Genomic DNA, 288358 nt, shown 5'->3' with positions numbered 1-288358 from the left:
GAGTACCAACCCTAGGAGCTCTCTTCTGACACCAAACCGTAAGCGAGGAAAATCCGGAAGGTAAAACAGAACTAACAGGCTCAGGTGTTACCCAGATCAATAGTTTATTACGAGTGTACACAGGAGAACAGTCTCAGCCACCCCAGCTGGAGACCTCGTTCTCGAGGGAAAAGTGACAATACAACTTAGTTTATACAGTTTATTAGACAACACCCACTAATTACTAATGGGGGTGTATACATGGTAATATTAACACATCATTGGTTTATAGGGTTAATCAATCAATCAACTACTAGGCCTGCCCTTTGAACTCGAATACCTCCCTGTGAGAAGCTGATGGGCTGCAGAAGCTTCACTCTAACTTCGCATTTTTGAGCTATCTCTTCCCCTTGTTATCACTATCGGGAGGGATCTTCAGTGGGAACATGGTCTGCTGGAATACAAAGTTTTATTGAGTTATGCAGCCAAACTGACTTCTTTCCCATGCCATCAGCAGATGTTTCATCAATCCGCCTTTGTACTCTTATCTCTTCTCAGGAACAGACTCCTTCTAAACATTTCTCAAGTAAGCTGGGAATGTCCTTGGTCAGCTAAACCTATCCATGTTAGTTTGAAAAGGGCTAACATAGTCAAGTATCCCATGGTGCTTTGTGTTTTGTTTCCAGCCTAACTAGACTGAATGGTACCTTTCAGACCGTTTTATACCAGTGAATTGGGGCCCACCCCTTTACAGCCCTTAATCCAAATTTTATCCCTACAATATCCCCCCTTGGGCTCTTGGCTAAGCCCAAGATATCCAACCTTTATCCGTCACCCATGGTTGCCCATAGGTATGCCCCGCTCAGTGTTGCCCTCTTGCAAGCACCTAGGCATCCCCTGGATATTTACATATGCAAGATGCTGGACCTCATCTTAACCAGGTTCCCTTCGTGTTGGCCACCAGTCCGGGTGGAAGAGAGGCAGAGCATCTGATAATCCTATCAAACTATGATTGTCTCCCCTTTTACATGCACCTTACCCCAGCGGGTGCTAGTCCCGGTACCATTAAGATGTTTTCTTAGTTGAAATCACAGAGACAATGGGGACATTCTCACCCAGGCTCTGTTTTACTACCTTTGCCAAACCCTTCATCCTCTGCTTACATTTATTACATGCCATGAAAATCAAGAAGCACATTACAACAAACTGCACTACGACTAATACATGTGAAATTCATCTAATCCAAGGATGGATCTGTATATTCAGTCCCCAATGTTCATACCGTTCAATTATCCGGTCAATATACGCACTGGGGTCTTCCCCAGGGTTTTGTCGTGGGTCCGTGAGTTCTGTCCAGGTGGCAGTGCCGTTACCCAATCCATCTTGAACCCAGGTCTTTAGAGCTTCAAATTGGGTGTCATACTCGACCATAGTAGCTGGGACCTGCAAATCCCAAGGGGGCAATGCCCCATGGACAGCGGAGGGGCACTTAACCTCAATGATATATTTTATGTCCTACATGGACAGATTAAAATGTCGGGCGGCGCTTTGTATCTTTGCCCATACATCGACATTGGGATTATATCGCTTCAGGTCAGTAATGAGAAGGATCAGGCTGGATCTCTCCTGTGGTGTAAAAGGCTGAGATTCCCCCATTATGCCCATGCCTCCCATTTCCCCATTTGCTGCCCCTCCGGCTGGGTTTACTCGGACAGGGGCCATGGACTTCGGCTCCCCATTTCCAGGTTGTACCGGTGCCGAAGGGCAGATACGGTTGTATTCGGGCAGGCCCTCGGTCTGCGGCGTTTTGTGCTGCTGAGCCTCCATTGCCTTAACAATTCCCCCCCCCAAACCTTTAAATCGTCTAACTCCTCCGTTGCTGGCGCTTCCAGATCCAACAGACTGAAAACTCGAACTTTAACCTCTTGTACAGATCTCAAAAAGTCCTGTGGAGGAGACGGTCTCCCCCATTAGTCTACAATTCATCTAATCCAAGGATGGATCTGTATATTCAGTCCCCAATGTTCATACCGTTCAATTATCCGGTCAATATACGCACTGGACCTGATGGCTTCCATCCTAGGGTCTTGAGGGAAGTGGCAGTAGGGATTGTGGATGCTTTGGTGATAGTTTTCCAAAATTCCCTGGACTCAGGAGAGGTCCCGGCAGATTGGAAAACTGCTAATGTAACACCGTTATTTAAAAAGGGTAGTAGGCAGAAGGCTGGAAATTATAGGCCAGTTAGCTTAACATCTGTGGTGGGTAAAATTTTGGAGTCTATTATTAAGGAGACAGTAACGGAACATTTAGATAAGCATAATTTAATAGGACAAAGTCAGCATGGCTTCATGAAGGGGAAGTCATGTCTGACAAATTTGCTTGAGTTCTTCGAGGATATAACGTATAGGGTGGATAAAGGGGAACCAGTGGACGTAGTGTATTTAGACTTCCAGAAGGCATTCGACAAGGTGCCACATGAAAGATTATTACTTAAGATAAAAAATCACGGGATTGGGGGTAATATTCTGGCATGGGTGGAGGATTGGTTATCAAACAGGAAGCAGAGAGTTGGGATAAATGGTTCATTTTCGGACTGGCAACCAGTAACCAGTGGTGTTCCACAGGGGTCGGTGCTGGGTCCCCAACTCTTTACAATCTATATTAACGATTTGGAGGAGGGGACCGAGTGCAACATATCAAAATTTGCAGATGATACAAAGATGGGAGGGAAAGTAGAGAGTGAGGAGGACATAAAAAACCTGCAAGGGGATATAGACAGGCTGGGTGAGTGGGCGGAGATTTGGCAGATGCAATATAATATTGGAAAATGTGAGGTTATGCACTTTGGCAGGAAAAATCAGAGAGCAAGTTATTTTCTTAATGGCGAGAGACTGGAAAGTACTGCAGTACAAAGGGATCTGGGGGTCCTATTGCAAGAAAATCAAAAAGTTGGTATGCAGGTGCAGCAGGTGATCAGGAAAGCCAACGGAATGTTGGCTTTTATTGCTAGGGGGATAGAATATAAAAACAGGGAGGTATTGCTGCAGTTATATAAGGTATTGGTGAGACCGCACCTGGAATACTGCATACAGTTTTGGTCTCCATACTTAAGAAAAGACATACTTGCTCTCGAGGCAGTACAAAGAAGGTTCACTCGGTTAATCCCGGGGATGAGGGGGCGGACATATGAGGAGAGGTTGAGTAGATTGGGACTCTACTCATTGGAGTTCAGAAGAATGAGAGGCGATCTTATTGAAACATATAAGATTGTGAGGGGTCTTGATCGGGTGGATGCAGTAAGGATGTTCCCAAAGATGGGTGAAACTAGAACTAGGGGGCATAATCTTAGAATAAGGGGCTGCTCTTTCAAAACTGAGATGAGGAGAAACTTCTTCACTCAGAGGGTGGTAGGTCTGTGGAATATGCTGCCCCAGGAAGCTGTGGAAGCTACATCATTAGATAAATTTAAAACAGAAATAGACAGTTTCCTCGAAGTAAAGGGAATTAGGGGTTATGGGGAGCGGGCAGGAAATTGGACATGAAGCTGAGTTCGGATCGGTCAATGCCCTGTGGGTGGCGGAGAGGGCCCAGGGGCTATGTGGCCGGGTCCTGCTCCGACTTCTTGTGTTCTTTAGATTTGTGGTTGGGATCAGATCAGCCATGATCTTATTAAATGGCGGAGCAGGCTCGAGGGGCCGATTGGCCTACTCCTGCTCCAATTTCTTATGTTCTTATGTTCTTAATTAAAGATCCTGTCTGATCTGCCCAACTAGCGAGCAGAACGGTGCCATAATTAATTTGTTTAGCAGCCTTGTGTCCCGCCCACCACTCTATTTGATCGACGACTGGACTCGTTTCCTTCCATCCGTTCCTGATCATTTCACTGATATTTTAAATTAGCCTCTTGGACTCGTTTTACAACAGAGACACTGGTGGGCAGAGCCGGGACGTCCGGAGGAAGGGGTTTCCCCTCGTTACTCATGTCAATCATTACGTATATCCTTATGCTCTATCTTATACTTTAATTTATTTTACTCTAATCTTATACTTTAATCGGCACAAACGTATCACCTTATACTCTAATTTATACACACTCACTGGTCCCCGGATCACAATCCTGTGGTGGTTGTCGTTCCCTTCGCCTACTTGATCCTGGCCGTCACGTGGGACTTGGTCCTCTTAATTCAGGCTCAGGCTCGGTGTTTGAGATAAACCACCACCCTTGTCCGTGTCGATCACCACGTGACTCTCAAAATCCAACCTCATACTGTATCGGAATAACGGCATAAACTTATACTCTAAGCAAACAAACACTTACACTATATCTTATATACCTACAGGTCTAGTCAATTCCGTCAATCCGTGGTCTCCGTGAGGAATTTTACTACGTGGATAATTTTAATACTGCGGCAAGTGCCACTGCCAATCCTGTCTCCAATGATGAGCCGAGCCCCTACCATAGGCTACCGGCCTCACCCTCGAGGGCTTTATGCAGGGGCACCCCCCATCTGGAGTACAGGGCTATCCTGTTTCACTATACCACGTACCCTCCAATACAGGATCCGTTAGCCGACCTGCAGCGCAGTATCCCACTTCTGACACCAACTGTTAGACTCGAATTTTTGGAGCAAAACCAGACGGAGACTGAACTGCTGACAAAGTTAAAGTTTATTAGAAAACTTTGTGCACAAAGGGAGAGTGGTCAGCTTCCTCAAGCTCGTGACTAACTCTCAAAGGAACATCAGCACTACAAGCATGTTTATACCTTTCAATAAGCAACAGCCACCTGCTGTGAAAGGTGAGGGTACATGTTTACATAACTACAGTGGGTTTCATTGGGTGGTATAGTCTGCCACTCACTTGTCAGGGGCTACCTTGGATCGTCCCATGACTTTAAACATCTCACATTCCTGAGGAGGGCCCTTATCAGTGAACACATAAGTCCCAAACATTGAGACTGGGCGGGGGTCTTCACAAGTCCTGAGCAGCTCATCCCTCACTCCCTTTTGTGCTGGGGTGACCTTGGAGATATCCACCGCTTCTCCCTTAATCATCCCAAGTGAGTTAGTTAGGATAAACAATGTCCTTGAGTAAACATTCCTTAGTGTGCTCTGGAGATAATCGAGGGGGTGGCCATAAATCCAACAAACCTGCCTTTGTCAGCTCTTACAGTGTGGGTTACGAACTGCTCCCATAATGGTCAAGTATCCCATCATGCTTTGCTGCTACCTAAATGCGACATGTGCGATTTAACGATCGAATTTTTGTGAGGATAGGAGTGGCTAATCATTCTTTATTATATATATATCAGGTTAGGTGAGGGGAGGCTGGAGGGTTTGGATCTGGGTTCACAAGCGTATTTTTCCAGTCCAACAACAGTGAGGAGGAGAGTGACAGGACAAAGACAGGTTGGTGGAATGGGCAGAAACATGGCAGATGAAATTTAACGCAAAGAAGTGCGAAGCGATACATTTTGGTGGAAGAACGAGGAGAGGAGAAATAAACTGAAGGGCACAATTCGAAAGGAGCTGCAGGAACCGAGAAATCTGGGGGTTCATGTGAACAAATCTTTAAAGATGGCCGGGCAGATTGAGAAAGCGGTTAAAGAAGCATACAGGATCGCGGGCTTTACAAATAGAGGCATAGAGTACATAAGGAAGGAAGTTATGATGAACCTTTATAAAACACTGGTTCGGCCACAACTGCAGTATTGTGTCCAGTTCTTGGCACCGCACTTTAGGAAGGATGTGAAGGCCTTTGAGAAGGTGCAGAACAGATTTATTAGAAAGGTTCCAGGAATGAAGGACTTCAGTAACGTGGATAGACTGGAGAAGCTGGGGTTGTTCTCCTTAGAGCAGAGAATGTTGAGAGGATATTTCATCGATGTTTTTAAAAACATGAAGATTCTAGACAGAGTGGATCGAGAGAAACTGCTCCCATGGACGGAAGGGTCAAGAACCAGAGGACAAAGATTTATGGTGATTGCAAAAGAATCAAAGTCAACATGAGGAAAAACGCTTTTGCACAGCGAGTGGTTAAGATCTGGAATTCACTGCCTAAGTGAGTGCTGTAGGCAGATTCAATCGTGGCTTTCAAAAGAGAATTGGATAAGTACTTGAAGGGAAAAAAATGCAGGGCTACGGGTAAACTGGGGGAGTGGGGGGAGGGGGTGTGACAAGCTGGATTGCTCTTGCAGAGGGCCGGCACGGACTCGACGTGCCGAATGGCCTCCTTCCGTGCTGAAACCATTCAATGATTCTGGGATTCAAGGAGGCAGAAACTAAATAACTCAAACTTGTGAAACCCGAGATCTTTAGATCTTTATTCTAACGCCCTCCCAACTGAGCGATTTCCGTCCCACTGCAAATTGAACTTTGTGTCATTATGTTGGAAGAAAATATAACCCCAGGAGGAATTGCCCCTCCCGGTCAATCCGCACTTCATGAATAAACATCGCACTCATATATACACACCCACAGTTCATATATTTCATATATAAACATCGCACTCATATATACACACCCACAGTTCATATATAAACATCACACTCATATATACACACCCACAGTTCATATATAAACATCACACTCATATATACACACCCACAGTTCATATATAAACATCACACTGATATATACACACCCACAGTTCATATATAAACATCACACTCATATATACACACCCACAGTTCATATATAAACATCACACTCATATATACACACCCACAGTTCATATATAAACATCACACTCATATATACACACCCACAGTTCATATATAAACATCACACTGATATATACACACCCACAGTTCATATATAAACACCACACTCATATATACACCCCACAGTTCATATATAAACATCACACTCATATATACACACCCACAGTTCATATATAAACATCGCACACATACATACACACCCACAGTTCATATATAAACATCACACTCATATATACACACCCACATTTCATATATAAACATCACACTGATATATACACACCCACAGTTCATATATAAACATCACACTGATATATACACCCCACAGTTCATATATAAACATCACACTCATATATACACACCCACAGTTCATATATAAACATCGCACACATACATACACACCCACAGTTCATATATAAACATCACACTCATATATACACACCAACATTTCATATATAAACATCACACTGATATATACACACCCACAGTTCATATATAAACATCACACTGATATATACACCCCACAGTTCATATATAAACATCACACTCATATATACACACCCACAGTTCATATATAAACATCGCACTCATATATACACACCCACAGTTCATATATAAACATCACACTCATATATACACACCCACAGTTCATATATAAACATCACACTGATATATACACACCCACAGTTCATATATAAACATCACACTCATATATACACACCCACAGTTCATATATAAACATCACACTCATATATGCACACCCACAGTTCATATATAAACATCGCACTCATATATACACACCCGCAGTTCATATATAAACATCACACTCATATATACACCCCACAGTTCATATATAAACATCACACTCATATATACACACCCACAGTTCATATATAAACATCACACTGATATATACACACCCGCAGTTCATATATAAACATCACACTCATATATACACACCCACAGTTCATATATAAACATCACACTCATATATACACACCCACAGTTCATATATAAACATCGCACTCATATTCACACACCCACAGTTCATATATAAACATCACACTGATATATACACACCCACAGTTCATATATAAACATCGCACTCATATATACACCCCACAGTTCATATATAAACATCACACTCATATATACACACCCACAGTTCATATATAAACATCACACTCATATATACACACACACAGTTTATAACAGAACAGCGCACTCCTAATCCACACCCAATTTATATTTACCCAAAGTCCTGTTCTCAGCTCTCACCAAAGTCTGAACACTGAAAGTTGAACTGTTTTCCAGATACTGTCCGTCCTACTTTGTAATTTTAGCATCGGATTTTATGCAGACCGGCAAAGGGAGCGGAATAGCGGTCCTGGCGGTGAATGCTGCTTCGAACGGAAGTCTCGGTGTCCAGGAGCTGGCGGGGATTGGAAAGCTCTTGTGTCACACGAAGTGTCTGAAAGGCCCGGATACACATGAAGGTTATCAGTGCGGTGCCCACACCTCGTGCTGTAATGTTAGCGAGCCGGACATCAACTTAAAAGGCGGCTTGTTGCAAACACGTTGTGGTCACAGTTTCATTCTATACATAACTGATTGAAAATTATTCTGTGCTGATTCACCATAAACAATATTTTATTATGAAATTTGATTCTCAGTTCCCCAGTGTCAGAGGGAAAATTGCATAAATCCGAGCCAGGTAGGAGTCGAACCTACAATCTTCTGATCCGTAGTCAGACGCGTTATCCATTGCGCCACTGGCCCAGCCGATGACTGATCTGTTTTATTTCATTTTTCATTCAGAATCAACCCACAGATTGACACAGAGAGATGAACACAGCGAGAGATGCAGACAGTGTCGGTAAACACAGCGAAATAGACAAGAGATATAGAAATGTACCAAACGGCCTCAAACTCCACCAGACAGTGGCGGGTATCTGACAGGTATCAGTGAGAGGAGGTGGTGAAGTTGCAGTTTGATTTGGCTCCGTGGCTGAGCTGCTCAAAGAGCCCGTTTGGTCGGGGCCTTTTGTGATATTCATCCAATTTGTGAATTAAGCAACAAAATAACACAGAGCGGTATTTGTATTAGTTCCGGAGCCAACAAGGAAAGGATTCCAGATCTGCAGTATGTAAGTGTTCCTGCATTGTACAGGCGGACCTCTCATACAATGTGTCCGAAACACCTTTTGAGGATATTGCTCCAGAGGGCTGATTGTACAAACTTCTTCACTTCCAACCAGCAACCGAATCTCCATGAAGAGTTGCTGAGCGAAGCTGGTTTCGGAGCAGTTTTCGCTGTTCAGCTTTTGTAAAATTGGTTGAAACTCATTTTGAACACATCTGAGTATCAATGAGAAGGTCAGGCACAGGATTGTTGGGATGGAACCGTCTCTAACAATAAGCACAAAGTATAATTGATTATAAACTGAAAAAGCCAATCCAATCTCACAGTCTCTCTGTCACTTTCTCGGTGAGTGAACGTAAACCAACAGAAGAAGCTAAAACAAAGAACTGAGTAGTTTTGTTTGTTTCCTTTTCCTTCGGGCGAGTACAGTTGAAGAGAATGATTTCTGTTTCCTGCCGAACAAATAACTGGAATGAGCAGTGTATCTGGTTCCCATGGTACCCAGTGAAACATCCACGTTTATATCTCCCATTTACACTGATACCTTCCTTCCTCACTAATTATAGGAAACTTTTGGTCAGGTTCAATCACACTTCAGAAGTCCAGAAGCGCAAAGAAAGGTCGACACCTCATGGTGACGTAACCTACAGGCGAGGGAGGTTTGCAGGTTTACCTGGAGCTGTAAATATATAAACTCCTTCCAATGTACAAACTCCCCTCACCAACAGCAATTCAATTCTAACTGATCTGAGACTTTGGTCATTTATGGTGATTAGACTTTGTGGAGTTAAAGCAGCATTAAAATCCGTTGTGTGTTGTATACATAGCCGTTCAGTCAATATAAAACATTGTCATCCGACCCACCATGAGCAATGACACACGGGGTATGTTGGGTCACGGACAGTTCCGCCTCCAGCAGTTGTTCTCTCGGTCACACATCCGGCATCACCTCTCGGTCTCACACTTCAGAGTCACGCCTGAATATAAACACATTTCTGTTTCACACTTTAACCTGGAGGTCAACAAATCACAAGTCAAGAGGAAAGGAACAAACAAATCAAATATTTAAGAACGTTAACGGATAGAAAATTCACCATCAATGACTGAGGAAAAAATGAAGCAAACGGATCAAGATGAACAATTAACAAAAGGTAACAATTAAAGAAAGGAGAAGGGGAACTGATCATATCGCCCCAAATAGTTTTTGAAAAATCCTTTTGGTTTACATCTTAGTTTCTCCGTTAAGTTGGGGATGTACAACTAGAAATATTTTTCTTAACATCATAAAGACAATTAGAATACAACTTTCACAAAGTAGGGATTAATCTTACTTCTACGATAGCGTGTTATGTGTTTGTAAAATCTGCAATTGTTTTACCATTCTTTAAGTTTCGAGGGATGCTCTGAATATATGTTCTACATTGAAACGTAAGTGGATTAATACAATAAAATGCGGAAATTTTTTTATGAACATGAAGAGCTGCTTTTCCATCTTACAGATCGCGATATATTTATTTATGCAACTGTCATTTGTGAAATGATGGAATGTATTTATTTCTATATCTGTACCGGTAAGGAAATCTCCACTGGATCATTTCCAGGAACCAGTCAAGTACTTAAATTAGTTTGTCAAACCCAAAACTCCCGTTGGGATTTGCTGATTGAAAATTTAAATGGAAATCGAGACCATCACAAGGTATTGGAACAAATATACCCGCTGAGGTTTCGGGGTTGTTACTGATTTATTTCTATCACTGAGTAACCTATTTTAAACAGGGTGAAACTACAAATCTAATGATAAGAGTCTGGGTTGGAGAAGGAACAGATGAAAGTATCAAATTTAATTACACTGATTCCACAAACACTGCACACCACATCCCTTAAACATTGTTAACTGTTTCTACATAAAACTGGAGAGGGTGTAAATAGAAAGTAACAGAACAAAAAGCTCATTAATGCATCAAATTTAATTTTGATATTGTTGCACAAACACTGAACATCCCATCGCTAAAACACTGTCCCGATCTAAAATCAGTCGGCAGGACCCTGAGACACAGTGAAAATGCTGTGATTTCAACCTGGTTCAAAACACGCAGCCTTCTGATGTGGATTGTAAACAATTTTACAACACCAAGTTATAGTCCAGCAATTTTATTTTAAATTCACAAGCTTTCGGAGATTTTCTCCTTCCTCAGGCAAATGTTTCAAGATCTCCTTCAAGCCTACGCATTTATACATATTGAACAATAATACATGGTGTTTACAGACTGATGTGGAGTCAGACGCGACTGTTCTTGCACCAGGCCCACAACAAGCGGCTGGAGCCGGATCCATTGGAGGGCGATCGGTGCAGACTGCCGCCGCGGCTCTCGGAATGTGAAAGGCGGAAAGAGGAGCAGCCTGACCGCCTCAAACACAGCACAGGATCCCGCTCTCCTTCACGTTGCATAACTGACTCTGTGGCGCAATGGATAGCGTGTTGGACTTCTACTTAATAATCGGAGGGGACATTCAAAGGTTGTGGGGTCGAGTCCCACCAGAGTTGGATTTTAGTTCACGGATCAGGAGCTGGGAAGTGAACTTTTGCAGCAAAACCGCGCAAACTCTCTCAAGGAGGAGACTCAACATCTGCTCAGACCGAAAGTCAATCTGCTGGACTTCCGGCTCTGTCAGACTGAATGTTCCTTCAGACAGGTTTCTAACTGGACACATGCATCCTGCTGCCGTGCGAGCATTGGTGCTGGAGGGGTAGATTTCTTGCTTGCAGTAATTCTATTCCTGTAAAACTAGCTCCTGAAGTGCAGGTTGGAAAGTATCCTGGCTGAGCGGTCTAAGGCGCTGGTTTAAAGTTCCAGTTAAATCCCACGATTTTTGGATGGTTCAAAATCATAGTTTGTGTCTCCAAAACCACAGCCTCCCTCCTGTAAACAAGTAATACTGAACATCTCATCTGCTATTGCAACAGCGCAGTCCGGAGGAACCACATGGCAATACAAATAAGTAGATGCGTTTTGGAACAAACTAATTGTACCTTCAACTCCGGTCGAAATGTTCACAAGCAAAAGGATTGTTTGATCTCGGTGAGACTCGAATTAACAACCTCGGTATTTCCCGACCCTGTCCTGTCAGATAAGGACCGCGCACTGACCGATTGCGCCGCTGGAGTCCGGTCACTCTGATCACCTGTCCCGCTCTGCTGGAAAGAATCTTAAGGTGAGAGGCCCGAACCTGTGGAAACGTGTCCAGTCACTGTGATGAAAATAATATCTGCACTTCCACTTTCAGCTTCTTTCACATCCTCTGCTCCATCGCACGACAATCGGGTTTTCTGCGAACAGGTCAAAATGAACATTGTCAGAAATTCTCTCAATAGTGAGATTTGAACCGAGCGCCCACGCAGTGATTGGATTTATTGTCTTAAAGCAGTGAGCTCCGTTCACACAACGCCTCGCCAGTCTTTCACATTTTGTTTAATGCCCAAATAAATAAATTGGAGCTAATTGACCGCATTTACGCCGTGCTGGGGTTGTTCTCCTTCGAGCAGAGAAGGTTCAGAGGAGATTTGATAGAAGTGTTCAAAGTCATGGAGGGTTCAGATAAAGTTAATAAAGAGAAGCTGTTCCCATTGGCGGAAGTGTCGAGAACCAGAGGACACAGATTTGAGGTGATTGGCAAAAGAACCAAAGGCGACATGAGGAAAATCTTTTTTACGCAGCGAATGGTTATGATCTGGAATGCGCTGCCTGAAAGGGCGGTGGAAGCAGATTCAATCGTGGCTTTCAAAAAGGAATTTGATAAATACTTGAAGGGGAAAATGCAGGGCCACGGGGAAAGGGACGGGGAATGGGACCAATGGGATTGGTCTTACAAAAGGCAGGTAAGGGATTGATGGGTTGAATGGCCTCCTTCTGTGGTGTGTTCATTCTGTGATAAATATTATTTTACACACAGTGAACAGACCATCCCTGAAAGACTGCCCCGCGATAAAACAGTGACACTGAAACATTGCGAAAATGCAATGACCCCGACGTGATTCGAACACGCATCCTTCTGATCTGGAGTCAGACGCGCAACCGTTGCGCCACGAGGTCCACAGCGCCCACCTGGAGCCGGATCCATAGGAGGGAGATCGGTTCCGACCGCCACAGGGACTCGAAGAGGCGGAAGCAGCAGCAGCAACAGCGCAGGAGCCCCGCTCTCCAATCCAGCCGTTCCCAGCGGAGAGCTGCCAGTCCCGGCCTGAGCCCTGTCTGGGAGCCGCCTGCCATTCAGTCTTTACAGAACGGGACCGATCCAGTTTCAGCTCACACACAAGCTCAGGAATCCCACTCCTGACAGATTCATTGATTTAAACCTTGTTTAGATTCAGTGAATTGGGATTCAATTCAATCCTCATCTGTCCGCTGCTCTGTCAGTTCAGGACTTTATTTAAACCGACACTTGGAGCTCTGTTTCACAGGGTGCCGGCTGTTTCAGCATTTCTCAGTCCCATCACGAACACTTTTTGCTGCTAACTTCTGCTTAATACAAAGTTCCCAGGAACGAGGGAATTTCTCCTGGGTACTGAGTTCAAGTTGAGGAACAATAAACGTGCGATTACACTACTTGGTGTATTCTCTCGGCCACCAGCCAGTGGGACGGATATGGAGGAGCAAATTTGCAGGGAAATTACAGAGAGGTGCATAAGCCATAGAGTAGTGATAACAGGGGATTTCAACTATCCTCATATAGACTGGGATAACAATAATATAAGGCGCAAAGAAGGGGAAGAATTTTTGAAATGTGTTCAGGATAACTTTCTCGACCAGTACGTTTCTGGCCCACTGAGGAAGGAGGCATTGCTGGACTTGGTGCAAGGGAATGAGGCGGGCCAAGTGGAGCAAGTGTCAGTGGGGGAGCATTTAGGGAGCAGCGATCAGTATCAGAAGGATTAGAATAGCTATGGAAATGGACTCTGTCCACTCTAAAGTAAAAGTACTCAATTGGAGGAGGGTCAATTTCAGTGGGATGAGAACAGATCTGACCCCGGTAAATTGGAATTAAAGATTGTCAGGCAAAACTATAATTGGACAGTGGGCGGCGTTTAAAAAGATGATTCGGGTACAGACAAGGTACATTCCAACGAGGTAGAAAGGTGGGGCAACTAAAGCCAGAGCTCCCTGGATAGTAAGAGAGATAGAGAGTAAGATGAAGCGGGAAAAAGTGGCGTATGACAGGTGTCAGGTTGATAACACGAGTGCCAACCAGAGAGAATATAGAAAGTTCAGAGGGGAAGTGAAAAAGGAAATCAGAGGGGCAAAGAGAGAGCATAAGAATAGCGGAAAACATAAAAGGGAATCAAAAAGTCTTCTACAGACATGTTTACAGTAAACGTGTAGTAAGAGGAGGGGTGGGGCCGATTAGGGACCATAAAGGAGATCTACTCATGGAGGCAGTGGGCATGGCCTGAGGTACTAAATGAGTACTTCGCATTGTTCTTTACCAAGGAAGAAGATGCTGCCAGATTCTCGATATAGGAAGATATAGTTAAGATACTGGATGGGCTAAAAAATGAGAAAGAAGAGGTACTAGAAAGGCTTGCTGTACTTAATATAGATAAGTCAACTAGTCTGGATGGGATGCACCCGAGGATGCTGAGGGAAGAAAAGGGGGAAATTGGAGAGGTACTGGCAATAATCTTCCAGACATCCTAAGATATGGGGATGGTGCCAGAGGACTGGAGAATTGCAAAGGTTACAACCTTGTTCAAAAAAAGGGTGTAAAGATAAACCCAGCAACTATAGGCCAGTCAGTTTAACCTCGGTGATGGGGAAAGTTTTGGAAATGATAATCCGGGACAGAATTAACAGTCACTTGGACGAGTGTGGATTGATTAGGGAAAGCCAGCACGGATTTGTTAAAGGCAAATCGTGTTTAACCAACTTGATAGAGTTGGTTAATGAGGTAACAGAGAGGGTAGATGAGGTCAATGCAGTTGACGTGGTGTATATGGATTTTCAAAAAGCGTTTGATAATGTGCCACGTGGTAGGCTTGCTGTCAAGATTGCAGCCCATGGAATAATGGGGGCAATAGCAATATGGATGCAACACTAGCTAAATGACAGGAAACAGAGAGTTGTGGTGAATGGTTGTTTTTCGAACAGGAGGGAGGTGGGCAATGGTGTTCCATAGGGGTCGGTGCTGGGACCACTACTTTTCTTGATATATATTAATGACTTGGACTTGGGAGTAAAGGGTACAATATCAAAATTTGCAGATGACACAAAACTTGGAAGGGTAGAGAACAGTGAGGTGGATAGACTTGAAGAGGATATGGACACGCTGGTGGCATGGACGGACACTTGGCAGATGAAGTTCAACACGGAAAAATGCGAGGTGATGCATTTCGGTGGGAAAAACGAGGAGAGGCAATATAAACTAGAGGGCAGAATTCTAAAAGGGTTAGAGGAACAGAGGGATCTTGGGGTATATGTGCACAAATCGTTGAAAGTGGCAGGGCAGGTTGAGAAAGCGGTTTATAAAGCAGACGGGGTCCTGGCTTTATAAAGAGGGGCATAGAGTAGAAAAGCATGGAAGTCATGATGAACCTTCATAAAACACTATTTCGGCCACAAATGAAGTATTGTGTCCAGTTCTGGGCAGTGCACTTTTGGAAGGATGTGAAGGCCTTGAGAGGGTGCAGAGGAGATTTACTGGAATGATTCCAGGGGTGAGGGACTTAAATTACATGGATAGACTGAAGACGCTGGGATTGTTCACCTTGGAACTGAGAAGGCTGAGAGGAGATTTGATGGAGATATTCAAAATCATGAAGGGCCCAGACAGAGTCGATAGAGTGAAACTGTTCCCATTGGCGGAAGGGACATGAACCAAAGGGCATAGATTTAAGGTGATTGGTAAAAGAACCAAAGGTGACATGAGTAAAAACTTCTTTACACAGCGAGTGGTTGGAATCTTTGATTTTTGTGCTTTGCATGTGATGAAATTTCATTATTTTACAGACTGTATCTTAAGAGTGGGGTTAAAAGTTCAGTGTTTTTGACGCCAGGAATCTGGTGCAGCCGTTGTTAAATTTATCAAAGCAGGCAATTGTCGCCATTTATCACAAGAACGCCCTAACTGGTTATGCGATCAAGATGAAAGTAACGCAACGAGGGACAATTGATACAACACGAAAGGCATCGGGCTATGACAAAAATCCCCACCGTTTTGCTTTTCCAACATAAAGCGTGCGCCATTTATTCTCTGAACATAGAAACAGTCTGGTCTCGCTCACTACAGAAATCTCCATGTCACAGCGAATTCGCCTTTCAGGATCTTGTCTGTCAAGATGAATTGTGATTTCCGTGAAGCCAATGTTCCATTCCTTTATAAGTTTCATGTGCCTGCTCTCCGATCACAAGGTTTTTTTTAGTCCACAGGGTAAATGGTGGAATATCAGCCCTGCTCAGCCGGCAATGATCACGGTACATTTTCTTGCAGACAAAACACACATTGAAACCCTGGAACATTGAGGCAATGAATCCTGAGGAAAAATAAAATAAGGGCTCGAATCAATCTAACCAATAGCACCACCGAGACAAGTGAAGAGGTCACCTGCGAAACCAGTAATTCACTGAGCTAAACCTTGAGGCTGCAGCGACCAATAAACAGCTGTCTACTGTCAGTTTACTTTTCCAAAATGAATGGTTGAAACTTGCAGGAGTGAAAATCCAACGAGCCGGTCTTCACTCTTAAACCAGCAACTGTGAAGTTAAGAGAAACGTGCCAGAGAAATACTCGATTTCAGCGCGGTGTCACTGGGCCAGAGTAAAGCTCAGTTAATATGATCGCCGAGTGGTGAGAGGGTGGATTTGGAATTCCTGAGCGACCGCACTGCACATTTTCCAGATCTGCTTGGAGCACCAATCCCTTCAATTCATCACTTACAGGGACAATTCGATTCTCGGTTTCTTTTCCCTGAACTTGACGAGATCTTAAAAATTGAAAGCGACCAATATCAGAGCGAACTTCGTCACCGACATGCTCACAGATACAGAGCGGCCACACTCTGCTTCAGTGAGATGAAAACCCAGAGCGGTTTCAAGGTCGAATGTAATTGTAAGCAAAGCTCGTTCAATGAAAGTGCAGGTCATTGAGGTGCCTTTGAAGTCCTGATTGTTTGAACTGAAATTCTTCCGAAAGCGCTTGAGATTCAGGTGGAGTGAATTGGGGATTTATTTTTCCTCTTTGCAAAGTTTGAACCGCACGTCAAGATCAAAAGACTAGGGTGAAATTAGGGCGTCTCCAGGGTATGACCCTCGAATCGAGAATTATCCCCCGACCTCAATGAGCCCAGAAACAAGAACGTGTCATGGACACATTCTATGAGAGGGCTGACTGTTTCATGAAAAGGCATTTTTGAAGAGACTTCCTGATCAGTTCTGTGTTGGCTCCTGAACAAAACACAAACACCGCACTGTGCGTTTTTCCGTCTAAAATTCACGAAACACCACGAATTAAACAAAGATACCGCTGGGAGTTGGACCCAAGATCTCTTGTTTACTGAACAAGCGCTTAACCAACTAAGCCACGGAGCCAAGTCATGGTCCGGTTTCCCACCTCCTCTCATTAATATCTATCAGCTACACATCACATTCTGTTGTGGGTTCAGACTGTTTGATCTTTGTCTATTTCACTTGCCAGTTTCCCTGTGAATCCCGATACTGACTGCGTTTCAGGCTGTGTTTATCTTTCTGTGTCCATCAGTGCTTTGATGGACGAATGAATATTTGTGCTTGTGTTTGTTACTTTAAATAAATTCGGGATGGACAATTCTCGCTCTGACACTGAAGAACTAATTGAGCAAATTTCACAGTGAAGAGTTGTTTATTGTGGTGCTGAAACGAAAAAAAAATCGTAAAAGGTGCAAAGAGGGAAAACGAGAAAAACTAGTGAGTGAAATTAAGGACAACTTTCAAGGTTTTTACACGTACATTAAGAGAAAGAAGGGTGACTAAGAGTAATGTGGGCCCCTTAAAGACAAATGGAGGTGATATTGTAATTGAAAAATCAGGAAATAGCAGCCTTTTTTGACACTCACAGAAAAGCATGAGGATAATGTACCAGAGACACGAGGAAAACTGAAAATAAATCAAGGGGATTCAGTGTAAGTAAAATAATGGTATTGGAGAAAACAATTAGACTAAAGACAAACAAATCTCCAGGACCTGATGTTTACCATCCCAGGGGACGAAGGGGAACAGGTGAGGAAATTGTACATGCTTTTGTCATGATCGTTCAAAACTCTCTTGATTCAGGAATAATTCCATGGATTGAAAAATTTCAAATGTCATTCCATTAATTAGGAAGGGTAGGAGAGATAAAACAGGAAATTATAGACCTATTAGTCTGACGTCTGTTGTGGGGAAGTTGCCAGAATCTGTTATTAGGGAAAGAATGACTGAGCACTTGGATAAACATGAATTGATCAGAGAGAGTCAGCATGGATTTGTAAAGTGTAAGTCAAGTCCAACGAAACTTTTTGAAGATGTAACTAACGTGGTAAATAATGGAGTGTCTATGGGGGTTATGTGTATATTGACTTCCAGAGGCATTCGTTAAGGTTTAGCATCAGAGACTGTTAACAGAAATGAGAACATGTGGAATTCAAAGCAACCCATTGACATGGGGAGGGAGTTGGTTTGGAGGTAGGAGACAGAGAGTAGGGTTAATGGGTATGTACTCAAATTGACAGGATTTGATTAGTGGTGTCCCCCAGGGATCTGTATAAATGAGGCAGATAAAGGAATAGAGAGCGGTATATCCAGGTTTGTCGACGACACCAAGTTTGGGTGCACAGTGAGTAGTGTAGATGGGAGCGTAAAGTTACAAAGGGAAATTGATAGATTCAGTGAGTTGGTAAAACTGTGTCAGATGGAGCTTACATAGAATTACATCGAATGTACATCACAGAAACAGGCAATTCGGCCCAACTAGACCATACCGGTGTTTATGCTGCAGACGAGCCTCCTCCAACCCCTCTTCATCTAACCCTATGAGCAAACCCGAATATTCCATTCTCCTCCATGTGTTTATCTCGCTTCCCTGTAAATGCATCCATGCGATTCGCCTTAACTACTCCGTGTGGGAGAGAGCTGCACATTCTAACGACTCTCTGGATAAATATGTTTCTCTTGAATGCCAGATTGGATTTATTGATGACTATTATATTCATGGCCCTAAGTTCTGACGTCCCCACTCCCAACAGTACAAACACCTTATCTACATCTGACCTATCAAACCCTTGCATAATCTTAAAGTCCTGTATCAGGTCAGCCTCAGCTTTCTCTTTTCGATACAAAAGAGCCCCAGACTGTTCAAAGTTTCAATCTGGGGAAATGTGAGGCCATCCACTTTGGCCCGAAGCAAGATAAATCAGAGTATTTTCAAAATGGTGAGAAGCCAGGAACTGTGGGTGAGCAGAGATACTTCGGGAAATCACGAAGAGTTGGCAGAGAGGTGCAAAAAATAATTAAAATGGCTAATGGAATATCGGCCTTTATCTCAAGGGAACTGGAATTCAAAAGGGTGGAAGTTATGTTAGAATTCTATAAACTCTGCTAAGGCCACATTCAGAGTACGGCATTCAGTCCTGGGCACCAGACCTCAGGAAGGATATATTGGCCTTGCAGGAGGTGCAGCGCAGAAAGACCAGAATGATACCGGGGCTAAAATGGTTACATTATGAGGGCACGTTGCGTGGACAAGGTTTGTATTTCCTCGTGTATAGAGGATTAAGTGGTGATGTAATTCAGGTGTTGAAGGTGATTCAATGATCCAATGGTGGGTGTGTGAGTTGGTGCTGAATCGGTCCCCTTCAGTGAAGAGAGGGTCAGCGGGCGCCTGACAGACACGGCTCGGAACGGGACTCGCTTCTCTCCGGCGGCAGCGGCTGGTTTAGAGAGATCTCTCTGTCTGCTGCTGTTACTCCGCCTCCCGCACTCTGGGAGAACCGCGGAGGTCGGTCCTCATTTTTCTCTTATGGATCCGGCTCCATCCGTTTACTGTTGACGGGAGTGCGTCTGATAACAAGTCAGTCAGAAGCGGGTGCAAATCACAACATAGGCACAGGCCCAAGGACTGGGGACTGGTTTGATATTGGGTCCTTTTTAAGGGACCGGCTGTAGAATGTTTGTATAATAATAATGATCAGAATTAACTTTGATACAATGAAGGTTTCTTCAGTTATTTCCCATTTCCACCCTCACCAGTTTTATACAGTAACAGGTAACAATGTTTGAGGGATGTGATGTCCAGTGTTGGTGGAATCAGTGTAATTTAACTTGATACATTGAAGAATCTCTTGTCTATCCCAGGCTCTTACCTTAGGTTTAGACCCTCACCTTGTTTAAAATTGGTCACTCACTGATATAAATAAACCAGTAACAATCCCGAAACCTCAGCGGGGATATTTGTTCCGATACTTCGTGACGGTCCCAATTTCCACTGAAATTCTCAATCAGCAAATCCCAGAGGCTGTTTCGGGTTTGACAAACTGTGAAACAGATTATTTTAAAAGCCGGAAAGAGGGAAAAACTGGTGGTTGATATGAAGTGTGATACATTATCTCTTTCTGTTTCAGATTTACAATTTCTCTTTGTGTGTTACTGACAGGAGAGGCTATAACGGAGCCCAGTGACTGGGTCACGAGCTGCACTGAGTCATTGGCCTGTGTTACAGACCAGCTCGTTGGACCTGCTCATTTCGTGAACGCGCTGGTGTCTCAGCACGTGTGATGACTGAGTGAATCCCTTCCCACACACTGAGCAGGTGAACGGCCTCTCCGCAGTGTGAGTGCGTTGGTGTGACAGCAGATTACTTTTGCTTTTAAACCTCTTCTCAGTCAGAACATTTAAAAGGTCTCTCATTGGAGTGAACTCGTTGGTGTCTCAGCACGTGTGATGACCGAGTGAATCTCTTCCCACACACGGAGCAGGTGAACGGCCTCTCCCCAGTGTGAACTCGCTGGTGTCTCAGCAGGATGGATGACTGAGTGAATCTCTTCCCACACACGGTGCAGATGAACGGCCTCTCCCCAGTGTGGGTGCGTTGGTGTCTCAGCAGTTCAATTTTGCTGTTAAACCTCTTCTCACAGTCAGAACATTTAAAAGGTCTCTCATTAGTGTGAACTCGCTGGTGTGTCAGGAGGTGAGATGACCGAGTGAATCCCTTCCCACACACAGAGCAGATGAACGGTCTCTCCCCAGTGTGAGTGCGTTGGTGTGTCAGCAGTTCAATTTTGCTTTTAAACCTCTTCTCACAGTCAGAACATTTAAAAGGCCTCTCCCCAGTGTGAACTCGCTGGTGTGTCAACAGGGTGGATGATTGAGTGAATCCCTTTCCACACTCGGAGCAGGTGAACGGTCTCTCCCCAGTGTGGGTACATTGGTGTGTCTGCAGATTCCTTTTGCATTTAAAACTTTTCTCACAGTCAGAACATTTAAAAGGTCTCTCCCCAGTGTGAACTCGCTGGTGTGTCAACAGGATGGATGATTGAGTGAATCCCTTCCCACACACGGAGCAGGTGAACGACCTCTCCGCAGTGTGAGTGCGTTGGTGTGACATCAGATTACTTTTGCTTTTAAACCTCTTCTCACAGTCAGAACATTTAAAAGGTCTCTCATCAGAGTGAGCTCGCTGGTGTGTCAGGAGGTTGGATGACCGAGTGAATCCCTTCCCACACACGGAGCAGGAGAACGGCCTCTCCCCCGTGTGACGGCGTCGATGAGTTTCCAGCTCTGAAGGGGAAATGAATCCCTTCCCACAATCCCCACTTTTCCACGGTTTCTCCATGGTCCGGGTGACCTTGTGTCTCTCCAGGTTGGACGATCAGTTGAAGCCTCGTCCACACACAGAACACGTGTACGGTTTCTCCCCGCTGTGAATGGTGCGATGTTTTTTCTGGCTGTGTTATTGGGGAAAGCTCTTTCCACAGTCAGTGCACTGGAACACTCTCACTCGGGTGTGTGTGTCTCGGTGCTTTTCCACTCACACTGATGTTTGAAATCTTCTCCCACAGACAGAACAGACAAACATTTCTCCTTCCACATTCAAAGGCCGATGATATTCAGGTCCTGATGAATCCAGTGACTCTGTCAGATCTTGACGTGATCTTTGGTTTGAGTTTCCCTCTGTAAATCCTCCCCTGTAAAAGGAGTTTATAAAAGTTATCACTGTAATTACAGGATAGAAATTCAGATCAGATAACTCTACTTTCTATGGAACACTATTTCCTCTCTCATTACTCAAAGCTGTAAATCCCCGTCCCACACACTCTCCCACCTCACTGTGCTGAAATCCAAATCCATCGCATCATCTTTCAGTGGCCCTAAACCATAAGTGAAAGGGTGTGAGAGAGTGTGAGTGAGTGTGAGAGTGTGAGTACAGCAGTGGGCTCGGTGTGGAGAATGAAGTGGGGCAGGTGGAGCATCTTTCAGTGGGGCAGCAGTGATCATAATCTCATTAGGTTTAGAACAGTTATGGAAAAGGACAGGGGACAGTCAAATGTGAAAATTCTTAACTGGAGGAGGGCTAATTCCAGTGAGTTAAAAAGGGATCTTGTCCAGGTGGATTGGTATCAAAAATTGTCAGGCAGAACAGTAATTGAACAGTGGGAGGCCTTCAAGGAGGAGTTGGTTTGGGTGCAGAGTGGACAGATTCCCACGAGGAGGAAAGGAACAGCATCCAAAGCTAGAGCTCCCTGGATGACTGAAGATATAGAGATCACCATTGCTCCTTCATTTACAGACGCTCCCTGACCGATCACCATATCTCCTTCATTTACAGACGCTCCCTGACCCATCACCATTTCTCCATCATTTACAGACACTCCCTGACCGATCACCATTTCTCCATCATTTACCGACGCCCCCCGACCGATCACCATTTCTGCTTCATTGACAGACGCCCCCCGACTGATCACCATTTCCCCTTCATTTACAGACGCTCCCTGACTGATCACCATTTCTCTTTCATTTACAGATGCTCCCTGACCGATCACCATTTCTCCTTCATTTGCAGACGCCCCCCGAACGATCACCATTTCTCCTTCATTTACAGACGCCCCCCGACCGATCACCATTTCTCCTTCATTTACAGACGCCCCCCGACCGATCACCATTTCACCTTCATTTACTGACGCTCCCTGACTGATCACCATTTCTCCTTCATTGACAGATGCTCCCTGACCGATCACCATTTCTCCTTCATTGACAGACGCTCCCTGACCGATCACCATTTCTCCTTCATTTACAGACGATCCCTGACCGATCACCATTTCTCCTTCATTTGCAGACGCTCCCTGACCGATCACCATTTCTCCTTCAATTACAGACGCTCCCTGACCGATCATCATTTCTCCTTCATTTGCAGACGCTCCCTGACCGATCACCATTTCTCCTTCATTTACAGACGCTCCCTGACCGATCACCATTTCTCCTTCATTTACAGACGCTCCCTGACCGATCACCATTTCTCCTTCATTTACAGACGCTCCCTGACCGATCCCCATTTCCCCTCCATTTCCCGGCGGGTCGTGAGGGGGGGATAATGTTCACTGTTTTATATTCGGGTCTGGGGCCGCACTCGGGGTTTGTAAAGCCTGAGCCTGGGCCTGAGCCCGGACCCGGGCCCCGGGGTTTATTGAGCCTCTTGCTCCGATCCTCTGACCTGCACCGAACGCGCTCCTCCCGCAGCCTCGACTGGCCGCGCATGCTCAGGACACACTGCCCGATCATGAGTCACTACTGCGCCTGCGCACTGGGCTCCACTGATTCAGATAGGGCACAATCTGTACCGCGCTGCATGCTGGGTGATGCAGCCGCCATTGATAATCTTAATATCAGGCCGAAAAACAAAGACATTGGAAGCAGGAAGAGCGCGTTTGGAACAAAGATAATAAAATAAACTGAAACACCAGCTCTTCGTGTCATTTAAATCGGCACAAACACACAGCGCAGGCACTCCCCCACTTTGGTGACCTCCAGAAAATATTTTTACGGTAACTTTTATTAATTTCGTTTTATTAAATGTTGCAACGGACGGGTTCAATTAATGTTTATTTTCGAACTGCACCTCAGGATGTCAGTCTCAACACTAATCCCGTCCTGGTGATTAAGGAGAGTTCCGGAACAAGAGGAGGAGCGGAAATTGACTTGAGGGGTGGGCGGCTGATGGGTGAGTTGGTCCTCCAACCAATCGGAGTGTGTCAGGGGTGGGAGTTGTGGCACCGAATGGGCGGGTCTAAGCCCAGATGTCCCTCATTGTATGAAACATAATTTTTAAACCCTAATTTATCTTAAACTCCAGGAGACAACTCGACCTTTCTGTTGCGTCTTGAAACAGATCACACCAGATGAGGTGGAGCAAACATTTCAACATTTGTAAGAAAAACACATTAACTAAGAACAGCCAACATGGATCATTTGAGATAACTCAAGTCTACTGATAAAGGGAATGTAGTGGTTGTTGTTTGCATTGATTGTGAAAGGGTGTTTGGTAAGATGCCGGACAGGAGGCTTGTTGATAAACGTTAATACTTACCGTATTAAAAGGAATGAGGCAGTGTGTACAGGTAGTTGTGCAAGGGGCAGAAAACAGAAAGTAGTGGTTAATGGATGTTCTCCAGACTGGAGGGATGTAAACAGTGGTGTCCTCCAGGGTCAGTGTTGGGACCATTGCTAACCTCAATATAGAGAATGATCTGAGCTTGGTTATGTGGGACACAAGGTGAAAATTTCTAGATGACGCCAAAATTGGCACCGGGGCAACTGTGAAGAGGAGTGTCAGAGACTTCACTGTGACGTCCACGGGTTAGTAAATGGGCCAGGTGAAATTTAATGCAGAGAAATGTGACGTGATGCATTTTGAGAGGAAGAAAAATGAGATGAAATGTAAACTAAATGGTGAAAGTTTAAAAGTAGAGCAGCAGAGAGACTTAGGGATGGAAGGTTCTAAATAATGCATTGTCTTATTAATTAACAAGTCTGAGAGTCAGCAACTTTAATACCTCATGAAGAAATATATGAGCAAATTCTCTTTCCTCTCCCATACCAGACTAAACATGCAAATCCCCCGTGCAGACGAGATCAGCCCTCTGGATGGAACCACGGACTCCCTGAGCTTGATCTCCGGTGTCTCCAGTCCCAACTGCCCCTTCCTTCAGTATCCCCACACTTTTATACCCTGTTGTGATCCATCTCTGTCACTGGAGCTGGAACTTCCCTCATCTGTGGTTTACAAGGACACATTGCTTGGTTCCCAGCAGTTACTTTTCTTCAGTAATGTTCTCATGATCCCTGAACTACCCTGCTTGCTGTTAATTGGAATCATAGAATCATAGAAAATTTACAGCACAGAAGGAGGCCATTCATCCCATCGTGTCCGCGCCAGCCGAAAATGAGCCACCCAGCCTAATCCCACTTTCCAGCACTTGGTCCATAGCCTTGTAGGTCACGGCACTTCAGGTGCATATCCGGGTGCCTTTTAAATGAGTTGAGGGTTTCTGCCTCTCCCACCCTTTCAGGCAGTGAGTTCCAGACACCTACCACCCTCTGGATGAAAAATGTTTTCCTCAGCTCCTCAATAATCCTTCTACCAATCACTTTAAATCTATGCCCTGCCCCTTGTGTATTGACCTCTCTGCTCAGGGAAATCGGTCCTTCCTTTCCAGCCTATCTCGGCCACACATAATTTTGTACACCTCAATTAAATCAATCCTCAGCCTTATTAGACTCGAATTTTTGGAGCAAAACCAGACGGAGACGGAACTGCTGACCAAGTTAAAGTTTATTAGAAAACCTTGTGCACAAAGGGAGAGTGGCAGCTTCCTCAAGCTCGTGACTAACTCTCAAAGGAACGTCAGCACTACAAGCATGTTTATACCTTTCAATAAGCAACACCCACCTGCCGTAGAATGTGGTACAGGTCTCCGTAACTACAGAGGGTTTCATTGGGTGGTACAGCCTGCCACTCCCTTGTCAGGGGCTACCTTGGGTCGTCCCATGACATTAAACATCTCACATTTCTGAGGAGGACCCTTATCAATAAACACAAGTCCCAGACATTGAAACTACACAAAGGGTCTTCACAAAGTCCTGAGCAGCTGCTTCCTATCTGACTCCCTCTTGAGCTGGGGTAACCTCGGAGATATCCACCGCTCCTCCCTTAATCATCCGAAGTGAGCTCGTTAGGATAAACAATGTCGGCTTCGGCCTTGAATAAACATTCCCTGGTGTGTTCTGGAGATAAGCGAGGTGGTGGACACAAATCCAACAAACCTGCCTTTGTCAGCTTTTACAGTGTGGGTTACAAGCTGCTCCCATAATGGTCAAGTATCCCATCATGCTTTGCTGCTACCTAAATGCTACATGTGCGATTTAACTACTTGTGTGTGTGAGGATAGGAGTGGCTAATCATTCTTTAATATATATATATATATATATATCAGGTTAGGTGAGGAGGGGCTGGAGGTTTTGGATTTCTGTTCACAAGCCTATTTTCCAGTCCAACAGTCCCCCCTCCAACCCCCGAAAAACACCTTTACAGTGGGGTTGGACATTGGATTATTGGATTATTCAGGGAAAAGCTAGAGCGCAAGTGACTGAGGTTTTGTCTAATAATCAACCGAATTTACTCCCCCTCTCCCCTCCCCAGCCCACTGGCTATTCCAGGGGGATCCTTTATTGGTCCCATGTGATCCGACATGAGTCCTGTCGAGGCGGCCGACTGTCGAGGCACCGGGTCTGCATCAAAAGAGGGTAATTAGTCATTGACATTAAAACCATTCCCGATTCAATCTCCTGCTGCTCTCCTCACCCACACACTTGATTTTTCCCACAAGCGGCTGAAATCTTCTGAATCACGGGTGGGGGAGGGGCGCATACACCAGCTGTTTTAACCACCTGTCCAGCCAGATGTTTTGCCGCAGCCCGTTTACATTTCTTACATGCAACACATAGCAGAATAAAGACCAGTATAAACTGCACCATGACCAAAACATGGGAAATTAGTCGGATCCATTTAGTTCCCAGTCCCATAAGTGATCCCACCACATGGTCACCTTGATCGCGTCTATGTCTTTCCTCAACTCCTTGCTCCCCTGTTCCATGGTATAATACACCTGCTGGGAATGTTCAACCTTCTCTCGTAACTGTCTCAGGTGTTCGGGCAATGGAGGTATTGGATATCCAATCGTGTTGATGTAGTTCCATACGTCGTTCCTAATGTCTTCGGACACTTGAAGAAAGGTCGTGTTGTCCTGGTGTATGTCCACCAGCTCCTCGTGTCCAATTCGTACGGGAATTTCCGGGGTGAAGCTAAACTCCGGACTGGGGCTGGCACACATTAAGTAGGCCGACTCGAACGAGCTTAAATGAGTCATCACACAATATTTGCCTTTTCCGGTGTAAGCCACTTGAGTGGGTTTTGTGTCGGCGTCCAGTGCCTCCATGGTGCAGTTAATTTCCAGGTCAGTGTTGTTAAATCCGCATTGGGCTTGTGGGCTTCGGCTGATCGTCTGTGGACAGACTATGATGGCATGTCGAGTGACACATCCTTCCAATTTGGTTCCGACCAAATTTTCGTTTATTATCACTGCAAAAGGTAACACATTGTGATGAGATCCATGCATGCCGTCTTTTATTACACCAATATTCTGCACCCGATACACCTCTCGCCCCCGAGTCTCCGGGGTCAGGACTGGGATGACCAGAACCAGACCCAGAAGCCCTCCCCCATCCGGTTTGCACTCCACTTGGGTGGGGTAGGACCGTTAAGCTCCTCTATTTTTCCGTATTCTTAACACTCAACCCTGGTGGGGGTACAGGAGGGATGCCAAAACCCTTGATTGTTTTGGCAGCACATGGCCCTCCGCTCCCCGGTATCACAACTAACGCATACCCACCCCGCCTCGGTTATCATCCATATAGCCTGTGTGTGTACCAAACCCATCCCTACACCATCCCAACTCCGAGTCAGCAGCTTTAAGAACATAAGAAATAGGAGCAGGAGTAGGCCAATCGGCCCCTCGAGCCTGCTCCGCCATTCAATAAGATCATGGCTGATCTGATCCTAACCTCAAATTTAAATTCATGTCCAATTTCCTGTCCGCTCCCCGTAACCCCTAATTCCCTTTACTTCGAGGAAACTGTCTATTTCTGTTTTAAATGTATTTAATGATGTAGCTTCCACAGCTTCCTGGGGCAGCAAATTCCACAGACCTACCACCCTCTGAGTGAAGAAGTTTCTCCTCATCTCAGTTTTGAAAGAGCAGCCCCTTATTCTAAGATTATGCCCCCTAGTTCTAGTTTCACCCATCCTTGGGAACATCCTTACCGCATCCACCCGATCAAGCCCCTTCACAATCTTATATGTTTCAATAAGATCGCCTCTCATTCTTCTGAACTCCAATGAGTAGAGTCCCAATCTACTCAACCTCTCCTCATATGTCCACCCCCTCATCCCCGGGATTAACCGAGTGAACCTTCTTTGTACTGTCTCGAGAGCAAGTATGTCTTTCAACCAGCAGTCCCAACAATCCTATCGTCCCTGATACAGACCATTTCATAGTGTTCAAGTCGTTACTGTCTCAGGTTCAGGGACCAATGCTGGGCCGGGGTAGGGGGAGAGGGGTCCGATAGACCTGGGAAAAAGGGGAAAGAAATAGAGAGGAGGAGAAGGAGGAAGAGAAAAATAAAAGACGTGAGCTCAAAATTTAAGAGGCGTGTCCCGGGATGAGGTTAGTTATATTCCAGTCTGGGTGACCAATAGCACGGAGCGTTGGAGAGTCGATATGTCCGGTAGTGGTGACAGTACCGGGGCCGGCCCGTGTACCTGTAAGGAAGAGAGAGAGATACGTAACACCCGAAACAATTGACTCGATCTTCTGACCTTGGTCCTGGTAAAACAAGAGAGCTGAAAGGTTTTCTTTTAGGGATTAGGGGAACTCCCTTCCCCGGGTGCCATCACCGGGTATTATTAGTACCAACCCTAGGAGCCCTCTTCTGACACCAAACCGTAAGCGAGGAAAATCCGGAAGGTAAAACAGAACTAACAGACTCAGGTGTTACCCAGATCAATAGTTTATTACGAGTGTACACAGGAGAACAGTCTCAGCCACCCCAGCTGGAGACCTCGTTCTCGAAGGAAAAGTGACAATACAACTTAGTTTATACAGTTTATTAGACAACACCCACTAATTACTAATGGGGGTGTATACATGGTAATATTGACACATCATTGGTTTATAGGGTTAATCAATCAACTACTAGGCCTGCCCTTTGAACTCGAATACCTCCCTGTGAGAAGCTTATGGGCTGCAGAGGCTTCACCCTAACTTCGCATTCTTGAGCTATCTCTTACCCTTGTTATCACCATAGGGAGGGATCTTCAGTGGGAACATGGTCTGCTGGAATACAAAGTTTTATTGAGTTATGCAGCCAAACTGACTTCTTTCCCATGCCATCAGCAGATGTTTCATCAATCCGCCTTTGTACTCTTATCTCTTCTCAGGAACAGACTCCTTCTAAACATTTCTCAAGTAAGCTGGGAATGTCCTTGGTCAGCTAAACCTATCCATGTTAGTTTGAAAAGGGCTAACATAGTCAAGTATCCCATGGTGCTTTGTGTTTTGTTTCCAGCCTAACTAGACTGAATGGTACCTTTCAGACTGTTTTATACCAGTCAATTGGGGCCCACCCCTTTATAGCCCTTAATCCATGGAAGAGAGGCAGAGCATCTGATAATCCTATCAAACTATGATTGTCTTCCCTTTTTCATGCACCTTACCCCAGCGGGTGCTAGTCCCGGTACCATTCAGATGTGTGCTTAGTTGAAATCACAGAGACACTGGGGACATTCTCACCCAGGCTCTGTTTTACTACCTTTGCCAAACCCTTCATCCTCTGCTTACATTTATTACATGCAATGAAAATCAAGAAGCACATTACAACAAACTGCACTACGACTAATACATGTGAAATTAATCTAATCCAAGGATGGATCTGTATATTCTGTCCCCAATGTTCATACCGTTCAATTACCCGGTCAATATACGCACTGGGGTCTTCCCCCGGGTTTTGTCGTGGGGCCGTGAGTTCTGTCCAGGTGGCAGTGCCGTTACCCAATCCATCTTGAACCCAGGTCTTTAGAGCTTCAAATTGGGTGTCATGCTCGACCATAGTGGCTGGGACCTGCAAATCCCAAGGGGGCAATGCCCCATAGACAGCGGAGGGGCACTTAACCTCAATGATATATTTTATGTCCTGTATAGACAGATTAAAATGTCGGGCGGCGCTTTGTATCTTTGCCCATACATCGACATTGGGATTATATCACTTCAGGTCGGGAATGAGAAGGATCAGGCTGGATCTCTCCTGTGGTGTTAAAGGTTGAGATTCCCCCAGTGTGCCCCATGCCTCCCATTTCCCCATTTGCTGCCCCTCCGGCTGGGTTTACTCGGACAGGGGCCATGGACTTCGGCTCCCCATTTCCAGGTTGTACCGGTGCCGAAGGGCAGATACGGTTGTATTCGGGCAGGCCCTCGGTCTGCGGCGTTTTGTGCTGCAGAGCCTCCATTGTCTTAACAATTCCCCCCCAAACCTTTAAATCGTCCAACTCCTCCGTTGCTGGCGCTTCCAGATCCAACAGACTGAAAACTCGAACTTTAACCTCTTGTACAGATCTCAAAAAGTCCTGCAGAGGAGACGGTCTCCCCCATTTGTCCACGATTAAATATCCTGTCTGATCTGCCCAACTAGCGAGCAGAACGGTACCATAATTAGTTTGTTTAGCAGCCTTGTGTCCCGCCCACCACTCTATTTGATCGACTACTGGACTCGTTTCCTTCCATCCGTTCCTGATCATTTCACTTTGATATTTTAAATTAGCCTCTTGGACTCGTTTTACAACAGAGACGCTGGTGGGCAGAGCCGGGACGTCCGGAGGAAGGGGTTTCCCCTCGTTACTCATGTCAATCATTACGTATATCCTTATGCTCTATTTTATACTTTAATTTATTTTACTCTAATCTTATACTTTAATCGGCACAAACGTATCACCTTATACTCTAATTTATACACACTCACTGGTCCCCGGATCACGATCCTGTGGTGGTTGTCGTTCCCTTCGCCTACTTAATCCTGGCCGTCACGTGGGACTTGGTCCTCTTAATTCAGGCTCAGGCTCGGTGTTTGAGATAAACCACCACCCTTGTCCGTGTCGATCACCACGTGACTCTCAAAATCCAACCTCATACTGTATCGGAATAGCGGCATAAACTTATACTCTTAGCAAACAAACACTGACACTATATCTTATATACCTACAGGTCTAGTCAATTCCGTCAATCCGTGGTCTCCGTGAGGAATTTTACTACGTGGATAATTTTAATACTGCGGCAAGTGCCACTGCCAATCCTGTCTCCAATAATGAACCGAGCCCCTACCATAGGCTGCTGGCCTCACCCTCGAGGGCTTTATGCAGGGGCACCCCCCATCTGGAGTACAGGGCTATCCTGTTTCACTATACCACGTACCCTCCAATACAGGATCCGTTAGCCGACCTGCAGCGCAGTATCCCACTTCTGACACCAACTGTTAGACTCGAATTTTTGGAGCAAAACCAGACGGAGACAGAACTGCTGACAAAGTTAAAGTTTATTAGAAAACTTTGTGCACAAAGGGAGAGTGGTCAGCTTCCTCAAGCTCGTGACTAACTCTCAAAGGAACATCAGCACTACAAGCATGTTTATACCTTTCAATAAGCAACACCCACCTGCTGTGAAAGGTGAGGGTACATGTTTACGTAACTACAGTGGGTTTCATTGGGTGGTATAGTCTGCCACTCACTTGTCAGGGGCTACCTTGGATCGTCCCATGACATTAAACATCTCACATTCCTGAGGAGGACCCTTATCAGTAAACACTTAAGTCCCAAACATTGAGACTGGGCGGGGGTCTTCACAAGTCCTGAGCAGCTCATCCCTCACTCCCTTTTGTGCTGGGGTGACCTTGGAGATATCCACCGCTTCTCCCTTAATCATCCCAAGTGAGTTAGTTCGGATAAACAATGTCCTTGAGTAAACATTCCTTAGTGTGCTCTGGAGATAATCGAGGGGGTGGCCATAAATCCAACAAACCTGCCTTTGTCAGCTCTTACAGTGTGGGTTACGAACTGCTCCCATAATGGTCAAGTATCCCATCATGCTTTGCTGCTACCTAAATGCGACATGTGCGATTTAACTATCGAATTTTTGTGAGGATAGGAGTGGCTAATCATTCTTTATTATATATATATATCAGGTTAGGTGAGGGGAGGCTGGAGGTTTTGGATCTGTGTTCACAAGCGTATTTTTCCAGTCCAACAACAGTGAGGAGGAGAGTGACAGGACAAAGACAGGTTGGTGGAATGGGCAGAAACATGGCAGATGAAATTTAACGCAAAGAAGTGCGAAGCGATACATTTTGGTGGAAGAACGAGGAGAGGCGAAATAAACTGAAGGGCACAATTCGAAAGGAGCTGCAGGAACCGAGAAATCTGGGGGTTCATGTGAACAAATCTTTAAAGATGGCCGGGCAGATTGAGAAAGCGGTTAAAGAAGCATACAGTATCGCGGGCTTTACAAATAGAGGCATAGAGTACATAAGGAAGGAAGTTATGATGAACCTTTATAAAACATTGGTTCGGCCACAACTGCAGTATTGTGTCCAGTTCTTGGCACCGCACTTTAGGAAGGATGTGAAGGCCTTTGAGAAGGTGCAGAACAGATTTATTGGAAAGGTTCCAGGAATGAGGGACTTCAGTTACGTGGATAGACTGGAGAAGCTGGGGTTGTTCTCCTCAGAGCAGAGAATGTTGAGAGGATATTTCATCGATGTTTTTAAAAACATGAAGATTCTAGACAGAGTGGATCGAGAGAAACTGTTCCCATGGACGGAAGGGTCAAGAACCAGAGGACAAAGATTTATGGAGATTGCAAAAGAATGAAAGTCAACATGAGGAAAAACGCTTTTACACAGCGAGTGGTTAAGATCTGGAATTCACTGCCTAAGTGAGTGCTGTAGGCAGATTCAATCGTGGCTTTCAAAAGAGAATTGGATAAGTACTTGAAGGGAAAAAATGCAGGGCTACGGGTAAACTGGGGGAGTGCGGCGGGGGGTTGTGACAAGCTGGATTGCTCTTGCAGAGTGCCAGCACGGACTCGACGTGCCGAACGGTCTCCCTCCGTGCTTTCACCATTCAATGATTCTGGGATTCAAAGAGGCAGAAACAAAATAACTCAAACTTGTGAAACCCGAGATCTTTAGATCTTTATTCTAACGCCCTCCCAACTGAGCGATTTCCGTCCCACTGCAAATTGAACTTTGTGTCATTATGTTGGAAGAAAATAAAACCCCAGGAGGAATTGCCCCTCCCGGTCAATCCGCACTTCATGAATAAACATCGTACTCATATATACACCCCACAGTTCATATATAAACATCGCACTCATGTCGCACTTGATACAGCAAAGGCTATGGGCCCTGACAACATCCCAGCTGTAGTGCTGAAGACTTGTGCTCCAGAACTAGCTGCGCCTCTAGCCAAGCTGTTCCAGTACAGCTACAACACTGGCATCCACCCGACAATGTGGAAAATTGCCCAGGTATGTCCTGTCCACAAAAAGCAGGACAAATCCAATCCGGCCAATTACCGCCCATCAGTCTACTCTCAATCATCAGCAAAGTGATGGAAGGTGTCGTCGACAGTGCTATCAAGCGGCACTTACTCACCAATAACCTGCTCACCGATGCTCAGTTTGGGTTCCGCCAGGACCACTCGGCTCCAGACCTCATTACAGCCTTGGTCCAAACATGGACAAAAGAGCTGAATTCCAGAGGTGAGGTGAGAGTGACTGCCCTTGACATCAAGGCAGCATTTGACCGAGTGTGGCACCAAGGAGCCCTAGTAAAATTGAAGTCAATGGGAAGCAGGGGGAAAACTCTCCAGTGGCTGGAGTCATACCTAGCACAAAGGAAGATGGTAGTGGTTGTTGGAGGCCAATCATCTCAGCCCCAGGATGAGACCGGGAAATTAATGGTGGGAAACATGGAGATGGCAAAAATGCTGAACAAATATTTTGTCTCAGTCTTTACAGTAGAGGACACTAAGAATATCCCAACACTGGACAAACAGGGGGCTCTAGGGGGGGAGGAGCTAAATACGATTAAAATCACTCAGGAGATGGTACTCAGTAAAATAATGGGACTCAAGGCGGATAAATCCCCTGGACCTGATGGCTTCCATCCTAGGGTCTTGAGGGAAGTGGCAGTAGGGATTGTGGATGCTTTGGTGATAGTTTTCCAAAATTCCCTGGACTCAGGAGAGGTCCCGGCAGATTGGAAAACTGCTAATGTAACACCGTTATTTAAAAAGGGTAGTAGGCAGAAGGCTGGAAATTATAGGCCAGTTAGCTTAACATCTGTGGTGGGTAAAATTTTGGAGTCTATTATTAAGGAGACAGTAACGGAACATTTAGATAAGCATAATTTAATAGGACAAAGTCAGCATGGCTTTATGAAGGGGAAGTCATGTCTGACAAATTTGCTTGAGTTCTTCGAGGATATAACGTATAGGGTGGATAAAGGGGAACCAGTGGACATAGTGTATTTAGACTTCCAGAAGGCATTCGACAAGGTGCCACATAAAAGATTATTACTTAAGATAAAAAATCACGGGATTGGGGGTAATATTCTGGCATGGGTGGAGGATTGGTTATCGAACAGGAAGCAGAGAGTTGGGATAAATGGTTCATTTTCGGACTGGCAACCAGTAACCAGTGGTGTTCCACAGGGGTCGGTGCTGGGTCCCCAACTCTTTACAATCTATATTAACGATTTGGAGGAGGGGACCGAGTGCAACATATCAAAATTTGCAGATGATACAAAGATGGGAGGGAAAGTAGAGAGTGAGGAGGACATAAAAAACCTGCAAGGGGATATAGACAGGCTGGGTGAGTGGGCGGAGATTTGGCAGATGCAATATAATATTGGAAAATGTGAGGTTATGCACTTTGGCAGGAAAAATCAGAGAGCAAGTTATTTTCTTAATGGCGAGAGACTGGAAAGTACTGCAGTACAAAGGGATCTGGGGGTCCTAGTGCAAGAAAATCAAAAAGTTGGTATGCAGGTGCAGCAGGTGATCAAGAAAGCCAACGGAATGTTGGCTTTTATTGCTAGGGGGATATAATATAAAAACAAGGAGGTATTGCTGCAGTTATATAAGGTATTGGTGAGACCGCACCTGGAATACTGCATACAGTTTTGGTCTCCATACTTAAGAAAAGACATACTGGCTCTCGAGGCAGTACAAAGAAGGTTCACTCGGTTAATCCCGGGGATGAGGGGGCGGACATATGAGGAGAGGTTGAGTAGATTGGGACTCTACTCATTGGAGTTCAGAAGAATGAGAGGCGATCTTATTGAAACATACAAGATTGTGAAGGGTCTTGATCGGGTGGATGCAGTAAGGATGTTCCCAAAGATGGGTGAAACTAGAACTAGGGGGCATAATCTTAGAATAAGGGGCTGCTCTTTCAAAACTGAGATGAGGAGAAACTTCTTCACTCAGAGGGTGGTAGGTCTGTGGAATTTGCTGCCCCAGGAAGCTGTGGAAGCTACATCATTAGATAAATTTAAAACAGAAATAGACAGTTTCCTAGAAGTAAAGGGAATTAGGGGTTACGGGGAGCGGGCAGGAAATTGGACATGAAGCTGAGTTCGGATCGGTCAATGCCCTGTGGGTGGCGGAGAGGGCCCAGGGGCTATGTGGCCGGGTCCTGCTCCGACTTCTTCTGTTCTTTAGATTTGTGGTTGGGATCAGATCAGCCATGATCTTGTTGAATGGCGGAGCAGGCTCGGGGGGCCGATTGGCCTACTCCTGCTCCAATTTCTTATGTTCTTATGTTCTTATTGCTGCAGGAGTTCCTCAGGGCAGTGTCCTAGGCCCAACCATCTTCAGCTGCTTCATCAATGACCTTCCCTCCATCATAAGGTCAGAAATGGGGATGTTCGCTGATGACTGCACAGTGTTCAGTTCCATTCGCAACCCCTCAGATAATGAAGCAGTCCGAGCCTGCATGCAGCAAGACCTGGACAACATCCAGGCTTGGGCTGATAAGTGGCAAGTAACATTCGCGCCAGATAAGTGCCAGGCAATGACCATCTCCAACAAGAGAGAGTCTAACCACCTCCCCTTGACATTCAACGGCATTACCATCGCCAAATCCCCCACCATCAACATCCTGGGGGTCACCATTGACCAGAAACTGAACTGGACCAGCCATATAAATACTGTGGCTACGAGAGCAGGTCAGAGGCTGGGTATCCTGCGGCGAGTGACTCACCTCCTGACTCCCCAAAGCCTTTTCACCATCTACAAGGCACAAGTCAGGAGTGTGATGGAATACTCTCCACTTGCCTGGATGAGTGCAGCTCCAACAACACTCAAGAAGCTCGACACCATTCAAGATAAAGCAACCCGCTTGATTGGCACCCCATCCACCACCCTAAACATTCACTCCCTTCACCACCGGCGCACTGTGGCTGCAGTGTGCACCATCCACAGGATGCACTGCAGCAACTCGCCAAGGCTTCTTCGACAGCACCTCCCAAACCCGCGACCTCTACCACCTAGAAGGACAAGGGCAGCAGGCGCATGGGAACAACACCACCTGCACGTTCCCCTCCAAGTCACACACCATCCCGACTTGGAAATATATCGCCGTTCCTTCATTGTCGCTGGGTCAAAATCCTGGAACTCCCTTCCGAACAGCACTGTGGGAGAACCGTCACCACACGGACTGCAGCGGTTCAAGAAGGCGGCTCACCACCACCTTCTCAAGGGCAATTAGGGATGGGCAATAAATGCCAGCCTTGCCAGCGACGCCCACATACCGTGAACGAATAAAAAAAAAACTCATATATACAGACCCACAGTTCATATATAAACATCACACTCATATACACACACCCACAGTTCATATATAAACATCGCACTCAAATATACACACCCACAGTTCATATATAAACATTACACTCATATATACACACCCACAGTTCATATATAAACATCGCACTCATATATACACACCCACAGTTCATATATAAACATCGCACTCAAATATACACACCCACAGTTCATGTATAAACATCACACTCATATATACACACCCACAGTTCATAAAAAACATCGCACTCATATATACACACCCACAGTTCATATATAAACATCGCACTCAAATATACACACCCACAGTTCATGTATAAACATCACACTCATATATACACCCCACAGTTCATATATAAACATCACACTCATATGTACACACCCACAGTTCATATATAAACATTACACTCATATATACACACCCACAGTTCATATATAAACATCGCACTCATATATACGCTCCCACAGTTCATATAGAAACATCACACTCATATATACACACCCGCAGTTTATAACAGAACAGCGCACTCCGAATCCACACCCAATTTATATTTACCCAAAGTCCTGTTCACAGCTCTCACCAAAGTCTGAACACTGAAAGTTGAACTGTTTTCCAGATACTGTCCGTCCTACTTTGTAATTTTAGCATCGGATTTTATGCAGACCGGCAAAGGGAGCGGAATAGCGGTCCTGGCGGTGAATGCTGCTTCGAACGGAAGTCTCGGTGTCCAGGAGCTGGCGGGGATTGGAAAGCTCTTGTGTCACACGAAGTGTCTGAAAGGCCCGGATAAACCTGAAGGTTATCAGTGCGGTGCCCACACCTCGTGCTGCAATGTTAGCGAGCCGGACATCAACTTAAAAGTCGGCGTGTTCGAAACACGTTGTGGTCACAGTTTCATTCTATACATAACTGAACGGAAATCATTGAAAATGGAATGTTTTCTTCGCTGATTCACCATAAACAATATTTTATTATGAAATTTGATTCTTCGTTCCCCAGTGTCAGAGGGAAAATTGCATAAATCCGAGCCAGGCAGGAGTCGAACCTACAATCTTCTGATTCGTAGTCAGACGCGTTATCCATTGCGCCACTGGCCCAACTGATCTGTTTGATTTCATTTTTCATTCAGAATCAACCCAAAGATTGACACAGAGAGATGAACACAGCGAGAGATGCAGACAGTGTCGGTAAACACAGCGAAATAGACAAGAGATATAGAAATGTACCAAACGGCCTCAAACTCCACCAGACAGTGGCGGGTATCTGACAGGTATCAGTGAGAGGAGGTGGTGAATTTGCAGTTTGATTTGGCTCCGTGGCTGAGCTGCTCAAAGTGCCCGTTTGGTCGGGGCCTTTTTTGTCTTCAGCCTCCTCTGTGATATTTACCCAATTTGTGAATTAAGCAACAAAATAACACAGAGCGGTATTTGTATTAGTTCCGGAGCCAACAAGGAAAGGATTCCAGATCTGCAGTATGTCAATGTTCCTGCACTGTACAGGCGGACCTCTCATACAATGTGTCCGAAACACCTTTTGAGGATATTGCTCGAGAGGGCTGATTGTACAAACTTCTTTACTTACAACCAGCAACCGAATCTCTATTAAAAGTTGCGAAGCGAAGCTCGTTTCAGAGCAGTTTTCGCTGTTCAGCTTTTGTAAAATTGGTTGAAACTCATTTTGAACACATCTGAGTATCAATGAGAAGGTCAGGCACAGGATTGTTGGGATGGAACCGTCTCTAACAATAAGTACAAAGTATAATAGATTATAAAGTGAAAAAAGCCAATCCAATCTCTCAGTCTCTCTGTCACTTTCTCGGTGAGTGAACGTAAACCAACAGAAGAAGCTAAAACAAAGAACTGAGCAGTTTTGTTTGTTTCCTTTTCCTTCGGGCGAGTACAGTTGAAGAGAATGATTTCTGTTTGCTGCTGGACAATTAACTGGAATGAGCAGTGTATCTGGTTCCCATGGTACCCAGCGAAATATCCACGTTTATATCTCCCATTTACACTGATACCTTCCTTCCTCACTAATTATAGGAAACTTTTGGTCAGGTTCAATCACACTTCAGAAGACCAGAAGCGCAAAGGAAGGTCGAAACATCATGGTGACGTAACCTACAGGCGAGGGAGGTTTGCAGGTTTACCTGGAGCTGTAAATATATAAACTCCTTCCAATGTACAAACTCCCCTCACCAACAGTAATTCAATTCTAACTGATCTGAGACTTTGGTCATTTATGGTGATTATACTTTGTGGAGTTAAAGCAGCAGTAAAATCCGTTGTGTGTTATATACATAGCCGTTCAGTCAATATAAAACATTGTCATCCGACCCACCATGAGCAATGCCACAGGGGGTATGTTAGGTTACGGACAGTTCCGCCTCCAGCAGTTGTTCTCTCGGTCACACATCCGGCATCACCTCTCGGTCTCACACTTCAGAGTCACGCCTGAATATAAACACATTTCTGTTTCACACTTTAACCTGGAGGTCAACAAATCACAAGTCAAGAGGAAAGGAACAAACAAATCAAATATTTAAGAATGTTAACAGATAGAAAATTCACCATAAATGACTGAGAAAAAAATGAAGCAAACGGATCAAGATGAACAATTAGCAAAAGGTAACAATTAAAGAAAGGAGAAGGGGAACTGAGAATATCGCCCCAAATAGTTTTTGAAAAATCCTTTTGGTTTACATCTTAGTTTCTCCGTTAAGTTGGGGATGTACATCTAGAAATATTTTTCTTAACATCATAAAGACAATTAGAATACAAGTTTCACAAAGTAGGGATTAATCTTACTTATACGATAGCGTGTTATGTGTTTGTAAAATCTGCAATTGTTTTACCATTCTTTAAGTTTAGAGGGATGCTCTGAATATATGATCTACATTGAAACGTAAGTGGATTAATAAAATAAAATGTGGAAATTTTTTTATGAACATGAAGAGCTGCTTTTCCATCTTACAGATCGCGATATATTTATTTACACAACTGTCATTTGTGAAATGATGGAATGTATTTATTTCTATATCTGTACCGGTGAGGAAATCCCCACTGGATCATTTCCAGGAACCAGTCAAGTACTTAAATTAGTTTGTCAAACCCAAAACACCCGTTGGGAATTGCTGATTGAAATTTTAAATGGAAATCGAGACCATCACAAGGTATTGGAACAAATATACCCGCTGAGGTTTCGGGGTTGTTACTGATTTATTTCTATCACTGAGTAACCTATTTTAAACAGGGTGAAACTACAAATCTAATGATAAGAGTCTGGGTTGGAGAAGGAACAGATGAAAGTATCAAATTTAATTACACTGATTCCACAAACACTGCACACCACATCCCTTAAACATTGTTAACTGTTTCTACATAAAACTGGAGAGGGTGTAAATACAAAGTAACAGAACAAAAAGCTCATTAATGTATCATTGCACAAACACTGAACATCCCATCGCTAAAACACTGTCCCGATCTAAAATCAGTCGGCAGGACCCTGAGACACAGTGAAAATGCTGTGATTTCAACCTGGTTCAAAACACGCAGCCTTCTGATGTGGAGTCAGACGCGACTGTTCTTGCACCAGGCCCACAACAAGCGGCTGGAGCCGGATCCATTGGCGGGCGATCGGTGCAGACTGCCGCCGCGGCTCTCGGAATGTGAAAGGCGGAAAGAGGAGCAGCCTGACCGCCTCAACCACAGCACAGGATCCCCGCTCTCCCTCACGTTGCATAACTGACTCTGTGGCGCAATGGATAGCGTGTTGGACTTCTACTTAATAATCGGAGGGGACATTCAAAGGTTGTGGGTTCGAGTCCCACCAGAGTTGGATTTTCGTTCACGGATCAGGAGCTGGGAAGTGAAATTTTGCAGCAAAACCGCGCAAAATCTCTCAAGGAGGAGACTCAACATCTGCTCAGACCGAAAGTCAATCTGCTGGACTTCCGGCTCTGTCAGACTGAATGTTCCTTCAGACAGGTTTCTAACTGGACACATGCATCCTGCTGCCGTGTGAGCATTGGTGCTGGAGGGGTAGAATTCTTGCTTGTAGTAATTCTATTCCTGTAAAACTAGCTCCTGAAGTGCAGGTTGGAAAGTATCCTGGCTGAGCGGTCTCAGGCGCTGGTTTAAAGCTCCAGTTAAATCCCACGATTTGTGGATGGTTCAAAATCATAGTTTGTGTCTCCAAAACAACAGCCTCCCTCCTGTAAACAAGGAATACTGAACATCTCATCTGCTATTACAACAGCGCAGACCGGAGGAACCACATGGCAATACAAATAAGTAGATGCATTTTGGAACAAACTAATTGTACCTTCAACTCCGGTCGAAATGTTCACAAGCAAAAGGATTGTTTGATCTCGGTGAGACTCGAATTAACAACCTCGGTATTTCCCGACCCTGTCCTGTCATATAAGAACCGCGCACTGACCGATTGCGCCGCTGGAGCCCGGTCACTCTGATCACCTGTCCCACTCTGCTGGAAAGAATATTAAGGTGAGAGGCCCGAACCTGTGGAAACGTGTCCAGTCACTGTGATGAAACTAATATCTGCACTTCCACTTTCAGCTTCTTTCACATCCTCTGCTCCATCGCACGACAATCGGGTTTTCTGCGAACAGGTCAAAATGCACATTGCCAGAAATTCTATCAGTAGTGAGATTTGAACCCAGCGCCCACGCAGTGATTGGATTTATTGTCTTAAAGCAGTGAGCTCCGTTCGCACAACGCCTCGCCAGTCTTTCACATTTTGTTTAATGCCCAAATAAATAAATTGGAGCTAATTGACCGCATTTACGCCGTGCTGGGGTTGTTCTCCTCAGAGCAGAGAAGGTTCAGAGGAGATTTGATAGAAGTGTTCAAAGTCATGAAGGGTTCAGATAAAGTTAATAAAGAGAAGCTGTTCTCATTGGCGGACGTGTCGAGAACCAGAGGGCACAGATTTGAGGTGATTGGCAAAAGAACCAAAGGCGACATGAGGAAAATCTTTTTACGCAGCGAATGGTTATGATCTGTAATGCGCTGCCTGAAAGGGTGGTGGAAGCAGATTCAATCGTGGCTTTTAAAAAGGAATTTGATAAATACTTGAAGGGGAAAATGCAGGGCCACGGGGAAAGGGACGGGGAATGGGACCAATGGGATTGGTCTTACAAAAGGCAGGTAAGGGATTGATGGGTCGAATGGCCTCCTTCTGTGGTGTGTTCATTCTGTGATCAATATTATTTTACACACAGTGAACAGACCATCCCTGAAAGACTCCCCCGCGATAAAACAGAGTGACACTGAAACGTTGCGAAAATGCAATGACCCCGACGTGATTCGAACACGCATCCTTCTGATCTGGAGTCAGACGCGCTACCGTTGCGCCACGAGGTCCATAGTGAGCAGCTGGAGCCGGATCCATAGGAGGGAGATCGGTACCGACCGCCACAGGGACTCGAAGAGGCGGAAGCAGCAGCAGCAACACCGCAGGAGCCCCGCTCTCCAATCCAGCCGTTCCCAGCGGAGAGCTGCCAGTCCCGGCCTGAGCCCTGTCTGGGAGCCGCCTGCCATTCAGTCTTTACAGAACGGGACCGATCCAGTTTCAGCTCACACACAAGCTCAGGAATCCCACTCCTGACAGGTTCACTTATTTAAACCTTGTTTAGATTCAGTGAATTGGGATTTAATTCAATCCTCATCTGCCCGCCGCTCTGTCAGTTCAGGACTTTATTTAAACCGATACTTGGAGCTCTGTTTCACAGGGTGCCGGCTGTTAAAGCATTTCTCAGTCCCACCACGAACACTTTTTGCTGCTAACTTCTGCTTGATACAAAGTTCCCAGGAACTAGGCAATTTCTCCTGGGTACTGAGTTCGAGTTAAGGAACAATAGAGATGCGATTACACTACTTGGTGTATTCTATGGGCCAACAGCCAGTGGGACGGATATAGAGGAGCAAATTTGCAGGGAAATTACAGAGAGGTGCAAAAGCCATAAAATAGTAATAACCGGGAATTTCAACTATCCTAATATAGACTGGGATAACAATAATATAAGGCACAAAGAAGGTGAGGAATTTTTGAAATGTGTTCAGGATAACTTTCTCGACCAGTACGTTTCTGGCCCACTGAGGAAGGAGGCATTGCTGGACTTTGTGCAAGGGAATGAGGCGGGCCAAGTGGAGCAAGTGTCAGTGGGGGAGCATTTAGGGAGCAGCGATCAGTATCATAAGGAATGGAATAGCTATGGAAATGGACACTGTCCACTCTAAAGTAAAAGTACTCAATTGGAGGAGGGTCAATTTCAGTGGGATGAGAACAGATCTGGCCCCGGTAAATTGGAATTAAAGATTGTCAGGCAAAATTATAATTGAGCAGTGGGCGGCTTTTAAAAAGATGATTTGGGTACAGAGAAGGTACATTCCAACGAGGTAGAAAGGTAGGGCAACTAAAGCCAGAGCTCCCTGGATAATAAGAGAGATAGAGAGTAAGATGAAGCGGGGAAAAGTGGCCTATGACAGGTGTCAGGTTGATAACACAAGTACCAACCAGAGAGACTATAGAAAGTTCAGAGGGGAAGTGAAAAAGGAAATAAGAGGGGCAAAGAGAGAGTATAAGAATCGCGGAAAACATAAAAGGGAATCAAAAAGTCTTCTACAGACATGTTAACAGTAAACGGGTAGTAAGAGGAGGGGCGGGGACGATTCGGGACCATAAAGGAGATCTACTCATGGAGGCAGTGGGCATGGCCTGAGGTACTAAATGAGTACTTCGCATTGTTCTTTACCAAGGAAGAAGATGCTGCCAGATTCTTGATAAAGGAAGATATAGTTAAGATACTGGATGGGCTAAAAAATGAGAAAGAAGAGGTACTAGAAAGGCTTGCTGTACTTAAAATAGATAAGTCACCTGATCCAGATGGGATGCACCCGAGGATGCTGAGGGAAGTAAAGGGGGAAATTGGAGAGGTACTGGCCATAATCTTCCAGACATCCTTCGATATGGGGATGGTGCCGGAAGACTGGAGAATCGCAAATGTTACAACCTTGTTCAAAAAAAGGGTGTAAAGATAAACCCAGCAACTATAGGCCAGTCAGTTTAACCTCGGTGATGGGGAAAGTTTTGGAAATGATAATCCGGGACAGAATTAACAGTCACTTGGACGAGTGTGGATTGCTCAGGGAATTCCAGCACGGATTTGTTAAAGGCAAATCGTGTTTAACCAACTTGATAGAGTAGTTTGATGAGGTAACAGAGAGGGTAGATGAGGTCAATGCAGTTGACGTGGTGTACATGGACTTTCAAAAAGCGTTTGATAAAGTGCCACGTGGTAGGCTTGCTATCAAGATTGCAGCCCATGGAATAAAGGGTGCAATAGCAATATGGATGCAGCACTGGCTAAATGACAGGAGACAGAGAGTTGTGGTGAATGGTTGTTTTTCGGACTGGAGGGAGGTGGGCAATGGTGTTCCATAGGGGTCGGTGCTGGGACCACTACTTTTCTTGATATATATTAATGACTTGGACTTGGGAGTAAAGGGTACAATATCAAAATTTGCAGATGACACAAAACTTGGAAGGGTAGAGAACAGTGAGGTGGGGCAGGACTGGCAGCTCAATGTTCCAGGGTACAGATGCTATAGGAAAGATAGAGCAGGAGGTAAGAGAGGAGGGGGAGTTGCGTTCTTGATTAGGGAGAACATCACGGCAGTCGTGAGAGGGGATATATCCGAGGGTTCGCCCACTGAGTCTATATGGGTAGAACTGAAAAATAAGAAGGGAGAGATCGCTTTGATAGGATTGTACTACAGACCCCCAAATAGTCAACGGGAAATTGAGGAGCAAATATGTAAGGAGATTACAGACAGCTGCAAGAAAAATAGGGTGGTAATAGTAGGGGACTTTAACTTTCCCAACATTGACTGGGACAGCCATAGCATTAGGGGCTTGGATGGAGAGAAATTTGTTGAGTGTATTCAGGAGGAATTTCTCATTCAGTATGTGGATGGCCCGACTAGAGAGGGGGCAAAACTTGACCTCCTCTTGGGAAATAAGGAAGGGCAGGTGACAGAAGTGTTAGTGAGGGATCACTTTGGGACCAGTGATCATAATTCCATTAGTTTTAAGATAGCTATGGAGAAGGATAGGTCTGGCCCAAAAGTTAAAATTCTAAATTGGGGAAAGGCCAATTTTGATGGTATTAGACTGGAACCTTCAGAAGTTGATTGGGAGAGTCTGTTGGCAGGCAAAGGGACGTCTGGTAAGTGGGAGGCTTTCAAAAGTGTGTTAACCAGGGTTCAGGGTAAGCACATTCCTTATAAAGTGAAGGGCAAGGCTGGTAGAAGTAGGGAACCTTGGATGACTCGGGAGATTGAGGCCCTTGTCAAAAAGAAGAAGGAGGCATATTGCATGCATAGGCAGCTGGGATCAAGTGGATCCCTTGAAGAGTATAGAGATTGCCGGAGCAGAGTTAAGAGAGAAATCAGGAGGGCAAAAAGGGGACATGAGATTGCTTTGGCAGATAAGGCAAAGGAGAATCCAAAGAGCTTCTACAAATACATAAAGGGCAAAAGAGTAACTAGGGAGAGAGTAGGGCCTCTTAAGGATCAACAAGGTCATCTATGTGCGGAACCACAAGAGATGGGTGAGATCCTGAATGAATATTTCACATCGGTATTTACGGTTGAGAAAGGCATGGATGTTAGGGAACTTGTTGAAATAAATAGTGATGTCTTGAGGAGTGTACATATTACAGAGAGGGAGGTGCTGGAAGTCTTAACGCGCATCAAGGTAGATAAATCTCCGGGACCTGATGAAATGTATCCCAGGACGTTATGGGAGGTTAGGGAGGAAATTGCGGGTCCCCTAGCAGAGATATTTGAATCATCCACCACTACAGGTGAGGTGCCTGAAGATTGGAGGGTAGCAAATGTTGTGCCTTTGTTTAAGAAGGGCGGCAGGGAAAAGCCTGGGAACGACAGACCGGTGAGCCTGACATCTGTAGTGGGTAAGTTGTTAGAGGGTATTCTGAGGGACAGGATCTACAGGCATTTGGAGAGGCAGGGACTAATCAGGAACAGTCAGCATGGTTTTGTGAGAGGAAAATCATGTCTCACGAATTTGATTGAGTTTTTTGAAGGGGTAACCAAGAAGATAGATAAGGGCTGTGCAGTGGACGTGGTCTACATAGACTTCAGCAAAGCCTTTGACAAGGTACCGCATGGTAGGTTGTGACATAAGGTTAAATCTCATGGCATCCAAGGTGAGGTAGCGAATTGGATACAAAATTGGCTTGACGACAGAAGACAGAGGGTGGTTGTAGAGGGTTGTTTTTCAAACTGGATGCCTGTGTCCAGCGGTGTGCCTCAGGGATCGGTGCTGGGTCCGCTGTTATTTGTTATTTATATTAATGATTTGGATGAGAATTTAGGAGGCATGGTTAGTAAGTTTGCAGATGACACCAAGATTGGTGGCATTGTGGACAGTGAAGAAGGTTATCTAGGATTGCAACAGGATCTTGATAAATTGGGTCAGTGGGCCGATGAATGGCAGATGGAGTTTAATTTAGATAAATGTGAGGTGATGCATTTTGGTAGATTGAATCGGGCCAGGACCTACTCCGTTAATGGTAGGGCGTTGGGGAAAGTTATAGAACAAAGAGATCTAGGAGTACAGGTTCATAGCTCCTTGAAAGTGGAGTCACAGGTGGATAGGGTGGTGAAGAAGGCATTCGGCATGCTTGGTTTCATTGGTCAGAACATTGAATGCAGGAGTTGGGATGTCTTGTTGAAGTTGTACAGGGCATTGGTGAGGCCACACTTGGAGTACTGTGTACAGTTCTGGTCACCCTATTATAGAAAGGATATTATTAAACTAGAAAGAGTGCAGGAAATATTTACTCGGATACTACCGGGACTTGATGGTTTGACTTACAGGGAGAGGTTAGACAGACTGGGACTTTTTTCCCTGGAGAGTAGGAGGTTAAGGGGTGATCTTATAGAAGTCTATAAAATAATGAGGGGCATAGATAAGGTAGATAGTCAAAATCTTTTCCCAAAGGTAGGGGAGTCTATAACGAGGGGGCATAGATTTAAGGTGAGAGGGGAGAGATACAAAAGGGTCCAGAGGGGCAATTTTTTCACTCAAAGGGTGGTGAGTGTCTGGAACGAGCTGCCAGAGGCAGTAGTCGAGGCGGGTACAATTTTGTCTTTTAAAAAGCATTTGGACAGTTACATGGGTAAGATGGGTATAGAGGGATATGGGCCAAGTGCAGGAAATTGGGACTAGCTTGGTGGTATAAACTGGGCGACATGGACATGTTGGGCCAAAGGGCCTGTTTCCATGTTGTAACTTCTATGATTCTATGGTTCTATATGATAGACTTGAAGAGGATATGGACACGCCGGTGGCATGGACAGACACGTGGCAGATGAAGTTTAACACGGAAAAATGCGAGGTGATGCATTTCGGGAGGAAAAACGAGGAGAGGCAATATAAACTAGAGGGCACAATTCTGAAAGGGTCAGAGGAACAGAGGGATCTTGGGGTATATGTGCAGAAATCCTTGAAAGTAGCAGGGCAGGTTGAGAAAGCGGTTTAAAAAGCAGACGGGGTCCTGGGCTTTATGAAGAGGGCATACATTAGAAAACAAGGAAGTCATGATGAACCTTCATAAAACACTATTTCGGCCACAAATGAAGTATTGTGTCCCGTTCTGGGCAGTGCACTTTTGGAAGGATGTGAAGGCCTTGAGAGGGTGCAGAGGAGATTTACTGGAATGATTCCAGGGATGAGGGACTTAAATTACGTGGATAGACTGAAGAAGCTGGGATTGTTCTCCTTGGAACTGAGAAGGCTGAGAGGAGATTTGACAGACATATTCAAAATCATGAAGGGCCTTGACAGAGTAGATAGAGTGAAACTGTTCCCATTGGCGGAACGGACATGAACCAAAGGGCATAGATTTAAGGTGATTGGCAAAAGAAGCAAAGGTGACATGAGTAAGAACTTCTTTACACAGCGAGTGGTTGGAATCTTTGATTTTTGTGCATTTCATGTGATGAAATTTCATTATTTTACAGACTGTATCTGAAGAGTGGGATTAAAAGTTCAGTGTTTTTGACGCCAGGAATCTGGTGCAGCCGTTGTTAAATTTATCAAAGCAGGCAATTGTCGCCATTTATCACAAGAACGCCCTAACTGGTTATGCGATCAAGATGAAAGTAACGCAACGAGGGACAATTGATACAACACGAAAGGTATCGGGCTATGACAAAAATCCCCACCGTTTTGCTTTTCCAACATAAAGCGTGCGCCATTTATTCTCTGAACATAGAAACAGTCTGGTCTCGCTCACTACAGAAATCTCCATGTCACAGCGAATTCGCCTTTCAGGATCTTGTCTGTCAAGATGAATTGTGATTTCCGTGAAGCCAATGTTCCATTCCTTTATAAGTTTCATGTGCCTGCTCTCCGATCACAAGGTTTTTTTTAGTCCACAGGGTAAATGGTGGAATATCAGCCCTGCTCAGCCGGCAATGATCACGGTACATTTTCTTGCAGACAAAACACACATTGAAACCCTGGAACTTTGAGGCGATGAATCCTGAGGAAAAATAAAATAAGGGCTCGAATCAATCTAACCAATAGCACCATCGAGACAAGTGAAGAGGTCACCTGCGAAACCAGTAATTCACTGAGCTAAACCTTGAGGCTGCAGTGACCAATAGAACAGCTGTCCACTGTCAGTTTACTTTTACAAAATGAATGGTTGAAACTTGCAGGAGTGAAAATCCTACGAGCCGGTCTTCACTCTTAAACCAGCAACTGTGAAGTTAAGAGAAACGTGCCGGAGAAATACTCGATTTCAGCGCGGTGACACTGGGCCAGAGTAAAGCTCAGTTAATATGATCGCCGAGTGGCGAGAGGGTGGATTTGGAATTCCTGAGCGACCGCACTGCGCATTTTCCAGATCTGCTTGGAGCACCAATCCCTTCAATTCATCACTTACAGGGACAATTCGATTCTTGGTTTCTTTTCCCTGAACTTGACGAGATCTTAAAAATTGAAAGCGACCAATATCAGAGCTAACCTCGTCACCGACATGCTCACAGACACAGAGCGGCCAAACTCTGCTACAGTGAGATGAAAGCCCAGAGCGGTTTCAAGGTCGAATGCGATTGCAAGCAAAGCTCGTTCAATGAAAGTGCAGGTCATTGAGGTGCCTTTAAAGTCCTGATTGTTTGAACTGAACTTCTTCCGAAAGCGCTTGAGATTCAGGTGGAGTGATTTGGGGATTTATTTTTCCTCTTTGCAAAAGTTTGAACCGCACATCGAGATCAAAAGTCTAGGGTTAAATTAGGGCTTCTCCAGGGTATGACCCTCGAATCGAGAATTATCCCCCAACCTCAACGAGCCCAGAAACAAGAACGTGTCACGGACACATTCTATGAGAGGGCTGTCTGTATAATGAAAAGGCATTTTTGAAGAGACTTCCTGATCAGTTCTGTGTTGGCTCCTGAACAAAACACAAACACCGCACTGTGCGTTTTTCCGTCTAAAATTCACGAAACACCACGAATTAAACAAAGGGAGTTGAACCCAGGATCTCTTGTTTACTGAACAAGCGCTTTAACCAACCAAGCCACGGAGCCAAGTCATGGCACTGTTTCCCACCTCCTCTCATTAATATCTATCAGCTACACGTCACATTCTGTTGTGGGTTCAGACTGTTTGATCTTTGTCTATTTCGCTTGCCCGTTTCCCTGTGAATCCCGATAGTGACTGCGTTTCAAGCTGTGTTTATCTTTCTGTGTCCATCAGTGCTTTGATACACGAATGAATATTTGTGCTTGTGTTTGTTACTTGAAATAAATTTGGGATGGACAATTCTCGCTCTGACACTGAAGAACTAATTGAGCAAATTTCACAGTGAAGAGTTGTTTATTGTGGTGCTGAAACTAAAAAAAAAATCGTAAAAGGTGCAAAGAGGGAAACGAGAAAAACTAGTGAGTGAAATTAAGGACAACTTTCAAGGTTTTTACATGTACATTAAGAGAAAGAAGGGTGACTAAGAGTAATGTGGGCCCCTTAAAGACAAATGGAGGTGATATTGTAATTGAAAAATCAGGAAATAGCAGCCTTTTTTGACACTCACAGAAAAGCATGAGGATAATGTACCAGAGACACGAGGAAAACTGAAAATAAATCAAGGGGATTCAGTGTAAGTAAAATAATGGTATTGGAGAAAACAATTAGACTAAAGATAAACAAATCTCCAGGACCTGATGGTGACCATCCCAGGGGACTAAGGGGAACAGGTGAGGAAATTGTACATGCTTCAGTCATGATCGTTCAAAACTCTCTTGATTCAGGAATTGTTCCATGGATTGAAAAATTTCAAATGTCATTCCATTATATAGGAAGGGTAGGAGAGATAAAGCAGGAAATTATAGACCTATTAGTCTGACGTCTGTTGTGGGGAAGTTACCAGTATCCGTTATTAGGGAAAGAATGACTGAGCACTTGGATAATCCTGAATTGATCAGAGAGAGCCAGCATGGATTTGTAAAGTGTTAGTCAAGTCTAACGAAACTAGTTGACCTTTTTGAAGATGTAACTAATGTGGTAAATAATGGAGTGTCTATGGGGGTTATGTGTATATTGACTTCCAGAGGCATTCGATAAGGTTTAACATCAGAGACTGTTAACAGAAATGAGAACATGTGGAATTCAAAGCAACCCATTGACATGGGGAGGGAGTTGATTTGGAGTTGGGGACAGAGAGTAGGGTTAATAGGTATGTACTCAAATTGACAGGATTTGATTAGTGGTGTCCCCCAGGGATCTGCATAAATGAGGCAGATAAAGGAATAGAGAGCGGTATATCCAGGTTTGTCGACGACACCAAGGTTGGCGCAGTGAGTAGTGTAGATGGGAGCATAAAGTTATAAAAGGAAATTGATAGATTCAGTGAGTTGGTAAAACTGTGTCAGATGGAGCTTACAGAGAATTACATCGAATGTACATCACAGAAACAGGCAATTCGGCCCAACGAGACTATACCGGTGTTTATGCTGCAGACGAGCCTCCTCCAACCCCTCTTCATCTAACCCGATGAGCAAACCCGAATATTCCTTTCTCCTCCATGTGTTTATCTCGCTTCACCGTAAATGCATCCATGCGATTCGCCTTAACGACTCCGTGTGGGAGCGAGCTGCACATTCTAACGCCTCTCTGGATAAATATGTTTCTCTTGAATGCCAGATTGGATTTATTGATGACTATTATATTCATGACCCCAAGTTTTGATGTCCCCACTCCCAAAAGTACAAACACCTTATCTACATCTGACCTATCAAACCCTTGCATAATCTTAAAGTCCTGTATCAGGTCACCCTCAGCCTTCTCTTTTCGAAACAAAAGAGCCCCAGAGTGTTCAAAGTTTCAATCTGGGGAAGTGTGAGGCCATCCACTTTGGCCCGAAGCAAGATAAATCAGAGTATTTTCAAAATGGTGAGAAGCCAGGAACTGTGGGTGAGCAGAGATACTTCGGGAAATCAGGAAGAGTTGGCAGACAGGTGCAAAAAATAATTAAAATGGCTAATGGAATGTCGGCCTTTATCTCAAGGGAACTGGAATTCAAAAGGGTGGAATTTATGTTAGAATTCTATAAACTCTGCTAAGGCCACATTCAGAGTACGGCATTCAGTCCTGGGCACCAGACCTCAGGAAGGATATATTGGCCTTGCAGGAGGTGCAGCGCAGAAAGACCAGAATGATACCGGGGCTAAAATGGTTACATTATGAGGACAGGTTGCATGGACAAGGTTTGTATTTCCTCGTGTATAGAGGATTAAGTGGTGATGTAATTCAGGTGTTGAAGGTGATTCAATGATCCAATGGTGGGTGTGTGAGTTGGTGCTGAATCGGTCCCCTTCAGTGAAGAGAGGGTCAGCGGGCGCCTGACAGACACGGCTCGGAACGGGACTCGCTTCTCTCCGGCGGCAGCGGCTGGTTCAGAGAGATCTCTCTGTCTGCTGCTGTTACTCCGCCTCCCGCACTCTGGGAGAACCGCGGAGGTCGGTCCTCATTTTTCTCTTATGGATCCGGCTCCATCCGTTTACTGTTGACGGGAGTGCGTCTGATACCAAGTCAGTCAGAAGCGGGTGCAAATCACAACATCGGCACAGGCCCAAGGACTGGGGACTGGTTTGATATTGGGTCCTTTTTAAGGGACCGGCTGTAGAATGTTTGTATAATAATAATGATCAGAAGTAACTTTGAAACAATGAAGTTTTTTTCAGTTATTTCCCATTTCCACCCTCACCAGTTTTATACAGTAACAGGTAACAATGTTTGAGGGATGTGATGTCCAGTGTTGGTGGAATCAGTGTAATTTAACTTGATACATTGAAGAATCTCTTGTCTATCCCAGGCTCTGACCTGAGGTTTAGACCCTCAACTAGTTTAAAATCGGTCACTCACTGATATAAATAAACCAGTAACAATCCTGAAACCTCAGCGGGGATATTTGTTCCGATAATGAATAACGGTCCCAATTTCCACTGAAATTCTCAATCAGCAAATCCCAGAGGCTGTTTCGGGTTTGACAAACTGTGAAACAGATTGTTTTAAAAGCCGGAAAGAGGGAAAAACTGGTGGTTGACATGAAGTGTTATACATTATCTCTTTCTGTTTCAGATTTACAATTTCTCTTTGTGTGTTACTGACAGGAGAGGCTATAACGGAGCCCAGTGACTGGGTAACGAGCTGCACTGAGTCATTGGCCTGTGTTACAGACCGGCTCGTTGGACCTGCTCATTTCATGAACTCGCTGGTGTCTCAGCACGTGTGATGACTGAGTGAATCCCTTCCCACACACGGAGCAGGTGAACAGTCTCTCAACCAATGGGCATGCGTTGATGTGTCAGCAGTTCATTTCTACTTTTAAAGCTCTTCTCACAGTCACTGCATTAAAAGGTCACTCAATAGTGTCAACAAGTTAATGTTTCAGAAGGTGGGATGATCGAGTGAATCTCTTCCCACACACGGAGCAGGTGAACAGTCTCTCCCCAGTGTGAGTGCGTCGATGTCTCAGCAGTTCGTTTCTGATTTTAAATCTCTTCCCACAGTCGGAACATTTAATGGTCACTCAGTGTGAACTCGCTGGTGTTTCAGAAGCTGTGATGACCGAATGAATCTCTTCTTACACACGGAGCAGGAGAACGGCCTCTCCTCTGTGTGAACTCGCTGGTGTGTCAGCAGGGTCGATAACTGAGTGAATCCCTTCCCACACACTGAGCAGGTGAACGGCCTCTCCCCAGTGTGAACTCGGTGGTGTGTCAGCAGGGTCGATGACTGAGTGAATCCCTTCCCACACACTGAGCAGGTGAACGGCCTCTCCCCAGTGTGAACACGGTGGTGTGTCAGCAGGGTCGATGACTGAGTGAATCCCTTCCCACACACTGAGCAGGTGAACAGCCTCTCCCCAGTGTGAACTCGCTGGTGTGACAGAAAGTGTGATGACCGAGTGAATCCCTTCCCACACACGGAGCAGGTGAACGGCCTCTCCGCACTGTGAGTACGATGGTGTCTCAACAGTTCAATATTGCTTTTAAACCTCTTCGCACAGTCAGAACATTTAAAAGGTCTCTCATCAGAGTGAACTCGCTGGTGTGTCAGCAGGGTGGATGACTGAGTGAATCTATTCCCACACACGGAGCAGGTGAACGGCCTCTCCCCAGTGTGGGTACGTTGGTGTGTCAGCAGATTCCTTTTGCATTTAAACCTCTTCTCACAGTCAGAACATTTAATAGGTCTCTCCCCAGAGTGAACTCGCTGGTGTGTCAGGAGGCCGGATGACTGAGCGAATCCCTTCCCACACACGGAGCAGGTGAATGGCCTCTCCCCAGTGTGACGGCGTCGATGAGTTTCCAGCTCTGAAGGGTAACTGAATCCCTTCCCACAGTCCCCACATTTCCACGGTTTCTCCGTGGTCCGGGTGTCCTTGTGTCTCTCCAGGTTGGACGATCAGTTGAAACCTCGTCCACACACAGAACACGTGTACGGTTTCTCCCCGCTGTGAATGGTGCGGTGTTTTTTCTGGCTGTGTAACTGGTTAAAGCTCTTTCCACAGTCAGTGCACTGGAACACTCTCACTCGGGTGTGTGTGTCTCGGTGCTTTCCCACTCACACTGATGTTTGAAATCTTCTCCCACAGATAGAACAGACAAACATTTCTCCTTCCACATTCAAAGGCCGATGATATTCAGGTCCTGATGAATCGAGTGACTCTGTCAGATCTTGACGTGATCTTTGGTTTGAGTCTCCCTCTGCAAATCCTCCCCTGTAAAAGGAGTTTATAAAAGTTATCACTGTAAGTACAGGATAGAAATTCAGATCAGATAACTCGACTTTCTGTGGAACATTATTTCCTCTCTCATTACTCAAAGCTGAAAATCCCCGTCCCACACACTCTCCCTCCACCCTGTGCTGGAATCCAAACCCATCGCATCATCTTTCAGTGGCCCTAAACCATGAGTGAAAGGGTGAGAGAGAGTGTGAGAGCGTGAGTGTGAGTACAGCAGTGGGCTCGGTGTGGAGAATGAAGTGGGGCAGGTGGAGCATGTTTCAGTGGGGCAGCAATGATCATAATCTCATTTGGTTTATAACAGTTATGGAAAAGGACAGGGGACAGTCAAATGTGAAAATTCTTAACTGGAGGAGGGCTAATTCCAGTGAGTTAAAAAGGGATCTTGTCCAGGTGGATTGGAATCAAAAATTGGCAGGCAGAACAGTAATTGAACAGTGGGAGGCCTTCAAGGAGGAGTGGGTTTGGGTACAGAGTGGACAGATTCCCACGATGAGGAAAGGAACGGCATCCAAAGCTAGAGCTCCCTGGATGACTGAAGATATAGAGATCACCATGTCTCCATCATTTACAGACGCTCCCTGACCGTTCACCATTTCTCCTTCATTTACAGACTCTCCCCGACCGATCACCATTTCTCCTTCATTTACAGACGCTCCCTGACCGTTCACCATTTCTCCTTAATTTACAGACGCTCCCCGACCGATCACCATTTCTCCATCATTTACAGATGCTCCCTGACCGATCACCATTTCTCCTTCATTTACAGACGCTCCCTGACCGTTCACCATTTCTCCTTCATTTACAGACGCTCCCTGACCGATCACCATTTCTCCTTCATTTGCAGACTCTCCCCAACCGATCACCATTTCTCCTTCATTTACAGACTCTCCCCGACCGATCACCATTTCTCCATCATTTACAGATGCTCCCTGACCGTTCAACATTTCTCCTTCATTTACAGACGCTCCCTGACCGATCACCATTTCTCCTTCATTTACAGACTCTCCCCGACCGATCACCATTTCTCCTTCATTTACAGACTCTCCCCGACCGATCACCATTTCTCCTTCATTTGCAGACGCTCCCCAACCGATCACCATTTCTCCTTCATTTACAGACGTGCCCTGACCGTTCACCATTTCTCCTTCATTTACAGAAGCTCCCCGACCGATCACCATTTCTCCATCATTTACAGATGCTCCCTGACCGTTCACCAGTTCTCCTTCATTTACAGACGCTCCCTGACCGATCACCAGTTCTCCTTGATTTACAGACGCTCCCTGACCGATCCCCATTTCTCCTTCATTTACAGACTCTCCCCGACCGATCACCATTTCTCCATCATTTACAGATGCTCCCTGACCGTTCACCATTTCTCCTTCATTTACAGACGCTCCCTGACCGATCACCAGTTCTCCTTGATTTACAGACGCTCCCTGACCGATCACCATTTCTCCTTCATTTACAGACGCTCCCTGACCGATCACCATTTCTCCTTCATTTACAGACGCTCCCTGACCGATCCCCATTTCCCCTTCATTTCCCGGCGGGTAGTGAGGGGGGGATAATGTTCACTGTTTTATATTCGGGTCTGGGGCCGCACTCGGGGTTTGTAAAGCCTGAGCCTGGGCCTGAGCCCGGACCCGGGCCCCGGGGTTTATTGAGCCTCTTGCTCCGATCCTCTGACCTGCACCGAACGCGCTCCTCCCGCAGCCTCGACTGGCCGCGCATGCTCAGGACACACTGACCGATTATGAGTCACTACTGCGCCTGCGCACTGGGCTCCACTGATTCAGATAGGGCACAATCCGCACCGCGCTGCATGCTGGGTGCTGCAGCCGCCATTGATGATCTTAATATCTGGACGAGAAGCAAAGACATTAGAAGCAGGGAGAGTGAGTTTGGACCAAGGATAATAAAATAAACTGAAACCCCAGCTCTTTGTGCCATTTGAACCGGCACAAACACACTGCGTAGATGCTCCAGAAAATATTTTTTACGGTAACCTTTATTAATTTCGTTTTCTTAAATGTTGCAAGTGACGGGTTCAATTAATGTAAGGAATCTTACAACACCAGGTTATCGTCCAACAATTTTATTTTAAAATCACAAGCTTTCGGAGATTATCTCCTTCGCCAGGTGAGCAGTGAATGAGGTTCTCAAATCGCATATCTTGTATTAGGCTGGGACACCATCACACCAATCAAAGGTGTCGTTGGTGTTCAGACAGATTAGCCACGGAAAACAGTCGGTCCCAGTACACTGAATACACATTGTGTCAAATTACACAGACAGAGAGAAAGAGACCCGAAAGGCAGAGAGAGAGAGAATATTAAAAACAGATAAGTTTTTTTCCCCCCTTGCTGGTGGGGTAACGTGTAGCGTGACATGAACCCAAGATCCCGGTTGAGGCCGTCCTCATGGGTGCGGAACTTGGCTATCAATTTCTGCTCGACGATTTTGCGTCGTCGTGTGTCTCGAAGGCCGCCTTGGAGAACGCTTACCCGAAGATCGGTGGCTGAATGTCCATGACTGCTAAAGTGTTCCCCGACTGGGAGGGAACCCTCCTGTCTGGCGATTGTTGTGCGGTGTCCGTTCTTCCGTTGTCGCAGTGTCTGCATGGTCTCGCCAATGTACCATGCTCCGGGGCATCCTTTCCTGCAACGTATGAGGTAGACAACGTTGGCCGAGTCACAGGAGTATGAACCATGTACCTGGTGGGTGGTGTCCTCTCGTGTGATGGTGGTATCCGTGTCGATGATCTGGCATGTCTTGCAGAGGTTGCCGTGGCAGGGTTGTGTGGTGTCGTGGACGCTGTTCTCCAGTGTACTGGGACGTGCTGTTCACCGTGACTGGCCTGTTTGAACAACAACGACATCTTTTGATTGGTGTGATGCTGTCCCAGCCTAATAGAAGATATGCGATTTGAGAACCTTCCACTCATTCACCTGACGAAGGGGATAATCTCCGAAAGCTTGTGATTTTAAAATAAAATTGTTGGACTATAACCTGGTGTTGTACGATTCCTTACATTGGACTCTGCACGTCGGGAGGGAGAGGGAGAGAGAGAGAGGGGCTCATCAAACAGGTTGGAGGAGTGGATTCAATCTGCACTAAGGTCACTTCAATGAAGGCAGCCCTCCCTCTTCCTTTCACCTTGCTGCCCCGAGCACCGTTTCCCTGCTCCTGGGTCACTGCTGCTCCGAGTCTGGCCTTTGGTTGATGCCTGGGGTCAATCCCTCCCCCGAATCCCCATCCTGGATCCTCTCTCGCTAAACAGCTCAGGTGAGAGCAGGGACATGGCAGGCCTTTCATGGGAGCGTCACTCTGTCCACAACTGACACCCTGTCCCTTCCTAACAGGTCAATCCCATCACCTAGAATCTTACAGCACAGGAGGCCTCTCGGCCCATCGTGCCTGTGCTGGCTCTTTGAAAGAGCTGTCCCATTAGTCCCACTCCCCTGCCCTTTCCCCATGGCCCTGCAAATGTTTCCTTTCAGTGATTATCCAATTCCCTTTTGAAAGTTATTATTAAATCTGCTTCCACTGCCCTTTCAGGCAGCTCATTCCAGATCATAACTCGCTGCGTAAAATAAAACCCTCATCGCCATCTGGTTCTTTTGCCAATTACCTTAAATCTGTGTCCTCTGGTTACCAACCCTTCTGCCAATGGAAATAGTTTCTCCTTATTTAATCTATTAAAACCCTTCATAATTTTGAACACCTCTATTAAATCTCCCCGTAACCTTCTCTGCTCTAAAGAGAACAATCCCAGTTTCTCGACATAACTGAAATCCCTCATCCCTGGTACCATTCTAGTAAATCTCCTCTGCACCCTCTCCAAGGCCTTGACATCCTTCCTAAAGTGTGGTGCCCAGAATTGGACACAATACTCCAGCTGAGGCCTAACCAGTGTTTTATAAAGGTTTAGTATAACTTCCTTGCTTTCGTACTCGATGCCTCTATTAATAAAGCCCAGGATCCTGGATGCTTTTTTTCTTAAAACAGCCTTCTCAATTTGTCACCTTCAAGGATTTGTGTCTGTGCACTCCCCAGGTCTCTCTGTTCCTGCATTCCCTTTAAAATTGTACCATTTAGTTTTGTTGCCTCTCCTCATTCTTCCTACCAAAATGTATCACTTCCCACTTCTCTGCGTTAAATTTCATCAGCCATGTGTCTGCCCATTCCACCAGTCTATGTCCTCCTGAAGTCTGTTACTATCCTCCACATTGTTTACTACATTTCCAAGTTTCGTATCATCTGCAAAGTTTGAAATACCCTGAATACCCAAGTGCAAGTCATTAATATATATCAAAAAGAGCAGTGGTCCTAATACTGACCCCTGGGGAACACCACTGTATATTTCCCTCCAGTCTGAAAAACAACCATTCACCACTACTCTCTGTCCCTTAGCCAATTTTGTAACCATGCAGCCACTGTCCCTTTAATCCCAGGGGCTTCAAATGATCCCTTCTGTCTCTGGACCCCGTTTATACCGTCCTTCCCCAAAAACTTATTCCACAACTCTGCCCTCTGGTGTAGAAAGGTCCCAGCCCTCTGACTCCAACTCCCTGGTTTAGATGAGTGGAGGCCTCCAGCCCATGGAGCACCCCATCTAACGGCCCATGAAAGGACTCTGTGTTTTCCCTCCGCTCCCCAACTGAGAGCCTCCCCTCCGGGTGTTCCATCCTGCCCACACTCGCCCCAGTTTGTACACACGTTCCCTTATCCTGCAGTCAAACTTGGAATGAAAATATGCAGAATCTTATCTGCCTCTACAAGGCCCCCTTGTCAGAAGATGGTGAGTTCGAGCCCCACTCCAGAGACTCGAGCACCTAATCCAGGCCGACACTCCCAGTGCAGTACTGAGGGAGTGCCACACTGTCTGAGGTGCCGTCTTTCCGATGAGACGTTAAACTGAGTCCCTGCCTGCCCCTCTCAGGTGGATGTAAAAGATCCCACGGCCACGAATGGGAGAAGAGCAGAATTCTCCCCTGGGTGTTCTGGCCAATATTTATCCCTCAACCAACGCCACTAAAACACAGATTATCTGGTCATTATCACAACGCTGTTTGTGGGATCTTGCTGTGCACAAGTTGGCTGCCCGTTTCCAAAATTGCAACAGTGACTACACTTCAAAATAGTACATTACTGGCTATAAAGTGCTCAGGGACGTCCCGAGGTCGTGGAAGGGGCGAAATAAATGTACGTTTTTTAAAAAAAACTAAGTCCCTTTGACACTGGGGATCAGTCCTGCAGTCCTTTTAACCCCTGGTCCCCTGGTACCCAAGCCCTAGACCACCCCTCTTTACTCCGAGGGCTAGTGGAGGGCAGTTGGGGCAAGGGATGCTTTGCCACAAAGTGCCTGAAGCAGAGCCCACTGCATCTTTCACAGGACGACTGGATCACCGTATGAAGCTGAGGGTCGTGCTATGGGGGAGAGAAGGGGAGAGGGGCTTATGTCCTGGGAGGTGGAGGGAGCTAAAACCCACAAACTTCTGACTCGGAGGGGTGAGTGACGCTGACCGAGGAACGAGACAGGGTCCCCGAGACCGGGAGCAGTAAGTGGAGAAGGGGTGGGTGTTGCAGACTGAAGCCTGTGCTGGGTGCTCCTACCATTGGTGTCCCTCATCTCTTCCTCTCGCTGCTTCATGTAGGCAAAGTCATTGACGATCGACTCTGACAGATCCTCCGATCGTCGCAGCTCCACCTCAAGTGGCTTCAGCTTCTCCGCCTTGGCGATCTGGGCAGGGAGAGAGAGAGAGAGAGACGGTCTGTAAGATCGGACAAAGATGTAGTAAATCCATTGTTGACTTGAGAGACCCACACTACAGAAAGGATATTGAAGCACTGGAGGCAGTGTGGGAAGGATTTACAAGGACGTTACCGGAATTGAGTGGATGCGGACGTGCCCGTCACGATAGATTGAGCAGGCTGGGGCTCTTTTCTCTGTAAAAGACTAAGAGGAGACCCGATAGAGATATTCAAAATTAGGATTGGTGAATGTGGAGAAACTGCTTCCACTAGTGGGGGAGACCAGAACAAGGGGGCCGAAATATAAGAGAGGCACGAAAAGATCAAGTAAAGAATTCAGGAGGAATTTCTTTACAGAGAGCGGTGAGAATGTGGAACTCGCTGCGACACAGAGTGATTGAGGCGAATAGTATTTAAGGGGAGGCTTGATGCGTATATGAGGGAGAAAGGAATCGAGGGATATGGGGGCAGAGTGGGAGGAGGCTCGTGTGGAGGATAAACACCAGCATGAAGCCACTGGGCCGAATGGCCTGTTCCTCTGCTGTAGATTCTACATTACCGCAGGGAAGGGGATATAAAGCACGGACACTCACATCTTCATAGTTCTTGGCTTCAACTCCATGTTTGGTGTTGAGAATAATCAGCTGGTCAGGAACTCGAAAATGGCCTGAGAACAAGAAAACACCAAGCTTAGGACCGGCCCCCACCGACACCCCGTGTGGGATCGGCCCCCCGCCGACATTACTGGTCCATGGTCATGGAACTGCGCACTCCCACAGGGGCCCCTGAACCCCCAAACCCATGGGGACTCCGCACTCCCACACGGGTCCCTGAACCCCCAAACCCACAGGGACTCCGCACTCCCACACGGGACCCTGAACCCCCAAACCCACGGGGACTCCGCACTCCGACACGGGACCCTGAACCCCCAAACCCACGGGGACTCCGCACTCCCACAGGGGCCCCTGAACCCCCAAACCCACGGGGACTCCGCACTCCCACAGGGGCCCCTGAACCCCCAAACCCACGGGGACTCCGCACTCCCACACGGGACCCTGAACCCCCTGGCTTCTGTGATGGTGGGGATACCGGGAGGAGGCCGAGATGGATCATCCACTCGGCACTTCTGGCTGAAGATGGTTGCAAACGCTTCAGCCTTGTCTTTTGCACTCACGTGCTGGACTCTGCCATCACTGAGGATGGGGATGTTTACAGAGCCTCCTCCTCCCGTTAGTTGTTTAATTGTCCACCACCATTCACGACTGGATGTGGCAGGACTGCAGAGCTTTGATCTGATCCGTTGGTTGTGGAATCGCTTAGCTCTGTCTATAGCATGTTGCTTCTGCTGTTTACCATGCATGTAGTCCTGTGTTGTAGCTACACCAGATTGGCACCTCATTTTTAGATACGTCTGGTGGTGCTCCTGGCATGCTCTTCTACACTCCTCATTGAACCAGGGTTGATCCCCTGGCTTGTTGATAATGGTGGAGTGAGGAATATGCCGGGCCATGAGGTTACAGATTGTGCTGGAATACAATTCTGCTGCTGCTGATGGCCCACAGCGCCTCATGGATGCCCAGTTTTGAGCTGCTAGATCTGTTCTGAATCTATCCCATTTAGCACGGTGGTAGTGCCACACAACACGTTGGATGGTGTCCTCAGTGCGAAGACGGGACTTCGTCTCCACGAGGACTGTGCGGTGGTCACTCCTACCAATACTGTCATGGACAGATGCATCTGCGACAGGTGGATTGGTGAGGGCAAAGTCAAGTAGGTTTTTCCCTCGTGTTGGTTTGCTCATCACCTGCCGCAGGCCCAGTCTGGCAGCTATGTTGCTAACAGTCCTTTTATACTTGTTTTAACTGTATGATTCACTTGTTTTATTCCTTCTGCTAGCTGCACTTGTGTATTTGGGCAACAGACCTACCAGACCACATCTAGAATACTGTGTGCAGTTTTGGTCTCCTTATTTAAGGACATAATTGCTTTGGAGGCGGTTCAGAGAAGGTTCACTCGACTGATTCCTGGGATGAGGGGGTTATCTTATGAGGAAAGGTTGGACAAGGTGGGCCTGTACACACTGGAGTTTAGAAGAATGAGAGGTGATCTTATTGAAACATATAAGATCGTGAGGAGACTCGAAGGGGCAGATGCTGAGAGGATGTTTCCCCTTGTGGGAGAGATTAGAACTCGGGGACCACAGTTTAAAAATAAATGGTCTCCCATTTAAGACGGAGATGAGGAGAAACTTTTTCTCTCAGAGGGTCGTGAGTCTATGGAACTCCCTTCCCCAGAGAGCGGTGGAGGCAGGGTCAGTGAATATTTTTAAGGCTGAGTTAGATAGATTCCTGATTAACAGGGGAGTCAAAGGTTATAGTTGGTGGATGGGAAAGTAGGGTTGAGGTCACAATCAGATCAGCCTTGATCTTATCAAATGGCAGAGGGGCCGAATGGCCTACTCCTGCTCTTAATTCGTAAGTTCTGATGCTGTTTTTCTCACTTCTTAAAAATATCACACTTGTTTTTCATCACTGCTGTATTATTTTTTAATCAGTTATTTTATTATTTCCTGTATTTTTTTTATGAACCTGAAGTATTTATATTACCTGTGACACTATTTGTGACCTGGACTTTGTTCTCATCCCTTTTTCTTATCAGTGAGCTATTTTCACTTTTATTATTATTTCTGCCCGAGCCCTCCCCGTACCCCAGGACCCCCCCCTCGGACTCACTCACCCGGGGGCAGGCGGCTCTCGAAGCAGATCTCAAACATGTCGTAGTCGTCAGTGGTGAAGGCGAATTTGCCCTTAGTCGCCTCCTCCTTAGAGTACAGGATGTGGCCGGAGGAGTCCGTCACCTGGGGGAGGGGAAACAGAGAGGTTACACCCTGGCTCCAGCCCGGAACTGTCCCCCACAGCTCCCTCCCCACACCACCCTCCCAATGGTGGAAAGGTACAAAAAGATCATTAAAAAGGATAATGGAACGTTGGCCTTTATCTCGAGGGCTGGAATACAAAGAGGTGGAAGTTATATTACAGCTGGACAGAGCTCTGGTCAGACCCCATCTGGAGACACTGCGTCCAGTTCTGGGCACCGTCCCCTCAGGAAGGATATATCGGCCTTGGAGGGGGTGCAGTGCAGATTCACCAGAATAATACCGGGGCTAAAAGGGTTAAATTACGAGGACAGGTTGCAGAGACGAGTCTTGTATTCCCTCGAGTGTCGAAGATTAAGGGGTGATCGAATCGAGGGGTTTAAGATGATTAAAGGATTTGATGGGGTCGATAGAGAGAAACTATTTCCTCTGGTGGGGGGAGTCCAGAACAAGGGGGAATAATCTTAAAATTAGAGCCCGGCCGTTCAGGGGTGATGTCAGGAAGCATTTCTTCACACAAAGGGGAGTGGGAATCTGGAACTCTCTCCCCCGGAAAAGGGGGAGGCCGGGGGTCAATTGAAAATTTCAAAACTGAGATTGATGGATTTTTGTTGGGTGAGGGGATTAAAGGGAATGGAACCAAGGGGGGAAATGGAGTGAAATACAAATCAGACATGGTCGGACTGAATGGGGGGACATGGTCGGACTGAATGGGGGGACATGGTCGGACTGAATGGGGGACATGGTCGGACTGAATGGGGGGACTCCCCTCCCCTCCCACCTCCCCTCCCCCCCCCTCTCTCTCCCTCCCTCCCCCCTCCCCCCTCCTCCCCCTCTCCCCCCCGCTCTCTCCCCCCTCTCTCTCCCCCTTGAGGTGGGGGCGGGCGGCCGGCTGTTCGCTCAGCTCGGACTCTCCGCTCACCAGCCTGTCCTTGTGGATCTCCTCCCGCAGACACTTCCTGGCGTTGGACGGCAGCTGGAAGGAGATGGCGCCGGCGGCCAGCAGCTGGTTCAGGGCGGCGAGGGGCAGGAGCAGGGCGGGGGGAGGAGGTGAGGGCCTGAGGCCGGGGACTGGGAGTCGGGGAGGGCCTGAGGCCGGGGAGGGGCCTGAGGCCGGGGACTGGGAGTCGGGGAGGGGCCTGAGGCCGGGGACTGGGAGTCGGGGAGGGGCCTGAGGCCGGGGACTGGGAGTCGGGGAGGGGCCTGAGGCCGGGGACTGGGAGTCGGGGAGGGGCCTGAGGCCGGGGACTGGGAGTCGGGGAGGGGCCTGAGGCCGGGGACTGGGAGTCGGGGAGGGGCCTGAGGCCGGGGACTGGGAGTCGGGGAGGGGCCTGAGGCCGGGGACTGGGAGTCGGGGAGGGGCCTGAGGCCGGGGACTGGGAGTCGGGGAGGGGCCTGAGGCCGGGGACTGGGAGTCGGGGAGGGGCCTGAGGCCGGGGACTGGGAGTCGGGGAGGGGCCTGAGGCCGGGGACTGGGAGTCGGGGAGGGGCCTGAGGCCGGGGACTGGGAGTCGGGGAGGGGCCTGAGGCCGGGGACTGGGAGTCGGGGAGGGGCCTGAGGCCGGGGACTGGGAGTCGGGGAGGGGCCTGAGGCCGGGGACTGGGAGTCGGGGAGGGGCCTGAGGCCGGGGACTGGGAGTCGGGGAGGGGCCTGAGGCCGGGGACTGGGAGTCGGGGAGGGGCCTGAGGCCGGGGACTGGGAGTCGGGGAGGGGCCTGAGGCCGGGGACTGGGAGTCGGGGAGGGGCCTGAGGCCGGGGACTGGGAGTCGGGGAGGGGCCTGAGGCCGGGGACTGGGAGTCGGGGAGGGCCTGAGGCCGGGGACTGGGAGTCGGGGAGGGGCCTGAGGCCGGGGACTGGGAGTCGGGCCTGAGGCCGCTCGGTTCCTGCGCGGTTTCCAGGGGCAACGGATTCCGGGTCAAGGCCCAGCGACCGTTACTATGGGCGGCCTGGTATTATGGGATGGAGGGAGAGGCCTGTCCCCAACTTTAGTTCTTTCAATGTGGACGCCGGGCAGGGTGGGATGTGTCGGAGGTCCCCGGGGTGTTTGGGTCACGAGGGGAGGGGGGAGACAGGCTGAGGGTGGGGGGGACTCGGTTTGGGGTGAGGGAAGAGGGGGAGACAGGCTGAGGGTGGGGGGGGACTCGGTTTGGGGTGAGGGAAGAGGGGGAGACAGGCTGAGGGTGGGGGGGACTCGGTTTGAGGTGAGGGAAGAGGGGGAGACAGGCTGAGGGTGGGGGGGACTCGGTTTGGGGTGAGGGAAGAGGGGGAGACAGGCTGAGGGTGGGGGGGGACTCGGTTTGGGGTGAGGGAAGAGGGGGGGACAGGCTGAGGGTGGGGGGACTCGGTTTGGGGTGAGGGAAGAGGGGGAGACAGGCTGAGGGTGGGGGGACTCGGTTTGGGGTGAGGGGGAGACAGGCTGAGGGTGGGGGGACTCGGTTTGGGGTGAGGGAAGAGGGGGAGACAGGCTGAGGGTGGGGGGGACTCGGTTTGGGGTGAGGGAAGAGGGGGAGACAGGCTGAGGGTGGGGGGACTCGGTTTGGGGTGAGGGAAGAGGGGGAGACAGGCTGTGAGGGTTTCAAATCAGTAAAATAGGTCCTTGAAATGTGGCTCATTCCAGCAGACAGGTCTCCTGGTCAAACCAGTCCTGCCCTGGGCTGTCCCTGGATTAACATGAGAATGGACAGGTCCCTGAGGGAGACACATTGAGATTCAGTCTAATATCTCAAATGATGTGGAGATGCCGGTGATGGACTGGGGTGGACAAATGTCAGGAATCTTACAACACCAGGTTATAGTCCAACAGTTTTATTTGAAAATCACAAGCTCTCGGAGGCTTTCTCCTTTGTCAGGTGAGTGTGGGATTCCATGAAAGGCACCGCTTTATAGTCAGAGCACAATGCCTGGTGATTACAGATAATCTTTCCAACTGCCCGTTGTCAAGGCAATCAAAGGAGTCGAATAGTGTTCAGACAGAGAGACACGACATACGGGACAATCAGTATATTAAGTAGTCCCGTATGTAACGTCTCTCTGTCTGAACACTATTCGAATCCTTTGATTACCTTGACAACGGGCAGTTGGAAAGATTATCTGTAATCACCAGGCATTGTGCTCTGACTATGGAATCCCACACTCACCTGACAAAGGAGAAAGCCTCCGAGAGCTTGTGATTTTCAAATAAAACTGTTGGACTATAACCTGGCGAGGGGCAGGAGCAGGGCGGGGGGAGGAGGTGAGGGCCTGAGGCCGGGGACTGGGAGTCGGGGAGGGGCCTGAGGCCGGGGACTGGGAGTCGGGGAGGGGCCTGAGGCCGGGGACTGGGAGTCGGGGAGGGGCCTGAGGCCGGGGACTGGGAGTCGGGGAGGGCCTGAGGCCGGGGACTGGGAGTCGGGGAGGGGCCTGAGGCCGGGGACTGGGAGTCGGGGAGGGCCTGAGGCCGGGGACTGGGAGTCGGGGAGGGGCCTGAGGCCGGGGACTGGGAGTCGGGGAGGGGCCTGAGGCCGGGGACTGGGAGTCGGGGAGGGCCTGAGGCCGGGGACTGGGAGTCGGGGAGGGGCCTGAGGCTGGGGACTGGGAGTCGGGGAGGGGCCTGAGGCCGGGGACTGGGAGTCGGGCCTGAGGCCGGGGACTGGGAGTCGGGGAGGGCCTGAGGCCGGGGACTGGGAGTCGGGCCTGAGGCCGGGGACTGGGAGTCGGGCCTGAGGCCGGGGACTGGGAGTCGGGCCTGAGGCCGCTCTCGGGTCGCTCGGTTCCTGCGCGGTTTCCAGGGGCAACGGATTCCTGGCCCAGGCCCAGCGACCGTTACTATGGGCGGCCTGGTATTATGGGATGGAGGGAGAGGCCTGTCCCCAACTTTAGTTCTTTCAATGTGGACGCCGGGCAGGGTGGGATGTGTCGGAGGTCCCCGGGGTGTTTGGGTCACGGGGGGAGGGGGGAGACAGGCTGAGGGTGGGGGGGGACTCGGTTTGGGGTGAGGGAAGAGGGGGAGACAGGCTGAGGGTGGGGGGGGAGACAGGCTGAGGGTGGGGGGGGACTCGGTTTGGGGTGAGGGAAGAGGGGGGAGACAGGCTGAGGGTGGGGGGGACTCGGTTTGGGGTGAGGGTAGAGGGGGAGACAGGCTGAGGGTGGGGGGGACTCGGTTTGGGGTGAGGGAAGAGGGGGAGACAGGCTGAGGGTGGGGGAGACTCAGTTTGGGGTGAGGGAAGAGGGGGAGACAGGCTGAGGGTGGGGGGGACTCGGTTTGGGGTGAGGGAAGAGGGAGAGACAGGCTGAGGGTGGGGGGGACTCGGTTTGGGGTGAGGGAAGAGGGGGAGACAGGCTGAGGGTGGGGGGGACTCGGTTTGGGGTGAGGGAAGAGGGGGAGACAGGCTGAGAGTGGGGGGGACTCGGTTTGGGGTGAGGGAAGAGGGGGAGACAGGCTGAGGGTGGGGGGGACTCGGTTTGGGGTGAGGGAAGAGGGGGAGACAGGCTGTGAGGGTTTCAAATCAGTAAAATAGGTCCTTGAAATGTGGCTCATTCCAGCAGACAGGTCTCCTGGTCAAACCAGTCCTGCCCTGGGCTGTCCCTGGATTAACATGAGAACGGACAGGTCCCTGAGGGAGACACATTGAGATTCAGTCTAATATCTCAAATGATGTGGAGATGCCGGTGATGGACTGGGGTGGACAAATGTCAGGAATCTTGCAACACCAGGTTATAGTCCAACAGTTTTATTTGAAAATCACAAGCTTTCGGAGGCTTTCTCCTTTGTCAGGTGAGTGTGGGATTCCATGAAAGGCACCGCTTTTTTGTCAGAGCACAATGCCTGGTGATTACAGATAATCTTTCCAACTGCCCGTTGTCAAGGCAATCAAAGGAGTCGAATAGTGTTCAGACAGAGAGACACTACATACGGGACAATCAGTATATTCAGTAGTCCCGTATGTAACGTCTCTCTGTCTGAACACTATTCGAATCCTTTGATTGCCTTGACAACGGGCAGTTGGAAAGATTATCTGTAATCACCAGGCATTGTGCTCTGACTATGGAATCCCACACTCACCTGACAAAGGAGAAAGCCTCCGAGAGCTTGTGATTTTCAAATAAAACTGTTGGACTATAACCTGGTGTTGTAAGATTCCTTACATAATATCTCAAAGGCTGAAGTGGAGAGCTCCCCGGGGGTAGGGGATGGCCGTGTGTCTCGTCCCAAACCCTCCCCAGGGGCGGGGACAATCTCTCAGTCTGCCGGGGTCCTCCAGCCTGTCCTGAGTGTATTTCTCTCTCTGTCTCTCTCCCAACTTTTCTCTCTCTTTAGCTTCTCTGGTTTGTAACCGGGATTTGTGTTTCAGTGTTGGGGCTGAGGGATTGTTGGTGTAACTGGGAGAGGGAGTGGGAGGCGGGGGGCGTGGAGAGAGGGGGAGTGGGAGGGAGGGAGCTCTGGGCTCTTGCTGTGCCTTTTTAATCCCTTGCTTTTGTATTTTACTCAATTCCCTCTCTCTCTCTCCCTCTCTCCCCTCAGGAATCTTTTCGATGAAATGCTGCAAGGAGATGATCCAGAAAGAGACATTTTGTGAGAAGGAGGAGGATGAGGGGGAATCCTGGGCCAAGAATCGTTCTCTCCGCTGGGGACTGACTGACTGAGACCTTCACCGCAGCCTGGACCCGATGGGGGTCATGTGAGTAATGTCTGGGTTACTCTGGGGGATCACTGGGACATTCTGGGGACACTGGGGGATCACTGGGACATTCTGGGGACACTGGAGGATCACTGGGACATTCTGGGGACACTGGAGGATCACTGGGACATTGTACAGGAGCTGACACTGAGACACACACTGACCGTCTGACAGTGCAGCGCTCCCTCAGTACCGACCGTCCGACAGAATATTACCATCTGTTCGAGCCCAAATTCCTCCCTTCATTCATTGCAAGTGCAACTTTTCAGAAATAACACAAAGTGGATCAAACTATTATTCAGAGGCTGACAATGTGACATATCTCGGGTCTTAATTGAAATTAAAAGCTCTTTCAGGGAGCGTCCTGCAGCACGCAGAGGGCCCAAATGTGAAAACAGCCTCCAAATGTTTTCTTAGTTTGAAGTTTAATTTTTGAAAAGGTCACTGACAACTCAGAAAGAAATCGTGTTAATTCCGAAGCCATTTTGGGCCCCCATGTGAAATTGTATTGTAATGGAACCACACAGACACATGGGGAAGCTCGGGAGCAAACTGATTGGAATTTGAGATTTTAATCCCATATTCATTTGTGGCACAGCTCAGCTCAATTCAAACCCAATGTCTGTGCAAGGATCACGTGTCTCCTGACTGTACAGTCTGTGTGTGTGTGTGTGTGTGTCTCAGTCTCACTGGTCCCATAACATAACTTTAAAGCAGTAAAATTAACCAGAACCTGCTCCAAAGACAAAACCGATCCAGATCTTGAAGGTGTGATGATTTCCTCCTTCTCTCTGCTCTGTTGGTGGGAGGCTCATTTCCAGTCCCAGGTATTTGTCTATTCCCCATGTCTGATGGGTTGGTTCCTGTGAACAGTTTGTCAGAGAGTGTTTCACTGCCTAAGGGTGTTTACAGAGAGATGTGAGGAATCTTACAACACCAGGTTTTAGTCCAACAGTTTTATTTGAAAATCACAAGCTTTCGGAGGCTTTCTCCTTCGTCAGGTGAGTGTGGGATTCCATGAAAGGCACCGCTTTATAGTCAGAGAACAATGCCTGGTGATTACAGATAATCTTTCCAACTGCAGGTTGTCAAGGCAATCAAAGGATTCGAATAACAGGATTGGTTTGACCAGGAGACCTGTCTGTTGGAATGAGCCACATTTCAAGGACCTATTTTACTGATTTGAAACCCTCACAGCCTGTCTCCCCCTCTTCCCTCACCCCAAACCGAGTCCCCCCTCCACACTCACCTGACAAAGGAGAAAGCCTCCGAAAGCTTGTGATTTTCAAATAAAACTGTTGGACTATAACCTGGTGTTGTAAGATTCCTTACATTTGTCCACCCCAGTCCATCACCGGCATCTCCACATCATCTTTACAGAGAGAGAGAGAGAAGCAGCTCCCATCCTGGTCTGAAAGACCCAGTCAATGAGAGATTTATAAAAACAATCCAGCCCAGTGCAGTTAAACCTTGTCCCCTATTAATCCAAACACACCATATTGTGAGCAAAATTCAATATTTCACAGGGCCAGTGAGTCCCAGACACGGATTGTACCCACCTCCCTAAACTAAACTCAACTCCTTACTGGAAAAAGTGTCTGTCAAAACACAGCCCGTTTCGGGACTGAACCCCTCAAATAACCGTTACACTCAACATTGCAATCTCTCAGTGAATCGTTCCCTTTTACCCACTGTGTACTGTACATGTGCAGGAGCTGACACTGAGACACGGGCCGTACCGTACCTGAGTACTTTCCAAACAAGAGAAATTGAGAGAGACAACAGAGAGAGAGGGGCAGAGAGAGAGAAAAGCACAGAGAGAGAGGGGGCGAGTGGCAAAGAGAGGGAAGGGGAGAGAGAGAGAGAGAGAGAAAGTAAGAGCGGGGAGAGAGTCAGAGAGAGAGAGAGAGAGAGGTCGGGAGAGAGAGAGAGAGAGGAGGTGAGAGGCAGAGGGAGAGAGGGGGACAAAGAGAGTGAAAGACAGAGAGAGTGAGGTGGAGAGGCAGAGAGTGGCTTGGTCCTGCCTGGTGATTTACCCGATTCCTGCGAGCAGCCAGGCTTCTCTGGGCTGTTTAATGGCTTCTCACCAGCAAGGGGGGCCCCCATCTCCCACCTCGCAATAAACTCTTTCAATCAGATGCTTCCCCTCACCCTCACACATTACCACTGTTGCAAGCCGCACACGCACAACCCACAGGTCACACACACTGGCAGCTATTCAACCATGACAGGCACATCACCCAAACACTCTGCAGGACCCTCACTGACTCACGTCCCGCTTTCTGGCAGGAGACCCCCTCACACTCTCTCCCCCTCTCTCCGTCTTTTTCTCTCTCTCCGTTGCTCTCGCTCTATCCCTCTCTCCCCCTCTCTCTCTGTCACTCCCTCGCTTTCGCTGCCTCTCTACCCCTCTCCCGTTCTCGCCCTCTCCCGTTCTCGCCCGCTCCCTGACGGGGGAGAGATTGAACAGGGAGAGGGGGGGGAGAGATTGAACAGGGAGAGGGGGGGGGAGAGATTGAACAGGGAGAGGGGGGGGAGAGATTGAACAGGGAGAGGGGGGGGAGATTGAACAGGGAGAGGGGGGGGAGAGATTGAACAGGGAGAGGGGGGGGGAGAGATTGAACAGGGAGAGGGGGGGGAGAGATTGAACAGGGAGAGGGGGGGAGAGATTGAACAGGGAGAGGGGGGGAGAGATTGAACAGGGAGAGGGGGGGGAGAGATTGAACAGGGAGAGGGGGGGGAGAGATTGAACAGGGAGAGGGGGGGGAGAGATTGAACAGGGAGAGGGGGGGGAGAGATTGAACAGGGAGAGGGGGGGGAGAGATTGAACCGGGAGAGGGGGGGGGAGAGATTGAACCGGGAGAGGTGGGGGGGAGAGATTGAACAGGGAGAGGGGGGGGGGAGAGATTGAACAGGGAGAGGGGGGGAGAGATTGAACAGGGAGAGGGGGGGGAGAGATTGAACAGGGAGAGGGGGGGGGAGAGATTGAACAGGGAGAGGGGGGAGAGATTGAACAGGGAGAGGGGGGAGAGATTGAACAGGGAGAGGGGGGAGAGATTGAACAGGGAGGGGGGAGAGATTGAACAGGAAGAGGGGGAGAGATTGAACAGGGAGAGGGGGGAGAGATTGAACAGGGAGAGGGGGGGAGAGATTGAACAGGGAGAGGGGTGGGGGAGAGATTGAACAGGGAGAGGGGGGGGAGAGGGGGGGGGGGAGAGATTGAACAGGGAGAGGGGGGAGAGATTGAACAGGGAGAGGGGGGGGGGAGATTGAACAGGGAGAGGGGGAGAGATTGAACAGGGAGAGGGGGAGAGATTGAACAGGGAGAGGGGGGGAGAGATTGAACAGGGATGGGGGAGCTGCTAATTCAAACAAGAGAAAACAGTAAAGCCCACATGGCAAGAAACAGAACAGAAGTTGCAACAAAGTCCAGAAATTGTGTCTCCGGGACCCAGGGACAGAAGAGAAAACAAACCCAGGGGAGGTTTGAACTCTGCAGCAAACACTGAGCAGCACAAACAGACAGACAGACACCTGTCAGGGGAATCAGAGGCAAAGCACCAGAGAAAAATCCTGCAAACTTGGATTCGGGAGAGAAGCGAGAGAGAGAGTTAGTGGGAGGGAGGGAGGGAGCTCTGGGCTCTTGCTGTGCCTTTTTAATCCCTTGCTTTTGTATTTTAATCAATTCCCTCTCTCTCTCTCCTCAGAAATCTCTTCGAGAAATGCTGCAAGGAGATGATCCAGAAAGAGATATTTTGTGAGGAGGAGGAGGAGGAATCCTGGGCCAAGCATCGTTCTCTCCGCTGGGGACTGACTGACTGAGACCTTCACCGCAGCCTGGACCCGATGGGGGCCAGGTGAGTAATGTCTGGGTTACTCTGGGATCACTGGGATATTCTGGGGACACTGGGGGGGGAGGTCACTGGGACATTGTTGTCGTTGGACCTGTTGTGCTGGTGGTCGAAACATACTTTTTCCAAGATGGTGGCCCATGCTGTCCCCGTGCCATAACACATAGAAATATATAAATACATTATCAATATATCGATAATATATATTATAAATACAAGTTGTTGTTGTGGTTGTGGCCCAAACACAAAGGCCGCCGCTCTGGCTGCACTCTGGGCTGACCGGCTGCACTCTGGGCTGACCGGCTGCACTCTGGGCTGACCGGCTGCACTCTGGGCTGACGGGCTGCACTCTGCCATCACTCTGGGGTCACTGCGGGATCACCGGGGGCACTCTGCCGGCCACTTGCCGCCATCTGATGATGCGGCGGTGGCCATTTTTTCCAAAATGGTGGCCGCGCTGGCTGCCATTTTGTCCAAGATGGTGTCTCGCCGGCCGCCATTTTGTTTAATTTATTATTTAAATAATTCAATTGTTTAAAATGTAATCTAAATAATTCAATAGTTTAATTCAATATAAAAATAATCAATTGCTTAATTTATGATATAAAGAAGCCAATTGTTTAATTTATTATATCAATAATTATTTAATTTAATGTATAATTAGTTCACTAATTGTATAAATAATTCAATAGTTTATATTATATAAATAATTCAATACATTAATTCATCATATAAATAATTCAATACATTAATTCATTATATAAATAATTCAACAGCTTAATTTATTACATAATAATTCATGTGTCTAATTTATGATAAATAATCCAATAGTTTAATTTATAATGAATTGTTTAATTTATTGTGTGAATAATTCAAGTGTTTAATTTATTGTAAAAATAATTCAATAGCTTAATTCATTCCATGAATAATACAAGTGTTAAATTTAGTATATAAAGAAACATTTGTTTAATTTATTGTATAAATAATTGAATTGATCATTTGATTATCTAAATAATTCAATTGTTTAATTTATGATAGAAATAATTCAAGTGTTTAATTTATTATACAAATAATTCAATAGCTCAAATCATTATATAAATAATACAAGTGTGAAATTTATTACATAAAGAAACAATTGTTTAATTTATCATGTAAATAATTCAAGTGTTTCATTCATCATATAAATAATTCAACTAAATATACAATTATTTATACAATAAATTAAACAAAGGAATATTTATTTCATGAATTAAACTATTGAATTATTTTTATGATTATTTATACAATAAATAAATACTAATTGTTCATGTAATAAATTAAACAATTGATTATTTAATGAAATTATCCGTTCAATTATTTATGAAATGAATTGAACGATTGAATTATTTATATTATAATTAAACACTTGAATTATCTGCTTCCAATGTCTTTGTTTTTCGGCCTGATATTAAGATCATCAATGGCGGCTGCATCACCCAGCATGCAGCGCGGTTCAGATTGTGCCCTATCTGAATCAGTGGAGCCCAGCACGCAGGCGCAGTCGTGACTCATTACCGGTCAGTGTGTCCTGAGCATGCGCGGCCAGTCGAGGCTGCGGGAGGAGCGCGTTCGGTGCAGGTCAGAGGATCGGAGCAAGAGGCTCAATAAACCCCGGGGCCCGGGTCCGGGCTCAGGCCCAGGCTCAGGCTTTACAAACCCCGAGTGCGGCCCCAGACCCGAATATAAAACAGTGAACATTATCCCCCCCTCACTACCCGCCGGGAAATGAAGGGGAAATGGGGATCGGTCAGGGAGCGTCTGTAAATGAAGGAGAAATGGTGATCGGTCAGGGAGCGTCTGTAAATGAAGGAGAAATGGTGATCGGTCAGGGAGCGTCTGTAAATGAAGGTGAAATTATGATCGGTCAGGGAGTGTCTGCAAATAAAGGAGAAATGGTGTTCGGTCGAGGAGCGTCTGTAAATGAAGGAGAAATGGTGATCGGTCAGGGAGCGTCCGTAAATGAAGGAGAAATGGTGATCTCTATATCTTCAGTCATCCAGGGAGCTCGAGCTTTGGATGCTGTTCCTTTCCTCCTCGTGGGAATCTGTCCACTCTGGACCCAAACCCACTCCTCCTTGAAGGCCTCCCACTGTTCAATTACTGTTCTGCCTGCCAATTTTTGATTCCAATCCACACTCACTCTCTTACTCACTCTCACATTCCTCTCTCACCCTTTCACTTATGGTTTAGGGCCAATGAAAGATGATGCGATGGGTTTGGATTTCAGCACAGGGAGGAGGGAGAGTGTGTGGGACGGGGATTTACAGCTTTGAGGAATGAGAGAGGAAATAATGTTCCAGAGAAAGGAGAGTTATCTGATCTGAATTTCTATCCTGTAATTACAGTGATAACTTTTATAAACTCCTTTTACAGGGGAGGATTTGCAGAGGGAAACTCAAATCAAAGATCACGTCAAGATCTGACAGAGTCACTCGATTCATCAGGACCTGAATATCATCGGCCTTTAAATGTGGAAGGAGAAACATTTGTCTGTTCTATCTGTGGGAGAAGATTTCAAACATCAGTGTGAGTTGAAAAGCACCGAGACACACACACCCGAGTGAGAGTGTTCCAGTGCACTGACTGTGGAAAGAGCTTTAACCAGTTTCACAGCCTGAAAAAACATCGCACCGTTCACAGCGGGGAGAAACCATCCACGTGTTCTCTGTGTGGACGAGGCTTCAACTGATCGTCCAACCTGGAGACACACAAGGACACCCGGACCACGGAGAAACCGTGGAAATGTGGGGACTGTGGGAAGGGATTCAATTACCCTTCAGAGCTGGAAACTCATCGACGCAGTCACACTGGGGAGAGGCCGTTCACCTGCTCCGTGTGTGGGAAGGGATTCATTCGGTCATCCCACCTCCTGACACACCAGCGAGTTCACTCTGATGAGAGACCTTTTAAATGTTCTGACTGTGAGATGAGGTTTAAAAGCAAAATTAATCTGCTGATACACCAACGCACTCACACCGGGGAGAGGCCGTTCACCTGCTCCGTGTGTGGGAAGGGATTCACTTTATCATCCAGCCTCCAGACACACCAGCGAGTTCACTCTGATGAGAGACCTTTTAAATGTTCTGACTGTGAGATGAGGTTTAAAAGCAAAATTAATCTGCTGATACACCAACGCACTCACACTGGGGAGAGGCCGTTCACCTGCTCCGTGTGTGGGAAGGGATTCACTCAGTCATCCAGCCTCCAGACACACCAGCGAGTTCACACTGGGGAGAGACCTTTTAAATGTTCTGACTGTGAGAAAAGGTTTAAATGCAAAAGGAATCTGCTGACACACCAATGTACCCACACTGGGGAGAGGCCGTTCACCTGCTCTGTGTGTGGGAAGGGATTCACTCAGTCATCCACCCTGCTGACACACCAGCGAGTTCACACTGCGGAGAGCCCGTTCACCTGCTCCGTGTGTGGGAAGGGATTCACTCAGTCATCCCACCTCCTGACACACCAGCGAGTTCACACTGGGGAGAGCCCGTTCAGCTGCTCCGTGTGTGGGAAGGGATTCACTCGGTCATCCAACCTGCTGACACACCAGCGAGTTCACTCTGATGAGAGACCTTTTAAATGTTCTGACTGTGAGAAGAGGTTTAAAAGCAAATGTAATCTTCTGACACACCAATGCACCCACACTGGGGAGAGACCGTTCTCCTGCTCCGTGTGTAAGAAGAGATTCCCTCGGTCATCCACCCTGCTGAGACACCAGCAAGTTCACTCCGATGAGAGACCTTTTAAATGTTCTGACTGTGAGAAGAGGTTTAAAAGCAAATTTAATCTGCTGACACACCAACGCACTCACACTGGGGAGAGGCCGTTCTCCTGCTCTGTGTTTGGGAAGGGATTCACTGGGTCATCCACCCTGCTGAAACACCAGCGAGTTCACACTGGGGAGAGACCGTTCTCCTGCTCCGTGTGTGGGAAGAGATTCACTCGGTCATCCCACCTGCTGAGACACCAGCGAGTTCACTCCGATGAGAGACCTTTTAAATGTTCTGACTGTGAGAAGAGGTACAAAAGCAAATTTAATCTGCTGACACACCAACGCACTCACACTGGGGAGAGGCCGTTCACCTGCTCAGTGTGTGGGAAGGGATTCGCTTGGTCATCCTCCCTGCTGAAACACCAGCGAGTTCACACTGAGAGACCTTTAAATGTTCTGACTGTGGGAAGAGATTTAAAATCAGAAACGAACTGCTGAGACATCGACGCACTCACACTGGGGAGAGACTTTTCACCTGCTCCGTGTGTGGGAAGAGATTCACTCGATCATCCCACCTTCTGAAACATTAACTTGTTCGCACTGTTGAGTCACCTTTTAATGCAGTGACTGTGAGACGAGCTTTGAAAGCAGAAATGAACTGCTGACACATCAACGCATGCCCATTGGTTAAGAGACTGTTCACCTGCTCCGTGTGTGGGAAGGGATTCACTCAGTCATCACACGTGCTGAGACACCAGCGAGTTCACGAAATGAGCAGGTCCAACGAGCCGGTCTGTAACACAGGCCAATGACTCAGTGCAGCTCGTTACCCAGTCACTGGGCTCCGTTATAGCCTCTCCTGTCAGTAACACACAAAGAGAAATTGTAAATCTGAAACAGAAAGAGATAATGTATAACACTTCATATCAACCACCAGTTTTTCCCTCTTTCCGGCTTTTAAAACAATCTGTTTCACAGTTTGTCAAACCCGAAACAGCCTCTGGGATTTGCTGATCGAGAATTTCAGTGGAAATTGGGACCGTCATTAAGTATCGGAACAAATATCCCCGCTGAGGTTTCGGGATTGTTACTGGTTTATTTATATCAGTGAGTGACCAATTTTAAACTCGGTGAGGGTCTAAACCTAAGGTAAGAGCCTGGGATAGACAAGAGATTCTTCAATGTATCAAGTTAAATTACACTGATTCCACCAACACTGGACATCACATCCCTCAAACATTGTTACCTGTTACTGTATAAAAGTGGTGAGGGTGGAAATGGGAAATAACTGAAAAAAACTTCATTGTTTCAAAGTTAATTCTGATCACTATTATTGTACATTCTCCAACCTATCCCTTAAAAAGGACCCAATATCAAACCAGTCCCCAGTCCTTGGGCCTGTGCCTATGTTGTGATTTGCACCCGCTTCTGACTGACTTGGTATCAGACGCACTCCCGTCAACAGTAAACGGATGGAGCCGGATCCATAAGAGAAAAATGAGGACCGACCTCCACGGTTCTCCCAGAGTGCGGGAGGCGGAGTAACAGCAGCAGACAGAGAGATCTCTCTAAACCAGCCGCTGCCGCCGGAGAGAAGCGAGTCCCGTTCCGAGCCGTGTCTGTCAGGCGCCCGCTGACCCTCTCTTCACTGAAGGGGACCGATTCAGCACCAATTCACACACCCACCATTGGATCATTGAATCACCTTCAACACCTGAATTACATCACCACTTAATCCTCTATACACGAGGAAATACAAACCTTGTCCACGCAACTTGTCCTCATAATGTAACCATTTTAGCCCCGGTATCATTCTGGTGAAACTGCGCTGCATCCCCTCCACGGCCAATATGTCTTTCCTGAGGGGTGTGCCCAGAACTGAATGCAATACTTTAAATGGGGTCTCACCAGAGCTTTCTATCTGGAACATATTTTCACGTCTTTGAATTCCAGCTCCCTTGAGATAAAGGCCAACATCACATTAGACTTTCAAATTATTTTTTCAGCAGTCCACTGGCTTTTCGTGATTTCTGTACTTCGATCCCTAAATCTCTCTGCTCCTCCATAGTTCTGAGCTTCTCACCATTTAGAAAATACTCTGATCTATATTGCTTCCGTCCAAAGTAGATGACCTTATACTTCCCCATATTGAAAGTTTGAACAGGCTGGGGCTCTTCTGTATAGAAAAGAGGAGGCTGAGGGTGACCTGATATCGGGCTTTAAGATTATGTGAGGGCTTTATAGGTTAGGCATCGACAAGGTGTTCGTACTTGTGGGAGTGGGGACTCCAAAACATTGGGGCCATGAATATAATCCAGTCACTAATGTATCCAATCTGGCATTCAAGAGAAACAGACTTCCCCAGAGAGGCGTTAGAATGTGCAACTCGCCACCACAAGGAGTAGTTAAGGCGAATAGAATGGATGCATTTACGGGGAAGCTGGATAAGCACATAGAGGAGAAGGGAATATTAGAGTTTGCTCATCGGGTTAGATGAAGAGGGGTTGGAGGAGGCTCGTCTGCAGCATAAACACCGGTATAGTCTAGTTGGGCCGAATTGCCTGTTTCTGTGATGTACATTCGATGTAATTCTATGTAAGCTCCATCTGACACAGTTTTACCAACTCACTGAATCTCTCAATTTCCCTTTGTAACTTTATGCTCCCATCTACACTACTCACTGCGCCTCCTAACTCGATGTCAGCGACAAACGTGAGTGTTCGGCTCTCTATTCCTTCATCTCCGTCATTTATACATATCGGAAAAAGCTGATGCCCCAGAACTGATCACATCCGGCCAATTTGAGTACATCCCTTATTATCCCGGGCCTCTGCCTCCCACCTTCGAACCAACTCCCGACCCATTTCAATAGGTTGCCTTAAATTCCACGCACTCTAATTTTTGTTGACAGTCTCTTATGTGGTCCCTTATTGGATGCCTTTGGAAGTCAATGTCCATCTCACACCCAGAGACACTCCATTATCGAGCACGTTAGTTACATCTTCAAAAAGTTCAACGAGCTTTGTTAGACTTGACTTCCCCTTTACAAATCCATGCTGGCTCTCTCTGGTTACTCCATATTTATCCAAGTGCTCAGTCATTCTTTCCCCAATAACGGATACTGGTAACTTCCCCACAACAGGCGTCAGACTGATAGGCCTAGAATTTCCAACTTTATCTCTCCGACCCATCCGAAATAATGGAGTGACATTGACAATGTTTCAATTAAAGCAACAATTCCTGAATCAAGAGAGTTTTGATCGATCATGAGTAAGCATGTACAAGTTCCTTACCTATTCCTCTTATTCCCCTGGGATGGTAAACATCAGGTCCTGGAGATTTGACAATCTTCAATCTCATTATTTTCTCCATCGCCATTATCTTATTTACACTGAATCCCCTTGATTTATTTACAGTTTTCCTCGTCTCTCTGCTATGTTCGCCTCATCCTTTTCTATGAAGACCGATGCAAAGTAAATATTTAGCAACTCTGCCATTTCCTGATTTTCAATTACAATATCCCCTCCATCTGTCTTTAAGGGGCCCACATTACTCTTAGTCACCCTTCTTTCTCTTAATATACCTGTAAATACCTTGATTGTTGTCGTTATTTTCCCTCACAAGTTTTTTCTCCTTTTCCCTTTTTGGACCTCTTCGGGTTTTTCGTTTCAGCACCACAATAAACAAGACTTCGCTGTAAAGTTCGGCTCAATAGTTCTCCAATGTCAGAGCGAGAATTGTCTGAACCCCGAATTTATTTAATGTAAGAAACACAAGCACACTTAATCATCCGTGTATCAACACACTGATGGATACACAAAGATAAACACAGCGAGAAATGCAGGCAGTATCAGGATGCACAGGTAAACGGACAAGGGAAATGGACAAAGATAAAACGGTCTGTGCCTCGAACAGACAGTAACGTGTCGCTGATCGATATTAGTGAGACGAGGTGGGGAACAGGTGCTGTGAATTGGTGCTGTGGTTTAGTTGGTTAAAGCATCTGTCTTGTAAACAGGCGATCCTGGGTTCAACTCCCAGCAATGTCTTGTGTAACTTATTATTTTTACCGAATTTGTGGAATTCAGCGACAAAGTCACACTTTGGAATTGGTATTTGTTGAGGTTTGAGGAGGAAACCGATATCAGAATGACTGTTCAAAAACACCATTTCATCGCACAGACAGACCTCTCATAGAATGTGTCTGTAACACTTTAATTTAAGGACACATTCTTGTTTCTGGGCTCGTCGGGGTCAGGGTATAATTCACGATTTATGTCATAGAGGAGCGAATGGTTGTCTCCTCGACCTCCGGATAGCAGTGATAAAGTTCGAGGATACACAGAAGCGGACAGGGTGGTCGGGGTCTGGAACTCACTGTCTGAAAGGGTGGTCGAGGCAGAAAACCTCAACTCATTTCAAAAGTGCATGGATGTGCATTTGAAGTGCCGTAACCTACAGGGCAACGGACCAAGCCCTGGAAAGTGGGATTAAGCTGGATAGCTCTTTTTCGGCCCTCACAGACACGATGGGCCGAATGGCTTCCTCTTGTGCTGTAGCTTTCTCTGATTCTATGATTCCGTGTGTGGGAAGGGATTCACTCAGTCATCACACGTACTGAGACACCAGGGAGTTCAAAAGTGACAACAGGGGTTGGATTCTGCTGTTAATCCCATCCAGGACTGAACCATGTTCATTCTGACAGTTGGGGTTTGTTTCTCCTGATGTTAATAAGCCCTATAACTGGGTTGGAGTTTAATATTCTGGATATCTGTTAAATAAATCAGCTTTGTTTTAATCACCTTGTTGTAGATTTTGGTCTTTCCCACCTGAGTGTTTAGCATCACCTGACTGGAGCTCAGAAAGGACAATCTGGGGGGAGGATCGTCCGGTGGGAACAGAACTTCAGCCTGGACACAGTCCTTCAGGGCCACACTGAGAGGGGAAAACGGCACTTTGGTCTTTCTCGTCTCTCTTCACTGACAGCAAAGTCACCGTGCGGCGTCCAGTCTAAAAATGACCGTGGTAATTATTCTATGAAGATTTAACCTGTTTGTGTGACTGTCCTGAGTCTACCATTTAAGGCAGGCGTTGACTCATTTAAAATAAACCCGCTTAAAATAAATGGGTTATGAATTGTGATTTCCGTGAAGCCAATGTTCCATTCCTTTATATGATTCATGTGCCTGCTCTCCGACAACAGGGTAAATGGTGGAATATCAGCCCTGCTCAGCCGGCAATGATCATGGTACATTTTCTTGCAGACAAAACACACATTGAAACCCTGGAACTTTGAGGTGATGAATCCTGAGGGAAAATAAAATTAGGGCTCGAAACATCAAACTTTTGCGCCAACCGATAGCACCACCGAGACAGGTGAAGAAGTCACCCACTGAACCAGTAACTCACTGAGCTGAGCTTTTTGATTGCAGTGACCAATAGAACAGCTGTCTACTGTCAGTTTACTTTTCCAAAATGAATGGTTGAAACTTGCAGGAGTGAAAATCCAACGAGCCGGTCTTCACTCTTAAACCAGCAACTGTGAAGTTAAGAGAAACGTGCCGGAGAAATACTCGATTTCAGCGCGGTGTCACTGGGCCAGAGTAAAGCTCAGTTAATATGATCGCCGAGTGGCGAGAGGGTGGATTTGGAATTCCTGAGCGACCGCACTGTGAATTTTCCAGATCTGCTTGGAGCACCAATCCCTTCAATTCATCACTTACAGGGACAATTTGATTCTCGGTTTCTTTTCCCTGAGCTTGGTGAACTTTTCAAAATTGAAAGCGACCAATATCAGAGCGAAACTCGTCACCAACATGCTCACAGATACAGAGCGGCCACACTCTGCTTCAGTGAGATGAAAACCCAGAGCGGTTTCAAGGTCGAATGCAATTGCAAAGAAAGCTCGATCAATGAAAGTGCAGGTCATTGAGGTGCCTTTAAAGTCCTGATTGTTTGAACTGAATTTCTTCCGAAAGCGCTTCAGATTCAGGTGGAGTGATTTGGGGACTTCCTTTCCCTCTTCGCAAAAGTTTGAACCGCAGCTCAAGATCAAAAGTCCCGGGCTAAATGAGGGATTCGCCGGGATATGAACCTCGCATCGAGAATTATACCCCGACCTCAATGAGCCCAGAAACAAGAACGTGTCGTCACATTTACGTGTCACGGTCACATTCTAAACTGGTTTGTCCTGTGCTGTACATTACTGTCTAAATATTACAGATAAGCAGAGCACTTGAGCTGTCACAGCTGTGACTTTGACTTTTCTCCCTCTCCTCTCGATCTCCCCGGCAACTGCCACTAACCACAATCTTCTCTCACACTTCATCATCAGGAAGTTCCGAGCCTCGGTTTTCAAATGAAATAACGCCCATCTCTCCAATCACCGACAGCCTGGAGAGAGTTTCATAATTTCAGCTCCCACTTTACCCAAATCCTCCTTAAAGTACCGTGAAAAAATTGGCTTTTAGTCAATAATAATATTATTAAATGTTATTGTCTTCAGGGGCATTGTTTAAGATTTCACGGCTTTTAAAGATCACTGCTGATGTTTAACGAATCGCCTCTTGTTTGGCGGTTTCTGTGTGGGAAAGATCAGGAAGCGATAATTGAGAGACCGAGGATGAAGCTGTTTGATGGGAGCACTGGGGACACAGACCGTGCGCGGCTCCAGTGCAGCAATCGGTCAGCGCGCGTTATTTCTACAATAATTATACACTCGAGAAATGCTGGGGTTGTGAGTTTCAGCGCCATCTAAAGTAGTTGAACCTTCGAAACATTTTGACTGGAGTTCAAGGTACAACCGGTTCCATAACACATCGACTTCTTCGTGTCCCCACGTGGGCACTGAGGCTCCTCTGGCCTCCCGTCTTGCAATAGCAGGTGAGAGTTTATTTGTTTATAGGAGGGAGAGGGGGCGATTGGCGAGAGCTGAAATGGTAAAGCGGCCGGCACGACATCTTTAAATCTGAAGAACCAAACACACAATTCTTCTTTCTGTGAAGCAGGGATTCATCGGTTTGAAGTGTCGTGTAGGGAAAATTCGGGAGGCAAATCTGCTGCCTGGTGTCACGGTGTAACGGGTGAAATTATTCAGCTTTCAATTGTTGATCGGCTGAAATCTCGAGAGGCCTTTTCCAGCTTCCGTGTGGAACAAGTTCAGCTTTTGAGCCATTGGGTTAAGTGTTTTATTTTTATTTGCTGCGAACGAATGACAAGACATTTTGTACAAACAAGAAGAATTGTAAAATCACGAGTTCTCTGTCCATGTTTCTTACATCATGTTCAACAGAAACAAGGATTCTCCTAAACCTGTTGCTGAAAATTGTATAAAAGAGATGCTCCCCATCATTGGACAGCGACAGGGATAATTTTGAGTCCCACCATGAATCTGTATGATGGAAACTAATTTAACAGCGAGCCTGGATAGCTCAGTCGGTAGAGCATCAGACTTTTAAAACAGGTGATGATCTGAGGGTCCAGGGTTCAAGTCCCTGTTCAGGCTAAAAGTTTCAAAACAGCTGGCAAGTTCGGCTTTTCCAGCGGACCAACATCAGCGAAAAGAGCAAGAGTTGGCCATTCAGTCCCTCGAGCCTGCTCCGCCATTTGATGAGGTCATCGCTGATCTTCGACCTCAAATCCACTTTCCCGACCTATCCCCATATCCCTTGAGTTCCTTCGTGTCCAAAAATCTATCGATCTCAGTTTTTAATCTATTCAATGGCTCAGCAGCCACAGCACTCTGGGGTGGAGAATTCCAATGGTTCACAACCCTCGCAGTGAAGAAATCTCTGTGCGAAATGGCCGGCCCCTTATCTTGGGATGATAACCATTAGTTGTGGACTCTCCAGCCAGGGGAAACAGCATCCCAGCATTTACCCTGTCAAGCCCTCTAAGAATTTTACATGTTTCAATGAGATCACCTCATTATTGTAAACTGCAGAGAATATCGGCCCATTCTGTTCAATCTCTCCTCACAGGACAACGCTCTAGATGCGGTCTCACCAAAGCCCTATATAATTACAGCAAGACTTCCTTATCCTTGTTCTCCAACCACCTCACAATAAAGGCCAACATACCATTTGCTTTCCTAATTGCTTGCTGCACCTGCATGTTAACTTTCTGTGATCTGTGTACAAGGACACACAAATCCCTCTGAATACCAGCATTTCTTAATCTCTCACCTTTTAAAAGATATTCTGCTTTTCTATTCTTCCTACCAAAGTGAATAACCTCACATTTCCCCACTTTATACTTCATTCACCAAATTCTAGCCCACTCACTTAACCTGTCTGTATCACTTTGCATCCTCTTTCCGTCCTCCTCACGGCTTACTTTCCCACCTAGTTTTGTCTCATCAGCAAACTTGGATACATTACACTCGGTCCCCTCATCTAAGTCATTAACATGGATTGTAAATAGTTGAGGCCCAAGCACTGATCTTCACGGCACCCCACTAGTTACAACCTGCCAACCCCAAAATGACCTGTTTTTCCCGATTTTCTGTTTTCTCTACGTCATCAAATCCCCAATCCATGTTAATATATTACCCACAATCCCATGAACCCTAATCTTGTTCAACAAACTTTTGTGTGGCACCTTATCGAATGCCTTTTGAAAATCCAAATATTCTATATCCACTGGTTCTCCCTTATCTACCCTGCTATCTAAACCCTCAAAACCTCTTGTAGAGTTGTCAAACACGAATTCCCTTTCATAAAAGCGAGTTGCATGTGCCTAACCATATTATAATTTTCTAATTGCCCTGTTACCACGTCCCTAGTAATAGATTCTCACAATTTCCCTCCTACTATTGTCAGGCTAAAGGGCCTGTAGTTCCCTCTTTTCTCTCTCCCTCCTTTCTTGAATAGAGGGGTTACATTTGGTACCTTCCAATCCATGAGGACCTTTCTAGAATCATGGGAACTGTGGAAGATAAAACCAGTGCATCCACTGTCTCTGCAGCCACCTCTTTTAAAACCCTAGGATGTAGGCCATCAGGTCCAATGAATTTGTCAGCTTTTAGTCCCATTAATTTCTCCGGTACTTTTCCTTTACTAATCTTAATTGCTTTAGGTTCCTCACTCTCATCAGAACCTTGGTTCCCCAATACTTCTGGTATGATTTTTGTGTCCTCTACTGTGACGACAGATACAAAATACTTGTTTAACGTCTCTTTCATTTCCTTATTCTCCATTATAAATTCTCCTGTCTCTGTCTCCAAGGGACCCATGTTGACTTTCGCTAATCTCTTCCTTTATACATATTTATCAATTTCTTGGTCATCCTTTGCTGATTTCTAAAACTCTCCTAATCCTCAGGCTTACTATTCTTTTTGGCAACATTATAAGCCTCTTTTAACCTAAAATATCATTAATCTCTCCAATTAACCAAGGTTGGACCACTTTTCCGGTGGAGTTTTTAACCCTCAAAGGAATGTAATTTTGTTAAGGAATTATAAATTATTTCTTTAAATGTTCGCCATTGCTTATCTATCATCATATTTTAAATCTAATTTCCCAAACTACCTTAGCCAACTCAATCCTCATAACTACGTTATTGGTTTTGTTTAAATTTAAGACCCTAGTTTCCGACTTAATGACATCACTCTCAAACTTTCAAACTCAATGTGAAATTCTATCATATTATGATCATTCTTCCCCAGAGGATCATTTACTATAAGATTACTATAAGATTACTAATTAACCTTGTCTCATTACAAAATATTAGATCTAAAATAGCCTGTTCCCTTGTTGATTCCTCGACATATTGATCTAGAAAACTGACTCGAATGCATTCCATCAACATAAAACAGCTTATCTTGAGTTGCTAACATGATGTCAACACGATGGGATGACTTATAAGTAGAAGACACGGCCAGATCTGCGAGGTGAATTAGATGTTTGTGAAAACACGGAGAATTAATGAAACCAAGACTTCCCTGCAGAGCAAAGAATTGGAACGAAAGGTGCTGGGCATTGAGAGGCGAAGGATTTTGTAGATAGCAGGATGAATAGACAAAAGTATCTCAACTCCCTGCTTCTTTTCAATACTGATAAATATAGACAAAAATCTCATCTCCGTGCTTCTTTCAGATAATGAATGTTTTCATGCTCAAGAGATCACTGATCCAAGCCCATTATGTCGACTCGCACTTTCCTTCCAACCCTGCATATGATGCTTCGCTTTGAAATTGTCCATTTTTTCACACTGGGATTCCTTTTGAAGAAAACATTGCTGTGATCAGCTTGTGCTGTTAAGGAGATGGAGCTCAAGGAGACACATAAAAGGATAATGATAACAGTGACTGTTCAGACACTGTGAGCTATAGTTAAAGGTCGGCAATATTTAAAGTATCAGGCAGCAGATCTTTTCCAAATCTTGATACTAATGGCAAGAAAACTTAACGTGGACTTTGATCAATGTCACGACTTTCAAATAGCAGACATTTTATACACAAGGCAAGAAAGATTTACAAGGATGTTGCCTGGACTGTAGAATTTTAGCTATGAGGAAAGATTGGATAGGCTGGGGTTGTTTTCTTTGGAACAGAGGAGACTGAAGGCAGATTTAATTGAGGTGAACAAAATTATGAGGGTCCCAGATAGCGTGGATTGGAAGGACCCACTTCTCTTAGCAGAGAGGTTAATAACTAGGGGCATAGATTTAACAGATTTAAAGTGATTGATAGAAGGTTTAGTGGGGAACTGAGGAGAAATTATTTCACCCAAGGGTTGTGGGGGTCTGGAACTGACTGCCTGAAAGGGTGGTTGAGGCGGACACCCTCATCGCATTTGAAGAATACTTGAACTGCCAGAAGCTACAAGGCTATGGGCCAAGAGCTGGAAAGTGGGATTAAGCTGGATAGCTCTTTTTCGGCCGGCACAGACACGATGGGCCGAATGGCCTCTTTCTGTGCCATCAATTTCTTTGATTCTATGAGTCTAATTAACAGTCTCTCTGCTCCTCTAATTTTAAACTTTGACCATTTAGTTTACATTTCATCTCATTTTTCTTCCTCTCAAAATGTATCACGTCACATTTCTCTGCGTTAAATTTCACCTGCCTGTTTACGAACCTGTGGACGTCACAATGAAGTCACTGACTCCTCTTCCCAGTTCCCCACGCTGCCAATGTTGGCGTCACCTATAGATTTTCACCTTGTGTCCCACATACCCAAGCTCAGATCATTCTCTATATTGAGAAGAGCAATGGTCCCAACACTGACCCTGGGACACCACTGTTTACATCCCTCCAGTCTGAAGAACATCCATTAACCACTACTCTCTGTTTTCTGCCCTTTACACAACTTCCTATCCACACTGCCTCATTCATTTTAATACCGTGGGTATTAATTTTATCAACAAGTCTCCTGTCCGGCACCTTATCAAACACCTTTTCACAATCCATCAACACAACATCCACTACATCCCCTTTATCAGTATACTCGAGTTATCTCAAATAATCCATGTTGGCTATTCTTAATTAATGTGTTTTTCCAACAAATGTTGAAATGTTTGCTCCACCTCATCTGGTTTAATCTGTTTCAAGCCACAACAGAAAGGTCGTGTTTTCTCCTGGAGCTTAAGATAAATTATTTTTTTTAAATGATGCTTCAGTCAATGACGGACATCTGGGCTCAGACCCGCCCATTCGGTGCCGCAACTCCCGCCCCTCTCACACTCCGATTGGTTGGAGGACCAACTGTTCTCTCATCCCTCCAGTCAATTTACCATAAGACCATAAGATCATCAGAGATAGGAGCAGGAGTAGGCCATTCGGCCCCTCGAGTCTGCTCCGCCATTTAATGAGATCATGGCTGATCTGATGTTTACCTCAACTCCACTTTCCCGCCCTTTCCCCATATCCTTTGACTCCCTTGCGAATCAAAATTTTTTTCCAACTCAGCCTTGAATGTATTCAATGACTCAGCCTCCACAGCTTTTTGGGGTAAAGAATTCCAAAGATTCACAACCCTCTGGGAGAAGAAATTCCTCCTCATGTCCGTCTTAAACGGGCGACCACTTATTCTGAGACGATACCCCCTAGTTTTAGATTCCCCCATGAGGGGTAACATCCTCTCAGCATCTACCCTGTCGAGTCCCCCCAGAATCTTGTATGTTTCAATAAGATCTCCTCTCATTCTTCTAAACTCCAATAATTACAGACCAAACCTGTTCAATCATTCCTCATAAGACAACCCTTCCATACCCGGAATCAACCTCGTGAACCTTCTCTGAACTGCCTCCAATGCAAGTATGCCCTTCCTTAAATAAGGTCACCAGAACTGTACGCAGTACTCCAGATGTGGTCTCACCAGCACCCTGTAGAGTTGTAGCATGACTTCCCTGCTTTTATACTCCATCCTGCTAGAAATAAAGGCCAATATTCCGTTTGCCTTCCGGATTACCTGCTGCAGTTGTATGTTGACTTTTTATATTTTATGTACGAGGACACCAAGGTCCCTCTGTACCGCAGCATTTTGTAGTATTTCTCCATTCAAATAATATTTTGTTTTTTTATTTTTCCTCCCAAAGTGGATGACTTCACATTTTCCCACATTATATTCCATCCACCAATTTTTTGCCCATCCGCTTAACCTGTCAATATCTCTTTACAGACAAGTTGTGTCCTTATCGCAACTTGCTTTTCCACCTTTCATCAACAAATTTGGCCACAAGACACCCTGTTCTTTCATCCAAGCCATGAATATATATTGTAAATAGTTGAGGCCCCAGCACTGATCCCTGCGGCACCCCACTCATTACTGGAAATTCCGATAAATTCCTACTGCTCCTATTGGTCCGGATATCTCCTTAATCACCAGGGCGGGGTTAATGGTGAAACTGACGGTCCTGTGGTGCAGTTAGAAAATAAACATTAATTGAACCCTTCAGTTGCAACAATTAATAAAACGAAATTAATAAAAGTTAATGAAAAAATATTATCTGGAGTTCACCAAAGTTGGGGGGGTGCTTCTATGCTGTGTGTTTGTGCCGGTTTAAATGGCACGAAGGGCTGGGCTTTCAGTTTATTTTATTATCCTTGGTCCAAACGCGCTCTCCCTGCTTCCAATGTCTTTGTTTTTCGGCCTGATATTAAGATCATCAATGGCGGCTCCATCACCCTGCATGCAGCGCGGTTCAGATTGTGCCCTATCTGAATCAGTGGAGCCCAGCACGCAGGCGCAGTAGTGACTCATTACCGGTCAGTGTGTCCTGAGCATGCGCGGCCAGTCGAGGCTGCGGGAGGAGCGCGTTCGGTGCAGGTCAGAGGATCGGAGCAAGAGGCTCAATAAACCCCGGGGCCCGGGTCCGGGCTCAGGCCCAGGCTCAGGCTTTACAAACCCCGAGTGCGGCCCCAGACCCGAATATAAAACAGTGAACATTATCCCCCCCTCACTACCCGCCGGGAAATGAAGGGGAAATGGGGATCGGTCAGGGAGCGTCTGTAAATGAAGGGGAAATGGGGATCGGTCAGGGAGCGTCTGTAAATGAAGGAGAAATGGTGATCGGTCAGGGAGCGTCTGTAAATGAAGGGGAAATGGTGATCGGTCAGGGAGCGTCTGTAAATGAAGGAGAAATGGTGATCGGTCAGGGAGCGTCTGTAAATGAAGGAGAAATGGTGATCTCTATATCTTCAGTCATCCAGGGAGCTCGAGCTTTGGATGTTGTTCGTTTCCTCCTCGTGGGAATCTGTCTACTCTGTACCCAAACCCACTCCTCCTTGAAGGCCTCCCACTGTTCAATTACTGTTCTGCCTGCCAATTTTTGATTCCAATCCACCTGGACAAGATCCCTTTTTAACTCACTGGAATTAGCCCTCCTCCAGTTAAGAATTTTCACATTTGACTGTCCCCTGTCCTTTTCCATAACTGTTCTAAACCTAATGAGATTATGATCACTGCTGCCCCACTGAAACATGATCCACCTGCCCCACTTCATTCTCCACACCGAGCCCACTGCTGTGCTCACACTCACTCACACTCTCACATTCACTCTCTCACACTCACTCTCTCACTCACTCTCTCACACACTTTCACTTATGGTTTCGGGCCACTGAAAGATGATGCGATGGGTTTGGATTTCAGCACAGGGAGGAGGGAGAGTGTGTGGGACGGGGATTTACAGCTTTGAGGAATGAGAGAGGAAATAATGTTCCATTGAAAGTCGAGTTATCTGATCTGAATTTCTATCCTGTACTTACAGTGATAACTTTAATAAACTCCTTTTACAGGGGAGGATTTACAGAGGGAAACTCAAACCAAAGATCACGTCAAGATCTGACAGAGTCACTCGATTCATCAGGACCTGAATATCATCGGCCTTTGAATGTGGAAGGAGAAATGTTTGTCTGTTCTATCCGTGGGAGAAGATTTCAAACACCAGTGTGAGTGGAAAAGCACCGAGACACACACACCCGAGTGAGAGTGTTCCAGTGCACTGACTGTGGAAAGAGCTTTAACCAGTTACACAGCCAGAAAAAACATCGCACCATTCACAGCGGGGAGAAACCGTACACGTGTTCTGTGTGTGGACGAGGCTTCAACTGATCGTCCAACCTGGAGAGACACAAGGACACCCGGACCACGGAGAAACCGTGGAAATGTGGGGACTGTGGGAAGGGATTCAATTGTCCGGCACAGCTGGAAACTCATCGATGCCGTCACACTGGGGAGAGGCCGTTCACCTGCTCCGTGTGTGGGAAGGGATTCACTCGATCATCCACCCTGCTGAAACACCAGCGAGTTCACACTGGGGAGAGGCCGTTCACCTGCTCCGTGTGAGGGAAGGGATTCACTCGGACATCACACCTGCTGACACACCAGCGAGTTCACTCCGATGACCGACCTTTTAAATGTTCTGACTGTGAGAAAAGGTTTAAAAGCAAAATTGATCTGATGAGACACCAACGCACCCACACTGGGAGAGGCCGTTCTCCTGCTCTGTGTGAAAGAAGAGATTCACTCGGTCATCCCTCCTTCTGTCACACCAGCGAGTTCACACTGAAGAGAGACCTTTAAATGTTCTGACTGTGAGAAAAGATTTAAAATCAGAAATGATCTGCTGAGACATCGACGCACTCACACTGGGGAGAGACTGTTCACCTGCTCCGTGTGTGGGAAGGGATTCACTAATTCATCCCACCTTCTGACACATCCACTTGTTCACACTATTGAGTGACCTTTTAACTCAGTGACTGTGAGAAGAGCTTTAGAAGCAGAAATGAACTGCTGACACATCAACGCATGCCCATTGGTTGAGAGACTGTTCACCTGCTCCGTGTGTGGGAAGGGATTCACTCAGTCATCACACGTGCTGAGACACCAGCGAGTTCACATATGACTGCAGGGTTTGGATTCTGCTGTTAATCACATCCAGGACTGAACGATGTTCATTCTGACAGTTGGGGTTTGTTCCTCCTGATGTTAATAACCCCTATAACTGGGCTGGAGTTTAATATTCTGGATATTTGTGAAATAAATCAGCTTTGTTTTAAACACCTTGTTGTAGATTTTGGTCTTTCCCACCTGAGTGTTTAGCATCACCTGACTGGAGCTCAGAAAGGACAATATGGGGGGAGGATCGTCCGGTGGGAACAGAACTTCAGCCTGGACACAGTCCTTCAGGGCCACACTGAGAGGGGCAAACGGCACTTTGGTCTTTCTCGTCTCTCTTCACTGACAGCAAAGTCACCGTGCGGCGTCCAGTCTAAAAATGACTGTGGTAATTATTCTATGAAGATTTAACCTGTTTGTGTGACAGTCCTGAGTCTACCATTTAAGGCAGGCGTTAACGCATTTAAAACAAACCCATTTAAAATAAATGAGTTAAAGTCTGCATCAAAATAGCAGAGGGAGGAGTTCACAGGAGCCTGTTAACTGCTGGTACAATTATACAACAGTCATTTGATCTCCAGATAAAGAAGGACCTGCAGTGTGTTCCAGAATTCCCGGTTTTATTGATGTGTGCGTGTTAGACACCAGGATCACTAAAAATACACGATCCGGACCATCCACAGGGTGGGGGCGATCCCGACAGTTACTCTGGGATCACTCCCACTGCGGAACTCCACCACTGACCCTGCTGAAGTTTGCAGGCTCAGGGAGTGGGGCCTCCAGGAGTGGACTGTGAGATAGCTGACAAAGATATGCTGAGGTACCAGAGGAATCCTTACTAAGGAACCGTCTGGGGTTTTACCTCTCAGTGTGGGTCTAGCGGTGAATGATTCCTGACTCCCCGAACTGTCTTACATTTAACCCAGATCGGATCAGGATGAATTCAGTTTACAGGAGAATTGGGTCAAATATCACCCACAATCGAGGGAGACAAAAGCAGCCATGAGAGAAGCTCAGAGATCTTTGGAAAAGAAGATGGTGCCCAATTCTGAGAATAATAGCAAATGTCTTTCCAGCTACATCAGGAGTCAGAAGACCATTAAAGATGCTTTAGGGCCACTGAAAGACAGTTCAGGACAGATTCCCGGGCTATGGCAGAGCTGTTGAATGACTATTTCTCATCAGTCTACACTCCTGTGGATGAGGCTCAGATTCCAGCTGTGGGATGTGCTGTCAACAATAACATCATAAATATTAAAATAGAATGGGATGTCACTTTGGATAAAATATGAACTCTCAAAATGCATTGTGCTCCAGGTCCAGATGATATCCACCCCCGGGTGTTTAAAGAGATGGGACGGGTGCTCTGTGAGCCCCTTGCCTGTATCTTCAACAGCTCAATAGAGTCAGGGATTGTCCCCTGAGATTGGAAGGGAGCTCACGTAGTTCCCATTTTCATTAAAGGGGACAAATCAGAGCCGGGGAATGACAGGCCCATCAGTGTGACCTCGATCAGAGGGAAGATGCTTGAAGGGATCCTAAGAGATGCTGTTTATGATCACGGGGAAAGAGAAGGGGCCATTAGAGATACTCAACACGGCTTCTGGGAAAGAAAATGGTGTCTGACAAACTTGCTTGAGTTTTTTGAAGAAGTTGCTGGGTTAGTGGATGAGGGTAATCCGGTTCACATTGTCTATCTCAGGGATGTCAAACTCATTTCCAATGGTGAACCTGACCCGATATCCTGGCACTTGGCCTGGGCCACATTCAGCAAAAGTTATTAAACTAGAAATAGATGAAGATGAACTATATTGGTATTTACTCACATTTAAATTTTATTTACAGCTACTGCTGCTCCCGATACCTGGCACCTCTAAGCTTGAACTATTGCACCAACATTTAGAGTAAATGACTGGGCTGAGGCCTGTCTTGGATAAAAACATGAGGACCACTTGTCATTACAGAACTGTGTGCCCCAAACACTAACCGTGGAAGTGAATTCCACAGACTGCCTACTCCCTATGTAAAGAAGTTTTCCACACCGCCTGAGGAAGGGGAAAGCCCCCGAAAGCTTGTGGGATTAAAAATAAAATCGTTGGACTATAACTTGGTGTTGTAAAATTGTTTACAATTGTTAACCCCAGTCCATCACCGGCATCCCCACATTATATCAAGGAAAGCAGTGGTCCCAGCACCGACCCCTGGGGAACACCACTGTACACCTCCCTCCATTCCGAAAAACAACCGTTCACCACTACACTCTGTTTCCTGTTATTTAGCCAATTCTGTATCCATGCTGCTCCTGCCCCTTTTATTCCATGGGCTTCAATCTTGATGACAAACCCATTATGCGGCACTTTATCTGATGCCTTTTCGAAGTCCATACACACCACATTAACTGCATTGCCCTCATCTCCTCTCTGTTACCTCATCAAAAAACTGTATCAAGTTAATTAAACACGATTTGCCTTTAACAAATCCGTGCTGGCTTTCCCTAATCCTTGTCCAATTGACTGCTAATTCTGTCCCGGATTATCGTTGCTAGAACTTTCTCCACTACCGAGGTTAAACTGACTGGTCAGTAGTTGCTGGATTTTTTCTTTCACCCTTTCTTGAACAGGGGTGTAACATTTGCAATTCTCCAGTCCTCTGGCATCACCCCCATATCGAAGGATGTTTAGAGGTTTATTGCCAGTACCTCTGCAATTTCCACCGTTACTTCCCTCAGCAACCGAGGATGCATCCCATCCGGACCAGATGACGTATCTACTTTAAGTACAGTCAGCCTTTCCAGTACCTCCTCTTTATGAATTTTTAACCAATCCAGTATCTCTACAACATCTTCCTTTACTGACACTCTGGCTGCGCCTTCTTCCTTGGGAAAGACAGATGCAATGTATTTATTTAGTACCTCCGCCATGCCCACTGCCTCCCACTGCTACTAATTCGTTATAATCTGGGCCAGTGGTGCAATGGATAACGCATTAGGTTCGATTCCTACCTGGCTTGGATTTTTTAATGCAAAATTTTATGGCATTCAATACCTTGCAAGCTGTCCTACTTGGTGGTGCTGCCTGGCTCCATACCTGGTAAGTGCCTTCTCAGTGCAGCAAGCAGTGCATCAGTGTCATAATCTGAAGGGCTTGAATTCAATCTTCAGAGAAGGTATCAAGGATTACGAAGCTTTTTTTCCATCTCTCACCTCATCTTTCCATCTTTGCTGCATAGCAAAATCAAGAACTTTTGCTTCCTGCAGCGTATCAAAAGATTTGCTGCCCCTTGATCTCTCTGTACCCAAACACACAGTGAAGTTTAGGAAGTCCATGGGCGATGGACTCACTGACATCACTCTTGTTTCTGTATAATTGCCCCAAGACAAACGGTGAGTGGAGAATATAATCAACGATCCCGCTACTTCTCACAGGCCAAGTGAGCGCTCCACCAGTTGAGCTAATTCCTCGTTTGCTGTTTGTAAATCGCCCCTCACAGTTCCTGCCTCACACTCGCCTTCAAGCTGCTCCAAGACCAGCAGAGAAATCTTGCCTTGGGTTGCCGCTCCCTGAATATATTAAATACTTTGCTCCAATCGGCGGTATCGAGCATCAGCAAGTGAGGAACAGCAGAACGGGAAGCCACAGTAATCATGAATGATGCTGAGAAGAGCCCGAGCCTTCGGAAGGAAGACGAGGTCACCGGAAAGGAACAGCCGCCCGAGCTCGAGGAGCAGCGAGAGCCCTGACTGACTGACTGATCGAAGACCATTTTGCCTGAAATTGAGGGCGATTTGAAGTGTTGCTGCTCAAAGGCACTCCCTGCTGGTGAGCAGAGGGAAATGCTCGAGTGAAACAGCCGTGCTCGGGCAGACACAGAAAGCTTTCAGGTTTTGGAAAGGAAAAGAGGCGTCTTGTGCCTGAGTGACAACATGTTAATCTGTGAGCTGCCTGTGAAGTTCAGAGAGTGACCTTGAGGTAATTGCTGCTTATTCCAAAATCACACTCACTCCTTCGAGCCGGAATTGAACCAGCGACCTCAGGATGACTTTATTTTGTTTTATTCACTACAGTCCTCCGCTCTACCAGCTGAGCTATCGAAGGGAAGTGATAAACAGTGCTGTCTTTGGTGATTGTTCACCGTGCGCCTGTTGACACGTTCAGACTCGTGGAGTCCGGTGCTGATCGAAGACTTCTTTTGCCTGAAAGCGAGAGCTGAGTGTTTTGAAGTATTGCTGCTCAAAAGCGCTCCCTGCTGGTGAGCAGAGGCAGAGCAGCCTTGTTTGGGCAGACACAGAAAGTTTTCAGGTTTGAGAAAGGAAAAGAGACGTCCTGTGCCTTCATGGCAACATGTTAATCTGTGAGGTGCCTGTAAAGTTCAGAGAGCGACCTTGAACTAATTGCTGCTTATTGCAAAATCACACGTTCTCCTTCGAGCAGGAATTGAACAAATGACGGAAGGATGACTTTGTCTTATTTTCCACGACAGTCTTGTCGCTCGACCAGCTGAGGTATCGAAGGGAAGCGGCAAAAATGTTTCACTTTGGTGATTGTTCACCGTGCACCTTTGCCACACCCGGACTCGTGGATTCCAGTGCTCATGACTGAGGCTGACTCGGTACCTGCTCATACCGCAGTGCTGTGGGAGTGGGAGCTGCTCCGTGTTCTCCACAGCCTGGGCCAGTGACACAATGAATAATGGGACTGATTATTGATCTGGAGATTGTGGGTTCAAGTTTACGGAGGGTGTAAAGTGGAAGGCCGGGCCTGGAGAGCATTGGAATAGTCGAGTCTGGAGATAAACAAAGGCACGGATGAGGGTTTCAGCAGCAGAACATCATTCTGGAAGTTGGGATTTGTTTCTGCTGATGTTAATAACCGCTATAACTGGGCTGAAATTCAATATTCTGGATCTATGTCAAATAAATCAACTTTGTTTCAAACAGAATGGGTCAATTACTTGATGAATTCAAGATAAGAGACTAATTGATGTCCTCATTACCGATTATTTTGCCTTTTCTCCTTTCTCACTGTAGATTATTTCAGTTCTCATACCTGCAATTACTCTCATGGCCAAGTCCCAGCTCCCCGGTCCTTCCCGAGTGCCTCTCCCAGCCTTGGGATCCAGGGAAGGTATCAGTAATGTACCCGGGATCACTAAACACAAAACCCAGTCTGTGAATCACTTTCAGCGACTGGACTTATCGTGTGTCCCACAGCATCTCTCTCACCTTCGATGTGTGAATAGAGCATCAGGCCTGGGAATCTCGTCTTAAATTTAAATACACTCAGCAAATGTATTTAACAAAATACAAACAAGTAAACACATCACGGCCCAATAATCCAGCACTAAATTCAAAGGAGTAAGTCTGTTATCAAACTCCTTGAGCGGACAGAATAAAGAAAAATCCCAACTCTAAGATCCCCTCGAATCCTTTGCAAATACCTTACAAATCTTGACAATAATCAACAAGTCTAATTGAATGTTGACCTTTATCTTGAGTGGGGTTGGAATACAGAAGTGATGCTTCAGTTGTAATGAACCTTGGTCAGACCCCACCTGGAGAACTGGGCACCGAACCGAGGGAGAGATAAATCGGCCTTAGAAAAGGTACAGTGCAGATTCACCAGAATGATGCCGGGGTTAAAAGGGTTAAATTATGAAGATAGGTGGCATAAACTTGGTTTTTATTCCCATGAGTTTAGAACATTGAGATGTGATCTCATCGAGATGTTTAAAATAATAAAGGGATTCAATAAGGTAGATACAGAGAAATTATTTCTTCTGGAGGGGGAATCCAGAACAAGAGGGCATAAGAAATAAGAGCAGGAGTGGGCCATACGGCCCCTCGAGCCTGCTCTGCCATTCAGTAAGGACATGGCTGATCTTCTACCTTAACTCCACTTTCCAGCCCGATTCCTTGATTCCCTTGGTGTCCAAAAATCTCTCGATCTCAGTCTTGAATATAATCAATGACTGAGCATCCACAGCCCTCTGGGGTAGAGAATTCCAAATATTCACCACCCTCTGAGTGAAGAAATGTTTCCTTATCTCAGTCCTAAATGGCCGAACCCTTATGCTGAGACTATGCCCCCGAGTTCTCGACTCTGCAGCCAGGGGAAACAGCCTCTCAGCAACTACCCTGTCAAGCCCTCCAAGAATTTTAGGTGTTTCAATGAGATCACCTCTCATTCTTCAAAACTCCAGAGAATATAGAGCCATTCTGCTCACTCTCTCATACAACAACCCTCTCATCCCAGGAATCAATCCAGTGAACCTTCGTTGCACCCCCTCTAATCAAGTATATCCTTCCTCCGGTAAGGAGACCAAAACTGTACACAGTGTTCCAGGTGTGGTCTCACCAAAGCCCTATATAATTGCAGCAAGACTTCCTTACTCTTATTCTCCAACCCCCTTGCAATAAAGGCCAACATACCATTTTCTTTCTTAATTGTTTGCTGTACGTGGATATTAACTTTCTGTGATCCGTGTACAAGGACAACCAAATCTCTCTGAACAACAACATTTCATAGTCTCTCACCTTTTACAAATATTCTGCTTTTCTATTCTTCCTACCAAAGTGAAAAAATTCACATTTCCCCACATTATACTCCATCTGCCACCTTCTTCATATTCTTACAATTCGAGCTCGGTCATTTAAGAGCAAAATAAGGTGGCAAATTTTCACACAAAGGGTGGTGGAAATTACAAACTCACTTCCCCGAAAGGCTGTGGATGCTGGGGCTCAATTGAAATGTTCAATATTGAGATTGATAGATTTGTGTTGTGTGAGGGTTGAAAGAGACATGGAGCAAAGAAGAGTAAATGGAGTTGTGGCACAGATTAGTCCCAATCAACTTGAATGGCAGAGCAGGCTTGAGGGGCTAAATGGCTAATTCCAGTTCCTGAACCCAGTCACTGACACCAATCACCTCCTGCCTGATAAAAACCAACCCCACAGTCACTGACACCAATCTCCTCCACTCTGATATAAACCAACCCCACAGTCACTGACACCAATCTCCTCCACTCTGATATAAACCAATCCCACAGTCACTGACACCAATCTCCTCCACTCTGATATAAACCAAACCCACAGTCACTGACACCAATCACCTCCACTCTGATATAAACCAATCCCACAGTCACTGACACCAATCTCCTCCACTCTGATATAAACCAATCCCACAGTCACTGACACCAATCTCCTCCACTCTGATATAAACCAAACCCACAGTCACTGACACCAATCACCTCCACTCTGATATAAACCAAACCCACAGTCACTGACACCAATCACCTCCTGCCTGATAAAAACCAACCCCACAGTCACTGACACCAATCTCACTGAATGGTGGAACAGGATCGAGGGGCTGAATGGCCGACTCCTGTTCCTAATGTTCCGATGTCACACTGAAGTTTCTAACATTCCTCTTCACAGTTCTTAATGCTCCCGATCTTGGTGTTGTCAGGAAATGTTGATTTTATGCCCTTATACCCAAGCCCAGGTCATTGCTCCATATTGAGAAGAGCAATGGTCCCAACACTGCCCCTGGGGGACACCACTGTTTACATCCCCACAGTCTGAAAAACATCCATGAACCAATACTCTGCCCTTTATCAAACTTCCCATCCACACTGACCCACTCCCTGTAATACCGTGAGCTTTAATCTGATCAACGTTCCCCTCCAAGTCACACACCATCCCGACTTGGAAATATATCGCCGTTCCTTCATTGTCGCTGGGTCAAAATCCTGGAATTCCCTTCCTAACAGCACTGTGGGAGAACCGTCACCACACGGACTGCAGCGGTTCAAGAAGGCGGCTCACCACCACCTTCTCGAGGGCAATTAGGGATGGGCAATAATCCCTGCTGTCTGTCCTGAATTAATCCATTTTATCCCTACACTGTGTTATTCCCTCCAATAATCCCTGCTGTCTGTCCTGAATTAATCCATTTTATCCCTACACTGTGTTATTCCCTCCAATATTCCCTGCTGTCTGTCCTGAATTAATCCATTTTATCCCTACACTGTGTTATTCCCTCCAATATTCCCTGCTGTCTGTCCTGAATTAATCCATTTTATCCCTACACTGTGTTATTCCCTCCAATAATCCCTGCTGTCTGTCCTGAATTAATCCATTTTATCCCTACACTGTGTTATTCCCTCCAATAATCCCTGCTGTCTGTCCTGAATTAATCCATTTTATCCCTACACTGTGTTATTCCCTCCAATATTCCCTGCTGTCTGTCCTGAATTAATCCATCTTATCCCTGCACTGTGTTATTCCCTCCAATAATCCCTCCTGTCTGTCCTGAATTAATCCATTTTATCCCTACACTGTGTTATTCCCTCCAATAATCCCTGCTGTCTGTCCTGAATTAATCCATTTTATCCCTACACTGTGTTATTTCCTCCAATAATCCCTGCTGTCTGTCCTGAATTAATCCATTTTATCCCTACACTGTGTTATTCCCTCCAATAATCCCTGCTGTCTGTCCTGAATTAATCCATTTTATCCCTACACTGTGTTATTCCCTCCAATATTCCCTGCTGTCTGTCCTGAATTAATCCATTTTATCCCTACACTGTGTTATTTCCTCCAATATTCCCTGCTGTCTGTCCTGAATTAATCCATTTTATCCCTACACTGTGTTATTTCCTCCAATAATCCCTGCTGTCTGTCCTGAATTAATCCATTTTATCCCTACACTGTGTTATTCCCTCCAATAATCCCTGCTGTCTGTCCTGAATTAATCCATTTTATCCCTACACTGTGTTATTCCCTCCAATAATCCCTGCTGTCTGTCCTGAATTAATCCATTTTATCCCTACACTGTGTTATTCCCTCCAATAATCCCTGCTGTCTGTCCTGAATTAATCCATTTTATCCCTACACTGTGTTATTCCCTCCAATATTCCCTGCTGTCTGTCCTGAATTAATCCATTTTATCCCTACACTGTGTTATTTCCTCCAATAATCCCTGCTGTCTGTCCTGAATTAATCCATTTTATCCCTACACTGTGTTATTCCCTCCAATATTCCCTCCTCTTTGTCCTTTATTAAAGTCCAGTTTTTTCCCTCGAGTTTGACATCAATCAGGTTTAAAATTGATGCAGAGTTTCAGCCAATGAGGGAGATCCGGGCTCAGCCCCGCCCACTCGGTGCCTCAAGTCCCGCCCCTCACCCACTCCCATTGGTTGGAGGACCAACCGCCCGCTCGGTCCTCCAGCCCCTCTCCGCTCTTCCTATTGGTCCGGAGCTCCCGTCAATCACCCGGGCAGTGTGAGCTGAGCATGCGCGGCGGGCGGGGTGTGAGGCCGAGATCGTGTCGGCAACAGGTGAGAGATGGGCGGGGGGAGCGGGTTAATAAACCCCGGGGGAGGGGGCGGGGGCTTCACAAACCCCGAGTGCGGCCCCGGGCCCGAATATCAAACAGTGAACATTCTCCTCTCTCTCTCTACACTCCGGGGGCTCCGGTTTAGATCAGACCCGAAACTCAACACACGGCCCGCGGCCTCCGAGCATGCGCAGTGTCAGCGTCAAACCTCGTGACTCATCGAATCAGGGAGCGTCTGTAAATGAAGAAGAAATGGTGATCGGTCAGGGAGCGTCTGTAAATGAAGCAGAAATGGTGATCAGTCAGGGAGCGTCTGTAAATGAAGGAGAAATGGTGATCAGTCAGGGAGCGTCTGTAAATGAAGTAGAAATGGTGTTCGGTCTGGGAGCGTCTGTGAATGAAGGAGAAATGGTGATCGGTCATGGAGCGTCTGTAAAAGAAGGAGAAATGGTAATAAGCCAGAGAGCATCAGTAAATTAAGGGGAAGTGGTAATCGGCCAGGGAGCGTCTGTAAATTAAGGAGAAATCGTGATCAGTTGTGGAGTATCTGTAAATGAAGGAGAAATGGTGATGAGTCAGGGAGCATCCGTTGATAAAGGACAAATGGTGATCGGTTCGGGAGCTACTCCAACCGCCTTGCAATAAATTCCATCATTCCATTTGCTTTCCTGATTGCTCGCTGTACCTGCAAGTTAACTTTCTGTGTTTCTTGTACGAGGACACCCAAATCCCTCTGAACACCAATATTTAATAGTTTCTCACCATTTAAAAAGTATTCTGTTTTTCTATTCTTCCTACCAAAGTGAATAACCTCACATTTCCCCACATAATACTCTATCTGCCACCTTCTCGCCCACTCACTTAACCTGTCCATATCCCTTTGCAGACTCTTTGTGTCCCCCTCACAACTTACTTTCCCACTTAGCTTTGTATTGTCAGCAAACTTGGATACATTACATTCGGTCCCATCATCTAAGTCATTGATATATATTGTAAACAGCTGAGGCCCAAGCACTGATCCTTGCGGCACCCACTGGTTACACTTCTAGGTCATTAATATATCTCAAAAAAGAGTCATGGTCCGAATACCAACCCCTGTGGAACATCACTGTATACTTCCTTCCAGTCTGTAAAACAACGGTTCATCACTGATCTCCACGTTCTGTCTCTCAGCCAATTTTGTATCCATGCTGCCATGGGCTTCAATTTTACCAACAGGTCCATTTGGTGGTACTTTACCAAACGCCTTTTAAATGTCCATGTACACAACATCGAGTCACTACCCTCATCAACCCTCTCGTTATTTCATTGAAGAACTCAATCAAATTAGTCAGACATGATTTTACTTTTATCAAATCTATATTGGCTCTCATTTATTAACCCACGTTCTTCCAAGTGAGAATTAATTTTGTCCCAGATTCGGGTCTCTCGAAGTTTCCCACCACCGACGTTAGGCTGACTGGCCTGTAATTGCCGGGTTTATCCCTCTCCCACATTTATGAACAGGGGTGTGACACTTGCAATCCTCCAGTCCTCAGACACCACTCCCATATCCAAGGAGGATTGGAAGATTGTGGTCAGAGCCTCTGCTATCGACACCCTTACTTCCCTCAGTAATCGAGGAGGCATCCCATCTGGACCGAAAGACTTTTTACTTTGAGCACTGCCAATCTTTTAAGTACCTCCTCTTTATCGATTTTTATCGTCTCCAATATCAGAACTACCTCCTCCTTCACTGCTAAAATGGCAGAATCCTCTTCTCTTGTGAAGACGGATGTAAAGTAATCATTTAGTGCCTCAGCCATGCCCTCTGCCTCCACAAGAAGATCTCCTTTTTTGTCCCGAATCGACCCCGCCCTTCCTCTGACTCCCCTTTTACCATTTGTATGTTTATAAAAGACTTTTGGATTCCCTTTTATGTTTACCACCAATATATTCTCATACTCCCTCTTTGCACCTCTTATTCCCTTTTTTAGATCTCTGTACTTTCTTTGTTCAGCCTGGTTCACGACTGTATTATGAACCTTACATTCCTCATAAGCCTCCTGTTTCATTTTAATCTCTATCTCTTTCGTCATACAGGGAGCTCCAGCTTTGGATGCCCTTCCTTTCTCTCCCGTAGACATCTGTCTACTCTGCACCCAAACCAACTCCTCCTTGAAGGCCTCCAATCATTCAATTATTGTTCTGCCTGCCAATTTTTGATTCCAATCAACACGGACAAGATCCCTTTTTAACTCACTGGAATTTGCCCTCCTCCAGTTAAGAATTTTCACATTTGACTGTTCCTTGTCCTTTTCCGTAACTATTCTAAACCTCATGAGATTATGATCACTGCTGCCCCACTGAAAGATGCTCCACCTGCCCCACTTCATTCTCCACACCGAGCCCACTGCTGTACTCACACTTTCTCACACTCACTCTCTCACAATCACTCACACTCTCTCACACTCACTCTCACACTCTCTCACTCACTCTCACATTCCTCTCTCACCCTTTCACTCACGGTTTAGGGCCACTGAAATATGATGCGATGGGTTTGGATTTCAGCACAGGGAGGAGGGAGAGTGTGTGGGACGGGGATTTACAGCTTTGAGGAATGAGAGAGGAAATAATGTTCCATAGAAAGTCAAGTTATCTGATCTGAATTTCTATCCTGTACTTACATTGATAACTTTTATAAACTCCTTTAACAGGGGAGGATTTGCAGAGGGAAACTCAAATCAAAGATCACGTCAAGATCTGACAGAGTCACTCGATTCATCAGGACCTGAATATCATCGGCCTTTGAATGTGGAAGGAGAAATGTTTGTCTGTTCTATCCGTGGGAGAAGATTTCAAACATCAGTGTGAGTGGAAAAGCACCGAGACACACACACACCCGAGTGAGAGTGTTCCAGTGCACTGACTGTGGAAAGAGCTTTAACCAGTTACACAGCCTGAAAAAACATCGCACCATTCACAGCGGGGAGAAACCGTACACGTGTTCTGTGTGTGGACGAGGCTTCAACTGATCGTCCAACCTGGAGAGACACAAGGACACCTGGACCATGGAGAAACCGTGGAAATGTGGGGACTGTGGGAAGGGATTCAATTACCCTTCAGAGCTAGAAACTCATCGACGCAATCACACTGGGGAGAGGCCGTTCACCTGCTCCGTGTGTGGGAAGGGATTCACTCAGTCATCCACCCTGCTAAGACACCAGCGAGTTCACTCTGATGAGAGACCATTAAAATGTTCTGACTGTGAGATGAGGTTTAAAAGGAAAAGTATTCTGCTGATACACCAACGGACCCACACTGGGGAGAGGCCGTTCACCTGCTCCGTGTGTGGGAAAGGATTCACTCAGTCATCCAACCTGCTGTCACACCAGCGAGTTCACACTGATGAGAGACCTTTTAAATGTTCTGACTGTAAGAAGAGGTTTAAAAGCAAAATTGAACTGCTGACACACCAACGCACCCACACTGGGGAGAGGCCGTTCACCTGCTCCGTGTGTGGGAAGGGATTCACTCAGTCATCCAACCTGCTGTCACACCAGCGAGTTCACACTGATGAGAGACCTTTTAAATGTTCTGACTGTAAGAAGAGGTTTAAAAGCAAATTTAATCTGCTGAAACACCAACGCACCCACCAGCGAGTTCACACTAGGGAGAGGCCGTTCTCCTGCTCTGTGTGAAAGAAGAGATTCACTCGGTCATCCCTCCTTCTGTCACACCAGCGAGTTCACACTGAAGAGAGACCTTTAAATGTTCTGACTGTGAGAAAAGATTTAAAATCAGAAATGATCTGCTGAGACATCGACGCACTCACACTGGGGAGAGACTGTTCACCTGCTCCGTGTGTGGGAAGGGATTCACTCAGTCATCACATGTGCTGAGACACCAGCGAGTTCACATATGACTGCAGGGGTTGGATTCTGCTGTTAATCCCATCCAGGACTGAACCATGTTCATTCTGACAGTTGGGGTTTGTTTCTCCTGATGTTAATAACCCCGATAACTGGGCTAGAGTTTAATATTCTGGATATCTGTTCAATAAATCAGCTTTGTTTCAAACACTTTGTTGTAGATTTTGGTCTTTCCCACCTGAGTGTTTAACATCACCTGACTGGAGCTCAGAAAGGACAATCTGGGGGGAGGATCGTCCGGTGGGAACAGAACTTCAGCCTGGACACAGTCCTTCAGGGCCACACTGAGAGGGGCAAACGGCACTTTGGTCTTTCTCGTCTCTCTTCACTGACAGCAAAGTCACCGTGCGGCGTCCAGTCTAAAAATGACTGTGGTAATTATTCTATGAAGATTTAACCTGTTTGTGTGACAGTCCTGAGTCTACCATTTAAGGCAGGCGTTAACTCATTTAAAATAAACCCATTTAAAATAAATGATTTAAAGTCTGAATTAAAATAGCAGAGGGAGGAGTTCCCAGGAGCCTGTTAACTGCTGGTACAATTATCCAACAGTCATTTGATCTCCAGATAAAGAAGGACCTGCAGTGTGTTTCCAGAATTCCCGGTTTTATTGATGTGTGCGTGTTAGACACCAGGATCACTAAAAATACACGATCCGGACCATCCACAGAGTGGGGGCGATCCCGACAGTTACTCTGGGATCACTCCCACTGCGGAACTCCACCACTGACCCTGCTGAAGGTTGCAGGCTCAGGGAGTGGGGCCTCCAGGAGTGGACTGTAAGATAGCTGACAATGATATGCTGAGGTACCAGAGGAATCCTTACGAAGGAACCGTCTGGGGTTTTACCTCTCAGTGTGGGTCCAGCGGTGAATGATTCCTGACTCCCCGAACTGTCTTACATTTAACCCAGATCGGATCAGGATGAATTCAGTTTACAGGAGAATTGGGTCAAATATCACCCACAATCGAGGGAGACAAAAGCAGCCATTCGAGAAGCTCAGAGATCTTTGGAAAAGAAGATGGTGCCCAATTCTGAGAATAATAGCAAATGTCTTTCCAGCTCCGTCAGGAGTCAGAAGACCATTAAAGATGCTTTAGGGCCACTGAAAGACAGTTCAGGACAGATTCCCGGGCTATGGCAGAGCTGTTGAATGACTATTTCTCATCAGTCTACACTCCTGTGGATGAGGCTCAGATTCCAGCTGTGGGATGTGCTGTCAACAATAACATCATAAATATTAATATAGAATGGGATGTCACTTTGGATAAAATATGAACTCTCAAAATGCATTGTGCTCCAGGTCCAGATGATATCCACCCCCGGGTGTTTAAAGAGATGGGACGGGTGCTCTGTGAGCCCCTTGCCTGTATCTTCAACAGCTCAATAGAGTCAGGGATTGTCCCCTGAGATTGGAAGGGAGCTCATGTAGTTCCCATTTTCATTAAAGGGGACAAATCAGAGCCGGGGAATGACAGGCCCATCAGTGTGACCTCGATCAGAGGGAAGATGCTTGAAGGGATCCTAAGAGATGCTGTTTATGATCACGGGGAAAGAGAGGGAGCCATTAGAGATACTCAACACGGCTTCTGGGAAAGAAAATGGTGTCTTACAAACTTGCTTGAGTTTTTTGAAGAAGTTGCTGGGTTAGTGGATGAGGGTAATCCGGTTCACATTGTCTATCTCAGGGATGTCAAACTCATTTCCTATGGTGAACCTGACCCGATATCCTGGCACTTGGCCTGGGCCACATTCAGCAAAAGTTATTAAACTAGAAATAGATGAAGATGAACTATATTGGTATTTACTTACATTTAGATTTTATTTACAGCGACTGCTGCTCCCGATACCTGGCACCTCTGAGCTTGAACTATTGCACCAACATTTAGAGTAAATGACTGGGCTGAGGCCTGTCTTGGATAAAAACATGAGGACCACTTGTCATTACAGAACTGTGTGCCCCAAACACTAACCGTGGAAGTGAATTCCACAGACTGCCTACTCCCGATGTAAAGAAGTTTCTCTTGACGACTGCTCTAAAACAGAGAGTGGGGTTAATTGTAGCGACTCACACTGTATAAGGTGGAAAGTGGGGCTCCACAAGGATTGGTTCTGGGACCACTGTTCACAATTCACATCAACGAATTGGACTCGGGAATCGGAAGTACAATTTCAAAATTTACAGATGACACCAGATTGGCGGGGTGGGGTGGAGTTTGGATAATATTGATGAAGATTGCGACCAAATACAAAATACATTAATAAACTTGCAAATTGGGTGTATAATTGGCCAATGAATTTTAATGCAGATGACAGTGAAGTGGAGCATTTTGGTAGCAAGAATTTGGAAATTGTGCCCTGTATTCCCAAGTCCAAGTCATTAATGTATATCAAGGAAAGCAGTGGTCCCAGCACCGACCCCTGGGGAACACCACTGTACACCTCCCTCCATTCCGAAAAACAACCGTTCACCACTACACTCTGTTTCCTGTTGTTTAGCCAATTCTGTATCCATGCTGCTACTGCCCCTTTTATTCCATGGGCTTCAATCTTGATGACAAACCAATGATGCGGCACTTTATCTGACGCCTTTTCGAAGTCCATACACACCACATTAACTGCATTGCCCTCATCTACTCTCTGTTACCTCATCAAAAAACTGTATCAATTTAATTAAACACGATTTGCCTTTATCAAATCCGTGCTGGCTTTCCATAATCCTTGTCCAATTGACTGCTAATTCTGTCCCGGATTATCGTTGCTGGAACTTTTTCCACGACCGAGATTAAACTGACTGGTCAGTCGTTGCTGGATTTTTTCTTTCACCCTTTCTTGAACAGGGGTGTAACATTTGCAATTCTCCAGTCCTCTGGCATCTCCCCCATATCTAAGGATGTTTGGAGGTTTATTGCCAGTACCTCTGCAATTTCCACCGTTACTTCCCTCAGCAACCTCGGATGCATCCCATCCGGACCAGATGACGTATCTACTTTAAGTACAGCCAGCCTTTCCAGGACCTCCTCTTTATAAATTTTTAGCCAATCCAGTGTCTCTACAACATCTTCCTTTCCTGACACTCTGGCAGCGTCTTCTTCCTTGGGAAAGACAGATGCAATGTATTTATTTAGTACCTCCGCCATGCTCACTGCTTCCCACTGCTACTAATTCGTTATAATCTGGGCCAGTGGTGCAATGGATAACGCATTAGGTTCGATTCCTACCTGGCTCGGATTTTTTAATGCAAAATTTTATGGCCTTCAATACTTTGCAAGCTGTCCTACTTGGTGGTGCTGCCTGGCTCCATACCTGGTAAGTGCCTTCTCAGTGCAGCAAGCAGTGCATCAGTGTCATAATCTGAAGGGCTTGAATTCAATCTTCAGAGAAGGCATCAAGGATTACGAAGCTTTTTTTCCATCTCTCACCTCATCTTTCCATCTTTGCTGCACAGCAAAATCAAGAACTTTTGCTTACTGCAGCACATCAAAAGATTTGCTGCCCCTTGATCTCTCTGTACCCAAACACACAGTGAAGTTTAGGAAGTCCATGGGCGATGGACTCACTGACAACACTCTTGTTTCTGTATAATTGCCCCAAGACAAACGGTGAGTGGAGAATATAATCAACGATCCCGCTACTTCTCACAGGCCAAGTGAGCGCTCCACCAGTTGAGCTAATTCCTCGTTTGCTGTTTGTAAATCGCCCCTCACAGTTCCTGCCTCACACTCGCCTTCAAGCTGCTCCAAGACCAGCAGAGAAATCTTGCCTTGGGTTGCCGCTCCCTGAATATATTAAATACTTTGCTCCAATCGGCGGTATCGAGCATCAGCAAGTGAGGAACAGCAGAACGGGAAGCCGCAGTAATCATGAGCGATGCTGAGAAGAGCCCGAGCCTTCGGAAGGAAGACGAGGTCACCGGAAAGCAACAGCCGCCCGAGCTCGAGGAGCAGTGAGAGCCCTGACTGACTGACTGATCGAAGACCATTTTGCCTGAAATTGAGGGCGATTTGAAGTGTTGCTGCTCAAAGGCACTCCCTGCTGGTGAGCAGAGGGAAATGCTCGAGTGAAACAGCCGTGCTCGGGCAGACACAGAAAGCTTTCAGGTTTTGGAAAGGAAAAGAGGCGTCCTGTGCCTGAGTGGCAACATGTTAATCTGTGAGCTGCCTGTGAAGTTCAGAGAGTGACCTTGAGGTAATTGCTGCTTATTCCAAAATCACACTCACTCCTTCGAGCCGGAATTGAACCAGCGACCTAAGGATGACTTTATTTTGTTTTATTCACTACAGTCCTCCGCTCTGCCAGCTGAGCTATCGAAGGGAAGTGATAAACAGTGCTGTCTTTGGTGATTGTTCACCGTGCGCCTGTTGACACGTTCAGACTCGTGGAGTCCGGTGCTGATCGAAGACTTCTTTTGCCTGAAAGCGAGAGCTGAGTGTTTTGAAGTATTGCTGCTCAAAAGCGCTCCCTGCTGGTGAGTAGAGGCAGAGCAGCCTTGTTTGGGCAGACACAGAAAGTTTTCAGGTTTGAGAAAGGAAAAGAGGCGTCCTGTGCCTTCATGGCAACATGTTAATCTGTGAGGTGCCTGTAAAGTTAAGAGAGCGACCTTGAACTAATTGCTGCTTATTGCAAAATCACGCGTTCTCCTTCGAGCAGGAATTGAACAAATGACGGAAGGATGACTTTGTCTTATTTTCCACGACAGTCTTGTCGCTCGACCAGCTGAGGTATCGAAGGGAAGCGGCAAAAATGTTTCACTTTGGTGATTGTTCACCGTGCACCTTTGACACACCCGGACTCGTGGATTCCAGTGCTCATGACTGAGGCTGACTCGGTACCTGCTCATACCGCAGTGCTGTGGGAGTGGGAGCTGCTCCGTGTTCTCCACAGCCTGGGCCAGTGACACAATGAATAATGGGACTGATTATTGATCTGGAGATTGTGGGTTTAAGTTTACGGAGGGTGTAAAGTGGAAGGCCGGGCCTGGAGAGCATTGGAATAGTCGAGTCTGGAGATAAACAAAGGCACGGATGAGGGTTTCAGCAGCAGAACATCATTCTGGAAGTTGGGATTTGTTTCTGCTGATGTTAATAACCGCTATAACTGGGCTGAAATTCAATATTCTGGATCGATGTCAAATAAATCAACTTTGTTTCAAACAGAATGGGTCAATTACTTGATGAATTCAAGATAAGAGACTAATTGATATCCTCATTACCGATTATTTTGCCTTTTCTCCTTTCTCACTGCAGATTATTTCAGTTCTCATACCTTCAATTACTCTCATGGCCAAGTCCCAGCTCCCCGGTCCTTCCCGAGTGCCTCTCCCAGCCTTGGGATCCAGGGAAGGTATCAGTAATGTACCCGGGATCACTAAACACAAAACCCAGTCTGTGAATCACTTTCAGCTACTGGACTTATCGTGTGTCCCACAGCATCTCTCTCACCTTCGATGTGTGAATAGAGCATCAGGCCTGGGAATCTCGTCTTCAATTTAAATACACTCAGCAAATGTATTTAACAAAATACAAACAAGTAAACACATCAAGGCCCAATAATCCAGCACTAAATTCAAAGGAGTAAGTCTGTTATCAAACTCCTTGAGTGGACAGAATAAAGAAAAATCCCAACTCTAAGATCCCCTCGAATCCTTTGCAAATACCTTACAAATCTTGACAATAATCAACAAGTCTAATTGAATGTTGACCTTTATCTTGAGTGGGGTTGGAATACAGAAGTGATGCTTCAGTTGTAATGAACCTTGGTCAGACCCCACCTGGAGAACTGGGCACCGAACCGAGGGAGAGATAAATCGGCCTTAGAAAAGGTACAGTGCAGATTCACCAGAATGATGCCGGGGTTAAAAGGGTTAAATTATGAGGATAGGTGGCATAAACTTGGTTTTTATTCCCATGAGTTTAGAACATTGAGATGTGACCTCATCGAGGTGTTTAAAATAATAAAGGGATTCAATAAGGTAAATACAGAGAAATGATTTCTTCTGGAGGGGAATCCAGAACAAGAGGGCAGAAGAAATCGGAGCAGGAGTGGGCCATACGGCCCCTCGAGGCTGCTCTGCCATTCAGTAAGAACTTGGCTGATCTTCTACCTTAACTCCACTTTCCAGCCCGATTCCTTGATTCCCTTGGTGTCCAAAAATCTCTCGATCTCATTCTTGAATATAATCAATGACTGAGCATCCACAGCCCTCTGGGGTAGAGAATTCCAAAGATTGACAACCCTCTGAGTGAAGAAATGTTTCCTTATCTCAGTCCTAAATGGCCGAACCCTTATGCTGAGACTATGCCCCCGAGTTCTCGACTCTGCAGCCAGGGGAAACAGCCTCTCAGCAACTACCCTGTCAAGCCCTCCAAGAATTTTAGGTGTTTCAATGAGATCACCTCTCATTCTTCAAAACTCCAGAGAATATAGAGCCATTCTGCTCACTCTCTCATACAACAACCCTCTCATCCCAGGAATCAATCCAGTGAACCTTCGTTGCACCCCCTCTAATCAAGTATATCCTTCCTCCGGTAAGGAGACCAAAACTGTACACAGTGTTCCAGGTGTGGTCTCACCAAAGCCCTATATAATTGCAGCAAGACTTCCTTACTCTTATACTCCAACCCCCTTGCAATAAAGGCCAACATACCATTTGCTTTCTTAATTGTTTGCTGTACGTGGATATTAACTTTCTGTGATCCGTGTACAAGGACACCCAAATCTCTGTGAACAACAACATTTCATAGTCTCTTACCTTTTACAAATATTCTGCTTTTCTATTCTTCCTACCAAAGTGAAAAAATTCACATTTCCCCACATTATACTCCATCTGCCACCTTCTTCATATTCTTACAATTCGAGCTCGGTCATTTAAGAGCAAAATAAGGTGGCAAATTTTCAAACAGAGGGTGGTGGAAATTACAAACTCACTTCCCCGAAAGGCTGTGGATGCTGGGGCTCGATTGAAATTTTCAATATTGAGATTGATAGATTTGTGTTGTGTGAGGGTTGAAAGAGACATGGAGCAAAGAAGAGTAAATGGAGTTGTGGCACAGATTAGTCTCAATCAACTTGAATGGCAGAGCAGGCTTGAGGGGCTAAATGGCTAATTCCAGTTCCTGAACCCAGTCACTGACACCAATCACCTCCTGCCTGATAAAAACCAACCCCACAGTCACTGACACCAATCTCCTCCACTCTGATAAAAACCAACCCCACAGTCACTGACACCAATCTCCTCCACTCTGATATAAACCAATCCCACAGTCACTGACACCAATCTCCTCCACTCTGATATAAACCAACCCCACAGTCACTGACACCAATCTCCTCCACTCTGATATAAACCAATCCCACAGTCACTGACACCAATCTCCTCCTGTCTGATATAAACCAATCCCACAGTCACTGACACCAATCTCCTCCACTCTGATATAAACCAAACCCACAGTCACTGACACCAATCTCCTCCACTCTGATATAAACCAACCCCACAGTCACTGACACCAATCTCCTCCACTCTGATATAAACCAAACCCACAGTCACTGACACCAATCTCCTCCTCTCTGATACAAACCAAACCCACAGTCACTGACACCAATCTCCTCCTCTCTGATACAAACCAAACCCACAGTCACTGACACCAATCTCACTGATTGGTGGAACAGGATCGAGGGGCTGAATGGCCGACTCCTGTTCCTAATGTTCCGATGTCACACTGAAGTTGCTAAAATTCCTCTTCACAGTTCTTAATGCTCCCGATCTTGGTGTTGTCAGGAAATGTTGATCTTATGCCCTTGTACCCAAGCCCAGGTCATTGCTCTGTATTGAGAAGAGCAATGGTCCCAACACTGCCCCTGGGGACACCACTGTTTACATCCCCACAGTCTGAAAAACATCCATTAACCAATACTCTGCCCTTTATCCAACTTCCCATCCACACTGACCCACTCCCTGTAATACCGTGAGCTTTAATCTGATCAACGTTCCCCTCCAAGTCACACACCATCCCGACTTGGAAATATATCGCCGTTCCTTCATTGTCGCTGGGTCAAAATCCTGGAATTCCCTTCCTAACAGCACTGTGGGAGAACCGTCACCACACGGACTGCAGCGGTTCAAGAAGGCGGCTCACCACCACCTTCTCGAGGGCAATTAGGGATGGGCAATAAATGCTGGCCTCACCAGCGACGCCCACATCCCGTGAACGAATAAAAAAAACCAAACAAGCCTCCTGTCCGGCATCTTATCAAACACTTTTTAACAATCCATCTTCACAACATCCATTGCATTTTATCCCTACACTGTGTTATTTCCTCCAATAATCCCTGCTGTCTGTCCTGAATTAATCCATTTTTTCCCTACACTGTGTTATTTCCTCCAATAATCCCTGCTGTCTGTCCTGAATTATCCATTTTATCCCGACACTGTGTTATTTCCTCCAATTATCCCTGCTGTCTGTCCTGAATTCATCCATTTTATCCCCACACTGTGTTATTTCCTCCAATAATCCCTGCTGTCCTGAATTAATCCATTTTATCCCTCCACTGTGTTATTTCCTCCAATAATCCCTGCTGTCTGTCCTGAATTAATCCATTTTATCCCTACACTGTGTTATTTCCTCCAATAATCCCTGCTGTCTGTCCTGAATTAATCCATTTTATCACGACACTGTGTTATTTCCTCCAATATTCCCTGCTGTCTGTCCTGAATTGATCCATTTTATCCCTGCACTGTGTTATTCCCTCCAATAATCCCTGCTGTCTGTCCTGAATTAATCCATTTTATCCCTACACTGTGTTATTTCCTCCAATAATCCCTGCTGTCTGTCCTGAATTAATCCATTTTATCCCTACACTGTGTTATTTCCTCCAATATTCCCTGCTGTCTGTGCTGAATTAATCCATTTTATCCCTACACTGTGTTATTTCCTCCAATAATCCCTGCTGTCTGTCCTGAATTAATCCATTTTATCCCGACACTGTGTTATTCCCTGCAATAATCCCTGCTGTCTGTCCTGAATTAATCCATTTTATCCCTACACTGTGTTATTTCCTCCAATATTCCCTGCTGTCTGTGCTGAATTAATCCATTTTATCCCTACACTGTGTTATTTCCTCCAATAATCCCTGCTGTCTGTCCTGAATTAATCCATTTTATCCCGACACTGTGTTATTCCCCGCAATAATCCCTGCTGTCTGTCCTGAATTAATCCATTTTATCCCTACACTGTGTTATTTCCTCCAATAATCCCTGCTGTCTGTCCTGAATTAATCCATTTTATCCCTACACTGTGTTATTTCCTCCAATAATCCCTGCTGTCTGTCCTGAATTAATCCATTTTATCCCGACACTGTGTTATTCCCTGCAATAATCCCTGCTGTCTGTCCTGAATTAATCCATTTTATCCCTACACTGTGTTATTTCCTCCAATAATCCCTGCTGTCTGTCCTGAATTAATCCATTTTATCCCTACACTGTGTTATTCCCTGCAATAATCCCTGCTGTCTGTCCTGAATTAATCCATTTTATCCCTACACTGTGTTATTTCCTCCAATAATCCCTGCTGTCTGTCCTGAATTAATCCATTTTATCCCGACACTGTGTTATTTCCTCCAATATTCCCTGCTGTCTGTCCTGAATTAATCCATTTTATCACCACACTGTGTTATTTCCTCCAATATTCCCAGCTGTCTGTCCTGAATTAATCCATTTTATCCCGACACTGTGTTATTTCCTCCAATTATCCCTGCTGTCTGTCCTGAATTAATCCATTTATCCCTACACTGTGTTATTTCCTCCAATAATCCCTGCTGTCTGTCCTGAATTAATCCATTTTATCCCTACACTGTGTTATTTCCTCCAATAATCCCTCCTGTCTCTCCTGAATTAATCCATTTTATCCCTACACTGTGTTATTTCCTCCAATAATCCCTGCTGTCTGTCCTGAATTAATCCATTTTATCCCCACACTGTGTTATTTCCTCCAATAATCCCTGCTGTCTGTCCTGAATTAATCCATTTTATCCCTACACTGTGTTATTTCCTCCAATAATCCCTGCTGTCTGTCCTGAATTAATCCATTTTATCCCTACACTGTGTTATTTCCTCCAATAATCCCTGCTGTCTGTCCTGAATTAATCCATTTTATCCCTACACTGTGTTATTTCCTCCAATAATCCCTGCTGTCTGTCCTGAATTAATCCATTTTATCCCCACACTGTGTTATTTCCTCCAATAATCCCTGCTGTCCTGAATTAATCCATTTTATCCCTACACTGTGTTATTCCCTCCAATAATCCCTGCTGTCTGTCCTGAATTAATCCATTTTATCCCTACACTGTGTTATTTCCTCCAATAATCCCTCCTGTCTCTCCTGAATTAATCCATTTTATCACCACACTGTGTTATTTCCTCCAATATTCCCTGCTGTCTGTCCTGAATTGATCCATTTTATCCCTGCACTGTGTTATTTCCTCCAATTATCCCTGCTGTCTGTCCTGAATTAATCCATTTATCCCTACACTGTGTTATTTCCTCCAATAATCCCTGCTGTCTGTCCTGAATTAATCCATTTTATCCCGACACTGTGTTATTTCCTCCAATATTCCCTGCTGTCTGTCCTGAATTGATCCATTTTATCCCTGCACTGTGTTATTTCCTCCAATTATCCCTGCTGTCTGTCCTGAATTAATCCATTTATCCCTACACTGTGTTATTTCCTCCAATAATCCCTGCTGTCTGTCCTGAATTAATCCATTTTATCCCTACACTGTGTTATTTCCTCCAATAATCCCTCCTGTCTCTCCTGAATTAATCCATTTTATCCCTACACTGTGTTATTTCCTCCAATAATCCCTGCTGTCTGTCCTGAATTAATCCATTTTATACCCACACTGTGTTATTTCCTCCAATAATCCCTGCTGTCTGTCCTGAATTCATCCATTTTATCTCCACACTGTGTTATTTCCTCCAATAATCCCTGCTGTCCTGAATTAATCCATTTTATCCCTACACTGTGTTATTTCCTCCAATAATCCCTGCTGTCTGTCCTGAATTAATCCATTTTATCCCTACACTGTGCTATTTCCTCCAATAATCCCTGCTGTCTGTCCTGAATTAATCCATTTTATCCCTACACTGTGTTAATTCTTCCAATAATCCCTGCTGTCTGTCCTGAATTAATCCATTTTATCACGACACTGTGTTATTTCCTCCAATATTCCCTGCTGTCTGTCCTGAATTGATCCATTTTATCCCTGCACTGTGTTATTTCCTCCAATAATCCCTGCTGTCTGTCCTGAATTAATCCATTTTATCCCTACACTGTGTTATTTCCTCCAATATTCCCTGCTGTCTGTGCTGAATTAATCCATTTTATCCCTACACTGTGTTATTCCCTCCAATAATCCCTGCTGTCTGTCCTGAATTAATCCATTTTATCCCGACACTGTGTTATTCCCTGCAATAATCCCTGCTGTCTGTCCTGAATTAATCCATTTTATCCCTACACTGTGTTATTTCCTCCAATAATCCCTGCTGTCTGTCCTGAATTAATCCATTTTATCCCTACACTGTGTTATTTCCTCCAATAATCCCTGCTGTCTGTCCTGAATTAATCCATTTTATCCCTACACTGTGTTATTTCCTCCAATAATCCCTGCTGTCTGTCCTGAATTAATCCATTTTATCCCGACACTGTGTTATTTCCTCCAATATTCCCTGCTGTCTGTCCTGAATTAATCCATTTTATCACCACACTGTGTTATTTCCTCCAATATTCCCTGCTGTCTGTCCTGAATTAATCCATTTTATCCCTACACTGTGTTATTTCCTCCAATATTCCCTGCTGTCTGTCCTGAATTAATCCATTTTATCCCTACACTGTGTTATTTCCTCCAATATTCCCTGCTGTCTGTCCTGAATTAATCCATTTTATCCCGACACTGTGTTATTCCCTCCAATAATCCCTGCTGTCTGTCCTGAATTAATCCATTTTATCCCTACACTGTGTTATTCCCTCCAATAATCCCTGCTGTCTGTCCTGAATTAATCCATTTTATCCCTACACTGTGTTATTCCCTCCAATAATCCCTGCTGTCTGTCCTGAATTAATCCATTTTATCCCTACACTGTGTTATTCCCTCCAATAATCCCTGCTGTCTGTCCTGAATTAATCCATTTTATCCCTACACTGTGTTATTTCCTCCAATAATCCCTGCTGTCTGTCCTGAATTAATCCATTTTATCCCTCCACTGTGTTATTCCCTCCAATAATCCCTGCTGTCTGTCCTGAATTAATCCATTTTATCCCTACACTGTGTTATTCCCTCCAATAATCCCTGCTGTCTGTCCTGAATTAATCCATTTTATCCCTACACTGTGTTATTTCCTCCAATAATCCCTGCTGTCTGTCCTGAATTAATCCATTTTATCCCCACACTGTGTTATTTCCTCCAATAATCCCTGCTGTCTGTCCTGAATTAATCCATTTTATCCCCACACTGTGTTATTTCCTCCAATATTCCCTGCTGTCTGTCCTGAATTAATCCATTTTATCCCTACACTGTGTTATTCCCTCCAATATTCCCTGCTGTCTGTCCTGAATTAATCCATTTTATCCCTACACTGTGTTATTCCCTCCAATATTCCCTGCTGTCTGTCCTGAATTAATCCATTTTATCCCGACACTGTGTTATTCCCTCCAATAATCCCTGCTGTCTGTCCTGAATTAATCCATTTTATCCCTACACTGTGTTATTCCCTCCAATATTCCCTGCTGTCTGTCCTGAATTAATCCATTTTATCCCGACACTGTGTTATTCCCTCCAATATTCCCTGCTGTCTGTCCTGAATTAATCCATTTTATCCCTACACTGTGTTATTTCCTCCAATAATCCCTGCTGTCTGTCCTGAATTAATCCATTTTATCCCTACACTGTGTTATTTCCTCCAATATTCCCTGCTGTCTGTCCTGAATTAATCCATTTTATCCCTACACTGTGTTATTCCCTCCAATAATCCCTGCTGTCTGTCCTGAATTAATCCATTTTATCCCTACACTGTGTTATTTCCTCCAATATTCCCTGCTGTCTGTCCTGAATTAATCCATTTTATCCCTGCACTGTGTTATTTCCTCCAATAATCCCTGATGTCTGTCCTGAATTAATCCATTTTATCCCTACACTGTGTTATTTCCTCCAATAAGCCCTGCTGTCTGTCCTGAATTAATCCATTTTATCCCTACACTGCGTTATTTCCTCCAATAATCCCTGCTGTCTGTCCTGAATTAATCAATTTTATCCCTACACTGTGTTATTTCCTCCAATATTCCCTGCTGTCTGTCCTGAATTAATCCATTTTATCCCTACACTGTGTTATTTCCTCCAATAATCCCTGCTGTCTGTCCTGAATTAATCCATTTTATCCCCACACTGTGTTATTTCCTCCAATAATCCCTGCTGTCTGTCCTGAATTAATCCATTTTATCCCTACACTGTGTTATTTCCTCCAATATTCCCTGCTGTCTGTCCTGAATTAATCCATTTTATCGCGACACTGTGTTATTCCCTCCAATAATCCCTGCTGTCTGTCCTGAATTAATCCATTTTATCCCTACACTGTGTTATTCCCTCCAATATTCCCTGCTGTCTGTCCTGAATTAATCCATTTTATCCCTACACTGTGTTATTCCCTCCAATAATCCCTGCTGTCTGTCCTGAATTAATCCATTTTATCCCTACACTGTGTTATTTCCTCCAATATTCCCTGCTGTCTGTCCTGAATTAATCCATTTTATCGCGACACTGTGTTATTCCCTCCAATAATCCCTGCTGTCTGTCCTGAATTAATCCATTTTATCCCTACACTGTGTTATTCCCTGCAATATTCCCTGCTGTCTGTCCTGAATTAATCCATTTTATCCCTACACTGTGTTATTCCCTCCAATAATCCCTGCTGTCTGTCCTGAATTAATCCATTTTATCCCTACACTGTGTTATTCCCTCCAATATTCCCTGCTGTCTGTCCTGAATTAATCCATTTTATCCCTACACTGTGTTATTCCCTCCAATAATCCCTGCTGTCTGTCCTGAATTAATCCATTTTATCCCTACACTGTGTTATTTCCTCCAATATTCCCTGCTGTCTGTCCTGAATTAATCCATTTTATCCCTACACTGTGTTATTCCCTCCAATATTCCCTGCTGTCTGTCCTGAATTAATCCATTTTATCCCTACACTGTGTTATTTCCTCCAATATTCCCTGCTGTCTGTCCTGAATTAATCCATTTTATCCCTACACTGTGTTATTCCCTCCAATATTCCCTGCTGTCTGTCCTGAATTAATCCATTTTATCCCGACACTGTGTTATTCCCTCCAATAATCCCTGCTGTCTGTCCTGAATTAATCCATTTTATCCCTACACTGTGTTATTCCCTCCAATAATCCCTGCTGTCTGTCCTGAATTAATCCATTTTATCCCTACACTGTGTTATTCCCTCCAATAATCCCTGCTGTCTGTCCTGAATTAATCCATTTTATCCCTACACTGTGTTATTCCCTCCAATATTCCCTGCTGTCTGTCCTGAATTAATCCATTTTATCCCTACACTGTGTTATTCCCTCCAATATTCCCTGCTGTCTGTCCTGAATTAATCCATTTTATCCCTACACTGTGTTATTCCCTCCAATAATCCCTGCTGTCTGTCCTGAATTAATCCATTTTATCCCTACACTGTGTTATTCCCTCCAATATTCCCTGCTGTCTGTCCTGAATTAATCCATTTTATCCCTACACTGTGTTATTCCCTCCAATAATCCCTGCTGTCTGTCCTGAATTAATCCATTTTATCCCTACACTGTGTTATTTCCTCCAATATTCCCTGCTGTCTGTCCTGAATTAATCCATTTTATCCCTACACTGTGTTATTCCCTCCAATATTCCCTGCTGTCTGTCCTGAATTAATCCATTTTATCCCTACACTGTGTTATTTCCTCCAATATTCCCTGCTGTCTGTCCTGAATTAATCCATTTTATCCCTACACTGTGTTATTCCCTCCAATATTCCCTGCTGTCTGTCCTGAATTAATCCATTTTATCCCTACACTGTGTTATTTCCTCCAATATTCCCTGCTGTCTGTCCTGAATTAATCCATTTTATCCCTACACTGTGTTATTTCCTCCAATATTCCCTGCTGTCTGTCCTGAATTAATCCATTTTATCCCTACACTGTGTTATTTCCTCCAATAATCCCTGCTGTCTGTCCTGAATTAATCCATTTTATCCCTACACTGTGTTATTCCCTCCAATAATCCCTGCTGTCTGTCCTGAATTAATCCATTTTATCCCTACACTGTGTTATTCCCTCCAATAATCCCTGCTGTCTGTCCTGAATTAATCCATTTTATCCCTACACTGTGTTATTCCCTCCAATATTCCCTGCTGTCTGTCTGAATTAATCCATTTTATCCCTACACTGTGTTATTCCCTCCAATATTCCCTGCTGTCTGTCCTGAATTAATCCATTTTATCCCTACACTGTGTTATTCCCTCCAATATTCCCTGCTGTCTGTCCTGAATTAATCCATTTTATCCCTACACTGTGTTATTCCCTCCAATAATCCCTGCTGTCTGTCCTGAATTAATCCATTTTATCCCTACACTGTGTTATTCCCTCCAATAATCCCTGCTGTCTGTCCTGAATTAATCCATTTTATCCCTACACTGTGTTATTCCCTCCAATAATCCCTGCTGTCTGTCCTGAATTGATCCATTTTATCCCTACACTGTGTTATTCCCTCCAATAATCCCTGCTGTCTGTCCTGAATTAATCCATTTTATCCCTACACTGTGTTATTCCCTCCAATAATCCCTGCTGTCTGTCCTGAATTAATCCATTTTATCCCTACACTGTGTTATTCCCTCCAATAATCCCTGCTGTCTGTCCTGAATTAATCCATTTTATCCCTACACTGTGTTATTCCCTCCAATATTCCCTGCTGTCTGTCCTGAATTAATCCATTTTATCCCTACACTGTGTTATTCCCTCCAATATTCCCTGCTGTCTGTCCTGAATTAATCCATTTTATCCCTACACTGTGTTATTTCCTCCAATAATCCCTGCTGTCTGTCCTGAATTAATCCATTTTATCCCTACACTGTGTTATTTCCTCCAATAATCCCTGCTGTCTGTCCTGAATTAATCCATTTTATCCCTACACTGTGTTATTCCCTCCAATATTCCCTGCTGTCTGTCCTGAATTAACCCATTTTATCCCTACACTGTGTTATTCCCTCCAATATTCCCTGCTGTCTGTCCTGAATTAATCCATTTTATCCCTACACTGTGTTATTCCCTCCAATAATCCCTGCTGTCTGTCCTGAATTAATCCATTTTATCCCTACACTGTGTTATTTCCTCCAATATTCCCTGCTGTCTGTCCTGAATTAATCCATTTTATCCCTACACTGTGTTATTCCCTCCAATAATCCCTGCTGTCTGTCCTGAATTAATCCATTTTATCCCTACACTGTGTTATTTCCTCCAATATTCCCTGCTGTCTGTCCTGAATTAATCCATTTTATCCCTACACTGTGTTATTCCCTCCAATAATCCCTGCTGTCTGTCCTGAATTAATCCATTTTATCCCTACACTGTGTTATTCCCTCCAATAATCCCTGCTGTCTGTCCTGAATTAATCCATTTTATCCCTACACTGTGTTATTCCCTCCAATAATCCCTGCTGTCTGTCCTGAATTAATCCATTTTATCCCTACACTGTGTTATTCCCTCCAATATTCCCTGCTGTCTGTTCTGAATTAATCCATTTTATCCCTACACTGTGTTATTCCCTCCAATATTCCCTGCTGTCTGTCCTGAATTAATCCATTTTATCCCTACACTGTGTTATTCCCTCCAATAATCCCTGCTGTCTGTCCTGAATTAATCCATTTTATCCCTACACTGTGTTATTCCCTCCAATATTCCCTGCTGTCTGTCCTGAATTAATCCATTTTATCCCTACACTGTGTTATTTCCTCCAATATTCCCTGCTGTCTGTCCTGAATTAATCCATTTTATCCCTACACTGTGTTATTCCCTCCAATATTCCCTGCTGTCTGTCCTGAATTAATCCATTTTATCCCTACACTGTGTTATTCCCTCCAATATTCCCTGCTGTCTGTCCTGAATTAATCCATTTTATCCCTACACTGTGTTATTCCCTCCAATAATCCCTGCTGTCTGTCCTGAATTAATCCATTTTATCCCTACACTGTGTTATTTCCTCCAATATTCCCTGCTGTCTGTCCTGAATTAATCCATTTTATCCCTACACTGTGTTATTCCCTCCAATAATCCCTGCTGTCTGTCCTGAATTAATCCATTTTATCCCTACACTGTGTTATTCCCTCCAATATTCCCTCCTCTTTGTCCTTTATTAAAGTCCAGTTTTTCCCTCGAGTTTGACATCAATCAGGTTTAAAATTGATGCAGAGTTTCAGCCAATGAGGGAGATCCGGGCTCAGCCCCGCCCACTCGGTGCCGCAAGTCCCGCCCCTCACCCACTCCGATTGGTTGGAGGACCAACCGCCCGCTCGGTCCTCCAGCCCCTCTCCGCTCTTCCTATTGGTCTGGAGCTCCCGTCAATCACCCGGGCAGTGTGAGCTGAGCATGCGCGGCGGGCGGGGAGTGAGGCCGAGATCGTGTCGGCAACAGGTGAGAGATGGGCGGGGGGAGCGGGTTAATAAACCCCGGGGGAGGGGGCGGGGGCGGGGGCGGGGGCTTCACAAACCCCGAGTGCGGCCCCGGGCCCGAATATCAAACAGTGAACATTCTCCTCTCTCTCTCTACACTCCGGGGGCTCCGGTTTAGATCAGACCCGAAACTCAACACACGGCCCGCGGCCTCCGAGCATGCGCAGTGTCAGCGTCAAACCTCGTGACTCATCGAATCAGGGAGCGTCTGTAAATGAAGGAGAAATGGTGATCGGTCAGGGAGCGTCTGTAAATGAAGGAGAAATGGTGATCGGTCAGGGAGCGTCTGTAAATGAAGGAGAAATTGTGATCAGTCAGGGAGCGTCTGTAAATAAAGGAGAAATGGTAATCAGTCGGGGAGCGTCTATAAAAGAAGGGGAAATGTTCATTGGTCAGGGAACGTAAGTAAATGAAGGAGAAATGTTCATTGGTCAGGACGCGTCTGTCATTGAAGGAGAACTGGTGATCGCTCAGTGAGCGTCTGTGAATGAAGGAGAAATGTGATTGGTCAGGGAGCGTCTGTGAATGAAGTAGAAAATGATTGGTCAGGGAGCGTCTATAAATGAAGGAGAAATTGTGATCGGTCAGGGAGCGTCTGTAAATGAAGGAGAAATTGTGATCAGTCATGGAGCGTCTATAAAAGAAGCAGAAATGGTGATAAGCCAGGGAGCATCAGTGAATGAAGGGGAAGTGGTAATCGGCCAGAGAGCATCTGTAAATGAAGGAGAAATAGTCATCAATTAGGGAGCTTCTGTAAATGAAGGAGACTTGGTGATCAGTCAGGGAGCATCTGTTAATAACGGACAAATGGTGATCGGTTCGGGAGCTACTCCAACCGCCTTGCAATAAATTCCATCATTCCATTTGCTTTCCTGATTGCTCGCTGTACCTGCAAGTTAATTTTCAGTGTTTCTTGTACGAGGACACCCAAATCCCTCTGAACACCAATATTTAATCGTTTCTCACCATTTAAAAAGTATTCTGTTTTTCTATTCTTCCTACCAAAGTGAATAACCTCACATTTCCCCACATAATACTCTATCTGCCACATTCTCGCCCACTCACTTAACCTGTCCATATCCCTTTGCAGACTCTTTGTGTCCCCCTCACAACTTACTTTCCCACTTAGCTTTGTATTGTCAGCAAACTTGGATACATTACACTTGGTTCCATCATCTAAGTCATTGATATATATTGTAAACAGCTGAGGCCCAAGCACTGATCCTTGCGGCACCCACTAGTTACACTTCTAGGTCATTAATATATCTCAAAAAAGAGTCATGGTCCGAATACCAACCCCTGTGGAACACCACTGTATACTTCCTTCCAGTCTGTAAAACAACGGTTCATCACTGATCTCCACGTTCTGTCTCTCAGCCAATTTTGTATCCATGCTGCCATGGGCTTCAATTTTACCAACAGGTCCATTTGGTGGTACTTTACCAAACGCCTTTTCAATGTCCATGTACACAACATCGAGTGCACTACCCTCATCAACACTCTCCGTTATTTTATTGAAGAACTCAATCAAATTAGTCAGACATGATTTTACTTTTATCAAATCTATATTGGCTCTCATTTATTAACCCACGTTCTTCCAAGTGAGAATTAATTTTGTCCCAGATTCGGGTCTCTCGAAGTTTCCCACCACCGACGTTAGGCTGACTGGCCTGTAATTGCCGGGTTTATCCCTCTCCCACATTTATGAACGGGGTGTGACACTTGCAATCCTCCAGTCCTCAGACACCACTCCCATATCCAAGGAGGATTGGAAGATTGTGGTCAGAGCCTCTGCTATCTACACCCTTACTTCCCTCAGTAATCGAGGAGGCATCCCATCTGGACCGAAAGACTTTTTTCCTTTGAGCACTGCCAATCTTTTAAGTACCTCCTCTTTATCGATTTTTATCGTCTCCAATATCAGAACTACCTCCTCCTTTACTGCTAAAATGGCAGAATCCTCTTCTCTTGTGAAGACGGATGTAAAGTAATCATTTAGTGCCTCAGCCATTCCCTCTGCCTCCACAAGAAGATCTCCTTTTTTGTCCCGAATCGACCCCGCCCTTCCTCTGACTCCCCTTTTACTATTTGTATGTTTGTAAAAGACTTTTGGATTCCCTTTTATGTTTACCACCAATATATTCTCATACTCCCTCTTTGCACCTCTTATTCCCTTTTTTAGATCTCTGTACTTTCTTCGTTCAGCCTGGTTCACGACTGTATTATGAACCTTACATTCCTCATAAGCCTCCTTTTTCTGTTTCATTTTAATCTCTATCTCTTTCGTCATACAGGGAGCTCGAGCTTTGGATGCCCTTCCTTTCTCTCCCGTAGACATCTGTCTACTCTGTACCCAAACCAACTCCTCCTTGAAGGCCTCCAATCATTCAATTATTGTTCTGCCTGCCAATTTTTGATTCCAATCCACACGGACAAGATCCCTTTTTAACTCACTGGAATTTGCCCTCCTCCAGTTAAGAATTTTCACATTTGACTGTTCCTTGTCCTTTTCCGTAACTATTCTAAACCTCATGAGATTATGATCACTGCTGCCCCACTGAAAGATGCTCCACCTGCCCCACTTCATTCTCCACACCGAGCCCACTGCTGTACTCACACTTTCTCACACTCACTCTCTCACAATCACTCTCACACTCTCTCACACTCACTCTCACATTCCTCTCTCACCCTTTCACTCACGGTTTAGGGCCATTGAAAGATGATGCGATGGGTTTGGATTTCAGCACAGGGAGGAGGGAGAGTGTGTGGGACGGGGATTTACAGCTTTGAGGAATGAGAGAGGAAATAATGTTCCATAGAAAGTCGAGTTATCTGATCTGAATTTCTATCCTGCACTTACATTGATAACTTTTATAAACTCCTTTTACAGGGGAGGATTTGCAGAGGGAAACTCAAATCAAAGATCACGTCAAGATCTGACAGAGTCACTCGATTCATCAGGACCTGAATATCATCGGCCTTTGAATGTGGAAGGAGAAATGTTTGTCTGTTCTATCCGTGGGAGAAGATTTCAAACATCAGTGTGAGTGGAAAAGCACCGAGACACACACACCCGAGTGAGAGTGTTCCAGTGCACTGACTGTGGAAAGAGCTTTAACCAGTTACACAGCCAGAAAAAACACCGCACCGTCCACAGTGGGGAGAAACCGTACACGTGTTCTGTGTGTGGACGAGGCTTCAACTGATCGTCCAACCTGGAGAGACACAAGGACACCCGGACCACGGAGAAACCGTGGAAATGTGGGGACTGTGGGAAGAGATTCAATTACCCTTCAGAGCTGGAAACTCATCGACACAATCACACTGGGGAGAGGCCGTTCACCTGCTCCGTGTGTGGGAAGGGATTCACTCAGTCATCCGCCCTGCTGAGACACCAGCGAGTTCACACTGGGGAGAGACCTTTTAAATGTTCTGACTGTGAGAAGAGGTTTAAAAGGAAAAGTATTCTGCTGATACACCAACGCACTCACACTGGGGAGAGGCCGTTCACCTGCTCCATGTGTGGGAAGGGATTCACTCAGTCATCCAACCTGCTGTCACACCAGCGAGTTCACACTGATGAGAGACCTTTTAAATGTTCTGACTGTAAGAAGAGGTTTAAAAGCAAAATTGAACTGCTGACACACCAACGCACCCACACTGGGGAGAGGCCGTTCACCTGCTCCGTGTGTGGGAAGGGATTCACTCAGTCATCCAACCTGCTGACACACCAGCGAGTTCACACTGGGGAGAGACCTTTTAAATGTTCTGACTGTGAGAAGAGGTTTAAAAGCAAATTTAATCTGCTGACACACCAACGCACTCACCAGCGAGTTCACACTAGGGAGAGGCCGTTCTCCTGCTCTGTGTGAAAGAAGAGATTCACTCGGTCATCCCTCCTTCTGTCACACCAGCGAGTTCACACTGAAGAGAGACCTTTAAATGTTCTGACTGTGAGAAAAGATTTAAAATCAGAAATGATCTGCTGAGACATCGACGCACTCACACTGGGGAGAGACTGTTCACCTGTTCCGTGTGTGGGAAGGGATTCACTCAGTCATCACATGTGCTGAGACTCCAGCGAGTTCACATATGACTGCAGGGGTTGGATTCTGCTGTTAATCACATCCAGGACTGAACCATGTTCATTCTGACAGTTGGGGTTTGTTTCTCCTGATGTTAATAAGCCCTATAACTGGGCTGGAGTTTAATATTCTGGATATCTGTTAAATAAATCAGCTTTGTTTTAAACCCTTGTTGTAGATTTTGGTCTTTCCCACCTGAGTGTTTAGCATCACCTGACTGGAGCTCAGAAAGGACAATCTGGGGGGAGGATCGTCCGGTGGGAACAGAACTTCAGCCTGGACACAGTCCTTCAGGGCCACACTGAGAGGGGCAAACGGCACTTTGGTCTTTCTCGTCTCTCTTCACTGACAGCAAAGTCACCGTGCGGCGTCCAGTCTAAAAATGACTGGTAATTATTCTATGAAGATTTAACCTGTTTGTGTGACAGTCCTGAGTCTACCATTTAAGGCAGGCGTTAACTCATTTAAAATAAACCCATTTAAAATAAATGATTTAATGTCTGAATTAAAATAGCAGAGGGAGGAGTTCCCAGGAGCCTGTTTACTGCTGGTACAATTATACAACAGTCATTTGATCTCCAGATAAAGAAGGACCTGCAGTGTGTTCCAGAATTCCCGGTTTTATTGATGTGTGCGTGTTAGACACCAGGATCACTAAAAATACACGATCCGGACCATCCACAGGGTGGGAGCGATCCCGACAGTTACTCTGGGATCACTCCCACTGCGGAACTCCACCACTGACCCTGCTGAAGGTTGTAGGCTCAGGGAGTGGGGCCTCCAGGAGTGGATTGTAAGATAGCTGACAAAGATATGCTGAGGTACCAGAGGAATCCTTACGAAGGAACCTTCTGGGGTTTTACCTCTCAGTGTGGGTCCAGTGGTGAATGATTCCTGACTCCCCGAACTGTCTTACATTTAACCCAGATCGGATCAGGATGAATTCAGTTTACAGGAGAATTGGGTCAAATATCACCCACAATCGAGGGAGACAAAAGCAGCCATTAGAGAAGCTCAGAGATCTTTGGAAAAGAAGATGGTACACAATTCTGAGAATAATAGCAAATGTCTCTCCAGCTACGTCAGGAGTCAGAAGACCATTAAAGATGCTTTAGGGCCACTGAAAGACAGTTCAGGACAGATTCCCGGGCGATGGCAGAGCTGTTGAATGACTATTTCTCATCAGTCTGCACTCCTGTGGATGATGTTCAGATTCCAGCTGTGGGATGTGCTGTCAACAATAACATCATAAATATTAAAATAGAATGGGATGTCACTTTGGATAAAATATGAACTCTCAAAATGCATTGTGCTCCAGGTCCAGATGGTATCCACCCCCGGGTGTTTAAAGAGATGGGACGGGTGCTCTGTGAGCCCCTTGCCTGTATCTTCAACAGCTCAATAGAGTCAGGGATTGTCCCCTGAGATAGGAAGGGAGCTCATGTAGTTCCCATTTTAATTAAAGGGGACAAATCAGAGCCGGGGAATGACAGGCCCATCAGTGTGACCTCGATCAGAGGGAAGATGCTTGAAGGGATCCTAAGAGATGCTGTTTCTGATCACGGGGAAAGAGAGGGAGCCATTGGAGATACTCAACACGGCTTCTGGGAAAGAAAATGGTGTCTTACGAACTTGCTTGAGTTTTTTAAAGAAGTTGCTGGGTTAGTGGATGAGGGTAATCCGGTTCACATTGTCTATCTCAGGGATGTCAAACTCATTTCCTATGGTGAACCTGACCCGATATCCTGGCACTTGGCCTGGGCCACATTCAGCAAAAGTTATTAAACTAGAAATAGATGAAGATGAACTGTATTGGAATTTACTTACATTTAGATTTTATTTACAGCTACTGCTGCTCCCGATACCTGGCACCTCTGAGCTTGAACTATTGCACCAACATTTAGAGTAAATGACTGGGCTGAGGCCTGTCTTGGATAAAAACATGAGGACCACTTGTCATTACAGAACTGTGTGCCCCAAACACTAACCGTGGAAGTGAATTCCACAGACTGCCTACTCCCTATGTAAAGAAGTTTCTCTTGACTACTGCTCTAAAACAGAGAGTGGGGTTAATTGTAGCGACTCACACTGTATAAGGTGGAAAGTGGGGCTCCACAAGGATTGGTTCTGGGACCACTGTTCACAATTCACATCAACGAATTGGACTCGGGAATCGGAAGTACAATTTCAAAATTGACAGATGACACCAGATTGGCGGGGTGGGGTGGAGTTTGGATAATATTGATGAAGATTGCGACCAAATACAAAATACATTAATAAACTTGCAAAATGGGTGTATAATTGGCCAATGAATTTTAATGCAGATGACAGTGAAGTGGAGCATTTTGGTAGCAAGAATTTGGAAATTGTGCCCTGTATCCCCAAGTCCAAGTCATTAATGGATATCAAGGAAAGCAGTGGTCCCAGCACCGACCCCTGGGGAACACCACTGTACACCTCCCTCCATTCCGAAAAACAACCGTTCACCACTACACTCTGTTTCCTGTTATTTAGCCAATTCTGTATCCATGCTGCTACTGCCCCTTTTATTCCATGGGCTTCAATCTTGATGACAAACCCATTATGTGGCACTTTATCTGACGCCTTTTCGAAGTCCATACACACCACATTAACTGCATTGCCCTCATCTACTCTCTGTTACCTCATCAAAAAACTGTATCAATTTAATTAAACACGATTTGCCTTTAACAAATCCGTGCTGGCTTTCCCTAATCCTTGTCCAATTGACTGCTAATTCTGTCCCGGATTATCGTTGCTAGAACTTTCTCCACTGCCGAGGTTAAACTGACTGGTCAGTAGTTGCTGGATATTTTCTTTCACCCTTTCTTGAACAGGGGTGTAACATTTGCAATTCTCCAGTCCTCTGGCATCACCCCCATATCTAAGGATGTTTGGAGGTTTTTTGCCAGTACCTCTGCAATTTCCACCGTTACTTCCCTCAGCAACCGAGGATGCATCCCATCCGGACCAGATGACGGATCTACTTTAAGTACAGCCAGCCTTTCCAGTACCTCCTCCTTATGAATTTTTAACCAATCCAGTATCTCTACAACATCTTCCTTTACTGACACTCTGGCAGCGCCTTCTTCCTTGGGAAAGACAGATGCAATGTATTTATTTAGTACCTCCGCCATGCCCACTGCCTCCCACTGCTACTAATTCGTTATAATCTGGGCCAGTGGTGCAATGGATAACGCATTAGGTTCGATTCCTACCTGGCTTGGATTTTTTAATGCAAAGTTTTATGGCATTCAATACCTTGCAAGCTGTCCTACTTGGTGGTGCTGCCTGGCTCCATACCTGGTCAGTGCCTTCTCAGTGCAGCAAGCAGTGCATCAGTGTCATAATCTGAAGGTCCTGAATTCAATCTTCAGAGAAGGCATCAAGGATTACGAAGCTTTTTTTCCATCTCTCACCTCATCTTTCCATCTTTGCTGCATAGCAAAATCAAGAACTTTTGCTTCCTGCAGCACATCAAAAGATTTGCTGCCCCTTGATCTCTCTGTACCCAAACACACAGTGAAGTTTAGGAAGTCCATGGGCGATGGACTCACTGACAACACTCTTGTTTCTGTATAATTGCAGCAAGACAAACGGTGAGTGGAGAATATAATCAACGATCCCGCTACTTCTCACAGGCCAAGTGAGCGCTCCACCAGTTGAGCTAATTCCTCGTTTGCTGTTTGTAAATCACCCCTCACAGTTCCTGCCTCACACTCGCCTTCAAGCTGCTCCGAGACCAGCAGAGAAATCTTGCCTTGGGTTTCCGCTCCCTGAATATATTAAATACTTTGCTCCAATCGGCGGTATCGAGCATCAGCAAGTGAGGAACAGCAGAACGGGAAGCCACAGTAATCATGAGTGATGCTGAGAAGAGCCCGAGCCTTCGGAAGGAAGACGAGGTCACCGGAAAGCAACAGCCGCCCGAGCTCGAGGAGCAGCGAGAGCCCTGACTGACTGACTGATCAAAGACCATTTTGCCTGAAATTGAGGGCGATTTGAAGTGTTGCTGCTCAAAGGCACTCCCTGCTGGTGAGCAGAGGGAAATGCTCGAGTGAAACAGCCGTGCTCGGGCAGACACAGAAAGCTTTTCGGTTTTGGAAAGGAGAAGAGGCGTCCTGTGCCTGAGTGGCAACATGTTAATCTGTGAGCTGCCTGTGAAGTTCAGAGAGTGACCTTGAGGTAATTGCTGCTTATTCCAAAATCACACTCACTCCTTCGAGCCGGAATTGAACCAGCGACCTAAGGATGACTTTATTTTGTTTTATTCACTACAGTCCTCCGCTCTACCAGCTGAGCTATCGAAGGGAAGTGATAAACAGTGCTGTCTTTGGTGATTGTTCACCGTGCGCCCGTTGACACGTTCAGACTCGTGGAGTCCGGTGCTGATCGAAGACTTCTTTTGCCTGAAAGCGAGAGCTGAGTGTTTTGAAGTATTGCTGCTCAAAAGCGCTCCCTGCTGGTGAGCAGAGGCAGAGCAGCCTTGTTTGGGCAGACACAGAAAGTTTTCAGGTTTGAGAAAGGAAAAGAGGCGTCCTGTGCCTTCATGGCAACATGTTAATCTGTGAGGTGCCTGTAAAGTTAAGAGAGCGACCTTGAACTTATTGCTGCTTATTGCAAAATCACGCGTTCTCCTTCGAGCAGGAATTGAACAAATGACGGAAGGATGACTTTGTCTTATTTTCCACGACAGTCTTGTCGCTCGACCAGCTGAGGTATCGAAGGGAAGCGGAAAAAATGTTTCACTTTGGTGATTGTTCACCGTGCACCTTTGACACACCCGGACTCGTGGATTCCAGTGCTCATGACTGAGGCTGAATCGGTACCTGCTCATACCGCAGTGCTGTGGGAGTGGGAGCTGCTCCGTGTTCTCCACAGCCTGGGCCAGTGACACAATGAATAATGGGACTGATTATTGATCTGGAGATTGTGGGTTCAAGTTTACGGAGGGTGTAAAGTGGAAGGCCGGGCCTGGAGAGCATTGGAATAGTCGAGTCTGGAGGTAAACAAAGGCACGGATGAGGGTTTCAGCAGCAGAACATCATTCTGGAAGTTGGGATTTGTTTCTGCTGATGTTAATAACCGCTATAACTGGGCTGAAATTCAATATTCTGGATCTATGTCAAATAAATCAACTTTGTTTCAAACAGAATGGGTCAATTACTTGATGAATTCAAGATAAGAGACTAATTGATGTCCTCATTACCGATTATTCTGCCTTTTCTCCTTTCTCACTGTAGATTATTTCAGTTCTCATACCTTCAATTACTCTCATGGCCAAGTCCCAGCTCCCCGGTCCTTCCCGAGTGCCTCTCCCAGCCTTGGGATCCAGGGAAGGTATCAGTAATGTACCCGGGATCACTAAACACAAAACCCAGTCTGTGAATCACTTTCAGCGACTGGACTTATCGTGTGTCCCACAGCATCTCGCTCACCTTCGATGTGTGAATAGAGCATCAGGCCTGGGAATCTTGTCTTAAGTTTAAATACACTCAGCAAATGTATTTAACAAAATACAAACAAGTAAACACATCACGGCCCAATAATCCAGCACTAAATTCAAAGGAGTAAGTCTGTTATCAAACTCCTTGAGTGGACAGAATAAAGAAAAATCCCAACTCTAAGATCCCCTCGAATTCTTCGCAAATTCCTTACAAATCTTGACAATAATCAACAAGTCTAATTGAATGTTGACCTTTATCTCGAGTGGGGTTGGAATACAGAAGTGATGCTTCAGTTGTAATGAACCTTGGTCAGACCCCACCTGGAGAACTGGGCACCGAACCGAGGGAGAGATAAATCGGCCTTAGAAAAGGTACAGTGCAGATTCACCAGAATGATGCCGGGGTTAAAAGGGTTAAATTATGAGGAGAGGTGGCATAAACTTGGTTTTTATTCCCATGAGTTTAGAACATTGAGATGTGACCTCATCGAGGTGTTTAAAATAATAAAATGATTCAATAAGGTAGGTACAGAGAAATGATTTCTTCTGGAGGGGAATCCAGAACAAGAGGGCACAAGAAATCAGAGCAGGAGTGGGCCATACGGCCCCTCGAGGCTGCTCTTCCATTCAGTAAGAACATGGCTGATCTTCTACCTTAACTCCACTTTCCTGCCCGATTCCTTGATTCCCTCGGTGTCCAAAAATCTCTCGATCTCATTCTTGAATATATTTAATGACTGAGCATCCACAGCCCTCTGGGGTAGAGAATTCCAAAGATTCACCACCCTCTGAGTGAGGAAATTTTTCCTCATCTCAGTCTTAAATGGCCAATCCCTTATCCTGAGAATATGCCCCCGAGTTCTAGACTCTCCAGCAAGGGGAAACAGCCTCTACCCTATCAAGCCCTCGAAGATTTTTTGACGTTTCAATGAGATCACCTCTCATTCTTCTAAACTTCAGACAATATCGGGCCATTCAGCCCAATCTCTCCACATGCAACAAACCTCTCATCCCAGGAATCAATCCAGTGAACCTTCATTGCACCCCCTCGAAGTCAAGTATATCCTTCCTCAGGTAAGGAGACCAAAACTGTACATAGTACTCCAGGTGTGGTCTCACCAAAGCCCGATATAATTGCAGCAAGACTTCCTTACTCTTGTTCTCCAACCCACTTGCAATAAAGGCCAACGTACTATTTGCTTTCCTAATTGCTTGCTGGATCTGCATGTTAACTTTATGTGATCCGTGTACAAGGACATCCAAATCCCTCTGAACACCAATAATTCTCAATCTCTCATCTATTAAATAATATTCCGCTTTTCTATTCTTCCTACCAAAGTGAATAATTTCACATTTCCCCACATTATACTCCATCTGCCACCTTCTTGATGATATTAAAATTAGAGCTGGGTCATTTACGAGCAAAACAAGGTCGCAATTTTTGACACAAAGTGTTGTGGAAATTACAAACTCACTTCCCTGGAACGCTGTGGATGCTGGGGCTCGACTGAAATTTTCATTATTGAGATTGAAAGGTTTGTGTTGTGTGAGGGTTGCAAGGGATTTTTAAAAAATTTGTTCATGGGATGTGGGCGTCATTGGCAAGGCCAGCATTTATTGCCCATCCCTAATTGCCCTTGAGAAGGTGGTGGTGAGCCGCCTTCTTGAACCGCTGCAGTCCGTGTGGTGAAGGTTCTCCCACAGTGCTGTTAGGAAGGGAGTTCCAGGATTTTGACCCAGCGACGATGAAGGAACGGCGATATATTTCCAAGTCGGGATGGTGTGTGAATTGGAGAGGTGGTGTTGTTCCCATATGCCTGCTGATCTTGTACTTCTAGGTGGTAGAGATCACGAGTTTGGGATATGTGTCGAAGAAGCCTTGGCGAGTTGCTGTAGTGCATCGTGTGGATGGTACACACTGCAGCCACAGTGCGCCAGTGGTGAATGGAGTGAATGTTTAGGGTGATGGATGGGGTGCCAATCAATCGGGCTGCTTTTTCCTGGATGGTTTCGAGCTTCTTGAGTGTTGTTGGAGCTGCACTCATCCAAGCAAGTGGAGAGTATTCCATCACACTCCTGACTTGTGCCTTGTCGATGTGGAAAGGTTTTGGGGAGTCAGGAGGTGAGTTACTCGCCGCAGAATACCCAGCCTCTGACCTGCTCTTGGAGCCATAGTATTTATATGGCTGATCCAGTTAAGTCTCTGGTCAATGGTGACCCGCAGGATGTTGATGGTGGTGGATTCAGCGATGGTAATGCCGTTGAATGTCAAGGGGAGGTGGTTAGACTCTCTCTTGTTGGAGATGGTCATTGCCAGGCACTTATCTCGTCCGAATGTTACTTGCCACTTATCAGTCCAAGCCTGGATGTTGTCCAGGTCTTGCTGCATGCGGGCACGGACTGCTTCATTATCTGAGGGGTTGCGAATGGAACTGAACACTGTGCAATCATCAGCGAACATCCCCATTTCTGACCTTATGATGGAGGGAAGGTCATTGGTGAAGCAGCTGAAGATGATATGGAGCAAAGGCGAGTAAATGGAGTTGTGGTACAGATTAGTCCTGATCCAATTGAATGGCGGAGCAGGATTGTGGGGCTAAATGGCTAATTCCAATTCCTGAACCCAGTCACTGACATCAATCGCCACCACTTTGATAAAAAAAACCACAGTCACTGACACCAATCTCCTCCTGTTTGATACAAACCAACACAACAGTCACTGACACCAATCTCCTCCTGTCTGATATAAACCAACCCCACAGTCACTGACACCAATCTCACTGAATGGTGGAACAGGATCGAGGGGCTGAATGGCCGACTCCTGTTCCGAATGTTCCAATGTCACACTGAAGTTGCTAACATTCCCCTTCGCAGTTCTTAATGCTCCCTGTCTTGGTGTTGTCAGGAAATGTTGATCTTATGCCCTTGTACCCAAGCCCAGGTCATTGCTCGATATTGAGAAGAACAATGGTCCCAACACTGACCCATGGGGACACCACTGTTTACATCCCCACAGTCTGAAAAACATCCATTAACCAATACTCTGCCCTTTATCAAACTTCCCATCCACACTGACCCACTCCCTGTAATACCGTGAGCTTTAATCTGATCAACAAGCCTCCTGTCCGGCATCTTATCAAACACTTTTTAACAATCCATCTTCACAACATCCATTGCATTTTATCCCCACACTGTGTTAATTCCTCCAATAATCCTTGCTGTTTGTCCTGAATTAATCCATTTTATCCCTACACTGTGTTATTTCCTCCAATAATCCCTGCTGTCTGTCCTGAATTAATCCATTTTATCACTACACTGTGTTATTTCCTCCAATAATCCCTGCTGTTTGTCCTGAATTAATCCATTTTATCCCTACACTGTGTTATTTCCTCCAATAATCCCTGCTGTCTGTCCTGAATTAATCCATTTTATCACTACACTGTGTTATTTCCTCCAATAATCCCTGCTGTCTGTCCTGAATTCATCCATTTTATGACTACACGGTGTTATTTCCTCCAATAGTCCCTGCTGTCTGTCCTGAATTAATCCAGTGATGGGTCCGCCGTTATTTGTTATTTATATTAATGATTTGGATGAGAATTTAGGAGGCATGGTTAGTTAGTTTGCAGATAACACCAAGATTGGTGGCATTGTGGACAGTGAAGAAGGTTATCTAGGATTGCAACGGGATCTTGATAAATTGGGCCAGTGGGCCGATGAATGGCAGATGGAGTTTAATTTAGATAAGTGTGAGGTGATGCATTTTGGTAGATTGAATCGGGCCAGGACCTACTCCGTTAATGGTAGGGCGTTGGGGAGAGTGAAAGAACAAAGAGATCTAGGAGTACAGGTCCATAGCTCCTTGAAAGTGGAGTCACAGGTGGAATGGGTGGTGAAGAAGGCATTCGGCATGCTTGGTTTCATTGGTCAGAACATTGAATGCAGGAGTTGGGATGTCTTGTTGAAGTTGTACAAGACATTAGTAAGGCCACACTTGGTATACTGTGTACAGTTCTGGTCACCCTATTATAGAAAGGATATTATTAAACTAGAAAGAGTGCAGAAAAGATTTACTAGGATGCGACTGGGACTTGATGGTTTGACTTATAGGGAGAGGTTAGATAGACTGGGACTTTTTTCCCTGGAGAGTAGGAGGTTAAGGGGTGATCTTATAGAAGTCGACAAAATAATGAGAAGCAAAGATGAGGTAGATAGTCAAAATCTTTTCCCAAAGGTAGGGGAGTCTATAACGAGGGGACATAGATTTAAGGTGAGAGGGGAGAGATACAAAAGGGTCCCGAGGGGCAATTTTTTACTCAAAGGGTGGTGAGTGTCTGGAACGAGCTGCCAGAGGCAGTAGTAGAGGCGGGTACAATTTTGTCTTTTAAAAAGCATTTGGACAATTACATGGGTAAGATGGGTATAGAGGGATATGGGCCAAGTGCAGGCAATTGGGACTAGCTTAGTGGTATAAACTGGGCGACATGGACATGTTGGGCCGAAGGGCCTGTTTCCATGTTGTAACTTCTAAGATTCAATGATTTTATCACTACACTGTGTTATTTCCTCCAATAATCCCTGCTGTCTGTCCTGAATTAATCAATTTTATCCCGACACTGTGTTATTTCCTCCAATAATCCCTGCTGTCTCTCCTGAATTAATCCATTTTATCCCTACACTGTGTTATTTCCTCCAATAATCCCTGCTGTCTCTCCTGAATTAATCCATTTTATCCCTACACTGTGTTATTTCCTCCAATATTCCCTGCTGTCTGTCCTGAATTAATCCATTTTATCCCGACATTGTGTTATTTCCTCCAATAATCCCTGCTGTCTGTCCTGAATTAATCCATTTTATCCCGACACTGTGTTATTCCCTCCAATAATCCCTGCTGTCTCTCCTGAATTAATCCATTTTATCCCTACACTGTGTTATTTCCTCCAATATTCCCTGCTGTCTGTCCTGAATTAATCCATTTTATCCCTACACTGTGTTATTTCCTCCAATAATCCCTGCTGTCTGTCCTGAATTAATCCATTTTATCCCGACATTGTGTTATTTCCTCCAATAATCCCTGCTGTCTGTCCTGAATTAATCCATTTTTTCCCTACGCTGTGTTATTCCCTCCAATAATCCCTGCTGTCTGTCCTGAATTAATCCATTTTTTCCCTACACTGTGTTATTTCCTCCAATAATCCCTGCTGTCTGTCCTGAATTAATCCATTTTATCCCTACACTGTGTTATTCCCTCCAATATTCCCTGCTGTCTGTCCTGAATTAATCCATTTTATCCCTACACTGTGTTATTTCCTCCAATAATCCCTGCTGTCTGTCCTGAATTAATCCATTTTATCCCTACACTGTGTTATTTCCTCCAATAATCCCTGCTGTCTGTCCTGAATTAATCCATTTTATCCCGACACTGTGTTATTTCCTCCAATAATCCCTGCTGTCTGTCCTGAATTAATCCATTTTATCCCTACACTGTGTTATTTCCTCCAATAATCCCTGCTGTCTGTCCTGAATTAATCCATTTTATCCCTACACTGTGTTATTTCCTCCAATATTCCCTGCTGTCTGTCCTGAATTAATCCATTTTATCCCTACACTGTGTTATTTCCTCCAATAATCCCTGCTGTCTGTCCTGAATTAATCCATTTTATCCCTACACTGTGTTATTTCCTCCAATATTCCCTGCTGTCTGTCCTGAATTAATCCATTTTATCCCTACACTGTGTTATTCCCTCCAATATTCCCTGCTGTCTGTCCTGAATTAATCCATTTTATCCCTACACTGTGTTATTTCTTCCAATAATCCCTCCTGTCTGTCCTGAATTAATCCATTTTTTTCCCTACACTGTGTTATTTCCTCCAATAATCCCTGCTGTCTGTCCTGAATTAATCCATTTTATCCCTACACTGTGTTATTTCCTCCAATAATCCCTCCTGTCTGTCCTGAATTAATCCATTTTTTTCCCTACACTGTGTTATTTCCTCCAATAATCCCTGCTGTCTCTCCTGAATTAATCCATTTCATCCCCACACTGTGTTATTTCCTCCAATATTCCCTGCTGTCTGTCCTGAATTAATCCATTTTATCCCTACACTGTGTTATTTCCTCCAATAATCCCTGCTGTCTCTCCTGAATTAATCCATTTCATCCCCACACTGTGTTATTTCCTCCAATATTCCCTGCTGTCTGTCCTGAATTAATCCATTTTATCCCTACACTTTGTTATTCCCTCCAATAATCCCTGCTGTCTGTCCTGAATTAATCCATTTTATCCCTACACTGTGTTATTTCCTCCAATAATCCCTGCTATCTGTCCTGAATTAATCCATTTTATCCCTACACTGTGTTATTTCCTCCAATAATCCCTGCTATCTGTCCTGAATTAATCCATTTTATCCCTACACTGTGTTATTCCCTCCAATAATCCCTGCTGTCTGTCCTGAATTAATCCATTTTATCCCTACACTGTGTTATTTCCTCCAATAATCCCTGCTGTCTGTCCTGAATTAATCCATTTTATCCCTACACTGTGTTATTCCCTCCAATAATCCCTGCTGTCTGTCCTGAATTAATCCATTTTATCCTTACACTGTGTTATTCCCTCCAATATTCCCTGCTGTCTGTCCTGAATTAATCCATTTTATCCCTACACTGTGTTATTCCCTCCAATAATCCCTGCTGTCTGTCCTGAATTAATCCATTTTATCCTTACACTGTGTTATTCCCTCCAATATTCCCTGCTGTCTGTCCTGAATTAATCCATTTTATCCCTACACTGTGTTATTCCCTCCAATAATCCCTGCTGTCTGTCCTGAATTAATCCATTTTATCCCTACACTGTGTTATTCCCTCCAATATTCCCTGCTGTCTGTCCTGAATTAATCCATTTTATCCCTACACTGTGTTATTTCCTCCAATATTCCCTGCTGTCTGCCCTGAATTAATCCATTTTATCCCTACACTGTGTTATTCCCTCCAATATTCCCTGCTGTCTGTCCTGAATTCATCCATTTTATCCCTACACTGTGTTATTCCCTCCAATATTCCCTGCTGTCTGTCCTGAATTAATCCATTTTATCCCTACACTGTGTTATTTCCTCCAATATTCCCTGCTGTCTGTCCTGAATTAATCCATTTTATCCCTACACTGTGTTATTTCCTCCAATAATCCCTGCTGTCTGTCCTGAATTAATCCATTTTATCCCTACACTGTGTTATTCCCTCCAATATTCCCTGCTGTCTGTCCTGAATTAATCCATTTTATCCCTACACTGTGTTATTCCCTCCAATATTCCCTGCTGTCTGTCCTGAATTAATCCATTTTATCCCTACACTGTGTTATTCCCTCCAATAATCCCTGCTGTCTGTCCTGAATTAATCCATTTTATCCCTACACTGTGTTATTTCCTCCAATAATCCCTGCGATCTGTCCTGAATTAATCCATTTTATCCCTACACTGTGTTATTTCCTCCAATAATCCCTGCTATCTGTCCTGAATTAATCCATTTTATCCCTACACTGTGTTATTCCCTCCAATAATGCCTGCTGTCTGTCCTGAATTAATCCATTTTATCCCTACACTGTGTTATTCCCTCCAATAATCCCTGCTGTCTGTCCTGAATTAATCCATTTTATCCTTACACTGTGTTATTCCCTCCAATATTCCCTGCTGTCTGTCCTGAATTAATCCATTTTATCCCTACACTGTGTTATTCCCTCCAATATTCCCTGCTGTCTGTCCTGAATTAATCCATTTTATCCCTACACTGTGTTATTTCCTCCAATATTCCCTGCTGTCTGTCCTGAATTAATCCATTTTATCCCTACACTGTGTTATTTCCTCCAATATTCCCTGCTGTCTGTCCTGAATTAATCCATTTTATCCCTACACTGTGTTATTCCCTCCAATAATCCCTGCTGTCTGCCCTGAATTAATCCATTTTATCCCTACACTGTGTTATTCCCTCCAATAATCCCTGCTGTCTGTCCTGAATTAATCCATTTTATCCCTACACTGTGTTATTCCCTCCAATATTCCCTGCTGTCTGTCCTGAATTAATCCATTTTATCCCTACACTGTGTTATTTCCTCCAATAATCCCTGCTGTCTGTCCTGAATTAATCCATTTTATCCCTACACTGTGTTATTCCCTCCAATATTCCATGCTGTCTGTCCTGAATTAATCCATTTGATCCCTACACTGTGTTATTTCCTCCAATATTCCCTGCTGTCTGTCCTGAATTAATCCATTTTATCCCTACACTGTGTTATTTCCTCCAATAATCCCTGCTGTCTGTCCTGAATTAATCCATTTTATCCCTACACTGTGTTATTCCCTCCAATATTCCCTGCTGTCTGTCCTGAATTAATCCATTTTATCCCTACACTGTGTTATTTCCTCCAATATTCCCTGCTGTCTGTCCTGAATTAATCCATTTTATCCCTACACTGTGTTATTCCCTCCAATAATCCCTGCTGTCTGTCCTGAATTAATCCATTTTATCCCTACACTGTGTTATTTCCTCCAATAATCCCTGCTGTCTGTCCTGAATTAATCCATTTTATCCCTACACTGTGTTATTCCCTCCAATATTCCATGCTGTCTGTCCTGAATTAATCCATTTGATCCCTACACTGTGTTATTTCCTCCAATATTCCCTGCTGTCTGTCCTGAATTAATCCATTTTATCCCTACACTGTGTTATTTCCTCCAATAATCCCTGCTGTCTGTCCTGAATTAATCCATTTTATCCCTACACTGTGTTATTCCCTCCAATATTCCCTGCTGTCTGTCCTGAATTAATCCATTTTATCCCTACACTGTGTTATTCCCTCCAATATTCCCTGCTGTCTGTCCTGAATTAATCCATTTTATCCCTACACTGTGTTATTCCCTCCAATAATCCCTGCTGTCTGTCCTGAATTAATCCATTTTATCCCTACACTGTGTTATTTCCTCCAATATTCCCTGCTGTCTGTCCTGAATTAATCCATTTTATCCCTACACTGTGTTATTCCCTCCAATAATCCCTGCTGTCTGTCCTGAATTAATCCATTTTATCCCTGCACTGTGTTATTTCCTCCAATATTCCCTGCTGTCTGTCCTGAATTTATCCATTTTATCCCTACACTGTGTTATTTCCTCCAATATTCCCTGCTGTCTGTCCTGAATTAATCCATTTTATCCCTACACTGTGTTATTCCCTCCAATATTCCCTGCTGTCTGTCCTGAATTAATCCATTTTATCCCTACACTGTGTTATTCCCTCCAATATTCCCTGCTGTCTGTCCTGAATTAATCCATTTTATCCCTACACTGTGTTATTCCCTCCAATATTCCCTGCTGTCTGTCCTGAATTAATCCATTTTATCCCTACACTGTGTTATTCCCTCCAATATTCCCTGCTGTCTGTCCTGAATTAATCCATTTTATCCCTACACTGTGTTATTCCCTCCAATATTCCCTGCTGTCTGTCCTGAATTAATCCATTTTATCCCTACACTGTGTTATTCCCTCCAATAATCCCTGCTGTCTGTCCTGAATTAATCCATTTTATCCCTACACTGTGTTATTCCCTCCAATATTCCCTGCTGTCTGTCCTGAATTAATCCATTTTATCCCTACACTGTGTTATTCCCTCCAATATTCCCTGCTGTCTGTCCTGAATTAATCCATTTTATCCCTACACTGTGTTATTCCCTCCAATAATCCCTGCTGTCTGTCCTGAATTAATCCATTTTATCCCTACACTGTGTTATTCCCTCCAATAATCCCTGCTGTCTGTCCTGAATTAATCCATTTTATCCCTACACTGTGTTATTCCCTCCAATATTCCCTCCTCTTTGTCCTTTATTAAAGTCCAGTTTTTTCCCTCGAGTTTGACATCAATCAGGTTTAAAATTGATGCAGAGTTTCAGCCAATGAGGGAGATCCGGGCTCAGCCCCGCCCACTCGGTGCCGCAAGTCCCGCCCCTCACCCACTCCCATTGGTTGGAGGACCAACCGCCCGCTCGGTCCTCCAGCCCCTCTCCGCTCTTCCTATTGGTCCGGAGCTCCCGTCAATCACCCGGGCAGTGTGAGCTGAGCATGCGCGGCGGGCGGGGAGTGAGGCCGAGATCGTGTCGGCAACAGGTGAGAGATGGGCGGGGGGAGCGGGTTAATAAACCCCGGGGGAGGGGGCGGGGGCGGGGGCTTCACAAACCCCGAGTGCGGCCCCGGGCCCGAATATCAAACAGTGAACATTCTCCTCTCTCTCTCTGCACTCCGGGGGCTCCGGTTTAGATCAGACCCGAAACTCAACACACGGCCCGCGGCCTCCGAGCATGCGCAGTGTCAGCGTCAATCCTCGTGACTCATCGAATCAGGGAGCGTCTGTAAATGAAGGAGGAATGGTGATCGGTCAGGGAGCGTCTGTAAATGAAGGAGAAATGGTGATCGTCAGGGAGCGTCTGTAAATGAAGGAGAAATGGTGATCGGTCAGGGAGCGTCTGTAAATGAAGGAGAAATGATGATCGGTCAGGGAGCGTCTGTAAATGAAGTTGAAATGATGATTGGTCAGGGAGCGTCTGTAAATGAAGGAGAAATGGTGATCGGTCAGGGAGTGTCTGTAAATGAAGGAGAAATGGTGATCGGTCAGAGATCATCTGTAAATGAGGGAGAAATGGTGATTGGTCAGGGAGCATCTGTAAATGAAGGAGAAATGATGATCGGTCAGGGAGCGTCTGTAAATGAGGGAGAAATGGTGATCAGTCAGAGAGCGTCTGTAAATGAAGGAGAAATGGTGATCGGTCAGGGAGCATCTGTAAATGAAGGAGAAATGGTGATCGATCGGGGAATGTTTGTTCATGAAGGAGAATTGATGATCGGTCAGCGAGCATCGACAAATGAATGAGGAATGGTAATTGGTTAGGGAGCGTCTGTGAATGAATGAGGAATAGTGATCGGTCAGGGAACGTCTGTAAATGAAGGAGAAATGGTGATCGGTCAAAGAGCGTCTGCAAATGATGAAGAAAATGATGAAGAAATGGTGATCACTCAGACAGCGTCAGTAAATGAAGGAGAAATGGTGATCTCTATATCTTCAGTCATCCAGGGAGCTCTCGCGTTGGATGCTGTTCCTTTCCTCCTCGTGGGAATCTGTCTACTCTGTACCCAAACCAACTCCTCCTTGAAGGCCTCCCACTGTTCAATTACTGTTCTGCCTGCCAATTTTTGATTCCAATCCACCTGGACAAGATCCCTTTTTAACTCACTGAAATTAGCCCTCCTCCAGTTAAGAATTTTCGTATTTGACTGTCCCCTGTCCTTTTCCATAACTATTCTAAACCGAATGAGATTATGTTCACTGCTGCCCCACTGAAACATGCTCCACCTGCCCCACTTCATTCTCCACACCGAGCCCACTGCTGTCCTCACACTCACTCTCTCACACTCACTCTCTCACACTCACTCTCTCACACTCCACTCACCCTTTCACTCATGGTTTAGGGCCACTGAAAGATGATGCGATGGGTTTGGATTTCAGCACAGGGAGGAGGGAGAGTGTGTGGGACGGGGATTTACAGCTTTGAGGAATGAGAGAGGAAATAATGTTCCATAGAAAGTAGTGTTATCTGATCTGAATTTCTATCCTGTACTTACAGTGATAACTTTTATAAACTCCTTTTACAGGGGAGGATTTACAGAGGGAAACTCAAACTAAAGATCACGTCAAGATCTGACAGAGTCACTCGATTCATCAGGACCTGAATATCATCGGCCTTTGAATGTGGAAGGAGAAATGTTTGTCTGTTCTATCCATGGGAGAAGATTTCAAACATCAGTGTGAGTGGGAAAGCACCGAGACACACACACCCGAGTGAGAGTGTTCCAGTGCACTGACTGTGGAAAGAGCTTTAACCAGTTACACAGCCAGAAAAAACATCGCACCGTTCACAGCGGGGAGAAACCGTACACGTGTTCTGTGCTTGGACGAGGCTTCAACTGATCGTCCAACCTGGAGAGACACAAGGACACCCGGACCATGGAGAAACTGTGGAAATGTGGGGACTGTGGGAAGGGATTCAATTACCCTTCAGAGCTGGAAACTCATCGACGCCGTCACACTGGGGAGAGGCCTTTCACCTGCTCCATGTGTGGGAAGGGATTCGCTCAGTCATCCGGCCTCCTGACACACCAGCGAGTTCACACTGATGAGAGACCTTTTAAATGTTCTGACTGTGAGAAGAGCTTTAAAAGCAAAATTGAACTGCTGAAACACCAACGCACTCACACTGGGGAGAGGCCGTTCACCTGCTCCGTGTGTGGGAAGGGATTCACTCGGTCATCACACTTTCTGTCACACCATCGAGTTCACACTGGGAAGAGGCCGTTCACTTGCTCAGTGTGTGGGAAGGGATTCGCTCATTCATCCACCTTGCTGACACACCAGCGAGTTCACACTGGGGAGAGGCCGTTCACCTGCTCAGTGTGTGGGAAGGGATTCACTTGGTCATCCACCCTGCTGAAACACCAGCGAGTTCACACTGAGTGACCTTCAAATGTTCTGACTGTGGGAAGAGATTTAAAATCAGAAACGAACTGCTGAGACATTGACGCACTCACACTGGGGAGAGACTTTTCACCTGCTCCGTGTGTGGGAAGAGATTCACTCGATCATCCCACCTTCTGAAACATTAACTTGTTCACACTATTGAGTGACCTTTTCATGCAGTGACTGTGAGAAGAGCTTAAAAGCAGAAATGAACTGCTGACACATCAACGCATGCCCATTGGTTGAGAGACTGTTCACCTGCTCCGTGTGTGGGAAGGGATTCACTCAGTCATCACACGTGCTGAGACACCAGCGAGTTCACGAAATGAGCAGGTCCAACGAGCCGGTCTGTAACACAGGCCAATGACTCAGTGCAGCTCGTTACCCAGTCACTGGGCTCCATTATAGCCTCTCCTGTCAGTAACACACAAAGAGAAATTGTAAATCTGAAACAGAAAGAGATAATGTATAACACTTCATATCAACCAACAGTTTTTCCCTCTTTCCGGCTTTTAAAACAATCTGTTTCACAGTTTGTCAAACCCGAAACAGCCTCTGGGATTTGCTGATTGAGAATTTCAGTGGAAATTGGGACCGTCACTAAGTATCGGAACAAATATCCCCGCTGAGGTTTCGGGGTTGTTACTGGTTTATTTATATCATTGAGTGACCGATTTTAAACTAGGTGAGGGTCTAAACCTAAGGTAAGAGCCTGGGATGGACAAGAGATTCTTCAATGTATCAAGTTAAATTACACTGATTCCACCAACACTGGACATCACATCCCTCAAACATTGTTACCTGTTACTGTATAAAACTGGTGAGGGTGGAAATGAGAAATAACTGAGAAAAACTTCATTGTATCAAAGTTAATTCTGATCATTATTATTATACAAACAATCTACAGCCGGTCCCTTAAAAAGGACCCAATATCAAACCAGTCCCCAGTCCTTGGGCCTGTGCCTATGTTGTGATTTGCACCCGCTTCTGACTGACTTGGTATCAGACGCACTCCCGTCAACAGTAAACGGATGGAGCCGGATCCATAAGAGAAAAATGAGGACCGACCTCCGCGGTTCTCCCAGAGTGTGGGAGGCGGAGTAACAGCAGCAGACAGAGAGATCTCTCTAAACCAGCCGCCGCCGCCGGAGAGAAGCGAGTCCCGTTCCGAGCCGTGTCTGTCAGGCGCCCGCTGACCCTCTCTTCACTGAAGGGGACCGATTCAGCACCAACTCACACACCCACCATTGGATCATTGAATCACCTTCAACACCTGAATTACATCACCACTTAATCCTCGAAACACGAGGAAATACAAACCTTGTCCACGCAACTTGCCCTCGTAATGTAACCATTTTAGCCCCGGTATCATTCTGGTCTTTCTGCGCTGCACCTCCTGCAAGGCCAATATATCCTTCCTGAGGTCTGGTGCCCAGGACTGAATGCCGTACTCTGAATGTGGCCTTCGCAGAGTTTATAGAATTCTAACATAACTTCCACCCTTTTGAATTCCAGTTCCCTTGAGATAAAGGCCGACATTCCATGAGCCATTTTAATTATTTTTTGCACCTGTCTGCCAACTCTTCCTGATTTCCCGAAGTATCTCTGCTCACCCACAGTTCCTGGCTTCTCACCATTTTGAAAATACTCTGATTTATCTTGCTTCGGGCCAAAGTGGATGGTCTCACACTTCCCCAGATTGAAACTTTGAACAGTCTGGGGCTCTTTTGTATGGAAAAGAGAAGGCTGAGGGTGACCTGATACAGGACTTTAAGATTATGCAAGGGTTTGATCGGTCAGATGTAGATAAGGTGTTTGTACTTTTGGGAGTGGGGACGTCAGAACTTAGGGCCATGAATATAATAGTCATCAATAAATCCAATCTGGCATTCAAGAGAAACATATTTATCCAGAGAGTCGTTAGAATGTGCAGCTCGCTCCCACAAGGAGTAGTTAAGGCGAATCGCATGGATGCATTTACGGTGAAGCTGGATAAACACATGGAGGAGAAAGGAATATTCGGGTTTGCTCATCAGGTTGGATGAAGAGGGGTTGGAGGAGGCTCGTCTGCAGCATAAACACCGGTATAGTCCAGTTGGGTCGAATTGCCTGTTTCTGTGATGTACATTCGATGTAATTCTATGTAAGCTCCATCTGACACAGTTTTACCAACTCACTGAATCTATCAATTTCCTTTTATAACTTTATGCTCCCATCTACACTACTCACTGCGCCAAACTTGGTGTCGTCGACAAACCTGGATATCCGGCTCTCTATTCCTTTATCTACCTCATTTATGCAGATCCCTGGGGGACACTACTAATCAAATCCTGTCAATTTGAGTACATACCTATTAACCCTACTCTCTGTCTCCTACCTCCAAACCAACTCCCTCCCCATGTCAATCGGTTGCTTTGAATTCCACATGTTCTCATTTCTGTTAAAAGTCTCTGATGTTAAACCTTATCGAATGCCTCTGGAAGTCAATATACACATTACCCCCATAGACACTCCATTATTTACCACGTTAGTTGCATCTTCAAAAAGTTCAACTCGTTTCATTGGACTTGACTTACCCTTTACAAATCCATGCTGACTCTCTCTAATCAATTCATGTTTATCCAAGTGCTCAGTCATTCTTTCCCCAATAACAGATACTGGTAACTTCCCCACAACAGACGTCAGACTAACAGGTCTATAATTTCCTGCTTTATCTCTCCTACCCTTCCTATATAATGGAATGACATTTGAAATTTTTTCAATCCATGGAACAATTCCTGAATCAAGAGAGTTTTGAACGATCATGACTAAAACATGTACAATTTCCTCACCTATTCCCCTTAGTCCCCTGGGATGGTCACCATCAGGTCCTGGAGATTTGTCTATCTTAATCTAATTGTTTTCTCCAATACCATTATTTTACTTGCACTGAATCCCCTTGATTTATTTTCAGTTTTCCTCGTGTCTCTGGTACATTATCCTCATGATTTTCTGTGAGTATTTAGCAAGTCTGTCATTTCTTGAATTTCAATTACAATATCACCTCCATCTGTCTTTAAGGGCCCACGTTATTCTTAGTCACCCTTCTTTCTCTTAATATACGTGTAAAAACCTTGAAAGTTGTCCTTAATTTCACTCACAAGTTTTTCTCGTTTTCCCTTTTTGCACCTCTTACGATTTTTTTTAGTTTCAGCACCACAATAAACAACTCTTCACTGTGAAATTTGCTCAATTAGTTCTTCAGTGTCAGAGCGAGAATTGTCCATCCCCAATTTATTTAAAGTAACAAACACAAGCACAAATATTCATTCGTGTATCAAAGCACTGATGGACACAGAAAGATAAACACAGCCTGAAACGCAGTCAGTATCGGGATTCACAGGGAAACTGGCAAGTGAAACAGACAAAGATCAAACAGTCTGAACCCCCAACAGAATGTGACGTGTAGCTGATAGATATTAATGAGAGGAGGTGGGAAATGATCCCATGACTTGGCTCCGTGGCTCAGTTGGTTAAAGCGCTTGTTCAATAAACAAGAGATCCTCGGTTCAAACTCCCAGCGGTGCCTTTGTTTAATTCATGGTGTTCAGTGAATTTTAGAAGGAAAAACGCACAGTATGGTGTTTGTGTTTTGTGCAGGAGCCAACACGGAACTGATCAGGAAGTCTCTTCAAAAATGCCTTTTCATTATGCAGACAGCCCTCTCATGGAATGTGTCCGTAACACGTTCTTGTTTCTGGGCTCGTTGAGTTCGGGGTATAATTCTCGATTCGAGGTTCATACCCTGGAGAATCCCTCATTTAACCCTAGACTTTTGATCTTGACGTGCGGTTCAAACTTTGCAAAGAGAAAAATAAATCCCCAAATCACTCCACCTGAATCTCAAGCGCTTTCGGAAGAAGTTCAGTTCAAATTTCAGGAATTTAAAGGCACCTCAATGACCTGCACTTTCATTGAACGAGCTTTGCTTACAATTGCATTCGACCTTGAAACCGCTCTGGGCTTTCATCTCACTGAAGCAGAGTGTGGCCGCTCTGTATCTGTGAGCATGTCGGTGACGAGGTTAGCTCTGATATTGGTCGCTTTCAATTTTTAAGATCTCGCCAAGCTGAGGGAAAAGAAACCGAGAATCGAATTGTCCCTGTAAGTGATGAATTGAAGGGATTGGTGCTCCAAGCAGATCTGGAAAATGCGCAGTGCGGTCGCTCAGGAATTCCAAATCCACCCTCTCACCACTCGGCGATCATATTAACTGAGCTTTACTCTGGCCCAGTGTCACCGCGCTGAAATCGAGTATTTCTCCGGCACGTTTCTCTTAACTTCACAGTTGCTGCTTTAAGAGTGAAGACCGGCTTGTTGGATTTTCACTCCTGCAAGCTCCAACTATTGATTTTGTAAAAGTAAACTGACAGTAGACAGCTGTTATATTGGTCACTGCAGCCTCAAGGTTTAGCTCAGTGAATTACTGATTTAGCGTATGATTTTTCCACCTGACTCGGTGGCGCAATCGGTTGGCGCAAAAGTTTGATGATTCGAGTCCTTATTTTATTTTTCCTCAGGATTCATCGTATCAAAATTCCAGGGTTTCAATGTGTGTTTTGTCTGCAAGAAAATGTACCGTGATCATTGCCGGCTGAGCAGGGCTGATATTTCACCATTTACCCTTCAGTCGGAAATCAGGCACATGAATCATATAAAGGAATGGAACATTGGCTTCACGGAAATCACAATTCATCTTGACAGACAAACCCCCGAAAGGCCCGAAGGGAGGTCACACTCGCAGTAGGAGAGCTGGTTCGCTGTGACAGAGAGATTACTGTAGTGAGTGAGACCAGACTGTTTCTATTTTCAGAGAATAAATGTCACACCCTTTATTTTGGAAAAGCAAAACGGTGGGGATTTTTGTCATAGCCTGATGCCTTTCGTGTTGGATCAGATGTTCCTCGTTGCGTTACTTTCATCTTCATCGGAGAACCGGTTCGGGCGTTCCTGTGATAAACGGCGACAATTGCCTGTTAATGTTAAATTTAACAACGGCTGCACTGAGCTTTTAATCGCACTCTTAAGATCCAGTCTGTAAAATGATGAAATTTCATCACATGCAAAGCACAAAAATCTTATTAAAGTTTTGACTGTCTCACGGTAACCATGTCGGCATCTCCTTCAGTCTGAAACAGAACGTTATTGGTTGATTAATGGTGATCAAAACAGTCATTCAACTACGAACAGGGTTTAATTAGCTTCACGTAATTATTTATTAAGTTCATAACTCTTGTTAAAGTTAATTCTCTGACTGGGAATGGAACCACGCGGTGATGGGAGCACTGAATTTTAACCACCAGTCCATCGGGGAGCTCCCAGGATTGAGCACGAGATAAAGTGGAACTGATAACATTTATTTTTCTTTCACTCTTCAGTGATTCATTCAGCTCTGTGTTTATTCTCAGGCCTCTTATCTCTCCCTTCTTTTCAGCTTCTGACTGCGGATATTCCTCTGGTCAAATATGAATAATATAGAATATCTCACAGCCCTGGTATATTTGCTCTTTCTCTGTACAGTTTTGTACAAAATCAAACTGTAGGCAGATACCGACAGTGTCTCTCCCTCACTCCCCACAGGAGCAGCAGGAGATGACACTTTAAACTGCCAGTTGCTTCAAACGATGCCCGATAGACCTGCGTTGCCTTGGAGTTTTCCCAGGAGCTGCATTGATTCGGAGCGTGAATTTTGGAAATGGAAACATGTCCATCAGCAGCTTGTGGGAGTATTTTCCCTCACTTTCCATTCCATGTCCATGCCTACTTGCACTTGGTGCTGTCATTGCCTGAACATCACCTTCTGTCCCGATAGTAGTTCGAACAGAAAATGCCATTTTGTGCGAGCAGCTTGTCTGACACGAAAATGACCTGAATTACAAAGGGGCGAGTGGGAAAGGCCGCGTTGCTCTGCTTGTTCACAGCAAAGAATTTTCAGCGTTTCCTTGTGGTTCAGTGTTTAGGATTCGGAGCTTTCATCACCACGGCAACGGTTCGATTGGTGTCTGTCTCAACATCTGCATATTATCCACTCTACCATAAGTGGACTGGACTCAAATTGCTGATGTTTCACTGTGAGGGTGAAGAGACATAAATGTGTGGACATTAGTTACGAATTCATCAGCTGGGTTGCACCTTTGCTTCTCCCCCCGTCTCAGTCTTTCCATCTTTACCCTTCACTGCCGGTGTTCCAGGTTCGATCATCCGTGGCCGTTCAACGAAGCCTGAGAAGTCCATGAGGGAAAAACACAGAGAGTCAGAGACAGAGACAAGGTGGGATCAAAGTACAGGAAGAAATAGGATCAATGTCAAGTTCTGCGAACGGGCAGAATTTAAGATGGAGCTTGGGAGAGATTCCTTCACGTGTCTTGCAATTTTGCAAGAGACCATTGGGCTCCGAATTAAAAGCACGAGCCGCGCTGGAGAGTCTCTCTGAGAGAGGGAATGCGGTTCGTCAACTCCAGTTCATCGTTATTTGAGCAGTAAACATAATCTTAAGAAGTATCACTGGGAACAGGATTCGAACGTACGCAGGAAATCCCCAGGGGATTTCGAGTCCAACGCCTTAACCACTCGGCCATCGCAGCTACAAACGTCTGTTATGCACGGCTGTAAATCAGAATGTGCAGGTTTATCACAAGCGATCTGTGAATCAGTGTTCTCTCCGACAGGTGAAAGGCCCTGATCCCTGGTCTGTGCTGACTTTCTGATAGTTTACTGGGTAACGGCCCTGATCCCTGGTCTGTGCTGACTTTCTGATAGTTTACTGGGTAAAGGCCCTGATCCCTGGTCTGTGCTGACTTTCTGATAGTTTACTGGGTAAAGGCCCTGATCCCTGGTCTGTGCTTATTCCCTGACAGTTTAGTGGGATTCATTCTGTATCTGTCAGTCTCTGGTACAGTGTGCGAGTGTGGGATTCATTCTGTATCTGTCAGTCTCTGGTACAGTGTGCGAGTGTGGGATTCATTCTGTATCTGTCAGTCTCTGGTACTGTGTGTGAGTGTGGGATTCATTCTGTGTCTGTCAGTCTCTGATACTGTGTGTGAGTGTGGGATTCATTCTGTATCTGTCAGTCTCTGGTACTGTGTGTGAGTGTGGGATTCATTCTGTGTCTGTCAGTCTCTGGTACTGTGTGTGAGTGTGGGATTCATTCTGTGTCTGTCAGTCTCTGGTACTGTGTGTGAGTGTGGGATTCATTCTGTATCTGTCAGTCTCTGGTACTGTGTGTGAGTGTGGGATTCATTCTGTGTCTGTCAGTCTCTGGTACAGTGTGTGAGTGTGGGATTCATTCTGTATCTGTCACTCACTGATACTGTGTGTGAACTTGGGATTGATTATCTTGTCAGCTGTGTGTGTGAGAGTTTGTGATTCATTCTGTTTCTCCATGTGAGTGTGGGAATCATTCTTTATGTACAGTCCCCAGTACTGTATGTGGGAGTTGAATTCATCCTAAATATGCAGTTACTCATACTGCATGTTAATGTGGGATTCATACTGTACCTATCAGTCCCTGGTACTTGATGAGAGTGTGGGATTAACTCTGTGTCTGTCAGTCTCTAGTACTGTATGTGAGTTTGGGATTCCTTCTGTATCTGTGAGTGTTGTATTCATTCTGTGTTTGTGTGTCTCTAGTACTGTATCTGAATGTGAGTTTCATTCTGTATCTGTTCGTAATTATTCTCTCAGATTACATTATTGCATTCAATACTTCAGCTTTAATATCTTAATGTTTGAAGAGTTTTACTCCTAATTTAATTTGTAAATATGGACGAACTTTAGGATTTAATGTTGGAGGTTTTAATCAGATAATTTGTGTGCTTTTTGGACTACTATTAAATCTGCATCTCTGTGAGTAATATTGTGGATGATAATGAATCTTTCAAACTGATAAGGTGACATTTTTGAATTGGTTTGTAATGTGTAGATCAGTCTGTAGAAATGGAATTGATACTGTATCTTTCAGTCTAATATTGTATGAGATTTTTGGACTGGTATATAATGTGTACCTCAGTCTACACCAATAGAATTGATACTCTATCTTTAAATTTCATTCTGCGAGTGCATTCTGAACAGGTATCTAATTTGCTTCTCAGGTTTACTATCTTTCAGTATTTCTCAATCGATACTGTACGTGAGGTTTGGATTTGTTTGCAATTTGTAGCAAATGGTTCACTTTTCGAATGGATATTTCATGTATTAAAGTCATGTGTGTGAGAGTTCTGGGCGAGTATTCAACTGGAATCTTGGGTACATTATTGGGATTCATTCTGTCCCTTTCAATCGGGTACCATGTGTGATTTCTCTCTGGTATTTAATTCGTAGCTGTGTTGCTGTATTGTGAGATTGACACAGTGGCTTTCAATCTGAGAGTGTGATTTTGGACTGGGATTTTTGTATCTACCTGTCAGCGGGACTGAGTTAGGGGGAAATGGAACAGTGTCTGCCTCACCCGCTCTGTTTGAATGTTGGATTGAAATTGTGTCTCTGGAACGTGGGATCAGTGTGGGACTGACTACTTCTACTGTCTGAGACTGTGGAACTGATGACCTGTCTGTGTCTCTGTGCTCTGTGGGTGATAATGTACCGACTGTGTGTGAGAAGGAGCTGGCTGCACTCCTCCTTGTGCCTCGGGTGGAGGAAACATCACATTCATTCTGGATCATTCAAGGATTCGCCTATAGGAAGAAAAATGATCTCTCGTTACTCAAGAAACGGTTTAATATCTCTGCTAATGATCATTTTGAATATCAACAAATGAAAACCAGTGATAGAAACAGTGTCAGTGTCTGACTCCACTGCAGCACTCAGCTTCTGCACACCAGGTGTGTTGGGCTATTTTACAACAATTTAGTGACATCCAGACACAACGCAACCCCTGCACTGATCCATGAATGGGACTACCCGATGGGGCAGGGACCTTTGTCCAGGTCAGGTTTCTAATCCCCTCTCCCATGGGACTAACCGTTCAACCGAAACATAACAGCCGCTGTTTAAATTGTGTCCTTCACACTTCTCACCTGATGCCTGCAATAGATGCTCTTTGTATAACTCCCCACATCCTTACTGTCCGGCTCTGTTTCCACTCTTCACTGTCCAATAACAATAAACAGGGTGAGACTGGAACTAAACCAGGACCATTCACTCCTGGTTTGGGGAGTGAAAGCAGCAATGGTTTTAATAGCAGGTTCTTCCCATTCTCTCTCCCTTCCCCTGGACACACCCTGTCCACACCCAGCCCGAGAATGACCTCTCCCTTCCCCCCTCTCACTCCATGTTCCGGGACCAGTTCCTGATCCACTCCGCCTCTTAAAAACAGCCCCCGGACTCCCCCTGCCCTTCCCCCGGACTCAATGCCGATCTCTGAGCCCATCTGCGGACACGGTCCCGGAGCGATGAGCTGCTGTAACGAGGCTGCTCTTTGCTCCCTTCCCCCGGGGGCCGTGATCTCTCCATTCCCGCCTGTCTGAGCAAAGGAAGTGGGTCTGGGGGAAAGGTCAGAGGGAATGGGCTCCACAGGCAGTGCAGGAACAGGCACCAGAATGGGAAACAGATGGGATTCCACCAGTGCCTAACGCTGGAATCCAGACTGACTTTACAATCTCCAACTATTAAACTCGAGGTTTCCATCCTTGCTGTTTCTCTCGGGGGCTTTTGATGGGAAAGAGTCTTTCAGAGATAAAGTGAGCGGCTGTGGAATGAGCCAATGGGTTCTGTTCATTCTTGGCTCCCTTACTGATAAAGTAACGTTTGACTCCTAAACTGGAGGGAGGATTCCTCAAACCAATCCTGGAGAAACGGGGGAGGAAAGTGGGAGTCGGTGTATTTGCTGGGACCGTGTAGGATTAATATCAGGCAGCAACAGTCCCAGTTTATTTCAATCGGAGTGAAACTCTCGGTCACTGAGAGTAATACAGAGCGGCCCTGAGCTGCAAGATTGCAGAGGGGACAACATGCAAGAGAGGGTTAAATGTGTGACACTGTCCCTGAGGATGGGATTAATAATGTGTCTGTCTCTGAAATAATATCAGTGAGAGATGAGACTGCATCTTCTGTCACTCCATCTTGGAATAGCAATTGGAATGGAATATTTTCCAATTTGTTACTCTGTGTAAACAGGACATTACAGGTCAGTTTCTCTCTCTCTCTCTCTTTTGTGCAGCTTATGAAGTTGAGATACTGTTACTGAGAGTGATACAGAGACACTGATAGGAAGTGTAATTCTGATACTGTGCCTGTCTGTTTTTATCTCTCTCCAGCGCTGTACATGAAGGTGGAATATTGTTACTGAGTGTGAAACGGACTCACTGATGGGAAGTGTGAGACTGATACTGTGTCTGTTTGTCTGTGTGTCTCTCTCTGTCTGTCTGTCTTTCTCTCTCCCTCGTGCTGTCCAAGGAGGCGGGATACTGTCACTGAGCGTAATATAGACACACTGATAGAAAGGGAAAGACTGATTCTGTGTCTGTGAACAGACCTCCGGTGCTATTGGTGAGACGGTCACTGTCCCTTTTACTGTATATCAACCGGTCTGACGGGGCATTCATCATTCGCCAGTCCTGTTAGGAAAGGTGGAGAGAAACCGTCTGTAACTGTCTGACACTGGACTGTCTGTGAGTGTTGAATTTATTCAGTAAGTCGTCGTGTCTGGGTGTTGAGAACGGGATGGAGAGGACACCAGTTACTATTATCTGACAGTCAGTCAGTTTAGGAGGAGAGAGAAACACAGAGAGACTGGAGGAGCCCAGAGCGGATAATTTGTATTTTTATCTTAACCAAACATATCACCGTGTGCGGACAATATAATAATATAAAAGGAGGAGGACAAGGTGAGGCACAGACAGCATTGAATCTCATTTCACTATAGACGGACGCAGGACTTGTCCCAGGTGAGGGTTTTGTGTTTAAAGATCACTTCACTAAAAACACCTTGACGAGCTGGGGTTACAGACGGACATGACGGGCAGGAAAAGACCAGCTCGTTCATCAATCCTGCCCCACATGCCTGGAGCATCGTGACTGGACACTTCCTACACACACCACCAGCCCCACCCACCGGGAACATGGAATCTCCTGGGAGCGGTTACAAACCAGAAAAAAAACAGAAAAAAGGCGGAGAGAGAGTCAGCACCCACCGCACCAGAGAGAGTCAGCACCCACCGCACCAGAGAGAGTCAGCACCCACCGCACCAGAGAGAGTCAGCACCCACCGTACCAGAGAGAGTCAGCACCCACCGCACCAGAGAGAGTCAGCACCCACCGCACCAGAGAGAGTCAGCACCCACCGCACCAGAGAGAGTCAGCACCCACCGTACCAGAGAGAGTCAGAGTCAGCACCCACCACACCAGAGAGAGTCAGCACCCACCGCACCAGAGAGAGTCAGCACCCACCGCACCAGAGAGAGTCAGCACCCACCGCACCAGAGAGAGTCAGCACCCACCGCACCAGAGAGAGTCAGCACCCACCGTACCAGAGAGAGTCAGAGTCAGCACCCACCACACCAGAGTCAGCACCCACCGCACCAGAGAGAGTCAGCACCCACCGCACCAGAGAGAGTCAGCACCCACCGCACCAGAGAGAGTCAGCACCCACCGCACCAGAGAGGGTCAGCACCCACCGCACCAGAGAGAGTCAGCACCCACCGCACCAGAGAGAATCAGCACCCAGCGCACCAGAGAGAGTCAGCACCCACCGTACCAGAGAGAGTCAGCACCCACCGCACCAGAGAGAGTCAGCACCCACCGCACCAGAGAGGGTCAGCACCCACCGCACCAGAGAGGGTCAGCGCCCACCGCACCAGAGAGAGTCAGCACCCACCGCACCAGAGAGAGTCAGCACCCACCGCACCAGAGAGAGTCAGCACCCACCGCACCAGAGAGGGTCAGCACCCACCGCACCAGAGAGGGTCAGCACCCACCGCACCAGAGAGAGTCAGCACCCACCGCACCAGCCGGGAATGCATTCCAGATGCTCACTCCTCTCTGGGAAAAGAAGAAGCTCCCAACATCCAGACGATTCTTCCCTCTTTGTGGTCGGAACGCCGGTCCGCTGCTTCCCCCCAATCTGTGAAACTGGAAATAATCGATCACTGGGCAAGCTGTTCAACCATGAGATGGGAGCCATTGAAACACCGTGGGCGCTCTCCCATTGAATTATATTCTGTGCGGAGCGTTCGGTTTTTCGCGAGGTGAAGAAACTCTTGTCTCTCCTTGTGTGTCAATGTGAGGCGAGTCTCAGATGATATTCTCACAGTTGAATCCAAAATTTGAAATGTAACTTGTTTGGAGATGCCGGGGATTGAACCCGGGACCTCATACATGCAAAGCATGCGCTCTTCCACTGAGCTACATCCCCACAGGTCAAAAGGTACCTGAGAAATAAACAAGCAGACACTTTAGAAGTAAAGCCGTGAGCTTTCTGCTCCGTCTCTCCAGGACATCGAGATGCCCAGCGGTCCCGCGTGTTCACAATGTTCAACCTCTGCTTCAGTTCACGGGGTTTCTGCTCCTCTTTACTTTGAACTTTCCAAAAAAAAGTCTGTGGAAATAAAAAAACCCAGTCGCTAATGGTCAGTGACAAGGCTGAAATCCAACCTCTGAATCATAAAGTGAGATGGAAGAATGACAGAGCGTCAAACAGGAACAAGAGCTGGGACTGCTCGCTCGATATTGCACCGTCACACATTCCCCTCAGTCGGCGGCTGCTTTGAGTTGAGCTGTTGAGGGGACCGTGAGATGAAGTCCCGCTCCGGACAATTTAATGCTGGTGGAGCCTCAGAAGTTGAAACTCGCTGAGCTCAAAAAGCGTCTTTCAACTTTCCGTGGGTAATTCTGGTGAAAAAATACAGGGAATTGAACCCAGAACCTCAACACATGCGAAACATGCGCTCGACCACTGGACTAAATCCCCAGATTACAGAAAACTCAAACCAAGGAAAGAAAAACTGATTGTCCTCATTTTATGAGGCCACCCGTGGTGGGTGTGCACTCCGCTCACTGCATTTTACTGGAGAAATAATCAATTTATATTATGTAACTATCCCCCACTCACTGCATTTTAATGGGGAAATAATCAATTTATATTATGTAACTATCCCCCACTCACTGCATTTTAATGGGGAAATAATCAATTTATATTATGTAACTATCCCCCACTCACTGCATTTTACTGGAGAAATAATCAATTTATATTATGTAACTATCCCCCACCAGGTTTTAGCTGTTGTCAGAAATAGTCTCTTCGTGGTCGCCAATTGTAGGATTTAAACCACTATTTTCAGGATTATAATCGAATCCAATCTAAGGACTGGTTCCTGACAACAACAAGATCACCACTGGTACTGGTATTACGGTTAAAGGCAAAACCGATTTATTAATCACATCACAATTAGTGCAAAAAGGTGATACTTAACAAAGAGAAATAGTGAGTGTTCCTTCAAACCTCGGGAGTGTCCCTCCAAGTGACTACGGTGCGGTCTCTCTCTCTCTCTCTCTCTCGATCCCTCCAAGTGACTACGGTGCGGTCTCTCTCTCTCTCTATCCCTTCAAGTGACTACGGTGCAGTCTCTCTCTCTCTCTCCATCCCTCCAAGTGACTACGGTGCGGTCTCTCTCTCTCTCTCCATCCCTCCAAGTGACTACGGTGCGGTCTCTCTCTCTCTCTATCCCTCCAAGTGACTACAGTGCGGTCTCTCTCTCTCTCTCTCTGTCTCTCCAAGTGACTGCGGTGCGGTCTCTCTCTCTCTCTTCCTGTGATCTGTGGACTGAAAAGTTCTCTTCTTCCTTGCCAGAATCTTGTGCGCCTTCCTCAGCTTTTGAGGTCTCTACTTCTTCCCTTTTTCAGTTTATGAGCAGTTCACTCTCATATCCACATCTCTCAGCCTGACCATTATTCATGTCTCTCAACCTTCAGAAGTTACATTCCAAGCATAACTCCTGGTCCCATCCGTGCCTTGTTGTTACAGACTTAACAGAACCTTATTTAGAGTTTACATTGCCAGCCTTCACAGAACCGTTTGTATAAACAGACTTCTGCTCACGAGCTTGTGGAGGCTCGAGATAGAGAGGCCGACGCCTGAGTGACTCCTTGATTTAATGAACCTTCAGTCCCTTTATCTACATGTCTTTTAGACATTATGCTATTACAGCACATTCCTCCCTTAGGTCTGTTCATTCCCACTTTACTGTTGTCAGCATCCTTTTAGTTTTAACTGCAAACTTGACTATAATAACCATCATGCATCCTTCTCGGCCCACCAGCACTTTCTTATTGAACACACGTTACATGGTTCATTCTATATTAATACACAGTACAGTTTACATTTATAGATACATAGATTCACAGTACATTTTGTTCTACTTCTACTATTGATTATAATTATACTAAATTCTATCTGTTAATGGGTTAATCCTTACACGTTGTTCTTCCTGACTCTAAACACCATAGTTCAGTCCTGGATGTGATTAACAGCAGAATCCAACCCCTGCAGTCACTTGTGAATTCGCTGGTGTCTCAGCACGTGTGATGACTGAGTGAATCCCTTCCCACACACGGAGCAGGTGAACAGTCTCTCCACTGTTGTGGGAAAATCACCACTCGGAGTCAGACTTAAAGATTCAACATGCAGTTTATTGGACAAAGCTTTGGGAGAAGAGCTTGACACTCCGCAGTGTACGCAGTCACCTTCTCAACTTTAAAATGGTCGTTGAGATTCTTTTATACATTACAAGTACAGACATTTAGCAGCTATTACATTATTAGCCTTGCTTAGTGACACATTCGCCAATTAGGCCCCCACAGCAACAATTGACCTCCAATCACATTAAAACAACTGTTATCAACTTAAGACAGTCTGGTCTTTGTCTCTTCAGTCTGGTTCTGTAGTTTTTATCAGTTCATTGTACTCAGTCAGCATTTTTTAATGTCTTTTCACAGGGTCCATCTTGTTTAGCAGAGTCCATTTTGTTCAGCAGTACATTAATTTGTTAATCATCATTTGTTGTGTTTAAGCTTTAATTATGGGTAGTCTGGTTCGCACAAGGCACATTTCAGTGTGGTCTCGGGGCAGTGACCGCAGCCACACACACACTAGTCGCCAAAAAGGTCATTTTTACCTTTAATCCAACAGCTTAAATTTTACTTTAACACCACAAAGTGCGTGAGTTGATGTGTCAGCAGTTCATTTCTGCTTTTAAAGCTCTTCTCAAAGTTACTGCATTAAAAGGTCACTCAATAGTGTGAACAAGTTGATGTCTCAGAAGGTGGGATGAATTCGTGAATCCCTTCCCACACACGGAGCAGGTGAACAGTCTCTCCCCAGTGTCAGTGTGTTGGTGTTTCAGATCATTTGTTTTAAAGCCCTTCTCACAGTCAGAACATTTCAGAGGTCTCTTATCAGTGTGAACTCGCTGGTGTCTCAGCAGGTGTGATGACCGAGTAAATCTCTTCTTACACAGGGAGCAGGTGAACGGCCTCTCCCTAACGTGAGTGTGTCGATGTCTTCACAATTTGTATCTGCATTTCGAGCTCTTCGTGCAGTCAGAACATTAAAAAGGTCTCTCCCCAGTGTGAACAAGTTGGTGTGTCAGCAGTTTGGATGAAATAGTGAATCCCTTCCCTCACACGGAGCAGGTGAGCGGCCTCTCCCCAGTGTGAGTGCGTTGGTGTGTCAGCAGATTCCTTTTGCTTTTAAACCTCTTCTCACAGTCAGAACATTTAAAAGGTCTCTCATCGGAGTGAACTCGCTGGTGTCTCAGCAGGGTGGAAGAATGAGTGAATTTCTTCCCACACACGGAGCAGGAGAACGGCCTCTCCCCAGTGTGAACTCGCTGGTGTATCAGCAGGTGGGATGACCGAGTGAATCTCTTATTACACACAGAGCAGGAGAATGGTCTCTCCCCAGTGTGAGTGCGTTGGTGTTGCAGCAGATTAATTTTGCTTTTAAAGCTCCTCTCACAGTCAGAACATTTAAAAGGTCTCCCATCAGTGTGAACAAGTTGATGTTTCAGCAGGGAGGATGAATGAGTGAATCTCTTCTTACACACGGAGCAGGTGAACGGCCTCTCCCCAGTGTGAACTCGCTGGTGTGACAAAAGTTGTGATGACAGTGTGAATCTCTTCCCGCACACGGAGCAGGTGAACGGCCTCTCCCCGGTGTCACTGCGTTGATGTCTCAGCAGTTCGTTTCTGCTTTTAAAGCTCTTCCCACAGTCAGAGCATTTAAAAGGTCTCTCATCAGAGTGAACTCGCTGGTGTGTCAGCAGGTATGATGACCAAGTGAATCTCTTCCCACACACGGAGCAGGTGAACGGCCTCTCCCCAGTGTGAACTCGCTGGTGTTTCAGCAGGTGGCATGATCGAGTAAATCTCTTCTTACACACGGAGCAGGTGAACGGCCTCTCCCCAGTGTGAACTCGCTGGTGTTTCAGCAGGGTGGATGACCCAGCGAATCCCTTCCCACACACGGAGCAGGTGAACGGCCTCTCCCCAGTGTGATTGCGTCGATGAGTTTCCAGCTCTGAAGGGTAATTGAATCCCTTCCCACAGTCCCCACATTTCCACGGTTTCTCCGTGGTCTGGGTGTCCTTGTGTCTCTCCAGGTTGGACGATCAGTTGAAGCCTCGTCCACACACAGAACACGTGTACGGTGTCTCCCCGCTGTGAACGGTGCGATGCTTTTTCTGGCTGTGCAACTGGTTAAAGCTCTTTCCACAGTCAGTGAACTGGAACACTCTCACTCGGGTGTGTGTCTCGGTGCTTTCCCACTCACACTGCTGTTTGAAATCTTCTCCCACAGATAGAACAGACAAACATTTCTCCTTCCACATTCAAAGGTCGATGATATTCAGGTCCTGATGAATCGAGTGACTCTGTCAGATCTTGACGTGATCTTTGGTTTGAGTTTCCCTCTGCAAATCCTCCCTTTCGAAGACCCTACAAAGGAGTTTATAAAAGTCATCACTGTAAGTACAGGATAGAAATTCAGAACAGACAATTCCAGTTTCTACAAAACATTCTTTCCTCTCTTGTTCCCTGACCGATCACCATTTCTCCTTCATTTACAGACGCTCCCTGACCGATCACCATTTCTCCTTCATTTACAGACGCTCCCTGACCGATCCCCATTTCTCCTTCATTTACAGACGCTCCCTGACCGATCCCCATTTCCCCTTCATTTCCCGGCGGGTAGTGAGGGGGGGATAATGTTCACTGTTTTATATTCGGGTCTGGGGCCGCACTCGGGGTTTGTAAAGCCTGAGCCTGGGCCTGAGCCCGGACCCGGGCCCCGGGGTTTATTGAGCCTCTTGCTCCGATCCTCTGACCTGCACCGAACGCACTCCTCCCGCAGCCTCGACTGGCCGCGCATGCTCAGGACACACTGACTGATAATGAGTCACTACTGCGCCTGCGCGCTGGGCTCCACTGATTCAGATAGGGCACAATCTGTACCGCGCTGCATGCTGGGTGATGCATCCGCCATTGATGATCTTAATATCAAGCCGAAAAACAAAGACATTGGAAGCAGATAATTCAAGTGTTTAATTTATTATATAAATAATTCAATCGTTCAATTCATTAAATAATCAATTGTTTAATTTATTACATAAACAATTAGTGTTTAATTTATCATAGAAATAATTCAATAGTTTAATTCATTATATAAATATTCCTTCGTTTAATTTATTACATAAAGAATTCAATATTGAGTTGAATTATTTATATAATAAATTAAACACAAGACTTCTTTATATAATAAAGTCAACAGTTGATTATGTGTAATGAATTAAACCTTTGAATTATTTATAATAAATTGAACTATTGAATTATTTATATAATAAATTAAACAATTGATTATTTATACAATAAATAATGTTTTGAAATTCTTCATACAATAAATTAAATAATGGATTATTAATATGATTAAATAAACACTTGAATCTTTGTATGATAAGTTAAACCTGTGAATTAATTATATAATTTAAACACTTGACCTCTTTATATAATAAACTAAACAATTGGTTATTTATATAATAAATTAAACAATTGATTTTTTTATATAATAAATGAAACACCTGAATTATTGAAATAATAAATTAAACAATTGTTTCTTTATATAATAAATTTAACACGAATTATTTATATGAATTAAACAATTGTTTCTTCACTGAATAAATTTAACACTTGAATTATTTGTATAATAATTTCATCAATTGAATTATTTAGATGCTTAATTTATGAAAATAATTCAATAGTTTAATTTAACAACTGAAGTTGTTATGTAAGAAATTAAACAATTGATTATTTATATAATGAATTAAACTATTGAATTATTTATATAATAAATGAAACAGTTGAATTATTTATATAATAATTAAAACCTTTTAATTATTTATATAATAAATTAAACTATTGAATTATTTAGATAATAAATGAAACAGTTGAATTATTTAAATAATAAATTAAACAAATGAACTATTTATGCAATAAATTATACACTTGAATGCTTCATACAATAAATTGAACACTTGTTTATTTGTATAATAAATTCACCAATTGAATTATTTATACAATAAATTAAACAATGGAGCTATTTATATATTAAATTATACACTTGAATTATTATATAATTAAACTACTGAATTATTTATCCAATATATTAATCAATTTAATTATTCATAGAATAAATTAAACAATTCAATAATTTACATAAAAAATTAAACACTTGAATTATTTATAATATATTAAACAATTGAATTATTTACATAATAAATTTAGCTATTGAATTTTTTATACAATAAATTAAACTCTTGGTTATTTATATAATAAATTAATCAATTGAATAATTTAAACTATTGAATTCTCTTTATAATAAATGAAACATTTGAAGTATTCATATAATAAATTAAACACTTGAAAACAATTTAATTATTGATATAACAAAATAAGCAATTCATTACTTATTTAATGAATTAAACTATTGAGTTATTTATATTACATTTTAAACTTGTCAATTATTTATATAATAAATGAAGCCAGCTTGGACAAAATGGCGGCAAGCGCGGCCACCATCTTGGAAAAAATGGCAGCTGCCGCCACCTTGTCAGATGGCGGCAAGAGGCCGACAGACTGTCCCCAGTGATCCCGCAGTGACCCCAGGATGTCCCAGTGACCCCAGAGTGATGCCTGTCCCTTTCTAACAGGTCAATCCCACCACCAAGAATCTTACAGCGCAGGAGGCCTCTCGGCCCATCATGCCTGTGCTGGCTCTTTGAAAGAGCTGTCCAATTAGTCCGACTCCCCTCCCCTTTCCCCATAGCCCTGCAAATGTTTCCTTTCAGTGTTTATCCAATTCCCTTTTGAAAGTTATTATTAAATCTGCTTCCACCGCCCTTTCAGGCAGCGCATTCCAGATCATAACTCGCTGCGTAAAATAAAACCCTCATCGCCATCTGGTTCTTTTGCCAATTACCTTAAATCTGTGTCCTCTGGTTCCCGACCCTTCTGCCACTGGAAATAGTTTCTCCTTATTTAATCTATTAAAACCCTTCATAATTTTGAACACCTCTATTGAATCTCCCCGTAATCTTCTCTGCTCTAAAGAGAACAATCCCAGTTTCTCGACATAACTGAAATCTCTCATCCCTGGTACCATTCTAGTAAATCTCCTCTGCACCCTCTCCAAGGCCTTGATATCCTTCCGAAAGTGTGGCGCCCAGAATTGGACACAATACTCCAGCTGAGGCCTAACCAGTGTTTTAGAAAGGTTCAGTATAACTTCCTTGCTTTCGTACTCGATGCCTCTATTAATAAAGCCCAGGATCCTGTATGCTTTTTTTAACAGCCTTCTCAATTTGTCACCGTCAAGGATTTGTGTCTGTGCACTCCCCAGGTCTCTCTGTTCCTGCATTCCCTTTAAAATTGTACCATTTAGTTTATATTGCCTCTCCTCATTCTTCCCACCAAAATGTATCACTTCTCACTTCTCTGTGTTAAATTTCATCTGCCATGTGTCTGCCCATTCCACCAGTCTGTGTCCTCCTGAAGTCTGTTACTATCCTCCACATTGTTAACTACATTTCCGAGTTTCGTATCATCTGCAAAGTTTGAAATACCCTGAATACCCAAGTGCAAGTCATTAATATATATCAAAAAGAGCAGTGGTCCTAATACTGACCCCTGGGGAACACCACTGTATATTTCCCTCCAGTCTGAAAAACAACCGTTCACCACGACTCTCTGTCCCTTCGCCAATTTTGTAACCATGCAGCCACTGTCCCTTTAATCCCAGGGGCTTCAAATGATCCCTTCTGTCTCTGGACCCCGTTTATACCGTCCTTCCCCAAAAACCTATTCCACAACTCTGCCCTCTGGTGTAGAAAGGTCCCAGCCCTCTGACTCCAACTCCCTGGTTTAGATGAGTGGAGGCCTCCAGCCCATGGAGCACCCCATCTAACGGCCCATGAAAGGACTCTGTGTTTTCCCTCTGCTACCCTACTGAGAGCCTCCCCTCCGGGTGTTCCATCCTGCCCACACTCGCCCCAGTTTGTACACACGTTCCCTTATCCTGCAGTCAAACTTGGAATGAAAATATGCAGAATCTTATCTGCCTCTACAAGGCCCCCTTGTCAGAAGGTCGTGGGTTCGAGCCCCACTCCAGAGACTCGAGCACCTAATCCAGGCCGACACTCCCAGTGCAGTACTGAGGGAGTGCCGCACTGTCGGAGGTGCCGTCTTTCGGATGAGACGTTAAACTGAGTCCCTGCCTGCCCCTCTCAGGTGGACGTAAAAGATCCCACGGCCACTAATGGGAGAAGAGCAGAATTCTCCCCTGGGTGTTCTGGCCAATATTTATCCCTCAACCAACGCCACTAAAACACAGATTATCTGGTCATTATCACAACGCTGTTTGTGGGATCTTGCTGTGCGGAAATTGGCTGCCCGTTTCCTAAATTGCAACAGTGACTACACTTCAAAATAGTACATTATTGGCTATAAAGTCCTTTGGGACGTCCCGAGGTCGTGGAAGGGGCTATATAAATGTACGTTTTTTAAAAAACTAAGTCCCTTTGACACTGGGGATCAGTCCTGCAGTCCTTTTAACCCCTGGCCCCTGGTACCCAAGCCCTAGACCACCCCTCTTTACTCCGAGGGCTAGTGGAGGGCAGTTGGGGCAAGGGATGCTTTGCCACAAAGTGCCTGAAGCAGAGCCCACTGCATCTTTCACAGGACGACTGGATAACCGTATGAAGCTGAGGCTCGTGCTATGGGGGAGAGAAGGGGAGAGGGGCTTATGTCCCGGGAGGTGGAGGGAGCTAAAACCCACAAACTTCTGACTCGGAGGGGTGAGTGACGCTGACCGAGGAACGAGACAGGGTCCCCGAGACCGAGAGCAGTAAGTGGAGAAGGGGTGGGTGTTGCAGACTGAAGCCTGTGCTGGGTGCTCCTACCATTGGTGTCCCTCATCTCTTCCTCTCGCTGCTTCATGTCGGCAAAGTCATTGACGATCGACTCTGACAGATCCTCCAATCGTCGCAGCTCCACCTCAAGTGGCTTCAGCTTCTCCGCCTTGGCGATCTGGGCAGGGAGAGAGAGAGACGGCCTGTAAGATCGGACAAAGATGTAGTAAATCCATTGTTGACTTGAGAGACCCACACTACAGAAAGGATATTGAAGCACTGGAGGCGAGGGGAGGAGATGTAGAGAGGGGCGAGGTTCTTAACACTCCCAATCTTGTTTCTTGATATCACGTGGAGTGAATCAAATTGGCTGAAGACTGGCTTCTGTGATGGTGGGGATATCGGGAGGAGGCCGAGATGGATCATCCACTCAGCACTTCTGGCTGAAGATGGTTGCAAACGCTTCAGCCTTGTTTTTGCACTCACGTGCTGGACTCCGCCATCATTGAGGATGGGGATGTTTACAGAGCCTCCTCCTCCCGTTAGTTGTTTAATTGTCCACCACCATTCACGACTGGATGTGGCAGGACTACAGAGCTTTGATCTGATCCGTTGGTTGTGGAATTGCTTAGCTCTGTCCATAGCATGTTGCTTCTGCTGTTTACCATGCATGTAGTCCTGTGTTGTAGCTTCACCAGGTTGGCACCTCATTTTTAGATACGTCTGGTGGTGCTCCTGGCCTGCTCTTCTACACTCCTCATTGAACCAGGGTTGATCCCCTGGCTTGTTGGTAATGGTGGAGTGAGGAAAATGTCGGGCCATGAGGTTACAGATTGTGCTGGAATACAATTCTGCTGCTGCTGATGGCCCACAGCGCCTCATGGATGCCCAGTTTTGAGCTGCGAGATCTGTTCTGAATCTGTCCCATTCAGCACGGTGGTAGTGCCACACAACACGTTGGATGGTGTCCTCAGTGCGAAGACGGGACTTCGTCTCCACAAGGACTGTGCGGTGGTCACTCCTACCAATACTGTCATGGACAGATGCATCTGTGACAGGTAGATTTGTGAGGGCAAAGTCAAGTAGGTTTTTCCCTCGTGTTGGTTTGCTCATCACCTGCCGCAGGCCCAGTCTGGCAGCTATGTTGCGAACAGTCCTTTTATACTTGTTTTAACTGTCTGATTCACTTGTTTTATTCCTTATGCTATCTGCACTTGTGTATAGAACTCTTATTTGGGCAACAGACCTACTAGACCACATCTAGAATATACTGTGTGCAGTTTTGGTCTCCTTATTTAAAGAAGGAGGTGGTTCAGAGAAGGTTCACTCGACTGATTCCTGGGATGAGGGGGTTATCTTATGAGGAAAGGTTGGACAAGTTGGGCCTGTACAGGCTGGAGTTTAGAAGAATGAGAGGTGATCTTATTGAAAATATAAGATCGTGAGGAGACTAGAAGGGATAGATGTTGAGAGGGTGTTTCCCCTTGTGGGAGAGACGAGAACTCGGGGACCACAGTTTAAAAATAAATGGTTTCCCATTTAAGACGGAGATGAGGAAAAACTTTTTCTCTCAGAGGGTGGTGAGTCTGTGGAACTCCCTTCCCCAGAGAGCGGTGGAGGCAGGGTCAGTGAATATTTTTAAGGCTGAGTTAGATCGATTCCTGATTAACAGGGGAGTCAAAGGTTATAGTAGGTAGACAGGAAAGTAGGGTTGAGGTCACAATCAGATCAGCCATGATCTTATCAAATGGCAGAGGGGCCGAATGGCCTACTCCTGCTCTTAATTCGTAGGTTCTGATGCTGTTTTTCTCACTTCTTAAAAATATCACACTTGTTTTTCATCACTGCTGTATTATTTTTTAATCAGTTATTTTATTATTTCCTGTATTTTTTTTATGAACCTGAAGTATTCCAGCCTGTGACACTATTTGTGACCTGGACTTTGCTCTCATCCCTTTTTCTTATCAGTGAGCTATTTTCCCTTTTATTATTATTTCTGCCCGAGCCCTCCCCGTACCCCAGGACCCCCCCCCTCGGACTCACTCACCCGGGGGCAGGCGGCTCTCGAAGCAGATCTCGAACATGTCGTAGTCGTCAGTGGTGAAGGCGAATTTGCCCTTAGTCGCCTCCTCCTTCGAGTACAGGATGTGGCCGGAGGAGTCCGTCACCTGGGGGAGGGGAAACAGAGAGGTTACACCCTGGCTCCAGCCCAGAACTGTCCCCCACAGCTCCCTCCCCACACCACCCTCCCAATGGTGGAAAGGTACAAAAAGATCATTAAAAAGGATAATGGAACGTTGGCCTTTATCTCGAGGGCTGGAATACAAAGAGGTGGAAGTTATATTACAGCTGGACAGAGCTCTGGTCAGACCCCATCTGGAGACACTGCGTCCAGTTCTGGGCACCGTCCCCTCAGGAAGGATATATCGGCCTTGGAGGGGGTGCAGTGCAGATTCACCAGAATGATACCGGGGCTAAAAGGGTTAAATTACGAGGACAGGTTGCAGAGACGAGGCTTGTATTCCCTCGAGTGTCGAAGATTAAGGGGTGATCGAATCGAGGGGTTTAAGATGATTAAAGGATTTGATGGGGTCGATAGAGAGAAACTATTTCCTCTGGTGGGGGGAGTCCAGAACAAGGGGGAATAATCTTAAAATTAGAGCCCGGCCGTTCAGGGGTGATGTCAGGAAGCATTTCCTCACACAAAGGGGAGTGGGAATCTGGAACTCTCTCCCCCGGAAAAGGGGGAGGCCGGGGGTCAATTGAAAATTTCAAAACTGAGATTGATGGATTTTTGTTGGGTGAGGGGATTAAAGGGAATGGAACCAAGGGGGGAAATGGAGTTAAATACAAATCAGACATGGTCGGACTGAATGGGAGACATGGTCGGACTGAATGGGGGACAAGGTCCCTCCTCCCCCACCCCTCCCTCTCTCTCCCCCACCCCTCCCTCTCTCTCCCCCACCTCACCTCTCCCCCCCCTCCCCTCCCCCCCCCCCTCACCTCTCCCTCTCTCTCCCCCTCCCCCCCCTCACCTCTCCCTCTCTCTCCCCCTCCCCCCCCTCACCTCTCCCTCTCTCTCCCCCTCCCCCCCTCACCTCTCCCTCTCTCTCCCCCTCCCCCCCCCCTCACCTCTCTCTCCCCCTCCCCCTCCCCCCCTCACCTCTCCCTCTCTCTCCCCCTCCCCCCCTCACCTCTCCCTCTCTCTCCCCCTCCCCCCCTCACCTCTCCCTCTCTCTCCCCCTCCCCCCCCCACCTCTCCCTCTCTCTCCCCCTCCCCCCCCCACCTCTCCCTCTCTCTCCCCCTCCCCCCCCCCTCTCCCCCTCCCCCCCCCCCCTCTCCCCCTCCCCCCCCCCCCTCTCCCCCTCCCCCCCCCCCCTCTCCCCCCCACCTCTCCCTCTCTCCCCCCCCCCCTCTCCCTCTCTCTCCCCCTCTCCCTCTCTCTCCCCCTCCCCCCCTCTCTCCCCCCCCCCCCCTCTCTCTCCCCCCCCCCCCCCTCTCTCTCCCCCCCCCCCCCTCTCTCTCTCCCCCCCCCCCCTCTCTCTCTCCCCCCCCCCCCCTCTCTCTCTCCCCCCCCCCCCTCTCTCTCTCCCCCCCCCCCCTCTCTCTCTCCCCCCCCCTCTCTCTCTCCCCCCCCCCTCTCTCTCCCCCCCTTGAGGTGGGGGCGGGCGGCCGGCTGTTCGCTCAGCTCGGACTCTCCGCTCACCAGCCTGTCCTTGTGGATCTCCTCCCGCAGACACTTCCTGGCGTTGGACGGCAGCTGGAAGGAGATGGCGCCGGCGGCCAGCAGCTGGTTCAGGGCGGCGAGGGGCAGGAGCAGGGCCGGGGGAGGAGGTGAGGGCCTGAGGCCGGGGACTGGGAGTCGGGGAGGGGCCTGAGGCCGGGGACTGGGAGTCGGGGAGGGGCCTGAGGCCGGGGACTGGGAGTCGGGGAGGGGCCTGAGGCCGGGGACTGGGAGTCGGGGAGGGGCCTGAGGCCGGGGACTGGGAGTCGGGGAGGGGCCTGAGGCCGGGGACTGGGGAGTCGGGGAGGGCCTGAGGCCGGGGACTGGGAGTCGGGGAGGGGCCTGAGGCCGGGGACTGGGAGTCGGGGAGGGCCTGAGGCCGGGGACTGGGAGTCGGGGAGGGGCCTGAGGCCGGGGACTGGGAGTCGGGCCTGAGGCCGCTCTCGGGTCGCTCGGTTCCTGCGCGGTTTCCAGGGGCAACGGATTCCCCTGTCCCGTCCCCTCTCTCTTTTTCTCTGTCACTCTGTCCCCCTCTCTCCCTCTGCCTCTTTCCCCCTCTTTTCCCCTCTCTTTCGCTGCCTCTCTTTTTCTCTCACTCTCTGTTCCTCTATCTTTCTCTGCCTCTCTCCCCTCTCCGTCATTTTCTCTCTCTCTCTGTCCCCATCTCTTACCCTCTCTCTCTGTCCTTTTCTCTCTCTGTCCTTTTCTCTCTCTGTCCTTTTCTCTCTCTCTGTCCTTTTCTCTCTCTCTGTCCTTTTCTCTCTCTGTCCTTTTCTCTCTCTGTCCTTTTCTCTCTCTCTGTCCTTTTCTCTCTCTGTCTTTTTCTCTCTCTCTGTCCATTTCTCTCTCGGTCCTTTTCTCTCTCTCTGTCCTTTTCTCTCTCTGTCCTTTTCTCTCTCTCTGTCCATTTCTCTCTCGGTCCTTTTCTCTCTCTCTGTCCTTTTCTCTCTCTCTGTCCTTTTCTCTCTCTGTCCTTTTCTCTCTCTCTGTCCATTTCTCTCTCTCTGTCCTTTTCTCTCTCTGTCCTTTTCTCTCTCTCGGTCCTTTTCTCTCTCTCTGTCCTTTTCTCTCTCTGTCCTTTTCTCTCTCTCTGTCCATTTCTCTCTCTCTGTCCTTTTCTCTCTCTGTCCTTTTCTCACTCTCTCTCTCTCTCTCTATCCTCCCCTCTCTATCCCTCACTCTCTCTGTCCTTTTCTCTCTCTCTGTCCCTCTCTCTCTTGTCTCTGAATTTTTCTTGATTGAAAAGTACTCTGAAATATTTCAGTCTCACTGTTTAAAGTAACAACAACAATTAAACAGCCCAGAGAGGCCTCTCTCCGTCCCTCTCTCTCTCCGTCCCTCTCTCTCTCCGTCTCTCTCTCTGTCCCTCTCTCTCTCCGTCCCTCTCTCTCTGTTTTTCTATCTCATTTAAACAGAGAGAGTCTGACCGAACCGATCATTTTCTCTCTCTCTGTCCCTCTTTCTCTCTCTCTCTCTCTCTCTCTCTCCCCCCCTCTCTCTGTCTTTCTATCTCATTTAAACCGATCATTTTCTCTCTCTCTCTCCCCCTCACTCTATTCACCTTTCTGCAGCATTTTTATTCATTAAAATGTTTTCTATATTAAAACTTCAATTAGAGGCTGGAAACCTGTCAGTTAAATCTCGTTTCTCAACCTTTGGATGATTTGAGTGTTTGAAATGGTGCTGTGCCCTGAGCTCGGAACCTGTTTGCCATCCAGACCCGGGGAGGTGAGAATGAGATGGAGTCCCTGCTCCCTCCACAGCTCTTTACAGTAAAGATGTGGAGATGCCGGTGATGGACTGGGGTTGACAATTGTAAACAATTTTACAACACCAAGTTATAGTCCAGCAATTTTATTTTAAATTCACAAGCTTTCGGAGATTTTCTCCTTCCTCAGGCAAATGTTTACAGTAAACACACAGAGAGAATGAAATGGTCAAACACTGTCTGAGAAACAGCAGCCATTCCAGCTCTGCAGCCCTTGTGTATTCGGAGCAGATTCCGCCCAACTTTAGTTCTTTAAATGTGGACGCTGGGCAGGGTGGGATGTGACGGAGGTCCCTGGGGTGTTTGGGTCACAAGGGGAGAGGGGGAGACAGGCTGAGGGTGGGGGGGACTCGGTTTGGGGTGAGGGAAGAGGGGGAGACAGGCTGAGGGTGGGGGGGACTCGGTTTGGGGTGAGGGAAGAGGGGGAGACAGGCTGTGAGGGTTTCAAATCAGTAAAATAGGTCCTTGAAATGTGGCTCATTCCAACAGACAGGTCTCCTGGTCAAACCAGTCCTGCCCTGGGCTGTCCCTGGATTAACATGAGAACGGACAGGTCCCTGAGGGAGACACATTGAGATTCAGTCTAATATCTCAAAGGCTGAAGCAGGGAGCTCCCCGGGGGTAGGGGATGGCCGTGTGTCTCGTCCCAAACCCTCCCCAGGGGCGGGGACAATCTCTCAGTCTGCCGGGGTCCTCCAGCCTGTCCTGAGTGTATTTCTCTCTCTGTCTCTCTCCCAACTTTTCTCTCTCTTTCGATTCTCGGGATTTGTGTCTCAGTGTTGGGGCTGAGGGATTGTTGGTGTAACTGGGAGTGGGAATGGGTGTAGGGGTATTCTGGGCTCTTGCTGTGCCTTTTTAATCCCTTGCTTTTGTATTTTAATCAATTCTCTCTCTCTCTCTCTCTCTCTCCCCTCAGGAATCTTTTCGATGAAATGCTGCAAGGAGATGATCCAGAAAGAGACATTTTGTGAGGTGGAGGAGGAGGAGGAATCCTGGGCCAAGAATTGTTCTCTCCGCTGGGGACTGACTGACTGAGACCTTCACCGCAGCCTGGACCCGATGGGGGCCACGTGAGTAATGTTTGGGTCACTGGGGGATCACTGGGACATTCTGGGGACACTGGGGGATCACTGGGACATTCTGGGGACACTGTGGGGGGGGGTCACTGGGACATTCTGGGGACACTGTGGGGGGGGTCACTGGGACATTCTGGGAACACTGGACGATCACTGGGACATTGTACAGGAGCTGACACTGAGACACACACTGACCGTCTGACAGTGCAGCGCTCCCTCAGTACCGACCGTCCGACAGAATATCACCATCTGTTCGAGCCCAAATTCCTCCCTTCGTTCATTGCAAGTGCAACTTTTCAGAAATAACACAAAGTGGATCAAACTATTATTCAGAGGCTGACAATGTGACATATCTGGGGTCTTAATTGAAATTAAAAGCACTTTCAGGGAGCGTCCTGCAGCACGCAGAGGGCCCAAATGTGAAAACAGCCTCCAAATGTTTTCTTAGTTTGAAGTTTAATTTTTGAAAAGGTCACTGACAACTCAGAAAAAAAAAGTGTTAATTCCGAAGCCATTTTGGGCCCCCATGTGAAATTGTATTGTAATGGAACCACACAGACACATGGGGAAGCTCGGGAGCAAACTGATTGGAATTTGAGATTTTAATCCCATATTCATTTGTGGCACAGCTCAGCTCAATTCAAACCCAATGTCTGTGCAAGGGACACGTGTCTCCTGACTGTACAGTCTGTGTGTGTGTGTGTGTCTCAGTCTCACTGGTCCCATAACATAACTTTAAAGCAGTAAAATTAACCAGAACCTGCTCCAAAGACAAAACCGATCCAGATCTTGAAGGTGTGATGATTTCCTTCTTCTCTCTGCTCTGTTGGTGGGAGGCTCATTTCCAGTCCCAGGTATTTGTCTATTCCCCATGTCTGATGGGTTGGTTCCTGTGAACAGTTTGTCAGAGAGTGTTTCACTGCCTCAGGGTGTTTACACAGAGAGAGAGAGAGAGAGAGAGAAGCAGCTCCCATCCTGGTCTGAAAGACCCAGTCAATGAGAGATTTATAAAACAATCCAGCCCAGTGCAGTTAAACCTTGTCCCCCATTAATCCAAACACACCATATTGTGAGCAAAATTCAACATTTCACAGGGCCAGTGAGTCCCAGACACGGATTGTACCCACCTCCCTAAACTAAACACAACTCCTTACTGTAAAAAGTGTCTGTCAAAACACAGCCCGTTTAGGGACTGAACCCCTCAAATAACCGTTACACTCAACATTGCAATCTCTCAGTGAATCGTTCCCTTTTACCCACTGTGTACTGTACATGTACAGGAGCTCACACTGAGACACACACGGGCCGTACAGTATCAGACAGGAGTGAATCCTTCCCTTTTCCCCACTCTGTGCTGTACACGTACAGGAGCTGACACTGAGACACACACGGGCCGTACAGTACCAGACAGGAGTGAATCGTTCCCTTTTACCCACTGTGTACTGTACATGTACAGGAGCTCACACTGAGACACACACGGGCCGTACAGTACCAGACAGGAGTGAATCGTTCCCTTTTACCCACTCTGTGCTGTACACGTACAGGAGCTGACACTGAGACACACACGGGCCGTACAGTATCAGACAGGAGTGAATCGTTTCCTTTTACCCACTCTGTGCTGTACACGTACAGGAGCTGACACTGAGACACACACGGGCCGTACAGTACCAGACAGGAGTGAATCGTTCCCTTTTACCCACTCTGTGCTGTACACGTACAGGAGCTGACACTGAGACACACACGGGCCGTACAGTACCAGACAGGAGTGAATCGTTCCCTTTTACCCACTCTGTGCTGTACATGTACAGGAGCTGACACTGAGACACACACGGGCCGTACCATACCAGACAGGAGTGAATCGTTCCCTTTTACCCACTCTGTGCTGTACACGTACAGGAGCTGACACTGAGACACACACGGGCCGTACAGTACCAGACAGGAGTGAATCGTTCCCTTTTACCCACTCTGTGCTGTACATGTACAGTACAGTTGTGGTGGTGGTTGTTGTGGTGGCCCAAACGCAAAGGCCGCCGCTCTGGCATCGCTCTGGGATCCCCGGCTGCACCCTGGCCTCACTCTGGGCTGACTGGGTGCACTCTGGGACCCCGGCATCACTCTGGGGTCACTGGGACATTCTGGGGTCACTGCGGGATCACTGGGGACACTCTGTCGGCCTCTTGCCGCCATGTGACAAGATGGCGGCGGCGGCCATTTTTTCCAAGATTGTGGCCGCGCTTGCCGCCATTTTGTCCAAGTTGGTGGCTGCGCCTTCCGCCATTTTGCCCAAGATGGCGGCCGCGCCTGCCGCCATGTTTTCCAAGATGGCGGCCGTGCTTGCTGCCATTTTTTCCAAGATGGTGGCCATGCCGGCCGCCATTTTGTCCAAGACGGACTCTGCGCTTGCCTCCATTTTGTCCAAGCTGGCTTCATTTATTATATAAATAATTGAAAAGTTTAAAATGTAATATAAATGACTCAATAGTTTCATTCATTAAATAAATAATGAATTGCTTATTTTATTATATCAATAATTAAATTGTTTTCAAGTGTTTAATTTATTATATGAATACTTCAAATGTCTCATTTATTATAAAGAGAATTCAATAGTTTAAATTATTCGATTGATTAATTTATTATATAAATAACCAAGAGTTTAATTTATTGTATAAAAAATTCAATAGCTAAATTTATTATATAAATCATTCAATTGTTTAATATATTATAAATAATTCAAGTGTTTAATTTTTTATGTAAATTATTGAATTGTTTAATTTATTATATGAATAATTAAATTGATTAATATATTTGATAAATAATTCAGTAGTTTAATTATATAATAATTCAAGTGTATCATTTAATATATAAATAGCTCCGTTGTTTAATTTATTGTATAAATAATTCAATTTGTGAATTTATTATACAAATAAACAAGTGTTTAATTTATTAATGAAGCATTCAAGTGTATAATTTATTACATAAATAGTTCATTTGTTCAATTTATTATTTAAATAATTCAACTGTTTAATTTATTATCCAAATAATTCAATAGTTTAATTTATTATATAAATAATCAATTGTTTAATTTCTTACATAACGACTTCAGTTGTTAAAATAAACTATTGAATTATTTTCATAATAAATTAAGCATCTAAATAATTCAATTGATGAAATTATTATACAAATAAACAAGTGTTTAATTTATTATATAATAATGCATGTCTAATTTATTATAAAAAACAATTGTTTAATTTATTATATAAATGATTGAACTGATTATTTGATTCTCTAAATAATTCAATTGTTTAATTTATTATATAAATAATTCATGTTTAATTCATTATATAAATAATTCAAGTGTTTCATTTATTGTATAAAAAAATCAATTGTTTAGTTTATTATATAAATAATCCAAGTGTTAAAATTATTATATAAAGAGGTCAAGTGTTTAAATTATATAATTAATTCAAAGGTTTAACTTATCATAGAAAGATTCAAGTGTTTATTTAATCATATTAATAATCCATTATTTAATTTATTGCATGAAGAATTTCAAAATGTTATTTATTATATAAATAATCAATTGTTTAATTCATTATATTCATAATGAATTGTTTAATTGATTATATAAATAATTCAAAGGTTTAATTCATTACACATAATAAATTGTTTACTTTATTATATAATGAAGTCTCGTGTTTAATTTATTAGACAAATCATTCAAGTGTTTAATTTATTATATAAATAATTCAACTAAATATTGAATTCTTTATATAATAAATTAAACGAAGGAAAATTTATATAATGAATTAAACTATTGAATTATTTCTACGATAAATTAAACACTTGAATCCTTTATATAATAAATAAACACTAATTGTTTATGTAATAAATTAAACAATTGATTATTTAATGAATTGAACTATTCAATTATTTATGAAATGAATTGAACGATTGAATTATTTATATTATAAATTAAACACTTGAATTGTATGCTTCCAATGTCTTTGTTTTTCGGCCTGGTATTAAGATCATCAATGGCGGCTGCATCACCCAGCATGCAGCGCGGTTCAGATTGTGCCCTATCTGAATCTGTGGAGCCCAGCGCGCAGGCGCAGTAGTGACTCATAATCGGGCAGTGTGTCCTGAGCATGCGCGGCCAGTCGAGGCTGCGGGAGGAGCGCGTTCGGTGCAGGTCAGAGGATCGGAGCAAGAGGCTCAATAAACCCCGGGGCCCGGGTCCGGGCTCAGGCCCAGGCTCAGGCTTTACAAACCCCGAGTGCGGCCCCAGACCCGAATATAAAACAGTGAACATTATCCCCCCCTCACTACCCGCCGGGAAATGAAGGAGAAATGGGGATCGGTCAGGGAGCGTCTGTAAATGAAGGAGAAATGGTGATCGGTCAGGGAGCGTCTGTAAATGAAGGAGCAATGGTGATCTCTATATCTTCAGTCATCCAGGGAGCTCGAGCTTTGGATGCTGTTCCTTTCCTCCTCGTGGGAATCTGTCTACTCTGTACCCAAACCAACTCCTCCTGGAAGGCCTCCCACTGTTCAATTACTGTTCTGCCTGCCAATTTTTGATTCCAATCCACCTGGACAAGATCCCTTTTTAACTCACTGGAATTAGCCCTCCTCCAGTTAAGAATTTTCACATTTGACTGTCCCTTGTCCTTTTCCATAACTGTTCTAAACCTAATGAGATTATGATCACTGCTGCGCCACTGAAACATGCTCCACCTGCCCCACTTCATTCTCCACACCCAGCCCACTGCTGTACTCACACTCTCTCACACTCTTTCACACACTCACACTCTCTCACACTCTCTCTCACACCCTTTCACTTATGGTTTAGGGCCACTGAAAGATGATGCGATGGATTTGGATTTCAGCACAGGGAGGAGGGAGAGTGTGTGGGACGGGGATTTACAGCTTTGAGGAATGAGAGAGGAAATAATGTTCCATAGAAAGTAAAGTTATCTGATCTGAATTTCTATCCTGTAGTTACAGTGATAACTTTTATAAACTACTTTTACAGGGGAGGATTTGCAGAGGGAAACTCAAACCAAAGATCACGTCAAGATCTGACAGAGTCACTCGATTCATCAGGACCTGAATATCATCGACCTTTGAATGTGGAAGGAGAAATGTTTGTCTGTTCTGTCTGTGGGAGAAGATTTCAAACATCAGTGTGAGTGGAAAAGCACCGAGACACACACACACCCGAGTGAGAGTGTTCCAGTGCACTGACTGTGGAAAGAGCTTTAACCAGTTACACAGCCAGAAAAAACATCGCACCGTTCACAGCGGGGAGAAACCGTACACGTGTTCTGTGTGTGGACGAGGTTTCAACTGATCGTCCAACCTGGAGAGACACAAGGACACCCGGACCATGGAGAAACCGTGGAAATGTGGGGACTGTGGGAAGGGATTCAATTACCCGTCCAGGCTGGAAATTCATCAACACAGTCACACTGGGGAGAGGCCCTTCACCTGCTCCGTGTGTGGGAAGGGATTCGCTCAGTCATCCACCCTGCTGACACACCAGCGAGTTCACTCTGATGAGAGACCTTTTAAATGTTCTGACTGTGAGATGAGGTTTAAAAGCAAAATTAATCTGCTGATACACCAACGTACCCATACTGGGGAGAGGCCGTTCACCTGCTCCGTGTGTGGGAAGGGATTCACTATTTCATCCAGCCTCCAGACACACCAGCGAGTTCACACTGGGGAGAGACCTTTTAAATGTTCTGACTGTGAGAAAAGGTTTCAATGCAAAAGGAACCTGCTGACACACCAATGTACCCACACTGGGGTGAGGCCATTCACCTGCTCCGTGTGTGGGAAGGGATTCACTCAGTCATCCCTCCTCCTGAAACACCAGCGAGTTCACACTGGCGAGAGGCCGTTCACCTGCTCCGTGTGTGGGAAGGGATTCACTCAGTCATTCCTCCTCCTGACACACCAGCGAGTTCACACTGGGGAGAGGCCGTTCACCTGCTCCGTGTGCGGGAAGGGATACACTCGGTCATCCACCCTGCTGACACACCAGCGACTTCACTCTGATGAGAGACCTTTTAAATGTTCTGACTGTGAGAAGAGGTTTCAAAGCAAAAGTAATCTGCTGTCACACCAACGCACTCACACTGGGGAGAGACCGTTCATCTGCTCTGTGTGTGGGAAGGGATTCACTTGGTCATCTGAGCTTCTGACACACCAGCGAGTGCACACTGGGGAGAGGCCTTTTAAATGTTCTGACTGTGAGAAGAGGTTTAAAAGCAAAATTGAACTGCTGAGACACCAACGCACTCACACTGGGGAGAGACCGTTCATCTGCACCGTGTGTGGGAAGAGATTCACTCAGTCGTCCATCCTGCTGACACACCAGCGAGTTCACACTGGGGAGAGGCCGTTCACCTGCTCCTTGTGTGGGAAGAGATTCACTCGGTCATCCATCCTGCTGAGACACCAGCGGGTTCACTCTGATGAGAGACCTTTTAAATGTTCTGACTGTGAGAAGAGGTTTGAAAGCAAAATTGAACTGCTGAGACACCAACGCACCCACACTGGGGAGAGGCCGTTCATCTGCACCGTGTGTGGGAAGAGATTCACTCAGTCATCCAACCTGCTGAAACACCAGCGAGTTCACACTGGGGAGAGGCCGTTCACCTGCACCTTGTGTGGGATGAGATTCACTCGGTCATTCATCCTGCAGAGACACCAGCGAGTTCACTCCGATGAGAGACCTTTTAAATGTTCTGTCTGTGAGAAGAGGTTTAAAAGCAAATTTAATCTGCTGACACACCAACGCACCCACACTGGGGAGAGGCCGTTCTCCTGCTCTGTGTATGGGAAGGGATTCACTTGGGCATCCAACCTGCTGCAACACCAGCGAGTTCACACTGAGAGACCTTTAAATGTTCTGACTGTGGGAAGAGATTTAAAATCAGAAACGAACTGCTGAGACATCAACGCACTCACACTGGGGAGAGACTGTTCACCTGCTCCGTGTGTGGGAAGAGATTCACTCGATCATCCCACCTTCTGAAACATTAATTTGTTGACACTATTGAGTGACCTTTTAATGCAGTGACTGTGAGAAGAGCTTTAAAAGCAGAAATGAACTGCTGACACATCAACGCATGCCCATTGGTTGAGAGACTGTTCACCTGCTCCGTGTGTGGGAAGGGATTCACTCAGTCATCACACGTGCTGAGACACCAGCGAGTTCACGAAATGAGCAGGTCCAACGAGCCGGTCTGTAACACAGGCCAATGACTCAGTGCAGCTCGTTACCCAGTCACAGGGCTCCGTTATAGCCTCTCCTGTCAGTAACACACAAAGAGAAATTGTAAATCTGAAACAGAAAGAGATAATGTATAACACTTCATATCAACCACCAGTTTTTCCCTCTTTCCGGCTTTTAAAACAATCTGTTTCACAGTTTGTCAAACCCGAAACAGCCTCTGGGATTTGCAGATTGAGAATTTCAGTGGAAATTGGGACCGTCATTAAGTATCGGAACAAATATCCCCGCTGAGGTTTCGGGATTGTTACTGGTTTATTTATATCAGTGAGTGGCCAATTTTAAACTCGGTGAGGGTCTAAACCTAAAGTAAGAGCCTGGGATAGACAAGAGATTCATCAATGTATCAAGTTAAATTACACTGATTCCACCAACACTGGACATCACATCCCTCAAACATTGTTACCTGTTACTGTATAAAACTGGTGAGGGTGGAAATGGGAAATAACTGAAGAAAACTTCATTGTATCAAAGTTAATTCTGATCTTTATTATTACACAAACATTCTACAGCCTATCCCTTAAAAAGGACCCAATATCAAACCAGTCCCCAGTCCTTGGGCCTGTGCCTATGTTGTGATTTGCACCCGCTTCTGACTGACTTGGTATCAGACGCACTCCCATCAACAGTAAACGGATGGAGCCGGATCCATAAGAGAAAAATGAGGACCGACCTCCGCGGTTCTCCCAGAGTGCGGGAGGCGGAGTAACAGCAGCAGACAGAGAGATCTCTCTAAACCAGCCGCTGCCGCCGGAGAGAAGCGAGTCCCGTTCCGAGCCGTGTCTGTCAGGCGCCCGCTGACCCTCTCTTCACTGAAGGGGACCGATTCAGCACCAACTCACACACCCACCATTGCATCATTGAATCACCTTCAACACCTGAATTACATCACCACTTAATCCTCTATACACGAGGAAATACAAACCTTGTCCACGCAACTTACCCTCATAATGTTACCATTTTAGCCCCGGTATCATTCTGGTCTTTCTGCGCTGCACCTCCTGCAAGGCCAATATATCCTTCCTGAGGTCTGGTGCCCAGGACTGAATGCCGTACTCTAAATGTGGCCTTAGCAGAGTTTATAGAATTCTAACATAACTTCCACCCTTTTGAATTCCAGTTCCCTTGAGATAAAGGCCGACATTCCATTAGCCATTTTAATTATTTTTTGCACCTGTCTGCCAACTCTTCGTGATTTCCCGAAGTATCTCTGCTCACCCACAGTTCCTGGCTTCTCACCATTTCGAAAATACTCTGATTTATCTTGCTTAGGGCCAAAGTGGATGGCCTCACATTTCCCCAGATTGAAACTTTGAACAGTCTGGGGCTCTTTTGTCGAGAAAAGAGAAGGCTGAGGGTGACCTGATACAGGACTTTAAGATTATGCAAGGGTTTGATCAGTCAGATGTAGATAAGGTGTTTGTACTGTTGGGAGTGGGGATGTGAGAACTTAGGGCCATGAATATAATAGTCATCAATAAATCCAATCTGGCATTCAAGAGAAACATATTTATCCAGAGAGTCGTTAGAATGTGCAGCTCGCCACCACAAGGAGTAGTTAAGGCGAATATCATGGATGCATTTACAGGGAAGCTGGATAAACACATGGAGGAGAAAGGAATATTCGGGTTTGCTCATCGGGTTAGATGAAGAGGGGTTGGAGGAGGCTCGTCTGCAGCATAAACACCAGTATAGTCCAGTTGGGCCGAATTGCCTGTTTCTGTGATGTACATTCGATGTAATTCTATGTAAGCTCCATCTGACACAGTTTTACCAACTCACTGAATCTATCAATTTCCCTTTGTAACTTTATGCTCCCATCTGCACTACTCACTGTGCACCCAAACTTGGTGTCGTCGATAAACCTGGATATACCGCTCTCTATTCCTTTATCTGCCTCATTTATACAGATCCCTGGGGGACACCACTAATCAAATCCTGTCAATTTGAGTACATCCCCATTAACCCTACTCTCTGTCTCCTACCTCCAAACCAACTCCCTCCCCATGTCAATGGGTTGCTTTGAATTCCACATGTTCTCATTTCTGTTAACAGTCTCTGATGTTAAACCTTAACAAATGCCTCTGGAAGTCAATATACACATAACCCCCATAGACACTCCATTATTTACCACGTTAGTTACATCTTCAAAAAGTTTCGTTGGACTTGACTTACACTTTACAAATCCATGCTGACTCTCTCTGATCAATTCATGTTTATCCAAATGCTCAGTCATTCTTTCCCTAATAACAGATTCTGGTAACTTCCCCACAACAGACGTCAGACGAATCGGTCTATAATTTCCTGTTTTATCTCTCCTACCCTTCCTATATAATGGAATGATATTTGAAATTTTTCAATCCATGGAACAATTCCTGAATCAAGAGAGTTTTGAACGATCATGACTAAAGCATGTACAATTTCCTCACCTATTCCCCTGGGATGGTCACCATCAGGTCCTGGAGATTTGTCTATCTTTAGTCTAATTATTTTCTCCAATACCATTATTTTACTTACACTGAATCCCCTTGATTTATTTTCAGTTTTCCTCGTGTCTCTGGTACATTATCCTCATGCTTTTCTGTGAGTGTCAAAAAAGGCTGCTATTTCCTGATTTTTCAATTACAATATCACCTCCATTTGTCTTTAAGGGGCCCACATTACTCTTAGTCACCCTTCTTTCTCTTAATGTACGTGTAAAAACCTTGAAAGTTGTCCTTAATTTCACTCACGAGTTTTTCTCGTTTTCCCTCTTTGCACCTTTTACGTTTTTTTCGTTTCAGCACCACAATAAACAACTCTTCACTGTGAAATTTGCTAAATTAGTTCTTCAGTGTCAGAGCGAGAATTGTCCATCCCCAATTTATTTAAAGTAACAAACACAAGCACAAATATTCATCCGTGTATCAAAGCACTGATGGACACAGAAAGATAAACACAGCTTGAAACGCAGTCAGTATCGGGATTCACAGGGAAACGGGCAAGCGAAATAGACAAAGATCAAACAGTCTGAACCCCCAACAGAATGTGACGTGTAGCTGATAGATATTAATGAGAGGAGGTGGGAAACAGGACCATGACTTGGCTCTGTGGCTTACTTGGTTAAAGCGCTTGTTCAGTAAACAAGAGATCCTGGGTTCAACTCCCAGCGGTGCCTTTGTTTAATTCGTGGTGTTTAGTGAATTTTAGACGGAAAAACGCACAGTGCGGTGTTTGTGTTTTGTTCAGGAGCCAACACAGAACTGATCAGGAAGTCTCTTCAAAAATGCCTTTTCATGAAACAGTCAGCCCTCTCATAGAATGTGTCAGTGACACGTTCTTGTTTCTGGGCTCGTTGAGGTCGGGGGATGATTCTCGATTCGAGGGTCATACCCTGGAGAAGCCCTAATTTAACCCTAGACTTTTGATCTTGACGTGCGGTTCAAACTTTGCAAAGAGGAAAAATAAATCCACAAATCACTCCACCTGAATCTCAAGCGCTTTCGGAAGAAGTTCAGTTCAAACAATCAGGACTTTAAAGGCACCTCAATGACCTGCACTTTCATTGAACGAGCTTTGCTTCCAATTGCATTCAACCTTGAAACCGCTCTGGGTTTTCATCTCACTGAAGCAGAGTGTGGCCGCTCTGTATCTGTGATCATGTCGGTGACGAGGTTAGCTCTGATATTGGTCGCTTTCAATTTTTAAGATCTCGTCAAGTTCAGGGAAAAGAAACCGAGAATCGAATTGTCCCTCCAAGTGATGAATTGAAGGGATTGGTGCTCCAAGCAGATCTGGAAAATGCGCAGTGCGGTCGCTCAGCAATTCCAAATCCACCCTCTCGCCACTCGGCGATCATATTAACTGAGCTTTACTCTGGCCCAGTGACACCGCGCTGAAATCGAGTATTTCTCTGGCACGTTTCTCTTAACTTCACAGTTGCTGGTTTAAGAGTGAAGACCGGCTCGTTGGATTTTCACTCCTGCAAGTTTCAACCATTCATTTTGTAAAAGTAAACTGACAGTGGACAGCTGTTATATTGGTCACTGCAGCCTCAAGGTTTAGCTCAGTGAATTACTGGTTTCGCAGGTGACCTCTTCACTTGTCTCGGTGGTGCTATTGGTTAGATTGATTCGAGCCCTTATTTTATTTTTCCTCAGGATTCATTGCCTCAAAGTTCCAGGGTTTCAATGTGTGTTTTGTCTGCAAGAAAATGTACCGTGATCATAGCCGGCTGAGCAGGGCTGATATTCCACCATTTACCCTGTGGACTAAAAAAAACCTTGTGATCGGAGAGCAGGCACATGAAACTTATAAAGGAATGGAACATTGGCTTCACGGAAATCACAATTCATCTTGAGACAAGGTCCCGAAAGGCGAATTCGCTGAGACATGGAGATTCCTGGAGTGAGCGAGACCAGACTGTTTCTATGTTCAGAGAATAAATGGCGCACGCTTTATGTTGGAAAAGCAAAACGGTGGGGATTTTTGTCATAGCCCGATGCCTTTCGTGTTGTATCAATTGTCCCTCGTTGCGTTACTTTCATCTTGATCGCATAACCAGTTAGGGCGTTCTTGTGATAAATGGCGACAATTGCCTGCTTTGATAAATTTAACAACGGCTGCACCAGATTCCTGGCGTCAAAAACACTGAACTTTTAACCCCACTCTTAAGATACAGTCTGTAAAATAATGAAATTTCATCACTTGAAATGCACAAAAATCAAAGATTCCAACCACTCGCTGTGTGAAGAAGTTTTTACTCATGTCACCTTTGCTTCTTTTGCCAATCACCTTAAATCTATGCCCTTTGGTTCATGTCCCTTCCGCCAATGGGAACAGTTTCACTCTATCTACTCTGTCAAGGCCCTTCATGATTTTGAATATGTCTGTCAAATCTCCTCTCAGCCTTCTCAGTTCCAAGGAGAACAATCCCAGCTTCTTCAGTCTATCCACGTAATTTAAGTCCCTCATCCCTGGAATCATTCCAGTAAATCTCCTCTGCACCCTCTCAAGGCCTTCACATCCTTCCAAAAGTGCACTGCCCAGAACGGGACACAATACTTCATTTGTGGCCGAAATAGTGTTTTATAAAGGTTCATCATGACTTCCTTGTTTTCTAATGTATGCCCTCTTCATAAAGCCCAGGACCCCGTCTGCTTTTTAAACCGCTTTCTCAACCTGCCCTGCTACTTTCAACGATTTGTGCACATATACCCCAAGATCCCTCTGTTCCTCTGACCCTTTCAGAATTGTGCCCTCGAGTTTATATTGCCTCTCCTCGTTTTTCCTACCGAAATGCATCACCTCGCATTTTTCCGTGTTAAACTTCATCTGCCACGTGTCTGTCCATGCCACCAGCGTGTCCATATCCTCTTCAAGTCTATCATAGAATCATAGAAGTTACAACATGGAAACAGGCCCTTTGGCCCAACATGTCCATGTCGCCCAGTTTATACCACCAAGCTAGTCCCAATTTCCTGCACTTGGCCCATCTCCCTCTATACCCATCTTACCCATGTAACTGTCCAAATGCTTTTTAAAAGACAAAATTGTACCCGCCTCTACTACTGCCTCTGGCAGCTCGTTCCAGACACTCACCACCCTTTGAGTGAAAAAATTGCCCCTCTGGACCCTTTTGTATCTCTCACCTTAAATCTATGCCCCCTCGTTATAGACTCCCCTACCTTTGGGAAAAGATTTTGACTATCGACCTTATCTATGCCCCTCATTATTTTATAGACTTCTATAAGATCACCCCTTAACCTCCTACTCTCCAGGGAAAAAAGTCCCAGTCTGTCTAACCTCTCCCTATAAGTCAAACCATCAAGTCCCGGTAGCATCCGAGTAAATATTTTCTGCACTCTTTCTAGTTTAATAATATCCTTTCTATAATAGGGTGACCAGAACTGTACACAGTACTCCAAGTGTGGCCTCACCAATGCCCTGTACAACTTCAACAAGACATCCCAACTCCTGCATTCAATGTTCTGACCAATGAAACCAAGCATGCCGAATGCCTTCTTCACCACCCTATCCACCTGTGACTCCACTTTCAAGGAGCTATGAACCTGTACTCCCAGATCTCTTTGTTCTATAACTTTCCCCAACGCCCTACCATTAACGGAGTAGGTCCTGGCCCGATTCAATCTACCAAAATGCATCACCTCACATTTATCTAAATTAAACTCCATCTGCCATTCATCGGCCCACTGACCCAATTTATCAAGATCCCGTTGCAATCCTAGATAACCTTCTTCACTGTCCACAATGCCACCAATCTTGGTGTCATCTGCAAACTTACTAACCATGCCTCCTAAATTCTCATCCAAATCATGAATATAAATAACAAATAACAGCGGACCCAGCACCGATCCCTGAGGCACACCGCTGGACACAGGCATCCAGTTTGAAAAACAACCCTCTACAACCACCCTCTGTCTTCTGTCGTCAAGCCAATTTTGTATCCAATTGGCTACCTCACCTTGGATCCCATGAGATTTAACCTTATGCAACAACCTACCATGCGGTACCTTGTCAAAGGCTTTGCTGAAGTCCATGTAGACCACGTCCACTGCACAGCCCTCATCTATCTTCTTGGTTACCCCTTCAAAAAACTCAATCAAATTCGTGAGACATGATTTTCCTCTCACAAAACCATGCTGACTGTTCCTAATTAGTCCCTGCCTCTCCAAATGCCTGTAGATCCTGTCCCTCAGAATACCCTCTAACAACTTACCCACTACAGATGTCAGGCTCACCGGTCTGTAGTTCCCAGGCTTTTCCCTGCCGCCCTTCTTAAACAAAGGCACAACATTTGCTACCCTCCAATCTTCAGGCACCTCACCTGTAGCGGTGGATGATTCAAATATCTCTGCTAGGGGACCCGCAATTTCCTCCCTAACCTCCCATAACGTCCTGGGATACATTTCATCAGGTCCCGGAGATTTATCTACCTTGATGCGCGTTAAGACTTCCAGCACCTCCCTCTCTGTAATATGTACACTCCTCAAGACATCACTATTTATTTCCCCAAGTTCCCTAACATCCATGCCTTTCTCAACCGTAAATACTGATGTGAAATATTCATTCAGGATCTCACCCATCTCTTGTGGTTCCGCACATAGATGACCTTGTTGATCCTTAAGAGGCCCTACTCTCTCCCTAGTTACTCTTTTGCCCTTTATGTATTTGTAGAAGCTCTTTGGATTCTCCTTTGCCTTATCTGCCAAAGCAATCTCATGTCCCCTTTTTGCCTTCCTGATTTCTCTCTTAACTCTGCTCCGGCAATCTCTATACTCTTCAAGGGATCCACTTGATCCCAGCTGCCTATGCATGTCATATGCCTCCTTCTTCTTTTTGACAAGGGCCTCAATCTCCCGAGTCATCCAAGGTTCCCTACTTCTACCAGCCTTGCCCTTCACTTTATAAGGAATGTGCTTACCCTGAACCCTGGTTAACACACTTTTGAAAGCCTCCCACTTACCAGACGTCCCTTTGCCTGCCAACAGACTCTCCCAATCAACTTCTGAAAGTTCCAGTCTAATACCATCAAAATTGGCCTTTCCCCAATTTAGAATTTTAACTTTTGGGCCAGACCTATCCTTCTCCATAGCTATCTTAAAACTAATGGAATTATGATCACTGGTCCCAAAGTGATCCCTCACTAACACTTCTGTCACCTGCCCTTCCTTATTTCCCAAGAGGAGGTCAAGTTTTGCCCCCTCTCTAGTCGGGCCATCCACATACTGAATGAGAAATTCCTCCTGAATACACTCAACAAATTTCTCTCCATCCAAGCCCCTAATGCTATGGCTGTCCCAGTCAATGTTGGGAAAGTTAAAGTCCCCTACTATTACCACCCTATTTTTCTTGCAGCTGTCTGTAATCTCCTTACATATTTGCTCCTCAATTTCCCGTTGACTATTTGGGGGTCTGTAGTACAATCCTATCAAAGTGATCTCTCCCTTCTTATTTTTCAGTTCTACCCATATAGACTCAGTGGGCGAACCCTCGGATATATCCCCTCTCACTACTGCCGTGATGTTCTCCCTAATCAAGAACGCAACTCCCCCTCCTCTCTTACCTCCTGCTCTATCTTTCCTAAAGCATCTGTACCCTGGAACATTGAGCTGCCAGTCCTGCCCCATCTCACTGTTCTCTACCCTTCCAAGTTTTGTGTCATCTGCAAATTTTGATATATATCAAGAAAAGTAGTGGTCCCAGCACCGACCCCTATGGAACACCATTGCCCACCTCCCTCCAGTCCGAAAAACAACCATTCACCACAACTCTCTGTTTCCTGTCATTCAGCCAGTGCTGCATCCATATTGCTATTGCCCCCTTTATTCCATGGGCTGCAATCTTGATAGCAAGCCTACCACGTGGCACTTTATCAAACGCTTTTTGAAAGTCCATATACACCACGTCAACTGCATTGACCTCATCTACCCTCTCTGTTACCTCATCAACCAACTCTATCAAGTTCGTTAAACACGATTTGCCTTTAACAAATCCGTGCTGGAATTACCTAATCAATCCACACTCGTCCAAGTGACTGTTAATTCTGTCCCGGATTATCATTTCCAAAACTTTCCCCATCACCGAGGTTAAACTGACTGGCCTATAGTTGCTGGGTTTATCTTTACACCCTTTTTTTGAACAAGGTTGTAACATTTGCAATTCTCCAGTCCTCCGGCACCATCCCCATATCGAAGGATGTCTGGAAGATTATGGCCAGTACCTGTGCAATTTCCCCCTTTACTTCCCTCAGCATCCTCGGGTGCATCCCATCTGGACCAGGTGACTTATCTATTTTAAGTACAGCAAGCCTTTCTAGTACCTCTTCTTTCTCATTTTTTAGCCCATCCAGTATCTTAACTATATCTTCCTTTATCAAGAATCTGGCAGCATCTTCTTCCTTGGTAAAGAACAATGCGAAGTACTCATTTGGTACCTCAGGCCATGTCCACTGCCTCCATGAGTACATAAGTACATAAGAAATTGGAGCAGGAGTAGGCCAATCGGCCCCTCGAGCCTGCTCCGCCATTCAATAAGATCATGGCTGATCTGATCCCAACCACAAATCTAAAGAACACAAGAAGTAGGAGCAGGACCCGGCCACACAGCCCCTGGGCCCTCTGCACCACCCACAGGGCATTGACCGATCCGAACTCAGCTTCATGTCCAATTTCCTGCCCGCTCCCCATAACCCCTAATTCCCTTTACTTCTAGAAAACTGTCTATTTCTGTTTTAAATTTATCTAATGATGTAGCTTCCACAGCTTCCTGGGGCAGCAAATTCCACAGACCTACCACCCTCTGAGTGAAGAAGTTTCTCCTCATCTCAGTTTTGAAAGAGCAGCCCCTTATTCTAAGATTATGCCCCCTAGTTCTAGTTTCACCCATCTTTGGGAACATCCTTACTGCATCCACCCGATCAAGCCCCTTCACAATCTTATATGTTTCAATAAGATCGCCTCTCATTCTTCTGAACTCCAATGAGTAGAGTCCCAATCTACTCAACCTCTCCTCATATGTCCGCCCCCTCATCCCCGGGATTAACCGAGTGAACCTTCTTTGTACTGCCTCGAGAGCAAGTATGTCTTTTCTTAAGTATGGAGACCAAAACTGTATGCAGTATTCCAGGTGCGGTCTCACCAATACCTTATATAACTGCAGCAATACCTCCCTGTTTTTATATTCTATCCCCCTAGCAATAAAAGCCAACATTCCGTTGGCTTTCTTGATCACCTGCTGCACCTGCATACCAACTTTTTGATTTTCTTGCACTAGGACCCCCAGATCCCTTTGTACTGCAGTACTTTCCACTTTCTCGCCATTAAGATAATAACTTGCTCTCTGATTTTTCCTGTCAAAGTGCATAACCTCACATTTTCCAATATTATATTGCATCTGCCAAATCTCCGCCCACTCACCCAGCCTGCCTATATCCCCTTGCAGGTTTTTTATGTCCTCCTCACTCTCTACTTTCCCTCCCATCTTTGTATCATCTGCAAATTTTGATATGTTGCACTCGGTCCCCTCCTCCAAATCGTTAATATAGATTGTAAAGAGTTGGGGACCCAGCACCGACCCCTGTGGAACACCACTGGTTACTGGTTGCCAGTCCGAAAATGAACCATTTATCCCAACTCTCTGCTTCCTGTTCGATAACCAATCCTCCACCCATGCCAGAATATTACCCCCAATCCCGTTATTTTTTATCTTAAGTAATAATCTTTTATGTGGCACCTTGTCGAATGCCTTCTGGAAGTCTAAATACACTATGTCCACTGGTTCCCCTTTATCCACCCTGTACGTTATATCCTCAAAGAACTCAAGCAAATTTGTCAGACATGACTTCCCCTTCATAAAGCCATGCTGACTTTGTCCTATTAAATTATGCTTATCTAAATGTTCCGTTACTGTCTCCTTAATAATAGACTCCAAAATTTTACCCACCACAGATGTTAAGCTAACTGGCCTATAATTTCCAGCCTTCTGCCTACTACCCTTTTTAAATAACAGTGTTACATTAGCAGTTTTCCAATCTGCCGGGACCTCTCCTGAGTCCAGGGAATTTTGGAAAACTATCACCAAAGCATCCACAATCCCTACTGCCACTTCCCTCAAGACCCTAGGATGGAAGCCATCAGGTCCAGGGGATTTATCCGCCTTGAGTCCCATTATTTTACTGAGTACCATCTCCTGAGTGATTTTAATCGTATTTAGCTCCTCCCCCCGTAGAGTCCCCTGTTTGTCCAGTGCTGGGATATTCTTAGTGTCCTCTACTGTAAAGACTGAAACAAAATATTTGTTCAGCATTTTTGCCATCTCCATGTTTCCCACCATTAATTTCCCGGTCTCATCCTCTAAGGGACCTACGTTTGCCTTAGCCACCCTTTTTCTTTTTATATAACTATAGAAACTCTTGCTATCTGTTTTTATATTTTTTGCTGATTTCTTTTCATAATCTAACTTCCCTTTCTTAATCAATCCTTTAGTTACTTTTTGCTGTCTTTTGAAGAATTCCCAATCTTCTATCCTCCCACTAAGTTTGGCTACCTTATATGTCCTTGTTTTTAGTCGGATACTATCCTTGATTTCTTTACTTAGCCACGGATGGCTGTCATTTCTTTTACACCCTTTTTTCCTCAGTGGAATATATTTATTTTGAAAGTTGTAAAATAACTCCCTAAATGAACACCACGGCTCATGTACCGTCTTACCCTTTAATCTATTTTCCCAGTCCACTTTAATCAATTCCGCTCTCATACCATCATAGTCTCCTTTATTCAAGCTCAGTACGCTTGTTTGAGAATCAACCTTCTCACCCTCTAATTGGATATGGAATTCAACCATGTTGTGGTCGCTCGTTCCAAGGGGATCCTTAACTAGGACATTATTAATTAATCCTGACTCATTACACAGGACCAGGTCCAAGGTTGCCTGCCCCCTTGTAGGATCAGTTACATACTGCTCAAGAAATCCATCCCTGATGCACTCAATGAACTCGTCCTCAAGGCTGCTCTGCCCAATTTGATTTGTCCAGTTAATATGATAATTAAAATCCCCCATAATTATGGCTGTTCCCTTATTACATGCCCCGACTATTTCCTGATTAATACTTCTTCCAGCAGAGTTGCAACTATTAGGAGGCCTATATACTACGCCCACTAATGTTTTTTTCCCCTTATTATTCCTTATCTCCACCCAAACTGTTTCATTATCTTGATGCTTTGTCCCAATATCATTTATCTGTATTACAGAGATTCCTTCCTTTATTAACATAGCCACCCCACCTCCCCTTCCTTCCTGCCTGTCCTTCCTGATTGTTAAATACCCTGGCATATTTAATTCCCAGTCATTGTCACCCTTGAGCCATGTTTCTGTAATGGCCACAAGATCATACCCATACGTAGATCTCCTTTATGGTCCCTAATCGTCCCCGCCCCTCCTCTTACTACCCGTTTACTGTTAACATGTCTGTAGAAGGCTTTTTGATTCCCTTTTATGTTTTCCGCGATTCTTATACTCTCTCTTTGCCCCTCTTATTTCCTTTTTCACTTCCCCTCTGAACTTTCTATAGTCTCTCTGGTTGGTACTTGTGTTATCAACCTGACACCTGTCATAGGTCACTTTTCCCCGCTTCATCTTACTCTCTATCTCTCTTATTATCCAGGGAGCTCTGGCTTTAGTTGCCCGACCTTTCTACCTCGTTGGAATGTACCTTCTCTATACCCGAATCATCTTTTTAAAAGCCACCCACTGCTCAATTATAGTTTTGCCTGACAATCTTTAATTCAAATTTACCGGGGCCAGATCTGTTCTCATCCCACTGAAATTGACCCTCCTCCAATTGAGTACTTTTACTTTAGAGTGGACAGAGTCCATTTCCATAGCTATTCTAATCCTTATGATACTGATCGCTGCTCCCTAAATGCTCCCCCACTGACACTTGCTCCACTTGGCCCGCCTCATTCCCTTGCACCAAGTCCAGCAATGCCTCCTTCCTCAGTGGGCCAGAAACGTACTGGTCGAGAAAGTTATCCTGAACACATTTCAAAAATTCCTCCCCTTCTTTGCGCCTTATATTATTGTTATCCCAGTCTATATTAGGATAGTTGAAATTCCCGGTTATTACTATTTTATGGCTTTTGCACCTCTCTGTAATTTCCCTGCAAATTTGCTCCTCCATATCCTTCCCACCAGCTGGTGGCCTATAGAATACACCAAGTAGTGTAATCGCATCTTTATTGTTCCTTAACTCGAACTCAGTACCCAGGGGAAATTGCCGAGTTCCTGGGAACTTTGTATTAAGCAGAAGTTAGCAGCAAAAAGTGTTCGTGGTGGGACTGAGAAATGCTTTAACAGCCGGCACCCTGTGAAACAGAGCTCCAAGTGTCGGTTTAAATAAAGTCCTGAACTGACAGAGCGGAGGGCAGATGAGGATTGAATTAAATCCCAATTCACTGAATCTAAACAAGGTTTAAATAAGTGAATCTGTCAGGAGTGGGATTCCTGAGCTTGTGTGTGAGCTGAAACTGGATCGGTCCCGTTCTGTAAAGACTGAATGGCAGGCGGCTCCCAGACAGGGCTCAGGCCGGGACTGGCAGCTCTCCGCTGGGAACGGCTGGATTGGAGAGCGGGGCTCCTGCGCTGTTGCTGCTGCTGCTTCCGCCTCTTCGAGTCCCTGTGGCGGTCGGTACCGATCTCCCTCCTGTGGATCCGGCTCCAGGTGCGCGCTGTGGACCTCGTGGCGCAACGGTAGCGCGTCTGACTCCAGATCAGAAGGATGCGTGTTCGAATCACGTCGGGGTCATTGCATTTTCGCAACGTTTCAGTGTCGCTCTGTTTTATCGCGGGGCAGTCTTTCAGGGATGGTCTGTTCACTGTGTGTAAAATAATATTTATCACAGAATGAACACACCACAGAAGGAGGCCATTCAACCCATCAATCCCTTACCTGCCTTTTGTAAGACCAATCCCATTGGTCCCATTCCCCGTCCCTTTCCCCGTGGCCCTGCATTTTCCCCTTCAAGTATTTATCAAATTCCTTTTTGAAAGCCACGATTGAATCTGCTTCCACCGCCCTTTCAGGCAGCGCATTCCAGATCATAACCATTCGCTGCGTAAAAAAGATTTTCCTCATGTCGCCTTTGGTTCTTTTGCAATCACCTCAAATCTGTGTCCTCTGGTTCTCGACACTTCCGCCAATGGGAACAGCTTCTCTTTATTAACTTTATCTGAACCCTTCATGACTTTGAACACTTCTATCAAATCTCCTCTGAACCTTCTCTGCTCTGAGGAGAACAACCCCAGCACGGGGTAAATGCGGTCAATTAGCTCCAATTTATTTATTTGGGCATTAAACAAAACGTGAAAGACTGGCGAGGCGTTGTGTGAACGGAGCTCACTGCTTTAAGACAATAAATCCAATCACTGCGTGGGCGCTGGGTTCAAATCTCACTACTGATAGAATTTCTGGCAATGTTCATTTTGACCTGTTCGCAGAAAACCCGATTGTCGTGCGATGGAGCAGAGGATGTGAAAGAAGCTGAAAGTGGAAGTGCAGATATTAGTTTCATCACAGTGACTGGACACGTTTCCCCAGGTTCGGGTCTCTCACCTTAAGATTCTTTCCAGCAGAGTGGGACAGGTGATCAGAGTGACCGGGCTCCAGCGGCGCAATCGGTCAGTGCGCGGTCCTTATCTGACAGGACAGGGTCGGGAAATACCGAGATTGTTAATTCGAGTCTCACGGAGATCAAACAATCCTTTTGCTTGTGAACATTTCGACCGGAGTTGAAGGTATAAGTAGTTTGTTCCAAAATGCATCTTATTTGTATTGCCATGTGGTTCCTCCGGACTGCGCTGTTGCAATCGCAGATGAGATGTTCAGTATTACTTGTTTATAGGAGGGAGGCTGCGGTTTTGGAGACGCAAACTATGATTTTGATCCATCTACAAATCGTGGGATTTAACTGGAGTTTTAAACCAGCGCCTTCGACCGCTCAGCCAGGATACTTTCCATCCGACACTTCAGGAGCTAGTTTTACAGGAATAGAATTACTACAAGCAAGAATTCTCCCCCTCCAGCACCAATGCTCGCACGGCAGCAGGATGCATGTGTCCAGTGAGAAACCTGTCTGAAGGAACATTCAGTCTGACAGAGCCGGAAGTCCAGCAGATTGACTTTCGGTCTGAGCAGATGATGAGCCTCCTCCTTGAGAGTGTTTCGCCAATCCAGTTCAGAGTGGATTAATAATCATAAATCCGGGTGTGACTGGAGCCACTTGTGTAAGATGAAGTGCAGGGGGCAGTTTCCCGTCCTTGACGGACATCAATGATCCGGTTGCGGTTTTGCTGCAAAATTTCACTTCCCAGCTCCCTGAACTAAAATCCAACTCTGGTGGGACTCGAACCCACAACATTTGAATGTCCCCTCCGATTATTAAGTAGAAGTCCAACACGCTATCCATTGCGCCACAGAGTCAGTGATGGAATTTGAGGGAGAGCGGGATCCTGTGCTGTGGTTGAGGCGGTCAGGCCGCTCCTGCTTCCGCCTCTCACATTCCGAGAGCCGCGGCGGCAGTCTGCACCGATGGATCCGGCTCCAGCCGCTTGTTGTGGGCCTGGTGCAAGAACAGTCGCGTCTGACTCCACATCAGAAGGCTGCGTGTTTTGAACCAGGTTGAAATCACAACATTTTCACTGTGGCTCAGGGTCCTGCCGACTAATTTTAGATCGGGACAGTGTTTTACCGATGGGATGTTCAGTGTTTGTGCAACAATATCAAAATTAAATTTGACACATTAATGAGCTTCTGTTCTGTTACTTTCTATTTACACCCTCTCCAGTTTTATGTAGAAACAGTTAACAATGTTTAAGGGATGTGGTGTGCAGTGTTTGTGGAATCAGTGTAATTAAATTTGATACTTTCATCTGTTCCTTCTCCAACCCAGACTCTTATCATTAGATTTGTAGTTTCACCCTGTTTAAAATAGGTTACTCAGTGATAGAAATAAATCAGTCACAACCCCGAAACCTCAGCGGGTATATTTGTTCCAATACCTTGTGATGGTCTCGATTTTCATTCAAATTTTCAATCAGCAAATCCCAACGGGTGTTTTGGGTTTGACAAACTAATTTAAGTTCTTGACTGGTTCCTGGAAATGATCCAGTGGAGATTTCCTTACCCGTACAGATATAGAAATAAAAACATTCCATCATTTCACAAATGACAGTTGCGTAAATAACTATATCGCGATATCCAACATGGAAAAGCAGCTCTTCGTGTTCTTCGACAAACTTCCACATTTTATTTTATTAATCCACTTACGTTTCAATGTAGATCATATATTCAGAGCATCCCTCTAAACTTAAAGAATGGTAAAACAATTGCAGATTTTACAAACAAATAACACGCTATCGTATAAGTAAGATTAAGGCCTATTTTGTGAAATTTGTATTCTAATTGTCTTTATGATGGCACAAAAAATATTTCTAGATATTCGTGCCCAACTTAACGGAGAAACTAAGATAAAAACCAAAAGGATTTTTCAAAAACTATTTGGGGCGATATGATCAGTTCCCCTTCTCCTTTCTTTAATTGTTACCTTTTGTTAATTGTTCATCTTGATCCGTTTGCTTCATTTTTTCTCAGGCATTTATGGTGAATTTTCTGTCTGTTAACATTCTTAAATATTTGATTTGTTTGTTCCCTTCCTCTTGACTTGTGATTTGTTGACCTCCAGATAAAAGTCTGAAGCAGAAATGTGGTTATATTCAGGCGTGACTCTGAAGTGTGAGACCGAGAGGTGATGCCGGATGTGTGACCGAGAGAACAACTGCTGGAGGCGGAACTGTCCGTAACCTGACATACCCCGTGTGGCATTGCTCATGGTCGGTCGGATGACAATGTTTTATATTGACTGAACGGCTATGTATATAACACACAACGGATTTTAATGCTGCTTTAACTCCACAAAGTATAATCACCATAAATGACCAAAGTCTCAGATCAGTTGGAATTGAATTACTGTTGGTGAGGGGAGTTTGTACATTGGAAGGAGTTTATATATTTACAGCTCCAGGTAAACCTGCAAACCTCTCTCGCCTGCAGGTTACGTCACCATGAGGTGTCGACCTTCCTTTGCGCTTCTGGTCTTCTGAAGTGTGATTGAACCTGACCAAAAGTTTCCTATAATTAGTGAGGAAGGAAGGTATCAGTGTAAATGGGAGATATAAACGTGGATATTTCACTGGGTACCATGGGAACCAGATACACTGCTCATTCCAGTTATGTGTCCAGCAGGAAACAGAAATCATTCTCTTCAACTGTACTCGCCCGAAGGAAAAGGAAACAAACAAAACTGCTCAGTTCTTTGTTTTGGCTTCTTCTGCTGGTTTGCGTTCACTCACCGAGAAAGTGACAGAGAGACTGAGAGATTGGATTGGCTTTTTCACTTTATAATCTATTACATTTTGAAATTATTATAAGAGACGGTTCCATCCCAACTGTACTGTGCCTGACATTCTCATTGATACTTAGATGCATTTTAACTGAGTTTCTACTAATTGCGCATTGCGGACAAAAGCTGAACGCCGAAAACTGCTCTGAAACCAGCTTCACTTCACAACCTTTAATGGAGATTGGTTGCTGGTTGTAGGTAAAGAAGTTTGTAAAATAAGCCCTCTGGAGCATTATCCTCAAAACGTGTTTTGGACACATTCGCAGGTCAAATATCTTACATTAAATATAACAAATATTCAAATACGTCACAAGTGTTAATATTAACACATAATGATACGAGGAAGGAGGCATTGGAGGATCTGGTTCTGGGGAATGAGGTGGATCAAGTGGAGCAAGTGTCAGTGTCATATTTAGGGAACGGTGATCGTAGTATCATAAGGTTTAGATTAGTTATGCAAAAGGAGAAGGAGCTATTTTGAGTAAAATGCTTGATAGGAGAAGGGCCAATTTTAGTGGGTTGAGAACGTACCTGGCCCGTGTAAATTGGAATCAAAGATTGGCAGGCTAAAATGTAATCGAACAATGGGTGGCCTTTAAAGAGGACATGTTTTGGGTACAGTCTAGGTAGATTCCCAGGAGGGGGGAAGGCAGGGCACCTAAAGCCAGAGCTCCCTGGATGACAAAAGAGATAGGGGTTTAAATGAAGCAGATAAAGGGGGTTTATGATAGATATCAGTTTGACAACACAAGTGAGAACCAGGCTGAATATAGGAAGTACAGTGAAAAGATAAATAAGAGGCGCAAAGAGAGAGTATGAACATAGATTGGCGGCGAACATAAAAGGTAATCCAAAAGTCTTCTACAGGCATTTAAATAATGAAAGGTTCATAAGAGGAAGGGTGGGGCCGATTAGGGACCAAAAAGAAGATCTACGCATGGAGGCAGAGAGCATGACTGAGGCACTAGAAGAGTACTTTGCATCTGCCTCTACCGAGGAAGAAGATGCTGCCAAAGTCACAGTAAAAAGGGAGGTAGTTGAGACACTGGGTGTGGTGAAAATTGATACAGAGGAGGCACTTGAAAGGCTGGCTATGCTTAAAGTTGATCATTCACCCGGTCCGGATGGGATGCTTTCAAGGTTGCTGAGGGAAGTAAGGGTGGAAATTTCAGAGGTCCTGGTCATAATCTTCCAATCCGCCTTACATGCAGGGCTGATGCCAGAGACCTGGATGATTACAAATGTTAGAACCTTGTTAAAATAGGGTGTAAGGAAAAACCCAACAACTACAGGCCAGTAAAATTAAACTCGGTGGTGGGGAAGGTTTTATAAACGATGGTCCGGGCCAAAATGAATCGTCACTTGGGCAAGTGTGGATTAATAAAGGAAAGCCAGCATGGATTTGTTAAAGGCAAATTGTGTTTAACTAACATGATTAAGTTTTTTGATGAGGTAATAGAGAGGGGTTGATGAGGGCAATGCATAAAGTGCCGCACAACAACAACAAAACAACAACAACTTGCATTTATTTCGCGCCTTTAACAGATTGAAACGACACAAGGCGACTCACAGGAGCGACTATCAAACACAATTTCACACTGAGCCACATAAGGAGGTATTAAGACAGATGAACAAAAGCTTGGTTAAAGAATTAGGTTTTAAGGAGCATCTTAAACGAGGAGAAAGAGGTAGAGAGGTGGAGAGGTTTAGGGAGGGAAATCAAGAGCTTAGCGCCGAGGCAGCGAAGGCACGGCCGCCAATGGTGGAGCGATTAAAATCGGGGATGCAAAAGAAGGAAGAATTGAGGAGTGCTAAGTGTTGTAGGGCTGGAGGAGGTTACAGAGACAGGGAGGGGCGAAGAGATGGAGGGATTTGAAAACAAGGATGAGAATTGTAGGGCTGGAGGAGGTTACAGAGATATGGAGGGGCGAAGAGATGGAGGGATTTGAAAACAGGGATGAGAATTGTAGGGCTGGAGGAGGTTACAGAGATATGGAGGGGCGAAGAGATGGAGGGATTTGAAAACAGGGATGAGGATTTTAAAATCGAGGCGTTCCGTGACCGGGAGCCAATGTTGGTCAGTGATCACAGGGGAGATGGGAGAACAGGACTTGGTGCGAGTTAGGATAGGGGCAGCAGAGTCTTGGATGAGCTCAGGTTTACGGAGGGTAGAAGATGGGAGGCGAGCCAGGAGAACATTGGAATAGTCCAGTAATAAGCTTGTCAGCAAAATTGAAGCCATTGGAACAAATTGGGGCAGTGGCTGCTTGCATGCGAATTCGCTAACTGATGGGAAACAGACTGTAGTGGTGAACGGTTGTTTTTTGGACTACAGGGAGGTATACAGTGGTGTTCCCCAGGGGTCGGTACTAGGACCGCTGCTTTTGTTGATTTATATTAATGATTGGACTTGGGTGTACATGGCACAATTTCAAAATTTGCAGATAACACAAAACTTAGAAGTGCAGTAAACAGTAAGGAGGATAGTAATATACTTCAAGAGGACACAGACAGGCTGGTGGAATGGACGGACACATAACAGATGAAGTTTAATGCAGAGAAGTGCGAAATGATACATTTTGGAAGGAAGAACGAGGAGATGCAAAATAAACTAAATGGTACAATTCTAAAGGGGGGTGCAGGAACAGAGACACCTGGTGGTATATGTGCACAAATCTTTGAAGATGGCAGGAGAGATTGCGCAAGCGTTTAAAAAGGATACTGAATCCGGGGCTTTATCAATAGAGGCATAGAGCACAAAAGCAAGGAGTTTTGCTGAACCTATATAAAACACTGGTTCGGCCACAACTGGAGCATTGTGTCTAATTCTGGGCACCGCAGTTTAGGAAGGATGTGAAGGCCTCAGAGAGGGTGCAGAAAAGATGCAGAAAAGAGGGTGCAGAAATGGTTCCAAGGATTAGTGACTTCAGTTACGTGAATAGACTGGAGAAGCTCGGGTTGTTCTCCTTGGAACAGAGAAGGTTGAGAGGAGATTTGATGGAAGTGTTCAAAATCATGACGGGTTCAGATAAAGTGAATACGGAGAAACTGTTCCCATTGGCGGAAGGATCGGGAACCAGGGGACACAGATTTAAGGTGATTGGCAAAAGAACCAAAGGCGACATGAGGAAAAAAAATAAGCAGCGAGATGTTCTGATCTGGAATGCACTGCCTGAAAGGGCGGTGGAAACAGATTTAATCGTGTCTTTCAAAAGGGAATTGGATAAATAGTAGAAGGGAAAACATTGCAGGGCTACGGGGAAAGAGCGAGGGAATGGGACCAACTGGATTGCTCTTACAAAGTGACGGCACAGACTCGATGGGCCGAATGGCCTCATTCTATACTCCAACGATTCTATGATTTGTCAAGCTCAAATGCTTGCTCCTTCAGTGAGAGGTCCGTCTGTACAAAGAACGAGCACTTCCGCGTTACAGTTTAGCAAACCTTTCCTTGTTGGATCCGGAATTAATACAAATACCGCTCTGTGTTCCTTTGTTGTTTTATTCACAAATGGGCTAAATATCAGATAGAATAAAAAGGCACCGCTGGGAATCGAACCGAGGACCTCTTGTTACGAAAAAGGCAATTTGCCCAGCTTTTGCAAATTAAGGAGACAAATTAAGCTGCAACGACCCCACCTCCTCTTCCTGATATCTACCTCTCACTGTCTGTTAGCGTTTGAGGCAGTTTATATTTTTCTATTTCTCTTATCCATTTCGCTGTGTTTACCGATACTCTGTATCTCTCGCTGTGATTACCGATACTCTGTATCTCTCGCTGTGTTTACCGGTACTCTGTATCTCTCGCTGTGATTACCGATACTCTGTATCTCTCGCTGTGTTTACCGATACTCTGTATCTCTCGCTGTGATTACCGATACTCTGTATCTCCCGCTGTGTTTACCGATACTCTGTATCTCCCGCTGTGTTTACCGATACTCTGTATCTCCCGCTGTGTTTACCGATACTCTGTATCTCTCGCTGTGTTTACCGATACTCTGTATCTCTCGCTGTGTTTACCGATACTCTGTATCTCCCGCTGTGTTTACCGATACTCTGTATCTCTCGCTGTGTTTACCGATACTCTGTATCTCTCGCTGTGTTTACCGATACTCTGTATCTCCCGCTGTGTTTACCGATACTCTGTATCTCTCGCTGTGTTTACCGATACTCTGTATCTCTCTGTGTTTACCGATACTCTGTATCTCTCGCTGTGTTTACCGATACTCTGTATCTCTCGCTGTGATTACCGATACTCTGTATCTCTCGCTGTGTTTACCGATACTCTGTATCTCTCGCTGTGTTTACCGATACTCTGTATCTCTCGCTGTGTTTACCGATACTCTGTATCTCTCTGTGTTTACCGATACTCTGTATCACTCGCTGTGTTTACCGATACTCTGTATCTCTCGCTGTGATTACCGATACTCTGTATCGCTCGCTGTGTTTACCGATACTCTGTATCTCTCGCTGTGTTGACCGATACTCTGTATCTCTCGCTGTGTTTACCGATACTCTGTATCTCTCGCTGTGTTTACCGATACTCTGTATCTTTCGCTGTGTTTACCGATACTCTGTATCTCTCGCTGTGTTTACCGATACTCTGTATCTCTCGCTGTGATTACCGATACTCTGTATCTCTCGCTGTGTTTACCGATACTCTGTATCTCTCGCTGTGTTTACCGATACTCTGTATCTCTCGCTGTGTTTACCGATACTCTGTATCTCTCGCTGTGATTACCGATACTCTGTATCTCTCGCTGTGTTTACCGATACTCTGTATCTCTCGCTGTGTTTACCGATACTCTGTATCTCTCGCTGTGTTTACCGATACTCTGTATCTCTCGCTGTGATTACCGATACTTTGTATCTCTCGCTGTGTTTACCGATACTCTGTATCTCACGCTGTATTTACCGATACTCCGTATCTCTCGCTGTGTTCACCGATACTCTGTATCTCTCGCTGTGTTTACCGATACTCTGTATCTCTCGCTGTGTTGACCGATACTCTGTATCTCTCGCTGTGTTTACCGATACTCCGTATCTCCCGCTGTGTTTATGTCTCTGTGTCAATCCGTGGTCTGATTCTGAATGAACAATGAAGAAAATGAGGAGTTTTGGACAATTCTCCCTCTGTCACTGAGGAACCAATGAGCGAAACTTTATAATAAGATATTGTTTATTGTGAAGCAGCAAAGAAAACATTGTATTTGGAACGACTGAAGTTCAGTGATGTACAAAAAGAAACTGTGACCACAACGTGTTTACAACAAGCCGCCTTTTAAGTTGATGTCAGGCTCGCTAACATTGCAGCACGAGGTGTGGGCACCGCACTGATAACCTTCATGTGTATCCGGGCCTTTCAGACACTTCGTGTGACACAAGAGCTTTCCAATCCCCTGGACACCGACACATCCGTTGAAGCAGCATTCACCGGCAGGACCGATATCGCGCCCCCTTTGCCGGACTTCAGCAAATTTAACGCTGAAAATACAAAACAGGACGTGTCGTAAGAGTTGTTTTATAAAGTGTGGGAGTCCATATATGAGTGTGATGTTCACATATGAATTGTGGGTGTGTATATATGAGTTCGATGTTTATATATGAACTGTGGGTGTGTATATATGAGTTCGATGTTTATATATGAACTGTGGGTGTGTATATATGAGTGTGATGTTTATATATGAACTGTGGGTGTGTATATATGAGTGCGATGTTTATATTTGAACTGTGGGTGTATATATATGAGTGCGATGTTTATATATGAACTGTGGGTGTGTATATATGAGTGCGATGTTTGTGTATGAACTATGGGTGTGTATATATGTGTGCGATGTTTGTATATGAACTGTGGGTGTGTATATATGAGTGTGATATTTATATATGAACTGTGGGTGTGCATATATAAGTGCGAAGTTTATATATGAATTGCGGAATGAACAGGAGGGGCAATTCCTCCTGGGGTTATATTTTCTTCCACGACAATGAAATAAAGGGAAACTGTGATCATGGGGCCGAAATAGCTCAGTTGGGAGAGCGTTGGACTGAAGATCTAAAGGTCCTTGGTTCAATCCCGAGTTTCGGCAGTTTTTGGTTGTTTAGTTTCTTCTTCTTCGCTTCGATTCTCGCATTTATTTACAGTGAAATTTGATCCCCGCCACTGAAGGATTGGGGATTGAATAGAGAGACATCAAGAAATGGAAATATTTCTATCGTCTGTATTTGGTTTTTATTTCCCTGTTACCTTCTGCCTTTTTCTCTTGGTTTTGTCTCTCTCGGTGCCGGGTGACTATTTGATTTGATGCATTTTATTCGAAAGTGATGCCTTTTCCCCATCTCGGGGCGGTCAGACCCGCTCTGTCTGTCTGTTGCTGCTGATGATCATTAATGGGAACAGGCCGCGAGTTAAACGTTTATCTGCAAACCGGAGAAAGACAAATAAAAAGAAAGACGTGTTTCTCCGGCCCAGGGGTAAAGTTACGATGGATGTTATTCAATAAACTGTCCCCGGGAATTTGTCTGTGGATTTTTTTGGTTAAGCTTCGATTTTGAAAGTTACAAAAACCCGAAATAAATAAAGTAAATTACAAGAATTGAGTCCGCGATCATTATATTACGGTATACTCTTTGCAAATGAGCTAACCGGCCGTACCAACGGCACATTGGGCTGTTCAATTAATTTTTGGACATGCAGTGATTTCTGTACTTGGATCCCTAAATCTCTCTGCTCCTCCACAGTTCCTAGTTTATCACCATTTAAAAAATATTCTGATTTATCTTTCATAGATTTAAAGTGGATGACCTCGCTCTCCCCCACATTGAACTCAATTTGCTGCAGTTTTACCCACTCACTTAATCTATCAATTCCCACTTTTCAACTTCCTGCTTCTATCCACATTATTTATTCCGCCACCAGAAGGCTGAGTGTCCAAATCACGGGGCAACCGTTGCTTTTCGAGCTGATCGGATTCTGGATCGTTCCGGAATGAATGTTTTATCTGCTTCTCTCAATAAACAGAATCTTGCTGTAAAGTTTGCTTCCCTGGTTCTCAAATTGCAGCCAATCGTTTCATTCTGCCCTCGACCTTTGATCTTGAACTGCGGATGAATCTTTTGCAAAGAGGGAGAAGAAGTCCCCAAATCACTCCACGTGAATCTCAAACGCTTTGGGAAGAAGTTCAGTTCAAACAATCAGGACTTTAAAGGCCCCTCAATGACCTGCACTTTCATTGAATGAGTTTTGTTCGCCATTGTATTCGACCGTGAAATCGCTCTCCGCTTTCATCTCACTGGTGAAGAGTGTGACGGCCTTGTATCTGTCAGCGTGTAAGTGACGAGTTTGGGGTGAGCACGGGTCGCCTTTATTTTTGAAATCTCACCAAGCACCGGGGAAAAGAAACTTAGAATCAAACTGTCCCTGTCAGTGATGAATTGAAGTGAATATCGCTCCAAGCAGATCTGGACAATGCGCAGCGCAGCCGCACAGGAGTTCCAAATCCACCCTCTCGCCACTCGGCAATCACATTAACTGAACTTTACTCTGACCCAGTGTCACCGCGCTGAAATCAAGTATTTCTCGAACACATTTTTTCAGAACATCATAGTTACTGGTTTAAGAGTGAAAACTGCCTCCGCTTCACTGTAAGTGCAAGAAACAACTTTGTAGACACCGTGTAGTGTCACAGACCTGCTCATTGGACCTGCTCATTTCATCTCATCTCATTTGCAGCAAACCTGAATATTACTGGAATATAGAATGGAGAATCACAGCTCAAAAAATCAATCCTCTCGACCACGAGGGGACCGAGTCTTCCAACATACAGGTGTTTAATGGTAAGGTGAGCTTCATGTTCAGAAATAATACAGCACTGATTTTCACTGGTGGAAAAGTAAACTGATTGTCAGACAGCTGTTATATTGAGCGCGGCCACCTGAAGTTTTAGCTCAGTGAATTAGTCCTTCAGCAGATTTAACGTTTTGTCCCTGTCGCGCAATTGGTTAGCGCGTTCAGCTGTTCACTGAAAGTCTTTGTGGTTTGAGCCCACCCCAGGACGCAAGAGTACCTTTTACCTTAACATTAATTGTCTCACAATTCCAGGGTCTTGTCTCCAAGAAAATGTAGCAGAAATTGCCAGCTGAGTGCGTCTGATTTTCCACCATTTAATCTGCGGTCGGATAACAGGCATCTGAAAAATATCGGGAAAAAAAGAGATTGGCTTGAAGGCAATCGGAAGACTTCTTGATAGACAAGGTTCGAAGGTTGCAGGCGAGCTTTCGTTCATCTGACATGGATATTTCTGCAGTGAGCCACACCAGAATGTTTCCACATTGAATGACACTCCCTTTATTTTGGAAAAGTAAAATGGTCGTCACATTCCCACAGTTGTCAGTTGATTTGTGAGAGATCGTTAAAGGATCAATCTCCGGTTAAGGCGGCCTTTTTCTCTCTCTCTCCGTTGGCCGAATCCAAAATGAAATTGGAGCTGGACCAATCAGGCAAGAAATCAGGAATCACTTCAGCAAACGAAATACGGCCGAAAGCTGGAACTCTCTCATCCCAAAGGATGTGGATTGAGGCTCAATTCAAATTTTCAAATCAGATATTGATCGATCTTTTTCCGGTTCGGTTACCAAGGGATATGAGTTACAGATCACCTCATGATCTAATTGAATGGGACAGCAGGTTCGAGGGGCTGAATGGTCTTCTCCTGTCCCGATGTTCCTATACTGCTCAGCGCGGGGCTGGACGACTGGTGAGAGGCATCAGACTGACTCCAGAATAGAAAAGCGGGTGTTCAGGTTCAGCCACCTTGGGATTGTCCGACAAACTGAACCCCGACAGCAACGTCACCACCCGCCTCTCTGCAATAATCGGATGGGAAGGAGCCCTGCCGCTGGCCCGGCTCGCTCAGTCGGTAAAGCACGAAATTCCTAATCTCAAGGTCGTGGGTTTAAACCACACATTGGGCGTTTTGTGGTCTATTTTTCACAGTGGGTGATGAAAGGTTCAAAGTGCAACCTCTTATCTCCAGTTCAAGAAATCCAGTTATGTAAACAGACACAACCCTGAGCTGTGTGAAAGGAAACCGTGAGCGTTGGCAAATATCCAGTCCCTCCCGATTCTATCTTCTTATTCCCTCCACATGGGACACGGCAGATACCGTTTCAATAGGCTTCATTTTTGCTGTTATTAAAAATGTTGATGGTTAGGAAGTGTAATATTTAGAAGATGCCAACTCTGGATCCATTCGCCTCTCTGATACCTCCTGAGCCCACCTGACCCTCTTTGATTCTCGCTGAGCTCCTTATCTTCTCTGATACCCTCAGAGAGTCCATTATCCTCTTTGAACCTTGTCATTGCCCTTTACACTCTCTGATACCCGCTGAGTGCCCCTCACCCACTGATACGCCCTAAGCGTCCATACACTCTCTGATACCCTCTGGCAGTCCTTCCCCTCTGTGAGACCTCAATATACTCTCTGATACCCACTGATTGCCCCTTGCCCTCTCTGAGCGTCGTTACACTCTCTGATACCCTCTGACTGCCCTTCCCCTCTCTGAGCGTCCATACACTCTCTGATACCCTCTGGCAGTCCTTCCCCTGTGCGAGATCTCAATATACTCTCTGATACCCTCTGACTGCCCCTACCCCTCTCTGAGCCCCGTTACTCTCTCTGATACCCTCTGACTGCCCCTTCCCCTCTCTGAGCGTCCATACACTCTCTGATACCCTCTGGCAGTCCTTCCCCTGTGCGAGATCTCAATATACTCTCTGATACCCTCTGACTGCCCCTACCCCTCTCTGAGCCCCGTTACACTCTCTGATACCCTCTGACTGCCCCTTCCACTCTCTGAGCCCCGTTGCACTCTCTGATGCCCTCTGACTGCCCCTTCCCCTCTCTGAGATGCCCTTGTCCCAATGCATCGCCACTAAGAAGCCATTAGACGCCCTGATGCCTTCTCAGAACCCGTTACCGTCCCTGCTATCAAAGTGCGGTGTAACTTCACAGGTGGATCTACCGGTCTGTGTTAAGGATGAGATCCAGAGTTTGTTCGGTCGCTGTTGCTTCCGCCTCTCCCACTCTGAGAGCTCTATCGGCGGTCGGTACTGATCTTCCTCTTATAAACTGGGTGTGGATCTATGAGTGCGCTGCTGATTTATAAACCTTGGGAGTTTATGTATGACAGTGCTGTTTATATATGAACTGTGGGTGTGTATATATGAGTGCGATGTTTATATATGAACTGTGGGTGTGTATATATGAGTGTGATGTTTATATATGAACTGTGGGTGTGTATATATGAGTGTGATGTTTATATATGAACTGTGGGTGTGTATATATGAGTGCGATGTTTATATATGAACTGTGGGTGTGTATATATGAGTGTGATGTTTATATATGAACTGTGGGTGTGTATATATGAGTGTGATGTTTATATATGAACTGTGGGTGTGTATATATGAGTGCGATGTTTATATATGAACTGTGGGTGTGTATATATGAGTGCGATGTTTATATATGAACTGTGGGTGTGTATATATGAGTGCGATGTTTATATATGAACTGTGGGTGTGTATATATGAGTGCGATGTTTATATATGAACTGTGGGTGTGTATATATGAGTGCGATGTTTATATATGAACTGTGGGTGTGTATATATGAGTGCGATGTTTATATATGAACTGTGGGTGTGCATATATGAGTGCGATGTTTTTATATGAACTGTGGGTGTGTATATATGAGTGCGATGTTTTTATATGAACTGTGGGTGTGTATATATGAGTGCGATGTTTTTATATGAACTGTGGGTGTGTATATATGAGTGCGAAGTATTTATATGAATTGCGGAATGAACAGGAGGGGCAATTCCTCCTGGGGTTATATTTTCTTCCACGACAATGACACAAAGTAAACATTGGATGTGGAGCTGAAATAGCTCAGTTGGGAGAGCGTTAGACTGAAGATCTAAAGGTCCTCGGTTCAATTCCGAGTTTCGGCAGTTTTTGGTTGTTTAGTTTCTTCTTCCTCGCTTCGATTCTCACATTTATTTACAGTGAAATTTGATACCGGCCACTGAAGGATTGGGGATTGAATAGAGAGACATCAAGGATGGGAAATATTTATATCGTCTGTATTTGGCTTTTATTTCTCTGTTACCTTCTGCCTTTTTCTCTTGGTTTTGTCTCTCTCGGTGCCGGGTGACTATTTGATTTGATACATTTGTTCCAATTTGATGCCTTTTCCCCATCTCGGGGCGGTCAGTCCCGCTCTGTCTGTCTGTTGCTGCTGATGATCATTAATGGGAACAGGCCGTGAGTTAAACGTTTCCCTGCAAACCGGAGAAAGACAAATAAAAAGAAAGACGTGTTTCTCCGGCCCCAGGGGCAAAGTTACAATGGATGTTATTCAATAAACTGTCCCCGTGAATTTGTCTGTGGACCTGTTTGTAAAGCTTCGATTTTAAAAGTTACAAAAACCCGAAATAAATAAAGTAAATTACAAGAATCGAGTCCGTGATCGTGATATTACGGTAAACTCGATGCAAATGAGTTAACCGGCCGGACTAACAGCACATTCGGCTGTTTAATTAATTTTTGTTCCTGTGCGCTGGTTGGGAGCGGTTTCTGTACATGGACCGCAAAATCTCTCTGCTCCTCCACAGTTCCGAGCTTCTCACCATTTAGAAAATACTCTGATTTATCTTTCTGAGGTTTAATGTGGATGACCTCGCTCTCCCCGACATTGAACTCTATTTGCCGCAGTTTTGCCCACTCACTTAAATTATCAATTCCCAATTTTCAACTCCCTGCTTCTATCCACATTATTTATTCCGCCAACAGAAGGCTGAGTGTTCAAATCACGGGGTAACAGTTGCTTTTGGAGCTGATCGGATTCTGGATCGTTCCGGAATGAATGTTTTATCTGCTTTTTCTCAATAAACAGAACCTTGCTCTGAAGTCTGCTTCCCTCGTTCCCAAATTTCAGGAAGGCGTCTCATTCTGCCCTCGACTTTTGATCTTGACCTGCGGTTGAAACTTTTGCAAAGAGGGAAAAGATTAACCCAAATCACTCCACCTGAATCTGAAACGCTTTGCGAAGAGGTTCACTGAAAACAATCAGGAATTTTATAGGCACCTCAATGACCTGCACTTTCATTGAATGAGTTTTGTTCGCCATTGTATTCGACCGTGAAATCGCTCTCCGCTTTCATCTCACTGGTGAAGAGTGTGACGGCCTTGTATCTGTCAGCGTGTAAGTGACGAGTTTGGGGTGAGCACGGGTCGCCTTTATTTTTAAAATCTCACCAAGCACCGGGGAAAAGAAACTTAGAATCAAACTGTCCCTGTCAGTGATGAATTGAAGTGAATATCGCTCCAAGCAGATCTGGACAATGCGCAGCGCAGCCGCACAGGAGTTCCAAATCCACCCTCTCCCCACTCGGCAATCGCATTAACTGAACTTTACTCTGACCCAGTGTCACCGCGCTGAAATCAAGTATTTCTCGGCCACATTTTTCCTCAACATCATAGTTACTGGTTTAATAGTGAAAACTGCCGTCCGCTTCACTGTAAGTGCAAGAGACAACTTTGTAGACACCGTGTGGTGTCACAGAGCTGCTCGTTGGACCTGCTCATTTCATCTCATCTCATTTTCAGCAAACCTGAATATTACTGGAATATAGAATGGAGAATCACAGCTCGAAAAATCAATCCTCTCGACCACGAGGGAACCGAGTCTTTCAACATACAGGTGTTTAATGGCAAGGTGAGTTTAATATTCAGAAATAATACAGCACAGATTTTCACTCGTACAAGCGGCACACCCTTTATTTTAGAAAAGTAAACTGATTGGAAGGCAGCTGTTACATTGAGCGCGGTAACCTGAAGTTTTTGCTCGGTGAATTCGTCCTTGAGCAGCTGCAAGTTCTGTCTCTGTGGCGCAATTGGTTAGCGCGTTCGGCTGTTAACTGAAAGGTTGGTGGTTCGAACCCACCCGGGGACGCTTGAGGAACCTTTTACCTGAACATTCATTGTCTCGCATTTCTTGGGTTCGAATGTGTGTCTCGTCTGCCAGAAAATGTACCGTCAACATTGCCAGCTGAGTGCGTCTGATTTTCCACCATTTATTCTGCGGTTGGAGAACAGGCATCTGAAAAATATCCAAAAAAACCGAGATTGGTTTGAAGGAAATCGGAATACTTCTGACAGACAAAGTTCGAAGGTTGCAGGCGAGCTCGTTCACTCTGACATGGATATTTCTGCAGTGAGCGACATCAGACTATTTTCACAATGAATGACACTCCCTTTATATTGGTAAAGTAAAATGGTATTCACATTCCGACTGGTTTCAGTTGATTTGTGAGCGATCGTTAAAGGAACTATCTCCGGTTAAGGCGGCCTTTTTCTCTCTCTCTGTCTGTTGGCCGAATCAAAAATGAAATTGGAGCTGGACCAATCAGGCAGAAATCAGGAATCACTTCAGCAAACAAAATACGGCCGAAAGCTGGAACTCTCTCATCCCAAAGGATGTGGATTGAGGCTCAATTCAAATTATCAAGTCTGATATTGATCGATCTTTTTCCGTTTCGGTTACCAAGGGATATGAGTCCAAGGCGGGGAAACAGAGATGAATTGCTGATCACCTCATGATCTAATTGAATGGGACAGCAGATTCGAGGGGCTGAATGGTCTTCTCCTGTCCCGATGTTCCTCTCCTGCTCAGTGCGGGGCTGGACGACTGGTAAGAGGCATCAGACTAACTCCAGATGAAAAGCGGGTGTTCAGATTCAGCCACCTTGGGATTGTCGGACAAACTGAACCCCGACAGCAACGTCACCACCCGCCTCTCTGCAATAATAGGATGGGAAGGAGCCCTGCCGCTGGCCCGGCTCGCTCAGTCGGTAAAGCACGAGATTCCTAATCTCAGGGTCGTGGGTTTAAACCACACATTGGGCGTTTTGTGTTCTATTTTTCACAGTGGGTGATGAAAGGTTCAAAGTGCAACCTCTTATCTCCAGTTCATGAAATCCAGTTATATAAACAGACACAACCCTGAGCTGTGTGAAAGGAAACCGTGAGCGTTGCCAAATATCCAGTCCCTCCCGATTCTATCTTCTCATTCCCTCCACATGGGACACGGCAGATACCATTTCAATAGGCTTCATTTTTGCTGTTATTAAAAATGTTGATGGTTAGGAAGTGTAATATTTAGAAGACGCCAACTCTGGATCCATTCGCCTCTCTGATACCTCCTGAGCCCACCTGACCCTCTTTGATTCTCCCTGAGCTCCTTATCTTCTCTGATACCCTCAGAGAGTCCATTATCCTCTTTGAACCTTGTCAGTGCCCTTTACACCCTCTGATACCCGCTGAGTGCCCCTCACTCACTGATACGCCCTGAGCGTCCTTACACTCTCTGATACCCTCTGGCAGTCCTTCCCCTGTGCGAGATCTCAATATACTCTCTGATACCCTCTGACTGCCCCTTCCCCTCTCTGAGCCCCGTTACACTCTCTGATACCCTCTGACTGCCCCTTCCCCTCTCTGAGCCCCGTTACACTCTCTGATGCCCTCTGACTGTCCCTTCCCCTCTCTGAGATGCCCTTGTCCCAAAGCATCGCCACTAAGAAGCCATTAGACGCCCTGATGCGTTCTCAGAACCCGTTACCATCCCTGCGAACAAAGTGCGGTGTAACTTCACAGGTGGATCGACCGGTCTGTGTTAAGGATGAGATCCAGAGTTTGTTCGGTCGCTGTTGCTTCCGCCTCTCCCACTCCGAGAGCTCCATTGGCGGTCGGTACCGATCTTCCTCCTACAAACTGGGTGTGGATCTATGAGTGCGCTGTTGTTTTATAAACTTTGTGAGTTTATGTATGACAGCGATTTTTAGAAACCAACTGTGGGTTTGTATATCTGTGTGCGATATTTATAGGTGACCTGTGGGAGTGTATCGATGAGTGTGATGTTTATATATGAACCGTGGGTGTATCTCCATGAGTGCGATGTTTTTATATGAATTGAGGAATGAACAGGAGGGGCAATTCCACCTGGGGTTATATTTTGTTCCAAGACAATGAAATAAAGGAACTTTTTGATATGGGGCCGAAATAGCTCAGTTGGGAGAGCGTTAGACTGAAGATCTAAAGGTCCTTGGTTCAATCCCGAGTTTCGGCAGTTTTTCATTGTTTCGTTTCTTCTTCCTCGCTTCGATTCTCGCATTTATTGACAGTGAAATTTGATCCCCGCCACTGAAGGATTGGGGATGGAATAGAGAGACATCAAGGATGGGAAATATTTATATCGTCTGTATTTGGTTTTTATTTCTCTGTTACCTTCTGCCTTTTTCTCTTGGTTTTGTCTCTCGGTGCCGGGTGACTATTTGATTTGATGCATTTGTCCTGAACTGATGCCTTTTCCACATCTCGGGGCGGTCAGGCCCGCTCTGTCTGTCTGTTGCTGCTGATGATCATTCATGGGAACAGGCTGCGAGTTAAACATTTACCTGCAAACCGGAGAAAGACAAATGAAAAGAAAGACGTGTTTCTCCGGCCCAGGGGCAAAGTTATAATGGATGTTATTCAATAAACTGTCCCTGGGAATTTGTCTGTGGACCTGTTTGTAAAGCTTCGATTTAAAAGTTAAAAAACCCGAAATAAATAAAGTAAATTACAAGAATCGAATCCGTGATCATGATATTACGGTAAACTCTATGCAAATGAACTAACCGGCTGTCCGAATGGCACATTCGGCTTTTTAATTAATTTTTGTACCTGTGCGCTGGTTGGTAGCGGTTTCTGTACATGGACCAAAAATCTCTCTGCTCCTCCACAGTTCCTAGTTTATCACCATTTAGAAAATACACTGATTTATCGTAGATTTAAAGTGGATGACCTCGCTCTCCCCCACATTGAGCTATATTTGCCCACTCACTTAATTTATCAATTCCGACTTTTCAACTTCCTGCTTCTATCTACATTATTTATTGCGCCACCAGAAGGCTGAGTGTTCAAATCACGGGTAACCGTTGCTGTTCGAGCTGATCGGATTCTGGATCGTTCCGGAATGAATGTTTCATCTGCTTTTTCTCAAATCTGCTTCTCTGGTTCCCAATTTTCAGGAAGGCGTCTCATTCTGCCCTCGAATTTTGATCTTGAACTGTGGTTGAAGATTTTGCAAAGCGGGAAAAGAAGTCCCCAAATCGCCCCACGTGACTCTCAAACGCTTTGGGAAGAAGTTCAGTTCAAACAATCAGGACTTTAAAGGCCCCTCAATGACCTGCACTTTCTTTGATTGAGTTTTGTTCGCCATTGTATTCGACCGTGAAATCGCTCTCCGCTTTCATCTCACTGGTGAAGAGTGTGACGGCCTTGTATCTGTCAGCGTGTAAGTGACGAGTTTGGGGTAAGCACGGGCCGCTTTCAATTTTGAAATCTCACCAAGCACCAGATAAAAGAAACTTCGAATCAAACTGTCCCTGTAAGTGATGAATTGAAGTGAATATCGCTCCAAGCAGATCTGGACAATGTGCAGCGCAGCCGCACAGGAGTTCCAAATCCACCCTCTCCCCACTCGGCAATCACATTAACTGAACTTTACTCTGGCCCAGTGTCACCGCGCTGAAATCAAGTCTTTCTCGGCCACATACTTTCTTAACATCATAGTTCCTGGTTTAAGAGTGAAAACTGCCGTCCGCTTCACTGTCAGTGCAAGAGACAACTTTGTAGACACCGTGAAGTGTCACAGACCTGCTCGTTGGACCTGCTCATTTCATCTCATCTCATTTTCTGCAATATTGGAATAGAGAATGGTGAATCACAGCTCGAAAAATCAATCCTCTCTCCGACTGGGGGACCGAGTCTTCCAACATACAGGCATTTAGGGGCAAGGGGAGTTTGATGTTCAGAAAGAAGACGGCACCGATTTTCACTCGTGCAAACTGCACACCCTTTATTTTGGAAAAGTAAACTGATGGTCAGACAGTTGTTACATTAATCGCTGCAAGCTGAAACGTTTGCTCGGTGAATTAATGGTTCAAGATGGCCACTGTGGTGCAATTGGTTCGCGCGTTTGGTTATTAACTGTAACGGTTGGTGGTTCGAGCCCACCCGGGGACAATAGGGAGCTTTTACCTTAAAATTCGTTGTTTCGCATTTCCAGGTTTCGAATGTGTGTTCTGTTCACAGAAAAATGTACCGGAAACATTGCCAGCTGAGCGCGGCTGATATTCCACCTGTCGCTGGATAACAGGTATCTGAACAATATCCAAAAAACCGAGAATGGCTTGATGGTGATCGAAATACTTCTTGACAGACAAGGTTCAAAAGGAGGGCTCACGATTAAAGTGAAATATTATTCACCCTCCGACAGGTTTCAGTTTATTTGTGACAGATCGTTAAAGGATCCTGCAGCGCTGCCTCAGTTAACAAAAGCAATTCTAAGCCGCATTTTTGACGCAGCATCAAACCCATCAGTTTTTCGCTGTTCCCCAGCTCCCCGAGTGAGTGAGGCCGTGACAGCAGCGACATTGTCCGGCCCCGCTTTCTCCAATCACCCGCTGCCGGCGGAAAGCAGCGAATGCAGCCTCAGACAGCGCATTACTGTCCATCCCTGGGAAACAATTTCCAACTGAAACAGATTGGAGTTGTGCTGAGCTTTGAGTCTGTAGCGTGTCCGTGACGAGGTTCAGGTTGATAGCATCCATTCATTTTTTTATATCTCAGAAGCGCACCAGGAGAAAACAGGAACTGAGAATCAAATTGTCCCTGTAGGTGATGAATTCAAGGGAATATCGCTCCAAGCAGATCTGTGAAAGTCACAGTGCAACCGCACAGAAGTTCCAAATTCTCCCTCTCGCCACTCGGCAAACATTAACTGGCCTTTGCTCTGGCCTGGTGTCACCTCGATCAAACCGTCTCTTTCGCGTATGATTTTTTCACGAGTGCAAAGCGTCCCCCGCTTCAGTGAAGCTGCAATCGACATTTTCTTCTAGATGCCATGTCATGGGCCAGATAAAGGATGTGAACAGTTACTGCTGAGAACAAATTAAAAAGTAGCAGAAGTTCATCAAAGTTGCACCATTGAAAGTCCTGGGTGGAGGTTTAGAGGCTGCGATTGTGGGAAGAGTTTTGTTGCGATTCTAACAGACCTTCGAGTGAATTTCCGGGATGTCCAGAGCACCAAAATAACTCAGTCAGACTGAAGATCTAAAGGGTTCAGTCCCGGGTTTCAGGAGCGTTTTCTCTCCCTCTCTGTTATCTTGATACCTCCTCCGTGCCCTTTCCATTTTCTGATACGCTCGGAGGGCCCCTTACCCACTGACACACCCTGACTCTCCCTGATAACATCTGGCAGTCCCTTGCCCTCTCTGATAACATCTGGCAGTCCCTTGCCCTCTCTGATAACATCTGGCAGTCCCTTGCCCTCTCTGATAACATCTGAGAGTGCCGTAAACTCTTTGATACCTCATAGCCTCACACCCCTTGATAACCCCTGAGAAGCCCTTTGATTCCCTGACAGCCTCTGGGATCCCGTTGCCCCACCGGATCCACACTAATAAACCCTTAGACTCCCTGGTTCATTCTCAGGAGCCATTAACCTCTCTGCTACCCAAGTGCGATTTAATTCCACATGTGGATCTACCAGTCTGTGTTAAGGATCAGATCCACGGTTTGTTCGCTCTCATTACTCCGAAGCACTCTGTTCACCGAGAGGGAAATCGCATCTACGTTTATGTGATTTTCAAAGAAAAATTAAACATTGCATGTACAGAATACAGAAATAGCTCAGATGGGGTAGCGTTAGAATTAAAATCCACAGATCCTTTGTTCAATCTCCACTTAAGGCGGCCTTTTTTCCTCTCTCTCTGTTGGCGGAATGCATAATGAGGGGGCTTAATCTTGAAATTAGTGCTCTATTAATGAGGCGAGAAATCAGGAATCACTTTCGCAAACAAAATACGGCCGAAAGCTGGAACTCTCTCGGCCAAAAGGATGTGGATTGAGGCTCAATTCAAATTTACAAGACTGATATTGACAGATCTTTTTTCGGTTCGGGTCCCAAGGGATATGTTTCCAATGCGGGGAAATCGAGTTGAGTTACAGACCACCTCATGATCTAATTGAATGGGACAGCAGGAAGAGGGGCTGAGTGGCCTTCTCCTGTCTCGATGTTCCTCTCCTGCTCAGCGCGGTGCTGGAGAACGGGGAAAAGGCATCAGACTGACTCCAGAATGAAAAGCGAGTGTACAGAAGGAGCTTCGCTGGGATTGTCAGACAAACTGAACCCCTGCAGCAAAATCAACAGCTGCCTCTCTACAATAATAGGATGGGAAAGGATGTTGAAGGCGGCCTGGCTAGCTCAGTCGGTAAAGCATGAGACTCTTAATCGCAGGGTCGTGGGTTCGAGCCCCACGCTGGGCGTTTCGTGTTTTATTTCTCAAACCGGGTGATAAAAGGTCCAAAGTGCGACCTCTTATCTCCAGTTCATGAAATCCAGTTACATTCACAGACACAACACTGAGCTGTGTGAAAGGAAACCGTGAGCGTTGCAAAATATCCAGTCCCTCCCGATTCTATCTCCACATGGGACACGGACAGATTATCGGTTCAACCGGCTTCATTTTTTGCTGTTATTAAATGTGTTGATGCCTTCAAAATGTAAGATTTAGAAGATGCCAACTCTGGATCCATTCGCCTCTCTGATACCTCCGGAGACCCCCTTACCTGATTTGATTCTCCCTGAGCTCCTTATCTTCTCCGATATGGTCCGAGAGTCCATTATCCTTTTTGAACCTTGTCAGCGCCCTTTACACTCTCTGATACCCGCAAAATGCTCCTTACCCACTGATACGCCCTGAGCCCTCTGACACTCTCTGATACTCTCTGACACTCCCTTCCCTTCTCTGAGATCCCGTTACACTGTCTGATACCCTCTGATACTCCCTTCCCCTCTCTGAGCCCTCTTACGCTCTCTGATACCCTCTGACACTCCCTTCCCCTCTCTAAGATCCTCTTACGCTCTCTGATACCCTCTGACACTCCCTTCCCCTCTCTCAGATCCCCTTACACTCTCTGATACCCTGTGACACTCCCTTCGCCTCTCTAAGATCCCCTTACACTCTCTGATACGCTCTAATAGTCTCCTCCCCTCTCTGGGATCCCTTTGCCCCACCGGATCGCCACGAAGAAGCCATTAGACTCCCGGAACCCTTCTCAGAGCCCATTACCCTTCCTCATACCCAAGTACAATGTAAGTTCACAGGATGATCCATCGGCTTGTATTCAGAATGAGATCCACAGTTTGTACGGCCCATGCTGCTTCCGCCTCTCCCACTCCGAGAGCCCAAGCCGCGGTCGGAACCAATCTCCCTCCTATAAACTCGGAGTGTAAGTATGAGTGCGCTGTTGTTTCATAAACTGTGGGTGTGTATATATGAGTGCGATGTTTATATATGAACTGTGGGTGTGTATATATGAGTGCGATGTTTATATATGAACTGTGGGTGTGTATATATGATTGCGATGTTTATATATGAACTGTGGGTGTGTATATATGAGTGCGGTGTTTATATATGAACTGTGGGTGTGTATACATGTGTGCGATGTTTATATATGAACTGTGGGTGTATATATATGAGTGTGATGTTTATATATGAACTGTGGGTGTGTATATATGAGTGTGATGTTTATATATGAACTGTGGGTGTGTATATATGAGTGCGATGTTTATATATGAACTGTTGGTGTGTATATATGAGTGCGATGTTTATCTATGAAGTGCGGTAATGAACAGGAGGAGCAGGGCTTCGGAGGGGTGATATTTTCTTGGAAGACAATGGCGCAAAGTTGCATTTGCTCTGGGGTCCAAATACTCAGTTGGAATTGCATTGGACTGAAGATTTAAAGGTCCTTGGTTTAATCCCGAGTTCGGCAGTTTTTGGTTATTTCGTTTCTTCTTCTTTGGGTCCATTCTCGCATTTATTGACAGAGAAATTTTATTCCCACCACTGAAGGATTGGGGATGGATTTGAGAGACATCAAGGATGGGACATATTTATATCGTCTGTATTTGGTTTTTATTTCTCTGTTACCTTCTGCCTTTTTCTCTTGGTTTTGTCTCTCTCGGTGCCGGGTGACTATTTGATTTGATGCATTTGTCCTAAACTGATGACTTTTCCACATCTCGGGGCGGTCAGACCCGCTCTGTCTGTCTGTTGTTGCTGATGATCATTAATGGGAACAGGCCGCGAGTTAAACGTTTCTCTGCAAACCGGAGAAAGACAAATAAAAAGAAAGACGTGTTTCTCCGGCCCAGGGGTAAAGTTACAATGGATGTTCTTCAATAAAACTGTCCCCGTGAATTTGTTTGTGAATCTGTTTGTAAAGCTTGGGTTTTAAAAGTTCCGAAAACCCAAAATAAAGCCCCTTAACAGCCCATACAGGAATCAAACCCACGATTCCAACATTATGGTGTGTTTTAAGCAAGTAAGCTGACCAGCCGTTACGAACATCCCAATCATCGTCTTTTTTTACCTATACTAGTTTGAAGTGATTTCTGTACACGGACCCCTAAATCTCTCTGACCCTCCACAGTCCCTAGCTTCTCACCATTTAGAAAGTACCCTGTTCTATCCTTTTTTGATCCAAAGTGGATGACCTCCAGAAAAAGTGACTAAAGTAGTGGACAGGGGAATGTCAATGGATGTTATTTATATGGACTTCCAGAAGTCATTTGATAAGGTCCCACATAAGAGAATGTTAGCTAAGATAGAAGCCCATGGAATCGAGGGAAAAGTACGGACTTGGTTAGGTAGTTGGCTGAGCGAAAGGCGACAGAGAGTAGGGAGAATGGGTAGGTACTTACATTGGCAGGATGTGACTAGTGGTGACCCGCGGGGATTTGTCTTGGGGCCTCAATTATTCACAATATTTTTAACGACTCAGATGAAGGCATAGAAAGTCTCATATCTAAGTTTGCCGATGACACAAAGATTGCTGGCATTGTAAGCAGTGTGGATGAAAACATAAAATTACAAAGTGATATTGATAGATTAGGTGAATGGGCAAAACTGTGGCAACTCATGGACCAGCATATTCCTCACTCTACCATTACCAACAAGCCAGGGGATCAACCCTGGTTAAATGAAGAGTGTAGAAGAGCAGGCCAGGAGCAGCACCAGGCGTACCTAAAAATGAGGTGCCAACCTGGTGAAGCTACAACTCAGGAATACATGCGAGCTAAACAGCGGAAGCAACATGCTATAGACAGAGTTAAGCGATTCCACAACCAACGGATCAGATCAAAGCTCTGCAGTCCTGCCACATCCAGTCGTGAATGGTGGTGGACAATTAAACAACTAACGGGAGGAGGAAGCTCTGCAAAAATCCCCATCCTCAATGATGGCGGAGTCCAGCACGCGAGTGCAAAAGACAAGGCTGAAGCGTTTGCTTCAGTCAGAAGTGCCGAGTGGATGATCCATCTCGGCCTCCTCCCGATGTCCCCACCATCACAGAAGCCAGTCTTCAGCCAATTCGATTCAGTCCACGTGACATCAAGAAACGGCTGAGTGCACTGGATACAGCAAAGGCTATCCCAGCTGTAGTGCTGAAGGCTTGTGCTCCAGAACTAACTGCGCCTCTCGCCAAGCTGTTCCAGTACAGCTACAACACTGGCATCTACCCGACAATGTGGAAAATTGCCCAGGTGTGTCCAGTCCACAAAAAGCAGGACAAATCCAATCCGGCCAATTACCGCCCCATCAGTCTGCTCTCAATCATCAGCAAAGTGATGGAAGGTGCCGTCGACAGTGCTCACCGATGCTCACTTTGGGTTCCGCCAGGACCACTCGGCTCCAGACATCATTACAGCCTTGGTCCTAACATGGACAAAAGAGCTGAATTCCAGAGGTGAGGTGAGAGTGACTGCCCTTGACATCAAGGCAGCATTTGACCGAGTGTGGCACCAAGGATCCCGAGTAAAATTGAAGTCAATGGGAATCAGGGGGAAAACTCTCCAGTGGCTGGAGTCATACCTAGCACAAAGGAAGATGGTTGTGGTTGTTGGAGGCCAATCATCTCAGCCCCAGGGCATTGCTGCAGGAGTTCCTCAGGGCAGTGTCCTAGGCCCAACCATCTTCAGCTGCTTCATCAATGACCTTCCCTCCATCATAAGGTCAGAAATGGGGATGTTCGCTGATGACTGCACAGTGTTCAGTTCCATTCGCAACCCCTCAGATAATGAAGCAGTCCGAGCCCGCATGCAGCAAGACCTGGACAACATCCAGGCTTGGGCTCATAAGTGGCAAGCAACATTCGCGCCAGATAAGTGCGAATGTTGCTTGCCATCTCCAACAAGAGAGAGTCCAACCACCTCCCTTGACATTCAACGGCATTACCATCGCCGAATCCCCCACCATCAACATACTGGGGGTCACCATTGACCAGAAACTTAACTGGACCAGCCATATAAATACTGTGGCTACGAGAGCAGGTCAGAGGCTGGGTATTCTGCGGCGAGTGACTCACCTCCTGACTCCCCAAAGCCTTTCCGACGTCTACAAGGCACAAGTCAGGAGTGTGATGGAATACTCTCCACTTGCCTGGATGAGTGCAGTTCCAACAACACTCAAGAAGCTCGACACCATCAGGGAAAAAGCAGCCCGCTTTATTGGCATCCCGTCCACCACCCTAAAGATGCACTCCCTTCACCTCCGGTGCACAGTGTGTGTACCATCCACAGGATGCACTGCAGCAACTCGCCAAGGCTTCTTCGACAGCACCTCCCAAACCCGCGATTTCGACCACCGAGAAGGACAAGAGCAGCAGACACATGGGAACAACACCACCTGCACGTTCCCCTCCAAGTCACACACCATCCCGACTTGGAAATATATCGCCGTTCCTTCATCGTCGCTGGGTCAAAATCCTGGAACTCCCTTCCGAACAGCACTGTGGGAGAACCTTCACCACATGGACTGCAGCAGTTCAATAAGGCGGCTCAGCACCACCTTCTCAAGTGCAATTAAGGATGGGCAATAAATGCCGGCCTCGCCAGCGACGCCCACATCCCACGAACGAATATAACAATAGGTTTTGGAGTCCTCACCGCCAAAATTGCAAACACCTTATCTACATCTGACCTATCAAACCCTTGCATAATCTTAAAGTCCCACATCAGGTCACCCCTCAGTCTTCTCTTTCCAATGGAAAAGAGCCCCAGTCTGTTCAAACTTTCAATATGGGGAAGTGTGAACTTTGGACCTAAGCAAGATAGATCAGAATATGTTCTAACTGGTGAGAAGCTGGGAACTGTGGAGGAGGAAAGATGTTTACGGGTCCAAGTACAAAATCACTAAATGTCAGTGGACAGTTACAAAAAATAATTCAAAAGGCCAATGGAACTTTAGCCTTTATCTTAAGGGAGCTGGAATTCAAAGGGGTGGAAGTTCTGTTCCAGTTATATAAACTCTGCTGAGACCACATTTCGAGTCCTGCATTCAGTTCTAGGCCCCACACCTCAGGGAGGATATATTGGCCTTGGAGGGGGTGCAGCGCAGATTGACCAGAATTATACCAGGGCTAAAATGGTTAAATTATGCGGACAAGTTGCAGAGAAAAGGTTTGTATTTCCTTGTGTATAGAAGATTAAGTGATGATGTATTCGAGTTGTTGATGGTGATTAAATGAGCCAATGGTGTGTGTGTGAGCTGTGAGACAGCTTGAAATCCCAATCCTCTCCACCACTGGGGACTGAGTCTTCCAACATACAGGGATTTTCACTCGTGCAAGTTTCACCCACATTTTCTGCTCTTCATTTCTCCGACCTGCTTGTTGCGCCTTTCCCTTCAATTCAGGACTGACAGGAAAAACTCGATTCTGCCGTCAATCTTCGGGTCACATGGTGAGATTTCAAATAATTGAAATCGACCCTGATCACCCCCAATATCGTCACCAACACGTTTGACGAATGCAAAGCGGCTTCTATCGCGGTTTTACTGCACAACTCGTTCAAAGATACTGTCGGGAATTGGAGGGTCTTTCAAGTCATGACACGAACAGAACAGTTCGCACTGTCATTTTCCCCAAGACGCTTCAGATTCATGGGGAATGATTTCGGTCTGGCGGTTAAATCCGTTCCCTCTTCACAAATCCGCCTTTGAACCCGGGACTTTTAGTATTTTTGATAACCGATACCAAACTGGTTTGTCCTGTACTGTACATTACTGTCTAAATATTACAGATAAGCAGAGCACTTGAGCTGTCACAGCTGTGACTTTGACTTTTCTCCCTCTCCTCTCGATCTCCCCGGCAACTGCCACTAACCACAATCTTCTCTCACACTTCTCCATCAGGAAGTTCCGAGCCTCGGTTTTCAAATGAAATAACTCCCATCTCTCCAATCAACGACAGCCCAGAGAGAGTTCCCAATTTCCGAAATCCTCAAAGTAGCATGAAAATAATTGTCCTTAAGTTAATAATAATAATATCATTAAAAGTTCTTATCGTCTGGGGTTTTGTTTAAGATTTCACGGCTTTTAAAGGTCACTGCGGATGTTTAACGAATCGCCTCTTGGTTGGAGGTTTCTGTGTGGGAAAGATCAGGAAGTGATAATTGAGAGACCGAGGATGAAGCTGTTTGATGGGAGCACTGGGGACACAGACCGTGCGCGGCTCCAGTGGAGCAATCGGTCAGCGCGCGTTATTTCTACAATAATTATACACTCGAGAAATGCTGGGGTTGTGAGCTCCAGCGCCATCTAAAGTAGTTGAACCTTCTGAACATTTTGACTGGAGTTCAAGGTACAACCGGTTCCATAACACATCGACTTCTTCATGTCCCCATGTGGGCACTGAGGCTCCTCTGGCCTCCCGTCTTGCAATAGCAGGTGAGAGTTTATTTGTTTATAGGAGGGAGAGGGGGCGATTGGCGAGAGCTGAAATGGTAAAGCGGCCGGCACGACATCTTTAAATCTAAAGAACCAAACACACAATTCTTCTTTCCGTGAAGCAGAGATTCATCGGTTTGAAGTGTCGTGTCGGGAAAATTCGGGAGGCAAATATGCTGCCTGGTGTCACGGTGTAACGGGTGAAATTATTCAGCTTTCAATTGTTGATCGGCTGAAATCTCGAGAGGCCTCTTCCAGCTCCCGTGTGGAACAAGTTTAGCTTTTGAACCATTGGGTAAAGTGTATTTTTTAAATTGCTGCTAACGAATGACAAGAAATTTTGTACAAACAGGAAGAATTGTAAACTCAAGAGTTCGCTGTCCATGTTTCTTACATCATGTTCAACAGAAACAAGGATTCTCCTCAACACGTTGCTGAAAATTGTAGAAAAGAGATACTCCCCCAAATTCGACATTGACAGGGATAATTCTGAGTCCCACCATGAATCTGTATGATGGAAACCAATCAAACAACGAGCCTGGATAGCTCAGTCGGTAGAGCATCAGACTTTTAAAACAGGTAGTGATCTGAGGGTCCAGGGTTCAAGTCCCTGTTCAGGCTAAAAGTTTTAAAACAGCTGGCAAGTTCTGCTTTTCCAGCGGACCAACATCAGCGAAAGGAGCAAGAGTTGGCCATTCAGTCCCTCAAGCCTGCTCCGCCATTTGATAACGCTGATCTTCGACCTCAACTCCACTTTCCCGACCTATCCCCATATCCCTTGAGTTCCTTCGTGTCCAAAATTCTATCTACATCAGTTTTGAATCTATTCAATGGCTCAGCATCCACAGCCCTCAGGGGTAGAGAATTCCAATGGTTCACAACCCTCTCAGCAAAGAAATCTCTGAACTAAATGGCTGGCCCCTTATCTTGAGATTATAACCTTTAGTTCTAGACTCTCCAGCGAGGGGAAACAGCATCCCAGCATCTACCCTGTCAAGCCCTCTAAGAATTTTATATGTTTCAATGAGATCACCTCATCATTGTAAACACCAGAGAATATCGGCCCATTCTGCTCAATCTCTCCTCACAGGACAAACCTCTCATCCCAGGAATCAATCCAGTCAACCTTTGTTGCACCCACTCTAAGGCAAGTGTATCATTCCCAGGTAAGGAGATCAAAACTGTACACAGTACTCCAGATGCGGTCTCACCAAAGCCCTATATAATTACAGCAAGACTTCCTTATCCTTGTACTCCAACCACCTCGCAATAAAGGCCAACACACCATTTGTTTTCCTAATTGCTTGTTGTACCTGCATGTTAACTTTCTGTGATCCGTGTACAAGGACACACAAATCCCTCTGAATTCCAACATTTCGTAGTCTCTCACCGTTTAAAAGATATTCTGCTTTTCTATTCTTCCTACCAAAGTGAATAATCTCACATTTCCCCACTTTATACTTCATTTGCCAACTTCTAGCCCACTCACTTATCCTGTCTGTTTCACTTTGCATCCTCTTTGCATCCTCCTCACAGCTTACTTTCCCACCTAGTTTTGTATCGTCAGCAAACTTGGATACATTACACTCGGTCCCTTCATCTAAGTCATTAATATAGATTGTAAATATTTGAGGCCCAAGCACTGATCTTCACGGCACCCCACTAGTTACAACCTGCCAACCCCAAAATGAACTGTTTATTCCGACTTTCTGTTTTCTGTCCGTCAACCAATCCCCAATCCATGCTAATATATTACCCACAATCCCATGAACCCTAATCTTGTTTAACAAACTTTTGTGTGGCACCTTATCGAATGCCTTTTGAAAATCCAAATATTCTATATCCACTGGTTCTCCCTTATCTACCCTGCTATCTAAACCCTCAAAACCTCTTGTGGAGTTGTCAAACACGATTTCTCTTTCATAAAACCGTGTTGCATGTGCCTAACCATATTATGATTTTCTAAGTGCCCTGTTACCACGCCCCTAGTAATAGATTCCCGCAATTTCCCTCCTACTATTGTCAGGCTAAAGGGCCTGTAGTTCCCTCTTTTCTCTCTCCCTCCTTTCTTGAATAGAGGGGTTACATTTGGTACCTTCCAATCCATGGGGAACTTTCTAGAATCATGGGAACTGTGGAAGATAAAACCAATGCATCCACTGTCTCTGCAGCGACCTCTTTTAAAACCCTAGGATGTAGGCCATCAGGGCCAATGAATTTGTCAGCTTTTAGTCCCATTAATTTCTCCAGTACTTTTTATTTACTAATCTTAATTGCTTTAGGTTCCTCACTCTCATTAAAACCTTGGTTCCCCAATACTTCTGGTATGATTTTTGTGTTCTCTACTGTGAAGACAGATACAAAATACTTGTTTAACGTCTCTGCCATTTCCTTATTCTCCATTATAAATTCTCCTGTCTCTGTCTCCAAGGGACCCATGTTTACTTTCGCTAATCTCTTCCTTTATACATATTTATCAATTTCTTGATCATCCTTTGCTGATTTCTAAAACTCTCCTAATCCTCAGGCTTACTGTTCTTTTTGGCAACATTATAAGCCTCTTTTAACCTAAAATATCATTAATCTCTCCAATTAACCAAGGTTGGACCACTTTTCCAGTGGAGTTTTTAACCCTCAAAGGAATGTAATTTTGTTAAGGAATTATAAATTATTTCTTTAAATGTTCGCCATTGCTTATCTATCATCATATTTTTAAATCTAATTTCCCAAACTACCTTAGCCAACTCAATCCTCATAACTACGTTATTGGTTTTGTTTAAATTTAAGACCCTAGTTTCCGACTTAATGACATCACTCTCAAACTTTCAAACTCAATATCACATTCTACCATATTATGATCATTCTTCCCCAGAGGATCATTTACTATAAGATTACTAATTAATCCTGTTTCATTACACAATACTAGATCAAAATAGCCTGTTCCCTTGTAGATTCCTCGACATATTGATCTAGAAAACTGACTCGAATTAATTCCATCAACATAAAGCAGCTTATCTTGAGTTGCTAACATGATGTCAACACGATGGGATGACTTATAAGTAGAAGACACGGCCAGATCTGCGAGGTGAATGAGATGTTTGCTGAAAACACGGAGAATTAATGAAACCAAGACTTCCCTGTAGAGCAAGGAGTTGGAACGAAAGATGCTGGGCATTGAGAGGTGATGGATTTTGTGGATGGCAGGATGAATGGACAAAAGTATCTCAACGCCCTGCTTCTTTTCTATATTGATAAATATAGACAAAAATCTCATCTCCGTGCTTCTTTCAGATAATGAATGTCTTAATGCTCAAGAGATCACTGATCCAAGCCAATTATCTCCACTCACACTCTCCTTCCAATCCTGCATGTGATGCTTCACTTTGAAATTTTGCATTTTCTCACATTGGGATTCCATTTGAAGAAAACATTGCTGTGATCAGCTTGTGCTGTTAAGGAGATGGAGCTCAAGGAGATACATAAAAGGTCAATGATAACAGTGACTGTTCAGACACTGTGAGCTACAGTTAAAGGTCGGCAATATTGAAAGTGTCAGGCAGCAGATCTTCTCCAAATCATGACACAAATGGCACGAAAACTTAACGTGGACTTTGATCAATGTCACGACTTTCAAATAGCAGACATTTTATACACAAGGCAAGAAAGATTTACAAGGATGTTGCCTGGACTGTAGAATTTTAGCTATGAGGAAAGATTGGATAGGCTGGGGTTGTTTTCTTTGGAACAGAGGAGACTGAAGGCAGATTTAATTGAGGTGAACAAAATTATCAGGGTCCCAGATAGCGTGGATTGGAAGGACCCACTTCTCTTAGCAGAGAGGTTAATAACCAGGGGCATAGATTTAAAGTGATTGGTAGAAAGTTTAGTGGGGAACTGAGGAGAAATTATTTCACCCAAGGGTTGTGGGGTCTGGAACTGACTGCCTGAAAGGGTGGTTGAGGCGGACACCCTCATCGCATTTGAAGAATACTTGAACTGCCGGAAGCTACAAGGCTATGGGCCAAGAGCTGGAAAGTGGGATTAAGCTGGATAGCTCTTTTTCGGCCGGCACAGACACGATGGGCCGAATGGCCTCTTTCTGTGCCATCAATTTCTTTGATTCTATGAGTCTAATTAACAGTCTCTCTGCTCGTCTACTTTTAAACTTTGACCATTTAGTTTACATTTCATCTCATTTTTATTCCTCTCAAAATGCAAAACGTCACATTTCTCTGCATTAAATTTCACCTGGCCCATTTACTAACCCGTGGACGTCACAATGAAGTCACTGACTCCTCTTCACAGTTCCCCACGCTGCCAATGTTGGCGTCATCTAGAGATTTTCACCTTGTGTCCCACATACCCAAGCTGAGATCATTCTCTATATTGAGAAGAGCAATGGTCCCAACACTGACCCTGGGGGACACCACTGTTCACATCCCTCCAGTCTGAAGAACATCCATTAACCACTACTCTCTGTTTTCTGCCCTTTACACAACTTCCTATCCACACTGCCCCATTCTTTTTAATACCGTGGGTATTAATTTTATCAACAAGCCTCCTGTCCGGCATCTTATCAAACACATTTTCACAATCCATCTACACAACATCCACTACATTCCCTTTATCAGTATACTCGAGTTATCTCAAATAATCCATGTTGGCTATTCTGAATTAATGTGTTTTTCCAACAAATGTTGAAATGTTTGCTCCATCTCATCTGGTTTCATCTGTTTCAAGCCACAACAGAAAGGTCGTGTTTTCTCCTGGAGCTTAAGATAAATTATTTTTTTTAAATGATGCTTCAGTCAATGAGGGAAATCTGGGCTCAGACCCGCCCATTCGGTGCCGCAACTCCCGCCCCTCTCACACTCCGATTGGTTGGAGGACCAACTGTTCTCTCATCCCTCCAGTCAATTTACCATAAGACCATAAGATCATCAGAGATCGGAGCAGGAGTCGGCCATTCGGCCCCTCGAGCCTGCTCCACCATTTCATGAGATCATGGCTGATCTGATGTTTACCTCAACTCCACTTTCCCGCCCTTTCCCCATATCCTTTGACGCCCTTGCGAATCAAATTTTTTTTCGAACTCAGCCTTGAATGTCTTCAATGACTCAGCCTCCACAGCTTTTTGGGGTAAAGAATTCCAAAGATTCACAACCCTCTGGGAGAAGAAATTCCTCCTCATGTCCGTCTTAAAAGGGCAACCCCTTATTCTGAGACTATGCCCCCTAGTTTTAGATTCCCCCATGAGGGTTAACATCCTCTCAGCATCTACCCTGTCAAGTCCCCTCAGAATCTTGTATGTTTCAATAAGATCTCCTCTCATTCTTCTGAACTCCAATAATTATGGACCAAACCTGTTCAATCTTTCCTTATAAGACAACCCTTCCATCGCCGGAATCAACCTCGTGAACCTTCTCTGAACTGCCTCCAATGCAAGTATGACCTTCCTTAAATAAGGTCACCAGAACTGTACGCAGTACTCCAGATGTGGTCTCACCAGCACCCTGTACAGTTGTAGCATGACTTCCCTGCTTTTATACTCCATCCTGCTGGAAATAAAGGCTAATATTCCGGATGTCTTCCGGATTACCCGCTGCAGTTGTATGTTGACTTTTTATGTTTCATGTACGAGGACACCAAGGTCCCTCTGTACGGCAGCGTTTTGTAGTATTTCTCCATTCAAATAATATTTTGCTTTTTTATTTTTCCTCCCAAAGGGGATGACTTCACATTTTCCCACATTATATTCCATCCACCAATTTTTTGCCCATCCGCTTAACCTGTCAATATCTCTTTACAGACAAGTTGTGTCCTTATCGCAACTTGCTTATCCACCTTTCTTTGTATCATCAACAAATTTGGCCACAAGACACCCTGTTCCTTCATCCAAGCCATGAATATATATTGTAAATAGTTGAGGCCCCAGCACTGATCGCTGCGGCACCCCACTCATTGGAGGAAATTCCGATAAATTCCTGCTGCTCCAATTGGTCCGGATATCTCCTTAATCACCAGGGCGGGGTTAATGGTGAAACTGACGGTCCTGTGGTGCATTTGGAAAATTAACATTAATTGAACCCGTCAGTTGCAACAATTAATAAAACGAAATTAATAAAAGTAAATGAAAAAAATATTATCTGGAGTTCACCAAAGTGGGGGGGGGGGGCTTCTATGCTGTGTGTTTGTGCCGGTTGAAATGGCACGAAGGGCTGGGCTTTCAGTTTATTTTTTTTTACTTGGTCCAAAAGCGCTCGCCCTGCTTCCAATGTCTTTGTTTTTCGGCCTGATATTAAGATCATCAATGGCGGCTGCATCACCCAGCATGCATCGCGGTACAGATTGTGCCCTATCTGAATCAGTGGAGTCCAGAGCGCAGGCGCAGTAGTGACTCATTTTCGGGCAGTGTGTCCTGAGCATGCGCGGCCAGTCGAGGCTGCGGGAGGAGCGCGTTCGGTGCAGGTCAGAGGATCGGAGCAAGAGGCTCAATAAACCCCGGGGCCCGGGTCCGGGCTCAGGCCCAGGCTCAGGCTTTACAAACCCCGAGTGCGGCCCCAGACCCGAATATAAAACAGTGAACATTATCCCCCCCTCACTACCCGCCGGGAAATGAAGGGGAAATGGGGATCGGTCAGGGAGCGTCTGTAAATGAAGGGGAAATGGTGATCGGTCAGGGAGCGTCTGTAAATGAAGGAGAATGGTGATCGGTCAGGGAGCGTCTGTGAATGAAGGAGAAATTGTGTTCGGTCAGGGAGCGTCTGTAAATGAAGAGAAATGGAGATCAATCAGGGAGTGTCTGTAAATGAAGGAGAATGGTGATCGGTCAGGGAGCGTCTGTGAATGAAGGATAAATTTTGTTCGGTCAGGGAGTGTCTGTGAAGATGGAGAAATGGTGATCGGTCAGGGAGCGTCTGTAAATGAAGGAGAAATGGTGATCGGTCAGGGAGCATCTGTAAATGAAGGAGAAATGGTGATCGGTCAGGGAGCATCTATAAATGAAGGAGAAATGGTGATCAGTCGGGGAGCATCTATAAATGAAGGAGAAATGGTGATCGGTCAGGGAGCGCCTGCAAATGAAGGTGAAATGGTGATCGGTCAGGGAAAGTCTGTAAATGAAGGAGAAATGTTGATCGGTCAGGGAGCGTCTATAAATGAAGGAGAAATGGTGATCAGTCGGGGAGCATCAGGCAAAGGTGAATCCAAAGAGCTTCTACAAATACATAAAGGGCAAAAGGGTAACTAGGGAGAGAGTAGGGCCTCTTAAGGATCAACAAGGTCATCTAAGTGCGGAACCACAAGAGATGGGTGAGATCCTGAATGAATATTTCACATCGGTATTTACGGTTGAGAAAGGCATGGATGTTAGGGAACTTGGGGAAATAAATAGTGATGTCTTGAGGAGTGTACATATTACAGAGAGGGAGGTGCTGGAAGTCTTAACGCGCATCAAGGTAGATAAATCTCCGGGACCTGATGAAATGTATCCCAGGACGTTATGGGAGGTTAGGGAGGAAATTGCGGGTCCCCTAGCAGAGATATTTGAATCATCCACCGCTACAGGTGAGGTGCCTGAAGATTGGAGGGTAGCAAATGTTGTGCCTTTGTTTAAGAAGGGCGGCAGGGAAAAGCCTGGGAACTACAGACCAGTGAGCCTGACATCTGTAGTGGGTAAGTTGTTAGAGGGTATTCTGAGGGACAGGATCTACAGGCATTTGGAGAGGCAGGGACTAATTAGGAACAGTCAGCATGGTTTTGTGAGAGGAAAATCATGTCTCACGAATTTGATTGAGTTTTTTGAAGGGGTAACCAAGAAGATAGATGAGGGCTGTGCAGTAGACGTGGTCTACATGGACTTCAGCAAAGCATTTGACAAGGTACCGCATGGTAGGTTGTTACATAAGGTTAAATCTCATGGGATCCAAGGTGAGGTAGCCAATTGGATACAAAATTGGCTTGACGACAGAAGACAGAGGGTGGTTGTCGAGGGTTGTTTTTCAAACTGGATGCCTGTGTCCAGCGGTGTGCCTCAGGGATCGGTGCTGGGTCCGCTGTTATTTGTTATTTATATTAATGATTTGGATGAGAATTTAGGAGGCATGGTTAGTAAGTTTGCAGATGACACCAAGATTGGTGGCATTGTGGACAGTGAAGAAGGTTATCTAGGATTGCAACGGGATCTTGATAAATTGGGCCAGTGGGCCGATGAATGGCAGATGGAGTTTAATTTAGATAAATGTGAGGTAATGCATTTTGGTAGATCGAATCGGGCCAGGACCTACTCCGTTAATGGTAGTGCGTTGGGGAGAGTTATAGAACAAAGAGATCTAGGAGTACAGATTCATAGCTCCTTGAAAGTGGAGTCACAGGTGGATAGGGTGGTGAAGAAGGCATTCAGCATGCTTGGTTTCATTGGTCAGAACATTGAATGCAGGAGTTGGGATGTCTTGTTGAAGTTGTACAGGGCATTGGTGAGGCCACACTTGGAGTACTGTGTACAGTTCTGGTCACCCTATTATAGAAAGGATATTATTAAACTAGAAAGAGTGCAGAAAAGATTTACTAGGATGCTACCGGGACTTGATGGTTTGACTTACAGGGAGAGGTTAGACAGACTGGGACTTTATTCCCTGGAGAGTAGGAGGTTAAGGGGTGATCTTATAGAAGTCTATAAAATAATGAGGGGCATAGATAAGGTCGATAGTCAAAATCTTTTCCCAAAGGTAGGGGAGTCTATAACGAGGGGGCACAGATTTAAGGTGAGAGGGGAGAGATACAAAAGGATCCAGAGGGGCAATTTTTTCACTCAAAGGGTGGTGAGTGTCTGGAACGAGCTGCCAGAGGCAGTAGTAGAGGCGGGTACAATTTTGTCTTTTAAAAAGCATTTGGACAGTTACATGGGGAAGATGGGTATCGAGGGATATGGGCCAAGTGCAGGCAATTGGGACTAGCTTAGTGGTATAAACTGGGCGACATGGACATGTTGGGCCGAAGGGCCTGTTTCCATGTTGTAACTTCTATGATTCTATGATTCTATGAAATGGTGATCAGTCAGGGAACGTCTGTAAATGAAGGAGAAATGGTGATCGGTCAGGGAAAGTCCGTAAATGAAGGAGAAATGGTGATCGGTCAGGGAGCGTCTGAAAATGAAGGAGAATTGGTGATCGGTTGGGGAGCGTCTATAAATGAGGGAGAAATGTTGATCAGTCAGGGAGCGTCTGTAAATGAAGGAGAAATGGTGATCGGTCAGGGAAAGTCTGTAAATGAAGGAGAAATGGTGATCGGTCGGGGAGCGTCTATCAATGATGGAGAAATGGTGATCAGTCAGGGAGCGTCTATAAATGAAGGAGAAATGGTGATCAATCAGGGAGCTTCTGTAAATGATGGAGAAATGGTGATCGGTCAGGGACCGTCTGTCAATGAAGGAGAAATGGTGATCGGTCAGGGACCGTCTGTAAATGAAGGAGAAACAGTGATCAGTCAGGGAGAGTCTGTAAATGAAGGAGAAATGGTGATCTCTATATCTTCAGTCATCCAGGGAGCTCTGGCTTTGGATGCCGTTCCTTTCCTCCTCATGGGAATCTGTCTACTCTGCACCTGAACCAACTCCTCCTTGAAGGCCTCCCACTGTTGAATTATTGTTCTGCCTGCCAATTTTTGATTCCAGTCCACACGGACAAGATCCATTTTTAACTCACTGGAATTAGTCCTCCTCCAGTTAAGAATTTTCACATTTGACTGTCCCCTGTCCTTTTCCATAACTGTTCTAAACCTAATGAGATTATGATCACTGCTGCCCCACTGAAACATGCTCCACCTGCCCCACTTCATTTTCCACACCGAGCCCACTGCTATACTCACACTCACTCTCTCACACTCACTCACACTCTCTCTCACACTCACTCTCACATTCACTCTCGCGCTCGCTCACAATCACTCTCACATTCACTCTCTCACTCTCTCACATTCACTCTCACATTCCTCTCTCACCCATTCACTCATGGTTTAGGGCCACTGAAAGATGATGCGATGGGTTTGGATTTCAGCACAGGAAGGAGGGAGAGTGTGTGGGACGGGGATTTACAGCTTTGAGGAATGAGAGAGGAAAGAATGTTCCATAGAAAGTAGAGCTATCTGATCTGAATTTCTATCCTGTACTTACAGTGATAACTTTTATAAACTCCTTTTACAGGGGAGGATTTGCAGACAGGAAACTCAAACCAAAGATCACGTCAAGATCTGACAGAGTCACTCGATTCATCAGGACCTGAATATCATCGGCCTTTGTATGTGGAAAGAGAAACATTTGTCTGTTCTGTCTGTGGGAGAAGATTTCTAACATCAGTGTGAGTGGAAAAGCACCGAGACACACACACCGAGTGAGAGTGTTCCAGTGCACTGACTGTGGAAAGAGCTTTAACCAGTTACACAGACAGAAAAAACATCGCACCGTTCACAGCGGGGAGAAACCGTACACGTGTTCTGTGTGTGGACGAGGCTTCAACTGATCGTCCAACCTGGAGAGACACAAGGACACCCGGACCACGGAGAAACCGTGGAAATGTGGGGACTGTGGGAAGGGATTCAATTACCCTTCAGAGCTGGAAACTCATCGACGCACTCACACTGGGGAGAGGCCGTTCTCCTGCTCCGTGTGTGGGAAGAGATTCACTCGGTCATCCACCCTGCTGAAACACCAGCGAGTTAACTCTGATGAGAGACCTTTTAAATGTTTTGACTGTGAGAAGAGGTTTAAAAGCAAAAGTATTCTGCTGTCACACCAACGCACCCACACTGGGGAGAGGCCGTTCACCTGCTCTGTGTGTGGGAAGGGATTCACTTGGTCATCGACCCTGCTGAGACACCAGCGAGTTCACACTAGGGAGAGGACGTTCCCCTGCTCTGTGTGTGGGAAGAGATTCACTCAATCATCCCACCTGCTGACACACCAACGCACCCACACTGGTGAGAAGCCGTTCTCCTGCTCCGTGTGTAAGAAGAGATTCACTCGGTCATCCCTCCTTCTGTCACACCAGCGAGTTCACACTGATAAGAGACGTTCAAATGTTCTGACTGTGAGAAAAGATTTAACATCAGAAATTATGTGCTGAGACATCGACGCACTCACACTGGGGAGAGACTGTTCACCTGCTCCGTGTGTGGGAAGAGATTCACTAATTCATCCCACCTTCTGAAACATCAACATGTTCACACTATTGAGTGACCTTTTAACTCAGTGACTGTGAGAAGAGCACAAATGAACTGCTGACACATCAACGCATGCCCATTGGGGAGAGACTGTTCACCTGCTCCGTGTGAGGGAAGGGATTCACTCAGTCATCACATGTGCTGAGACTCCAGCGAGTTCACATATGACTGCAGGGGTTGGATTCTGCTGTTAATCCCATCCAGGACTGAACCATGTTCATTCTGACAGTTGGGGTTTGTTTCTCCTGATGTTAATAACCCCTATAACTGGGCTGGAGTTTAATATTCAGGATATTTGTGAAATAAATCAGCTTTGTTTCAAACACCTTGTTGTCGATTTTGGTCTTTCCCACCTGAGTGTTTAACATCACCTGACTGGAGCTCAGAAAGGACAATCTGGGGGGAGGATCGTCCGGTGGGAACAGAACTTCAGCCTGGACACAGTCCTTCAGGGCCACACTGAGAGGGGCAAACGGCACTTTGGTCTTTCTCGTCTCTCTTCACTGACAGAAAAGTCACCGTTCGGCGTCCAGTCTAAACATGACTGTGGTAATTATTCTATGAAGATTTAACCTGTTTGTGTGACAGTCCTGAGTCTACCATTTAAGGCAGGCGTTAACTCATTTAAAATAAACCCGTTTAAAATAAATGGGTGAAAGTCTGCATGAAAATAGCAGAGGGAGGAGTTCACAGGAGCCTGTTAACTGCTGGTACAATTATACAACAGTCATTCGATCTCCAGATAAAGAAGGACCTGCAGTGTGTTTCCAGAATTCCCGGTTTTATTGATGTGTGCGTGTTAGACACCAGGATCACTAAAAATACACGATCCGGACCATCCACAGGGTGGGGGCGATCCCGACAGTTACTCTGGGATCACTCCCACTGCGGAACTCCACCACTGACCCTGCTGAAGGTTGCAGGCTCAGGGAGTGGGGCCTCCAGGAGTGGACTGTAAGATAGCTGACAAAGATATGCTGAGGTACCAGAGGAATCCTTACTAAGGAACCGTCTGGGGTTTTACCTCTCAGTGTGGGTCCAGCGGTGAATGATTCCTGACTCCCCGAACTGTCTTACATTTAACCCAGATCGGATCAGGATGAATTCAGTTTACAGGAGAATTGGGTCAAATATCACCCACAATCGAGGGAGACAAAAGCAGCCATTAGAGAAGCTCAGAGATCTTTGGAAAAGAAGATGGTGCCCAATTCTGAGAATAATAGCAAATGTCTTTCCAGCTCCGTCAGGAGTCAGAAGACCATTAAAGATACTTTCGGGCCACTGAAAGACAGTTCAGGACAGATTCCCGGGCTATGGCAGAGCTGTTGAATGACTATTTCTCATCAGTCTACACTCCTGTGGATGAGGCTCAGATTCCAGCTGTGGGATGTGCTGTCAACAATAACATCATAAATATTAAAATAGAATGGGATGTCACTTTGGATAAAATATGAACTCTCAAAATGCATTGTGCTCCAGGTCCAGATGATATCCACCCCCGGGTGTTTAAAGAGATGGGACGGGTGCTCTGTGAGCCCCTTGCCTGTATCTTCAACAGCTCAATAGAGTCAGGGATTGTCCCCTGAGATTGGAAGGGAGCTCATGTCGTTCCCATTTTCATTAAAGGGGACAAATCAGAGCCGGGGAATGACAGGCCCATCAGTGTGACCTCGATCAGAGGGAAGATGCTTGAAGGGATCCTAAGAGATGCTGTTTATGATCACGGGGAAAGAGAAGGGAGCCATTAGAGATACTCAACACGGCTTCTGGGAAAGAAAATGGTGTCTGACAAACTTGCTTGAGTTTTTTGAAGAAGTTGCTGCGTTAGTGGATGAGGGTAATCCGGTTCACATTGTCTATCTCAGGGATGTCAAACTCATTTCCTATGGTGAACCTGACCCGATATCCTGGCACTTGGCCTGGGCCACATTCAGCAAAAGTTATTAAACTAGAAATAGATGAAGATGAACTATATTGGTATTTACTTACATTTAGATTTTATTTACAGCTACTGCTGCTCCCGATCCCTGGCACCTCTGAGCTTGAACTATTGCACCAACATTTAGAGTAAATGACTGGGCTGAGGCCTGTCTTGGATAAAAACATGAGGACCACTTGTCATTACAGAACTGTGTGCCCCAAACACTAACCGTGGAAGTGAATTCCACAGACTGCCTACTCCCTATGTAAAGAAGTTTCTCTTGACTCCTGCTCTAAAACAGAGAGTGGGGTTAATTGTAGCGACTCACACTGTATAAGGTGGAAAGTGGGGCTCCACAAGGATTGGTTCTGGGACCACTGTTCACAATTCACATCAACGAATTGGACTCGGGAATCGGAAGTACAATTTCAAAATTTACAGATGACACCAGATTGGCGGGGTGGGGTGGAGTTTCGATAATATTGATGAAGATTGCGACCAAATACAAAATACATCAATAAACTTGCAAAATGGGTGTATAATTGGCCAATGAATTTTAATGCAGATGACAGTGAAGTGGAGCATTTTGGTAGCAAGAATTTGGAAATTGTGCCCTGTATTCCCAAGTCCAAGTCATTAATGTATATCAAGGAAAGCAGTGGTCCCAGCACCGACCCCTGGGGAACACCACTGTACACCTCCCTCCATTCCGAAAAACAACCGTTCACCACTACACTCTGTTTCCTGTTATTTAGCCAATTCTGTATCCATGCTGCTACTGCCCCTTTTATTCCATGGGCTTCAATCTTGATGACAAACACATTTTGCGGCACTTTATCTGACGCCTTTTCGAAGTCCATACACACCACATTAACTGCATTGCCCTCATCTACTCTCTGTTACCTCATCAAAAAACTGTATCAATTTAATTAAACACGATTTGCCTTTAACAAATCCGTGCTGGCTTTCCCTAATCCTTGTCCAATTGACTGCTAATTCTGTCCCGGATTATCGTTGCTAGAACTTTCTCCACTACCGAGGTTAAACTGACTGGTCAGTCGTTGCTGGATTTTTTCTTTCACCCTTTCTTGAACAGGGGTGTAACATTTGCAATTCTCCAGTCCTCTGGCATCACCCCCATATCTAAGGATGTTTGGAGGTTTTTTGCCAGTACCTCTGCAATTTCCACCGTTACTTCCCTCAGCAACCGAGGATGCATCCCATCCGGACCAGATGACGGATCTACTTTAAGTACAGCCAGCCTTTCCAGTACCTCCTCTTTATAAATTTTTAGCCAATCCAGTATCTCTACAACATCTTCCTTTACTGACATTCTGGCAGCGTCTTCTTCCTTGGGAAAGACAGATGCAATGTATTTATTTAGTACCTCCGACATGCCCACTGCCTCCCACTGCTACTAATTCGTTATAATCTGGGCCAGTGGTGCAATGGATAACGCATTAGGTTCGATTCCTACCTGGCTTGGATTTTTTAATGCAAAATTTTATGGCATTCAATACCTTGCAAGCTGTCCAACTTGGTGGTGCTGCCTGGCTCCATACCTGGTAAGTGCCTTCTCAGTGCAGCAAGCAGTGCATCAGTGTCATAATCTGAAGGTCCTGAATTCAATCTTCAGAGAAGGCATCAAGGATTACGAAGCTTTTTTTCCATCTCTCACCTCATCTTTCCATCTTTGCTGCATAGCAAAATCAAGAACTTTTGCTTACTGCAGCACATCAAAAGATTTGCTGCCCCTTGATCTCTCTGTACCCAAACACACAGTGAAGTTTAGGAAGTCCATGGGCGATGGACTCACTGACAACACTCTTGTTTCTGTATAATTGCCCCAAGACAAACGGTGAGTGGAGAATATAATCAACGATCCCGCTACTTCTCACAGGCCAAGTGAGTGCTCCACCAGTTGAGCTAATTCCTCGTTTGCTGTTTGTAAATCGCCCCTCACAGTTCCTGCCTCTCACTCGCCTTCAAGCTGCTCGAAGACCATCAGAGAAATCTTGCCTTGGGTTGCCGCTCCCTGAATATATTAAATACTTTGCTCCAATCGGCGGTATCGAGCATCAGCAAGTGAGGAACAGCAGAACGGGAAGCCACAGTAATCATGAATGATGCTGAGAAGAGCCCGAGCCTTCGGAAGGAAGACGAGGTCACCAGAAAGCAACAGCCGCCCGAGCTCGAGGAGCAGCGAGAGCCCTGACTGACTGACTGATCGAAGACCATTTTGCCTGAAATTGAGGGCGATTTGAAGTGTTGCTGCTCAAAGGCACTCCCTGCTGGTGAGCAGAGGGAAATGCTCGAGTGAAACAGCCGTGCTCGGGCAGACACAGAAAGCTTTTCGGTTTTGGAAAGGAGAAGAGGTGTCCTGTGCCTGAGTGGCAACATGTTAATCTGTGAGCTGCCTGTGAAGTTCAGAGAGTGACCTTGAGGTAATTGCTGCTTATTCCAAAATCACACTCACTCCTTCGAGCCGGAATTGAACCAGCGACCTAAGGATGACTTTATTTTGTTTTATTCACTACAGTCCTCCGCTCTACCAGCTGAGCTATCGAAGGGAAGTGATAAACAGTGCTGTCTTTGGTGATTGTTCACCGTGCGCCTGTTGACACGTTCAGACTCGTGGAGTCCGGTGCTGATCGAAGACTTCTTTTGCCTGAAAGCGAGAGCTGAGTGTTTTGAAGTGTTGCTGCTCAAAAGCGCTCCCTGCTGGTGAGCAGAGGCAGAGCAGCCTTGTTTGGGCAGACACAGAAAGTTTTCAGGTTTGAGAAAGGAAAAGAGGCGTCCTGTGCCTTCATGGCAACATGTTAATCTGTGAGGTGCCTGTAAAGTTCAGAGAGCGACCTTGAACTAATTGCTGCTTATTGCAAAATCACACGTTCTCCTTCGAGCAGGAATTGAACAAATGACGGAAGGATGACTTTGTCTTATTTTCCACGACAGTCTTGTCGCTCAACCAGCTGAGGTATCGAAGGGAAGCGGCAAAAATGTTTCACTTTGGTGATTGTTCACCGTGCACCTTTGACACACCCGGACTCGTGGATTCCAGTGCTCATGACTGAGGCTGACTCGGTACCTGCTCATACCGCAGTGCTGTGGGAGTGGGAGCTGCTCCGTGTTCTCCACAGCCTGGGCCAGTGACACAATGAATAATGGGACTGATTATTGATCAGGAGATTGTGGGTTTAAGTTTACGGAGGGTGTAAAGTGGAAGGCCGGGCCTGGAGAGCATTGGAATAGTCGAGTCTGGAGGTAAACAAAGGCACGGATGAGGGTTTCAGCAGCAGAACTTCATTCTGGAAGTTGGGATTTGTTTCTGCTGATGTTAATAACCGCTATAACTGGGCTGAAATTCAATATTCTGGATCGATGTCAAATAAATCAACTTTGTTTCAAACAGAATGGGTCAATTACTTGATGAATTCAAGATAAGAGACTAATTGATGTCCTCATTACCGATTATTTTGCCTTTTCTCCTTTCTCACTGTAGATTATTTCAGTTCTCATACCTTCAATTACTGTCATGGCCAAGTCCCAGCTCCCCGGTCCTTCCCGAGTGCCTCTCCCAGCCTTGGGATCCAGGGAAGGTATCAGTAATGTACCCGGGATCACGAAACACAAAACCCAGTCTGTGAATCACTTTCAGCGACTGGACTTATCGTGTGTCCCACAGCATCTCTCTCACCTTCGATGTGTGAATAGAGCATCAGGCCTGGGAATCTCGTCTTAAATTTAAATACACTCAGCAAATGTATTTAACAAAATACAAACAAGTAAACACATCACGGCCCAATAATCCAGCACTAAATTCAAAGGAGTAAGTCTGTTATCAAACTCCTTGAGTGGACAGAATAAAGAAAAATCCCAACTCTAAGATCCCCTCGAATCCTTTGCAAATTCCTTACAAATCTTGACAATAATCAACAAGTCTAATTGAATGTTGACCTTTATCTCGAGTGGGGTTGGAATACAGAAGTGATGCTTCAGTTGTAATGAACCTTGGTCAGACCCCACCTGGAGAACTGGGCACCGAACCGAGGGAGAGATAAATCGGCCTTAGAAAAGGTACAGTGCAGATTCACCAGAATGATGCCGGGGTTAAAAGGGTTAAATTATGAGGAGAGGTGGCATAAACTTGGTTTTTATTCCCATGAGTTTAGAACATTGAGATGTGACCTCATCGAGATGTTTAAAATAATAAAATGATTCAATAAGGCAGATACAGAGAAATTATTTCTTCTGGAGGGGGAATCCAGAACAAGAGGGCATAAGAAATAGGAGCAGGAGTGGGCCATACGGCCCCTCGAGCCTGCTCTGCCATTCAGTAAGAACATGGCTGATCTTCTACCTTAACTCCACTTTCCTGCCCGATTCCTTGATTCCCTCGGTGTCCAAAAATCTCTCGATCTCATTCTTGAATATACTCAACGACTGAGCATCCACAGCCCTCTGAGGTAGAGAATTCCAAAGATTCACCACCCTCTGAGTGAAGAAATATTTCCTCATCTCAGTCCTAAATGGCCGAACCCTTATCCTGAGACTATGCCCCCGAGTTCTAGACTCTCCAGCCAGGGGAAAAAGCCTCTCAGCATCTACCCTGTCAAGCCCTCTAAGAATTTTCGACGTTTCAATGAGATCACCTCTCATTCTTCGAAACTCCAGAGAATTTAAGGCCATTCTACTCAATCTCCCCTCATACAACAACCCTCTCATCCCAGGAATCAATCTAGTGAACCTTCGTTGCACCCCCTCTAAGGCAAGTATATCCTTCCTCAGGTAAGGAGACCAAAACTGTGCACTGTACTCCAAGTGTGGTCTCACCAAGGCCCAATATAATTGCAGCAAGTCTCCCTTACTCTTATACTCCAACCCCCATGCAATAAAGGCCAACATAATATTTGCTTTCCTAATTGTTTGCTGCACCTGCATATTAACTTTCTCTGTACAAGGACACCCAAATCCTTCTGAACACCAACATTTCTTAGTCTTTCACTTTTCAAAAAAATATTCTGCTTTTCTATTCCTCCTACCAAAGTGAATAATTTCCACATTTCCCCACATTATACTCCATCTGCCACCTTCTTGATAATCTTACAATTAGAGCTCGGTCATTTACGAGCAAAATAAGGCAGCAATTTTTCACACAAAGGGTAGTGGAAATTACAAACTCACTTTCCCGAAAGGCTGTGGATGCTGGGGCTCGATTGAAATGTTCAATATTGAGATTGATAGATTTGTGTTGTGTGAGGGGTGAAAGGGACATGGAGCAAAGAAGAGTAAATGGAGTTGTGGTACAGATTCGTCCTGATCAAAATGAATGGTGGAGCAGGCTTGAGGGGTTTCATGGTTAATTCCAGTTCCTGAAACAAATCACTGACAACAATCACCTCCAGTATGATATAAACCAATCCCCACAGTCACTGACACCAATCTCCTCCTGTCTGATATAAACCAATCCCACAGTCACTGACAATAATCTCCTCCACTCTGAAAGAAACCAATCCCACAGTCACTGATACCAATCTCACTGAATGGTGGAACAGGCTCGAGGGGCTGAATGGCCGACTCCTGTTCCTAATGTTCCGATGTCACACTGAAATTTCTAACATTCCTCTTCACAGTTCTTAATGCTCCCTATCTTGGTTTTGTCAGGAAATGTTGATCTTATGCCCTTCTACCCAAGCCCAGGTCATTGCTCGATATTGAGAAGAGCAATGGTCCCAACACTGCCCCTGGGGGACACCACTGTTCACATCCCCACAGTCTGAAAAACATCCATCAACCAATACTCTGCCATTTATCCAACTTCCCATCCACACTGACCCACTCCCTGTAACACCGTGAGATTTAATCTGATCAACAAGCCTCCTGTCCGGCATCTTATCAAACACTTTTTAACAATCCATCTTCACAACATCCATTGAATTTAATCCCTACACTGTGTTATTTCCTCCAATAATCCCTGCTGTCTGTCCTGAATTAATCCATTTTATCCCTGCACTGTGTTATTCCCTCCAATATTCCCTGCTGTCTGTCCTGAATTAATCCATTTTATCCCTACACTGTGTTATTCCCTCCAATATTCCCTGCTGTCTGTCCTGAATTAATCCATTTTATCCCTACACTGTGTTATTCCCTCCAATATTCCCTGCTGTCTGTCCTGAATTAATCCATTTTATCCCTACACTGTGTTATTTCCTCCAATAATCCCTGCTGTCTGTCCTGAATTAATCCATTTTATCCCGACACTGTGTTATTTCCTCCAATAATCCCTGCTGTCTGTCCTGAATTATCCATATTATCCCGACACTGTGTTATTTCCTCCAATAATCCCTGCTGTCTGTCCTGAATTATCCATTTTATCCCTACACTGTGTTATTTCCTCCAATAATCCCTGCTGTCTGTCCTGAATTAATCCATTTTATCCCCACACTGTGTTATTTCCTCCAATAATCCCTGCTGTCTGTCCTGAATTAATCCATTTTATCCCCACACTGTGTTATTTCCTCCAATAATCCCTGCTGTCTGTCCTGAATTAATCCATTTTATCCCTACACTGTGTTATTCCCTCCAATAATCCCTGCTGTCTGTCCTGAATTAATCCATTTTATCCCCACACTGTGTTATTTCCTCCAATAATCCCTGCTGTCTGTCCTGAATTAATCCATTTTATCCCCACACTGTGTTATTTCCTCCAATAATCCCTGCTGTCTGTCCTGAATTAATCCATTTTATCCCTACACTGTGTTATTCCCTCCAATATTCCCTGCTGTCTGTCCTGAATTAATCCATTTTATCCCTACACTGTGTTATTCCCTCCAATATTCCCTGCTGTCTGTCCTGAATTAATCCATTTTATCCCTACACTGTGTTATTTCCTCCAATATTCCCTGCTGTCTGTCCTGAATTAATCCATTTTATCCCTACACTGTGTTATTCCCTCCAATATTCCCTGCTGTCTGTCCTGAATTAATCCATTTTATCCCTACACTGTGTTATTCCCTCCAATATTCCCTGCTGTCTGTCCTGAATTAATCCATTTTATCCCTACACTGTGTTATTCCCTCCAATATTCCCTGCTGTCTGTCCTGAATTAATCCATTTTATCCCTACACTGTGTTATTCCCTCCAATATTCCCTGCTGTCTGTCCTGAATTAATCCATTTTATCCCTACACTGTGTTATTCCCTCCAATATTCCCTGCTGTCTGTCCTGAATTAATCCATTTTATCCCTACACTGTGTTATTCCCTCCAATAATCCCTGCTGTCTGTCCTGAATTAATCCATTTTATCCCTACACTGTGTTATTTCCTCCAATATTCCCTGCTGTCTGTCCTGAATTAATCCATTTTATCCCCACACTGTGTTATTCCCTCCAATAATCACTGCTGTCTGTCCTGAATTAATCCATTTTATCCCTACACTGTGTTATTCCCTCCAATATTCCCTGCTGTCTGTCCTGAATTAATCCATTTTATCCCTACACTGTGTTATTCCCTCCAATATTCCCTGCTGTCTGTCCTGAATTAATCCATTTTATCCCTACACTGTGTTATTTCCTCCAATAATCCCTGCTGTCTGTCCTGAATTATCCATTTTATCCCTACACTGTGTTATTTCCTCCAATAATCCCTGCTGTCTGTCCTGAATTATCCATTTTATCCCGACACTGTGTTATTTCCTCCAATATTCCCTGCTGTCTGTCCTGAATTAATCCATTTTATCCCTACACTGTGTTATTTCCTCCAATATTCCCTGCTGTCTGTCCTGAATTAATCCATTTTATCCCTACACTGTGTTATTTCCTCCAATAATCCCTGCTGTCTGTCCTGAATTATCCATTTTATCCCTACACTGTGTTATTTCCTCCAATAATCCCTGCTGTCTGTCCTGAATTATCCATTTTATCCCTACACTGTGTTATTTCCTCCAATAATCCCTGCTGTCTGTCCTGAATTATCCATTTTATCCCGACACTGTGTTATTTCCTCCAATATTCCCTGCTGTCTGTCCTGAATTAATCCATTTTATCCCTACACTGTGTTATTTCCTCCAATATTCCCTGCTGTCTGTCCTGAATTAATCCATTTTATCCCTACACTGTGTTATTTCCTCCAATAATCCCTGCTGTCTGTCCTGAATTATCCATTTTATCCCTACACTGTGTTATTCCCTCCAATAATCCCTGCTGTCTGTCCTGAATTAATCCATTTTATCCCTACACTGTGTTATTTCCTCCAATAATCCCTGCTGTCTGTCCTGAATTATCCATTTTATCCCTACACTGTGTTATTTCCTCCAATATTCCCTGCTGTCTGTCCTGAATTAATCCATTTTATCCCTACACTGTGTTATTTCCTCCAATAATCCCTGCTGTCTGTCCTGAATTATCCATTTTATCCCTACACTGTGTTATTTCCTCCAATAATCCCTGCTGTCTGTCCTGAATTAATCCATTTTATCCCCACACTGTGTTATTTCCTCCAATAATCCCTGCTGTCTGTCCTGAATTAATCCATTTTATCCCTACACTGTGTTATTCCCTCCAATAATCCCTGCTGTCTGTCCTGAATTAATCCATTTTATCCCCACACTGTGTTATTTCCTCCAATAATCCCTGCTGTCTGTCCTGAATTATCCATTTTATCCCTACACTGTGTTATTTCCTCCAATAATCCCTGCTGTCTGTCCTGAATTAATCCATTTTATTCCTGCACTGTGTTATTTCCTCCAATAATCCCTGCTGTCTGTCCTGAATTAATCCATTTTATCCCTACACTGTGCTATTTCCTCCAATATTCCCTGCTGTCTGTCCTGAATTAATCCATTTTATCCCTACACTGTGTTATTTCCTCCAATATTCCCTGCTCTCTGTCCTGAATTAATCCATTTTATCCCTACACTGTGCTATTTCCTCCAATATTCCCTGCTCTCTGTCCTGAATTAATCCATTTTATCCCTACACTGTGTTATTTCCTCCAATAATCCCTCCTGTCTGTCCTGAATTAATCCATTTTATCCCTAAACTGTGTTATTTCCTCCAATATTCCCTGCTGTCTGTCCTGAATTAATCCATTTTATCCCTACACTGTGTTATTTCCTCCAATAATCCCTGCTGTCTGTCCTGAATTAATCCATTTTATCCCGACACTGTGTTATTTCCTCCAATAATCCCTGCTGTCTGTCCTGAATTAATCCATTTTATCCCTACACTGTGTTATTTCCTCCAATAATCCCTCCTGTCTGTCCTGAATTAATCCATTTTATCCCTACACTGTGTTATTCCCTCCAATAATCCCTGCTGTCTGTCCTGAATTAATCCATTTTATCCCTACACTGTGTTATTTCCTCCAATATTCCCTGCTGTCTGTCCTGAATTAATCCATTTTATCCCTACACTGTGTTATTCCCTCCAACATTCCCTGCTGTCTGTCCTGAATTAATCCATTTTATCCCTACACTGTGTTATTTCCTCCAATATTCCCTGCTGTCTGTCCTGAATTAATCCATTTTATCCCCACACTGTGTTATTTCCTCCAATAATCCCTGCTGTCTGTCCTGAATTAATCCATTTTATCCCTACACTGTGTTATTTCCTCCAATAATCCCTGCTGTCTGTCCTGAATTAATCCATTTTATCCTACACTGTGTTATTTCCTCCAATAATCCCTGCTGTCTGTCCTGAATTAATCCATTTTATCCCTACACTGTGTTATTTCCTCCAATAATCCCTGCTGTCTGTCCTGAATTAATCCATTTTATCCCTACACTGTGTTATTTCCTCCAATAATCCCTGCTGTCTGTCCTGAATTAATCCATTTTATCCTACACTGTGTTATTTCCTCCAATAATCCCTGCTGTCTGTCCTGAATTAATCCATTTTATCCCTACACTGTGTTATTTCCTCCAATAATCCCTGCTGTCTGTCCTGAATTAATCCATTTTATCCCTACACTGTGTTATTTCCTCCAATAATCCCTGCTGTCTGTCCTGAATTAATCCATTTTATCCCTACACTGTGTTATTTCCTCCAATAATCCCTGCTGTCTGTCCTGAATTAATCCATTTTATCCCACACTGTGTTATTTCCTCCAATATTCCCTGCTGTCTGTCCTGAATTAATCCATTTTATCCCTACACTGTGTTATTCCCTCCAATAATCCCTGCTGTCTGTCCTGAATTAATCCATTTTATCCCACACTGTGTTATTTCCTCCAATAATCCCTGCTGTCTGTCCTGAATTAATCCATTTTATCCCTACACTGTGTTATTTCCTCCAATAATCCCTGCTGTCTGTCCTGAATTAATCCATTTTATCCCTACACTGTGTTATTCCCTCCAATATTCCCTGCTGTCTGTCCTGAATTAATCCATTTTATCCCTACACTGTGTTATTTCCACCAATAATCCCTGCTGTCTGTCCTGAATTAATCCATTTTATCCCTACACTGTGTTATTCCCTCCAATATTCCCTGCTGTCTGTCCTGAATTAATCCATTTTATCCCTACACTGTGTTATTTCCACCAATAATCCCTGCTGTCTGTCCTGAATTAATCCATTTTATCCCTACACTGTGTTATTTCCTCCAATAATCCCTGCTGTCTGTCCTGAATTAATCCATTTTATCCCTACACTGTGTTATTCCCTCCAATAATCCTTGCTGTCTGTCCTGAATTAATCCATTTTATCCCCACACTGTGTTATTTCCTCCAATAATCCCTGCTGTCTGTCCTGAATTAATCCATTTTATCCCTACACTGTGTTATTTCCTCCAATAATCCCTGCTGTCTGTCCTGAATTAATCCATTTTATCCTACACTGTGTTATTTCCTCCAATAATCCCTGCTGTCTGTCCTGAATTAATCCATTTTATCCCTACACTGTGTTATTCCCTCCAATAATCCCTGCTGTCTGTCCTGAATTAATCCATTTTATCCCTACACTGTGTTATTCCCTCCAATAATCCCTGCTGTCTGTCCTGAATTAATCCATTTTATCCCTACACTGTGTTATTCCCTCCAATAATCCCTGCTGTCTGTCCTGAATTAATCCATTTTATCCCTACACTGTGTTATTCCCTCCAATAATCCCTGCTGTCTGTCCTGAATTAATCCATTTTATCCCTACACTGTGTTATTCCCCCCAATATTCCCTGCTGTCTGTCCTGAATTAATCCATTTTATCCCAACACTGTGTTATTTCCTCCAATAATCCCTGCTGTCTGTCCTGAATTAATCCATTTTATCCCCACACTGTGTTATTTCCTCCAATATTCCCTGCTGTCTGTCCTGAATTAATCCATTTTATCCCTACACTGTGTTATTCCCTCCAATAATCCCTGCTGTCTGTCCTGAATTAATCCATTTTATCCCTACACTGTGTTATTCCCTCCAATAATCCCTGCTGTCTGTCCTGAATTAATCCATTTTATCCCTACACTGTGTTATTCCCTCCAATATTCCCTGCTGTCTGTCCTGAATTAATCCATTTTATCCCTACACTGTGTTATTCCCTCCAATAATCCCTGCTGTCTGTCCTGAATTAATCCATTTTATCCCTACACTGTGTTATTCCCTCCAATAATCCCTGCTGTCTGTCCTGAATTAATCCATTTTATCCCCACACTGTGTTATTCCCTCCAATAATCCCTGCTGTCTGTCCTGAATTAATCCATTTTATCCCTACACTGTGTTATTTCCTCCAATATTCCCTGCTGTCTGTCCTGAATTAATCCATTTTATCCCTACACTGTGTTATTCCCTCCAATATTCCCTGCTGTCTGTCCTGAATTAATCCATTTTATCCCTACACTGTGTTATTCCCTCCAATAATCCCTGCTGTCTGTCCTGAATTAATCCATTTTATCCCTACACTGTGTTATTCCCTCCAATAATCCCTGCTGTCTGTCCTGAATTAATCCATTTTATCCCTACACTGTGTTATTTCCTCCAATATTCCCTGCTGTCTGTCCTGAATTAATCCATTTTATCCCTACACTGTGTTATTCCCTCCAATATTCCCTGCTGTCTGTCCTGAATTAATCCATTTTATCCCTACACTGTGTTATTTCCTCCAATAATCCCTGCTGTCTGTCCTGAATTAATCCATTTTATCCCTACACTGTGTTATTCCCTCCAATATTCCCTGCTGTCTGTCCTGAATTAATCCATTTTATCCCTACACTGTGATATTTCCTCCAATATTCCCTGCTGTCTGTCCTGAATTAATCCATTTTATCCCTACACTGTGTTATTCCCTCCAATATTCCCTGCTGTCTGTCCTGAATTAATCCATTTTATCCCTACACTGTGTTATTTCCTCCAATATTCCCTGCTGTCTGTCCTGAATTAATCCATTTTATCCCTACACTGTGTTATTCCCTCCAATAATCCCTGCTGTCTGTCCTGAATTAATCCATTTTATCCCTACACTGTGTTATTCCCTCCAATATTCCCTGCTGTCTGTCCTGAATTAATCCATTTTATCCCTACACTGTGTTATTCCCTCCAATAATCCCTGCTGTCTGTCCTGAATTAATCCATTTTATCCCTACACTGTGTTATTCCCTCCAATATTCCCTGCTGTCTGTCCTGAATTAATCCATTTTATCCCTACACTGTGTTATTTCCTCCAATAATCCCTGCTGTCTGTCCTGAATTAATCCATTTTATCCCTACACTGTGTTATTCCCTCCAATATTCCCTGCTGTCTGTCCTGAATTAATCCATTTTATCCCTACACTGTGTTATTTCCTCCAATATTCCCTGCTGTCTGTCCTGAATTAATCCATTTTATCCCTACACTGTGTTATTCCCTCCAATATTCCCTGCTGTCTGTCCTGAATTAATCCATTTTATCCCTACACTGTGTTATTTCCTCCAATATTCCCTGCTGTCTGTCCTGAATTAATCCATTTTATCCCTACACTGTGTTATTCCCTCCAATATTCCCTGCTGTCTGTCCTGAATTAATCCATTTTATCCCTACACTGTGTTATTCCCTCCAATATTCCCTGCTGTCTGTCCTGAATTAATCCATTTTATCCCTACACTGTGTTATTCCCTCCAATATTCCCTGCTGTCTGTCCTGAATTAATCCATTTTATCCCTACACTGTGTTATTCCCTCCAATAATCCCTGCTGTCTGTCCTGAATTAATCCATTTTATCCCTACACTGTGTTATTCCCTCCAATATTCCCTCCTCTTTGTCCTTTATTAAAGTCCAGTTTTTTCCCTCGAGTTTGACATCAATCAGGTTTAAAATTGATGCAGAGTTTCAGCCAATGAGGGAGATCCGGGCTCAGCCCCGCCCACTCGGTGCCGCAAGTCCCGCCCCTCCCCCACTCCTATTGGTTGGAGGACCAACCGCCCGCTCGGTCCTCCAGCCCCTCTCCGCTCTTCCTGTTGGTCCGGAGCTCCCGTCAATCACCCGGGCAGTGTGAGCTGAGCATGCGCGGCGGGCGGGGAGTGAGGCCGAGATCGTGTCGGCAACAGGTGAGAGATGGGCGGGGGGAGCGGGTTAATAAACCCCGGGGGAGGGGGCGGGGGCTTCACAAACCCCGAGTGCGGCCCCGGGCCCGAATATCAAACAGTGAACATTCTCCTCTCTCTCTCTACACTCCGGGGGCTCCGGTTTAGATCAGACCCGAAACTCAACACACGGCCCGCGGCCTCCGAGCATGCGCAGTGTCAGCGTTAAACCTCGTGACTCATCGAATCAGGGAGCGTCTGTAAATGAAGGAGAAATGGTGATCGTCAGGGAGCGTCTGTAAATGAAGGAGAAATGGTGATCGGTCAGGGAGCGTCTGCAAATGAAGGAGAAATGGTGATCGGTCAGGGAGCGTCTCTAAATGAAGGAGGAATGGTGATCGGTCAGGGAGAGTCTGCAAATGAAGGAGAAATGGTGATCTCTATATCTTCAGTCATCCAGGGAGCTCTCGCTTTGGATGCCGTTCCTTTCCTCCTCGTGGGAATCTGTCCACTCTGTACCCAAACCAACTCCTCCTTGAAGGCCTCCCACTGTTCAATTACTGTTCTGCCTGCCAATTTTTGAATCCAATCCACCTGGACAAGATCCCTTTTTAACTCATGAAATTAGCCCTCATCCAGTTAAGAATTTTCACATTTGACTGTCCCCTGTCCTTTTCCATAACTGTTCTAAACCGAATGAAATTATGATCACTGCTGCCCCAATGAAATATGCTCCACCTGCCCCACTTCATTCTCCACACTGAGCCCACTGCTGTACTCACTCTCTCTCTCTCTCACACTGTCTCTCTCTCACACTCTCTCTCACACTCACTCTCTCACACTCTCTCACCCTTTCACTCACGGTTTCGGGCCACTGAAAGATGATGCGATGGGTTTGGATTTCAGCACAGGGAGGAGGGAGAGTGTGTGGGACAGGGGATTTTCAGCTTTGAGGAATGAGAGAGGAAATAATGTTCCATGGAAAGTAGAGTTATCTGATCTGAATTTCCATCCTGTACTTCCAGTGATAACTTTTATAAACTCCTTTTACAGGGGAGGATTTACAGAGGGAAATTCAAACCAAAGATCACGTCAAGATCTGACAGAGTCACTCGATTCATCAGGACCTGAATATCGTCGGCCTTTGAATGTGGAACGAGAAATGTTTGTCTGTTCTATCTGTGGGAGAAGATTTCAAACATCAGTGTGAGTGGAAAAGCACCGAGACACACACACCCGAGTGAGAGTGTTCCAGTGCACTGACTGTGGAAAGAGCTTTCACCAGTTACACAGCCAGAAAAAACATCGCACCATTCACAGCGGGGAGAAACCGTACACGTGTTCTGTGTGTGGACGAGGCTTCAACTGATCGTCCAACCTGGAGAGACACACGGACACACGGACCACGGAGAAACCGTGGAAATGTGGGGACTGTGGGAAGGGATTCAGTTACCCTTCAGAGCTGGAAACTCATCGACGCAGTCACACTGGGGAGAGGCCGTTCACCTGCTCCGTGTGTGGGAAGGGATTCACTCAGTCATCCAACCTGCTGACACACCAGCGAGTTCACAATGGGGAGAGGCCGTTCACCTGCTCCGTGTGTGGGAAGGGATTCGCTCGGTCATCACACTTTCTGTCACACCAGCGAGTTCACACTGGGAAGAGGCCGTTCACTTGCTCAGTGTGTGGGAAGGGATTCGCTCATTCATCCACCTTGCTGACACACCAGCGAGTTCACAATGGGGAGAGGCCGTTCTCCTGCTCCATGTGTGGGAAGGGATTCACTCAGTCATCCAACCTGCTGACACACCAGCGAGTTCACACTGATGAGAGACCTTTTAAATGTTCTGACTATGAGAAGAGCTTTAAAAGCAAAATTGAACTGCTGAAACACCAACGCATTCACACTGGGGAGAGGCCGTTCACCTGCTCCGTGTGTGGGAATGGATTCACTCAGTCATCACACTTTCTGTCACACCAGCGAGTTCACACTGCGGAGAGGCCGTTCACCTGCTCCGTGTGTGGGAAGGGATTCGCTGATTCATCGAGCCTGCTGAAACACCAGCGAGTTCACACTGGGGAGAGGCCGTTCACCTGCTCCGTGTGTGGGAAGGGATTCACTCAGTCATCCAACCTGCTGAGACACCAGCGACTTCACACTGATGAGAGATCTTTTAAATGTTCTGACTGTGAGAAGAGGTTTAAAAGCAAATTTAATCTGCTGACACACCAACGCACTCACACTGGGGAGGGGCCGTTCACCTGCTCCGTGTGTGGGAAGGGATTCGCTTGGTCATCCACCCTGCTGAAACACCAGCGAGTTCACACTGAGTGACCTTTAAATGTTCTGACTGTGGGAAGAGATTTAAAATCAGAAACGAACTGCTGAGACATCGACGCACTCACACTGGGGAGAGACTTTTCACCTGCTCCGTGTGTGGGAAGAGATTCACTCGATCATCCCACCTTCTGAAACATTAACTTGTTCACACTATTGAGTCACCTTTTAATGCAGTGACTGTGAGAAGAGCTTAAAAGCAGAAATGAACTGCTGACACATCAACGCATGTCCATTGGTTAAGAGACTGTTCACCTGCTCCGTGCGTGGGAAGGGATTCACTCAGTCATCACACGTGCTGAGACACCAGCGAGTTCACGAAATGAGCAGGTCCAACGAGCCGGTCACTCAGTATCGGAACAAATATCCCCGCTGAGGTTTCGGGATTGTTCCTGGTTTATTTATATCAGTGAGTGACCGATTTTAAACCAGGTGAGGGTCTAAACCTAAGGTCAGAGCCTGGGATAGACAAGAGATTCTTCAATGTATCAAGTTAAATTACACTGATTCCACCAACACTGGACATCACATCCCTCAAACATTGTTACCTGTTACTGTATAAAACTGGTGAGGGTGGAAATGGGAAATAACTGAAAAAAACTTCATTGTATCAAAGTTAATTCTGATCATTATTATTATACAAACATTCTACAGCCTATCCCTTAAAAAGGACCCAATATCAAACCAGTCCCCAGTCCTTGGGCCTGTGCCTATGTTGTGATTTGCACCCGCTTCTGACTGACTTGGTATCAGACGCACTCCCGTCAACAGTAAACGGATGGAGCCGGATCCATAAGAGAAAAATGAGGACCGACCTCCGCGGTTCTCCCAGAGTGCGGGAGGCGGAGTAACAGCAGCAGACAGAGAGATCTCTCTAAACCAGCCGCTGCCGCCGGAGAGAAGCGAGTCCCGTTCCGAGCCGTGTCTGTCAGGCGCCCGCTGACCCTCTCTTCACTGAAGGGGACCGATTCAGCACCAACTCACACACCCACCATTGGATCATTGAATCACCTTCAACACCTGAATTACATCACCACTTAATCCTCTATACACGAGGAAATACAAACCTTGTCCACGCAACTTGCCCTCATAATTTAAACATTTTAGCCCCGGTATCATTCTGGTCTTTCTGCGCTGCACCTCCTGCAAGGCCAATATATCCATCCTGAGGTCTGGTGCCCAGGACTGAATGCCGTACTCTAAATGTGGCCTTAGCAGAGTTTATAGAATTCTAACATAACTTCCACCCTTTTGAATTCCAGTTCCCTTGAGATAAAGGCCGACATTCCATTAGCCATTTTAATTATTTTTTGCACCTGTCTGCCAACTCTTCCTGATTTCCCGAAGTATCTCTGCTCACCCACAGTTCCTGGCTTCTCACCATTTCGAAAATACTCTGATTTATCTTGCTTCGGGCCAAAGTGGATGGCCTCACACTTCCCCAGATTGAAACTTTGAACAGTCTGGGGCTCTTTTGTATCGAAAAGAGAAGGCTGAGGGTGACCTGATACAGGACTTTAAGATTATGCAAGGGTTTGATCGGTCAGATGTAGATAAGGTGTTTGTACTTTTGGGAGTGGGGATGTGAGAACTTAGGGCCATGAATATAATAGTCATCAATAAATCCAATCTGGCATTCAAGAGAAACATATTTATCCAGAGAGTCGTTAGAATGTGCAGCTCGCTCCCACAAGGAGTAGTTAAGACGAATATCATGGATGCATTTACGGTGAAGTGAGATAAACACATGGAGGAGAAAGGAATATTCGTGTTTGCTCATCGAGTTCGATGAAGAGGGGTTGGAGGAGGCTCGTCTGCAGCATAAACACCGGTATAGTCTAGTTGGGCCGAATTGCCTGTTTCTGTGATGTACATTCTATGTAATTCTATGTAAGCTCCATCTGACACAGTTTTACCAACTCACTGAATCTATCAATTTCCTTTTACAAATTTATGCTCCCATCTACACTACTCACTGTGCCTCCTAACTTGGTGTCGTCAACAAACCTGGATATACCGCTCTCTATTCCTTTATCTGCCTCATTTATACAGATCCCTGGGGGACACCACTAATCAAATCCTGTCAATTTGAGTACATACCCATTAACCCTACTCTCTGTCTCCTACCTCCAAACCAACTCCCTCCCCATGTCAATGGGTTGCTTTGAATTCCACATGTCAACAGAAATGAGAACAGTCTCTGATGTTAAACCTTAACGAATGCCTCTGGAAGTCAATATGCACATAACCCCCATAGACACTCCATCATTTACCACGTTAGTTACATCTTTAAAAAGTTCAACTATTTTCGTTAGACTTACACTTTACAAATCCATGCTGGCTCTCTCTGATCAATTCATGTTTATCCAACTGCTCAGTAATTCTTTCCCTAATAACAGATTCTGGTAACTTCCCCACAACAGACGTCAGACCAATAGGTCTATAATTTCCTGTTTTATCTCTCCTACCCTTCCTATATAATGGAATGACATTTGAATTTTTTCAATCCATGGAACAATTCCTGAATCAAGAGAGTTTTGAACGATCATGACTAAAGCATGTACAATTTCCTCACCTATTCCCCTTCGTCCCCTGGGATGGTAAACATCAGGTCCTGGATATTTGTCTATCTTTAGTCTAATTATTTTCTCCATTACCATTATTTTACTTACACTGAATCCCCTTGATTTATTTTCAGTTTTCCTCGTATCTCTGGTTTATTATCCTCATGCTTTTCTGTGAGTATTTTGCAAGTCTGCCATTTCCTGATTTTCAATTACAATATCACCTCCATCTGTCTTTAAGGGGCCCACATTACTCTTAGTCACCCTTCTTTCTCTTAATATACGTGTAAAAACCTTGAAAGTTGTCCTTAATTTCACTCACAAGTTTTTCTCGTTTTCCCTCTTTGCACCTTTTACGATTTTTTTTAGTTTCAGCACCACAATAAACAACACTTCACTGTGAAATTTGTTCAATTAGTTCTTCAGTGTCAGAGCGAGAATTGTCCATCCCTAATTTATTTAAAGTAACAAACAAACACAAGCACACATATTCATTCGTGTATCAAAGCACTGATGGACACAGAAAGATAAACACAGCTTGAAACGCAGTCAGTATCGGGATTCACAGGGAAACGGGCAAGCGAAATGGACAAAGATAAAACAGTCTGAACCCACAACAGAATGTGACGTGTAGCTGATAGATATTAATGAGAGGAGGTGGGAAACAGTACCATGAATTGGCACCGTGGCTTAGTTGGTTAAAGCACCTGTCTAGTAAACAGGAGATCCTGGGTTCAACTCCCATCGGTGCCTTTGTGTAATTCGTGGTGTTTCGTGAATTTGAGAAGCACACAGTGCTGTGTTTTGTTCAGGATCCAACACGGAACTGATCAGGAGGTCTTTTCAAAAATGCCTTTTCATCAAACAGACAGCCCTCTCATGGAATGTGTCCGTGACACGTTCTTGTTTCTGGGCTCGTTGAGGTCGGGGTATAATTCTTGATTCGATGTTTCATACCCTGGAGAAACCCTAATTTAGCCCTGGACTTTGGATCTTGATCTGCAGTTCAAAGTTTTGCGAAGAGGGAAAAGGAGTCCCCAAATCACTCCACCTGAATCTCAAGCGCTTTTGAAAGAAATTCAGTTCAAACAATCAGGACTTCAAAGGCACCTCAATGACCTGCACTTTCATTGAACGCTTTCAATTTTTAAGATCTCGCCAAGCTCAGGGAAAAGAAACCGCGAATCGAATTGTCCCTGTAAGTGATGAATTGAAGGGATTGGTGCTCCAAGCAGATCTGGAAAATGCGCAGTGCGGTCGCTCAGGAATTCCAAATCCACCCTCTCGCCACTCCCCCCGTCTCAGTCTTTCCATCTTTACCCTTCACTGCCGGTGTTCCAGGTTCGATCATCCGTGGCCGTTCAACGAAGCCTGAGAAGTCCATGAGGGAAAAACACGGAGAGTCAAGAGACAGAGACAAGGTGGGATCAAAGTATAGGAAGAAATAGGATCAATGTCAAGTTCTGCGAACGGGCAGAATTTAAGATGGAGCTTGGGAGAGATTCCTTCACGTGTCTTGCAATTTTGCAAGAGACCATTGGGCTCCGAATTAAAAGCATGAGCCGTGCTGGAGAGTCTCTCTGAGAGAGGGAATGCGGTTCGTCAACTCCAGTTCATCGTTATTTGAGCAGTAAACATAACTTTAAGAAGTTGCGCTGCGAACAGGATTCGAACGTACGCAGGAAATCCCCAGGGGATTTCGAGTCCAACGCCTTAACCACTCGGCCATCGCAGCTACAAACATCTGTTATGCACGGCTGTAAATCAGAATGTGTAGGTTTATCACAAGCGATCTGTGATACAATGTTCTCTCAGACAGGTGAAAGGCCCTGATCCCTGGTCTGTGCTGATTCTCTGATAGTTTAATGGGTAAAGGCCCTGATCCCCGGTCTGTGCTGATTCCCTGATAGTTTACTGGGTAAAGGCCCTGATCCCCGGTCTGTGCTGACTCTCTGATAGTTTACTGGGTAAAGGCCCTGATGCCTGGTCTGTGCTTATTCCCTGATAGTTTAGTGGGATTCATTCTGTATCTCTCAGTCTCTGGTACTGTGTGTGAGTGTGGGATTCATTCTGTATCTGTCAGTCTCTGGTACTGTATGTTAGTGTGGGATTCATTCTGTATCTGTCACTCACTGATACTGTGTGTGAACTTGGGATTGATTCTCTATCTTGTCAGCAGTGTGTGTGAGAGTTTGTGATTCATTCTTTATATGCAGTCTCTCATACTGTGTGTTAGTGTGGGATTCTTTCGGTATCTGTCAGTCTCTGTTTCTCCATGTGAGTGTGGGAATCATTCCTTATATACAGTCCCCAGTACTGTATGTGGGAGTTGAATTCATCCTAAATATGCAGTTACTCATACTGCATGTTAGTGTGGGATTCATACTGTACCTATCAGTCCCTGGTACTTGATGAGAGTGTGGGATTAACTCTGTGTCTGTCAGTCTCTAGTACTGTATGTGAGTTTGGGATTCCTTCTGTATCTGTGAGTGTTGGATTCATTCTGTGTCTGTGTGTCTCTGGTACTGTATCTGAATGTGAGTTTCATTCTGTATCTGTACGTAATTATTCTCTCAGATTACATTATTGTGTTCAATACTTTAGCTTTAATATCTTAATGTTTGAAGAGTTTTACTCCTTATTTAATTTGTAAATATGGACAAACTTTAGGATTTAATGTTGGAGGTTTGAATCAGATAATGTGTGTGCTTTTTGGACGACTATTAAATCTGCATCTCTGTGAGTACGATTGTGGATGATAATGAATCTTTCAAACGGATAAGGGAACATTTTAGAATTGGTTTGTAATGTGTAGATCAGTCTGTAGAAATGGAATTGATACTGTATCTTTCAGTCTAATATTGTATGAGATTTTTGGACTGGTATATAATGTGTATCTCAGTCTGCACTAATAGAATTGATACTCTATCTTTAAATTTCATTCTACGAGTGCATTCTGAACTGGTATCTAATTTGTTTCTCAGCTTTACTATCTTTCAGTATTTCTCAATCGATACTGTACGTGAGGTTTGGATTTGTTTGCAATTTGTAGCAAATGGTTCACTTTTCGAATGGATATTTCATGTATTAAAGTCATGTGTGAGAGAGTTCTGGGATAGTATTGAATTGGAATCTCGGGTACATTATTGGGATTCATTCTGTCCCTTTCAATCGGGTACCATGTGTGATTTCTCTCTGGTATTTAATTCGTAGCTATGTTGCCCTATTGTGAGATTGACACAGTGCCTTTCAATCTGAGAGTGTGATTTTGGACTGGGATTTTTGTATCGACCTGTCAGCGGGACTGAGTTGGGGGCAAATGGAACAGTGTCTGCCTCACCCGCTCTGTTTGAATGTTGGATTGAAAGTGTGTCTCTGGAACTTGGGATCAGTGTGGGACTGACTACTTCTGCTGTCTGAGACTGTGGAACTGATGACCTGTCTGTGTCTCTGTGCTCTGTGGGTGATAATGTACCTCCTGTGTGTGAGAAGGAGCTGGCTGCACTCCTCCTTGTGCCTCGGGTGGAGGAAACATCACATTCATTCTGGATCATTCAAGGATTCGCCTGTGGAAAGAAAATGATCTCTTGTAACTCAAGAACAGGTGAGGTTGAAAATGGAAAAGTGATCAGTTTAATATCTCTGCTAATGATCATTTTGAATATCCACAAATGAAAACCAGTGATACAAACAGTGTCAGTGTCTGACTCCACTGCAGCACTCAGCTTCTGCACACCAGGTGTGTTGGGCTGTTTTACAACAATTTAGTGACATCCAGACACAACCCAACCCCTGCACTGATCCATGAATGGGACTACCCGATGGGGCAGGGACCTTTGTCCAGGTCAGGTTTCTCATCCCCTCTCCCATGGGACTAACCGTTCAACCGAAAATAAACAGCCGCTGTTTAAATTGTGTCCTTCACACTTCTCACCTGGTGCCTGCAATAGATGCTCTTTGTATAACTCCCCACATCCTTACTTTCCGGCTCTGTTTCCACTCTTCACTGTCCAATAACAATAAACAGGGTGAGACTGGAACTAAACCAGGACCATTCACTCCTGGTTTGGGGAGAGAAAGCAGCAATGGTTTTAATAGCAGGTTCTTCCCATTCTCTCTCCCTTCCCCTGGACACACCCTGTCCACACACAGCCCGAGAATTTCCTCTCCCTTCCCCCCCTCTCACTCCATGTTCCGGGACCAGTTCCTGATCCACTCCGCCTCTTACAAACAGCCCCCGGACTCCCCCTGCCCTTCCCCCAGACTCAATGCCGATCTCTGAGCCCATCTGCGGACACGGTCCCGGAGCGATGAGCTGCTGTAACGAGGCTGCTCTTTGCTCCCTTCCCCCGGGGGCCGTGATCTCTCCATTCCCGCCTGTCTGAGCAAAGGAAGTGGGTCTGGGGGAAAGGTCAGAGGGAATGGGCTCCACAGGCAGTGCAGGAACAGGCACCAGAATGGGAAACAGATGGGATTCCACCAGTGCCTAACGCTGGAATCCAGACTGACTTTACAATCTCCAACTATTAAACTCGAGGTTTCCATCCCTGCTGTTTCTCTCGGGGGCTTTTGATGGGAAAGAGTCTTTCAGAGATAAAGTGAGCGGCTGTGGAATGAGCCAATGGGTTCTGTTCATTCTTGGCTCCCTTACTGATAAAGTAACGTTTGACTCCGAAACTGGAGGGAGGATTCCTCAAACCAATCCTGGAGAAACGGGGGAGGAAAGTGGGAGTCGGTGTATTTGCTGGGACCGTGTAGGATTAATATCAGGCAGCAACAGTCCCAGTTTATTTCAATCGGAGTGAAACTCTCGGTCACTGAGAGTAACACAGAACGGCCCTGAGCTGCAAGATTGCAGAGGGGACAACATGCAAGAGAGGGTTAAATGTGTGACACTGTCCCTGAGAGTGGGATTAATAATGTGTCTGTCTCTGAAATAATATCAGTGAGAGATGAGACTGCATCTTCTGTCACTCCACCTTGGAATAGAAATTGGAATGGAATATTTTCCAATTTGTTACTCTGTGTAAACGGGACATTACAGGTCAGTTTCTCTCTCTCTCTTTACTGTTATTGAGCTTGAGACAGACACACTGATAGGAAGCGTAAGGCGGATACTGTGCCTGTCTGGATCTCTCTCTGGCGCTGTACATGAAGGTGGGATACTATTTGTTGAGTGTGAAACGGACATACTGATGGGAAGTGTGAGACTGATACTGTTTCTGTGTGCGTGCCTCTGTCTGTCTGTTTATCTGTCTGTCTGTCTTTCTCTCTCTCTAGCACTGTAAATGAAAGCGGGATACTGTTACTGAGCGTAATATGGACACCCTGTTGGAAGGTAAAGACTGATTCTGTGTCTGTGAACAGACCTCCGGTGCAGTTGGTGAGACGGTCACTGTCCCTTCTATTATGTATGAGACGGATTAACGGTGCATTTATCAGTCTCCAGTCCAGTATGCAAAGGAGGAGAGAAACAGCCTGTAACTGTCTGACACTGGACTGTCTGTGAGAGTTGAATTTATTCAGTAACGAGCCGTCTCTGGGTGTTGAGAATGGGACGGATAGGACACCAGTTAATATTGTCTGTCAGTCAGTTTAGGAGGAGAGAGAAACACAGAGAGAATGGAGGAGCCCAGAGCGGATAATTTGTAATATCGTCTTAACCGAACATATTTCAGTGTGCGAACAATATAATCATGTAAAACCAGATGTGGATTATCACAGTCACAGCTGTGATTGACTCCTGCCCCTGAATCTGGGGAGCGCCGGCCTCTGAGTGTTTAACAGTTACTGAGCGGGGAAACTACAACTAACCCCCGAGAATCCGCAGCACAGGCCGAGCGGGGAGGAAAGCCTGTCCCGGGAATTGTCAATCTGGCGAGCAGTTTGTCCTGTGAATGTGAAGATGTGAAGATTGGGTCAGAGAGAGTGTGTTAAAGGGGCGGGCGGGTTAGATTAATGTCACTGTGTTTGTGTGGCCGGTCTCATCGCCGGATTTCCAAGTCCCTTTTGAGTAAAATAATAAAAAATCCCTGTCAAAGGATCGCCCTCCTCCCCTGCCGAGCTCCGAAATGGAAATTTAAGGTAGAGTTTTCGTAAAATTGAAGATTTCAGCCGAAAAACGGAGATCATGTCAGCGATCGGGTGAGAGAGCGCGATCAGTGCAGCAATGAAACGGGTTAAAATCGAAACTGGTGCTTTTAATTCCGGTGAAAGTTTTTCGACAGCAAACATTCCGGTGTTAGAGATGGGAAGGGGCTAGTCTGGGAATCTGGAGTGCCCGATTTGAATTGGAATCGGGGAGATTAAGAGGAGAGAGAAACACAGAGAGGCTGGAGGGGCCGGGAGCTGACAGCAGGGTGTTCCGCCCAGTCCGCTCTGTGCCTTTAAGTTGCTCTGTGCCGCCGCCTCTCGTTTCATTTCTGACCCAGCTCTGACTGTCAGAGAGATTTTCCACAGAGTCCCGGAGATGACAGATACTGCAGCCGCCGAAACGGCTCCTCCCGCCGCCGCTCAAACCAATGCTCCGAAGATGAAGAAGGCGGTTCACCGACCCAGGACAGCCCGGTCCCAAATTGAGCGAACAGATCCTCAAGATTGTGGCGGATTGCAAGGATCGCAAGGGGATCTCCCTGGCCGCGATAAAGAAGGTTCTGGCGACCAAAGGCCTGGATGTGGAGAAGCTCCGGTGCCAGATCAAATTAAGTATCAAGAGAAATGTGGAAAAAGGCTCCCTGGTGCAGATCAAGGGCACGGGCGCCTCGGGCTCCTTCAGAGTCGCTAAGAAGGAAACCCAGGGAAAAGTGGGAAAGAAGGTGAAGAAACAAGGAACCAAGAAATCTCCCGGAAAGAAACCGGCGGCAACGAAAACAGCAGCCAAGAAATTAACGGCAAAGAAAGCAGCGGCCAAGAAATCTCCCGGAAAGAAACCAGCCGCCAAGAAAAAGGCGGCGAAATCCCCAATTAAGAAGAAAGCGGCGGCGAAGAAGCCCAAGACCCCCAAGCCGGTGAAGGCGAAGAAGGGAGAAAAACCGAGGGCCAAGCCCAAGCCGAGGTCAGCAAAGCCCAAGAAAGCAGCGGGCAAAAAGAAGTGAAAAATCAAGTGCAACTTGTGACCATCTGAAGCCAACGGCTCTTCTCAGAGCCACCCAGGTCTCTCCGAAAAGAGCTGATCCCGGAATCAGATGATTCCTGTCCCGGGGCCGGGCTCAGGTTTCAGATACAAATCATTTCCAATAAACCCAGGGTCCTGGAGACTCGCTGACATTCGCTCCCCCAGCCCCCACTCCCACTCTGGAATAAAATGGAGAGAATGGGATGTCCGGGCCGGGCCTCACTGGAACTGGCGGGTGTTCGGCTCCAGTCCCAGTTCATTGTTTTCACAGATTCAGGGCGAGAGTCGGTGACAGGGTAAAACTGGCGGAGATCCGCCGCAATCACAATTCAAACCCCAACACATGAGATTCTTCAAATCAGCGGGAATAAAGTGTTTGTAAACTGCTGAACCCGTCTGGGAGGGGATGTGGGGAGATAGAATCGGGTCTGGGACTGAAATCGGAGGAGGCGGGTGGACTTGTTACAGAAGGGACTGTATTTAGGCAGGAATATTACTGACTGTTAATTGTAACGGGGCTTATTTAAAGGCTCCGTGTTTCTGGGAATCCTTGAATATGAAGCCCGAGTCTGTAAGGGTTTGTGCGGAGCGCTGTGTTTCGGTTCAATTATCGAGAAACGGTTTGAAATGGGCGGGAGGAGAAAGCTGGAGGTGGAGCTGGAAGATCAGAGGCCGCTCTCCGCTCTGTCCGTCACTCTGACTCTCTCCTCCCCTCTCTGTCCATCACTCTGACTCTCTCCTCCCCTCTCTGTCCATCACTCTGACTCTCTCCTCCCCTCTCTGTTTAATATCTCACTCTCTCTCTTCCCCTCCCTGTTTAATATCTCACTCTCTCTCCTCCCCTCTCTGTTTAATATCTCACTCTCTCTCCTCCCCTCCCTGTTTAATATCTCACTCTCTCTCCTCCCCTCTCTGTTTAATATCTCACTCTCTCTCCTCCCCTCTCTGTTTAATATCTCACTCTCTCTCCTCCCCTCTCTGTTTAATATCTCACTCTCTCTCCTCCCCTCTCTGTTTAATATCTCACTCTCTCTCCTCCCCTCTCTGTTTAATATCTCACTCTCTCTCCTCCCCTCTCTGTTTAATATCTCACTCTCTCTCCTCCCCTCTCTGTTTAATATCTCACTCTCTCTCCTCCCCTCCCTGTTTAATATCTCACTCTCTCTCCTCCCTTCTCTGTTTAATATCTCACTCTCTCTCCTCCCCTCTCTGTTTAATATCTCACTCTCTCTCCTCCCCTCTCTGTTCAATATCTCACTCTCTCTCCTCCCTTCTCTGTTTAATATCTCACTCTCTCTCCTCCCCTCTATGTTTAATATCTCACTCTCTCTCCTCCCCTCTCTGTTTAATATCTCACTCTCTCTCCTCCCCTCCCTGTTTAATATCTCACTCTCTCTCCTCCCCTCTCTGTTCAATATCTCACTCTCTCTCCTCCCTTCTCTGTTTAATATCTCACTCTGTCTCCTCCCCTCTCTGTTTAATATCTCACTCTGTCTCCTCCCCTCTCTGTTTAATATCTCACTCTCTCTCCTCCCCTCTCTGTTTAATATCTCTCTCTCTCTCCTCCCCTCTCTGTTTAATATCTCACTCTCTCTCCTCCCTTCTCTGTTTAATATCTCACTCTGTCTCCTCCCCTCCCTGTTTAATATCTCACTCGCTCTCCTCCCCTCTCTGTTTAATATCTCACTCTCTCTCCTCCCCTCTCTGTTTAATATCTCACTGTCTCTCCTCCACTCTCTGTTTAATATCTCACTCTCTCTCCTCCACTCTCTGTTTAATATCTCACTCTCTCTCCTCCCCTCTCTGTTCAATATCTCACTCTCTCTCCTCCACTCTCTGTTTAATATCTCACTCTCTCTCCTCCCCTCTCTGTTCAATATCTCCCTCCCCTCTCCTCCCCTCTCTGTCTGTTACAGACAGGTCGGGTCAGGCTGCATAAAAAGGGAACCAGCATAAGTTCGTTATTCATTCAGCAGCAATCTGAGTGAAGAATCATCATGTCTGGCCGAGATAAAGGAGGCAAAGTACTGGGCAAAGGTGGAGCCAAGCGGCACCGGAACGTGCTCCGTGATAACATCCAGGGGATCACCAAACCTGCCATCCGCCGCCTGGCTCGCCGTGGCGGTGTCAAGCGGATCTCGGGTCTGATCTACGAGGAAACCCGCGGGGTGCTGAAGGTTTTCCTGGAGAATGTGATCAGGGACGCGTTCACCTACACTGAACACGCCAAGCGCAAGACGGTCACTGCCATGGATGTGGTGTACGCTCTGAAACGGCAGGGCCGCACTCTCTATGGATTCGGCGGCTGAACAACTCGACCCTTTCTGAGCCGCCCACCGCCTCACAGAGAGAGCACTGACCTGGGAACGGGGAGAGGAAAGATCTGGGAGTGGGGAAGCAGTTTCCGATATTTAATTAGTATGGGGAGTTTCCCCAACACTCGGTACAGGGAGATCAGGAACAACGGCCGGGGTTCTCGGCCATCCCGAGAGAAGGAGCGGAATTCCCGGTTTCACGGTATAAATGAACAGGCGGGGATACAGAATCTTTCCCCAGACATTACATCCTCCGCTCAGAGTCAAATCCCTCCTCACTCCCTCTCCCGCTGTGTCCTCTCTGCTCGCTCTTTATTTCCTGCCCTCATTCAATGATCAGTTCGATGTGAAGTTTCTGTTTGAGGAGCGGTTCAGCGGGCCGGAACTGGCGGGATTTTTGAAATTGAAGCTGGACTTTACAGACAGATCAGAGAATGAAGCGGAATGTGAAACAGCCTGAGATCTGAGCTGAGGAGTGGGAAATAATGGAGATTATAAAGAGAGAGATTCTTAAATTGCTGGAGGGAAATGAGATTTTCTTCAAACTGTTTTTTGATGCTCTGAAATTGGCGGGCTTTTTGAAATTGAAGATTAATTTCAGCTCAGCCAATTGGGGCCCAAAACCTCCCGCCGGGTCGGTCTGACTGTCAGAGCTCGGTTCAAACCTGCCCATCAAATTCCCGGACTGGTCCCTCCCTGACTGGGGGTGAGACTGCAGCCATTCACAGGCCAGGGCTGGTCCCTCACAGACACTTTAAAAGGCGGCCCCAGAGCGCGCCCTTCCTATTAACAGTCTCTGTGTCTCAGGTTGTGTTGAGATCTGTTCAGAAAATGGCCAGGACCAAGCAGACAGCGCGTAAATCGACCGGAGGGAAAGCTCCTCGCAAACAGTTGGCCACCAAAGCGGCCCGGAAGAGCGCTCCAGCCACGGGCGGAGTGAAGAAGCCTCATCGCTCCAGAGCCGGCACTGTGGCTCTGAGGGAGATCCGCCGCTCCCAGAAATCCACCGAGCTGCTGATCCGTAAACTGCCCTTCCAGCGCCTGGTGCGAGAGATCGCTCAGGTCTTCAAGACAGACCTGCGCTTCCAGAGCTCGGCCGTCATGGCCCTGCAGGAGGCCAGCGAGGCTTATCTGGTGGGGCTGTTTGAGGACACCAACCTGTGCACCATCCACGCCAAGCGAGTCACCATCATGCCCAAAGACACCCAGCTGGCCCGCCGCATCCGCGGGGAGCGCGCCTCAACCCGACCCGGCTTCAGCACCGAGAGCAACAAAGGCTCTTTTCAGAGCCACCAAATGGGCGGTGGAAAGAGCTCTGATCTCCTGGGTTGAAATGGTGGGACAGTGTCGATGAAAAATGTACTTAAACGGGAAGTTCATGAAGGGAGGGAGCGGATGGCAGGCGGGGCACGACTGGTATTTATAAACTATCCATATCATAGGCCGTTATAACACCAGAGAGAGTTCGGAGTCGAGCTGATCTGTGAGGTTTCGGGCAGGTACAGTAACAGTTAAATATCCACAAAGACCAGACCCAGACAGACAAGGGGGACAATTCCAGACTCACCAAGAGCAGGAATTTGAAACGGACACAGTTTAATTTCCACACATCACACCCAGGATTGGAGGGAGGTGAATTCCACTCATACTGCGCAGACTGAGTCCCATCATCACATCCAGTGCCACGTTTAGACACGGAAAGTTCTGGAAACAGGTCCAGAAAGGTCTGATTTCGATCCTACTCTTTCACATCAGGTGTCTCCACCCCCAGTGTCAATCTAACTCGGACATATGGACAGGGAGAGGCTCGTGAACTTGGCAAAGTCCAAGAGATGCAAGTTCCCGTTTCCAATATATGGGCAGCTTGGCTCGATTGACAGAATAAATCCCTCACTCACAGCCAATAACAGACAAATGTCATTCACTGATTCACCAATCGCTGACACAAGAATCAACACATCCGTCACCTTCTGGCGGACAAACCTGGGGAATGGAAGTCAGACCGAGTTAGTGTTGTGGGAGGATGAGACTGTAAATAACACTTACAATAATGGCCGGAACACAATCCAGTGCCTCTTGTTGCCGATGATCAAACTCACCTGGTATTTCTGGATCCCACCCGCCCAGTTTAATGAACTGATTATTTTGTGTCTCATTTCCGATACAATCTGCAAAATTCAACCTATTGGAGATTGTTGACATCTACTGTCCGGAAGCGAGATAATTTGTATTTAACAAGATATCGTTAGTTTCTAACGAATGGTTTTATTATTAAATTAAGCTCTGACTCGCTTCAGACAGTAACCAGCCCTTTCAGAGATACAGTGGGTGGCTCTGAAAAGAGCCTTTGGGTTATCAGATTAAATCTTGGCCGCTTTACTTGCTCTTGGAGCTCACATTGCTGGTTTTCTTCGGCAGCAGCACGGCCTGGATATTAGGCAGCACCCCGCCCTGAGCGATGGTCACCCGTCCCAGCAGCTTGTTGAGCTCCTCGTCGTTGCGGATGGCCAGCTGCAGGTGTCTGGGGATGATGCGGGCCTTCTCTGTCCTCCTAAACTGACTGACAGACAATATTAACTGGTGTCCTATCCGTCCCATTCTCAACACCCAGAGACGGCTCGTTACTGAATAAATTCAACTCTCACAGACAGTCCAGTGTCAGACAGTTACAGGCTGTTTCTCTCCTCCTTTACTTACAGGACTGGAGACTGATAAATGCCCCGTCAGACCGGCTCAGACATAATAGAAGGGACAGTGACCGTCTCACCAACTGCACCGGAGGTCTGTTCACAGACACAGAATCAATCTTTACCTTCCAACAGGGTGTCCATTTTACGCTCAGTCACAGTATCCCACTTCCATTTACAGCCCTAGAGAGAGAGAAAGACAGACAGACAGATAAACAGACAGACAGAGACACGCACACAGAAACAGTCTCAGTCTCACACTTCCCATCAGTATGTCCGTTTCACACTCAGGAAATAGTATCCCACCTTCATGTACAGCGCGAGAGAGAGACAGGCACAGTATCAGCCTTACGCTTCCTATCAGTGTGTCTGTCTTTCGCTCAGGAACAGTATCCCACCTTCATGAGCTGTTCAAAAGAGAGAGAGAAACTGACCTGTAATGTCCTGTTTTCACCCAGTAACAAATTGGAAAATATTCCTTTCCAATTTCTATTCCAAGATGGAGTGACAGAAGATGCAGTCTCATCTCTCACTGATATTATTTCAGAGACAGACACATTATTAATCCCACTCTCAGGGACAGTGTCACACATTTAACCCTCTCTTGCATGTTGTCCCCTCTGCAATCTTGCAGCTCAGGGCCGTTCTGTATTACTCTCAGTGACCGAGAGTTTCACTCCGATTGAAATAAACTGGGACTGTTGCTGCCTGATATTAATCCTACACGGTCCCAGCAAATACACCGACTCCCACTTTCCTCCCCCGTTTCTCCAGGATTGGTTTGAGGAATCCTCCCTCCAGTTTCGGAGTCAAACGTTACTTTATCAGGAAGGGAGCCAAGAATGAACAGAACCCATTGGCTCATTCCACAGCCGCTCACTTTATCTCTGAAAGACTCTTTCCCATCAAAAGAGCCCGAGAGAAACAGCAGGGATGGAAACCTCGAGTTTAATAGTTGGAGATTGTAAAGTCAGTCTGGATTCCAGCGTTAGGCACTGGTGGAATCCCATCTGTTTCCCATTCTGGTGCCTGTTCCTGCACTGCCTGTGGAGCCCATTCCCTCTGACCTTTCCCCCAGACCCACTTCCTTTGCTCAGACAGGCGGGAATGGAGAGATCACGGCCCCCGGGGGAAGGGAGCAAAGAGCAGCCTCGTTACAGCAGCTCATCGCTCCGGGACCGTGTCCGCAGATGGGCTCAGAGATCCGCATAGAGTCCGGGGGAAGGGCAGGGGGAGTCCGGGGGCTGTTTGTAAGAGGCGGAGTGGATCAGGAACTGGTCCCGGAACATGGAGTGAGAGGGGGGGAAGGGAGAGGTCATTCTCGGGCTGTGTGTGGACAGGGTGTGTCCAGGGGAAGGGAGAGAGAATGGGAAGAACCTGCTATTAAAACCATTGCTGCTTTCTCTCCCCAAACCAGGAGTGAATGGTCCTGGTTTAGTTCCAGTCTCACCCTGTTTATTGTTATTGGACAGTGAAGAGTGGAAACAGAGCCGGACAGTAAGGATGTGGGGAGTTATACAAAGAGCATCTATTGCAGGCATCAGGTGAGAAGTGTGAAGGACACAATTTAAACAGCGGCTGTTATGTTTCGGTTGAACGGTTAGTCCCATGGGAGAGGGGATTAGAAACCTGACCTGGACAAAGGTCCCTGCCCCATCGGGTTGTCCCATTCATGGATCAGTGCAGGGGTTGGGTTGTGTCTGGATGTCACTAAATTGTTGTAAAACAGCCCAACACACCTGGTGTGCAGAAGCTGAGTGCTGCAGTGGAGTCAGACACTGACACTGTTTGTATCACTGGTTTTCATTTGTGGATATTCAAAATGATTATTAACAGATATTAAACTGATAACTACCTCACATGTTCTTGAGTAACGAGAGATAATTTTCTTTCCACAGACGAATCCTTGAATGATCCAGAATGAATGTGATGTTTCCTCCACCCGAGGCACAAGGAGGAGTGCAGCCAGCTCCTTCTCACACACAGGAGGTACATTATCACCCACAGAGCACAGAGACACAGACAGGTCATCAGTTCCACAGTCTCAGACAGTAGAAGTAGTCAGTCTCACAATGATCCCAAGTTCCAGAGACACACTTTCAATCCAACATTCAAACAGAGCGGGTGAGGCAGACACTGTTCCATTTCCCCCAAACTCAGTCCCGCTGACAGGTAGATACAAAAATCCCAGTCCAAAATCACACTCTCAGATTGAAAGGCACTGTGTCAATCTCACAATAGGGCAACATAGCTACGAATTAAATACCAGAGAGAAATCACACATGGTATCCGATTGAAAGGGACAGAATGAATCCCAATAATGTACCTGAGATTCCAATTGAATACTATCCCAGAACTCTCTCACACATGACTTTAATACATGAAATATCCATTCGAAAAGTGAACCATTTGCTACAAATTGCAAACAAATCCAAACCTCACGTACAGTATCGATTGAGAAATACTGAAAGATAGTAAACCTGAGAAACAAATTCGATACCTGTTCAGAATGCACTCGTTGAATGAAATTTAACGATAGAGTATCAATTCTATTAGTGCAGACTGAGATACACATTATATACCAGTCCAAAAATCTCATACAATATTAGACTGAAAGATACAGTATCAATTCCATTTCTACAGACTGATCTCCACATTACAAACCAATTCAAAAATGTTCCCTTATCCGTTTGAAAGATTCATTATCATCCACAATAGTACTCACAGAGATACAGATTTAATAGTAGTCCAAAAAGCACACAAATTATCTGATTAAAACCTCCAACATTAAATCCTAAAGTGTGTCCATATTTACAAATTAAATTAGGAGTAAAACTCTTCAAACATTAAGATATTAAAGCTAAAGTATTGAACGCAATAATGTAATCTGAGAGAATAATTACGTACAGATACAGAATGAAACTCATATTCAGATACAGTACCAGAGACACACAGACACAGAATGAATCCAACACTCACAGATACAGAAGGAATCCCAAACTCACATACAGTACTAGAGACTGACAGACACAGAGTTAATCCCACACTCTCATCAAGTACCAGGGACTGATAGGTACAGTATGAATCCCACACTAACATGCAGTATGAGTAACTGCATATTTAGGATGAATTCAACTCTCACATACAGTACTGGGGACTGTATATACAGAATTAGTCCCACACTCACATGGAGAAACAGAGACTGACAGATACCAAAAGAATCCCACACTAACACACAGTATGAGAGACTGCATATAAAGAATGAATCACAAACTCTCACACACACTGCTAACAAGATACAGAATCAATCCCAAGTTCACACACAGTATCAGAGACTGACAGATACAGAATGAATCCCACACTCACACACAGTACCAGAGTTTGAGAGATACAGAATGAATCCCACACTCACACACAGTACCAGAGACTGACAGATACAGAATGAATCCCACACTCACACACAGTACCAGAGACTGACAGATACAGAATGAATCCCACACTCACACACAGTACCAGAGATTGAGAGATACAGAATGAATCCCACACTCGCACACTGTACCAGAGAATGACAGATACAGAATGAATCCCACATTCACACACAGTACCAGAGATTGAGAGATACAGAATGAATCCCACATTCACACACAGTACCAGAGATTGAGAGATACAGAATGAATCCCACACTCACATACTGTATCAGTGAGTGACAGATACAGAATGAATCCCACACTCGCACACTGTACCAGAGACTGAGAGATACAGAATGAATCCCACTAAACTATCAGAGAATCAGCACAGACCAGGGATCAGGGCCTTTACCCAGTAAACCATCAGAGAATCAGTGTCCCATGGTGTCCCGTGCGCAATCCTGTCGGAGAAAATTCAGTGCTCCCACCGCCGGGTGGTTCCATTCCCAATCAGGGAATTAACTTTAACACGAGTTATGAACTTAATAAATAATTACATGAAGCTAATTAAACCGTTCGTAGTTGAATGACTGTTTTAATCACCATTAATCAACCGATAACTTTCTCTTTCAGACTGAAGGAGATGCTGACGTGGTTACCGAGAGACAGTCAAAACTTTAATAAGATTTTTGTGCTTTGCATGTGATGAAATTTCATCATTTTACAGACTGCATCTTGAGAGTGGGATTAAAAACTCAGCGCAGCCGTTGTTAAATTTAACATTAACAGGCAATTGTCGCCGTTTATCACAGGAACGCCCGAACCGGTTCTCCGATGAAGATGAAAGTAACGCAACGGGGAACATCTAATCCAACACTAAAGGCATCGGGCTGTGATAAAAATCCCCACCGTTTTGCTTTTCCAAAATAAAAGGTGTGACATTTATCCTCTGAAAATAGAAACAGTCTGGTCTCACTCACTGCAGTAACCTCTCTGTCACAGCGAACCAGCTCTCTTACTGCGAGTGTGACCTCCCTTCGGGCCTTTCAGGGGTTTGTCTGTCAAGATGAATTGTGATTTCCCTGAAGCCAATGTTCCATTCCTTTATATGATTCATGTGCCTGATTTCCGACTGCAGGGTAAATGGTGAAATATCAGCCCTGCTCAGCCGGCAATGATCACGGTACATTTTCTTGCAGACAAAGCACACATTGAAACCCTGGAACTTTGAGGCGATGAATCCTGAGGAAAAATATAATAAGGACTCGAATCATCAAACTTTTGCGCCACCGAGACAAGCGGAAAAGCCCGATGCTAAATGTGTAATTCCATGAGCTAAACGTTGAGACTGCAGGAGCCCATATAACAGCTGTCTACTATCAGTTCACTTTTGCAAAATGAATGGTTGAAACTTGCAGGAGTGAAAATCCAACGAGCCGGTCTTCACTCTTAAACCAGCAACTGTGAAGTTAAGAGAAACGTGCCGGAGAAATACTCGATTTCAGCGCGGTGACACTGGGCCAGAGTGAAGCTCAGTTAATATGATCGCCGAGTGGCGAGAGGGTGGATTTGGAATTCCTGAGCGACCGCACTGTGCATTTTCCAGATCTGCTTGGAGCACCAATCCCTTCAATTCATCACTTACAGGGACAATTCGATTCTCGGTTTCTTTTCCCTGAGCTTGGTGAGATCTTAAAAATTGAAAGCGACCAATATCAGAGCTAACCTCGTCACCGACATGCTCACAGATACAGAGCGGCCACACTCTGCTTCAGTGAGATGAAAGCCCAGAGTGGTTTCAAGGTCGAATGCAATTGTAAGCAAAGCTCGTTCAATGAAAGTGCAGGTCATTGAGGTGCCTTTAAAGTCCTGATTGTTTGACCTGAACTTCTTCCGAGACCGCGTGAGATTCAGGTGGAGCGATTTGGGGATTTATTTTTCCTCTTTGCAAAAGTCTGAACCGCAGTTCAAGGATCAAAAGTCTAGTTCCAAATTAGGGATTCTCCAGGGTATGACCCTCGAATCAAGAATTATACCCCGACCTAAACGAGCCCAGAAACAAGAACGTGTGACGGACACATTCGATGAGAGGGCTGACTGCACAATGAAAAGGCATTTTTGAAGAGACCTCCTGATCAGTTCCGTGTTGGATCCTGAACAAAACACAGCACTGTGTGCTTCTCAAATTCACTAACCACCATGAATTACACAAAGGCACCGCTGGGAGTTGAACCCAGGATCTCCTGTTTACTAGACAGGTGCTTTAACCAACTAAGCCACGGTGCCAATTCATGGTGCTGTCTCTCACCTCCTCTCATTAATATCTATCAGCTACACGTCACATTCTGTTGTGGGTTCAGACTGTTTGATCTTTGTCTATTTCACTTGCCCGTTTCCCTGTGAATCCCGATACTGACTGTGTTTCAAGCTGTGTTTATCTTTCTGTGTCCATCAGTGCTTTGATACACGAATGAATATTTGTGCTTCTGTTTGTTACTTTAAATAAATTCGGGATGGACAATTCTCGCTCTGACACTGAAGAACTAATTGAGCAAATTTCACAGCGAAGTGTTGTTTATTTTGGTGCTGAAACTAAAAAAAAATCGTAAGAGGAGCAAAGAGGGAAAACGAGAAAAACTTGTGAGTGAAATTAAGGACAACTTTCAAGGTTTTTACACGTACATTAAGAGAAAGAAGGGTGACTAAGAGTAACGTGGGCCCTTAAAGACAGATGGAGGTGATATTGTAATTGAAAATCAGGAAATGGCAGAGTTGCTGATACTCACAGAAAAGCATGAGGATAATAAACCAGAGACACGAGGAAAACTGAAAATAAATCAAGGGGATTCAGTGTAAGTAAAATAATGGTATTGGAGAAAACAATTAGACTAAAGATAGACAAATCTCCAGGACCTGATGGTGACCATCCCAGGGGACGAAGGGGAATAGGTGAGGAAATTGTACATGCTTTAGTCATGATCGTTCAAAACTCTCTTGATTCAGGAATTGTTCCATGGATTGAAAAAATTGCCAATGTCATTCCGTTTTATATGAAGGGTAGGAGAGATAAAGCAGGAAATTATAGACCTATTAGTCTGACGTCTGTTGTGGGGAAGTGACCAGAATCTGTTTTCGGGAAAGAATGACTGAGCACTTGGATAAACATGAATTGATCAGAGAGAGCCAGCATGGATTTGTAAAGTGTAAGTCAAGTCTAACGAAACTAGTTGACCGTTTTGAAGATGTAACTAACGTGGTAAATAATGGAGTGTCTATGGGTGTTATGTGTACATTGACTTCCAGAGACATTCGTTAAGGTTTAGCATCAGAGACTGTGAACAGAAATGAGAGCACGTGGAATTTATAGCAACCCATTGACATGGGGAGGGAGTTGGTTTGGAGGTAGGAGACAGAGAGTAGGGTTAATGGGTATGTACTCAAATTGACAGGATTTGATTAGTGGTGTCCCCCAGGGATCTGTATAAATGAGGCAGATAAAGGAATAGAGAGCGGTATATCCAGGTTTGTTGACGACACCAAGTTAGGTGGTGCAGTGAGTAGTGTAGATGGGAGCATAAAGTTATAAAGGGAAATTGAGAGATTCAGTGAGTTGGTAAAACTGTGTCAGATGGAACTTACATAGAATTACATCGAATGTACATCACAGAAACAGGCAATTCGGCCCAACCAGACTATACCGGTGTTTATGCTGCAGACGAGCCTCCTCCAACCCCTCTTCATCTAACCCGATGAGCAAACCCGAATATTCCTTTCTCCTCCATGTGTTTATCCAGCTTCACCGTAAATGCATCCATGCGATTCGCATTAACGACTCCTTGTGGGAGCGAGCTGCACATTCTAACGCCTCTCTGGATAAATATGTTTCTCTTGAATGCCAGATTGGATTTATTGATGACTATTATATTCATGGCCCTAAGTTCTGACGTCCCCACTCCCAAAAGTACAAACACCTTATCTACATCTGACCGATCAAACCCTTGCATAATCTTAAAGTCCCATATCAGGACTTCTATTTTCGATACAAAAGAGCCCCAGACTGTTCAAAGTTTCAATCTGGGGAAGTGTGAGACCATCCACTTTGGCCCGAAGCAAGATAAATCAGAGTATTTTCAAAATGGTGAGAAGCCAGGAACTGTGGGTGAGCAGAGATCATTCGGGAAATCACGAAGAGTTGGCAAACAGGTGCAAAAAATAATTAAAATGGCTAATGGAATGTCGGCCTTAATCTCAAGGGAACTGGAATTCAAAAGGGTGGAAGTTATGTTAGAATTCTATAAACTCTGCGAAGGCCACATTTAGAGCACGGCATTCAGTCCTGGGCACCAGACCTCAGGAAGGATATATTGGCCTTGCAGGAGGTGCAGCGCAGAAAGACCAGAATGATACCGGGGCTAAAATGGTTACATTATGAGGGCAAGTTGTGTGGACAAGGTTTGTATTTCCTCGTGTATAGAGGATTAAGTGGTGATGTAATTCAGGTGTTGAAGGTGATTCAATGATCCAATGGTGGGTGTGTGAGTTGGTGCTGAATCGGTCCCCTTCAGTGAAGAGAGGGTCAGCGGGCGCCTGACAGACACGGCTCGGAACGGGACTCGCTTCTCTCCGGCAGCAGCGGCTGGTTTAGAGAGATCTCTCTGTCTGCTGCTGTTACTCCGCCTCCCGCACTCTGGGAGAACCGCGGAGCTCGGTCCTCATTTTTCTCTTATGGATCCGGCTCCATCCGTTTACTGTTGACGGGAGTGCGTCTGATACCAAGTCAGTCAGAAGCGGGTGCAAATCACAACATAGGCACAGGCCGAAGGACTGGGGACTGGTTTGATATTGGGTCCTTTTTAAGGGACCGGCTGTAGAATGTTTGTATAATAATAATGATCAGAATTAACTTTGATACAATGAAGTTTTTTTCAGTTATTTCCCATTTCCACCCTCACCAGTTTTATACAGTAACAGGTAACAATGTTTGAGGGATGTGATGTCCAGTGTTGGTGGAATCAGTGTAATTTAACTTGATACATTGAAGAATCTCTTGTCTATCCCAGGCTCTTACCTTAGGTTTCGACCCTCACCTAGTTTAAAATTGGTCACTCACTGATATAAATAAACCAGTAACAACCCCGAAACCTCAGCGGGGATATTTGTTCCGATACTTAATGACGGTCCCAATTTCCACTGAAATTCTCAATCAGCAAATCCCAGAGGCTGTTTCGGGTTTGACAAACTGTGAAACAGATTGTTTCAAAAGCCGGAAAGAGGGAAAAACTGGTGGTTGATATGAAGTGTTATACATTATCTCTTTCTGTTTCAGATTTACAATTTCTCTTTGTGTGTTACTCAAAGGAGAGGCTATAACGGAGCCCAGTGACTGGGTCACGAGCTGCACTGAGTCACTGGCCTGTGTTACAGACCGGCTGGTTGGACCTGCTCATTTCGTGAACTCGCTGGTGTCTCAGCACGTGTGATGACTGAGTGAATCCCTTCCCACACACGGAGCAGGTGAACAGTCTCTCAACCAATGGGCATGCAATGATGTGACAGCAGTTCATTTCTGCTTTTAAAGCTCTTCTCACAGTCACTGCATTAAAAGGTCACTCAATAGTGTGAACAAGTTAATGTTTCAGAAGGTGGGATGATCAAGTGAATCTCTTCCCACACACGGAGCAGGTGAAAAGTCTCTCCCCAGTGTGAGTGCGTCGATGTCTCAGCAGTTCGTTTCTGATTTTAAATCTCTTCCCACAGTCAGAACATTTAAAGGTCTCTCAGTGTGAACTCGCTGGTGTTTCAGAAGGTTTGATGACCAAGCGAATTCCTTCCCACACACTGAGCAGGTGAACGGCCTCTCCCCAGTGTGAGTGCGTTGGTGTGTCAGCAGATTGAATTTGCTTTTAAACCTCTTCTCACAGTCAGAACATTTAAAAGGTCTCTCATCGGAGTGAACTCGCTGGTGTGTCAGCAGGATGGATGACTGAGTGAATCTCTTCCCACACACGGTGCAGATGAAAAGTCTCTCCCCAGTGTGGGTACGTTGGTGTCTCAGCAGTTTGTTTCTGATTTTAAATCTCTTCCCACAGTCAGAACATTTAAAGGTCTCTCAGTGTGAACTCGCTGGTGTTTCAGAAGGTTTGATGACCAAGCGAATTCCTTCCCACACACTGAGCAGGTGAACGGCCTCTCCCCAGTGTGAGTGCGTTGGTGTGTCAGCAGATTGAATTTGCTGTTAAACCTCTTCTCACAGTCAGAACATTTAAAAGGTCTCTCATCGGAGTGAACTCGCTGGTGTGTCAGCAGGATGGATGACTGAGTGAATCTCTTCCCACACACGGTGCAGATGAACGGCCTCTCCCCAGTGTGGGTACGTTGGTGTCTCAGCAGTTCAATTTTGCTTTTAAACCTCTTCTCACAGTCAGAACATTTAAAAGGTCTCTCATTAGTGTGAACTCGCTGGTGTGTCAGGAGGTGAGATGACTGAGTGAATCCCTTCCCACACACAGAGCAGATGAACGGCCTCTCCCCAGTGTGAGTGCGTTGGTGTTTCAGCAGTTCAATTTTGCTTTTAAACCTCTTCTCACAGTCAGAACATTTAAAAGGCCTCTCCCCAGTGTGAACTCGCTGGTGTGTCAGAAGCTCAGATGAGCGAGTGAATTCCTTCCCACACACAGAGCAGATGAACGGTCTCTCCCCAGTGTGAGTGCGTTGGTGTGTCAGCAGATTACTTTTGCTTTTAAAACTCTTCTCACAGTCAGAACATTTAAAAGATCTCTCATCAGAGTGAACTCGCTGGTGTGTCAGGAGGTGGGATGATCGAGTGAATCCCTTCCCACACATGGAGCAGGTGAACGGCCTCTCTCCAGTGTGAACTCGCTGGTGTGTCAGGAGGAGGGATGACTGAGTGAATCCCTTCCCACACACGGAGCAGGTGAACGGGCTCTCCCCAGTGTGAACTCGCTGGTGTGTCAACAGGGTGGATGACTGAGTGAATCCCTTCCCACACACGGAGCAGGAGAACGGCCTCTCCCCAGTGTGGGTACATTGGTGTGTCAGCAGATTCCTTTTGCATTTAAACCTTTTCTCACAGTCAGAACATTTAAAAGGTCTCTCCCCAGTGTGAACTCGCTGGTGTGTCAACAGGGTGGATGACTGAGTGAATCCCTTCCCACACACGGAGCAGGAGAACGGCCTCTCCCCAGTGTGAGTGCGTTGGTGTATCAGCAGATTAATTTTGCTTTTAAACCTCATCTCACAGTCAGAACATTTAAAAGGTCTCTCATCAGAGTGAACTCGCTGGTGTGTCAGCAGGTTGGATAACTGAGCAAATCCCTTCCCACACACGGAGCAGGTGAACGGCCTCTCCCCAGTGTGACTGTGTCGATGAATTTCCAGCCTGGAGGGGGAATTGAATCCCTTCCCACAGTCCCCACATTTCCACGGTTTCTCCATGGTCCGGGTGTCCTTGTGTCTCTCCAGGTTGGACGATCAGTTGAAACCTCGTCCACACACAGAACACGTGTACGGTTTCTCCCCTCTGTGAACGGTGCGATGTTTTTTCTGGCTGTGTAACTGGTTAAAGCACTTTCCACAGTCAGTGCACTGGAACACTCTCACTCGGGTGTGTGTGTCTCGGTGCTTTTCCACTCACACTGATGTTTGAAATCTTCTCCCACAGACAGAACAGACAAACATTTCTCCTTCCACATTCAAAGGCCGATGATATTCAGGTCCTGATGAATCGAGTGACTCTGTCAGATCTTGACGTGATCTTTGGTTTGAGTTTCCCTCTGCAAATCCTCCCCTGTAAAAGGAGTTTATAAAAGTTATCACTGTAATTACAGGATAGAAATTCAGATCAGATAACTCTACTTTCTATGGAACACTATTTCCTCTCTCATTACTCAAAGCTGTAAATCCCCGTCCCACACACTCTCCCTCCTCCCTGTGCTGAAATCCGAATCCATCGAATCATCTTTCAGTGGCCCTAAACCATAAGTCAAAGGGTGTGAGAGAGAGTATGAGTGTGAGTGTGAGAGAGTGTGAGTACAGCAGTGGGCTCGGTGTGGAGAATGAAGTGGGGCAGGTGGAGCATGTTTCAGTGGGGCAGCAGTGATCATAATCTCATTAGGTTTAGAACAGTTATGGAAAAGGACAGGGGACAGTCAAATGTGAAAATTCTTAACTGGAGGAGGGCTAATTCCAGTGAGTTCAAAAGGGATCTTGTCCAGGTGGATTGGTATCAAAAATTGGCAGGCAGAACAGTAATTGAACAGTGGGAGGCCTTCAAGGAGGGGTGGGTTTGGGTACAGAGTGGACAGATTCCCACGAGGAGGAAAGGAACAGCATCCAAAGCTAGAGCTCCCTGGATGACTGAAGATAGAGAGATCACCATCTCTCCTTCATTTACAGACGCTCCTTGACCGATCACCATTTCTCCTTCATTTACAGACGCTCCCTGACCGATCACCATTTCCCCTTCATTTACAGACGCTCCCTGACCGATCACCATTTCTCCTTCATTTACAGATGCTCCCTGACCGATCACCATTTCTCCTTCATTTACAGACGCTCCCTGACCGATCACCATTTCCCCTTCATTTACAGACGCTCCCTGACCGATCACCATTTCTCCTTCATTTACAGACGCTCCCTGACCGATCACCATTTCTCCTTCATTTACAGACGCTCCCTGATCGATCACCATTTCTCCTTCATTTACAGACGCTCCCTGACCGATCCCCATTTCTCCTTCATTTACAGACGCTCCCTGACCGAGCCCCATTTCCCCTTCATTTCCCGGCGGGTAGTGAGGGGGGGATAATGTTCACTGTTTTATATTCGGGTCTGGGGCCGCACTCGGGGTTTGTAAAGCCTGAGCCTGGGCCTGAGCCCGGACCCGGGCCCCGGGGTTTATTGAGCCTCTTGCTCCGATCCTCTGACCTGCACCGAACGCGCTCCTCCCGCAGCCTCGACTGGCCGCGCATGCTCAGGACACACTGACTGATAATAAGTCACTACTGCGCCTGCGCACTGGGCTCCACTGATTCAGATGGGGCACAATCTGAACCGCGCTGCATGCTGGGTGATGCAGCCGCCATTGATGATCTTAATATCAGGCCGAAAAACAAAGACATTGGAAGCAGGGAGAGCGCGTTTGGACCAAGGAAAATAAAATAAACTGAAACCCCAGCTCTTCGTGCCATTGAAACCGGCACAAACACACAGCGTAGACGCTCCACCACTTTGGTGAACTCCAGAAAATATTTTTTGGTAACTTTTATTAAATTCGTTTTTTTAAATGTTGCAACCGACGGGTTCAATTCAGGTTTATTTTCGAACTGCACCTCAGGATGTCAGTCTCAACACTAATCCCGCCCTGGTGATTAAGGAGAGTTCCGGACCAATAGGAGGAGCGCAAATTGACTGGAGGGGTGACAGGGTGAGTTGGTCCTCCAACGAATCGGAGTGTGTGAGGGGCGGGAGTTGTGGCATAGAATGGGCGGGTTTAAACCCAGATGTCCCTCATTGTCTGAAACATCATTTTTAAAACCTAATTGATCTTAAACTCCAGGAGACAACTCGACCTTTCTGTTGCGTCTTGAAACAGATCAAACTAGATGAGGTGGAGCAAACATTTCAACATTTGTTAGAAAAACACATTAATTAAGAACAGCCAACATGGATCATTTGAGATAACTCAAGTCCACTGATAAAGGGAATGTAGTCAACATTGATTGTGAAAGGGTGTTTGGTAAGATGCCGGACAGGAGGCTTGTTGATAAAATTAGTACTTACCGCATTAAAAGGAATGAGGCAGTGTGTATCGGAAGTTGTGTAAAGGGCAGAAAACAGAGAGTAGTGGTTAATGGATGTTCTCCAGACTGGAGGGATGTAAACAGTGGTGTCCCCCAGGGTCAGTGTTGGGACCATTGCTAACCTCAATATAGAGAATGATCTGAGCTTGGGTATGTGGGACACAAGGTGAAAATCTCCAGATGACGCCAAAATTGGCAGCGTGGGGAACTGTGAAGAGGAGTCAGTGACTTCATTGTGACGTCCACGGGTTAGTAAATGGGCCAGGTGAAATTTAATGCAGAGAAATGTGTCGTGATGCATTTTGAGAGGAAGAAAAATGAAATGAAATGTAAACTAAATGGTCAAAGTTTAAAAGTAGAGCAGCAGAGAGACTTAGGGATGGAAGGTTCTAAATAATGCATTGTCTTATTAATTAACAAGTCTGAGAGTCAGCAACTTTAATACCTCATTAAGAAATATATGAGCAAATTCTCTTTCCTCTCCCATACCAGAGTAAACATGCAAATCCCCCGTGTAGACGAGATCAGCCCTCTGGATGGAACCACGGACTCCCTGAGCTTGATCTCCGGTGTCTCCAGTCCCAACTGCCCCTTACTTCAGTATCCCCTCACTTTTATACCCTGTTGTGATCCATCTCTGTTCCTGAAGCTGGAACTTCCCTAATCTGTGGTTTACAAGGACTCATTGCTTGGTTCCCAGCAGTTACTTTTCTTCAGTAGTGTTCTCATGATCCCTGAACTACCCTGCTTAGTGTTAATTAGAATCATGGAATCATAGAAAATTTACAGCACAGAAGGAGGCCATTCAGTCCATTGTGTCCGCGCCAGCCGAAAATGAGCCACCCAGTCTAATCCCACTTTCCAGCACTTGGTCCATAGCCTTGTCGGTCACGGCACTTCAGGTGCATATCCGGGTACCTTTTAAATGAGTTGAGGGTTTCTGCCTCTACCACCCTTTCAGGCAGTGAGTTCCAGACACCTACCAGCCTCTGGGTGAAAAATGTTTTCTCAGCTCCTCAATAATCCTTCCACCAATCACTTTAAATCTATGCCCTGCTCCTTGTTTGTTGACCTCTCTGCTAAGGGAAATCAGTCCTTCCTGTCCAGCCTATCTCGGCCACACATAAATTTGTACACCTCAATTAAATCAATCCTCAGCCTCCTCAGTTTCAAAGAGAACAATCCCAGCCTATCCAATCTTTCTTCATAGCTAAAATTATCCAGTCCTGGCAACATCCTCGTAAATCTCCCCTGTACCCTCTCTAGTGCAATTACACCCATCCTGTAATGTGGTGACCAGAACTGTACACAGTACTCAAGTTGTGGGCCGAACCATTGTTTTATACAGTTCCAGCATAACCTCCCTGGTCTTGTATTCTATGCCGTGTCTAATAAAGGAAAGAATTTCATTTGCCTTGTTAACCACCTTATCTACCTGTCCTGCTACCTTCAGGAATCTGTGGACATGTATTCCAAGGTCCCTCACTTCTTCTACACCTTTCAGTATCCTCCCATTTATTGTGTGCTCCCTTGCCTTATTTGCTGGTCCCAAATGCATTACCTCACACTTCTCCGGATTAAATTCCAAGCCCTGTTCTGACACAACACACTCCCGACTCCAGCTTTCAGTTGAAAATTAATTTTATTCTTGGAATGAGTTTGTAAACATTCCCAAAGACTGGAATGGTTTAGACAGGGACAGGGAGAGGCCGCAGTCTCTGGCCACTCACGCAGGGAGCAGGAGGAGGAGAGGCGAGTTTTCGAAGTTTGATCCGCCCAAACGGTACAAGTTTCACTCTGTCCCTGCCTTGAAGCTCCGAGGGTCGAACTGCTCGGGCTCCGCACCTCCCCTGGGCCTGCAGTGGGCCCACGCCATGCGGTGTTGAAAGACACGGGGAGAGCTGCACTTGCTCGCTGCAGAGAACTTATTAAAAGCACGTAAAGCCCCTGGTCAAGATGGGCATCACACAGCAGGTCTGACTGGCAACCTTCACACGAGCAGCACATTTAAATCAGGGTGTTGGACAGACTGTGAACGGGCACTGATCAAACTGGAGTCTCCAATGTCAGATACAGGCCCCAAATTACCCACCCGGATTCATTGTCAAAACAGTCCAGAACCCTCACATCACATTCTCACAGAGTGTTTGATGCAGCCATTTAACTTGGTGCTGGTGGATCAACACAGAGGGGAAAAGTGAACCCCATTTTGCTCACTGAAACTATTCTGGACTGACTGTCACAAGGACACGGCCCTGCCTTAAAGAACCAGTCGAGCTGCTGTGGCCTCACCCAGGGGGAGCAGGACCACCGGGGGCCCTCGGATGACGCGAGGTTTGATAGCGGGGATAATCGCGGCCCGCAGAATGTTAGCCTAAGGTGGGGGTGCGAGGGGCGAGGGCCAGGCCTGGGGGGAATCGAAGGGCAGGCCCGGGGATCGAGGGGCAGGCCCGGGGGGCGAGGGGCAGGCCCGGGGGGCGAGGGGCAGGCCCGGGGGGGGAGTCGAGGGGGGGGCGAGGGTTAGAGGGGAGCAGGGTTCGATCAGAGGACACAGATTTACTCTAATTTTGGAAAGAACCAGATGGGAGAGGAGGAGAATTCTCTCTTTACGCAGCGAGTTGTTCTGATCTGGAATGGGCGGTGGAGGCAGATTGAGCAATAACTTTCAAAAGGGAACTGGACAAATATTTGAAGGGGAGAAATCTGCAGGACCGCGGGGAAAGAGCAGGGGGGGAGTGGGACTAATTGGAGAGCTGTTTCAAAGAGCCGGCACAGGCACGATGGGCCGAACGGCCTCCTCCTGTGCTGTACGATCCGACGAGGTTCAAGGTGCAGCGGGGTCAGGGTGGAGCGGCTGTCACCAGCTCTGCCTGATGACCATCAGGTGAAGTCCAACACAGTGAAGGAAATGCAGCCCCCAGTGCACTCTCCCTCCCTGCAGCATTCCTCCAGGAATCCACTCGACACTGTGCAGCATCACACCGGCAAATGAGTTGGAGAGGAACTTCTACAAACGTTAGATTTTTCCCAAAGAAGTTCGGACGTTTGTCTCTCTCTCTCTCCTGGGGAGCAACGGGGCCGGGTGGAATTAATCCCAGTACCTTCCGAAAACAATCAATCAATCATCGAAAGCTCAGGGCAGCGAACACTATTGGTCCCACCTCCTGATCCAGGGCATGTCTGAGGATACTGATTGTTTCCAGGACTCCCTCAGACTGGTCTGAAACACCGACCGGGGGCCAATTACTGACTGCAATGCTACGAATTAAAACACAACCTGCAGTTTAAACATTCAAAGCACCCCATTTAATATAAAGAGACATTATTGTAAATTAACCCCACCCACTGAACACTCTCCAGGCACAGACAGACACACACGGGCCAACGTTTTACACACACACACACACACATCGTCGTTACTCAATGAGCTTCTTGGCTTTGAAGAAGCGTCGCAGGTAGAAGACCTGCCAGGTGGCCAGGCCGACGAGGCAGCACATGGAGAAGATGCTGAAATACAGGACACGAGCACTGGTGGACTCTGCACGGAGGGAGAGAGAGAGAGAGAGGGGCTCATCAAACAGGTTGGAGGAGTGGATTCAATCTGCACTAAGATCACTTCACTGAAGGCAGCCCTCCCTCTTCCTTTCACCTTGCTGCCCCGGGCACCGTTTCCCTGCTCCTGGGTCACTGCTGCTCCGAGTCTGGCCTTTGGTCGATGCCTGGGGTCACTCCCTCCCCCGAATCCCCATCCTGGATCCACTCTCGCTAAACAGCTCAGGTGAGAGCAGGGACATGGCAGGCCTTTCATGGGAGCATCACTCTGTCCACAACTGACACCCTGTCCCTTTCTAACAGGTCAATCCCACCACATAGAATCTTACAGCACAGGAGGCCTCTCGGCCCATCGTGCCTGTGCTGGCTCTTTGAAAGAGCTGTCCCATTAGTCCCACTCCCCTGCCCTTTCCCCATAGCCCTGCAAATGTTTCCTTTCAGTGTTTATCCAATTCCCTTTTGAAAGTTATTATTAAATCTGCTTCCTCCGCCCTTTCAGGCAGCGCATTCCAGATCATAACTCGCTGCATAAAATAAAACCCTCATCGCCATCTGGTTCTTTTGCCAATTACCTTAAATCTGTGTCCTCTGGTTACCGACCCTTCTGCCACTGGAAATACTTTCTCTTTATTTAGTCTATTAAAACCCTTCATAATTTTGAACACCTCTATTAAATCTCCCCGTAACCTTCTCTGCTCTAAAGAGAACAACCCCAGTTTCTCTACATAACTGAAATCCCTCATCCCTGGTACCATTCCAGTAAATCTCCTCTGCACCCTCTCCAAGGCTTTGACATCCTTCCTAAAGTGTGGTGCCCAGAATTGGACACAATACTCCAGCTGAGGCCTAACCAGTGTTTTAGAAAGGTTTAGTATAACTTCCGTGCTTTCGTACTCTATGCCTCTATTAATAAAGCCCAGGATCCTGTATGCTTTTTTTAACAGCCTTCTCAATTTGTCACCTTCAAGGATTTGTGTCTGTGCACTCCCCAGGTCTCTCTGTTCCTGCATTCCCTTTAAAATTGTACCATTTAGTTTATATTGCCTCTCCTCATTCTTCCTACCAAAATGTATCACTTCCCACTTCTCTGCGTTAAATTTCATCTGCCATGTGTCTGCCCATTCCACCAGTCTATGTCCTCCTGAAGTCTGTTACTATCCTCCACATTGTTTACTACATTTCCAAGTTTCGTATCATCTGCAAAGTTTGAAATACCCTGAATACCCAAGTGCAAGTCATTAATATATATCAAAAAGAGCAGTGGTCCTAATACTGACCCCTGGGGAACACAACTGTATATTTCCCTCCAGTCTGAAAAACAACTGTTCACCACTACTCTCTGTCCCTTAGCCAATTTTGTAACCATGCAGCCACTGTCCCTTTAATCCCAGGGGCTTCAAATGATCCCTTCTGTCTCTGGACCCCGTTTATACCGTCCTTCCCCAAAAACTTATTCCACAACTCTGCCCTCTGGTGTAGAAAGGTCCCAGCCCTCTGACTCCAACTCCCTGGTTCAGATGAATGGAGGCCTCCAGCCCATGGAGCACCCCATCTAACGGCCCATGAAAGGACTCTGTGTTTTCCCTCCGCTACCCGACTGAGAGCCTCCCCTCCGGGTGTTCCATCCTGCCCACACTCGCCCCAGTTTGTACACACCTTCCCTTATCCTGCAGTCAAACTTGGAATGAAAATATGCAGAATCTTATCTGCCTCTACAAGGCCCCCTTGTCAGAAGGTCGTGGCTTCGAGCCCCACTCCAGAGACTCGAGCACCTCATCCAGGCCGACACTCCCAGTGCAGTACTGAGGGAGTGCCGCACTGTCTGAGGTGCCGTCTTTCCGATGAGACGTTAAACTGAGTCCCTGCCTGCCCCTCTCAGGTGGACATAAAAGATCCCACGGACACTAATGGGAGAAGAGCAGAATTCTCCCCTGGGTGTTCTGGCCAATATTTATCCCTCAACCAATGCCACTAAAACACAGATTATCTGGTCATTATCACAACGCTGTTTGTGGGATCTTGCTGTGTGCAAGTTGGCTGCCCGTTTACTAAATTGCAACAGTGACTACACTTCAAAATAGTACATTATTGGCTATAAAGTGATCTGGGACGTCCCGAGATCGTGGAAGGGGCGAAATAAATGTACGTTTTTAAAAAACTAAGTCCCTTTGACACTGGGGATCAGTCCTGCAGTCCTTTTAACCCCTGGTCCCCTGGTACCCAAGCCCTAGACCACCCCTCTTTACTCCGAGGGCTAGTGGAGGGCAGTTGGGGCAAGGGATGCTTTGCCACAAAGTGCCTCAAGCAGAGCCCACTGCATCTTTCACAGGACAACTGGATAACCGTATGAAGCTGAGGCTCGTGCTATGGGGGAGAGAAGGGGAGAGGGGCTTATGTCCCGGGAGGTGGAGGGAGCTAAAACCCACAAACTTCTGACTCGGAGGGGTGAGTGACGCTGACCGAGGAACGAGACAGGGTCCCCGAGACCGAGAGCAGTAAGTGGAGAAGGGGCGGGTGTTGCAGACTGAAGCCTGTGCTGGGTGCTCCTACCATTGGTGTCCCTCATCTCTTCCTCTCGCTGCTTCATGTCGGCAAAGTCATTGACGATCGACTCTGACAGATCCTCCAATCGTCGCAGCTCCACCTCAAGTGGCTTCAGCTTCTCCGCCTTGGCGATCTGGGCAGGGAGAGAGAGAGAGAGAGAGAGACGGTCTGTAAGATCGGACAAAGATGTAGTAAATCCATTGTTGACTTGAGAGACCCACACTACAGAAAGGATATTGAAGCACTGGAGGCGAGGGGAGAGGTTGTAGAGAGGGACGAGGTTCTTAACACTCCCAATCTTGTTTCTTGATATCACGTGGAGTGAATCAAATTGGCTGAAGACTGGCTTCTGTGATGGTGGGGATATCGGGAGGAGGCCGAGACGAATCATCCACTTGGCACTTCTGGCTGAAGATGGTTGCAAACGCTTCAGCCTTGTCTTTTGCACTCACGCTGGACTCCGCCATCATTGAGGATGGGGATGTTTACAGAGCCTCCTCCTTCCGTTAGTTGTTTAATTGTCCACCATTCACAATTGGATGTGGCAGGACTGCAGAGCTTTGATCTGATCCGTTGGTTGTGGAATTGCTTAGCTCTGTCTATAGCATGTTGCTTCTGCTGTTTACCATGCATGTAGTCCTGTGTTGTAGCTTCACCTGGTTGGCACCTCATTTTTAGATACGTCTGGTGGTGCTCCTGGCATGCTCTTCCTCACTCCTCATTGAACCAGGGTTGATCCCCTGGCTTGTTGGTGATGGTGGAGTGAGGAAAATGTCGGGCCATGAGGTTACAGATTGTGCTGGAATACAATTCTGCTGCTGCTGATGGCCCACAGCGCCTCATGGATGCCCAGTTTTGAGCTGCGAGATCTGTTCTGAATCTATCCCATTTAGCACGGTGGTAGTGCCACACAACACGTTGGATAGTGTCCTCAGTGCGAAGACGGGACTTCGTCTCCACGAGGACTGTGCGGTGGTCACTCCTACCAATACTGTCATGGACAGATGCATCTGCGACAGGTGGATTGGTGAGGGCAAAGTCAAGTAGGTTTTTCCCTCGTGTTGGTTTGCTCATCACCTGCCGCAGGCCCAGTCTGGCAGCTATGTTGCTAACAGTCCTTTTATACTTGTTTTAACTGTCTGATTCACTTGTTTTATTCCTTATGCTATCTGCACTTGTGTGTAGAACTCTTATTTGGGCAACAGACCTACTGGACCACATCTAGAATATACTGTGTGCAGTTTTGGTCTCCTTATTTAAGGAAGGACATACTTGCTTTGGAGGCGGTTCAGAGAAGGTTCACTCGACTGATTCCTGGGATGAGGGGGTTATCTTATGAGGAATGGTTGGACAAGTTGGGCCTGTACACACTGGTGTTTAGAAGAATGAGAGGTGATCTTACTGAAACATTAAAGATCGTGAGGAGACTCGAAGGGGCAGATGCTGAGAGGATGTTTCCCCTTGTGGGAGAGACTAGAACTCGGGGACCACAGTTTAAAAATAAATGGTCTCCCATTTAAGACGGAGATGAGGAGAAACTTTTTCTCTCAGAGGGTGGTGAGTCTGTGGAACTCCCTTCCCCAGAGAGCGGTGGAGGCAGGGTCAGTGAATATTTTTAAGGCTGAGTTAGATAGATTCCTGATTAACAGGGGAGTCAAAGGTTACAGTAGATGGACAGGAAAGTAGGGTTGAGGTCACAATCAGATCAGCCATGATCTTATCAAATGGCAGAGGGGCCGAATGGCCTACTCCTGCTCTTAATTCGTAGGTTCTGATGCTGTTTTTCTCACTTCTTAAATATATCACACTTGTTTTTCATCACTGCTGTATTATTTTTTAATCAGTTATTTTATTATTTCCTGTATTTTTTTGATGAACCTGAAGTATTTATATTACCTGTGACACTATTTGTGACCTGGACTTTGCTCTCATCCCTTTTTCTTATCAGTGAGCTATTTTCCCTTTTATTATTATTTCTGCCCGAGCCCTCCCCGTACCCCAGGACCCCCCCCTCGGACTCACTCACCCGGGGGCAGGCGGCTCTCGAAGCAGATCTCGAACATGTCGTAGTCGTCAGTGGTGAAGGCGAATTTGCCCTTAGTCGCCTCCTCCTTAGAGTACAGGATGTGTCCGGAGGAGTCCGTCACCTGGGGGAGGGGAAACAGAGAGGTTACACCCTGGCTCCAGCCCGGAACTGTCCCCCACAGCTCCCTCCCCACACCACCCTCCCAATGGTGGAAAGGTACAAAAAGATCATTAAAAAGGATAATGGAACGTTGGCCTTTATCTCGAGGGCTGGAATACAAAGAGGTGGAAGTTATATTACAGCTGGACAGAGCTCTGGTCAGACCCCATCTGGAGACACTGCGTCCAGTTCTGGGCACCGTCCCCTCAGGAAGGATATATCGGCCTCGGAGGGGGTGCAGTGCAGATTCACCAGAATGATACCGGGGCTAAAAGGGTTAAATTACGAGGACAGGTTGCAGAGACGAGGCTTGTATTCCCTCGAGTGTAGAAGATTAAGGGGTGATCGAATCGAGGGGTTTAAGATGATTAAAGGATTTGATGGGGTCGAAAGAGAGAAACTATTTCCTCTGGTGGGGGGAGTCCAGAACAAGGGGGAATAATCTTAAAATTAGAGCCCGGCCGTTCAGGGGTGATGTCAGGAAGCATTTCTTCACACAAAGGGGAGTGGGAATCTGGAACTCT

General features: G+C 45.6%; 4 protein-coding genes, 2 long non-coding RNA genes, 23 other non-coding genes and 3 pseudogenes across 29 annotated transcripts; 16 read left to right on the top strand and 16 right to left on the bottom strand.

Annotated features, from left to right (window-relative positions):
• Positions 1–8403: 8403 nt before the first annotated feature.
• trnar-acg (transfer RNA arginine (anticodon ACG)) lies at positions 8404–8476 on the bottom strand. The gene has a single exon. It is a non-coding gene; the product is annotated as a tRNA-Arg (tRNA).
• A 4383-nt stretch (positions 8477–12859) lies between these two features.
• On the bottom strand, positions 12860–12931 carry trnaw-cca (transfer RNA tryptophan (anticodon CCA)). The gene has a single exon. It is a non-coding gene; the product is annotated as a tRNA-Trp (tRNA).
• Positions 12932–15784: 2853 nt separating this feature from the next.
• On the bottom strand, positions 15785–20303 carry LOC137310792 (uncharacterized). Its single transcript, XR_010960207.1, has 2 exons — positions 20248–20303; positions 15785–16365 (listed from the first exon to the last, which is right to left on the bottom strand). It is a non-coding gene; the product is annotated as an uncharacterized lncRNA (long non-coding RNA).
• A 290-nt stretch (positions 20304–20593) lies between these two features.
• On the bottom strand, positions 20594–21674 carry LOC137310787 (zinc finger protein 774-like; annotated as a pseudogene).
• A 16214-nt stretch (positions 21675–37888) lies between these two features.
• On the bottom strand, positions 37889–37961 carry trnar-acg (transfer RNA arginine (anticodon ACG)). Its single transcript has one exon. It is a non-coding gene; the product is annotated as a tRNA-Arg (tRNA).
• Positions 37962–40606: 2645 nt separating this feature from the next.
• On the top strand, positions 40607–40698 carry trnar-ucu (transfer RNA arginine (anticodon UCU)). Its single transcript is given in 2 exon segments — positions 40607–40643; positions 40663–40698. It is a non-coding gene; the product is annotated as a tRNA-Arg (tRNA).
• Positions 40699–42173: 1475 nt separating this feature from the next.
• trnaw-cca (transfer RNA tryptophan (anticodon CCA)) lies at positions 42174–42245 on the bottom strand. The gene has a single exon. It is a non-coding gene; the product is annotated as a tRNA-Trp (tRNA).
• Positions 42246–56302: 14057 nt separating this feature from the next.
• LOC137310785 (uncharacterized) lies at positions 56303–72830 on the bottom strand. Its single transcript, XM_067978403.1, has 7 exons — positions 72770–72830; positions 71987–72045; positions 63775–64737; positions 62714–62834; positions 60571–60644; positions 59840–59966; positions 56303–57129 (listed from the first exon to the last, which is right to left on the bottom strand). The coding sequence occupies exons 1-7, from the start codon at positions 72828–72830 to the stop codon at positions 56915–56917; spliced, it is 1620 nt and encodes a 539-aa protein (XP_067834504.1). The 3' UTR covers positions 56303–56914.
• A 1105-nt stretch (positions 72831–73935) lies between these two features.
• Positions 73936–79710, top strand: LOC137310784 (zinc finger protein 84-like). Its single transcript, XM_067978402.1, has 2 exons — positions 73936–73979; positions 75093–79710. Exons 1-2 carry the CDS (start codon positions 73936–73938, stop codon positions 76612–76614), a joined length of 1566 nt encoding a protein of 521 aa, XP_067834503.1. The 3' UTR covers positions 76615–79710.
• Positions 79711–83535: 3825 nt separating this feature from the next.
• trnak-uuu (transfer RNA lysine (anticodon UUU)) lies at positions 83536–83620 on the top strand. The gene is given in 2 exon segments: positions 83536–83572; positions 83585–83620. It is a non-coding gene; the product is annotated as a tRNA-Lys (tRNA).
• An 11833-nt stretch (positions 83621–95453) lies between these two features.
• On the bottom strand, positions 95454–95547 carry trnay-gua (transfer RNA tyrosine (anticodon GUA)). The gene is made up of 2 exons: positions 95511–95547; positions 95454–95489 (listed from the first exon to the last, which is right to left on the bottom strand). It is a non-coding gene; the product is annotated as a tRNA-Tyr (tRNA).
• Positions 95548–101060: 5513 nt separating this feature from the next.
• LOC137310779 (zinc finger protein 239-like) lies at positions 101061–104880 on the top strand. Its single transcript, XM_067978399.1, has 2 exons — positions 101061–101238; positions 103485–104880. Exon 2 carries the CDS (start codon positions 103839–103841, stop codon positions 104466–104468), a length of 630 nt encoding a protein of 209 aa, XP_067834500.1. The 5' UTR covers positions 101061–101238; positions 103485–103838; the 3' UTR covers positions 104469–104880.
• Positions 104881–108920: 4040 nt separating this feature from the next.
• trnay-gua (transfer RNA tyrosine (anticodon GUA)) lies at positions 108921–109014 on the bottom strand. Its single transcript has 2 exons — positions 108978–109014; positions 108921–108956 (listed from the first exon to the last, which is right to left on the bottom strand). It is a non-coding gene; the product is annotated as a tRNA-Tyr (tRNA).
• Positions 109015–130775: 21761 nt separating this feature from the next.
• On the bottom strand, positions 130776–130869 carry trnay-gua (transfer RNA tyrosine (anticodon GUA)). The gene is made up of 2 exons: positions 130833–130869; positions 130776–130811 (listed from the first exon to the last, which is right to left on the bottom strand). It is a non-coding gene; the product is annotated as a tRNA-Tyr (tRNA).
• A 13660-nt stretch (positions 130870–144529) lies between these two features.
• On the top strand, positions 144530–149777 carry LOC137310783 (uncharacterized). The gene is made up of 2 exons (XR_010960206.1): positions 144530–146635; positions 149111–149777. It is a non-coding gene; the product is annotated as an uncharacterized lncRNA (long non-coding RNA).
• Positions 149778–156867: 7090 nt separating this feature from the next.
• On the bottom strand, positions 156868–156939 carry trnaa-ugc (transfer RNA alanine (anticodon UGC)). The gene has a single exon. It is a non-coding gene; the product is annotated as a tRNA-Ala (tRNA).
• Positions 156940–170068: 13129 nt separating this feature from the next.
• On the top strand, positions 170069–184306 carry LOC137310782 (zinc finger protein 271-like; annotated as a pseudogene).
• Positions 182935–183008, top strand: trnat-agu (transfer RNA threonine (anticodon AGU)). Its single transcript has one exon. It is a non-coding gene; the product is annotated as a tRNA-Thr (tRNA).
• An 8776-nt stretch (positions 184307–193082) lies between the features above and the next one.
• trnaw-cca (transfer RNA tryptophan (anticodon CCA)) lies at positions 193083–193154 on the top strand. Its single transcript has one exon. It is a non-coding gene; the product is annotated as a tRNA-Trp (tRNA).
• Positions 193155–194736: 1582 nt separating this feature from the next.
• Positions 194737–194828, bottom strand: trnar-ucu (transfer RNA arginine (anticodon UCU)). The gene is given in 2 exon segments: positions 194737–194772; positions 194792–194828. It is a non-coding gene; the product is annotated as a tRNA-Arg (tRNA).
• Positions 194829–202819: 7991 nt separating this feature from the next.
• On the top strand, positions 202820–202892 carry trnaf-gaa (transfer RNA phenylalanine (anticodon GAA)). Its single transcript has one exon. It is a non-coding gene; the product is annotated as a tRNA-Phe (tRNA).
• Positions 202893–207735: 4843 nt separating this feature from the next.
• trnaf-gaa (transfer RNA phenylalanine (anticodon GAA)) lies at positions 207736–207808 on the top strand. Its single transcript has one exon. It is a non-coding gene; the product is annotated as a tRNA-Phe (tRNA).
• A 1929-nt stretch (positions 207809–209737) lies between these two features.
• trnan-guu (transfer RNA asparagine (anticodon GUU)) lies at positions 209738–209811 on the top strand. Its single transcript has one exon. It is a non-coding gene; the product is annotated as a tRNA-Asn (tRNA).
• Positions 209812–211910: 2099 nt separating this feature from the next.
• On the top strand, positions 211911–211983 carry trnaf-gaa (transfer RNA phenylalanine (anticodon GAA)). Its single transcript has one exon. It is a non-coding gene; the product is annotated as a tRNA-Phe (tRNA).
• A 4171-nt stretch (positions 211984–216154) lies between these two features.
• On the top strand, positions 216155–216227 carry trnak-cuu (transfer RNA lysine (anticodon CUU)). The gene has a single exon. It is a non-coding gene; the product is annotated as a tRNA-Lys (tRNA).
• Positions 216228–223227: 7000 nt separating this feature from the next.
• trnak-uuu (transfer RNA lysine (anticodon UUU)) lies at positions 223228–223312 on the top strand. Its single transcript is given in 2 exon segments — positions 223228–223264; positions 223277–223312. It is a non-coding gene; the product is annotated as a tRNA-Lys (tRNA).
• Positions 223313–233154: 9842 nt separating this feature from the next.
• Positions 233155–261303, top strand: LOC137310781 (zinc finger protein 16-like; annotated as a pseudogene).
• On the bottom strand, positions 238300–238393 carry trnay-gua (transfer RNA tyrosine (anticodon GUA)). The gene is made up of 2 exons: positions 238357–238393; positions 238300–238335 (listed from the first exon to the last, which is right to left on the bottom strand). It is a non-coding gene; the product is annotated as a tRNA-Tyr (tRNA).
• trnat-agu (transfer RNA threonine (anticodon AGU)) lies at positions 254889–254962 on the top strand. The gene has a single exon. It is a non-coding gene; the product is annotated as a tRNA-Thr (tRNA).
• Positions 255863–255944, bottom strand: trnas-cga (transfer RNA serine (anticodon CGA)). The gene has a single exon. It is a non-coding gene; the product is annotated as a tRNA-Ser (tRNA).
• Positions 261304–271944: 10641 nt separating the features above from the next.
• trnat-agu (transfer RNA threonine (anticodon AGU)) lies at positions 271945–272018 on the bottom strand. Its single transcript has one exon. It is a non-coding gene; the product is annotated as a tRNA-Thr (tRNA).
• A 148-nt stretch (positions 272019–272166) lies between these two features.
• On the bottom strand, positions 272167–277534 carry LOC137310780 (zinc finger protein 84-like). Its single transcript, XM_067978401.1, has one exon. The coding sequence runs from the start codon at positions 277185–277187 to the stop codon at positions 275784–275786; it is 1404 nt and encodes a 467-aa protein (XP_067834502.1). The 5' UTR covers positions 277188–277534; the 3' UTR covers positions 272167–275783.
• Positions 277535–288358: the final 10824 nt, after the last annotated feature.

The sequence above is a fragment of the Heptranchias perlo genome, unplaced genomic scaffold (assembly GCF_035084215.1).
Source record: "Heptranchias perlo isolate sHepPer1 unplaced genomic scaffold, sHepPer1.hap1 HAP1_SCAFFOLD_275, whole genome shotgun sequence".
In the NCBI taxonomy this organism is placed as follows: domain Eukaryota; kingdom Metazoa; phylum Chordata; class Chondrichthyes; order Hexanchiformes; family Hexanchidae; genus Heptranchias; species Heptranchias perlo.
The sequence above is the reverse complement of the archived record's forward strand: the minus strand, read 5'-3'. Positions and strand labels throughout refer to the sequence as shown.

Excerpts from the sequence above, each read along its gene's own strand:
- LOC137310785 (XM_067978403.1), bottom strand. The coding sequence starts at position 72,830 with ATGGCAGCCAGCGCGGCCACCATTTTGGAAAAAATGGCCACCGCCGCA. Across the intron at positions 64,738-71,986 it reads AGAGTTCAAACCTCCCCTGG|GAACCGAGCGGCCTCAGGCC; the intron begins GTTTGTTTTCTC and ends GAAACCGCGCAG. Across the intron at positions 57,130-59,839 it reads AGAGATGAGGGACACCAATG|GCTGGGACAGCATCACACCA; the intron begins GTAGGAGCACCC and ends ATCTTCTATTAG.
- LOC137310784 (XM_067978402.1), top strand. The coding sequence starts at position 73,936 with ATGCGCGGCCAGTCGAGGCTGCGGGAGGAGCGCGTTCGGTGCAG. Across the intron at positions 73,980-75,092 it reads GAGGAGCGCGTTCGGTGCAG|GTCCAACCTGGAGACACACA; the intron begins GTCAGAGGATCG and ends CTTCAACTGATC.
- LOC137310779 (XM_067978399.1), top strand. The coding sequence starts at position 103,839 with ATGGAGAAACCGTGGAAATGTGGGGACTGTGGGAAGGGATTCAATTAC.
- LOC137310780 (XM_067978401.1), bottom strand. The coding sequence starts at position 277,187 with ATGGAGAAACCGTGGAAATGTGGGGACTGTGGGAAGGGATTCAATTCC.